The sequence below is a fragment of the Pan troglodytes genome, chromosome 5, assembly GCF_028858775.2.
Source record: "Pan troglodytes isolate AG18354 chromosome 5, NHGRI_mPanTro3-v2.0_pri, whole genome shotgun sequence".
Taxonomy (NCBI): Eukaryota; Metazoa; Chordata; class Mammalia; order Primates; family Hominidae; genus Pan; species Pan troglodytes.
The window spans coordinates 33,698,537-33,932,500 of record NC_072403.2 but is presented as its reverse complement, the minus strand read 5'-3'; the positions used below and the strand labels follow the sequence as shown (position 1 = coordinate 33,932,500).

Below are 233,964 nucleotides of genomic sequence, written 5' to 3'. Positions count from 1 at the left end.
AAACTTACACTTAAATATTCATAGTGACATTACTCATAAAGACCAAAAAGTGGAAACAACTGAAATTTTCATCAACTGATGAATGGATAAACGAAATTAAGTATATCCATGCAATGGAATATTATTTGGCAATAAAAAAGAAGGAAGTACTGAAACATGTTACAACATGAATGGGCCTTGAAAACATTATGTTAAGTGAAAGGAGCCAGTCACAAAAGGCTGTATATTATATGACTCCATGTATATGAAATGTCTAGAATAGGCTAATGTATACATATGAAAAGTAGATTAATGGTTGCCAATGGCTTGGGTTGGAAGTGAAGAGCAGGTGAAATGGAAAGTGACTGTGAAAGTACACAAGGTTTCTTTGGGGGATAATTATAATTTCTAAAATTCAACTGTGATGATGATTACAGAATTCTGTGAATGTACTTGAAAACCACTGAACTGTACTTCTTATTTTATTTATTTTCTGTTGAGAGAGGGTCTTGCTCTGTCACCCAGATTGGAGTGCAGTGGCGCAATCAGGGCTCACTGCAGCTTCCACCTTCCTGGACTCAAGTGATCCTCCCATCTCAGCCTCTCAAAGTGCTGTGATTACGGGCATGAGCCACCCCACCTGGCCTGAACTGTACTTTTGAATGAGTAAGTTTTATGATATGTAAATTATATCCCAATAAATGTGTTAAAAATGAAACAAGCTTGAACCTGGCAGGGCCTGAACAGCACTTCTAAATGAGAAAGTTTTATGGTATGCAAATTATATCTCAATGAAGGTGTTAAAAATGAAATAAGCTTGAACTCAGCCGCCAGAGGTTGCAGTGAGCCCAGATTGCACCACTGCATTCCAGCCTGGGCAACAGAGTGAGACTCTGTCAAAAATAAAAAAGAAACAAAAAAGCTACAGATTAGGAGAAAATAATTGCTAAATATGTATCTGATAAAAGACTGTGTCTACAATATACAGAAAACTCTTGATAATAATAAGACAATTCATTTGATAAATGGGCAAAATATTTTAATGTATATTTTATAAAAGGAGCTATATAAATGGCTAATAAGTGCATGAAAATATGCTCAACATCGTTGGTCACTTAGACAATGCTAATTAAATACATAATGAGATATCGCTACACATACTCTAGAATGGCTATAATCCAAAAGGCTGAAAACATGTGTCAGTTAGGATGGGGAGAAATTAAAACCCTCATGTGTTGCTGGAGAAAATATAAAATGGTATAATCACTTTAGAAAACAGCTTAGTATTTTGTTAAAAATGTATATACATGGATTTGCCATACAACCTAGCATTTCTACTCCTAGATGTTTGCTCATGAAAAATGAAAATATATCTATATAAAACATTGTCTATGCATTTTCATATAAACATTACTCAAAATAATCTGAACTGGAAACAATCATAAAGTACAACTGGTGAACAACTGTATAAATTTACTAAAAGTCATACAACAATAAAAAGCAAGTTAATGTTATGCTGCTTAATCAGAGGATAATAGGCTACATGGCTTCAGCCTATGAATGTCTACAGATAGCTATTCATCCTAATCTTTAACTAAACATTCCAAAACATCAGAACTTTTGGCTCTAGACAGTTATTTTGTTCCTAAGTTAAATTCCTTCTTTATTTATACTCACATACTCACAGAATCTCTGGGTTAGAAATCATCTTATCAGTTATGTAATCCAACCATCCTTCCAGTATTTGAATACCATATGAAATATTTCCACAAAGTGATATACTTGAATAACTGTTGCTAAGGACATTTTATTTTATTTTTAAAATTTTTATTTATTTATTTTTTTGAGACGGAGTCTTGCTCTTGTTGCCCACGCTGGAGTGCAATGGCGTGATCTTGGCTCACTGCAACCTCTGCCTCCTGGGTTTAAGAGATTCTCCTGCCACAGCCTCCCGAGTAGCTGGGACTACAGGTGTGCACCACCATGCTCGGCTAATTTTTGTATTTTTAGTAGAGATGGGATTTCACCATGTTGTCCAGACTGGTCTCAAACTCCTGATCTCAAGTAATCTGCCTGCCTTGGCCTCCCAAAGTGCTGGGATAACAGGCCTGAGCCACTGTGCCTGGCCGGGAAATTTTATTATTCATGAAGCCAAATCATTCAATTTTTGTCTTTTACTGACTGTGAGCAAGTCCGTCCATACAACCAATATTGTCTCCACGTACTTCTTACAAGTTCTTTCTATTTTAGAAACCAACAAGTAAAGTCTAACTCCTTTTCTATGTGACATTTTCCCAAATTTTTCAATTTATCTGTCATTTCTTTTTCACATTTTGTTTCTCTGGACCTCAATGGAAATGGTTATCATGGATGCAATTTACCATAAAAACTCCCTATTAGGATAGGTATATCTGTTATAAGGATTATTATGAGTTGAACTGAATTCAATAATCTACATGTGGTACCATGAATATATGTCCTTATTTCTATCTTTATAAGAGTCACTGCCAATCTTATAATTTCTACTATTACAAAGAATATAACATGTAGTAAAAGCTTTTGCATTGATGTTCAATTTTATTTTTTATTTTTTTAGAGATGGGTCTTGTTATATTACCCAGGCTGGCCTTGACTCTTGGGCTCCAGTGATTCTCCTGCCTCAGCCTCCAAAATATGATGTTGTTTTATTCCCTAGATTTAGTTTACCATTGGTGGTTGGACCCGATTGCTCTTATATTTGAATATTTATGTCCTAATACAATAAAACCTCTCTTCTTGAGTAATTTCCATTAATCAACTTTTGAGTGAGCATATAGAAATAGATATGAACAAATAGAATTCTACTATTTTCTGGTTATTCTCTATGTCATAAAATAGATATCACAAAACACTTTATAAAAATTAACTTTATTAAAATGAGCTATGTGGAGAAATTATAGCCCTTGTGGACAGTCGGTGAGAATGAAAAATGATGCCACCATTACAGAAAACAGTATAGCAGTTTGTCAAAAAATTAAAAGTAGAATTACTGTATGATCTAGCAATTCCACTTTTGGGTATATACCCTAAAGAACTGAAAGCAGGAATTCAGACAGATATTTATACACTGATATTCATGGCAGCATTATTCAACATAGCCAAAAGGTGAAAGCAACTCAAGTACCTATCAACTGATGAATAGATAAACCAAATGTGGTATATACATACAATAGAATATTATTCAGTCTTAAAAAGGGAAGAAATTCTGACACATGCTACAACATGGATGAACCTTAAAGACATTATGCTAAGTGAAATAACCCACAAAGCAAAAACACTCTATGATTTCATTCATATGAGGTATCTAGAGTATTCAAAATCATAGATGGAAAATAGAATAGTGGTTACCAGAGGCTGGTGGGGACAGAATATGGAATATGGGTAGTTATTGTTTAATAGGTACAGAGTTTTAGTTTCAGGAGATGAAAAAATTCTGGAGATTGACGCTCAATGTGAATGCACTTAATGCCACTGGCTGTACACTTAAAAATGGTTAAACTAGCAAATTTTATGTATATTTTACTACAAGTATAAAAAAAAATCCAAAATACATTCTCCTTAAAAGTGGTTTGTATTAGAAAAATAAATTTCTCAGAATTGCAAAAAAGGAGAGATAGTTTAATATGTCTTGTTCTATATGAATAATTAATATATTTTTGATATTCTCAAGGTAACTGATAATAGCTTAGTTACAGAAGTTACCAGTATAAAATTATACACCAGCACACCAATATAAATACTAGTTAAAAACCAAATCTACAATTATAAAATTAATTAAATCAATTAACCTCTCAATTTAAAAATTAACTATTTCAATTTCTGGAATTCTGTTTTCTCTTCTATGTCCTCATAATTCACCAAACTACACTGACATTGGCTTTGAGATACACATTTGTCTCCAGTAATCTGATCTGTCATTTATTTGGACCTTTAGCAATGAATTAATTTTCAGTGAGAAAATTATTGTCTTAAGCTTTAAATATACTTTATCAGTATTTTGCTTCCATGTATGTTTTTTATGATAATTATCCCTATTAGGAGAGAAAACTGAAGTCAGAACTTGGCAAACCAGATTTATTTCTCTGTTAACATTTTATTATGGCAAAAGTACATGGAGTTACTGTAGGTTTTCATAAGAAACATGATAAATATATTTTAAGCTATTGTATTTTCTACATGTATAATGCATTAGTAGAAGAAAACAATGGATAAAGAAGGGTAGCAAGGTTGTTAAATTATTATAATGTAAATGAATCACTCAACAATCAAAAGAATCAACTAATAATGTAAATGCATGCTACTTCCTCAGCACTATGATGACTTCTAAAGGTGTTGTGGTAAAATGTATGGTATAGTTTTTGTACCCTCAAGAATAAAATATAATTAGACTATTATTATGCAAGACAAAAGTACTAAACAAGAACTCTTTGGAAATCATTACATAATGTGCTATTTTGGAATCTAAGCTGTTAAGTGCTTTAGGGTTTAAGAGAACGGTAGATAATATTGATAGTTGGGAGAATTATGAAAAAAAATTCATGTAAAAGAAAATTAGCTGGACCTAATAAATATCTAGGGTTTGATTTGCAAAGGAAGTAAAATGAATGCCTTCATTTAGTAGGAAAAACATAAGTACAGAAATATGGTAAGAAAATGGAAAATCTGGTTATAATTTTAGAATAAAAATTACTATAGATTTCCTTATTATGCTGATGCGGGAGTGGAAAATTTAAAATTAGAATTGTTAACCTCAGATCCAAATTTGAAGTGGTGAGGTTTGAGAGTTTCAGTGAGCCTCGTTTAACTAGTGTGTGTGTGTGTGTGTGTGTGTGTGTGTGATATTGGAGAAAGAACTTCTGGCTTTTCTAAGGATCTAATTTACATTGAATTGTACAAGCATTGATGGGATGTTTGACAAACGTTGAAGATGTTGTGATTACAATTTTTGGTGAATTGGAAGGTCAATTCTGGGGGCTTGTTCAATGAAAACGTTTAGGCAACAGAAGTAAATATAGCTCTTCATCAAGGAAATTTTATTTGAGGGAGTTTACATTGTTCTCTACAGTAACAACAAAAATAGGGCAACTTACAGAGAAGTTAGTAAGCTAAGTAAACATTTTGTCTTTAGCAAAGCTTATCATTTGCATATTTCTTATTTCTTGATTAAGAAGACTCTTGCAACCAACCTTTTAAAGGCTTCCTTTACCTCCTTGTTCCTAAGTGTATATATAAGGGGATTCAGCATGGGTGCAATGATTCCATAGAAGAGAGAAACCATCTTTCCTCGGTCCTTGGAGCTGGGCGAAGGTGGTTGCAGGTACACAGAGACGGCTGTACCATAAAAAAGAGACACCACAATTAGATGGGAACCACATGTCCCAAATGCTTTTTGTCGACCTTCAGCAGACTGTATCCTCAATACTGCTCGGACAATAAAAGCATATGATATAAGGATGAGTGTCAGGGGTATTAGATGGAAGAGCACACTGACAAGGAATAGTTCAGCCTCATTTGCTGTTGTCTCAACACAAGATAACTTGAGCAGTGCAGGGACTTCACAGAGAAAGTGATCTATCACATAGGGGTCACAGAGTGGCAGCTGGAGAGTCAGGGTAGACAACCACACTGAGTTACTAAAACCAGTAACCCAGGATGCAGCTGCCAACTGGAGGCAGAGTCTCTGGTGCATGATAACTGAGTAATGGAGAGGCCGACAAATAGCTACAAACCTATCAAAGGACATGACGGCCAGGAGAAGATATTCAGTAGCCCCCAAGACCAGAAATATGAAAAGCTGGGCTACACAGCCACGATAACTGATTACTTTCCTGATGCTGCATAAATTTACTAGCATTTGTGGGACTATACATGTGGTGTAACAAAGATCCAGGAGTGATAGATTGGTAAGAAAAAAATACATGGGGGTATGAAGTTTGGAGTCCAGGCGTGACACTAGAATAATGGTCAGATTGCCAAAGATGGTCACAATGTAAGAAATCAAGAAGACCACAAAGAGTGGAAACTCCAGCCAAGGTCGATCTGAGAAACCTAGCAGAATAAACTCCTGTATGATGCTATCATTTACCCAATTCATGATTATGTTTCAACTCTTGGTTTCTTGAAACAGAAAAATTCAGGAAGTCAATTAACACATATTTGTTAACTATTTCAGTTACTTATAGTCATTTTACTACCTGTTTGAAGATATTTACAGAATTGATATTGCTTGTTTTATTACATGAAAAATATACAGTTGAAAATGCTCATACTTACCAAAGTATTTCTAAAATTTAATCTTTCTATATCTGTATCATCACTGCAAAAGTGAAAGCTAAAATGTAAAAAGTAGATTCCTGATTTTAAACAACTTTCACAAAATTTCTTTGATTTTTTGTCGTTTGGTTAATTTTTGTAATACTGTCCACATAGATAGCTATTATTAGATTCGGTCATAATCTCTAACACATTTTTTTCACTCTAATTTCTCAATGTTAAGGAAACTGCCTTGTCATCTGAAACAAACAATTTGTTAGTTTCTTAAATTTTTTTTTATTTCAATAGGTTTTTGGGGAACAGGAGGTGTTTGGTTACATGAATAAGTTCTCTAGTGGTGATTTCTGAGATTTTGGTGCACCCACCACCTGAGCAGTGAACACTGTACCCAATGTGTAGTCTTTTATCCTTCAGCTCCCTCCTTCCCTTTCCCCCCAGTCCCCAAAGTCCATTGTGTCATTCCTCATAGCTTAGTTCCCACTTATGAATGGGAACATACGATGTGAAACAATTAAAATTATTTAGACCGCCTCAAAAACTATGCATATAGGCTCTAGCAAGCTATTAGACACATCTCAGGGAAACATCTTTTGCCTTCTAAGACCTTATCAAATTAGAATAAAAAGATATTAGTAGCATGGAATTTGGAGGCAGACAAGTCTGGGTCCATGTCCCTACTACATAAGTCATTAGTTACATCCTCCTGGGAATGTTTCTTACTCTTTGTGAGCTTCAAGCTCCTCATCTATAAAATGAGTATAATAATACCTTCCTGGGATAGTGGTACAAAGTGTAGACAAAAGGAACTGTAGTCATCTTCTGATGCTCAGAGAAAAATTATGTATGATTTTCAGAACTTTAAATGTCCTAGGGTTGCCAATAAAAAATGACTCTGTGAGGTAATATTTATCTTGTTCTCTCCACAACTCCAATACCATCAACTTTAACAACAGAGATAATAATAACTATCTGATGTGAAGTATAAATGTGATCTTTAATGTAAATTACCTGGCATAATGGCACACAGCAATGTGAATGAAAGTATCATATGACACAGGAACTCTGAGACATTCGGGGCAGAGGCTGTTCAGAGCCCTAAATTTGCTAAGTACTAATATAAGTCAATGCTACCAGTTAAAAATTTCCAAATCATCTATCTTGCTACCACCACCCTCTATTGTTTTATTATAATTTTGTTAGTGTAAAAATGTCAATTTAAGGATAGGATCATAAATTTTAAATTATTATTCAATATGTATTTCAATTTTGCTCACTTATTCTACAGTTCTCAGTATAAAATGGCAGGGAAAGCTTTTATAGCCTCTCAAATGAGTCCCTGCATATTATTGACAGCTGCATATTATTGACATGCTATGCAGCTGTCAATAAAATTAGGAATGTGGTATAGATATAAATTCAGATATAGATATACATGTACAAAAACATTCAAATCCTTAAGGAAAAAAACAAGTTTCTGAACATGTATTTAGCATGCTTCCATGTGTTTACATAAGGGAATATAATCATATTGGTCAGTATTCATATATGTATAAAATTACCTGGAAGTACACAGAGGTGTTAAAAGTTGTTACTTCTGGGGAATGGAAATGGAAAGAGGGAGAAAAATCAGATTTTGATATTTAACTTTATCCTTGCTCTTTCTAATTTTTAACAAATATAATGCTTTTTATTATTAATAAAGATTATTATGTATTATATAATAACTTTAAGTGAGGACATATTCATACTGTACGTTTTACTATAAAGACAAGCATTGCTTTAGACTTTATAACTGAAACAATCTTATATGAATTTAGACTTTTATCTCAACAAATTTTTAAAACAGGATCTACATTAATCTACATGGACATTTTCTAAAGACTGGAATGCAAGGGCATTGGGCATTCGGCATCTTATTGACAAAAAAAATCAAAAAGAGTTGCCACTCATTATAGGAATTCTGAAAAGCAGAACAAATGGAATCCATAAAAAGAGATTTCACAAGTTCACAATTTCCTTGAATTAACAAGTGTTGGAAAATACCCTCAGTCTATATAATTAGGGTCACTGCATATCTCAGTTTGCACAGGACTGCGAGTTTACTCCTGCTGTTCTGACACAATTACTAATAGAACCCCTCACTCTTCAAAAGAGTTCATGTTTGGGTGATAAGTTATAAGGTCTCTCTAGCTGTAATATTGGAGACTAAAATAATTTTCAAATTATTGTTCAAGAGATACCTCATCACTGAGGACACTGCATATGCTTTCTCCTTACTTGGGCCAGTGGCTTTCCCTGACCAGCCCTGTATCTGGCATTTCTCTGCTAGAATTCAGCCAAAAACAAACTCTCCAAGAAGCCCTGACTAATGAAAATTCTAGAAGGGAGGAATTCAATTAACTTCTACTCTTTCTCACTGAGGTTCAGCAATTACAAAAGTATTAAATGCACTTCTGTTATAGGTAATGTCCATGATCCACAGCAGTGAGGGAAATTTTGCCCCAAATTTCTCCTGCATGAGAACAAAAGTACTGGGGAGACTGTAGTACAACTCATTCTTATATTCTGCTTTGCTAACTTTTGGGGCAAAATTTCCCCATCTTTCAAATATCCAGTAACCTCTTTACATATCCACTCTAAAAGAGAGAACTTTTGTTAAAAAGTTGAAAAATTGTCTGGGCGTGGTGGCTCACGCCTGTAATCCCAGCATTTTGGAAGGCTGAAGTGGGTGGATCACCTGAGGTCAGGAGTTCAAGACCAGCCTGGCCAACATGGTGAAACCCCTTCACTACTAAAAATACAAAAATTAGCTGGGCATGGTAGCACACACCTATAATCCCAGCTACTCAGGAGGCTGAGGCATGAGAATCACTTGAACCTGAGAGATGGAGGTTGCAGTGAGCTGAGATAGTGCCACTGCGCTCCAGCCTGGGCAACAGAGTGAGACTCCATCTCAAAAAAAAAAAAAAAAAAAGTTGAAATATTATCTTGCACACACAAGTTTCAAGTAATTTGAATTGTTATTCTTATCACTATCATTGGATTGGAAGGACTTGTTAACAATGGAAACAAGTAGGAATCTTGTATCTCTGAAATCCTCGCAAATAGCATAACCAATTATTTACCTGATTACACCTGTGCTGATGGTGGTGCCCAGTCATGGCTGAGATCGCAAAAGGCTACACAATCTATTTCTCTGGTCCTGAATAGAATTCTGTTTACAGCATCTTCAGAGGATATCATTCTCATTTTGAGTTAACGAGCTTTCCTTTGGTCAACATAGGAACATATTTTCATAATGTGAGACAAAAGGGATCAGATTGCATAGCAACTATCTTACAACTGCAGGTAAGAAAAAGTGAGTGTTGGGCCAGGCACAGTGGCTCCTGCCTGTAATCCCAGCGGGAAGCTGGGGCTGATTGCTTGAGTCTGGGAATTCCCAGCATTTTTGGGAAGCTGAGGCAGATCGCTTGAGTCCAGTCCAGCCTGGGCAACATGGTAAAACCCTGTCTCTACCAAAAATACAAAATTAGCTGAGTGTGGTGGCAGGCGCTTGTAGTTTCAGCTACTCAGGAGGCTGATGTGGGAGGATTGTTTGAGCCCAGGAGGTTGAGGCTGCAGTGAGACATGATCGCACCACTGCACTCCAGCCTGGGAAACAGAGACCCTGTCTCAAAACAAAACATAACAAAAACAAACAAAGCAAAAACAAAATTGAGTACTGTAAAAAGCAACAGTTGAAAAGGGTTATTTGGACCTTTAGAACTTTTATCTATACATAACTCAGGATATTTCAATTTTATTGTCTGAATAAATACAATTACCACCTGTTTGTTTGTATATTAGTTGGGATTGCATCCATCAGCTACATACTGAAGTTTTTCGGTATATGGCTGACAGAGGATTCTGAATGATGAGGTTCAACAAAGTCCTGAAAACTTTATTTTAAGCTGTTTACTATGGAGTGAGCATTGAGATAAGAAATATGACAACAGCTGTAGTTTAGATGCTGCTACTAAGTCACTTCACAACTGGGCAAGTTACTCAATGGCTTTGGGAAGCAGTTTAATCTATGGTAACACCAGAGTTTTCTGTTTTCCATTCGACATAAAAATTGTTTGCTTCTAAGTTTTCTATAATTATCATACCTCTGAGAATGTATAAAAAGCTTTAAATATACTACAGTGAACCCCCATGTTCCTGCTGGAGTATAAGGATAAATACTAGGAGTAATTTTTCACCCAACAGTGCAATTTGGCTTAGAATAGATGCAAAGTTTGCCAATATTTTTTGTCTGTTTCACAAAAGGTTAATTATTCAGGTAGAAATCTGAATTTAGAGGTTCAGAGAGATTATTTTCATAGGCTAAATTATTTTCATAGGCAGACAGAAGGTTCAAATCTAAGACTGCTCTGCTCTCAAGTTTTAATTTCCAGTAGAGATAACAAAACATTGCAAATAGCAGTATAAAACAAATAAATGGAATTAAGAAACTGGAGCCTTAGTCAAATTTTTCTAAGTGAGATAATCATAAACGTCCAAGTGCTCAAAACACCCAAATTTTAGCAGGTTTTATATAATAAATTTCTTAAATGTGTTCTACATACCTCTATTTTAAGCATTAGTGATAGGATGATTTGTGTGTCCAAGAAGCTTTAAATTCAAATAGGATGAACTGGAGGCATGTGGATTCAATAACCTCTTCGTAAGCTATTAATTGTAAAAACTGATATGGTGAAGTTTGTTCATTTTTCCCTTGTTTCACACTGTAAGTGGCAAATTATAAGATATCCATTCAGGATTAATTTAGAAAATATGAGAATAGGTACAAAGCATTACAGATGATCAGACATGTTTTTCTGATATTATATTACCAAGTAGGAAGGTATTTATTGGTCTTTCCAGAATTCTCCTCACCAGGTTTACAAAATAAATGAGAGGGATAGGAAACTATTTTTGAATGTCGGGTGTTCTCTGGCTTACAGGGGAAGATAACAACCCTCATGTGGTTTATGGTAATTGACCATGGTATCTGATGGGAAGAGAGAAGGAGGAGATCTCTGTGATGTGACACTTCATTTTAGTTTAGATTTGCTCCCTGATACCCTTTCTCTGGGGATTGTCTCCTCAATTGTTTCTGAGACAAAAGGGAACGACAGCAGGGACTAAAATACTTTATCAAATAAAGTCTGGATTTTGTGTCATTAAACTGAGTGTTCGTTTCCTTTTTACTAATCAAGTTCTGTCAAGCCACAAAAAATGTCCATTTACTCTGAAATCCTGAGGTCAGTATCTATGCAATAAAATAGGCTTCCAGTTAATTTGATGTAGAAATATTTTTACCTTGATTTACATAAAGTAGTTTTCTTCATTATATATCCAAATAGGCTTCTTTTCTTTCATAGATTTTGAATTTCTAGCCTTAGTTGAAAAGCTCTTCGGTTCAATGTAATTTCCTAGATTTTTTTTTCCAAGATTAAAAAAAGATTTATATTTTTCTATAGTTTTTCTATACAGGATTTGTTTTTATACATTCTAATATATAGTTTCCTCAGCTTTCAAGGATGAGTAGATATGAGAAAATATATTTGTGGTTATGAAAAAGGTTGGTATCTACAATATAAATAGAGTTTTTATAAAGCCCAAGAAAAACACAAATAACACAATTGAAAAAATGCTAAATAATATGACCATATACATACTGTGAACTCAGAATAGCAAATCTATATAAGATTTTAAATTCCCAAATATTCAGACAAATATATTAAAGTAGTAATGATGAGTCACTTATCAGATTGAAAAAACAATGTAACTAGCAGTAACTCCTGAATGTTGCTGAAGGAAAAAGGCTCTCATAAATTATGGTTAGAAATTCAAAGTGTCACTGACATTTTAGAAATAAATAGGGCAGTTAATCTTGAAAAAAATACTCTGTTCATCAACATAGCAATGCCATTCATGGAAATTTATCCTATGGAATAAAATATACTGGTACACAAATCGTAGAAACAATAATTTTTATTGTAGCAATGTTTGTGGTGGCCAAAGTAGAGAAAAAATTAGTTTCTCAATAGGAAATTGACTAGTAATTAACCTAATCCAGAAGTATTTGCCTGTGATGTTGCTGAGTGAGAAAATGAAGATGTAAAAAAGAATAAATAACATGATCTTAATTATATAAACAATGACTAAAACACTCTCAATATAACTGTATGTATTGTGCGCCTGCATGGAATTATATGAGAGTGAAGAAGAATAAAGAACACTTGTTAGCTCCTTCATGTGGGCAATCTGGAGCACAGAGGCTGATAGCTGTGAAGGGAGAAGGAAGGGGCATCAAGTAAACCAGGGAAAAAGACTAAGATGTAATCCACAAAAAATAATGGATAGCATTTAAAACCTTCCCAAACTAATAACAGTGCTTATCTCTGAAAGTAAGAGTGAGCGTGAGGGCGGGATTAGTCAGGGGAAAATGTTTATAATGTTGGATTTTCTTTTTTCTCATAAATGCTTACAATAGATAATTTAAATAAAGGCAATAGTATTTAAAGAAAAAAAAACAGAGGGCTAAACAAATAAGAAAATAAAGACAAATCTTTAGTTTGCAGAGTGAACCAAGGTAAATAAACTAAAAAAATTCAGTAGTCCTTAAAGTGGAAAATTAAGAAATAATGCTCAGTTATCAAAGGGACTGGAAACAGGGAAGAATCTGCAGTTTAATAATAATAGTATCAATGTTTACTATGCTTACAATGTCCTATAAAATTGCTACACTTTATCTTTATTTTTTAAATGTGGAAATGGAGGCTTAGAGAGGTTAAACAAACTTTCCAAAATTAACATAATTTGTTAGAAAGCCTAGATATACTATGAATCTACATTTTGGTTTAAGTTTAATTTCTCCTCTTTGACTAATGCTTAAGGATGATTCTTGCCAAACTCAACACTCCCCGCTTACTCTAATTTCCCAGAGGACCACTTACTTGATTAGTAGTGAAAGATCTCTTGAAACAATATAATTATAATTTTGTGTATTAATTTCTGACCATCTAATCAATTACCTCTCCTTATATCAGAATGAAATAGGCTTGGCTACAGTAATATTTTAGTGACTAGCCTTGGGGGTTGGATCACTCAGGCTTAGCTCTCAGGAAGAACTTTGTATATAAGAGGGAACTGAGCATTGAGAAAGACAGTTTTAATAGTACTTTAGGAAACACCAAGTATTAAATATTTGAGAGACTAAGTAAAAATTTAACATGTTCTCAAGCAAGGCTGATTTGCAGTATAAATTAAAGTAGGATACCCAAACCTCATTCTTAGTTTACATTTTCCCTTTTATGATGGGAAGGTCAGCAACATCATTATGTTTAGTATGTAGAAGCTCAGGTAAAACTTGGAGCATTCTTGGATTAGATGGGTTTCCATGAACTGATATTATGACTCAACAAATTTTAATTACTGCCCCCAAAATTAGAGTGGGCATGATTCTGGAAGAATTCAGGCCTTTTCATAAATGTAATCTTGGTATCTTATACCTGTATATTGGGTATATGTAGGGTTCAGGGCAGGGTCTAGCTAGGCCCCCAAAAAGCAAGGATTCAAGAATGGAAGCTAGACACAAATGCATAGGAAAATTTGGAAAAGTGTGACATTGAGAACCTTACAGAGCTTAGTGGCCTTAGAAATAGTATTCTAGTTTGTGAAAGCATAGGAATGTGTGAATGTTTTAGTGGGAGAGCTGAATAAATCCTTAGCAATATTTATCTCATTCTGATGCCCATATTTGGTTGAAATATACTTTATGTTATTCTTTGCACTGAATGTTTTGCAAAAATTATTGAGTGGAAATAAGTTCTTTCATGTATATATATGATGAATGCACTGTGGAAAGGAAAAGTAATGAGGTAGAACATCATGTTTTATATAAAATGCTCTGTCTTGCAAATTTGCTGAAAATTAGAATCAAATTCTATGTCAATAAGGCAGGTGAGCCAGTTGTATTTTCTGTAAAAGAAATTCTATAGCAGCAGAAAAGGCTGAAGATGTTGGCTCACATTAAGAGGAAATGAGGGTGGTGTGGGGAGATGCTGAAATTCTACTATAATTATAAAAACCTTCCATACTGAAATTCATAAGAATAATGATTTTAAAACAGTGAATAGTAAGATCACGTGATAAGAGAAATATCTGGAGTAACTGAAGACAACAATAAGGTTTCCTTCAAAAAAGGACAGTCAAAATAGTGATTCACTTAATTTGATGCTGCAATTATCAAAAAGAGGTTATTTGAGTACAAAGATAAAAGTGTTCTTTTGAGGCTTCCTTTTAAAAATACCTCCTGTAGTAAAATCTGTCATTTTTATTGTCACAAAATCTTGATCAAATTGTCTCCCCATTTCATTTTACTATTTGTCTGTTGCTGATATGTATAGATACAATTGATTTTTGTGCATTGATCTGTTTTCCAGTGACCTTCATGAATGCATTTAATTAGTCTAATAGTTTCTATGTAGACTCTTTTGCATTTGAACACACACAATCATGTCATTGGGAAAAAAAATGATAATTATACTTCTTTCCATTTCTAGTGTATTTTATTTATTTTTCTTGTCTTATTACACAAGCTAGGACCATCAGTATAATGCCAAAAAGAAGTGATGATTGTGGGCCTCTGTGTCTCATTCAATACTTTATAGTTGTGTATGATGTCTGCTGCAGGTTTCTTGTAAGTATTCTTCATCAGCTTAAGTGAGTTTTCACTGTATTCCTAGTTTGCTAAGATTTAAATAGGGGTTTGATTTTATCAAATGCTTTGTCCAAATCTGTAGAGATTTGCCAAATTTTTTAAAAAAATTGATAAATAGTACGAAATGATTTTCAGATGTTACACCACTCTATCCTGCGATAAACAACACGAGTGCAATATGCTATACTTCTTGTATAACACTAGATAAAATTGGTTAACAAAATTGTTTAGGATTTTTATATCTAGGCTCACAAGAGATTGGTCCCTAGTTTTCCTTTCTTGCAATGTCTTTATCAGATTTGGTATTTAAATTATGGTGGCCCTACAAAAGGAGTCATAAATTGTATCTGCTATCTATTTTCAATATAATACTATGGAAGAAATAACCACAAAATCCCTGGGACATCCAAAAATACTTATTTTTGCTTAGAAGTCCCTGGTTTAGCTGAGTGGTTCAGCTCCTCAAGTCTCATTCATGTGTCTGTGGACAATACAGTTTGGCACAATAATTTTACTAGCCTTGGCTGAAGCATCAGTTGAGAAAGAAAACTGGGCTAAAATAGCTCTACTCAGTGTATGTCATTTTTCACTTTGCTATCCTGAGCATGTTCTCAAGATAAAATTGGAGAAGCATGAAAGAGAGTTGGAAGCAGGCAAAGCCTCTGGCATATTCTGTGGACCAAAGAAGTCACAAAACAACTCAGATTCAAGGGCTCAGGGAATAGACTTTACTTCTTGATGGGAGATGCTACAAAGTTACATTGTAAGTGGCATAAACACAGAGAGGGCTATAGAATTAGAAATATTTTTATAATCAATCTATCATAGTTAACAATCTTTTCATATAAGAAATATACTTACTTCTTTCCAAGATCCCTAAAAGTCTGTCCAATCATGGCATCATGCTCAAAGTCCAGGATCCTATGACCAGCATTGCATTTGGATGCAGCTCCTCTTATCCGCAGACCCACTCTAATAGATACCACGGTGCTCCACCCAGATAACATCTTCAGGGCCAAGGTACTCATCCCCAAGGTCCTAAGATACTGATGACTGATGAATCATCCCTAGAAATTTCTTTGGCCATAGGGAAATGCCTTGGCCAAGGTTTTACCTCCTCCACAGTTTACAAAGACTCATCTTCTTTGCTTCTATTGGGAAAACTCTGAAAGGCCAGCCTAGCTCCTAAGCTCCCCATAAGATTTTCTGAGTTGCAGCCTCAGCTATAAATGCATTTTGGATACTCCTCCAACCTATTTACCAATAGGGAAGGTTTCCATCTCTGAGTGGGCCCCAGAACAGGAAAAGGCTCTTTAGAAATTCCAGACTGCAACATAATTATAGTATTCCACAACTCTAGGCATCAATGTGAAGCCACAGGTTAAACTCCAATAGTAGAATTGTAGTGCAGACCCTTAGGGTTCTTAAAGTTATCTGAAATAGAGAACTATAAATGTTTGTAAAACCAGTTTATGGCATGCTATTAGGCACCTGTAGAGTTACAGAGTCTGACCACATGACGTCAAGTAACTATGAGGCAAGAACTGCCCATCATGAGCTGGGTTGCATCCAGATTCATCAAATCATAAGATTGGGTGGACCGTTGGCAATGCAATATTAGATGGAAATGGTATATCCTGGACAGGGCACAAGCAAGGCTGGCAGTCTAAGTAAGCTTCATGAGCAGGTAGCCTGGTCTTATATGTCATCTTTTTTGCATTGGGACCTCTCCTTCAGTTCATTTCTATGTCTGTCTGTGGCAGAGATTGGGGGTGGCCAATAACTAGCCTGCAGTAGAGAAGAAAGCTCATACATAGCTCATAGATGAGCCAGCCCAATGTGTTAACAGGAGCTGAAAATGGATTGCTGTTACACTACAACACCACTCATGAGTGGTCCTAAAGACACTGGTGAGAAATCTTCCCAATGGGCAGAACTCTGGGAAGTGAACTTGCCCATCTATTTCTGTGTGTGAAAAAAGAAGTGACCCAAGAAAGAATATAATGGGAGGTACAAAATGGCCTGGCTGATTAATTAAGGAGCAAGAATGGAAGATCTGAGACCAATTTGTCTGAAACAGGGATATGTAGATGGTTACATGGAAGTTAGTATAAGTGCGAAGAACTTTGCATTACACCTTAATGTCCACGAGGGAATATCCATTATGGAAGATGGACTCAACATCTGGGTAGTTGCCTAAGCTAGCTGGCATCAGCCAGCCTCTATCATTAACCATCCCAGTCCTGGCACAACGGAGTTGTAAATGCAGTAGTTCTGGTAAAAGAGATGGAAGCAATGTGTGGACCGAACATCATTGGCTCCCTCTTATCGAAACTGATCTAGCAAGTTGGTGACCAAATTGGAGACAAGTTTACCACCTTAGACCCTTTCCAAATCAGAAGAGGCAGCAATTTATTTTGAAAAGTATAGACAAGAATATGCTAGGTATGAGCCTATCTTTCTTGCCTATAAGGTTTCAACCTTCTTTACTATCTGGTGGTTTATACTAGAGTGGCATGAGATTTCATGTAACATTTTGTAAAGAATAATGCAGTGAAGAACTTTTCAGTGAAGAAAGTATGGCAGTGGGTAAATGATTATGACTGCATTGGTTGTGTCATATATTACACCACACAGAAGCTGCTATGGGATGCAAGGCTGGTTCAATATATGCAAATCAATAAATGTAGTCCAGCATATAAACAGAACCAAAGACAAAAACCACATGATTATCTCAATAGATGCAGAAAAGGCCTTTGACAAAATTCATCAACACTTCATGCTAAAAACTCTCAATAAATTAGGTATTGATGAGACGTATCTCAAAATAATAAGAGCTATCTATGACAAACCCACAGCCAATATCATACTGAATGGGCAAAAACTGGAAGCATTCCCTTTGAAAACTGGCACAGGACAGGGATGCCCTCTCTCACCACTCCTATTCAACATAGTGTTGGAAGTTCTGGCCAGGGCAATTAGGCAGGAGAAGGAAATAAAGAGTATTCAATTAGGAAAAGAAGAAGTCAAATTGTCCCTGTTTGCAGACGACATGATTGTATACCTAGAAAACCCCATTGTCTCAGCCCAAAATCTCCTTAAGCTGATAAGCAACTTCAGCAAAGTCTCAGGATACAAAATCAATGTACCAAAATCACAAGCATTCTTATACACCAATAACAGACAAACAGAGAGCCAAATCATGAGTGAACTCCCATTCACAATTGCTTCAAAGAGAATAAAATACCTAGGAATCCAACTTACAAGGGACGTGAAGGACCTCTTCAAGGAGAACTACAAACCACTGCTCAAGGAAATAAAAGAGGATACAAACAAATGGAAGAACATTCCATGCTCATGGGTAAGAAGAATCAATATTGTGAAAATGGCCATACTGCCCAAGGTAATTTATAGATTCAATGCCATCCCCATCAAGCTACCAATGACTTTCTTCACAGAATTGGAAAAAACTACTTTAAAGTACATATGGAACCAAAAAAGAGCCTGCATCGCCAAGTCAATCCTAAGCCAAAATAACAAAGCTGGAGGCATCACGCTACCTGACTTCAAATTATACTACAAGGCTACAGTAACCAAAACAGCATGGTACTGGCACCAAGACGGAGATATAGATCAATGGAACAGAACAGAGCCCTCAGAAATAACACTGCATAGCTACAACTATCTGATCTTTGACAAACCTGAGAAAAACAAGCAATGGGGAAAGGATGATTCCCTATTTAATAAATGGTGCTGGGAAAACTGGCTAGCCATATGTAGAAAGCTGAAACTGGATCCCTTCCTTACACCTTATACAAAAATTAATTCAAGATGGATTAAAGACTTAAACGTTAGACCTAAAACCATAAAAACCCTAGAAGAAAACCTAGGCATTACCATTCAGGACATAGGCATGGGCAAGGACTTCATGTCTAAAACACCAAAAGCAATGGCAACAAAAGCCAAAATTGACAAATGGGATCTAATTAAACTCAAGAGCTTCTGCACAGCAAAAGAAACTACCATCAGAGTGAACAGGCAACCTACAAAACGGGAGAAAATTTTCGCAACCTACTCATCTGACAAAGGGCTAATATCCAGAATCTACAATGAACTCAAACAAATTTACAAGAAAAAAACAAACAACCCCATCAAAAAGTGGGCAAAGGATATGAACAGACGTAGATTTGGTCTTTTCACATAGTCCCATATTTCTTGGAGGCTTTGCTCATTTCTTTTTATTCTTTTTTCTCTAAACTTCCCTTCTCACTTCATTTCATTCATTTCATCTTCCATTGCTGATACCCTTTCTTCCAGTTGATCGCATCGGCTCCTGAGGCTTCTGCATTCTTCACGTAGTTCTCAAGCCTTGGTTTTCAGCTCCATCAGCTCCTTTAAGCACTTCTCTGTATTGGTTATTCTAGTTATACATTCTTCTAAATTTTTTTCAAAGTTTTCAACTTCTTTGCCTTTGGTTTGAATGTCCTCCCGTAGTTCAGAGTAATTTGATCGTCTGAAGCCTTCTTCTCTCAGCTAGTCAAAGTCATTCTCCGTCCAGCTTTGTTCCGTTCCTGGTGAGGAGCTGCATTCCTTTGGAGGAGGAGAGGTGCTCTGCTTTTTAGAGTTTCCAGTTTTTCTGTTCTGTTTTTTCCCCATCTTTGTGGTTTTATCTACTTTTGGTCTTTGATGATGGTGATGTACAGATGGGTTTTTGGTGTGGATGTCCTTTCTGTTTGTTAGTTTTCCTTCTAACAGACAGGACCCTCAGCTGCAGGTCTGTTGGAATACCCTGCCTTGTGAGGTGTCAGTGTGCCCCTGCTGGGGGCGTGCCTCCCAGTTAGGCTGCTCGGGGGTCAGGTGTCAGGGAACCACTTGAGGAGGCAGTCTGCCCATTCTCAGATCTCCAGCTGCGTGGTGGGAGAACCACTGCTCTCTTCAAAGCTCAGATGGAAATGCAGAAATCACCTGTCTTCTGTGTCGCTCACGCTGGGAGCTGTAGACCCGAGCTGTTCCTATTCGGCCATCTTGGCTCCTCCTCCTTGGCTGTTGTTTTAATTGACTTCTCCCACAACTAGCAGCTCAGTTCAGCTCTTGCTGGCCATGAGAACTCCTGTTTCCACAGAGCTTCACTAAAAGAACATGCCAATATTTTTAATGCCAGTCTAATAAGTGAGAAATTGTATCTCAATATTGTTTTAATTTGTGCCTGTCTAATTATACATGCATTTAAATTTTTTCATATGGTGAGAATAATTTTTTGTCTGGTTTGTTGATTGCTTCATTTCTCCATTTTTCTATTTGATATTTGGCTCTTCTTTCTTCAATGGTTCTTTACATATTAGAGATATTAGCCCTTTGTGCTATACATTGTGAATATTTTCTCCTATTTTTGTCAGTTGCATTTTGACTTCATTTACAATATTTTTGCCACTTTTTAAATGTGTAGACAAATTAGCCAATCATCAAGGGGAATTCATCCATTTCCTTTTGATACTTTTATGTTCTCAATTTTATCTAGATCCCCAATTCATTTGGGGTTTATTCTTGTATTGTGTGTAAGGAAAGGATCTTATGTTTTTTAATGATGATCTAGATGATCCTGCACCAATAAAAATAATTCTATTTTTACCTAGTTATTTCAGATACCATCTTTGTCATATACTGAATTGCCATATATATTTGGATCTAATTCTGGGCTTTTTATTCTATTCCACTGGTGTAGTCACGTACTAGTACCACGTTATTTTAACTATAGAGCTTTATGATAATGTTTGGAAGGGCTGGTGCTGCTTCATGGTTTTTACTTTTCAGTGTCTTCTTAGCTATTCTTTCATTTTTTGTTTTTCCATCTGAACTTATTATCAACTTATTTCAGGCTAATACTGTTCTAACGGTCTTTATCTCTACCATGTTTTATATATTGTGACAACACTATAAACATGTACATTGTGCTTACAACATGCCAGGAACCATTCTAAATGCTTTCATGTATTAACTCATTTAAACATCAAAATAGCCCTTGGAGAATGGCAATATTATTATTCACATTTTTAAATGAAGAAACTGAAGTATGGAGAAGTTAAATCTAAAGTAGAGATGGAATTTCAATTATACAAGGAAGCCCATGTTCTTAAACACTTGGCCCTTCTCTCTGCGGATCTATATAACCTCAAAGCTAACTTTATTTTTGACATATATATATCAGATTTGGGGGAAGGCAGAGTGGCTTGGAGCAGCGTGATTTTTCCTTAGACTCTGTATGCCTGGCTCCAGGTGAGAACTCTCTGAGTGTTGATAGGCTGGAGCTGCATGCAATACCACACCAAAGGGTCAGGTGGAGACCATAAGGTAACTAGTGAAAAACCCTGAGGACAAACTTAAGATATTGACTTCCGATACCAGGCCTGACTGCTTATTATTGGTTGGAGTGTATTATGATGATAGGAGTGGAATTAACTAGGAGGAGCTTATGAAATCACACATCATGTGAAGGGGGCTTTACAAATCTTTCTCCTAGGAATTGCATATACATGATTCCCATTTACAGCATGAAACTTCTAATCTCAATTGACCTACCAGTCACATATTAGACAGTTGATCACTCCTTCCTTCTGGAAACACTTTCTGCTCTTTCAGGATACACCTGGTCTTGATCTTCCTCCTGCTCACTCAACCCCTTTCTCTGGTTCTTCTTCATTTTCCTGAGATAAAAAATACTGTGCTCGCTACTTCCTCTGCTGGGATCACTCTCCCACAGATGTGCTTTCTTATCTCCATCAGGTCTTTGCTTGAACATACTTTCTAAGGTCTTCCCTGACTTCCTCCATTTGAAATTGCAGCCCTTCCGTAATTCCTTCCACCCTTCCCTGTTATACTTATCGTCATAACACTTACAAAGGTATTACTATCATGTTTCTCTTATTTGTCAGTTTTCTTTCTTCTCCACTAGAATGCAAACTCAATGCTATGATGATTTTTTGTGGGTGTGTATTTTTGTGTATTTTGTTCCAGTACCTAGAACAATGCCTGGGGCGTAGTAGGTGCTTAATATATATTTGCTGAATGGATAAATGAGGAAGAAAACCTTGAAAATGGACAAAATATGAAATAGGTGAAAGTTGTCTTCATGGCTGTTGTACTACCCATCAAGACAACAAGATGGAAAGTGATGTGCTAATCTGATTAATAGGCACTTATTGAGCTGTCCTCTTATAGATCATAATTTAAAATCACAGTGAGTAGAAAAACACGCACAGAGGCATGTATGTAATAGTTATTTCTCCTGGAGTTACTTTCAGCACCATGGCTAAGAGATACGCAATTGTGCACAGTGAGTAGGATCCTGATGCTCTTCTATCTGAACCTCCATCTGCTCTGTCTCTGTAAAAGACCAGACTGTAAGAATGAGTCATAGATTAGCAAAAGGAAGAACCTGTAGAGAATAAAAATGAAATGTTTCTGATACTTTTTAAAATTATGGGCAGTATTATGTGATTCCCATGAGAAGGCAGAACTATTAGAATATATTTGATTCATCCCACTTTATGCCTAAGTAAACTATATCAACTTTATAAACTATCCTACAAATTAAATAAAAGGTGATGCTGGGCCATGAGGATGTTATTAAGGACATAGTGACATTTTCCCCTGAGATCTGACACTCATTATTCCCTAAAACCTATAATAATGGTTCTAAGATTTTTAGAGGAGAGTGTAATTAACATAAAGCTTGTGGAGAAAAAATAAAGTTTTGAAGAAAATGAGTCAGAAATTCCACAGGGTGCTTCCAAAATCAATGTATTTTTGAGATTTATACTGTTTTTTTAATCTTCTGTCCTACCTATTAATTCTAAAGTAATGCATGTCTAAACAGTATGGAGATTATAAAAAATTAATGTAATCATTGTTTTTAGAGAATGATTCTAAAAGGATTTTTATTTATTTAGAAATGTATAGTATATACATGCTAGTAAGACACATAAGTTGTTTTCTAGTAGAAGAGATGGAAAATGCTAAGCTGTGGGTCTAAATTCTGTTGGCTGAATTGATCCCTTTAATAAACATTATCATGGACAAATATCATATTTCACTCCATGTAATAAAGTAGGAAAAATCAAACATATTCTAATTTTTCTGTCTTTTTATGGAAATAACAGAATATCTTCCACAATCCAAATCAAACCAAAACCCCGTTCTCATAAACCCTAACTAATCTAAATAAAATATAATGTAATCCACCAGATAAAATATAAGAGTTAGGGCTCAAAAAGTGGTAAATATGCACATTATATCTGACAGTTATATATTTTGAGGAAAATACATAAGCTATGTGGTACATTTTCTAAGGCTTCTAGATTAACCTGACCTTTCTTAAAATTTTTGAGGGAGCTTAAATGAGAAATTGCTAGACCCATTTTGTATCCAGTTCCTAATGATGCTGCTGGCAATACTCCCAAATTTTGGAATCCCTTATTCATTTGCAGAAATTTTAACATAATAGATGTTTTCCCAAGTTTTGAGATAAGATTGATTCAAATGGTATGTCAGATCTGAAAGGTGGACATCCATTCATTTGACACGAACCATTCAAATCAATTTCCCTGATGACTATTGAGGTACTGCTATCATTAATGTAAATGTGAAGAAATCAACACTTGGGGAATAACCCAATCGTAAAGATTCTAACAGTCCCCCAGAATTAATCTCATTTCTCTCTGCCTCTATTCAAGGTTATCCTGATAACATATGGGAAAAGTGGAGACGGAATTATCTTCAAACATTTTAATCAAAAAGACTCCTTAGCTTTCTTTTGCCATTAACAAGTAATAACAAGGATCGAGTAGTAACAAGAAATTCTTCCTTCCACATAAAGCAAACACCTCATGGTCTTGCTTTATCTCCTTTCTTCTTGATTCTCTATCATCTCAGAAAATCAAACATGAATGTCATTAAGCTCAATTATATAAATGATTCAAAATGTGCAGAATCCACGGTTGATTATGGTGTTGGATATACTAAAGCTGGATAATTAAACAATTTATTTTGGCTCTCATTCAAGCATTTGGCACTATAAAAGCATATTTGAACTTTCTAGAAAAAAATAAGTGCTTCTTCAGCAAGACTTCGAAGATCTTTCGTTTCATATATTGCTGAGGACCTACTAAGTCCTTCTAAGATCTTTCTTTTCATACATCGTTGAGGACCTATTAAATAACTGTGATAGAAACTGGTATGAGAACAAAAATGCCTAGTGTCTACATTCATGGACAATATTTTGGAGGCTTCTGATGATGAATGCTTGATTTAGAAGGACTTGAAAGGAATACAAGTGATTGTCAACTCAGGAGGAATATTACATTTTTTACACTCTTGCTTTCTTTCTTTCCCCTTTCTTTCTTTCTTTCTTTCTTTTTCTTTCTTTCTTTCTTCCCTCTTTCTTCTCTCTCTCTCTCTCTCTGACAGGGTCTTGCTCTGTCACCCAGACTGAGTGCAGTGGCACAAACACAGCTCACTGTAGCTTCAAATTCCCAGGCTCAAGCAATCCTCCCACCTCAGCCTTCTGAGTAGCTGGGACTGTAGGCATGCACCACCATGCCCGGCTAACTTTTTAAATTTTTCGTACAGATGGGGGTCTCACTATGTTGCTCAGGCTAGTCTCAAACTCCTGGACTCAAGCAGTACTCCCGCCTCCCAAAGTGCTGGGATTACAGGCAGGAGCCACTGCTCCCAGCCCCTATTTTCTTGACCTAGCTAAACCATTGAATTCCCCCATCTCATTAAATGCCTCTTCAGCCTGCAATGCCAAAACATTCCTATATTTGCTAGGTCTAACAACATATATAGAAGATGGGTCAAAATACAATCCCAAAGTTTAATCACCCCTTACTATATTTCTGCACTCCCCTTCCCTAGCACCTTCTTCATGGCCTCTTTAACATCTTTGTTTCTTAGTGTATAGATCAGGGGGTTAACACTGGGAGTGACAATTGTGTAGAAAAGGGTAAGAAACTTGCCCTGGTCCTGGGAATAAGTATTTGCTGGCTGGAGGTACATGTATATGATTGTACCATAGAAGAGAGAGACAACAATTAGATGCGAGCTGCAAGTGTTGAAGGCTTTCTTTCGCCCAGCAGCTGACTTGATCCTAAGCACTGTTCCTCCAATGTAACCATAAGAAATGAGAATGAGGATGAGTGGTGCCAGGATGATAAAGATTGCCAGGGCAAAAGCCAGTGCCTCAAGTATCATGGTGTCTACACAGGCCATACCAATTAGTGCTGGCATCTCACAAAGAAAGTGGTCAACCCGTCTGTGCCCACAGCAGGGTAGCATCAATGTCTGGGGTGCCATTATGAGAGAATTGCCAAAGCCACTCAGCCATGCCACTGAAGCCAGCTGTCCACAGAGACGTGGGTGCATGATGATGGTATAGTGCAGGGGTTTGCAGACTGCAGCATAGCGGTCATATGCCATGACAGCCAGGAGGACACACTCCACCCCTCCCAGGGCCAGGACAAAGTACAGCTGGATGGCATAACCCACATAGCTGATGGTCTTATCTGGACCCCAAAGGTTGTAGAGCATCTGAGGGATGGAACCTGTGGTGAAACACATGTCCAGGAATGAGAGGTTTGCCAAAAAGAAATACATTGGTGTGTGCAGCCGGGAATCCAGAGCTGAAAGCAAGACAATGGTCATGTTGCCAAGAAGAGTCAGCAGATAAAAGATGAGGACAACCACAAAGATGATCAGCTCTAGGTGGGGACGATCAGAGAAGCCCACCAGGATGAAGCCTTCGAAAGAACTTGTATTATCCTTTTCCATCACCTGCGGCTACATATTACCTGTTGAGAGAAAGATGAATGCCTGTGAATAGCAGAGATATAGTCCTTCAAAATTGAATGATTTGTAAAATAGTAGAATGGAAACTTCCTTGGATATGTGGGATGCTTGACCCAAAATTTTAATAGGTATGGATTAAATCATTATTTGGTCTGAGGAGCACCCAGTATTTGGGAGAGTTCCTTTTTTTCAATTGGGCAGGATGTAAAAAATTACTTTCAAAAGCTGAGGGAATTAACACTCAAAATTTTCCAACTTTTTTGAAAATGGAGAAGTAGTAAATTTTTCTAGCCATACATGACCCTTGGATAGACAAAGTGGATTGGTCCAGGCATGGTGGCAGTTTACGCCTGTAATCCTAGCACTTTGGGAGGGCAAGGCAGGTGGATTACTTGAGGTCAGGAGTTCAAAAGCAGCCTGGCCAACATGGTAAAACCCCATCTGTACTAAAAATACAAAAAAAAAAAAAAAAATTAGCCGGGTCTGGTGGCAGGCGCTTGTAATCCCAGCTACTTGGGAGGCTGAGGCAGGAGAATTGCTTGAACCTGGGAAGTGGAGGTTGCAGGGAGCTGAGATCGCACCACTGCACTCCAGCCTGGGTGACAGAGCCAGACACCATCTCAAAAAAAGAAAGAAAGAAATAGTGGTTTGTATCTTTGGATCAGAGAACCAGACTTGCTATTAGGTGAAATCTCATTCTAAATACTGTCTCATAAATACTGGAAAACCTAGAGTCATATCTAAATTCAACAAGGTGCAAGTGATCAAGCAAAATTTTAGGAAGAAGATTACTTCATTATTATTTATATCTACATCTCTGATCCTATTCATTTTATTTACTGGGCATGACTCTGACATAGATGTGTCAGACAAGACAGCAATGAAAAGCTTACATCATCACCTCAATATTCTCAGCCTATTCAAAGCCTCTGTGACCAATTATGTTTTATACCACTGAGGTGTATTTAAACCCTTGGATTGGGTGACTTTTCAGATGTTGGGAATGCTTTTCCATACAGATAGAAAGACAGAAATAAGGCAATTCCCCAAACTCAATTCCAATGGAACTAATATTCCGCATTTTATTCTCACAAAGAATCCACTTCTGAGAAGCCTAATTGAATATTGTATTTAGCTGATTCTTATGATCTCATAGATCAAAAAGATTTCATTCTTTACATTTTTAATTATTTGGTGGTGATTTTACTTCTTAAGGTGAATGTACTATATAATGTTAATTAACTAAAGGCAGAGTCCCACTTACTAATATTTTTGAATATTTTTCTAACTAAGCAGTTAGTAAAAAGTAATAGCATTGTGACTCTTAAAAGGGAACCTTTTATATCTCTCAGGTACATACAGGCACAAAATAGGGTTCAAATCCACTGTTATAAGAATGCTTTGCCATAATTAAATCATGTTGTGACATGCGTTCCCAGCAACAGCTTTAAGATTTTATACGTTAAAACTTTGACACTTAATTTAAGTAACCATCTTTGCAGAAACACACACACACACAAATGTTGACACTGGAAATTAAAGGATTGTCAAAATCATCGCTCCAGAGGCTGCAACAAGTTTCTACAGTAGTGAAGGATGGATGTGATAATATCTAGCTGGATAAACAAATCTTTGATTTGATAACTAAGAAATAATACTTATAATCAAGCCAGCATTGTTAGTAAGGGCATTCCCTCCACCTCTCATAAAATGGGAATTTTAAAAGATGATGTTATATAATGGTTAAAGAAGAACATATAGGTACCTATAAATGAACTGGAAAGGTATATACCAAACTGATGATAGTGGACACCTCTGGAGAGAAAATTGGATTAAGGACTCGGACTTTCTCTTTATCTAAAATGTTTTATTTCTTTAAAAATATCTGGAAGAAAATATGACCATAAAGGAATAGCTATTAATTCTGAATATCAGAGTATACATATTTTTTCTATTAGTCTTTGTAAATTTCTGTGTTTTAAATATCTCAAAATGTTTTAAAAATATAAATTACAAGTTATTTAAATATTAATGTAACCGATATGTACCTCTTATGAGCTAAGGCACTAATGTTAACTGTGTGATAGAGTTTACCTCACTTCATTCTCAAAGAAGTCCCAGGAGGTCAGCAGTTTTATTTGTCAACATTAAGCTATGGAGAGTGATGAAATAACCTGCCGCAGATCACAGGGGTGGGTCATGAAGCCGACTAAATCCCCTGTGATTTCATTCCAAAGATCACTTCATCAATCACAATTTTCACTGCAGAGTTGAGCAGCGCAGTAATTATACTAAATCTGCATATAAAGAGACTAAATAAGTTGTAAAATTGGACTAAAACTCATGTCCTTTGACTTGTTGCACAAAGTTCAATATAAAAAGACTTATTGGTTGTAAATTGAATAAGGTAGGTAGGTAGCTGTCTTGGTATTACTGGCAAAGATGTAGAGAAACAAATCACATTTTTATTCAGAAAATGAGAAATACAGTCAAAATTTCCCTGCTAGGATGGGTTAACACTAAGTCACTGGGCACAGAAACTCTGCCAAAATAAGCCTAGGCCTGGCATCATCTGTACCTACTGGAAGAAAGTGCAAGGCGACTGTGATTGGCAGTGACTGTCTCATTCCATAGTTATCATAATCATCATTTTCCCTATGACTTGTATGTATGTGTATGAATGTTTATTGACCATAAAGTGGAATATAATAAACCCAAGTTGTTTTATTTTTTTTCTTCTTTCTCAAATCAACCAGGAATTACTCAACTAGGATTATCCTCATAAATTTTTCATTCCGATTCAAAGTGGTTAAGCCATCTGTTCACTGCCTTTCTCCTTATATGGTCATATCAATTCAGTTATTACTCTTCCTTATCGAGTCTTCCCTTTGGGAGGATTGCATTCCTGTGTTTATGGACTTTAAATAACTAATGTATAATTTCTTTGTGTGCCAAGAATATTATTTTAAATGATATGTGTATGTCTATCCTTATTTGAATTCAACAGAATGGCTTCTAAACACAGTGACATGACAGTTTTCTCACAAGAGCCATACACATTAACTATTTAATTATAGTGAAGCAGCTGATTCATTCTGGCATTTAAATGTGTTACTATTGTTTTGGAAAACAAGACAAACTTGTTTTCTTGAGTGACTTCTGTAACAATGACCAGGTAATTTAAATGTCACGATATTTTTTAAAAATTGAAGCAAATAATACTCCAACACCAACTATTAGCTAATAAGCTTATAAAGAACCAGAATGGGGATTTACTGCTTAGATAGTTTGGAGGAATGGATTATCAAGTCCCAGGGTTAAGAAACATGTGGGCACACTTCATAGCTAGATAGGCTGCTCATTCTGTGCCAAATGGAAAATGAGGCAAATTCAAAGTCATAAGAAACCTAGAAGAACATTTTATGTTTCTTTCATTGACTCTCCATGTTGGAGTTCAAAGTCCCAGTGTCAATTCTTACCACTCACAGTTTCTGAGAGCTCATTATTCAACCTACTCTCATGCAATGCAGAACTACAGTTCATAATTTTATTCTTAAGATTTTCCAATACAATAGGTTCTACTTTCTAAATTAAGTTTTTGGTAAGAACTCCACTAATAAGCTCAAAGCTCTCGCTCTAGCCTCCTCCCAACATTAATGATATTACACCGCAATCTTTAAAATTTGACCAAATCTATGTAAATAAAGTGCATAGACAGTCAGACTGTGCGATATTGGCATAATACATTTAATTGTCCGTGATTTGGCCACAGCCTAAGGTTCTAGGGAAACTAGATCCTCGGGTAGTTTAGAGGCCTAGGTCACATTTCTTGCTATACCATTAACTTACCAAATTTGACTGCAACCTCAGAAACACCACGTCCGTGTTGCTTCTCTTTTTGGGACTTCACTTGGAAGTCCAAATGGGATGACCAAAGTGCAGACAAGGAGAGGAGAAAGATGACATTTAAGAAATCCAAAAGAATGGGAAAAAGACAAAGGGGTAACAGTACCTAGCAGAGCTAAATCTGAGTGAATGAAGAGAGAATGTTGATGAGCACACAATAGTTACACCACCTGAGGTACAGATATGAGGTACAGCCACATACTCCACCTCCCAGCCCCAGATAAGGAGCCAGATAAGGAGCAGCATGAGGGAAGCTGGGGGTTCTCCAATGTACACCCAGCACAAGAAACACTTACTAAAGATTCAAGTCTGAGAAGGAAGCTCTCCTTATAGGGTTCAGAGTTGATATGGGATTGGATACTTCCTTTTCTGATCACCCTATGGAGTAAAACTTCCTTTTCAAAAACTCCCGTCACTAATTATCCCTAACAAGGTTTGGGGGATTGTGTGGCCTCAGAGGAAATATCACTCTTCCCAGCACACACAGACACACACATAGATGTGCACACACACACTGCAGATTCACCCAAGAGAGACAAGAGACAGCACCAAATCTTCAAGAGTCTATTTTCATCATCAAGACCAGTACATAGTAATAAGCATTAAGGTACCAAAAGTGGCCACCTTATACTTAGTTCAGAGCAGAACCTAGAGTTATGGAAAAGATGTACCAGGATATATGTGTTCTTTGGTTTCTTTTTTTTTTTTTTTAATCTTTTGAATTTTTTTTTCTTTTTTTTTAATTAATTTATTTATTTTTATTGATCATTCTTGGGTGTTTCTCACAGAGGGGGATTTGGCAGGGTCATAGGACAATAGTGGAGGGAGGGTCAGCAGATAAACAAGTGAACAAAGGTCTCTGGTTTTCCTATGCAGAGGACCCTGCGGCCTTCCGTAGTGTTTGTGTCCCTGGGTATTTGAGATTAGGGAGTGGTGATGACTCTTAACGAGCATGCTGCCTTCAAGCATCTGTATAACAAAGCACATCTTGCACCACCCTTAATCCATTTAACCCTGAGTGGACACAGCACATGTTTCAGAGAGCACAGAGTTGGGGGTAAGGTCACCGATCAACAGGATCACAAGGCAGAAGAATTTTTCCTAGTACAGAACAAAATGAAAAGTCTCCCGTGTCTACCTCCCTCTACACAGACATGGCAACCATCCGATCTCTCAATCCCTTCCCCGCCTTTCCCCCGCTTCTATTCCACAAAACCGCCATTGTCATCATGGCCCATTCCCAATGAGCTGCCGGGTACACCTCCCAGACGGGGCGGTGGCCGGGCAGAGGGGCTCCTCACTTCCCAGTAGGGGCGGCCGGGCAGAGGCGCCCCTCATCTCCCGGACCGGGCGGCTGGCCGGGCGGGGGGCTGACCCCCCACCTCCCTCCCAGACGGGGCGGCTGGCCAGGCAGAGGGGCTCCTCACTTCCCAGTAGGGGCGGCCGGGCAGAGGTGCCCCTCACCTCCCGGACGGGGCGGCTGGCCGGGCGGGGGGCTGACCCCCCCACCTCCCTCCCGGATGGGGCGGCTGGCCTGGCGGGGGGCTGACCCCCCCACCTCCTTCCCGGACCGGGCGGCTGGCCGGGCAGAGGGGCTCCTCACTTCCCAATAGGGACGGCCGGGCAGAGGCGCCCCTCACCTCCCGGACGGGGCGGCTGGCCGGGCAGAGGGGCTCCTCACTTCCCAGTAGGGGCGGCCAGGCAGAGGCGCCCCTCACCTCCCGGACGGGGCAGCTGGCCGGGCAGGGGGCTGACCCCCCCACCTCCCTCCCGGTCGGGAAGTTGGCCTGGCGGGGGGCTGACGCCCCCACCTCCCTCCCAGACGGGGCGGCTGGCCGGGCAGAGGGGCTCCTCACTTCCCAGTAGGGGCGGCCGGGCAGAGGCGCCCCTCACCTCCCGGACGGGGCGGCCAGCCGGGCGGGAGGCTGACCCCCCCACCTCCCTCCTGGATGGGGCGGCTGGCCGGGCGGGGGGCTGACCCCCCCACCTCCTTCCCGGACGGGGCGGCTGGCCGGGCAGAGGGGCTCCTCACTTCCCAGTAGGGGCGGCCGGGCAGAGGCGCCCCTCACCTCCCAGATGGGGCGGCTGGCCGGGCGGGGGGCTGACCCCCCCACCTCCCTCCCGGTCGGGGCGGCTGGCCTGGCAGGGGGCTGACCCCCCCACCTCCCTCCCGGACGGGGTGGCTGGCCGGGCGGGGGGCTGAACCCCCCCACCTCCTTCCCGGATGGGGCGGCTGGCTGGGCAGAGGGGCTCCTCACTTCCCAGTAGGGGCGGCCAGGCAGAGGCGCCCCTCACCTCCCAGACGGGGCGGCTGGCCAGGCAGGGGGCTGACCCCCCCCACCTCCCTCCCAGACGGGGTGGCTGGCCAGGCGGGGGGCTGACCCCCCCACCTCCCTCCCGGACGGGGCGGCTGGCCTGGTGGGGGCTGACCCCCACCTCCCTCCTGGATGGGGTGGCTGCCGGGCAGAGACGCTCCTCACTTCTCATATGGGGTGGTTGCCAGGCGGAGGGTCTCCTCACTTCTCAGACGGGGCGGCTGGGCAGAGACGCTCCTCACCTCCCAGACGGGGTCGCGGCCGGGTAGAGGCGCTCCTCACTTCCCAGACGGGGCGGCGGGGCAGAGGCGCTCCCCACATCTCAGACGATGGGCGGCTGGGCAGAGACGCTCCTCACTTCCTAGATGGGATGGTGGCCGGGAAGAGGCGCTCCTCACTTCCTAGATGGGATGGCGGCCGGGCAGAGACGCTCCTCACTTTCCAGACTGGGTAGGCAGGCAGAGGGGCTCCTCACGTCCCAGATGATGGGCGGCCAGGCAGAGACGCTCCTCACTTCCCAGACGGGGTGGCGGCCCGGCAGAGGCTGCAATCTCGGCACTTTGGGAGGCCAAGGCAGGCGGCATGCTTCGCCGGGTGGTCAGAGCTATTCGCCCATAGTCCGTAGCCCAGAGCCGGGGCTGCTCGGCTCTCCGTCCCGGGGGGCCGGGGCCGGGCTGGAGGCGTGCGAGCCTCTCATCGCCGCCTCCCAGCGCAGCCACCCGAGCCGCCGCCGCCGCCGCCGCCTCCCTCCATGGCTGCGGCGCCGCCACCCTGCTTTGGTTTCTTTTTGTGTTACATATCCTGTACCACTTGCTTGGTGCATACAGTGCAAAGAAGTGCTATTATTAAAGTGCTTTTACCATTTTGTTTACTTAAGATGAATTTTCTATGCAATTTTAAGATCCTTAACAATAAAGTTTAACTTGAATGTCTTCTATTTAAAACAAATATAGGTGTATCAAGAGGAGGGTGAATTAAAAAAAGAAAAAGACTGATTTTTGACATTTAAAATTAATATCAAAAATAGGCCAAAAATATTAAAACAATTTTATTTCCAAATTGCCAAATTCACTATAAAATTATTTCAAGAGAATTACTATCAATCTGACTGACAAATGACATCAGCTAAGTCAGAATAAATTAACAAGTTTTGGGTTTTAAAAAAGGCAGTAAATAACAGTATGCAATTGTTTCAGATCAGTTGATTATCTGTTATAGTCATAAGGTAAACAATATAGAAACAACTGCATCTCAAAAGCATATGTTCTATATTTACCTATCAAAGACTTCTAAGGGAGATAAATTTTACATTTTACCTCCACAGTCAGAGGTTTTAATTGATGATACACATGCGATACAACATATAAATGCACTTTGTACATTTAAAATGTTATTTAAATTTTAATAATATGCTATGGTCTACTAACTTCGGTGACTATTTCCAGATACTTTTGTCAATAGAACAGAAAATGCCTGGTCATTACTATGTCAAATACTATGTTTTAAATATAAACATTATTAAAGTCATGTAATCTTAATACCACTAACTATACAAGTAGGGATAGAATATATTAGCTAGAAACAATGATAATATTATCATCTCCATTAATTTACAAACAAATGACATACAACTTTTTTTTCTTTAAACAGAAATACTGAAACACATGGATGTGCAGTCAAAATTGATAAATATTAATTCTGTATGCCAACAAACTTCTTGGCTTGGTCAGGGGACTATTCCTCCTGATAATTGCTTTCTATGCTTAGATTCAGTTATTAGCTCGTATTACTATCTCTGAGCTAATATTTTCTCTTGGAAACTAGTGGAAAATACCTAGAGAATTTGATGCTTTCAAGAATTTCCTATCTGAGATAATGAGTCCCTCTGAGAAGTGAAGGAGATGAGGTCCTTATGGGGCAGTTAACTCAAGAAGGGATATTAAGTTATTAAACAAAGAAGAAATTTAGAAGCAATATTTAAATTTATTTTTTGCCACTTCACTTCTACCCCTTTAATTCACTTTTGGCCCACCACCATTCCTAACTCATTACAAATACATTTAAACTTGTAACTGAAGGAACTATTACAGTCATGGAAAGCTACTTTCTGTGAAATAAAATAATACAATCAAAGGGTTATATGTGATGCAAGAAGGGCTTCCCAACGTGTTACCATATGACTTCACATGTTGTAATACGACATCATAGAATGTCTTCAGGAAAAGAAATGAAAGCTACATCAGTCATCTTTTCCATCAGATGCAATTACATTTAATTCAATCTTTTTTATTGCGATTTAATTATCATTGTAGACTTTATGGAAGAACAGATTACTTACAATAGTTATATCACAAGTATTTATAAAATTTGATGTCAAATGTCCATTATTTCTTCAAACTTAATTTTTCAAACCTGCTCTTTTTGATTTTCATCCCTTTGTGATTTGTCCAGTCTACAAGTCTTGAAACACCACCATTTTCTTAAGTCATTGCTTTCCCTGAATGCTTATATTCAATAAGTTTCTAGGCCTACCTATAACATCTGTCTTTCATACCTCCAACTAACTCTTTTGTTTTTACTTCTCTTGTCCTAGCTCAGTAGCTCATTAATTCTTGCATGATTTGTTACACTAGCCTGTTCCTTTGTTAATCTCTAGTATCTTGCTATTTCAAACCATCTTTTGCTTTGCTACAAAAGGAGGCTTCCTAAAATATAGGCTTTGTTATGCCCATGCTTAAAGTCCTGAAGTGACACTGTCTAGAGAAATACATGTATATTCTTTAATATTGATGTGGTTCTGTACCAACTTCACATTACAACTCTATCTAAAGAGTGCCTGTTTGTTTTATGCTCCAAATGCATTAAACTACTGACCATTTTTCATAAAGAATAAGAATTTAAATCATCTCTGGAATAAAAAGAAAGAAGAATAGCCTTTGGAGAATGGCTCAAACTCCAGCTCAGAAACAATCATTGCAGGCTTGAAAATTAGGAAGGCTCATTTACTATCATTAGAGAGAAAAACTGCTTTGAATAGTTGTTGTGAAAGTTAAATAAGGTAAGAAACACTAAATATTTAGCATTGTCCCTGACATACAGTAGCTCTTTGATAATTATAATTACTCCTTTAACTATATCTCCTTCCTTATCATGGTCTTTCAGATGAGGATGTTCATCTTATAAAAATAATACTGAAAGAATCAAGGCCCAGGTGAAAAATTCTTCCTGTTGCACTTGGCTATTGATATGGTTTGGCTGTGTCCCGACCCAAATCTCATCTTGAATTCCCATGTGTTGTGGGAGGGACCCAGTGAGAGGTAACTGAATCATGGGGGCAGGTCTTTCCCGTGGTGTTCTTGTGATAGTGAATAAGTCTCATGAGATCTGATGGTTTTAAAAATGGAAGTTTTTCTCCACAAGCTCTCTTTTTGCCTGCCACCATCCATGTAAGACATGACTTGCTCCTCCTTGCCTTCCACCATGATTGTAAGGCTTCCTCAGCCATGTGGAACTATGAGTCCATTAAACCTTTTTTTCTTCCCAGTCTCGGGTATGTCTGTATCAGCAGCATGAAAACAGACTAATACAGTAAATTGGTACCAGGAGAGTGGGATGCTGCTGAAAAGATACCTGAAAAAGCAGAAGCAACATTGGAACTGGGTAACAGGCAGAGGTTGGAACAGTTTGGAGTGCTCAGAAGAAGATAGGAAAATGTGGGAAAGTTTGTAGCTCCCTACAGACTTGTTGAATAGCTTTGACCAAAATGCTGATGATGATATGGACAATGAAATCCAGGTTGTGGTGGTCTCAGATGGAGATAAGGAACTTGCTGGGAACTTGAGCAAAGGTGATTCTTGTTATGTTTTAGCAAAGAGACTGGCATCATTTTGCCCCTGCCCTAGAGATTTGTGGAACTTTGAACTTGAGAGAGATGATTTAGGGTATCTAGTGGAAGAAATTTCTAAGCAGCAAAGCATTGAAGAGGTGACTTGGGTGCTGTTAAAGGCATTCAGTTTCAAAAGGGAAGCAGAACATAAAAATTTGGAAAATTTGCAGCCTGACAATGCAATAGAAAAGAATATCCCATTTTCTGAGGAAAAATTCAAGCCAGCTGCAGAAATTTGCATAAGTAACAAGGAGCCACATGTTAATCACCAAGACAATGGGGAAAATGTCCTTAGGGCATGTCAGACAACTTTGCAGTAGCCCCTCCCATCATAGGCCTGGAGACCTAGGAGGAAAAAATAGTTTCATGGGCCAGGCCCAGGGTACCCGTGCTGTGTGCAGTATAGGGACTTGGTGCCCTGTACACCAGCCACTCCAGCTGTGACTAAAAGGGGCCAATGTACAGCTTGGGCCATGGCTTCAGAGGGTGCAAGCCCCAATCCTTGGCAGCTTCCTTGTGGTGTTCAGCCTGTGGGTGGACAGAAGTCAAGAATTGAGGTTTGTGAACCTCTGCCTAGATTTCAGAGGATATACGGAAATGCCTGGATATCCAGGCAGAAGTTTGCTGCAGGGGAAAGGCTCTCATGGAGAACCTCTGCTAGGACAGTGTGGAAAGGAAATGTGGGGTTGGAGCCCCCACACAGAGTCCCTACTGGGGTACTGCCTAGCAGAGCTATGAGAAGAGAGTCACTGTCCTCCAGGCCCCAGAATGGTAGATCCACCAACAGCTTGCACTGTGTGACTGGAAAAGCCACAGACACTCAACACGAGCCCATGAAAGCAGCTAGGAGGGAGGCTGTACCCTGCAGAGCCACAAGGGTGGAGCTGCCCAAGACCAAGAGAACCCACCTCTTACATCAGCATGACCTGGATGAGAGACATGAATCAAAGAAGATCATTTTGGAGCTTTAAGATTTGACTGCCCCACTAAATTTTGGACTTGCCTGGGGCCTATAGCCCCTTTGTTTTGGCCAATTTCTCCCATTTGGAATGGCTGTATTTACACAATGCCTGTACCCACATTGTATCTAGGAAGTAACTAACTTGCTTTTGATTTTACAGGCTTATAAGTGGAAGGGACTTTCCTTATCTCAGATGAGACTTTGGACTGTGGACTTTTGAGTTAATGCTGAAATGAGTTAAGACTTCGGGGGACAGTTGGGAAGGCATGATTGGTTTTGAAATGTGAGGACATGAGATTTGGTAGGGGGCAGGGGCAGAATGATATAGTTTGACTATGTTTCTACCCAAATCTCATCTTGAATTCCCACGTGTTGTGGGAGGGACCCAGTGGGAGGTAATTGAATCATGGGGGCAGGTCTTTCCTGTGCTGTTCTCATGATGATGAATAAGTCTCCTGAGATTGGATGGTTTTAAAAATGGGAGTTTTCCTGCATAAGCTCCCTTTTTGCCTGCCACCATCCATGTAAGATGTGACTTGCTCCTCCTTGCCTTCCACCGTAATTGTGAGGCTTCCTCAGCCATGTGGAACTTTAAGTCCATTAAACCTTTTATTTTTTCCTTTTTTTTTTCCTTTTCTGTGGGATGGGACAGAGTCTCACACTGTCACCTGGGCTGGAGTGCAGTGGTGCAATCTCGGCTCACTGCAACCTCTGCCTCCCAGATTCAAGCGATTCTTCTGCCTCAGTCTCCAAAGTAGCTGGGATTATAGGTGCACGTCACCACGCTCAGCTAATTTTTATATTTTTAGTATAGACAGGGTTTTGCCATGTTGGCCAGGCAGGTCTCAAACTCCTGACCTCAAGTGATCCACCTGCCTGGGCCTCCCAAAATGCTGGGATTACAGGCGTGAGCCACTATACCCAGTCTATACTACCTTTCATATAATGTACTATCTTACAGTTCTTTCATATAAGAAAGAAGGACATGTAATGAACTATCCACATATCTGCCCCTTTATACAAAAAGAAATACAGGAATGATAAACCAGAAACTAATGAGATTAGTTACCCACAGTGTTGGAGGAGGTGGTGATTTGGAATAGAGTATAAAAAAATGGGAGAATTAGTGGAATGGAAAGGCTGAGGGGGAGTGACACTTTTCTAAGTACATATAACATTTTGTGTGTTCTAACTTTTATAGCCATAGTAATGCTTCACATATTCCAATTTAAATAAATAACTAAAGTCAACCGGAATGGGAGGTACCCAAAAGAAATACAGAGAATAATAAATTAACCCACCTGCATTACAAATGAGCAACAAAACCAAGTTAAAGAGGGTAAGGAAGGAAAAAAAACTAACCTAATTAACTTTGGGAAAAAGAGTATCTTGACTATTTTGCTAAGGATAGACTCATCTAAGGATAAAAGCAAAAAGAACTGTACAGAAATATTGTACTCTAGTTAGTAAAATGGTTATTCCCAAGAGTGTGGATTAGCAATTCTAAAGCTATTTGTGTATTAGAATTGAGAAAATAAGTAAATATATTATGGATAATGAGAGCCAAATTTCCCACTGTTCAACAAAGAAGGTACAAATAAGGAATGGAGGGAGTTTATGCAAATAAACTCTGTGGTATTTGGATTGGAATCAGACGCATTAGTATGAACTGTGGTCACACACACACACATACACACACACAGCTAGGTATATAAATAAAAATGTATGTGTATGTATATGTCAGTATATATATATATATATATATATGTATTTGTAAGCTCTGTTCACTGAGAGAGTCTGGAAGCAATAACAAATCAGTAGCAATGAACACACCTGGTGCCTAGAACTTGATTTCTAAATATATTTTCCAGTAAAAGGAACCAAGGATCCTTAGAAAAATTAGTAATTCCAGGGCTGGGGAAGTAAAACTCCAAGATGACCCTAGAACAGCTGGTGGTGACACAGAGTATAGAAGTTCTCAAATAGTGATGGGGCATGTTAAAAAGATACATGAGTCAACTTGAAGGAGCTTCCAAAGGCCAAATCTAGGACAATTTTAGCAATAAATTAAATAATGATAGTATTGGGACTACAAACAATAGAATAAAACAAATACCCATAAGTCTATATGAGTTTAAATAAATGACTGAACAAATAACAAATGGGGGAAAAATAACAGCTCTTCTTTACAGTAGAATTCCAATTAATAAATTTAGAATTAGCAATAGAAATAGAAAATAGATGCTACAGAAATAATTGTTGCAGGCAAGAATCACTGATGAACATCAATATAAGTAGCAAAAATATGATGAGAAACAGAATATTTTCATAATCTCAAAATATTCCCTCTCAAGATAATTATTAATTTAAAAAGGAAAAATGGTAACTTTACAGTGGAGAAACCTAGAAGACATTATCTTAACCAAGTGTTCAAAGTTATCATCATAGTAATACAATAAAACATTGTGAATATCTTGATATGATGTACTAAAAGGGGCACCTCAGCATTCCTGTGATATTCTTGCCAAACATGTATAACCTCGATATATACCATAAGAAAACATCAGACAAACCCAAACTGAAGGTACTTCTATAAAATAATTGGCTAATAATCTTCCAAAGTGTCAAGGTCATGAAAGACAGACTGAGGAACTGTCCCAGGTTGGAGCAGGAGGCTAAGGAGATACAGCAACTAAATGCAATGTGGGGTCCTGGATGAGATCCTGGAATAGTAAAAGGACATTTGTGAATGAGTTTGCATTTTTTTCTTTTTTTGAGACGGAGTCTCATTCTGTTACCCAGGCTGGAGTGCAATGGCTTGATCTTGGCTCCCTGAAACCTCCACCTCCCGGTTTCAAGCGATTCTCCTGCTTCAGCCTCCTGAGTAGCTAGGATTACAGGGAGTGCACCACTGCAACTGGCTAATTTTTGTGTTTTTGGTAGAGAACAGGGTTTCACCACGTTGGCCAGGCTGGTCTCAAACTCCTGATCTTGGGTGATCCTCCTGCCTCGGCCTCCCAAAGTGCTGGGATTACAGGTGTGAGCCTCTGTGGCTGGCCCAGTTTGCAAAATTTTAACAGTATTTTATCAATGGTAATTTCCTGTGCTTTGATAATTATGCTATGATTATGTAAGATGTCTAGTTGAAGGGTATACATGAATTCTCTAAACTATTTTTGTTACTTTATTGTAAGTCTAAAATTATTTCAAAATAAAAACCTAACAATCAATAAAATACACTCAGAGCAATTCATTTGAAGAGCTTTGCACTTAAATATGCACAGATATATGTGTATATAGCTATATACATGTATCTATAATCTATATTTCTTAAGACAATTAAGAATGTGAGGTATCCTTTTATTTTATTTTATTTTATTTTTTTTTAGCCATGAGCCTGAAGATCTGAATGTCCTGTTTTTAAAGCAGTAATTTGGGATTCTCTACCTTTCTATTTCCCTCAGTTGATCATTTTTTGCTAAAGAAGGCGTGGCTTTGCTGCAGAAATCTGGTAGCCTTTGCTAAGATACCTCTATCAAGGCATGTACGGCCTCCATATAGCATTCCAATCTGCTTCAGACAGATCAAGCACTTTTGAATTTTCTTGGGCATGACAGCTAAAAGCCTCAATTGCTCACCTATAGATGGACAGGTTCAAGATCTTTCTCTTGCTTTCAGCCACACACAAAGCTAACAGTCTCATGAGTTGATTCAGAAATAGATAGAAGCAGAACATTCAAATACAGTTAATTTCTTTCCAAAGTTGAAATTTAGCTCACTTAGTTTATTATATCCCTATGGCAGCTTTTACAAATTGCCACATACTTGGTGACTTAAAACAACATAAATGTACTAGCCTGCAGTTTCGGAGATCAAAACATAAAAATCTATTTCAGTGGGCTAAAATCAAGGTGTCAGTGAGAGGCTGCCAGGTGTCAAGGTGGTCAAATAGGACAGCAAGCCAAACTGAAAGTGACAATCAATTAAAATTGCCACCTTATGAAGCTTATAATAATCTATTTCATTCACCAGTCTCATTTTGTTTTATGCACAGGCTAAAGAGATAATGCAACTGGAGTTCAATACATCTTTTAAGTCTTTAACAGAAACATTATTCTCTGAAATCTCCCCAGAAGGGAGATTCTACTTGGTCAATTATTCAGTGTGGAGATTCATGGCAGTCAAATGATAAATACTGTTTTCACCTAAATTCATTTCATGTGGGCCCTGGGAGTCCATAAATCCAGTCTGTGGTCATTTCCTCTGATTCAGGGTGTTCACCTTTTCCTTTGCTAGGCAGAGAGGAATTTATCCAGGCAACGCCGGAGGTGAGGCAGTACTCGGTTGCTATATTGGAAAGGCGTGGCAGATCTCTTTTTAGTCCTCCAGGGCTTTCGACTGAGAGACTAGTATATTTGCCAGGGTTCATTCTCTGGGTTAGTCATAAATTCTAAACTTTAATTCCTCAGTACCTTAAGACAGTTGAAAATTCAGCTGCGTTTTTCAGAGGTTTTTTACGTAGCTTGTTAAATGTTCTTCCTTACACAAAAATGTTTCAAATGCCTAAGGGAAAACTGCCTCGTATCAGGCTCTCAATTGATGCTGTGTGACTTTAGCTTTGCAAAAATAACAAATTTCTGGGCTTTTCCCGTTTATTCCCTATTAGTGGTCCCTTTACCAGCTTCATGCTTGCATCCAGAATCAGCAAATTCCACAGGGTATGGTGGCTCACGCCTGTAATCCCAGCTCTCAGGGAGGCAGAGGTGAGAGGACAGCTTGAGCCCAGGAGTTCGAGACCTACCTGGGCAATACAGTGAGATGCTGTTCTCCATAGAAAGTGTATATTGGGGGAAAAAACAAAAAACAAGTGTAACTCCCCCTCAGAATCAGCAAATTTCCCCAGAGAAAAAGCAACTTCAGCTCAACTTCATAGTTCTTCACTGCATGGAATAAGAACTTTTTTGGTTTTTTGCTTCAATGGTTCTATGATCTGATATGCAAATTATTTTTATATTTATTTTCACTTTTCTAGCTCTTGAAGGATGATTAGGCTTCCAAAAACTATTCTTTTTTGCCTGAGAGAGGAATTCATAATCTGGGTTTGAGCTAAATTTGTAATAAACACTGCAGATTTTGCTGGTGTGGGTGGCTTCATAGGCAATGTCACAGATAGATTTACCATGAAACCAACGTAGCATAATTTCATAGCGTATCACATGCATAGGCCCCTTCCAAGACCCTGGGAGAGATCCTAGCAATGTGTTCATATAAACATATGTTTATGTAAAATTTGGAAAAATACATTTTATCCTTAATTCATTAGGGGCACTCACTTTTCCATTCCAACTTCTCTCTATCATAGTTCTCATGTCAATTGACAATGAAATGGCCTTGAGAATTTTCATCATCTGGCTAGGAGAAAGTGTATTAGAGATATAATTATGGGGTTAAAGTCATGTATACAGATAGGTAAGTTGTTGTTAGCCCTCCTGGTGTAGGAATGGTTTCTAGGAATGCTCAGACTTTTGACACTGCCTGCTGACATTGCCAACTCAGCAGCATCATGATGTAATGCACAGAGCCGGAATATGAAGAGGCCTGATGATGTCAGTTGCCATGCTTCTGCACTGTGAAGGCAGTGGACAGCCATAACAAATCTCATAAACATTAAACTTTTTTGCTCATCAAAAGATACTATTAGTAAAATAAGTAGGCAAACCACAGACTGGGAGAAAATTACTTGCACATCTGACAAAGGACTTGTAACCAGAATATATATATAAAATCACTCTTACAAATAAATGATCAAAAGACAAACAATCCTATTTTTTAAATGAGCAAAAGGCTTAAATTGACACAAGAGAAGTTATATGGTCAATAAGCACATAAAATAGGGCTCACCATTATTAGCCAATAGTGGAATGCATGTTAAACCATAATGAGAAATATCTACGCACCCACTAGATTGGATAAAATTAAAAAGACTGACAACATCAAATGTTGGCAAAGATATGAAGCAACCAGAACTCTCAAACCACAGTTGGTATAAGTGTAAAATGGTATCTCTAGTTGGGAAATTATTTGGAAGATTCTAATATAGCAATTATACACTTTGATACCTACCCAAGAAGAAGGAAAACACAAGTCCACAATCGATATTATACAGGAATGTTCACACTAGCCCCATTAATAATAACCCCAAACAGGAAACAATAAAAATATTGATCAGCAAAAGAATTGATAAACAAATTATGGTGTATTAATACAATGTAATTATTCTTGGCAATAAAAAGAAAAAAACTACTGATAGATGCAATAATGTGGATGAATTTCAAAAACATTATACTCAGTTGAAGAATCCAGAGAAAAAAGTTTACATAGTATACGACTTCATTCATAAGAAGTTCCAGTGGAGGGGAAGAGTGTGGTGCTTATACTGAGTACCCAACATGTGTGAAGATATCAGGACTCAAATGAGATGGCCTGCATGGTAGAGAGATTGATTACATACAGAGGACTGAGAAAATAAGCAAATATATTGAGAAGTTAGGTTTCTTCTAGAGAAAGAAGGTGTAAGTAGGGAAAGTAAGAATTGCATAAACCTAGTGAATTAGATTGAAATTCAAAGTATCACTGTGGACTCATGATATTTAATATATGTAGATGTGTGTGCATAGAAAGAGACACAGTGAGTCTGTGAGTATGTGTGGGTATAAAATAGTAATAAGCCCACCATGTTCCTAGATCAGGTTTCTAATTACCCTTCTCCACTGAAAGAAATTAGGGCTCTTTGGATAAACAGCTGATTTCAGGCACCTCTTGTGCTTAAAGTAAGAAAGTGCCTATAGAAACAAGGAAAAATGACAAAATGATATAGGAGCTGGCTTGCAGAGGTTCCCACTAGCCTAACGTGGGAAAACTTGAGCATAAAAATAAAGATAGCACTATATTACAACCAACTGAATTTAATTGAAATCCATTAGTCCATACTGCTTTAAAGTTGTAAGTAAGTCAGCATTTGGTAAAATATAAACTAATAAACACAGAGGAATGGTGGGATTAGAAAATCATCATCATTTCATAATCATTGTAATAATTGATTCAGATAAGAATCAATGAAATGCTAAATCTGGGGGTAAAATTTCAATAACAAGTGTGATGACTATACGGTTTCAAAGTAACTCTCTACAAGATACATCTCAGTTATAAATGCAAAATACTTATTAATTAATTTTATAGCAGACAAACTTAGCAGACACTTTATAAACCAGGTAATAAAAGTAAAAAAAACTCAAATAATGAGACACATGGACATCAGATGCCTCTTAATATGATGAATGAGAAGATAACAGTATTTCTGTTTGTTGTATTCCTGCCAAAAATAAATAATGAAGAAAAGTCAAATGCCCCAAATTGAGAGACAACTTACTAAGTGACAGGCCAACATTCTTGAAAAATATCATGTCATGAAAGATGAGGAAAAGCTGAAGAACTGCTCCTGATGTAGGGAAACTGAAGAGACATCACAACTAAACAAAACACATAACTCTGAGTTGGATCCTAGACCAAAAGGAAAAGGTTGGTTATAAAGGACACTCCTAAGGCAACTGACAAAATTTAAATGTGGTGTGTAGATTTGATGGCAGTATTGCAATAGTGTGAATTTCCTAATTGTGATGGTTATGCTGGAAATGGAGAATATTCTTGTTTGGAGGATATACACTCTGAAAACTTTAGAGGCTGTGGGCATCAGGTCCAAAACACACATAAATGCTTCAAAAAATTCACACACGCACAGGAACATATACATACATACAGGACTTGATTCTTTGTATTGAAGGCTTTGCTTTTTTGGATTTCTTATGGTGACATGGAATTAGTTGAGGAAATTATTGTTGGACTAGCCATGTTTGGAGAAAGCTTCAGCATTCCCTTTGATTTCTTAGAATACTACCCACTCTCTTTGGACTCCAGTACTAAGGGTTCATTTTAAACATTAGTAAAATTTGGTCCTTATCCCATCTCCATCACTCCTGGGAAAGTTATTATATCCAGTCTTTCATGCTTCTATAATATTTATCTGACAGAAAACACTTTGCCCACCTTGCTACTTACAGAATTTTGTTCTAATATTTGATATATTTTCTATTTTAAAATGCTAATAAGTAAATTTCTGAAAAATAAGTCCTAGTGGTAAGAAGGAAGGCATGAAAAAAAAAAGAACAACAAAAATACAAAATACAAAAAAAAAAGAATAAAAGTGGAACAGCCATATTATGTCACCAGTTTCCTGACACATTCTATTTTAATCACCCTAAGCCTCAGTTTCTACATCTATAGCATGGAAATCGTGCATTGCTTTCTCAGACGGCACTTATGAGGACTGAGTGAGATAATCCTTTGAAAGGATGGCACATATCTGGCTAATAATAATAAATTCAGCAGATCTTTTTCCCTACTTCCAGAACTTGCATAAATGGACATCACTTCATAATTTCTAAGTTTAAGAACTTTTGGAATAATTACCATTTATGCATAATTGATACGTTCTACAGAATATTTATATTTATTCATATTTTCTTGCTTCTTTGTTTACTTTCTTTTCAAACTATACTTTTGTTTATTTAAATTACAACCTCTTGGCCAGGCCCGGTGGCTCACACCAGTAATCCCAGCACTTTGAGAGGCCAAGGCAGGTGGATCACTTGAGGTCAGAAGTTCAAGACCAACCTGGCCAACATGGTGAAACCCCGTCTCTACTAAAAACACAAAAAAACTAGTCGGGCGTTGTGTTACATGCCTGTAGTCCCAGCTGTTCGGGAGGTTGAGGCAGGAGAATTGTATGAACTCCGGAGGTGGAGATTGCAGTAAGCCAAGATTGCACCACTGCGCTCTATCTAGCCTGGGCAACAAAGCAAGACAACAAAGCTAGTCTCAATCAATCATTCAAACAATAAATCAATAAAACCTTTTTGAAAATATTGTAAAAAAACAAAATTCACATAGCAGTACAATTTTCCCCCTCACCATCCTCACCCTTATTCCTGGTCTTCTATTCAGGGGTAACCATTGCTGTTACATTTTTAAAAAATCAAATGTATGTGAAATCTTAATTTCTTTCTCTTTCCAGTTTTACTTCATGTTCCATCTACCTCTTTCTCTTCCTCACCCTCCTTCTCCTCCTGATACTGCTGTCTGCCTCTCTCCGAGTTACTCTCGTTAATTATCTAAGAAGTAGCCTTTCTTATTATTCTGGGAAAAAAAACAAAGGTATTTTGTTATATAATCTCACACAGACACGCAATACAGAAAATCATATTTAGGGTGCCTTAAATAATTATTTTATAAAACTGGGACCATGTTTTGTACCTTTTTTGCTTCTTTATTTGCTCACCCAGCCATACCCCAGGAAAATATCTCCAAGCCATCTGTTAGACCTATAGTTCCTTATTTTAGATGGATGCATATTATTCTGTTCAGTGAATGTATTATTTAGAAAGTTATCTACCAAAAAACCACATTTTTCTCTATCTTTGGTCATTAAAATAACTGTACAATAAACGTCATTGCCCATGTGTCCTTAGGTACCGTTAGTTTCCTTTCCCTGGGAAAGATTCCCAGTAGTAACAGTGCTAGATTGACAATATATATAGTTTGTAAGCGACTATTGCCATATTTCTCACCAGAAAGCCTATAACACTTTAAATATCCACCAGTAATCTGTGAGTAACTGTCTTCCTTCATCTACTTTAGCAATAAAATTCATTTATCCTTTTGTTTCTGATCTGGTGAAAGTGGGGAGCTTTATCATCATTACTTTAATATATCCTTCTCTCAGAAGGAGATGTTGAACTAAAAATATTTATCTTTCTATATTTGATAACTTGATCATATTTCCTTATATCTATTGATCATTTGAATGTGCTATTCTCTGAACTGCCTATGTGATTTATTTTCCTATTGAGCTATTTGTAGGATTTTTTCAAAATTGTTAGAAGTTTTTTCTATTTAATAGATACAAAATATTTTTTCTAGAATTATAAATGTATGTCTTCTAATTTTATTAATCTAGAAAAGAAATTTAAATGAATCTGCACATTACAGCATATAAAAAATAAAAGTATTATGTTTGGATTAAATACTCTACTATAAATAAACTTTAAACCAGACAATTTAAGGGGCCAGATACAATTCTGAACTGAAGAAGAACTTAGAAACTAAGACTGAAAACTCAAAATCCATGAAAGAAAATATATACTAGATACACTGCTGTACATTAAGTTTTTTAAAAGCCATTTTATATAAAATATACCATAAATCAAATTAATACACTATTTTCTTGTGAAAAATGGTAGCTTATTTTCTGATATAGAAATCGAAGGTTTGGGAACATGACCTCAGATTGCATCTTAGAGATTTTACATATGAAATAAAAAATTTCTTCCCTTGGGCTGGGCGTGGTGGCTCACACCTGTAATCCCAGCACTTTGGGAGGCCAAGGTGGGCAGATCACGAGGTCAGGAGATCGAGACCAGCCTGGCCAACATGGTGAAACCCTGTCTCTACTAAAAATACAAAAAATCAGCCAGGCATGGTGGCACACACCTGTAGTCCCAGCTACTTGGAAGGCTGAAGCAGAAGAATTGCTTGAACCAGGGAGGCAGAGGTTGCGGTGAGCTGAGATCGTGCCATTGCACTCCAGCTTGGGCGACAGAGCGAGACTCTGTCTCAAAAAAAAAAAAAAAAAAAAAAAAAAAAAATATTCCCTTGGCATGTGCAGCAGCTGTGATTTAAAAAAATAATAATAATAAAAATAAAGACTTCTTTCCTGATAGAAGTAATTAATTGGCTTTAAAGAACTCATGAAATAGTTTACAGAAGAAAACTAACTCCAATTCAATAGCACAAAATTCCAGTTTTCTTTGATAAAGTATTTTAGTCCCCATTGTCATTCCTTTTGCATTAGAAAGTTGAGGATTCAGTCCGTAGAGAAAGGATTTTGCTTAGCAAATCAGTTTTAAAATAGGAACATCACTTCATAGAGATCTCCTCCCTCTCTCTTCCCACTGGGTATGCTATTAACTACTATAAACTGGGGGGGAAGAGTTTTGCAATTCAGTGATTGAGATTTCTGCCGGAGACCAAAACAAACACTAAAATCAATAGAGAAAATTCTTTTATCCATTTTGCAAAACTGACTCGACAGAGTCTCCCAAAATAGCAGTTGACACCCTAAATTCCAGGTGATGTGATGCTGCACACCACATTCTGGTTGTCTGCAATATTTCATCCTTATTCTCTAGTTAACTCTGAGTAGAGACTTCATGACTTGCTGCATATTGAGTGGAATTAAAATAAGTCAAAAAACTTCATGAAATCAATTATACAACTAAGTGTATGAAGACGTATCTGTGCACTTTAAATTAGTCCTATTTGAACTCAAGGCTTCTTAGACAAAAAAAAAAAAAAAATTGATCTACCTCTAATGCTTAAAATGGAGGTAAGTAGAATACATTTCTAAAAATTATGAAATAAAATTACATTAAAATTTGAGTGTTCTAAGTAAGCACTCGTGTTATAGTCTGTAATTCAAATCTCAGCAAAGACCAAATTATCTGCTGGAAAAATCTGACTTAGCTTCATCTTTTATGTGCTTCATTGTTATATATAATGTTATTTTGAGCATATTTGTAATCTCTATGGGAAATAAGAACTTTAGAGAAAGTCAGTCTTTTGTTCTAATCGTCAGTTTGCTGCTTACAAGACCTAGGACTTTGGGAAAGTAATTTGAGTATATAATTTCAGGTTTCTACCTACAAAATTAACCTTTTATAAACAGGAATTTTTTTATTTTACAAACTTCCTTGTACAATGTATCAGCTGTATGGAAAAAATGGTCCCATGATTCATTCTCATACTCCAGCAAAAAGATGGTATCTGGAAATCTATCTCACAGGGATATAAGAAACTTTGAGAAAACATAGAAGTAAACAGTTTTTATGCTGTGAGGAAAACAGCAACCTTATAATGTTACAGAAAATAAAACTGACGGCCAAAGCTATTAACTAACTCGCCCAATTATACAGTGACTTTGGATGGCAGATTTGGGACTAAAACTCTTGTTGCCTCTCTTGTCTCGATTTTTGTTCCACAGTGCAATTTAAAAAGATGCTTTGAAGACTCTGTTGAACCTCACCTTTTTTAATATTAAAAAATATGTGCACAACGCGCAGGTTTGTTACATATGTATACATGTGCCATGTTGGTGTGGGTGCAGCACACCAACATGGCACATGTATACATATGTAACAAACCTGCGCGTTGTGCACATGTACCCTAAAACTTAAAGTATAATAATAATAAAATTTAAAATAAATAAATAAAAAATAAAAAAATATATATATAATCAGAAAACTCAAGAGGAAGATGACAAACATAAGGTCAACCAATACACAGGTAAGAAAGGAGGTAAGGATGTGTATTCATCTAGGTAAGTATTCTAAACTAGGCGTTAAAACATTCTAAAGTGATCACAGATAAAAACTATAAAGATCCCCTCAGCAGCTTTCTAAAATTCTCTTCCATTAACTTCTGTTTTAATCCAATTGCTATGGTCTCTTTCTGATCTGCTAGATATCTCACATAATTCAAATGTTTTGTTTTGCTAGTCAATGGAATGTTCGCTATTCAAAATGAGAATAATTATATCTGGAGATGCTGGCAATGTGATTTTATTGGAAAGCAGAGAAATCTACCACCTTTAAGACATCAGCCACAATTGCAAGCAATTGGAACAGGTGTTAACAGGTAAGCACTCAGTAGCCTATTTGATATAATCTTAAAGATGCAGATAAGGACTTCCTAGTTTTGTTTTGTTTTGATTTTTAGTTGTTAACAAACACTTTAATCCTAAAATTAGGGATATGAATCAGAATTTAAATTACATAAAATGTCTGAAATACAAAAGGATACCACAGCTATTTAAAGATATCCTTTTAAGAGTGGATAAATATTTGAGGTAAGTGTGTGTTTAGAAGATGAGAAAGTATGCAAAGATAAGTAAGACAGAATATTAGAATCCAGTGCTCTGAAATCTCCGGCTTCCTCCCCTCACTGCTTTCTGGCTGCGTTATTGTTATTCAGCTCCAGGGCTTCCTACTAGAGTGATAAATATTTCCCCCCTCCTTGTGCCCTTACTACAGAATGTGAGGGGATATTACATAACAGGATACACTAATATATTATATTGATGAGAAAGCAGTTTATTTATTTTGTAAGGACTGAATCTCAGAGTGAGGCAGTCAATTAATTTAAAAAGAGTTAACGGATTCTCTCCTTCTTCTATAATCCTCAGTGAGAGGGCTTTTTGGTAAGGCAGTCTCTTAGCTGATTTCTAAGGAGAAAAGTCAGACAGAGGGCCTGGTCAGGAAGGAAGGGCCATTGACCCATGTTAAAGGAGAAAGCACACGCAGTGTCCTTAATAGTGAGATATCTCCTGAACAATAAATGAGGGGAGACATTATAATTTATCCAAACAGGAACGCGTCTGAGAATAGGAGTGACTCTGTTAGTGACTATGTCAGGATAGCAGGAGTGCATTCAGCAGTCCTGAATAAACTGGGGCATTTCAGCCATCCCAACATTATGGGTTTGAGGGGACCTCTTCAACACTTGTGCAACTCAAAGAAATTGTGAAGTACATGAAATCTCTCTTTACTGATGCCATTTGCCTTGTTTTATCTGATTCCTGCATTCCTTGGTTATATATATATATATATATATATATATATATATATATAAAATTACTAGTAAGATACAAAATGCTCCTACAATCCATCCTTTAAAAAACTCTTTGTACATTCAGACTGAATTTTAAGGAATTATCAAGAGCTAAAAAAATTACATATCTTATAATATTTTCACCCTCATGGAGATCAAAGTCTTAACTAAAGCAATGTTTGTCTGAAAGTAGAATACAGAGAATAAATTGGTCAGCAGAGTCATTTGAAAAAAATATATTACAAAAGTAATGCCTGCTTATTAAAAATTTGAACAAAAAATAGGTAAATTTATAAGTAAAGTCTGCTTTACTCACCCCCATTTTGATTTCCTAGGAGTAATACTTTCTTCTATATTATTCAAGGTAGCTTTTAGTTTATATATTAGTATATATATTATACTAATATTATATTCTTTTTATAAACTGATGGAATCATGCTATACAAATGTTCAGTAACTTCCTTTTTTCACTTAAAAATACCTTTGAGTATCATTTCATATCCACATCTATGACTACAAATCTCAAATTTCTTTTCAGGTGAGAGTCAAGGAGACATTTTTTAGGGAACTAGTGGTTCTAAAATAAGTAGAAAAATTAAAATTCACATTGCTAACATTTTGCCGAACATGAATGAAATTGAAAAACAAATATTCTGATATTGATAAAGTAATAAAATAATTAAGTGTCCCATTAAGATTTTGGGGGGGATGAATACATGTTTAGCTGGTAGAGTTGGCATATTAGTCCCTCCAGGAAATTTATGAGACTGAATAGCCTCTACTCAAAGCATCTCAGAGTTCCTGCAGAACTGTTGTACTTTCTCTGACACAGCTGTGCATCCATGTGCCAAGCACTCTGCTAGGCAATTTACACTAAAGATCACATTTATACTCACATCATACGCTTACTATGCCCCCCTCTTGTTGGAGTTGATGGTTTGCGGGTTAAGAAGGAAATCAGATGTTGAGTTTTAACGGGCATAGTCATTTCCATTGGTAACCCTAGGAAATTTAAAGTTCTAAAATCATAAGTAATTCCTTTCTGAGCACCTCAGACCTTGGATCACTATAGTTCCTTTCATCCACTCTTCTCCATTTCTAAAGGCGTGAGTCTAGGGTAGGTGTGTGCGTTAATACCTCACATCATTTATACTTCACATCAAGACAACTTAGAAAAACATTACAGTAGTCCTTCCTTATCTGTGGTTTTGCTTTGCACAATTTCAGTTACCCCCAGTCAACCATGGTCTGCAAATATTAAAAGGAAAATTACAGAAGTCAACAATTCATAAGTTTTAAATACATGCCATTCTGAATAGCCTGATGAAGTCTTGTGTTGTCCCACCCAGTCATGGGAATCATCCTTCTGTTTAGAGCAGGGGTGTCCAATCTTTTGGCTTCCCTGGGCCACATTGGAAGAAGAAGAATTGTCTTGGGTCTCACATAAAATACAGCAACACTAACAATAGCTGATGAGTTTTTTTTTTAATCATGAGTGAATGTCATGATGTTTTAAGAAAGTTTACAAATTTGTGTTAGGCCACGTTCAAAGCCATCCTGGGCTGCGTTCAAAGCCATCCTGGGCTGCATGCAGCCCGTGGGCCTCAGGTTGGACAAGCTTGATTTAAAGCATCCACCTGCCTGTTAGTCACTGAGTAGCCATCTCGGTTATCAGATCGTCAGAACACAGAGGGGTGAGTACACTAGAATAAGGTGTTTTGAAGAGAAAAAAAGAGAGGGACACCATATTCACATAACATGTATTACAATAAATGGGGGTCTGGAGCTGTTATACTTGCTCCATTTTATTAATTATTGTTCTTAATCTCTTACTGTGCCTAATTTATAAATTAAATGTTATAGTTGTGTATGTATTAAAAAACATAGTATATATAGGGTTTGGTACTACCCACAGTTTCAGGTTTCTGTCCACTGGTGGTCTTGGAATGTATCCCCCATGGATAAAGGGGGAACCACTGTATCATCTTCATTTTACAAATGAGAAGTGTGGAGATCAAAGGGTTAGAAGCATTCCAATATAATGAATGTAACTAATTAGAGAGGGTAGGGATATGAGACCAGCCTGTCACCTTCAAATATCATATTACTAAGGAATCTATACAAATTCTATTAGCTTCTAAAACGAAAAGGATATGTCTCCTTAAATTGTGTCTGATAACTTACTAGATACTGTCTACATGGCTTTTTTGACGGAAGGGGAATAATGGGAGGTGGCTTTAACTAATGTTAACTGATTTCTACAATCAGGGAATCTCGCTGGACTTGAAGAGAAATTAGAATGAATTCAAATGACAGGAAACTGTATCTACATCTACCTCACAGTAGATATCTAGGTAGGAAGAATGAGAAAAATACATTTACAAACAGTAAAATATCAAAGGATACATTATGTGAATTTGGAAACTGAAAATATGGCTTAAGATTTTTGAAATTAGGCTGGGCACAGTGGCTCACGCCTGTAATCCCAGCACTTTGGGAGGCTGAGGTGGGCAGATCACCTGAGGTTGGGGTTTGAGACCAACCTGACCAATGTGGAGAAACCCCATCGCTACTAAAAATACAAAATTAGTCGGGGTGGTGGCGCATGCCTGTGATCCCACCTACTGGGGAGGCTGAGGCAGGAGAATTGCTTGAACCTGGGAGGTGGAGGTTGCGGTGAGCCGAGATGGCGCCATTGCACTCCAGCCTGGGCAAAAGAGCGAAACTCTGCCTCAAAAAAAAAGATTCTTGAAATTCGATTGAATTTGCTAATATGCTGTTACAAATATATAAACACTTTTTAAATACTTGGACGGATAAATATTTATATTTTTATCAATACTTTTTTCACATTATTAATTGGATCAGTCTGTAATTTTATGTAAATTGATAGCAAAATGATTATAGCTGACAAAATCAGGAAGTGTGTTGTTAACTTCCTGACTTCTTATATTTCAGAGAACGAAGAGTTGAACCATTTAACATGAATTGGGTAAATAAGAGTGTCCCACAGGAGTTCATTCTGTTAGGTTTCTCAGATCAACCACGGCTAGAGATTCCACCCTTTGTGATGTTTCTGTTTTCCTATATCTTGACAATCTTTGGCAATCTGACAATAATTCTTGTGTCACGTGGATTTCAAACTCCACACCCCTGTGTACTTTTTTCTTAGCAATCTCTCACTCCTGGACCTTTGCTATACCACAAGTACAGTTCCACAAATGCTGGTAAACATATGCAACACCAGGAAAGTAATCAGTTATGGTGGCTGTGTGGCCCAGCTTTTCATTTTCCTGGCCTTGGGTTCCACAGAATGTCTTCTCCTGGCCGTCATGTGCTTTGATACGTTTGTAGCTATTTGTTGGCCTCTCCATTACTCAATTATCATGCACCAGAGGCTCTGCTTCCAGTTGGCAGCTGCATCCTGGATTAGTGGCTTTAGCAATTCAGTATTACAGTCCACCTGGACACTTAAGATGCCACTGTGTGGTCACAAAGAAGTGGATCACTTCTTCTGTGAAGTCCCTGCTCTGCTCAAGTTGTCCTGTGTTGACACAACAGCAAATGAGGCTGAACTATTCTTCATCAGTGTGCTATTCCTTCTAATACCCGTGACACTCATCCTTATATCGTATGCTTTTATTGTCCAAGCAGTGTTGAGAATCCAGTCTGCTGAAGGTCAACGAAAGGCATTTGGGACATGTGGCTCCCATCTAATTGTGGTGTCACTTTTTTATGGTACAGCTATCTCCATGTACCTGCAACCACCTTCACCCAGCTCCAAAGACCGGGGAAAGATGGTTTCTCTCTTCTGTGGAATCATTGCACCCATGCTGAATCCCCTTATATATACACTTAGGAACAAAGAGGTAAAGGAAGCCTTTAAGAGGTTGGTTGCAAGAGTCTTCTTAATCAAGAAATAAGAAATATGCAAATGATAAGCTTTGCTAAAGACACAGTGCTTACTTACCTTACTAACTTCTCCGCAAGTTGTCCTATTTTTGTCATTACTATAGAGAACTATTGTAATCTCCCTCAAAGAAAATTTCCTTGACAAAAAGCTATATTTGTTTCTGTTGCCTAAACATTTTCATTGAACAAGCCCCCAGAATTGGCCTTCCAATGCACCAAAAACTGTAATCACAACATTTTCAAGGTTTGTCACACTTTACATCAATGTTTGTACAATTCAGTGTAAACTAGACTTTTCTGATCCAGAAATCATCTCTTCAGTAACACACACACGCACACACACATACACACACACACACACACACACACACACACACACACATAGAAACAAAGATGTAAAGGGAGCTTTTGAGAGGTTGCTTGCAAGGGTGTTAATAAAAAAACAAGGAATTCTCAAATTATAGGCCTTTTAAAGACTTCAATTTTACATAGCTTATAATTTAATTCTCTCCAAATTGCTTTATTATTACTATTCTTAGAAAAACTATTATAGTGATCTTCAAATAAAATGTCGACAGAGAACTATATCTGTTTTCTACTGCCTAAATATATTCATTGCACAAGTCTTGAGAACTGATCTTTTATGAACTCTCAAAATAGCATAGCCTTGAAATCTTTAAGGTCTCAAACATCTTAGCACTAGTCTGTATACATCGGGAAGAGTCTTAGACTTCTCTGAAGCCAGAATAAAAGCCAGAAACAAAACATTTTGATACATATACACATGCCCTCATCCTTACACACACACACACACACACACACAAACTCCATGGCACAAATTATTTTTCAGACAATTGTAGATCTAACAGAAGTATCCAAAACCTTGTCTTAATTTTCGCTATAAGGTTAACAGCCCTAGCTTAAATTTTAACACTATTCGCACATCAACACAATACTAAAATCCACAACAATTCTGCACTCCCCAGTTTTACTTAGATCTTCTGTTGTTTCTGTACTTCCCACTTCTAAGTTGAAGTGTCCTATTCCATCTATCAAATAAAGTTGTAGCTACATTTTAGACTGAAATCAAATGCCTGCTTTTGACCTTTTAAAATGATTCCTCTACTGTATATATTATCTCTCTCCTTTTAACCTCGAAAGCACTTATAGGGGCCGGGCGCGGTGGCTCATGCCTGTAATCCTAGCACTTTGGGAGGCCGAGGCAGGCGGATTGCCTGAGGTTAGGAGTTCAAGACCAGCCTGGGCAACAATGGTGAAACCCCGTCTCTACTAAAATACAAAAATTAGCCAGGCATGACCGCGTGCGCCTGTAGTCCCAGCTACTTGGGAGGCTGAGGCAGGAGAATCGCTTGAACCCAGGAGGCGGAGGTTGCGGTGAGCTGAGATCACGCCATTGCACTCCAGCCTGGGCAACAGAGCGAGACTCCATCTCAAAAAAAAAAAAAAAAAAAAAGAAAGCACTTATAGGTTAAGTCATTAAAAAAGCACATTATATAATGATGTCCACAGCTTGTTTAATGCACATTTCTTGTACAAAAAGAAATGCTTATTAATTTCATGTTAGTTCCCTTGAGGTAGCATAGATCATAATTTCAACTTCTTCCATATGGCCTTCAGAGCCCATAAAAGTGCTAAAGAAAATAAACACTATAAGTTTGTTATTTCGTTGACTTTTTGAGTTACGCTATCATTATATTAACTGCTTCTTCATTATTATTCTTTTTCCAATTTTTTCTTTTATCAAATATGTCATAAAAGTATAAAATGCAATAACTAAGAAATACAATTAGAATGTTTTACTTGAAAACCTTACAGTAACAACATAAATTCAGCATAATTCTAACCCAACATGGTGGATCTTAAAACTTTAACTTGCATCAGAATCATCTGTAGAGCTTTTAAAATTCAGATTAGTGGGGGTCACCTACCCCCAGACCTTCCAATGCAGTAAGTCTGGGGTGGGGCCTGATAATTTGCATTTCTACAAATTTCCAGGTAATACTTATGTTGCCTGTCAGGAGACCACACTTTAGGAACAGCTGTGCTAACAGTTATAATAAATAAAGTTATGTTGCTTGTTGAGTTTCTATCCTTTATTTTTAGAAATGAGTTATAACTTAAAGGAAAAATAGGAGCAAAACACTAATAGAGTATATTGAAATATGAGGGGACATTCCTTAATAAAAATGCATTCATATCTTAAAGTCCAACTAAATGATATACCAGATTTCCAGAGACAAATTTTGATGTCAGCTCAAAGGCAATGTCAGGGTCCTTTAAAGAATTATGAGAAAATAGTAGAGAAACCAGAGTGATGGAGATTGAAGTATTTTACATTTTTTAAAATGAGCCATCAATTGATCTAATAAATTGCATATTGGTAAGTTCTAAAGCCATATGACAAAATTTTATGTATATTTTGCCATCAGTTACTTGTGACTATATACATATATATTCTGGCTTCATTTAGAACGACAATTACTAAACTATTTTATAGAGGTATGTATAATAATTTTTTTTTTTTTTTTTTAGATGGAGTCTCATTCTGTCACCCAGGCTGGAGTATGGTGGCGCGATTTTAGTTCACTGCAACCTTCGCCTCCTGGGTTCAAGCAATTCTCCTGCCTCAGCCCATGGAAAGTAGCTGGGATTACAGGCAAGTACCATCAAGCCTGGCTAATTTTTGTGTTTTTGGTAGAGACAGGGTTTCATCATGTTGGCCAGGCTCGTCTTGAACTCCTGACCTCAGGTGATCCACCTGCCTTGGCCTCCCAAAGTGCTGGGATTACAGGCGTGAGCCACTGCACCCAGCCTACAATTCTTGATTTCTGTTTTCTTTTTTTTAAATTCAACTTTTATTTTAGATTCGGGGGTACATTTGCAGGTTTGTTACCTGGGTATATTTTGTGATAGTGAGGTTTTGGGTATGATTGATCTTGTCACCCAGGTACTCAGCACAGTACCAACAGTTAGATTTTCAACTCTTGTCCCCCACCCTGCCTACCCACTCTAGTAGTCCCTAGTGTCTACTGTTGCCATCTTTATGTCCATGAGTACCCAATGGTTAGCTCCCACTTATAAGTGAGAACATATGGTATTTGGTTTTCTATTCCTGTGTTAATTCACTTAGGTTAATGGCCTGTAGCTGCATGTTGCTGCACATGACATGATTTTTTCTTTATTACTCCTAGTATTCTGTGGTATATATGTATACCACATATATCTTTATCTAATTCACTGTTGGTGGGCACCTAGGTTCATTCCATGTCTCTGCTACTGTGAATAGTGCTGTGATAAACACATGAGTTCATGTGCTTTTTTGGTAGGATTTGTTTTCCTTTGGATATATACCCAGTAATGGAATTGCTGAGTGGAACAGTTTTAAGTTGTTTGAGAAATCCCCAAACTGCTTTCCACAATGGCTGAACTAATTTACTTTCCCACCAACAGTGTATAAGTATTCGCTTTTCTCCACAGCCTTGCCAGCATCTGTTGTTTCTTGACTTTTTAATAATAGCCATTCCAACTGGTGTGAGATAATATCTCACTGTGGTTTTGATTTGCATTTCTCTGGTGATTAGTGATGATTAACATTTTTTCATGTTTGTTGGCTGCTTGTATGTCTTCTTTCAAGAGGTGTCTGTTCATTTCTTTTGCCCATTTTTAATGGGTGTTATTTGCTTTTTGCTTGTTCAATTGTTTAAGTTCCTTAGAGATTCTGGACATTATGCCTTTGTTGGATGTATAGTTTGCAAATATTTTCTCCAATCCTGTAGGTTGTCTGTTTACTCTGTTGGCAGTTTCTTTTGCTATGCAGAAGCTCTTTAGTTTAATTAGGTCCCAGTTGTCAATTTTTGTATTTGTTGCAATTGCTTTTGAGGACTTAGTCATAAATTATTTCCCAAGGCCCATGTTCAGAATGGTGTTTCCCAGGTTTTCTTCTTCGATTCTTGTAGTTTGAGGTCCTACATTTAAAACTTGCATCCATCTTTAGTTAATCTTTGTGGTGACACATAAGGGTCCAGTTTCATCAGTTTCATTCTTCTGTATATGGCTAGCCAGCTATTCCAGCATGATTTATTAAATAGGAAGTCCTTTCTCCATTGCTTATTTTTGTCAATGATCAGATGGCTATATGTTTGTGACTTTATTTCTGAGTTCTCTATTCTGTTCCATTGGTCTATGTGTCTCTTTTTATACCAGTACCACGTTGTTTTGGTTACTGTAGCCTTATAGGATAGTTTGAAGTCAGGTAATGTGATGACTCTAACTTTGTTCTTTTTTCTTAGGATTGCTTTGGGCAGTGGGGCTTTTTTTTGGTTCCATATGCATTTTAGAATAGTTTTTCTACTTCTGTGAAAAATGATGTTCGTAGTTTGGTAGGAATAGCACTGAATCTGTAGATTGCTTTGTGTGATATGACCGTTTTAACAACATTGACTCTTCCAATCCATGAGCATGGAATGTTTTTCCATTTGTTTGTGTCATCTATTATTTCTTCAGCAGTGTTTTGTAGTTCTTCTAATAGAGATTTTTTTTTTTTTTTTTGCACAGAGTCTCACTCTGTCGTCCAGGCTGGGGTGCAGTGGTGCGATCCCGGCTCACTGACTGCACCCGGCTCACTGCAAGCTCCGCCTCCTGGGTTCACGTCATTCTCCTGCCTCAGCCTCCAGAGTAACTGGGACTACAGGCGCCTGCCACCACGCCCGGCTAATTTTTTTGTATTTTTAGTGGAGGCAGGGTTTCACCGTGTTAGCCAGATTGATCTCAATCTCAATCTCCTAACCTCGTGATCCGCCCACCTCGGCCTCCCAAAGTGCTGGGATTACAGGCGTGAGCCACTGCGACCGGCCTAATAGAGGTCTTTCACCTCCTTCATTAGATGTCTTCCTGGGTAATTTTGTGTGTGTGTAGCTATTGTACATGGGATTGCCTTCTTGATTTGGCTTCAGTTTGAACATTATTTCTGTATAGAAATGCTACTAATTTTTGCATGTAAATGGATCCTGAAACTTTAAGTCGTTTATCAGTTCCAGGAGACTTTTGGCAAAGTCTTCAGGGTTTCTAGGGATAGAATTACATCCTCAGTGAACAGAGATAGTTGCACTTCTTTTTCTATTTGGATGTGTTTTACTTCTTTCTCTCGCCTGATTGCTCTGGCTAGGACTTCCATAAATCTTGATTTCCGAATAGAATTTGCAAACAATTCTTATTCTACTTCTGTACAATATGGAGCAATAATGACCAAAATGTTAAAGCAGTTCCATTTCTCCCTATCTTTTTGTAAAACCTCACTCAGAAGGTGATTAATAAAACACTATCACCATGAAAATATTATTATTATAAGACTTAAGTGTTTTATCCTACTAGAATATGCACTTATAAATAACTTGCATGAATTTAAAGAGAACAGACTTCATAAGTTAAAAATGACACTAAACTTTGGGAAAGTAATAATTCCAAAGAAGTCAGAAATAAAATTAAAAACTAAAAGCAATAAATAAAAGGATGAAATTTCACGTAAATCAAGACAAACACATTTACTTCAATTATATACTACATAATAGTATTAATAGAAATATGATTGGCAGTGAATCCCATACCAGCTAAGACATATGGATAATAAAACATGTAGATTATTGGCTTTAGTTTGAGGATTTATATTTTAAGAGATACATTATAAAACTAAAACGCCTACACAAAATAATGACTAGAGAATTGAAAAATCAGAACATCATGCCTCTTGAAGAATTATTGAAGGCATTGATTTTTTCAATGCTGGGTAGAAAATGCTTTGTCAAATCATGAAGCAGTAGCTTTCTTCAGGTATTTAAAGGGAAATCATGTGCATAGCTTAGTTTGTTTCATAAAGGTTAGAAATTCTACTAATGCATAAAAATTAAAAAGTAGATCTGAGCATGATATAAGGACACACACACACACACACACACACACAAATAGATGTTATACCATGATGAAATAGCTGACCATTTCTGGCAATGAGGGAAAATAGAATTCTATATAAAATAGAGATTGAATTAAACAATCTACCTAATGTCTTTCCTTTTTAAATTCTGTTTTAGGAATTTCCTTTTGTGAAATAACATTTGTGATAACAATTTCTGTTAATGACCAAAGAAACAAAAGCAGCAGAGAAAATGATAGATATAACTAAACCTTTGGAATAATGTCATGTAAAAGAAATTGAGTTGATTCCAAGGAAAGAACTGGATGGAAGCTATTCTGATTTAGCATACAGAAGTCAACGCTAGTAAACATGAAATGGCTTGAATGGGTAAATATCTGTGGAGATGATTTTCAAATATGAGAAGTAGTCCAAGGGAAGTTGGACTACGTGACTTATAAGATCCCTTTCAAGATCCCTTTCCATCCAAAAAGTGTATGGCTCTGTCAACTACAATATAGGAGAAATTTGGTTAGATTTTAAAAAAACTTCCTGAAGATAAAAAATGGGGTATAATGGAATATTTAAATAAAGGATACAATGAAGCAATCAACTGTATCAGTTTCCTAGGGCTTTCATAACCAATTGCCATATGCTTGACGGCTTAAAACAATAGAAAGTTATTATCTCACAGTTCTGGAAGCCAGAAGTCTGAAATCAAGGTACTAGCAAGGCCATGTTCTCTCTGGAGGGTGGTGGGTGGGTGGGCAGACGAGGTGTGGTGGTGGTGATGAACTTGTTTCTGCTTTTTTTGGTTTCTAGTGACTATGGGCATGCCCTGCTCGTCCCTGTCTTGTGGCCACATCACTCTCAGCTCTGGCTTCATTTTCATCTCTTTCTTTTCTGTGTGAGCCTCAGTCAAATCCCTCTTTACCTGTCTCTTACAGGGATTCATGATGGCATTTAGAATTCACTCCGATAATCTAGAATAAATCCCTCCTCCCAAGATTCTTAATCACATCTTTCTCCATATAAGGTAACATTTGCAGATTCCAGTGATTATCACGTAGACATATCTTTTGGGAAGGGCCATCATTCATGGTACTGCATCATCTGTATCACTTAGGGCTATATAGTCCATCATCTTCCAAAGAAAAGAGCATAAAATTTACTTTTGAAGGATCAGATTTTTTAAATTTTAGATTCTTAAGGAAATTAGCAGGAATCCAACTTTATTCCTACTTGTAGTATAATTACTATCATGAGAATTTGTAAACTGTATACATTTTCCTGTTTAAAACAACAAACACATAGATTATATCATTTTTCAGTACATAGACTGAGTTGACCACAGGGCAAAAATTGGTGAAAAAATAAAATCTTTTTTGCAGATACAAGAGATCGATATAGTTTTTAAAAGGTGCATAAGTATTAGCACCATATGGATAGTGGAATTATTAGGAAGATAATACCGTCTGTCTCTCTGTGTATAATTTAAATATAGACACAGAATACACTGTCATATTTATCGTATTTTACTTTTCTAAATTATTTACATTAAGAGTAACAATCATATTCCCATAAATATGTCACAGGTTTTTTCTTTAAACATCATTTCCAGTACCAAAATGTGTCCCACATTATGCTCCAACAAAAAGACACAGATCATCAGACTGATAAAAAAGCAAGGCCCACTATATGCTGTCTATAAGAAAGGTGCTTTAAATATAAGGACATTCGCCGGGCATGGTGGCTCACGCCTGTAATCCCAGCACTTTGGGAGGCTGAGGTGGGTGGATCACTTGAGGTCTGGAGTTTGAGACCAGCCTGGCCAACATGGGGAAACTCCGTCTCTACTAAAAATATGAAAATTAGCAGGACACGGTAGCAGCACACCTGTAATCCCAGCTACTTGGAAGGCTGAGGCACTAGAATCGCTTGAACCCGGGAGGCGGAGGTTGCAGTGAGCCATGAAACGTGCTACTGCACTCCAGCCTGGGTGACAGAGGGAGACTCTGTTTCAAAAACTATATAAAATAAAATAAAATAAAATAAAATAAAATACATATATGTGTGTGTATGTGTATATATATGTATATATAATGACACACATAAGTAAATAGTAAAAGGTTGGAAAAGGTAGCCACAATAATATTAATCAAAAGAATTGGCTATATTATTATATATAGTCAGCGCAGGCGCCCGCGACCCGCGGGGCGGAGGTGCTGGCCCAGCCAGAGCAGTCCAACCTCGCCGCGGAGACCGTGCGGGAGCCGGGCCGCCCACACGTGGGCCAGCCTCCAGTGTTGCAGGAGACGCTTTGAAGTTACAGTGAAAGGGATTTTTTTCTTCCTGAAAAGGGAAGAAGGCTCTATTAAGAGGCTCTATTCAATAAGAACGGAAAGCCACCTAAATATCTTTTTGAAAACACAGCCTATGGTATTAGTTGGATTCCTGAAAGACGACAAAGCCTTCCTAGAGACGACAAGGCTTTTTCGTATGCGAGGCATTGGTGGTTCAGTGGTAGAATTCTCGCCTGCCACGCGGGAGGCCCGGGTTCGATTCCCGGCCAATGCAGCGATGATGTTTTATTCTTGAAAACTACGTATTCTATTTCAGAAGGTGGGTATTTTGCCTATGCCTTTTTTGCCTTACTCTTACATTTTGACTACATGATAAAGCAGGCAGGCCAGCGACATGCTGTTTTCTTACAGAAACATCGAGGTTTTTTTTTGCTTTCAGAATGTTTGATACCAATACACGCTGAACTCATCCTCATGTTTGCAGCATAAATAGAACTAGTGGCCCTTGGTGGGGTGTGGAAATCAGATTTATTTAACCATACCAAAAAACCAAAATCCCCACCAAGTTTTGAGGAAAACATCATAAAGAATTCACTGCAAGTACCTACTACCGTATAGAGCAGAGTGGCGCAGCGGAAGCGTGCTGGGCCCATAACCCAGAGGTCGATGGATCGAAACCATCCTCTGCTATTTTTTTTTTTCTTTTTCTAAAAAGATACTTACGACTTACTCTCACCAACCTTCCTTCCCTTGCTAGCTCAATCAAAGGAAAAGTGACAGCAAATGGAAGCATTCACATGCCTTCGAGGAGAAAATCAGGAAGCAGCTTTCAGTTAAGAAATTAGAGGTACCCCATCTTACAGAGCAGGAATTGATACTAAGTCCATGAGCTGAAATATCTCCACCTCAGCATACTACCAGTTTGTAAACTATAATTTAGTTTAGAGTTCCAAGTTTACAGGTAGCTAATTTTTAGAGATTCAGTTAAAGAGAACTGGAAGTATTTATTTTATTTTTATTATTTTATTTTATATTTTATTTGAGACGGGGCCTCACTCTGTCACTCAGGCTGGAGGGCAAGTGGTGCGATCATAGCTCACTGCAACTTCGAACTTGTGGGCTTAAGCAGCCTTCTGAGTAGCTGGAGCTACCGGTGCTACCCACCTAGCCCAGCTGAATTTTTTTCTTTTTTTTTTTTTTTGGAGAGATGGGGGGTGGGAGGAAGGTGTCTCACTTTTTTTGCCCAGTCTGGTCTCAAACTCCTGCGCTCAGATGATTATCCTGCCCTGGCCTCCCAAAGTATTGGGATTATAGGCGTGAACCCTCTCGCCAGACCGTGAAGTTATTTTGAATAACAACTCTTCCAAAAAATGTCTTGCTCCTAGTCTGTTTTCTTCCTTAGCACTTATTACTATGCAGCATATTGTCTTTATTGATTTAGTATTTTCTCTCTCATGGGAAGTAAATTTACAAGGACAGATTTTTGTGTTTTGGCATTGTGGTTGCCATCATACCTAGAACAAGTCCTGGCACATCTTAGACACTGGTGAGTTGGTAAATATTAGTTAATAGCCACAATTTCCAATTCACCAAACCAAAACATCAGTATTCCTCATTACTCACCATCTTATTTCACCTTTTAAAAAAGTATAGAACAGTTCAAAAGTGACCACATGGATTTGATCTATTATTTAACATCATGACATGTAAACTACAAATCTCTTTTATATTTAGAGAAAAGAGGAAAACACTCATGAAATTTAAGTATTCTTCAACTCCATCCCCAGACCTGTTATCGACTTTCTCAGGTCAAGTCTATTATGACTTTGATGTTCATCTGTCCCATTTCATTTTCACTCTTGCTTATATATAGGCCCATGGCAATACAATTTTTTTTCTGAGACGGTCTTGCTCTGTCGCCCAGGCTGGAGTGCCATGGCACCATCTCAGCTCACTGCAACCTCCACTTCCTGGGTTCAAGCAATTCTCCTGCCTCAGCCTCCTAAGTAGATGGGATTACAGGTGAGCACCACCACTCCCAGCTAATTTTTTTTATTCTTAGTAAGGACGGGGTTTCACCATGTTGGCCAGGGTGGTCTCAAACTCCAACACTGTTCTCAATAAGAAACTTTCTAATCACACAGATAATCAGAGGCACATGTGATTTATCTAAAAGAAAAAAAAAGCCAAGAAAAATGGAACTCTACTTTCTATTTTCTCCTGGATCCTATTTAAGAAATGAATTTTCAGTTTGTTCTTGGATATTGTGACGGCAGACAGAGCCTCCTTGCAAAGTAGTGAATTCAATTTACCTCCTAATCTTGTACAAGGCTGCCATTCTTCTTTCTGTATATAGTTTCCTATTAGCAAGCACGAAACTGAAAAGAGAGCAGCTATATAGAGATAGTCATTTTGTAAAGACAGACACTTTGGGGCCTGAGAGCACACTGTCACTGTATTGTGAAAGTTGTCAGAATCAAAATGTAATCACTAATGTTAAGAAAACTCTGACAAATAGAGCCCAGGAAGGCCATGAGGAGTGGGTTTTTATATTTGTATGTCTGATCATAAAAACTATCACAAAACATTGTAAAAACCACAACCTTGTATAAAGGCCCTTGCAAATTTACACAAAAATATTTTTATAAGGACATCCATCCAGTAACTGTCTGTCTAACCTTGAACTGGTGTTACCTTTGTTATTGATCTTGTCGATGAAAAGAGTCAAACCCTGTAAAATATTTGAAGAGATTTATTCTGAGCCAAATATGACCATGACCTGTGACATACCCCTCAGGAGGTCCTAAGAACATGTGCCCAAGGTGGTCGGGGCACAGCTTGGTTTTATACATTTTAGGGAGGCAGGAGACATCAATCAAATACATTTAAGAAATACATTGGTTTGGTCCAGAAAGGCAGGACGCCCAGGCGGGGCAGGAGTATTGGGTGGGGGGTCAGGGTGGGGTGCTTCCACACTACAGGTGAATTTAAACGTTTTCTGGTTGACAATTGGTTGAATTTGTCTAAAGACCTGGGATTGATAGAAAGGGAGTGTTCAGGTTAAGAACCTGAGACCAAGTTCTTTTGAAGTCTTAACAGTGGCTGCCCTTAGAGACAATAGATGATAACAAATGTTTCCTACTCAGATCTTAGTTAATCTCTTTAGGATTGGGAGGGTCTGGAAGAAAAAGATCTAGCTATGTTAATAGAGATTCTTTACAGACACAAATTTTCCCACACACAAAAAAAACAACTTTGCAGGGCCATTTCAAAATATGGCAAAGAAACATGTTTTTTGGTGTAAAATATTTTGATTTTCTTCCTTGTCTCATAATGTTTTATGCCAGAGTCAGGTTGGAAAGTAAGTCATGATATATAGGGTTAAATAAAACCCATCTGATGAGAATTTATGATTTGTAGGGTATGACTCCCCAGACCCCTTAGATGGGAATTTGGGCAAGATAAAAATCAGAGTTTAGTCCTCAATCTTTATAGTCAAGGATAATTCTTTCTAAACAATTATGTAAATAATTGATTTTTTAACCTTGTCTTTTTTACCTTCTTATATACTCAACTTGTTTACTCTGGCATGCATATTCCCATTACAATGCTCTATTCCCCCAAAATATATTTTCTTTTAGAGAGCCTCCCTCTGTTATTTACGTTGGCAGTGTAGAACTACTTTTTCCATGATTGAAAGAAATCTTATCATATGTCACATTTGTTAGTGATAGCTTCATGTGATCCATATGGATGAGATCTATTTTCAGAAGCCAACTATTTCTTCTGGAAGAGACTTTGGAAATCACTTTTAGTTGAGGAAAAAGAGACCAGGAAGAACAGACAATCCAGTAAATTACATAAAATGAGGTGATGGCAGCCAGGGTGAGTAGTGGATAGAACTTAAACTTTCTAATTCCTCAAATTATTAATCCTCAGTTGCCCATTTTATTCTTTTGGATGCCAACTAAAGAGATTTTCAAACCTCAGAATTTCTTAGAGACACCTGGAGACTCCTTGTGTGGGAGACTATTTCTCTGGCCAAGAACTGGTCAGGTTTGGAGGAAAAGGGTACTGAGACTAGCTTTCCTCTCTCCACACCTCCTTTCCACATTCATCACTCGGAATCATTCAGCATTTTATCAACTCTTTATAACTTAAATTCTTTCTCTATTTAAATACAGGAGTAAGGAGAAAGGGGAGTTGGAGCGACCTAGGAAGGGTACTATAATGAAAACAGGAATGGACTTTCAGAATAGATAGTGGCCTATCTGGAGGAGGAGCCAATTTCTAGTCTTTTCTCAGTTCCAATTCTGTTGCTGTTAATCTTCCCAAGATAGATAAAAATTCCTAGGAAGAATTTTCATGATTAATTGACTTCCTTCTCCTGGAGAATCTGCATTTAGTCAAATAAAGGAGATTGAGAAAAAGCCCCTCTCTGTGCATTTGCTATTTCCCAAATAACTTTAGTGGGAAGTAATCAGCATAACAATGCGGCATACTTTGGGATGATATTTCCTGGACTCCTTCAGTATACGTTATAGAGGCAAGAGGCCAGGCACGGTGGCTCACACATGAAAATCCCAGCTTTCAGAGGCCAAGGTGGGTGGATCACTTGAGTCCAGGAGTTCCAGACCAGCCTGGCCAACATGGTGAAACCGCTTCTATGAGAAGCACAAAAATTATCTGGGCATGGTGGTGCATACCTGTGGTCCCAGCTACTTGGGAGGCTGAGACATGAGGCTTAAGCTTGGGAGGTGGAGATTGCAGTGAGCCGGGATCATGCCACTGCATTCCAGCCTCAGCAACAGAGTGAAGGCAAAAAAAGGAAAAGAAAGAAAAACTCCTTGAATTACATTACACAGTAAAGGAAAGCTTCCCCTTCACCCTCTGAAGGTTTGCTGAAAATCACTGACTAAAGGCAGATGAATAGAAGAAAAAAAAATTATTTGATCACAGTTGTACGTGACATGGGAGCCCTTCAAAATGAAGGCCTAAAGATACAGGGGAAATTGTCCATTGTTTTTAAGGTTCTATAAAGTATGGACAGCCTTGTAGAAATGATTGGACATGAAGGGCAGGATCTAATGATAGTAAACAGAGTAGGGAAACCCAGCAAGGCCTGTCTGTCCAGATTCTTCTTGGCCTCTCTGAGCAGCATTCCTTCCTTCTGGGTATGGGGCAGGTCCCTCTCTGGAATAGGGGTCTTATGCCCTACAGTCAAACAAGGTAGGGCAGACAATTTCTGACCATAAATGGCCAGTTTTCATACAAAAAGCCTTGGGGAATAGGGTGGGTGAGGGGAGCTAGAGTAATATTTGTAGGTTTTACGGCTGGCTTTGGGGAAAAAGGATTCTGGTTTTTATGACCTGCCTTGGGGAAGAGAGATTCTAGTTTCTGTGGCTAACCTTGAGGGAGAATGATAGATCAGAGACAGAAGGGCAGGAGGTCAGGGAAAAGCTTCTGCTTCTGAGGCTGCTGCTGAGGCCTTCATTTTGGGTTATAGTTTCTGAGCCCCAACAATATATCAAAACATCACACTCTCTGTCAAAAATGTATACAATTATGATTTGTCAATTAAGAATAATATTAATAATAAAAAATAGTGTTACAGCTCTTTTAGAATTTGTCTAGCAGGCCTTCTGGTTTTTGCTGGGAAGTCCCCACCCCCACAAAGAATAACATTAATAAAAAAATAAGAAAATGTAACATAAATAGAAAAGAACTGGCTTATTTACCCAGGTAACTACTCAATCCACAATGAACAACTCCAAACATCTTTCACCACTTTTACCTCATAGCTGTGAGAACTGAATTTTTTGTTTTTTCTTTTAGTTCACTGTATCTGTTTACTTAACTGGCAGAAAATAACTCTTGAATGCCTGATGTATGTGAGGCCTGATGCTTTATCCAGAGGGGCCAAGTGAGGAATGAATTATTTTCAGCTGAGAATTTAGAAAGTTGGGAAGGCCGGGGCATTTGATCTGGGCCCTGATGGCAGAAAGAGCAGCTTGGTGAAAAGCTTGTCATGGATACATGAGTCTTTGTTAATGTCCAGAGATCTCAACTTCAAGGATGAAGGGCTTCATGAGATCTCTACTTTAGAGGTGAAGGACTTGATGAAGTCAACAGACATTTTTTTTTAATAGTCTGTACCATGATATAAATCTTTTATTAGCTCTCAGTATTGAAAATTTATAATATTTCACATTAAGCTGCATATACTCTTGAAAAATTGGAAGTCACACTGTCCTTGTACTTGCATTGCTAGAAGGGAGAAATCAGTGAAATCAAATTGCACAGGTTTTGTCTTCAGTTCTCAAGTTACCACTGGTCCTGTTAGTTTCCATATTAGTTGGCATTTATCAATACGCTTGTGCTATGGTTGTTCTTACAGCAGAATTAAGAAAACAGTGAAATATATCTTGGTCAATTATCTCTATCAAAACTGGAAAAATGAAATATGCCAGAAGTCTGTGTGTTTCAAGAAAAATAGCAAATAGCACCTCTCTTTATAGAGATAAGGCATGATTTTTAATATCCAGCTGTTTTTGCTCTAATGTGCTGGGCCTTTGTTAGCAACTGACTTTTAACTTCTGGTTTAAGGAATATCATAACTGTCACCTTATCTGCAAATTAAGCTAAATGTAGATATTTTATAAAGGAGAACTTGGAATAGAAAGTCGGGATGAAAGCATGGAAAATGGTCTTAAGTGCTGTTATGGACTTCATTGTGTTCCCCCAAAACAGACCAGGTGCAGTGGCTCGCGCCTGTAATCCCAGAACTTTGGGAGTCCAAGACCAGCCTGGACAACATGGTGAAACCCTGTCTGTACTAAAAACACAAAAATTAGCTGGGTGCTGTGGCAGGTGCCTGTCTGTAGTTCAGCTACTCAGGAGGTTGAGGAAGAAGAATCACTTGAACCCAGGAGGTGGAAGTTGCAGTGAGCCGAGATTGCGCCACTGCACTCCAGCCTGGGCGACAGAGTGAGACTCTGTCTCAAAAAACAAAACAAAAGAAAACAACTTCATGTCGAAGTCCCAGCCCTCAGTGTGGTTGGTATTTGAAGACAGGGCCTTTAAACAGATAATTAAGGTTAAATTGAGTTGTAAGTGTGGGGACTTAATCTAATAGAACTAGAAAGCACGATCGTATTATTATTTATTTTAGGGTATAAAGCATTTTGGCTTTTTTTATTTGTTTATTTCTTTTGGACAGCTCTGACCAGATCACAAAGCTCAACAGGACTTTCTCCCTTACCCACTCCTCGCTCTTCCTATTAACTCCCCCGCCCCCCTCCCGCTCCCTTTTAACCTCCGCACTAACAACTCTTGAAGAAACTTGAATCCTGCAATTAAAAGGAGTGAAAAATGGAAACCCTGCCCTAGCCCACTGACTCAGTAGAAAGTTAAGAGGAAAGCATTTTAACTGGGGCTGGAAAACACAACGCCTTGAACTTGTGCTTTTGCTTTTTTGCCACAAGATGGCAGGAGAAGGCCACACGTACTCTCTCACCCACTCGGAGGCTAATCACCCCTCAGATGTTCTCTCAAGGACGCGGGATGGGCAGGGAGAAACGAATCTCGAAAAAGAGAGCGAAGAGGAATGAAAGGAGGGGACAAATGTGATGCCAAGTTAAAGAACATGATGAAATCAGGGGACTGCTCTCCAAGTAACTTAGCTTGTCGATAAGCTCTGTCGCCAAGCCCGAGGCACCAAACTTTAATGACGAGGTACGGGGACTGGGGAAGAGAACATTTTAGGGAAGTGAACGGCAAATCCTACAATGTATTTTGAACGACCCACTAACCAATTGGCATAATTCGGGGCTGTTTGTCACCTGTGACAGAGACGAGACTATTCGTCCGAGATAGCCTTCCACCCATAGCTGCAAAGGAAGTGACGTCAGGAAAATAAAGGAAAAGTTAAGGGGTGATTTTAAAGCCTGGAGTGGAATTGTGGAGGGGCTTGCTATTTTGCTGCTAAAGATTTACAATAGAAGTAATTTATTGAAGAGGGGATAACGCAGTGGAAGAGGATGCAATGCTATGAGAATTCAGGCACTGTTGAGAAGAGGGGATCATGCCTTGAAAAGTCTCCACTCCCTTGTACTCGCACGCTCTTGGTTTACCTCCTATTTCTGTGATCTCTTCTGGGGTCCGCTTCTCTTTAAACGCAGGGTTCTCCAACTTCTATCTCAGGATTCCTAATCATGGACTTTAAAATCCCAGCCTGAACGCTGCCCCCGCCCCAGCTAATCCTGGCACACCTCCCTCCCCAAGGCCAACTGATTAACATTGCAAAAAAGCGGCTTTCCCAAGTTGCCAGGTTCTTTGTTCAACATTTTATCCTAAAGGAGCTTCCTTAGCCTTTAATGTTTCCCGTCCCGCTTTGACACCAATAATTTCAACCCACCCTAACATATCTGCAGCGATGCCAGACGAGATGCCTATTCTCTAAAGTGTATGGAAAATGGACACCGGTAAGTCAATGTCACCCAGGATCCGTACAACTGCAGTAAGTGGGACGGTTAATTCACAGCTTCCGGCTCATGGCGCCAGAGTCCGATGCACTCCTGCAGATAACGGTCATTTCCATTCCGGGAGAACCTCTTCGAAAAACAACCCGGATGAGACTATCTGGCAAATTGCAGCCCTTGGCGGGCTTTTCAAATAGAGCGTTGACCAATCAAAGGGGGACGTTACAGGCACTGAAAGAATAACCCGGCCGCGCGCGATGGCTCACGCCTGTTATCCCAACATTTTGGGAGGCCGAGATGGGTGGATCACGAGGTCAGGAGTTCGAGACTAGCCTGGCCAAGACGGTAAAACTCCGTCTCTACTAAAAATGCAATAATTAGTCGGGCACGGTGGCGGGCGCCTGTAATCCCAGTTACTTAGGAGGCCGAAGCAGAATTGGTTGAACCCGGGAGACGGAGCTTGCAGTGAGCCGAGATCGCGGCACTGCACTCTATCCTGGGCGACAGAGCCAAGCAAGACTCCATTTCAAAAAAAAAAAAAAAAAAACCACAAAAGGAAAGTAACCGAAAACCGAAAGCAAACTTGTAATTATAGCTTAAAGCACAACTGCAAGCCTTTTTCCCCAAGGGTATCTAAGAACCCAAGCTAAATTTGTCTGATGGAGCGTCTATACTCACACGCAAAAAGCCTAGGGAGCTTAGCTTGCCTTTTCCCGCCGTCTTCCCTCCTAATGGAGGCCGGCCGGAGCCCACCCAAAAGACTACAAGCAAAATGCACAGGCTCTTTCTCTGGAAGCGTGAGTGGCTCTGAAAAGAGCCTTTGGATTGCCGGCAGCTGTGAGAGCTCACTTGGAGCTGGTGTACTTGGTGACGGCCTTTGTGCCCTCGGACACGGCGTGCTTGGCCAGCTCCCCGGGCAGCAGCAGGCGCACGGCCGTCTGGATCTCCCTGGAGGTGATGGTCGAGCGCTTGTTGTAATGCGCCAGGCGGGAAGCCTCGCCAGCGATGCGCTCAAAGATGTCATTGACGAAGGAGTTCATGATGCCCATGGCCTTCGATGAGATGCCGGTGTCGGGGTGGACTTGCTTCAGTACCTTGTACACGTAGATAGAGTAACTCTCTTTGCGGCTGCGCTTGCGCTTCTTGCCGTCCTTTTTCTGGGCCTTGGTTACGGCTTTCTTGGAGCCCTTTTTGGGGGCAGGAGCAGATTTAGCCGGGTCGGGCATGGCGGAGGAGAGTGAAAGAGCACTCAAATAACAAGAATGAGGACAAGCTGGGTTATGCCCTATTTATTTACAAGTCTATATGCAGATGAGATTGAGAAATTCTTCTGTCTGACTGGAAGTTACTCAGATGACGTTGATATCAATATAGTCCAATCAAAACACGTATATTCAGAAACCTCATTTGCATTAAGAGGAAGCTGCAAGCTTAGCCAATGGCCCAGCTTCTTTTTCGCGCCCAGCAGCTGCTATAAAATGCGCCTCCCTGTAGGTTCCTTCCACTCACTTTCTGACTTAGGCCACAGGTCGTTTTACCATGTCTGGACGTGGCAAGCAGGGCGGCAAGGCTCGCGCCAAGGCCAAAACCCGCTCCTCCAGAGCTGGGCTCCAATTTCCCGTAGGACGAGTGCACCGCCTGCTCCGCAAGGGCAACTATGCTGAGCGGGTCGGGGCCGGCGCGCCGGTTTACCTGGCGGCGGTGCTGGAGTACCTAACTGCCGAGATCCTGGAGCTGGCGGGCAACGCAGCCCGCGACAACAAAAAGACCCGCATCATCCCGCGCCACTTGCAGCTGGCCATCCGCAACGACGAGGAGCTCAACAAGCTGCTTGGTAAAGTTACCATCGCTCAGGGCGGTGTTCTGCCTAACATCCAGGCCGTACTGCTCCCCAAGAAGACTGAGAGCCACCACAAAGCTAAGGGCAAGTAAGGGCTGAACTTTAAAAATGTAAACTTACAAGACAAAAGGCTCTTTTCAGAGCCACCCACCATTTCTACGGAAGAACTGAGCACTCTGTTCTCCAAACCTATCAGAAATTTGTGGCCGAGTTCAAGCACTGAGGTCATTACTTTCCTATTGGGTAAAATATAGGTATTGAATCAGGCCTAGTAAATACTATCCAACTGCTACCTTATAACATGAAGGAACCTCCTTCATTGTCCCCTCCCCACAAACTGTCCTGCGTCTTTAAAAAACTTGGGGCCGGGCGCGGTGGTTTATGCGTCCTTAGCATTTTGGGAAATTGAGGCAGGTGGGTGGGGAAGGGGAGAAATCTCTAGGGACCTGGAGTTCGAGACCACCATGATAACGAGACCCCTGCCTCTTAAAAAAAAAAAAATGGCTGGGCGCGGTGGCTCACGCCTGTAATCCCAGCACTTTGGGAGGCCGAGGAGGGTGTATCACAAGGTCAAGAGATCGAGACCACCCAGGCCAACATGGTGAAACCCTGTCCCTACTAAAAACACAAAAATTAGCCGGGCGTGGTGGCGAGCGCTACTAAGGAGACAGGCAGGAGAATCGCTTGAACCCAGGAGGCAGAGGTTGCAGTGAGCCGAGATCACGCCACTGCACTCCAGCCTGGGCGACAGAGCGAGACTCCATCTAAAAAAAAAAAAAAAATACCAGGCGCAGAGGCCCTCGCCTGTATTTGGCGGACTGACAGCAGAAGGAACACTTGAATCCCAGGAATTTGAGATTTCAGTGAGCCATGACCTCGCCACTGCACTCCAGCCTGGGTGACAAAGCGAGACCCCGTCTCAAAAAAAGAAAAACAAAACCCAAACAAAAGTATTTCTGGTGATCATTTGCTCCTGTGAATATAATAAATGTTAAACTAACCTTTTTGTTGTCTTCATGGGTCTTTATCAATACCAGAACCTGGTAGTTCTTTGATCAACTAAAATCTCCATCCTAATAAAATGCTGTTGTCAGAACTACCCAGATTCACTGGCAAAAATCTAATCACTGACCCAAACCTGTAATTCCGCGCATGCTAATGAAATTAAGCAATGATTTACATAATTAATCCAATCAGCCATTGGATTGCATTAAACTCAGTTAATGAAGAGGTCAGATACCATTTATTGGTATCATTTAGTCAAGCACCTATCAAACTCCTTCCCCACACCACACTGGACAAAACTAAAGTTTTGGTGTTTTAGAGGAGAATGTGCCAGCCTAAGTTTAAATTGTTTTTGTTCTGGGTCTTGGTACAGTCATTAAAAGATTTAATTAAGCAGTTACAAAACGGAACTACTTTTTGGAAATACTAGCAAATACGTTGTTCTACTGTATGTATTTTTACACGATCCGAAATAGGAAAAATGACCCATTGGAAATGAGTTTAAGAGTACGACTGACCTACACAAATTCTAGGTCAGCTTATCTTTTCATTGGGGGAATCTTAACATGATTGGTTGAAAACAATAAATAAAAGTGGCGCGGAGGACGAGCGCAGTGGCTCACGCCTGTAATCTAAGCACTTTGGAAGTCCGAGGCAGGCGGATAACTTGAGATCAGGAGTTTGAGACCAGCCTGGCCAACATGGTGAAACCCCTTCTCTACTAAAAAAAATTAGCCGGGCGTCGTGGCAAGTGCCTGTAGTCCCAGCTACTCCGGAGGCTGAGGCGGAATCGCTTGAACCCGGGAGGCGGAGGTTGCAGTGAGCTGAGATCGCGCCACCACACTCCAGCCTAGGCGACAGAATTAGAAGCCGTCAGGTGAAAAAAAAAAAAAAAGTGGCAGGAACCAAATGAAGATAGTATTAACAACCAACCAGGTTTTTCCTACAACAGTTCTGACCAATCAGGATCAGATCATCGTTATAAATTCTGGTAGAAGCCACTGCTCATTCAGCTGCTTGCTTTCAGAGCATAGCTTTCTCAACTATGGCCCGGACGAAGCAGACAGCTCGCAAGTCTACCGGCGGCAAGGCACCGCGGAAGCAGCTGGCCACCAAGGCAGCGCGCAAAAGCGCTCCAGCGACTGGCGGTGTGAAGAAGCCCCACCGCTACAGGCCAGGCACCGTGGCCTTGCGCGAGATCCGCCGTTATCAGAAGTCGACTGAGCTGCTCATCCGCAAACTGCCATTTCAGCGCCTGGTGCGAGAAATCGCGCAGGATTTCAAAACCGACCTTCGTTTCCAGAGCTCGGCGGTGATGGCGCTGCAAGAGGCGTGCGAGGCCTATCTGGTGGGGCTCTTTGAAGACACCAACCTCTGTGCTATTCACGCCAAGCGCGTCACTATTATGCCTAAGGACATCCAGCTTGCGCGTCGTATCCGTGGCGAGCGAGCATAATCCCCTGCTCTATCTTGGGTTTCTTACTTGCTTCCAAGCTTCCAAAGGCTCTTTTCAGAGCCACTTACATTCTCACTGAGGATAGCTGTCACACCATTGGTCGACTGTCTTAAATCAACTTTAAAGCAGGGATAAACTGGCGGAAAGTCGTCAAGGGTTGTTCATTCTGATTCCTTGCAGTGTCCTTTGTCTTCTAAGACGGTCCTTTTCACTTGTCCTCTGTGACCCATCTCACAAGGGTCTCACTTTCTCCGAGGAAAGTCAGCAAATCTATATCCAAGGTCAATCCGCTTCAAGGGGAAAGCCAAAGTCCTTCCTGCACATGCTGTCCTTTGGGGATAGCATCTCCAGAACCCCATAACTAACAATTAGATTACAGGTTAAATGAGATGCCATTTTTAACTGAAACGGGCACTGCCCTTGGGTCCCCTGGAAGCTTGCTGAAAATCACGGACATGAGGCCGGTTGATTTAGCACATAGACACGGGAGACTTCAAAATGAGGACCCACCCACCAATGAGATACAGAAGTTTATATATCACCTTGAGATTATAGAAAGAGTGCAAGCTTGGAACCTGGGAAAACAGATTATAGGAGGGAGAAAGGAAGAGACTTGGCTAGCAAGGGGGGCGGGTCTTGTTATGTAGATGAAAACACACAGCTAGTAGTCCTCAGAAAAAATAGATGGTAAATGTCTCTTGTCAGGGTGGGCGTGGTGGCTCATGCCCTCCACTTTGGGAGGCAGTGGAAGGAGGATTCCCTGAGCCCAGGAGTTTGAGATCAGCCTGGGTAACAGCAAAATCCTGTCTCTACGAAAAACAAATAAAAAGAAAGGTGGGTGTTGCAGCGCACAACTGTAGTTCTAGCTGCTCAGAAGGCTGAGGCAGGAAGATTGCCTGAGCCCACGAGTTCAAGGATGCAGTGAACTATGATTGCACAATTGCACTCCAGCCTGGGTGACAGAGCAAGACGGTCTCTTAAAAAATAAAAATAAAAAAGGATCAGACTCTCAGTTAATCTCTCCTAGATCCAGGAAAGGACTAGAAAGGGAAAGCCTGGCAACAAATGGAAATTTCCCCCACAAAAGACTGATTTGCAGGGCCTCATCGGTCTCCGGGCCCTGAGGCAGCCATTTCAAAATAGGGCAAAGAAATATCTTTTGGGGTAAAATATTTTTATTTCCTTCACTTTACTTTCCTCAAGAGACTGCTTTAAGGGTTAAATGCAGTAATATATTCTAGGGCCTTGGACAGTGCCCCAGAAAACACATTAGGTACACAAAAAATATTTATTGAACCTGATTTTATCTCTGAATCTTAGTTTGGAGTGGCTCTTGTGGGAGACTAAAATATGCCACCCCGAAGTATACTTTGTCGTATTTCAAGATGGCTATTCAGAGAAACTGCAGAAATAGGAATAGCTCTGAAAAGCTCTTTTTTGTAAAAGAAATGTATACCTATCAAGGAAATCTACATTAGTAAACAGTGGATGCAAGTACTGGCTTTCTCTGAGGCTCCCTTTCCTGCCTAAAGAGGAATCTAAGACTGACTCAAAGGAGAGAAAACTACTTTGTCACAGGCTGTCAGCTATTCTGCGATTACCTGAGAGACTTTATCTACATAACAAGAAAACCTTTGCCTTTCCTTCCCTGGTGCCTTTGCCTTTCCTCCCTCACCCTCCTCCAACATGTGTCACCACCTCCTCCAAACCCCCAGAAGTCTCAAGACCTTTTTTTTTCTGTAGTCTCAGAATGGCATAAAAACGTCAATTATTTGGCCCTTCTGAGAGAGAAATAATATAGGGTGGTCACAAGAGAATAGAAGATTCCATGCAGTAGTTTCACATGACTAGCAAAAAGGAAACTGTTGAAATAGCTGCACAAGCTAGGAGCCAAAAAGACCCTGAAAACCGAAATGTTTGCCAAGCTGGCTAAGTCCTACTTGACCCAACATGGCACTGGATTTGACCTAGCTTTCACCTGGGACCTTATTATACACTTATTAACATACAAATCAGACATCCACCAACACCATGACAGTTCCAAGAACACCCATATTTCATGGAAAAATGGATGGCACCACAGTTCTGAGAAATTGTCACCCTTTTCCAGAAATCTTCATGGATATTCCACCCCTTGGTTAAAGAAACCCATAAAGATAGAAGCCCCAATCACTCCTGGGCAAGACTGACTCTCTTGAGTAAGCCTGCACTTCCCTTCCTTGAGCATGTATTTTTCACTTTGCAATAAACCTCTGTACTTTTTCTGACTTGTCCTTGGATTCTTTCTGGCAGCAGTGGCAAGGGCCTGGACACTGGCTGGGATCAACATCCTAATGGCATTTGGGTACCTCCCCTAGCCCACCGGTATCATTTCTTGGAGTATTGTATTTTGTGAGGCTCCTGTGCATATGCAGGTAATAAATAATTTGTATGCCTTTTTTTTTCCTGTTTATCTTTCTACTGTTGGTTAATTCCAGAGACTCAAATTATTGAAACTTCAGAAATCAAAGCAGAAGTTTAAAACGACCTTCACCCTCAGAAATGGGGAAATACACCTAAATTCTCTGAGAAGATTGGATTGAGAAGTCACTCTTGTCACTGGTCAAGATTTGGGAAATAATCCAGTTTGATCAGTAACACAGAAACAAATCACTTTAATGATGTCACTTCTGCTAATGGCCAGTCTTTCTTATTTTTTATTTTATATTTATTTATTTTTATGATTTCGGTTAGCTTCTGCTTCATAAAGCAACATTTTCCAATCTTGTGTTCCAAAACAGGAAACATTTTTGTTTAGGAGGCAGAAAAGATGAGAATAAATGCTTCAGAACCATTCCTTCTTCCCCAGAAGTGTTGAAGCCCTGAAAGGGTATAAAACAAGACAGCAAGCAAAGTCACCGAAAATATAAATAAAACTTTTTTTTTTTTTTTGAGACAGAGTCTTGCTCTATCACCCAGGCTGGAGTGCAGTGGCACAATCTCAGCTCATTGCAAGCTACGCCTCCTGGGTTCACGCCATTCTCCTGCCTCAGCCTCCCAAGTTGCAGGCGCCCGCCACCATGCCCGGCTAATTTTTTTGTATTTTTAGTAGAGGCAGGGTTTCACCATGTTAGCCAGGATGGTCTCGATCTCCTGACCTCGTGATCTCCCCGCCTCGGCCTCCCAAAGTGCTGGGATTACAGGCGTAAGCCACCGCGCCCAGCCTATAAATAAAACTTCTGTAGATTTCCACTCAAATGGAATCTGCTACAAAAACTGTTTCCCAAAAATATGGTTCTCAATATGAAAGAGATTCTAGGCCTGACCCGGTGGCTCAGGCATGTAATCCCAGCACTTTCGGACGCCAAGGTGAGTGGATCACCTGAGGTCAGGAGTTTGAGACCAGCCTAGCCAACATGACGACAAAACCCTGTCTCTACTAAAAATACAAAAATGAGCCAGATGGGGTGACACGCACCTGTAATCCCAGCTACTCAGGAGGCTGAGGCGAGAGAATCGCTTGAACCCACGAGGCAGAGGTTGCAGTGAGCCAAGATTGCACCATTGCACTCCAGCCTGGGCAGAGGTTGCAGTGAGCCAAGATTTTACCACTGCACTCCAGCCTGGGCAACAGAGTGAGACTCCGCTTCAAAAAAAAAAAAAAAAAAGATTCTAAAATGTAAAAAACATGTTTTTCTATTTATCTGCTGATAATAATAAGGTTTGTTATCTGCACAAGACTAGAAATACTGAATTTTCTCAGAAACTAGTACAAGCTACATTAAAATTTTAATCTACATAAGTAGTGTAGAGAAACAAGAGAAAAACTTCCCCTTTGCCCTCTGAAGTTTCACTGAAAAATCATCTCACAAAGTGCAGATTAATAAGAGAAATGGCAAATGAATTTATGATGTATACATGGGAGAGAATCACTGAGTGATCATCCAATATCCCAGTAAGGCCCAAATACTTATATAGCCTTATTTCAGAAGGGAGAGGAAAGATGGGAAATATAGGTAATTTTGTTTACGGGCAATAAATAATTAGTAGGGAGAATAAATGGCTTGGAGAACAGAGATTAATTGTAAATAATTCTCTTGGGAAATTGACCTAATCGCCCCCCAAAGGCCACATCTAATATCGCCACATTGGAGACTAGGCTTCAACACTGAATTTTGTGAGGACACAAACTTTCAGTTTATAGCACTGGGTATAACTTAGTGTTGGATGGGAGATGGAGAAACACTCTCATGTGGTGGTTTACTGATGGTGGCTTTGCAAAAGACATTTTGGAGAACCATTCCTTCTGTGCCCAGGCCTATGCTCCAAGAAAACTCTCCTATAGACCCATATGAGGACATATCAAGAATATTCATCAAAGTGATATTTGTAATAACATGAAAGTAGAGGTAATTTAAGTGAATGAATAAGTAAAATATAGTGGATGAATACTAACAAATGCTCTCTTTTCTGAGGTCAAGATATAAGCAAACGTCAAAAACAAGAGCTGAACTCAAGACCCCATCAACCTTACTGTTGCCACTCAATTCATACTGTAAAAGAAAAGGGCTGGGCGCGGTGGCTTATGCTTGTGAGCCCAGCACTTTGGGAGGCAGAGGCAGGCAGATCACGAGGTCAAGAGATGGAGGCCACTCTGGCCAACATGGTGAAACCCCGTCTCTACTAAAAATACAAAAAATTAGCTGCGCATGGTGGCGCGCGCCTGTATACTCGGGCTGAGGCAGGAGAATCGCTTGAACCAGAGGGGTGGAGGTTGCAGTGAGTTGAGACCGTGCCATTGCACTCTAGCCTAGTGACAGTGAGACTCCATCTCAAAAATAAAAATAAATAAATAAAATTTGAGGGACTTCTAAATTTATTATGCCAAAGGGGAACTTAAGCCCTGAAGACTGATTCATGTAGCATATTTTCAATTCTGCTTCTCAGATTATAGTTTAACTCTTTTCCTCATTGTTCTTGTTCTGTAAATGTCTAGCAGAGATCAGACCTCCCCACTTCCAATCACTGATCTTAGTTGTGCATTATCTGCCTCCTTCACTGTCCTTTACCTAACTCAGACCAGATGATGCTCAAGACCTCATGACAGTTACATCTTCTTGAGGCTCAGAAACTAATAACCAAAAATATTGTGGGTTGACATGCTGAACTGAAGAAGCTTCAAGTTCTCTCTGACCATGCCTTCCAAAATCTCTAAATCCTCTATCTCAAAGCACTGGATGAAGTTGTTCTCTGAAGTTCTTTTATCTGCCTAATGTCCCAGCCCACCAACGAGAACAATTGTTTTTTATTCTCTTCCCTGTAATCTCATTACCTATTATAGAAAAAAAATATCAAGAATGTAACCATTGACCGGGAGCGGTGGCTCACGCCTGTAATCCCAGCACTTTGGGAGGCCGAGGTGGGCGGATCACCTGAGGTCGGGAGTTCAAGACAAGCCTGACCAGCATGGAGAAACCCCGTCCCTACTAAAAATACAAAAAATTAGCTGGGCGTGGTGGCGCATGCCTGTAATCTCAGCTACTCAGGAGGCTGAGGAAGGAAAATCGCTTGAACCCGGGAGGCAGAGGTTGTGGTGAGCCGAGATTGCGCCATTGCACTCCAGCCTGGGTGACAAGAGTGAAACTCCGACTCAAAAAAAAAAAAAAAAAGAAAAAAGTAACCATACCTGAACAGACCCTTTTACAAGATAATGTTGTCTCCCAGGAGCACTCAAATTCCAAAGAGAACTATTTACAAGTTAATCTCTTTTCCCCAGTCCACTCATTCTACCTAGTAATCATTTATTGCTCCTCAACAGAATCCCTCTTCTCACAACCCGCCGGTGACTTGTTTAGCTATGACCCAAGCTCTCATTCTTTCTGTAACCTTTTTCTAGCTTAAGAATGTTTGTAGGCCGGGAGCAGTGTCTCACGCCTGTAATCCCAGCACTTTGGGAGGCCGAGGCGGGTGGATCACGAGGTCAGGAGATCGAGACCATCCTGGTTAACATGGTGAAACCCTGTCTCTACTAAAAATTACAAAAAATTAGCTGGGCGTGGTGGCGGGGTGCCTGTAGTCCCAGCTATTCTGGAGGCCGAGGCAGGAGAATGGCGTGAACCTGGGAGGTGGAGCTTGAAGTGAGCCAAGATCGCGCCACTGCACTCCAGCCTGGGCAACAAAGCGAGACTCCATCTAAAAAAAAAAAAACAAGAAGAATGTTTGTAAACCTTTGTACACTGTTGGGAAGTGGGTAAATACTCTGTAGTTGTTTCCCATGTGCATGTTAACACATTTGTAAGGCTTTTCTCTTATAAATCTGCCTTTTGTGGTAAAACGTTGTAAATGACTACAGGACACCAGGGAAGACCCCTTACCTCTTCACTATTGATTCTTATTATAGATGAACTTCCCTGTTTTCTCTCTTACACAAAGACTTCGTCACTATCATATTGTATAAGATGGAATTTTAAATATACTCTTTTAAATGTGAAAGAAAATAAAAACAAGCTGTAACTAATCAAATTGTACCTCGTAAGCCACCTTTGTACAGAAACTTAAAATTCTACTAAATTTCTTTGTTTTCTATCTATATAAGCAAGATCTTTAGTTTTATCTTTGGAGCTCTGATTGATTCCATTGATCCTGGAGTCTGTTTTCCAAATGGCTATTCCCAGCTTTCGTTTGAATAAACTTAAAAAAAAAATTCTTCTTAATAGAGACAGGGGTCTTGCTATGTTGCCCAGGCTGGTAGGCTGGTCTGAACTCCTGGGCTCAAGCGATCCTCCTGTTAAAGAAAGGCTTCCCAATACAGACCCCAAGAGAGGGTTCTTGGATCTCTTGCAAGAAAAAATTCAGGACAAGTCTGCAGTGCAAAGTGAAAGCAAGTTTATTAAGAAAGTAAAGGAATAAAAGAATGGCTACTCCATAGAGCAGCCCTGAGGGCTGCTGCTTGCCCATTTTTATGGTTATTTCTTGATGATATGCTAAACAAGAGGTGGATTATTCATGCCTCCCCTCTTTAGACCATATAGGGTAACTTTCTGACGTTACCATGGCATTTGTAAATTGTCATGACCCTAGTGGGAGTGCAGCAGTGAGGACGACCAGAGGTCACTCTCATCACCATTTTGGTTTTGGCTGGCTCCTTTACTGCAATCTGCTTTATTAGCAAGGTCTTTATGGCCTGTATTTTGTGCTGACTTCCTATCTCATGCTGTGACTTAAAATGCTTTAACAGTCTAGGAATGCAGCCCAGGAGGTTTCAGCCTTATTTTACCAGCTCCTATTTAAGATGGTGTTGATCTGGTTCACACGCCTCTGACATTCCCGCCTTTGCCTTCCAATGTGATGGGATTACAGGTGTGAGCCACCACGCCCAGCCAAATAAATTCTTTACAACTAAATTCTGACCCTTTCAATGATAGGTTGAAAGACTTTCAGGAGAAACTAAGAGGTTTCCTGATAAAGAGTTTTGCAAGTCAGTTTTAAAACCATAAGCACTCGGCTAGACGCGGTGGCTCGCGCCTGTAATTCTAGCACTTTGGGTGGGTTGACTGAGCTCAGGAGTTCGAGACCAGCCTGGGCAAAACGGTGAAACCCCGTCTCTACTAAAAATACAAAAAATTAGCAGAGTGTGGCGACCGTAGTCCCAGCTACTCGGGAGGCTGAGGCAGAATTGCTTGAACCTGGGAGGCGGAGGTTGCAGTGAGCAGACATTGCGCCACTGCACTCTAGCCTGGGTAACAGAGCGAGACTCTGTCTCCAAAAAACCAAAGCCATAAGCACTCAAAGAATATGGAACATATGGCATAGTAAACGTCAGGCAAGAGGGCGGAGGGCGGTCTCGCTGGCTCACGCCTGAGATCCCCGCACTTTGGGAGGCTGAGGCAGGTGGATCATCTGAGGTCGGGAGTTGGAGTCCAGCCTGACCAACATGGAGAAACCACATCTCTACTGAAAATACAAAATTAGCCAGGCATGGTGGTGCATACCTGTAATCCCAGCTACTCGGGAAGCTGAAGCAGGAGAATCCCTTGAGATCCACCATTGCACTGGAGCCTAGGCAACAAGAGCAAAATCTGTCTCAAATAATAATAATAATAATAATAATAAAAGGGCACGGTAAGACAAAGAGAAATCAAGAAGGGCAGTGGATTCTGTATCTTCAAAGTTCTTTAGTTGGTCTTTTTGTTTTGCTTTTTTAGAGACAGGGTCTCACTCTGTCATCCACGCTGAAGTGCAGTGGTGCCATTGTAGCTCACTGACACATCGAAGTCCTGGGCTCAAGTAATACTACCCCCTCAGCCTCTGGAGTTGCTGGGACTATAGGCCAAATCACCGTACCTGGCATCTTAATTGCTCTTAATACCACATGGGGGTATTATAAGCTTAAAGATGCAGGCAGGGCGCATTGGCTCATGCTTGTAAACCCAGCACTTTGGGAGGACGAGGTGGGCTGATCACTTGAGGTCAGGAGCTGGAGGCCAGCGTGGCCAACGTGGTGAAACCCCGTCTCTACCAAAAAATAAAAAAATTAGCCGAGCATGGTGGTGCGCGTCCCAGCTACTTGGGAGGCTGAGGCAGGAGAATCGCTTGAACCCAGGAGGCGGATGTTGCAGTGAGCCGTAGACCGCACCACTGCCCTCCAGCCTGGGCAACAGTGAGACCCTGTTTCAAAAAACAAAACAAAAACAAAACAAAAAACAAAAAAAACACTTAAAGATGCTTTGAGGATGAGAGCAGAGATGGTGATTTCTCTGAGGCAGGGCCAAGGAAGAAGGAAAACTTCATGTTTCCATGTCTCATGTTTAAGTTTCTGACCTGGCAAAGGCCAATGAAGTAGAATGCAAGATTTCAGAGAATAAATTAATGGAGAGGAAAAGACTGAATAGCAAATGGTGTTTTGTTTTGAGACAGCGTCTCACTGTGTTTTATATATATATATGTATGTGTGTGTGTGTGTGTCTTTGTGTGTGTGGTGTGTTTATGTGTGTGTAGGGGGACAGGAGAAGTGAGAACTAGAAGTACTAATAAACAATTTGTGGATGAAGACCAAAGAGGGGGAAAAAGCCATGTAAAACACAACCTATCAATCAACCAATTCTAAAGCCTTAAGCAAAACAAACAAAACTGGGTGTCAATGAGATAAATAGGTGGCATATCAGATGGAAATTTTTAACTATATTAAAAAGGATTGAGGCCAACACTGCAACCATCTTTGCAAAATTATGATAGTGAAAGAGATCTATCTTAATCAACTCCATCTTGCTTCTAACCTCCTGGCTGTCGTTGTTCATTCCTGGGCATAGGCTGAACTAACTTTGGGAGAAACATAGTTCATAGTAAGCCCAGCACTTTGGGAGGCCTAGGCAGGTGGATCACGAGGTCAGGAGTTCAAGACCAGCCTGGCCAAGATGGTGAAATCCCGTCTTTGGTAAAACTACAAAAATTAGCCAGATGCGGTGGCAGTCGCCTGTAATCCCAGCTACTCGGGAGGCTGAGGCAGGAGAATCACATGAACCTGGGTGGCAGAGTTTGCAGAGAGCCGAGATCGCGCCACTCCACTCCAGCCTGGGTGACAGAGTGAGACTCCGTCTCAAAAAACAAAAAACCAAAGACCATAACAGCCCTTTCCCAGAGAAGACCTCCTTCTTGCTTGGGGACTAGACACAAACATGAGCCACAAGATTAGAAATTATGGTTTAGGAGACATGCAGCTGGAGGCTACAATATTCAGACCCTCCCTAAACTGCTTTTAAGATCAGCACTTGAGATGTTTTGCAGACCCTGCACTTGATGAATCAGCTGGCACCACCCAGATCGATAAACTGGTTCATCTGATCTTGCAGTCCCCACCTAGGAACCGACTCAGTGCCAGAAGACAGCTTCGACTCCCTATGCTTTCATCCCTGACCAGTCAGGACTCCTGGCTCACTGGCTTCTCCCCATCCACCAAGTTACCCTTAAAAATTGTACTTCTGTTCCAAAGGCTGGGAAGAACTAAGCTGCCACAGCTCCTCCCATTTCTTGGGCAGGGCTCTTTCCTGTTGTGTGTTCCTCCAGGGCCTGTCCTGTACCGAACTCTGTCTGTTCCAGCCTTCATCCTTCCTGGCTGTTGCTTTTCCTCTAAAGGGCCTCAGAACTCTTGCTCTTCCTGGGCTGTGGGGGAATGAGTGTTCTTGCCATTTGCCAGCCTAATGCGCATGGTTTCTGCCCCTGGTAACAGGAGTGAGTGAGCCCCTCAGACCTGCACTCTGGGTGTCTCCTGCTTTCAAAGGTTCTTAATAGTGAATGCTTTAAAATTAAAGTCATCACAAAATGGAAGTTTTCCCAGGGTGGAAAACAAGAGGAAGTGCTGCTGTAATTGGGAGCACAAGGGGCCTCCCAAAAAGGAGCCCCACCTCAGCATCACTGCCTTATTTGTGGCCTCCGTGGGGTGAGTGGGGTTCTCTCCTCCCTCCCTCCCTCCTCCTGGGGTGGGAGGGCGCTCCTATTCCCATCTTTGTGTTCCCTGGAGGCAGGTATCACAAAACATTTGTGAATTGCTTTAGGTGCAGGGACACCACCCACTCAGGACTTTTCCCCATCATCCCTTCCATTGCCACACCCTAGATCCAGCCTCAGGAACTAATAAGTTTTGAGAAAAGCAGGCGGTAGAGCAGCAGCTTGGTGCTCTCAGCGGTGGCTGGCTGGCATTTTTCTCTAGCATTGTGGTGCCACCTTCCCTCCTTGTCCCAAGGTTATAAGGCCTTGTCTTTCTCTTTGGAATCATAAAGTGGAACAGAGTCCCCAGAACTCGTGTGGCCATTTCCGCCAGCATCACTCCCCGGTGCCTGTGGGGTCCCGGTGTACCTAAAGGGAGAACGATCCCATGTGCTAGCCAGAAATATACCGTCTCTTGAAGGAAAGCAGTAGCTCAGACTTTTAGAGCCAGCTGTGGCTTCGGACCCAAGGCCTGACCTAGGCTGCTATCCTAATATTGCAGGAGGGGCCTCTCTTCCAAGCCCCACCCTAAGGGTTAGCCCTTGGCCAAATCTTTTGCCATCTGGTCCCAGCTAGGCTTTTCTGACTAAATAAGCAATAAGAGGGTCTAAGCTGACTGAGTTGCAAGGACCCTTTCCACCCTCCCTTGGATCTCCATGTTTTTCCAGATGGAGGAAGAGCATGTGCCACCCCCTGTCCTAACAGGCTTGTCCAAGTGCTTGGTGTGGGACCCAAGACCAAAGCCCAGGATGGCTTGGTGGGAGTGTCCCTGCTGCATCTGCATGAAGCCCCTGCTTTCTAGGCCTCACTCCCATCAGAACCCTGCCTGCCCACCTGCAACTCCCCCACAGCAATGCCATTCCCACTTGCCCCAGAGAAGCTACTCAGCCAAACCTAGCCAGGGTCTGTTCATGTGGACCAGAGCCAGCCTAGTCATTATTTGCTGTCGGGTTTCCAGTTTCACCGTGTGTTAGGGTGAGGGATGATTGTAAAATTTGCTCCTCAAAGGAATCAGGCCAGACTCAATTTTGGAGGGCAAGACAGGGAGGAGGCCGCTTCATCCCAGACTCTCTTCTAGGGCTTCCCACCATCAGCCCCTCCCACTTGAGACTGGTCTTCAGGAGGCAATAGGCCACCATGCCTGGTCAGCATCAATTCAAGCCATGCCAGGAATCTGCCTACCTGCCAGGTTCAGTTCCTTTAAGGTGCCTCTTCAGGGACACATTGTGTCTCTCTGATTGGGCTTCTAAATCAAAAGCCTGATGTTCGTGTCCCTCTCATAGGGGGAGCTTTGGATACAGGACCAGTTTGGAAAAGGGTCAGGTAAGCGTTTCCACTCTGCACATTGTAGAGGGGACGCTCGGTAGCCCATGGGTCCCTTACTAGAGAGGTTGAGTGAATTTGCCTTCAGTTAACCTGGGACCTTCTGTTTAGCTTCCTCCTGCTTCCCAAAGATTTTAAGCATTTTGTAAATGTATAAACTCACCTCTGGCAACAGTGGCCCAGATGCTGCTTTGTGCTATGTAAAGGCAGTCTTTCCCTGGGAAATGGATGCTATTCTATTCTGCTGCCCCTACCTGTTCCTGAGGCTTCATTTAGAAAGAAAATACCCTCAGAAGGCTGTCTGGCACCCAGTGTCCTAGCCAGGCCAAATATATGAGAAAGGTAAGTCCATTTTCCCCTTCAGGTCCTCAGTGGATGACTTAACCACTGCTGTCCCTTGGTCCCTTTTTCCTAAACAGGGGTTTAGTTCTGTCTTTTTATCCTTTTTTCTAAATGCTGGTAAATATCTACATTGAGCCAGGGAAGAGGAGGCCAGAGGTCGGGCCAGCTGCCCCATTCTTTTAACGTTGTAGGGCCTGCCCCTGGAGTGGACCTTCCTCTTTGGGCCTCGTCAGCTTTTTTGCTTATCATATTCCATTTTGTGCCACTTTCCCCCTTCAAGATGCCATTTGGAGGGTAGGGGATCTGCTTCCCACTGTGAGTGGGCTATGAGATTCTGACTACCTTGCTTACAGATTCATGGTTTGATAGATTTGTTGTATTCAAAAACTTGTAATGCAGGACACCATTAAGTGTCTGTTTAAATTTTTGGAATATTTATATTACTTACAATTAATTAATAAAAGTGGGTTTAAAAAACCTAAAAAAAAAAAAATTGTACTCCCCGGGCAACCCCCTCGGATCCCCTTCCATGCTGTGGAAGCTTTGTCCTTTTCGCTCTTCACAATAAACCTTGCTACCGCTAAAAAACAAAACTGTACTCCCCGAATGCCTGGCTCTGCGTGAGTTACTCTTTCTCTATTCCAATTCCCCTGTCTTGATAAATCGGCTCTGTCTAGGCAGGGGCAAACTTGGCGGTTAAAATACTCTAAAGTAAGGACATTAAGAAACTGTCAGAGACAACTGCAGATCAGCAAGCATCCCTCAGAACATCGAAAAGATAAGCACACTTCATTCATTCATTTGCTTAAGCATAGAAAGAATTATATGGAAATGAAAACATTGGCAACATTTCTCTTGGAAAAGTAAAAGGTTTTTTTATTTTTATTTTGAGACGGAGTCTCGCTCTGTCGGCCAGGCTGGAGTGCAGTGGCGCGATCTCAGCTCACTGCAACCTCCGCCTCCAGGGTTCAAGCGATTCTCCTGCCTCAGCCACCAGAATAGACGGGACTACAGGTGCGTGCCACTACGCCCGGCTAATTTTTTGTATTTTTAGTAGAGACAGGGTTTCACTCTGTTAGCCAGGATGGTATCAATCTCCTGACCTGGTGATCTGCCCGCCTCAGCCTCCCAAAGTGCTGGGATTACAGGCGTGAGCCACCGCACCTGGCCAGGAAAAGTAAATCTTTTAAATCTCTTTTTAAAATATCTTTTTAATTTCTATTATTTATTTCTTTTGTTTTCTTTTTTTCTAGTCAATCTTGAAGCATGGTAGAAGTACAACTTTTTTTTTTTTTTTTTTTTTTTTTTTTTTTTTTTTTTTTTTTTTTTTTTTAGACAGCTTCTTGCTCTGTCACTCAGGCTGGAGTGCAATGGTGCAATATTGGCTCACTGTAACCTCTGCATCCTGGGTTCAACTGATTCTTGTGCCTCAACCTCGCGAGTAACTGAGGTTACAAGCACAGGCCACCATGCCCAGTTAATTTTTTGTGTTTTAGTAGAGACGAGGTTTCATCATGTTGGGCAGGCTAGTCTCACTCTCCTGGCCTCAAGAGATCCACCTGCCTAGGGCAGTACCACTCTTTTTTAACGTGAAGAGAATACACAATTTATCCCGATTAAACAACAAGGATATACTGAGCAACTGTCATTTCAATTAACATTATCATGTGAGGAAAACAAAAAGGAGTCATTTAAAAAGTACTTAATTTAAATGAAACAAACTTTCTTTTTAAATTAAAAAATCTTCTATTTGTTTGCATGCTGGTAGGAGAAGAGAACTAATAAAGTATCTGATTTAACGATTTAACATAGAAAATTTAGTAGGGACCGGATGTGGTGGCTCACACCTGTAATCCCAGCACGTCGGAAGGCCGAGGCAGGTGGATTGCTTGAGCCCAGGAGTTTGAGACCAGCCTGGACAACATGGTGGAACCCCATCTCTGCAAGAAATACAAAAATTAGCCGGGAATGGGTGGTGGCTCACACCTGTAGTCCCAGGATCTGGGGAGGCTGAGGTGGGAAGATCGCACTCCAGCCTTGGTGACAGACCAAGAGCCTGCCTCAAAAAAAAAAAAAAAAAAAAAAAAAGAATTTACACCTCTGAAAAACACAGATGTCAATGCTGTAGGGTACAGAAGTTGTGAGACCATAAGGGTCACAGCCTGAACTAATAACAAAAAAGAGGTTAACCGCCGGGCGCGATGGCTCACGCTTGTAATCCCAGCACTTTGGGTGGCCGAGGCAGGTGGATCACCAGGTCAGGAGATAGGGACCATCCAGGCTAACACGCTGAAACCCCATCTCTACTAAAAATACAAAAAATAAGGCCGGGAGCAGTGGCTCGCGCCTGTAATCCCAGCACTTTGGGAGGCCGAGGTGGGCGGATCACGTGAGGTCAGGAGTTCGAGACCAGCCTGGCCAAAATGGCAAAACCCCGTCTCTACTAAAAATACAAAAATTAGCCGAGCGTAGTGGTGGGTGCCTTTAATCCCAGCTACTTAGGAGGCTAAGGCTGAAGAATCGCTTGAATCCGGGAGGCGGAGAATCGCTTGAACCCGTGAGGGGGAGATTGCAGTGAGCAGAGAACTCGCCATTGCACTCCAGCCTGGGGTGACAAGACCAAAACTCTGTCAAAAAAAAAAAAAAAAAGGAAAAAGAGGCCAGCCTAGCTCAGTGAGAAACTGATTAACTATTACAACATGAGTATGTAATGTTTTGCACATACAGTAATCATAGAGTAGTTCATAATGTACTTGCAGAGACTGATTTTTAGAATAAAATTAGATATTTGCTAAAGGGGTAAATAATCATACACATTTGAAATATAAAAGGTAAACATTACTGAGAAACGAAATCTGATAGCTGGAAGGCAGGGCAAGGCAAAGCCAGCCTAGGTCAGGAAGGTCACACAACATTTATTTGAAACTTTTTTTTGAGACGGACTCTTACTTTGTTGCCCAGGCTGGAGTGCATGGAGTGCAGGGGCTCGATCTTGGCTCACTGCAACCTCCGCCTTCTGCGTTCAAGCGATTTTCTTGCCTCAACCTCCTGAGTAGCTGGGATTATGGGCGCCCTCCACCACGCCCGGCCAATTTTCTTTATTTTTAGTAGAGAAGGGGTTTCGCCATCTTAGCCAGGCTGGTCTCGAACTCCTGACCTTGTGATCCACATGCATCGGCCTCCCTTCTGGCTGGGATTACAGGCGTGAGCCACCACGTCCGGCCATTTGAAACTCTTTTTCTTGGAATAAAGTCATCCTCGGTCTTTCCCTCCTGCACTTTATTTGTAAATGTAAAAGACAGGGTTTCTGGGCACAGCTGATTTCCTACTTCAACAGAAAAGAGGAACATGAGGGAGCTCAAGCGGCACCTTCACCATTCTAAGGAAATACAGGGTAAAAGCCACCTTTCTTTCTCAAACAGCTTCCTGAAGTGTTTCTAGGTGGAATGAGGAAAAAAATAGAAAGTCAGTTCTTGCCCCAAAAATGTGGTTGGCGAGGGAGAGAAAGGAACAGAAAGGACAGCTACAGAAAGAGTAAAATGTAAGGAAAAGAATAAGAGAACCAAATTTGAGAAAGGTGAGGAATCCCACCTTGGAGCTATCATCAGGCGTCGTCTTTTGCAGTCAGCCACTCCATAGGCTGATCACTTCGAGTTTGTACGGAAGCAGTTTCTACACGCTATTTCACAAATGCCCGAAACGACTGTGATTACCCCTCTAGAGATGGCGCCATTTGATTCCAGCAGCCACAAAGCACTAGAACAATCGGTGCTAAGAGGTGACAGGAAAAACAGGCTGCAAAGACCCAGACAATGGAATGCAGCGGTGGTCAGCCTAAAACACTGTAGAAGGGCAAGATGAGCTGAGTAATTTTTAACTGGGCATCATTTTTAGAAACTGGAGTTTAACTACCCCCCTTTCCATTTTTTCCTGAAGTCGTGGGCAGGGCGCAAGGTCTGTGAATCGGCCGACCGGATGCAGCTGGTGTGGAGAGTTCCCAATCAGGTCCGATTTATTACTATATAAACTACTGCTGCGAGGCTTGCAGTGTTGCATTTTGTTTAGTACAAGACATGTCTGGGCGCGGCAAAGGCGGGAAGGGTCTGGGCAAAGGAGGCGCTAAGCGCCACCGCAAAGTTTTGCGCGACAACATTCAGGGCATCACCAAGCCCGCCATCCGACGCCTGGCACGGCGTGGAGGCGTTAAGCGCATCTCAGGCCTTATATACGAGGAGACACGCGGAGTTCTTAAAGTGTTTTTGGAGAATGTAATCCGCGATGCAGTTACCTACACGGAGCACGCCAAACGCAAGACAGTCACAGCCATGGACGTGGTTTACGCGCTCAAGCGCCAGGGCCGCACCCTCTATGGCTGTGAAAGAGCTGTAGACTAAAGACAGTTAATTTCTTAAGAACACTTAAACGTATGGCAGTTTTGGCAAATCAGCGATTCCACATAAGCAGTCGCTGAAGTTTGAGGTTCGGTGCCCCTTTCAGCATTACTTAGTGGTTAAAAGTGACGGCTTCTCTGATACACGGCCAAATCTATAACGCCTCTCTGGCTTTTGCAAAAGTCATAGTGAAACAGCCGGTCTCATTTATCTTGTATCGATTACTTTACCGCTACAAATGCGAGGGCTGTGTAACTGACACTGTGGTCCGCAACGCCCAAAATGCTTTAATATCGCCCTTTACAGAAAAAGTCGGCCAACTTCTAAAACATTAAGTACGTTTAAATTTGAGAAATACTGGCATACCACAACGCTCGAATTTCATGTCCCCTTCAATGCCTCCATTTACAAATTTACTCTAGTTTCACTTTTCCTTTACGTTCTTTAACTTTTTGTCAAATCAGTAATGACACCTCGTAATTAAAATAATGCAAGGCAAGTTTAGATTTATCAAGCTTATATTTAAACAGGATTTTGATGCATGAAAAATCCTAGACTTTTGGGGGATTTTTTTTTGTTTCCGTTTTTGTTTTTCTTTAGCTAGCAAAACCATTTTACGTTTCTTGACCCAAAACAGAGGCGGAATGTCTCCCTTTCACTAGCAGATTAAACTGGGAGCCAATTCCGTGTGTGAGACGTGGCATGGCACAGTCTACTGTCCAATCAGAACGCGAGGGCAGCTATAAATAACGGGATGATCAGTTTTTTTCTCTCGTTTGTGTTGAGTAGGTAGGTCTACTTAGCCATGGCACGAACAAAGCAAACTGCTCGCAAGTCCACCGGCGGCAAAGCGCCGCGCAAGCAGCTGGCCACCAAGGCGGCTCGCAAGAGCGCTCCGGCCACCGGTGGCGTCAAGAAGCCCCACCGCTACCGCCCCGGCACCGTGGCCCTGCGCGAGATCCGCCGCTACCAGAAGTCGACCGAGCTGCTAATCCGGAAGCTACCTTTTCAGCGCTTGGTACGGGAGATCGCACAGGACTTTAAGACCGATCTGCGCTTCCAGAGCTCGGCGGTGATGGCGCTGCAGGAGGCTTGCGAGGCCTACCTGGTGGGGCTATTTGAGGATACCAACCTGTGCGCCATTCACGCCAAGCGCGTCACTATTATGCCTAAAGACATCCAGCTTGCGCGCCGCATCCGAGGGGAGAGGGCATAAATATTTTCCTATCAGCCCAAGAAGTCTGTCCAACCCCAAAAGGCTCTTTTCAGAGCCCCTCAATTGTCACCAAAAGGAAGCTGTAGCTTTTGAGACGTGTCTTAGCTCCATGTTAAATACAAGCTGTGGACAAAACGTGGTAGTGGCTCAACACACTATAATGCAGGAGTCAGGTCACAGGCTGTTGGTATGCTAAATCAATTTCACATACAGAACCTGCTCCTACTGATAAGGATTATCACTCAAAAAAGACATGTCATAGGGTCAATTTTACAGATGAAGTTTAGTTTTGAAAAGTATTCCTGTTTTTATCCTTGAGGAATGTATCTCCTGCGTATCTACCTGCCCCTACTGAAGGGAACAAGTAGCACAATGAGTGTCCACAGGCTCTTGTGAGGCCGAGGCAGGCGGATCACAAGGTCAGGAGATCAAGACCATCCTGGCTAACACGGTGAAACCCCCGTGTCCACTAAAAAAAAGACTGCCGGCCGTGGTGGCACGCGCCTGTAGTCCCAGCTACTCGGGAGGCTGAGGCAGGAGGATCGCTTGAACCTGGCAGGCAGAGGTTGCAGTGAGCCGAGATCGCGCCACTGCCCTCCAGCCTGGGCTACAGAGCGAGACTCCGCCTCAAAAATACAAAAAACAAAAAACAGGCTCTGAAAACTGCACACATGAGAGTGGAACAATAGACAATAAGGACTCAGAAGGGAGGAAAGAATGAATGATAAGTTACTTAGTTGGTACAATGTAAGCTATTTAGCTCTTGTATAGCCCATGTAACTTGACCACCTTGGAGCATATGCACGTAACAAAGTTGCCATTGTACCCCATGCAAGTAACAGTTTTGACAAAAAGCTCGACACTTTTGTTCTGTTTCAATGTAATGTTTAGCAAGCCATGTGTTAGGTAGTGGGCCTCTGAGGAGGGATACTTTAACCTACTGCATGCTGTCATCTATGAAATGAACTTCTAGCTCTAAGTGGACCTTAAAAAATATTTTCCTGTCATTTCACCATATGCTTGTCATAGACTGTGGAGTTGGATTTTCATGAGATTTTTTCTTTCTTTTTTTTTTTCAGAGAGAATCAGTCTGGGTATTAAACTTCAAGTGGTATTTTAAAGCTCTTCCTGGTTTCTAACCAAACTTTTCCATTATTTCCAGCTGTTTAGAGTTTCCTCATGTGCTCTACATATGTGACTATCATGACCTCATTTTGCTCTTAAACTTTTTGAAGCACACATCTTGACCTAGGAGATATCTGGCAGAGATGTGAAGGCAATTTTTCTCCCTAGTGCTCTCAGCCAGCTCAGCCTCATATCTGTGCCTTCCCTTCTCATATTGGATTCAGTCTTGCAAAGAGGCATGTATCCCAGCAACTGGTGCAGCGGTGTCCAATCTTTTGTCTTCCCTGGGCCACGTTGGAAGAAGAAGAATTGTCTTGGGCCACACCTAAAATACAGGATCACTAAGGATAGCTGACGAAAGAAAACAAAGGAAGGAAGGAAGGAAGGGAGGAAGGAAGGAAAAAGGAAGGGCGCAGTGGCTCACATCTGTAATCCCAGCACTTTGCATTTTGGGAGGCCGATGCGGGCGAATCACGAGGTCAGGATTTCCAGACCAGCCTGGCCAACATGGTGAAGCCACGTCTCTACTAAAAATACAAAAAATTAGCTGGGCATAGTGGCAGGCGCCTGTAGTCCCAGCTCCTTGGGAGGCTGAGGTTGCAGTGAGCCGAGATCACGCTACTGCACTCCAGTCCTGGTAACAGAGTGAGACTCTGTCTCAAAAAAAAAAAAAAAAAAAAAAAAAGGAAGGAAGGGAAAGAAAGAAGAAAAGTCTGTGCATAATTTTTGTGATATCCACCATCACAGATGAGCAAAAAAGTCCTCACATTCAAAGGGTTGGATACGGGTATAAAGTTTTTGGAAACTTAAGATTTGATTCAGAAAAACAACAACAACAAAAAAACACTTTTGATCCATGGGGCCAGAAGCCTCTTCCCACAATTAACTTAGAGCTCTTTTAGTGGCTGTTTGCTAGGTGTATGAACAACTTGACACTGCCTCTTCCAAGCTTTGAAGATAGTTCTCTTCTCACCTCTTCAAGGATTTTCCCTCCATAATAGAGCTGAGGCCATATTTCTAGGTTTAAAATTTAGAGCTGCCACTTCATAGCTGTATAACCTTTGACAAGTTATTAATTCTCTATCTGGGCTTCATCTTGTATAGCTGTAAATGTAGCAAATTAATAGAAACCTGTAGAACATATTTAAGATTACTTCCTGTCAGGTAGTAAATGCTGAATGAGTGTCAGCTCTTATTGTTATACCCTGGCTCCATTACACATGGAGTATTGGGGTTTTTTTCTCCTGGACCTTCTAAGTTTTGTGTTTGGAACAGTGGAAAGTGCTTGGTTAGAACATTTGCTCGTGAAGATCTCCTTTTCTTTAGTTCTCAATTTGCATTGTTCGGTAAGAGGCCTATACAAATCTGTGTCTCTGTGGAGAAATTTATAACACAGCAAAAGGGCTAGGTAATAAATAGCTTAGGGTTTAAAGGCCATATATAGTCTCTGTCACACACTCTTTAGTTTTTAGTTAGTTTGCTTTTTCGAGACAGGATCTTGCTCCATTGCCCTGGCTGGTGTGCAGTGCTGCTATCATTGCTCACTGCAGCCTTGACACCCTGAATTCAAGTGATCCTCCCACCTCAGCCTCCCGAGTAGCTGAGACTACAGGCATGTGCCACCACATCCAGCAAAATGTTTTGTATTTTTATTAAAGATGGGGTTTTACCAAGTAGCCCAAGCTGGTCTCCAACTCCTGAGCTCAAGCAACTCACCTATCCCAGTGTCCCCAAGTGCTGAGATTACAGACATGAACCACCGTGCCCAGCCTTTGTTTCTGTTTTTTTTTTTTTTTTTTTTTTTTAACAATACTTTTAAAACATAAAGACACTTCTTAGCTTGAGGGCCATACAGAAAAAAGCCATTGTCCAGATTTGGCCATAGTCTGCCAACTTCTCCAGGAGTTCTTAGAAGATGAAGTGCGTTGGCTACTTTAAATTTTCTTGCACAGCATTTTAAGAATGAGAAATAAGTGACTGTTGATTTCATTAGGAATCCAAATCATCATTTGATCATTTTTATCATCCAGGCATCCTGTCCAATCCCCTCAACCTCCCATAAATCGTAAACTTCATTTATTTCAACCTCAGTGTATTTGCCTATGTTTTCCTGAGTTCCTCTGAACCTCTATAATGTGAAGTCGCTCAATATCCAATCCAACCTTTTCACAGTCAATAGCCAGATATTCTTCTAAAATATTAGCGCTAAAACACACAAAAATACCCATATTGATGTATCCTGGCTGCTCATAGAAGAGAGTATTCCTGATGGTGCAGCTTGTTAAATGTGGGTGGAGATTCAGGGGGAGCAGTGAGAACATTTCGAAAACCTGACAGTGTCCTGGGCCACCTAAACAGTTTGTGCATTTGAGGATCACTGGGAGCTCTTGAATAATTTTCCACAAGTTTGAGTTTTCTCTAAACTGAATTATCTATATTATTTTTCTTCCCCTTTTTAATGGATTTGCCCAGGAACTAAAAAGAGAAAACACTCTAATTAGAAAACATAACACATTTAAGTTTGAATGTGAATCTGAGTAGTTAGATCCTTAAGTCAAAGCGATTTGTATTACTGGTGCTGCAATGCAGAAGAAGTCACTCTGACTGTGGAACTCTTCCAAGCTGCAAAATCCCATTCTGTGAAGACATCAGCACATGGAAACTCCTAGGACACAGAACCAGTTTGTAAAGTCAAGTCTATGTGGTTAAGTTGGGGCTGTAGGCAACCAGCTGTCCTGTGCCTGTGTTACTTGCTACAGTTAGAATCAAACTTCATGCCCAAACCAAGGAACCCAGTGTCTTTTCTCTTGCAAAAATCAAAGCATGAACTCATGGGCAAATTTTTAAAAATAACTTTCACCGGATACTTAGTAGAAATTTATCGCGACACGCTACTAACTAACATGATGCCCTCAGCCCAATGGATTCTTATGAAAAGCTGAAGGGAATTTTTAAAATATCTTTCATCAATTGCACAAGATTCTTGAAAACACAAACAAGTATGTGAACCTGGAGGCTGTTTTCCTCCTTTGGAGCTTCAAAGTGCCAAATTCTGTACCATTGTTTTAAGCATTTAATCAAATTTCGAGGACTAACAAACACAATTTGGGAGTCCAACCGCGAGCGGCGGCGGCCAGAGGGCGGCGGATTGGACGCTCCACCAATCACAGGGCAGCGCCGGCTTATATAAGCCCGGGGCCCGAGCATAGCAGCAACGCAAAACCTGCTCTTTAGATTTTGAGCTTATTCTCTTCTAGCAGTTTCTTGCCACCATGTCGGAAACCGCTCCTGCCGAGACAGCCACCCCAGCGCCGGTGGAGAAATCCCCGGCTAAGAAGAAGGCAACTAAGAAGGCTGCCGGCGCCGGCGCTGCTAAGCGCAAAGCGACGGGGCCCCCAGTCTCAGAGCTGATCACCAAGGCTGTGGCTGCTTCTAAGGAGCGCAATGGCCTTTCTTTGGCAGCCCTTAAGAAGGCCTTAGCGGCCGGTGGCTACGACGTGGAGAAGAATAACAGCCGCATTAAGCTGGGCCTCAAGAGCTTGGTGAGCAAGGGCACCCTGGTGCAGACCAAGGGCACTGGTGCTTCTGGCTCCTTTAAACTCAACAAGAAGGCGGCCTCCGGGGAAGCCAAACCCAAAGCCAAGAAGGCAGGCGCCGCTAAAGCTAAGAAGCTCGCGGGGGCCACGCCTAAGAAGGCCAAGAAGGCTGCAGGGGCGAAAAAGGCAGTGAAGAAGACTCCGAAGAAGGCGAAGAAGCCCGCGGCGGCTGGCGTCAAAAAGGTGGCGAAGAGCCCTAAGAAGGCCAAGGCCGCTGCCAAACCGAAAAAGGCAACCAAGAGTCCTGCCAAGCCCAAGGCAGTTAAGCCGAAGGCGGCAAAGCCCAAAGCCGCTAAGCCCAAAGCAGCAAAACCTAAAGCTGCAAAGGCCAAGAAGGCGGCTGCCAAGAAGAAGTAGGAAGCTGGCGTGTGAAAACCGCAACAAAGCCCCAAAGGCTCTTTTCAGAGCCACCCAGAGATCTCTAAAAAATGGCTGTGCACAACATGTTAGATCAGGCAGCAAGATTCCTTGCATTCGAAAAATCTCGGGCAGTTTCCCTCAACCCTAATCGAGTAACGCAAGGCAAGCAAGAGTCCAGGGTGTTGGTTGGACTCCCTACGTAGTTTATCCATGCAGTCTGTTATTAGAGTATGAATTCCAGCCGTTGGTTTTTGTTAAGTTTGTGTCAAGCTTTTTGTCTGACGCCTAGCTACAAAGAAGCTTCTTACATTTTAAAAAGCCCGCTCTATAATCTGATTGGCCAGTTTTTGTTCCATCATCTGTATGTGGTTTTTCCGCGTTTAAGCCATTTAGGCGCCAGCTACTTCGGCGTCACTAATGTGTTCGGCATTAATATAATATGCTATCAACGCACAAGACAATATAGTAGCAAGTTTCAAGATGGGGTCTCTATTACATGCCAATTTGATATGACCATGTCATTCATTCTGTGCTGGATTTTTTTTCCCTCAAGTCAGGTTCTCGCTGTGTCACCCAGGCTGGCGTGCAGTGGCGTGGTCTCGGCTCACTGCAGCCTCAGCCTCCCCGGCTCAAGGGATCGTCCCACTTCAGCCTCTGTGAAGTGCTAGGACTAAAGGCGTGCACCACCCCGGTCGGCTAATTTTTGTATCCGCTATGATTCCCAGGCAGATCTCGAATTCATGAGCTCCAGCGATCTTCCCGCCTCAGCTTCCAAAAGTGCTGGGATTACAGGCGTGAGCCACTGAGCCTGGCTCTGGATTTTTTTTTATTGGTTCTAGTTCATATAACACGAGATGAATAAACACAGCGAACATTCTTGTAAGCCCTACATTAAATAACTAGTTCACATTCTGACTTAAACATGTCACCTGAATCCTGTAAGGTTTTTCCTAAAAGTCATTCCTAAGCTCTAGATGAAAAATGCTTTATCTTTTCATAACAAACATTCCAAATGTTTAACCAGTGGCCCAGCTCTCCCGCAGAAATAGTAGGTGGCTCTGAAAAGAGCCGTTGTATTGGAAAGTGATTCTATGGAGACATTATTTGCCTTTGGCCTTGTGGTGACTCTCGGTCTTCTTGGGCAGTAGCACAGCCTGGATGTTGGGCAGGACGCCACCCTGAGCGATGGTTACTTTGCCCAGCAGCTTGTTGAGCTCCTCGTCGTTGCGGATGGCCAGCTGCAAGTGGCGCGGGATAATGCGGGTCTTCTTGTTGTCGCGGGCGGCGTTGCCCGCCAGCTCCAGGATCTCGGCAGTCAGGTACTCCAGCACTGCCGCCAGGTAAACCGGCGCGCCGGCCCCGACCCGCTCAGCATAGTTGCCCTTGCGGAGCAGTCGGTGCACTCGGCCCACGGGGAACTGGAGACCGGCACGAGAAGAGCGGGTCTTGGCCTTGGCGCGAGCTTTGCCTCCCTGCTTGCCGCGTCCCGACATGACGAAGAAACAATAAATGGAGGAACTGAGAACAGCCGAGAGAAGTTCACCAGAGCTCCACTACTTATAGTCAATACTGGGCGCGAAAATAAAGCTGTGCCATTGGCTCAAATTACAGTTTTATTTCAACCAATGGAATCGCTGTTATGAAATATGCTTCTTTGGATTGGACAAACGTGTGTATGACGTCATCTAGAATCGCCACCAGTCCTACACACTATTTTATTAATCACCTCATTTGCATAAGAATTCGTGAACAGGACGTTACAACACACAGCTTTTTCTTCTTCTTCTTTTTTTGTTTTTTTAAGACAGGGTCTCCCTCTCGCCCGGGCTGGAGTGCGGTGGTACGATCTCCGGTCGCTGCAACGTCCGCTCCTGGGTTCAAGTGATTCTCCTGCCTCGGCCTCCTGAGTAGCTGAGATTACAAGCGTCGCCACCATAGCCCGGCTAATTTTTGTATTTTTTAGTAGAGACGGGGTTTCACCATATTGGTCATCCTGGTCTCGAACCCCTGAGCTCAGGTGAGCCACCTGCCTCAACCTCCCAAAATGCTGGGATTACAGGCGTGAGCCACCGCGCCTGGCGACTTTTTTTTTTTTTTTTTTTTTTCCCCTTGAGACAGGGTCTGGCTTTGCCGCCCAGGTTGGAGAGCAGTGGCGCGATCGTGGCTCACCGCAACCTCCGCCTTCCTGACCGAAGCGATCCTCCTCCCTGAGCCTCCCCAGTAGCTGGGGTTACAGGAGTGCATCACACGCCCAGCTAATTTTTTACATTTGTTTGAAGAGTCTTGGTTTCGCCATGTTGTTCAGGCTGCTCTCGAACTCCTGACCTCAAGTGATCCGCCCGCCTCCGCCTCCCAAAGTACTGGAATTACAGGCGTGCGCCGCCGCGCCCGGCCGCTTTTTCCTATTCCTTGTACCCTTTTTGCAGTTAAACTAAAACACGCCTGACCCCACCAAGTCGGCCACAGCCCCGAAAAAGGGTTCCAAGAAGACTATTACTAAGGCAAGAAGCGAAAGCGCAGCCGCAAGGAGAGCTGCTCCGTGTACTTGTACAAGGTGCTGAAGCAGGTCCACCAACACCGGCATCTCGTCCAAAGCAATGGGGATCTTGAACACCTTCGTTATGCCATCTTCGAGCGTATTGCGGGCGAGGCTTCCCGCCTGGCGCGTTACAACAAGCGTTCGACCATCACCTCCAGGGAGATCCAGACGGCTGTTCGCCTGTCACGCATGCTGTGTCCGAGAGCACCAAGGCCGTAACCAAGCACACCAGCTCCAAGTGAGCTCCTTGCTGGTTCGTCCACTTGGAACCCCACTAGGTTCTTCCTGACTCACACTCCACCAGGTTCTTCCTGACCCACACCCTAAGGACTCTTTTCAGAGATATTCACACTTCCTAAATAGAACTGACGCTCGTATATCCCTAGTTTTGAAATGTTCAGTTAGCTTTAACCTAAAGCCTTTCATAAATGCTTCTTAATTTATGCAAAAGATACATTGTGGCCTTATGATATTTCCGATATTATCTGCTACTAAGTATTTTATGTTACAAACGTCAAATACACAAAACGGGAGTTTTATTGTGCGAATTTCACTTATCCAGGCTCAATTTCAACACCGAGAATCCCCTGTTGAGTTATTGTCTAGAAAACCAAGTATTTAAAGTAAAAGTCCTATCAACCTCTACTGAAATATCACTGGACGTTTTGCAGGTTACACCACAATTTTCAGGCCACCTGGTAGGATACTCAGTGACTACCATGTAATCCAGGTGGCATTCTCTTTCAATTTTTCTTTTGTAACATGAAAGCAGGGAATGTGCTTTCTTGCCTAATTTGCACAAAATGACCTAAAGGTGTTGAGATTAAAATGGAGAAAGAGGAAGGAAAGAAATTAGAACCAATTTATATTACCTCTTCCCACCAGTTAGAAATGAGGTTTGGATCCTTCCTTGCTAATCCAGATGCCATGCTGGCAGATGGAATTTTTCTACTAATTACTTTTTTTTACATTTGTCCTAAGTAGACCAAAGTACTCCATGCTTCTCCCCACTTTCACACCTGTCCTATGAAGTTCCTCTAATTTAAGATGTAAATTGATTATGCTTCATGTTTTCCTCACCTTTAATGTCTCACCATTATAAGGAATGGCATTTGTTTACCATAATTTTAATATGATCAAATTTTTTCTTGGTTAAGAGTTTAGAATGTAGGTCAGTTTCTTTTCTGAGTCAGCTCCACATTTCATCTCACTCTATATTCTCCTTACTGTTTTTTTCTGTAATAAGGGGGAAATTCTAAACAAAAAGGCAATCTTTTTGAAATGTGAAGGTGGGAGAGTCATGAGAAGGCCTTTTCTCCAAGAGAGAAGTGCAGTCTCCCAGTTTTTAGGCTGGGAAAGCCATTTTGCCTTTTCCAGGAATCAGTGTGGAAATACAAGTCCCAATTGTTCTACAGACTGTCAGATACCAGGATCATGAAACCTAACACCTTTGTTGTTTTTCTAGGTATTAGTCAATCTTTTCTCATCAAAAAGCTGGAGGCCTTAGAAGGGCCTATGTGAATGAAAAGCACAAAATCTAGGCTGAATTTATGAGCTCAGAGAGCCAAGGACAGTTAAGGCACCAAGGACAGTTAAGGAGCCAAGTCTGCAGACAAAGCCAGTGACTGTCTTCTCTCCAACTTCCAAAATGTTGCTAGAAACATTTACAGAAGTCTATTGCTAGGCCAACGCTGTGGCTCATGCCTGTAATCCCAGCCTGTTGGGAAGCCAAGGTGGGCAGATCACTTAAGATCAGGAGTTCAAGACCCGCCTGGCCAACATGGTGAAACCTCGTCTCTACTAAAAATACAAAAACATTAGCCAGGCCTGGTGGGCATGCGCCTGTAATCCCAGCAACTCGGGAGGCTGAGGCACGATAATCACTTGAACCTGGGAGGTGGAGGTTGCAGTCGGCCAAGATGACACCACTCTACTCCAGCCTGGGCAACAGAACAAGACTCCAACTAAAAAAAAAAAAAAAGAGAGAAAGAAGAAGTCTATTGCTTTACTAGATCCACCCACATTATTCAATCTGAAATTAGTACTGTTACTGATACAGTCAAGGAATGAAATAATATTAGGCTCACAAAGTACAATTATTATTCCCTGAAATGTTTCTTATAGCTGTCCTCCATTTCTGTAGTCACTGTTGGTTCACCATTCAAATTCTGTCCACACTTTGAGGCCAATCCCAAGTCTTACTTCCCCTGAAACCTTTTATATGTCTTAAAATTTGCATTGTTTTTCTGTCTTGAAGCTTCTCTAGAGTTCCTTCCTGTTTGAACCATTCCCACGCATATACACCCTGCCTATGAGCAAGCGGAGACCTTCTTGTCTTTCCTGTATCTTTATAATTTCAGTTCCTTTAGAACCAATAATCTCAGAAATACAATTTGTTTCTACATAGTCTTCTATTTGTCTTTAATATTTTTGTTTTGTAATCCATTTTTTTCTTTTTTTTAATTTTTGGTAATCTATTTTTAACCCACATTACCTGTCTTCTCTTTTATGGTTGGCCTATGGGACTTACACTGGTACTCAGTGTTGAAATTAGGAGACCAACTCCTAAAACAAATGACCACTTCAGGAGGTCAAGATTTTGGTTTCTTTGACACCCAGCTTCTATATTTGTAAGTTAGAGATAACAGCAATTCATAGTCATGTGACCATTGTAAGGATCAGTGAGAATACTTTGTGAATTATGATTATACACATATTTCATATATATTAAAGAGGAATCTTATATATTTATTCAGCATTTGAAAGGCTTAGGGCACCCTCGCCTATCTATCAAACTGAATCACAAAGCTCCGCCCATGCAGTGCTGCTTTCCAGTTTTTTTACTTTCAGTAGATACTTTTTGAGCACATGCTGTGTGCCAGAAACTCTTCTAGACCAGAAATATTATAGTGAACTAAACAGACAAAAAGTTATGCACTCACAGTTTATTTTCTAATAAGGGAACAAAAAATATATATCTTTTATGATGTAAGATAATATTAAATGTTGGGGAGGAAAATAAAGCAGAAAAGAAAGATAGGCTTTGTATTTCTTATTTTAAATAACATAATTACAGAATGTTCATCAAGAAGGTGAAATTTTTAAAAAGATGAGGAGATGAGGGAGTGGGCCTTTGGGGATTGTAGGCAGAATAAAAAATGAATAAGTAAAGAGGCCCTGAGGTGTTTGTGGGAAGGAGAGATACTTGGTATTAGTCAAGGAACAGCAAAGTGGTCAATGTGGCTGGAACAGAGGGAACAAGGAGAAAAGTCGCTGGAAGTGGAGTAACAGAAATGGGGAAGCAGCTTCAAGAATGTGTAGGAACTTATATGACACTATAGTATCTTTGGATAGTATTGTCCTATATTTCAAATTTTTAATAGCTGTAGAAAGCTGTGGGTTTTGTGTGACCAGCTGTACTCATCTTAACCCCCTGATCCTGGACTTTAAAGGGACAACATGCAAGGCACTCCACATGTGTCATTACTTGTTTGTTCAACCTCTCAGGACATAAGGAAGGAAAACCTCCCAGGGTGAGTCAGGGTATGAAGAATCCCAAATAAGTGCCAGACCCTTCCCTAAAGATATGGGAACTCAAAGTCTTTCACTCTCAGCAGTTGGCTTTTTTTCCCCAGAATAGTACTCTTTCCCCACAGCTTCCTGAACTAAACAAATGCTGGTGGGAGAATCACAAATTTTGAATCTGTGTCCAGTTTGGGAGCATCAGAAACACCACAAACATGGGCCTGTGAGAAATAAGACTGTTTCAAACATTTAAAGCCATGCCCACCATGTGATACATGTCCCTACTTCTGAATTTCAGTGTTCTGCAACTTATTTCTACCTGTCTCAGAGCAAGACAGCGAAATCTCTCATATTTCCTTGTGTAGTACATTATCCACATAATTAGGTAATAATCAAATGGCCCTTTCAATTATACATCAGTTTTTTTTTTGTTTGTTTTTTTGTTGTTGTTTGTTTGTTTGAGATGGAGTTTAGCTCTTGTTGCCGAGGCTGAAGTGCAATGGCGCAATCTCGGCTCATTGCAACCTCTGCCTCCCGGGTTCAAGCGATTCTCCTGCCTCAGCCTCCAAAGTAGCTGGGATTATAGGCAAGCGCCACCATGCCTAGCTAATTTCGTATTTTTAATCAAAACAGGGCTTCTCCATGTTGGTCAGGCTGGTCTTGAGAACTTCCGACCTCAGCTGGTCCACCTGCCTCGACCTCCCAAAGTGCTGGGATTGCAGGTGTGAGCCACCACGCCCGGCCTATATATCAGTTTTATATTCCCAATTTCTCATTCTTCTTTCACCTAATGGCCCTCAACTTTAATCATACGTCCCAATCGTTGGTATAACTTTGTGGGGGAAAAATACCATTAACTAGACCCTACTGCAGAGATTCTGATTTAATTGATCATGAGAGGGGCCTGAGTATCTGGTATATGCACACATTTCTTTTTCGAGATGGAGTCTTGCTCTGTTGCCCAGGCTGGAGTGCAGTGGCCCAATCTTGGCTGACAACAACCTCCGCCTCCCAGGTTCAAGCAATTCTCCTGCCTCAGCCTCCCGAGTAGCTGGAATTACAAGTGTCCACCACCATGCCCAGCTAACTTTTTTTTTTTTTTGTATTTTTAGTAGAGATGGGGTTTCACTGTGTTGGCCAGGCTGGTCTCGAACTCCTGGCCTCAAGTGATCTGCCTGCCTCGGCCTCCCAAAGTGCTGGTATTACAGGCGTGAGCCACCGCACCTGGCCGCATCTGGTATATTTGAAACTCCCCGGGTGATATTATGCCTGTAAGGGCTGAGAGACACATTTTTCAGTGTGTACTGTGGAAACAGCCTAAAAGATGGCGTCTGATATTTGCATCTTTGGGTAGCCCTTTCCACATTGCACCAGGGTTGGTCAACAGAATATGGCAGAAGTGATGGTATGTCCCTTCCAAGATTAGATAAAAGATTTCCATCTTGATCATTGCCCATCTCTCTTGGATCACTCACTCTAGAGGAAGGAAGCCAGCCCTTATTAAGAGTAGCCCTCTAGAGATGTGTGGGAAGAAAATGAATCCTCTAGCCAACAGTGACATAAGGGAACCTCTTCTTGCAACTTGGAAGCTACAGTCCCAGTCAAGCTTTTAGGTAATCACAGTCGTTGACTGAAACCTCATGAGAGACAGACACTGAGTAAAAACCATCCAGCTAAGCTGCTCCCAGATACCTGACCCTCAGATAGCTCTGAGAGGTAATAACTCTTGAACAAAGGTAATAACTCTTGAATAAAGGTTGAACCTTGTCATAGCTCTTCCAAAAAATTTTCCCAAATTATAGTATTCCAGAATATTTACCCTTTCTGAATTCGTATAGCAGTTACAGTTAATATTACAGCATAATTTATATTTCATATAACATAAATAGACTTATAATTTATAAAGATAATGTAAAATACTGTAGTCTTTAGCGTCATGGGGAATTGGTTCCTCTAGCACGCCAAAAGCCCTGGATGTTCAAATCCCTTGTATAAAATGGTGTAGTATTTGCATATAACCTACATATATCTTCCCTATATTTTAAATCATCTCTAGATTACGTATAATACTTAAAACATGCAAATAATATATAAATAGTTGTCATATTGTGGTTTTTTCATATCACTTTTTTATTGTTGTTATTTTTGATGTTTTCCCCTAAATATTTGGATCCTTGGTTGGTTGAAACCATGGAAGCAGAATGCACATATACAGAAGGCTGGATGTATAACCATAGTATCTGTTGCCATTTCCGGTTTTATGACATTGGTTATATTATTTTATGTAGTATTGTTCAAACTTCAGTTACGTGAGTACCACTTTAAAATTTTTTTTCTTTTTCCTGTATTTGGATACAAGCTACACTATGTAGAAAATGAAATCAATTTATTTTAAAAGCTTTACATCACTATTCTAGTGGAAAATTTCTACCTCTGATAATAAAGAGAAGGTAACTATAAAACAGCATAAAATAAAACAATAATATTCAATTATAGTTATATGCTGTTTGCTATCTACTACTTGGAGCCTAAAAACTGTTCTTTGTTATAAAATTGAAAAATAAAAAAGAGAGAGAGGAAAGATTAACAAGTGTTAGAGAGGCCTTAAACATCGACTAGCACCAAATTGACACTTTTCCAGTCAGCTAATCAGAAAGATTTAAAGAGCATAGAAAAGAGAATGATATTCTTATTCTCTGTTCCAACATTTAAAAAAGCAAAGTTCATAAACTACTTATAAACATTTTCCACAACTCTAGTGGTACTTGATACAGATCTGAGAAAACACTGGTTTCACTAATGTATTATTTATTTGAGCCACTATTGTATGCCCAACTCAGGAAATATAAAAATATATGACCTGGAGAAGCTTACATTGTGGTGGAACATTTACAAAATTATACTTACTTTTATTTCTCAAGCTTATTTTGTTGAAAGGAAAAGTAAATTGTAATGACTGTTTCACAGTAACTTTCATATATACACCTCATCCAGGTTCCAAGAACATGCTTGGAAGCAGGGACATCATCTCATAAAGTCCTTGTAAGAAAAGTGGGATTTTATTATTATCTCCATTTTGCAGACAATCAAGAGAATTACACACTCATTGAGGTATTTAAGTTACCAGGCTAGCAAATATGGAGTAGGATATCAATCTCCAAGGGGCTCCCAGGGCTATGCTCCTTCCCTCTGTTTAGGCAGCTTGGTAGGTTCTTCACTAATGTGGAATATCAGAACAACCTGCTTCAGTGCGACATCCACTTTTTCTATTTTCAATATTTTGTTATTCACATATTTATCTTGCTTATTTCCCTGTACATCTGAAAATTCTTGATTTAGTTTGCTCTAATACTCTGTTAGGGACTCCTGAATGTCAGAATTTACATTATGGCTCTGCATTTAATGATCTGCCCACAAGGATTAAACCATATGATACTTAAATCTTGCTTTTGCCATATTGGGGAAAAAATAACATTAGTCATCAGCTGCCATTTACTGAGTGTGTACTATCTTCTAGATATTATGCATTACTTAATTTATTTTTCCAGGCCTGGGAGGTAAGTGCTAGTGGTATCTATGATCTACAGATAAGGAGACAAAGGATTGGACATGTAGCATTATATTGTATTAATGTATTGACTGCTGTATTAGTTTGCTAGGACTGCCATAACAAGGTACCACAGAGTGGGTGGCTTAAACAACAGAAATTAATTTTTTCACAGTTCTGGAGGCTGGAAGTCTGAGATCAAAGTGTTGGTTTCTTTGTTTTTTGAGACATAGCAGTGTTGGTTTCTTCTTCTTCTTCTCCTTCTCCTTCCTTCTTCTCCTCTTCTTCTTCTTCTCCTCCTTTTCCTACTCCTCCTCCTTTCTTCTCTCTCTCCTTAGCTTGTAGATGGCATCTTCTCCCTGTGTCTCCAGGTCATATTTCCTCTGTGCATGTCTGTGTTCAAATTTCCTCTTCTTATTTTGTAGTTTTTAAATTTTTTTTAAGAGACGGAGTCTTGAACTCCTGGTCTCAAGCTATCCTCCCACCTCACCATTCCAGAGTATTGGGATTATAGGCCTGACCCACCATGCCTGGCCCCAAATTTCCTCTTCTTAAAAGGAAACCAGTCATACTGGATTAGGGCCTACTCTAATTACCTCGTTTTCATTTAATTGCCTCTTTAAAGACTCTATCAACACGCGGTGGCTCACGCCTGTAATCCCAACACTTTGGGAGGCCGAGGCGGGTGGATCACGAAGTCGGGAGATTGAGACCATCCTGGCTAACACGATGAAACCCCGTCTCTACTAAAAATACAAAAAATTAGCCGGGCATGGTGGCGGGCGCCTGTAGTCCAAGCTACTCGGGAGGCTGAGGCAGGAGAATGGCGTGAACCCAGGAGGCGGAGCTTGCAGTGAGCCGAGATTGCGCCACTGCACTCCAGCCTGGGCGACAAAGTGAGACTCCGTCTCAAAAAAAAAAAAAAAAAAGACTCTATCAACAATTACGGCTACATTCTGAGGTACTGGGGATTCATTTATTGAGGTTGGGGAGGCACACAATTTAGCCCTTAATAACTGCCTTCCTACATGGACAACAGTCCACAAGAGTCAGAGATGGGTGACTCCCTTCTTTGGGCTAGGCCTAAGTTTGGTTATTTGATAGTAAGCAATAAGGCAGACAAAAACAAAACAAAACAAAAACTAAGAATGAGGATATGTTAATGTTTAAACTGCTACATTTTAAAAAAATTTATTGCAAATAATTAAACATTTATGTCTTTTCCACAATGAGATTTTTCAGCTCTTTACTTGGGTAGATCTAACCTGCCCACCCTCCAGGAGGGTGAGCAAAGGGGTTCTTTCTACTGGGGCTACTACTTTAGACAGAGAGTGCTCATAATTCCCTATCTAAAGTTACTTCATGTTACTTCATCACTGCTTTCAAGACAGCAATAATGGTCAGCTGCAAGACATTGCAGACATTTTAGACAAATGACATAGAGGGCGTCTGCAGGCATTATGTGACCTATAAGTTGCAATTTTTCAATAGTCTCTTTTGAAAAAGTTTCATACAGATTTTAATGTGTCTTAATTTCAGTACAATACTCAATAGGCAGACTGCTATACATGCTTGTTTCCCACAGGAAAGGCAAAAGTTATTGTGTGATGATGATATGGTGAAATTGCTTGATCCTCCCTCACAAAGAGAATTTGTCCAGTGTTCTCTAAGAACAGATTTTTATTTGCCTTTTATCCTAAAATTTGGAAACAAAAGGGAGAAAAACATTTTTTTAGGTCTAGAATGACATCTTATTTGCACTATTAAAACAAAACAAATACAAATGGCTAATTCTCATTTGTTTGTAAGTATTTTATTTGATGGTACAAAAGATCATGGAATCTATCCTTTCTACAGTGAAGTCCACCCACCACCACAAGATTCATAGACTGACCCTGTCACTGATTCTCTAGGTGATATACTGAAAATGCTCCCTTTCTCTGTCAATCAATTTTTTCACCCATAAAATAGGCATAGGATGATAGCAGCCTCAAAAGGTTAGTGCAGGCCATCACCTTCATACATAAAATGGACTGAGATTCCCAGTTTGAGGAGTTGAACTTTTTTCTCACAGTGAATGGTATATATTTTTCAATATTTCTTAATTCCATCAATTATTATTATTATTATTTTTTTTTTTGAGACAGAGTCTCATTCTGCCACCCAGGCTGGAGTGCTATGGCACGATCTCGGCTCATTGCAACCTCCACCCCCTGGTTCAAGCGATTCTCCTGCCTCAGCCTCCCGAATAGCTGGGATTACAGGCGCCCGCCACCATGCCTGGCTAATTTTTGTATTTTTAGTAGAGACAGGGTTTTGCCATGTTGGCCAGTCTAGTCTCCAACTCCTGACCTCAGGTGATCCGCCTGCCTTGGCTTCCCAAAGTGCTGGGATTACAGGCGTGAGCCACCACGCCTGGCCAATTCCATCAAATTACAACAGAAAAATCAAAGTCATGCCTTGTGCCTTGTAGAAGTCTGTGCTCCATGGGTGTGACCACTGCCAAAGTACAACACCAGGACAGAAAGAAGCAACAATTGCATTAAAAGACATGAAGGTAGCTGAAAGAGAGAAGCATCCCTTAGAAAGGCAGGATGGTCTTCAGGGATTGGATCCAGCAAAAATAGATTGCAGAATTACCCGAGGACAGAAGCGGTGAAGCCATTTCATTGCAGATGTCACTTAGTTCTCTGATGGCTTGAGAAGGATCATCTTAATGTGAAAAGTGGTGGCTATAGATAGTTCTGAAAAACAAGGCAGAAGTGAAAGTTCTTTCTGAAGTGAAAGATGTGATTGAACAGATGAGAGGTTTGATTAAAATGTCCCAGATGGTAAAGTGAATATATTTTGATGGTTCAATATTAAGCTCTTTGGTGACAAAAATATAGTCAAGATGAATTGCCTAGCCTTCAAGAGATTTGATTCAAATATGACATGTAGTTTCTAAGGTACCTACTATTTCTTTTACCACTAGCCTAGCCTTCAAGAGATTTGATTCCAATATGACATGCACTTTTTAAGGTACTTGCTATTTCTTCTACCAATAAGGTAGTGCAATTAATGTCTGTATTTTTATTTTGGACTTCACAGACACTTGAACTATAAAAGTCATTGATTTGTTTAAATTTTGAAACATGATTTCTTGATCCAACAATACATTGTTTAATCTCTTCCTCTAGTTCTATGGCTAAGTATTTATTTATATTTAATTTAGCAACTCACTTCTTTGGTGGTGATACATAACTGAACCAACATGGCAACTAATATCCTAACTTAAACATCGTTAGTGAGAATTTGAATTATTTATATGGGAAACCCATCCCTGGACCAGAGAGTATGACGGCACTGATCTATATCATTTTATACAACTGCATTTTGAAGATTTTAAGAATTGGAAGCCCTACGATAATTTAGTTATTGATATTTTTAAAACATGTTAACAAATACTATACTATTGATTCTATTTTTAGTAATTATTTTCAGTAATGGTAGACCAGACATCTTCGATCAACCCTCATGCTAACTAGAAAACAATCTGATTGGAACTGTAGGGGAGGGAAGACTCCCTCTGCCCTCTGAGGGTTTGATAATTAAGTGTATGAAATAAATTGACAGCAGGCAGATTAATAAGAGAAAGATATAAAAATTTATTTTGTGGCCGGGCGTGGTGGCTCACGCCTGTAATCCCAGCACTTTGGGAGGCCAAGGCGGGCGGATCACGAGGTCAGGAGATCGAGACCATCCTAGCTAACACAGTGAAACCCCATCGGTACTGAAAACACAAAAAAATTAGCCCGGCATGGTGGCGGGCGCCTGTAGTCCCAGCTACTCAGGAGGCTGGGGCAGGAGAATGGCCTGAACCCGGGAGGCGGAGCTTGCAGTGATCCGAGATCGCGCCACTGCACTCCAGCCTGGTAGACGCGGCAAGACTCCGTCTCGAAAAAAAAAAAAATTTTTATTTTGTGCATGGAGGTATCACATGAAAAATAAGTGAATGCCCCCCAAGCCCAGTGAGATCTAGAAGCTTATATACTGTCTTCATAGGGAAGACAGGAAGGGGGATGTAGGCAATGTAGGGGAGAGGAAATTATTTTTGGGAAAGATGAATGGGCCCTCCAAAGAACAGGTGACTGTCTGTGACAAAGTTTATCTTGTATAGTATCAACTTCCAGTCTCCTCTCCTGTGATACGAGTTAATCTTCCCTAGAATACATATATATATGCTTATAATAAACAACAGAAGGATATATCATAACATTTAAAATTATTACTCTAAGGTAAGAGAGGCTATTAGGATGAAGGAGAAAGATTTCTTTGGATATAATTTGATTTGACCTTGGGACTATGTAAAAATATTTTATGTAACGGTAGAAACAAATATTAAAAAGTCCAATCCCTAGACATCAACAGCAAAATGAAGTTAATATTCCCTAAGAATACATACATATATGCTTATAATAAACAACAGAAGGATATATCATAACCTTTAAAATTATTACTTTAAGGCAAGAGAGGCTATTAGCATGAAGGAGAAAGATTTCTTTGGATATAATTTGATTTGACCTTGGGACTATGTAAAAATATTTTATGTAATGGTAGAACCAAACATTAAAAAGTCCAATCCTAGACATCAACAGCAAAACGAAGTAAATGGATCTGTATATCTAGATCATAACATAAGTGTGCAGGAAGGGATACTCCAAATACTTTGAAAAATAGTCATTTGAACACAAATGAACATTACTAGTGTGGTATATACCCTAAGGCAGCAGTTCTTGAACCTTCTGGTCTCATGACCCACTTACACTCTTAAAAAGTAATGAAGTGATGCAGATGATAATTTGAGGATGCCTTGGGAATTAGAGTTCGGATGCCAGCAATGACAGTCATTAAAATAAAATATGTTCTCCTTAAATAATATTTCAGTGAACAAAACACCAAGGAGTTTTCCAGGGAGCTCTCTTTTGAACCTTGATCTATAGCATATTAGGTGGTGGAGCTTTGCAATCCAAAGAATTTGTGTTTCTGTAGGTTATAACTATTGACATTTACCCTATTATATAGTAAAACAAAAAAATTTGGTTAATTCATTTAAAAATAACAGTAATAAACCCATTTTATGTTAGCATACATATTTTATGAAAAATAGCTATTTTTAAAATAAAAAGAGTGACATTGTTTTACAATTTTGCAAATCTCTCTAATGTCTTGTTTAATAAAAGAAAGCTGAATTCTTCTTTTTGCATTCAATCTCTTGCAATATAAATGTCATCTGAAAATAATAATGAAAAAGAAAAATTAGTGTCAGAATTAGTATGAAATAATATTAGCCCACAGACCCACTACAAGGGCCTCAGGGGTCCCCAGACCACATTTTGAAAATAACTGCAATTGTTGCCATTATAGAAATCACTGTCCTTAGGACAAAAAAAAAGCAAACATTTTTTGAAAATTATTTTCTTTTTTTTTTTTTTTTTTTTTTTTTTTGAGACGGAGTCTCGCTCTGTCGCCCAGGCTGGAGTGCAGTGGCGCGATCTCGGCTCACTGCAAGCTCCGCCTCCCGGGTTCACGCCATTCTCCTGCCTCAGCCTCCCGAGTAGCTGGGACTACAGGCGCCCGCTACCACGCCCGGCTAATTTTTTGTATTTTTAGTAGAGACGGGGTTTCACCGTGTTAGCCAGGATGGTCTCGATCTCCTGACCTCGTGATCCGCCCGCCTCGGCCTCCCAAAGTGCTGGGATTACAGGCGTGAGCCACCGCGCCCGGCCTCGAAAATTATTTTCTTAGTAACAATATTGTTGGTGACACTGGTGGGGATGGCTATGGCAGAAGCTGATGCAGATGATAATTTGAGAATGCCTTGGGAATTAGAGTTTGGATTCCCAGCAATGACAGCCACTAAGATGAAATATGCTCTCCTAACATAACATTTCAGTGAACAAAGCACCAAGGAGTTTTCCAGGGAGCTCTCTTTTGAACCTTGTTCTACAGCTTGGTGGGAGGTGGAGTTTTCCCCAAGGTAAATACAATAGAACCTTACAAATGGAAGGATGGGACCCTCCTGGAGAGCATGATGCTCATCTCAGAGATGTAGGGCACAATGACCTAGGAGAAGACAAATCCTAGACCACAGTGTAAGCTTCTTATTCAGCTCATCATACTGTTTGTTCCAATTGATTATCATCATGGATTGCTGGCATTTTACATGCTGAATCTATTCCAATTGACAACTGTAAGTGTTCTGTTTAACTAAAATTCTCAAGTTAGCCATACTAATTATTAGTGGGGATTCTTTCAGGCTTTCTTGCCTCTCTCCTGCCCTAACTTACTTTTTATTGCTTCTCCAGACATCTGAGATTATCCTCACCTTCCGTCAGCATGATGTCCTACACTCATTAGGATGTCCTATTCCCCAAAACTTGTAATTGGATCCTCTTCAAGAACGTTGGGTTCTTGACTAGAAACTAAAAATATCTACACTACGGTTTACGTTACATTGTTTTCTGTGTGCACTGATGCACCTGGTTGACTTATGGGACTTTTAGATGATATTTAGTGACAGATTTAAAACACTGACATTTTTTTCTTTTATTTCCTCCTCTCTCACATATCAAAGAACACTGTTTTTAGAGGATGAGTGCATGTTACTCCTTTCACTGAATGTCCTTTATCCTTCCTAAAAAGTTTTCCTTTTTAAATCTAACTCACTTTTCTTCACGATCAAAAAGCTTCATTCTTCTCTGTCATAAAAAAAAATTCCCTTACCAAGATTAATTTACTATATTGTGGGTTGTTAATTTAAATAACGTGTTTAAAGAACAATATTATTTAAAATTTTAGAACGCACACAATGGACTTTTATCCACGTATTATTAAAGTCACAGTAGTGACTTTAACATTCTACATTGAGCTTTTAGGACAACTAATATACTCCACAGCTAATAAATGCATATAGTTACCATGGTTTTTTTTTGTACTTTATAATTCTAAATGATGCCTCCCAGTTTTTATTATGTGTATAGCAGTTGTTTGAAAAGAAAATGAAATGGAATTTTAATTTTCTAACACTCTTACTCCAAGAGAACAACAAAATTACAAAGGTATCATTGATGTTCAGTTTATTATTATTCCATTAACTCCGTTAAATATAATATGAATAATATATTGAGTGTATGTATGTGTAAAGTGTGTCATTTGGCTCACGGAATATGTAGCTAAACCATCAAAAGATTGGACCTATCTGTATTCTCCACCTCGCTGCTGAGATGAGCTTCATGAGCATACAATAATGTGGCCACATATAAATACCTTAATATACACAGAATTTCTTGATAATCTACAGCTTATTTTCAAGGTGTCGATTTAAAATGCTGGAAAAAGTAATTAAATTATGATCAAGCTACAAAGCATTAAAATTAATATCTAGAATTATTTTTTAAAGTCCAGTGTAATATTTACAATGCTATCTCCAAAATTTTAGTGCAATTATTTATATAGTTCAATATTCTTGAAACACCATTTCACAAGAACCAACTAGTAAACGATACTAGTATACTTGGGCTATAATGTATTTTAGGTGCAACTCCACATATATATTCACTTCACATGCACAAACTTCTAATATTAATTCAGGTAATTGAGATGTAAATTTACAGGTTTTTTTTCTTTGAAAAGTGCAGAGACTTTAGAAGTTATAATTACTGGACATCCTAGTCCTATGTAAAACTTGAATTTCTGCATGAATAGGCCATGTCTATACTCTCAGTTTTATATTCTGTATTAATTCTACTATTAAAGCAAACATGATATAAAACATAGCCTTAAGAAATAAAAACACACACAAAAAAATCCCTTAATATATTAATGGATACTTTTCTTCATTCTAAGCATCTGAAGAAATCCTCTGGGAAATAGTTTGTATCTATGTTTTAGTATAACATATTAAACTAAAATTATTATTTGTAAAGTAGTGTCTAATATAATATGGCTTCCAGAAAGATATAGTCCATACCTATTTAGCTTTGAATGCGAGGCTTTAAGCAAAAATTCAAAGTGTCTCTCCTTTCCATATCTCAAGACCACAGCCTGAAAGACTTTTAATGGGCAACCACTAGTTTTTATCTTGGGAATATTGCAAATTAAACAAATTAGGTCACCAATATGTACCTTCATATGCAATTTGAACAAAAGGGAAATACTGCAGTAAGTGGTTAATTGGTCAAATAGTGTATTTTTTTGTTCTTGAGTAACAGGATGTTTTTCAGAAGTTTAGTAGCTAAATAGATAAGAAATACATAAACAACTATATATTGCCCCCCCCCTTTTTTTTTTTAAGACAGAGTTTTGCTCTTGTGGCCCAGGCTGGAGTGCAATGGCGCGATCTCAGCTCACTGCAACCTCTGCCTCCCGGGTTCAAGTGATTCTCCTGCCTCAGCCTCCCGAGTAGCTGGGGTTACAGGTATGCGCCACCACACCTGGCTAATTTTGTATTTTTAGTAGAGATGGGGGTTTCTCCATGTTGGTCAAGCTGGTCTCGAACTCCCGACCTCAGGTGATCCGCCTGCCTTGGCCTCCCAAAGTGCTGTGATTACAGGTGTGAGCCACTGTGTCTAGCCTATATTGCCTTTTAATTCTTGTTTTTTACAATGATGGCAATCCATAATGTTATTCAATTGCTGTTTAATCCTTTCATAAGAATGTTATTCTAGTTTTTCTGGTAATTAAAAAGACAGCTCTGGAAACTTCCATAGACTTACCTATAAATCTGTTATTGTTTTGATTTCATATCACTTTTAAAGATTGTGTACATTTTGTTTTGTTTTGTTTTGTTTTTTTAAGTAATGTGGTCCAGGTAGTCACCCAGGCTGAAATGCAGTGGGGCCATCCTAGCTTACTGCAGCCTTGAACTTCTGGGCTCAAACTATCTTCCTACTCCAGCCTCCCAAGTAGCTGGGACTATAGACGTGAGGCACCTCTCCTAGCTTCACTTTTAAAGGTTTTAAAATCTAATCTTTCTCTGGTTTTAGCTTGCTTAATACAAAATTCAATTATGTTCTATAGGAAAAATTTCCTCTACTTTGGGATCTTGGCAGTGATCCTCCTAGCAATGGTGATGGGCAAAACAAAAGGCTTTTGATTTTGTTGAAATGTGTTTGATAGGCTACATTAAAGCCAAAGCACAAAGAAACCTTGTAGAGCAAAGGAATAAAGAAATTATTGATGAAACTCTGAATCCTGGAAGGAAACTCAAAGATCATCTTACTAAACCCTACCTTTATTTACATTTGAAGGAATGGAAACCAAGAAGTATTTGTGAAAAACATGCTGTCACACCAGAACCCAGATCTCTGGGATTCCTGTCCAATGTGTGTGTGTGTGTGTGTGTGTGTGAGAGAGAGAGAGAGAGAGAGACAGTGTGAGAGTAGGAGAAAAAGCAGGAGGAGGGGAAGGCGAAAAGGGAGAGAGAAAGCACAATTCTCTCATTCCATATATGTATTGAGTGCCTACTATATGTCAGGGATACACCAATAAATGATATGGATTGTAACACATATTTACTTTTGTAAATGAGCAATTCTATTATAAAAGATAAATATGCTTTTAGTTAGTAAAATGTAGGCAAAAATGCTTAAGATGTTTTAAGTAGACATAAGCAGTTAGTAAACAGAGCGTATGTTTTTAAATATAGATATAAGGGATGGAAGGGTCAAAAGATACCTAAATTTTCCTGATGCACAAAATATACAAAAGGAGCCACACATTCAGAATTCACAGATATATGAGACATCGAAGCACTGACTCATTATTCATGAGGCCTTGAGTCAGCCACACATTGGAGACACCATAAGTTCTCTACTTTAGGAACAAAAATAAAATCCATGGCTATTCAACCAACTAATTGGTTGGGTCCAGGCATATATATCTCTGTGTCTATCCTACAGGCTGATTGAGCGATGTAAAAGAGATCAGATATACGGAAACTGCTCACACTTGATTCAGATAGTGTGGTTCTTCCAATTCACTTACACACTAAACCATTAACTTGCTCTTCTTTTTCCCCTTGCTGCTTGCTATGTTTTTTAATGAAGCTGTGATTTGAGCATTTCACTGCATAGTCTGCAAACCTATTTGTGCTGTGTCCTCTGGGAGAGCTTGCATGGGACTATACTTGGAGCCTACCAGGGCATCAAGGTAATTTCTCACATGGTACCAATAAGGACCCTCTATCATAACAAAAATGTGGAACAGTCACCTTTAGACAGCAACTTGCAGGAAGTGAGGGAAAAATGATGGAGGTGTGTTCCAGTCAGAGGTAAAATAACATAGAGGGGCTCACAGGGACACAATGCTCAGCAGTTTGAGGAACACCAACGGGGCCAGGGTAGCTAGAGTAGAGGAAACAAATAAGACAGCCCTAGGAGATGAGGCCAAATACATCACTGGGGCCAGAGTATGCAAAACTTCATAGGGCAAGGTAAGGGCTTTGGAAGTTTCTGAGTCAAGGAGCAGGTGATCTGACCGAAACTTTTAGAAGGCTATCAGGATGCTGAGGGGAGCACAGACTGGAGAGGCACAGAGATAGGAGAAGGTACACCAGGTAGAAGCTATGTAATAACCAGGAGAGAGGAGGTGGGTGCAGAGTAGGTCAGCACTGGCAATGGAAAGTAAAGGGCTCCCAGTTTGGATTACTTATCCCTAGATTACTGCCAAAGGAGTCTTCTTTCCTAGTCTTATTACTCTGTTCATTTCTGCCCAATTAAAACCTCCAAATGTCACTTTTTTTTCTTGTTAAAAACACTTTTCTTTTCTTTTCTTTTTTGCTTTTTTTTTTTTTTTGAGACGAATCTCGCTCTGTTGCCCAGGCTGGAGTGCAGTGGCACAATCTCGGCTCACTGCAAGTTCCGCCTCCCGGGTTCACGCCATTCTCCTGCCTCAGCTTCCCGAGTAGCTGGGACTACAGGCACCCACCACCATACCTGGCTAATTTTTTGTATTTTTAGTAGAGACAGGGTTTCACTGTGTTAGTCAGGATGGTCTCGATCTCCTGACCTCGTGATCCGCCCGCCTCGGCCTCCCAAAGCATTGGGATTACAGGGGTGAGCCACCGCGCCCAGCAAAGACACTTTTCAAAACAATGCTTTCCTTTCCACACAAGTAAATCTAAACTAATCAGCCTGGGCATTGTGTTTCTTGAGCCCTGGAAGATGGTATCTGTTTTGTTGAAGAATTTGCCCATTCTGTCCCATCTCTCTGACTTAGGACACACCACACTAAATCCTGATATATAAATTGTATATATCATTAAGACTTCTTTAGTTGTCCTTTAGGATGTATGTCCTTTAGGACAGTGACCATGTTCTTTTGTATTGACTGTTTCTCCAAGGACACATTCAATGATAATCAATGTGGAGGACTTCCGAGATAATGACCCTTTGCCATCACAGGCTGTCTACCTCTTCTCAGCATTAAGACCCTCTGCTTATTCACATGCCCACAGCTCTCGAGGGAAGAAAAGAAGTCTAGAAATACCCAACCAGGCGCATGGACAAATTGGCCTACGTAGGCCTTCCTCCATGCCTCCCCTTCCCCCAAACCCACATTTATTTTCATTCCTTTCCTTCTAGTCTGGCACAACATGTCAGTAAAAAGGACACAAGACTAGAAAGCAAATTCTGAGATTTGGAGAATCTGTCTCAGAATAAGCAGTTGCAATATGCCTTATCTTTCCCAGAATATGTTCTTGCTCCACATCTAACAATAAAGTTCCAAGAAGGGGAATTCGTCAACATCTCTCTGACTGATTTAATAAGGTGAAGACATATCTGTTTAAGAGGTATTGCTGGTAGCCAGACGAGAGAAGCTATTGAGACATCTGCAGTGAGGTACCTGTTGCAAAGCCCCACCGAGAAGGGGGCTGCGGGGAACTCATTCCTTCTTTGGGATCAGCATGGTTCTGTATTACATTTTTAGAAGAGCTGAGTTTCCATGTGTTCTTAAGGTCTAGGATGTATACAGGAGCTCCAGTATCACAGTGGACCCCACAGAAGTGGCCAACTACTTACATTTCAATATCCTTCTCTGCTTTTTTGTTTATCAGACCAAAGCTGAATGTGAATCTGATGGCTGCTGCTTTAGTTCAAAGCCAATGGAGTGCTATACCTACAGAAGCAGAACTTTAATAAACTGGCCTGAGCAATAGCAAATGGGGAGGACTTCTGAGTTAATGACCCTTTGCCATCACAGGCTGTCCACCTCTTCTCGGTAATAAGACCCTCTGCTTATTCACATGTCCACAGGTAACCTCTAGAGGGAAGAAAAGAAGTTTAGAGATAGCCAACCAGGTGCATGGACAAATTGGCCTACCTAGGGCAGATGCCTCAAGTATTTTTCTTCTGCAACTGATTATCAGCACTGCAGACTATTTCTGAGGACATTCTGGCATTATTAGAAGCCCTCCAGCCACTCTCAGCTTTGACATGTCCTCTATGTAGTTTCTGCAATGAAAGTAATTAATGTCATGGTTCTCGTAGAGCAGTACTGGTTCTTACGGAGCATTCTGGAAATTAAATAAGTTGGGTTTTTATTGTTGTTGTTGCTGGCTTTGTTTTTTTTCTTTTTTGCTGTCCTGGTGATTGGGAAAGGGCACACTACTGACATTTAGGGAAGGACCAGGGATGCTAGATATCCTGTGAAGAAGCCTCAATTCATGCATGACTTCCAGGTATCTCAAAATCAATCTGAAGGTGAAAAACCTGATTATTTGAGGCTAAAACAGAATTCCTTTTACACATAAGCATGAAATGTCTGTGTGTGTGCATACTTTAATGTGCACTTTCCAAGAAGGCAATCACTTTACAAATTAAGAGAAGACTGTATTTTATTGTGTTCAAATGTCACTCAGCATTACTGGCCTTTTCAAAAAGAAAAAAATCACATTACTGAGAGTAATGTCCCTTGTGGTATTTGAGTTACCTGAGTCAGTTGGTTTGGTCCTTGTTGCATTCAGGATAGTCCCATACAGAGCTGGAACATCCAACTACTTCATTTTGTTTTCTAGTATAGGGCCCAAGCATTTATAGGTTGAAAGTATCATCTTTATTATTAAAATACCATCCCTTATTTAGCTTTTAAATCATATTAAGTTGCTTTAGCAATTTTTGAAAAATTAAGTTAAATAGTATTACCTAAGAATTTAATTACAGGCTGTAAAAAGGACCATAAAAATATTAGACATAAAAAGGGAGCCTAGGCCTGACAGGTGTGAGAACCACTGCTTTTTATATATTCTCATTTGTAAGCCCTGTTTAATGAGCTACACAAGCACCAACCTCACAGAGGGTCGATAAATACAGGTCACAACCCTCACTGCTACTCCAAATGGTTGCACCAGGACCTGACTATATGATTTCAAAGCCTGAGTTGCTGCCCTTGTGCCTTGGGATTTTAAGGCTCTTCCCAAATTAATATGCTTAGAATCCCAGTGTTTTCTTACAGCTTTTCTTAATTTCTCCATCAAAAATAATTCCTTTTCTCTAGTATAATTACAGAACTATGGCTGAGGCACTTCTTTTATTTTTCCTTATATCAGTGGGAATTCTTACTGTCAGGGGATGAGGTTATTTGTTCTCACAGTCTATCCCCATTGTTCTTTCCATTTTCTGACCCTCAATAAAACCTTGTTAAGTTTCATCACTCACATTTACCAACCCCCTAGAGATACTTATGTGCGTGTTCAACTTTGGAAATTGATAGAAATTTTTTTTTCCTTCCTAGATGGAATCTTGCTCTGTCACCCAGGCTGGAGTGCAATGGCGCAATCTTGGCTCACTGCAACCTCCACCTCCCGGGTTCAAGCAATTCTCCTGCCTCAGCCTCCCGAGTAGCTGGGATTACAGGTGCACACTACCATGCCTGGCTAATTTTTGTATTTTTTGTAGAGATGGGGTTTCACCATGTTGGCCAGGCTGGTCTTGAACCCCTGACCTCAGGTGATCCACCCACCTCAGCCTCCCACAGTGCTGGGATTACAGGCATGAGCCGGCGCACCTGGACAGACATTTTTATCATTATTCCAGTATGGAAAAATTTTCTCCTGTTTTTTAGTACCACGTATCTGCTTTACCTCATGCAGTCTCCCAACCTTTATGATTTGGTGACAGTATCAGAAAAGGAGAGGCTCTGAAACACAAGTTAAAAGGAATTGGGAAATGAATAAATTGGCCATCTGCAGAAGTAACAGATATTTGAGATGGTTTAGAAATGAATGGATGATTAAATTCACACCATGTTTTCCACATCACATAATAGGAAATGGACCTCAGATAAGTTGTGATCACATTAATTTAACATGCCCTTTATCAGGCAATGTTTGCTGTAATGAAATAAACAAAAAAAATAAAATAAAATAAAAATAAATAAAAAAGGAGCATGTCCAGTACTACGTCATAACTGAAGAATGGTAGACTGCATGAAATCTAGAAATGAGTGAAAAAGAATTAGGCTTTGTCAGTATGTTTCTTGCAATCTCCATGGAAGGGAGTGCTCTGTTTCCAATGAGGAAAATATAAATTTTTCTAGTCTGGCCAAAGACCATTTATTCAGGTAAATAGTTGTTTTTTCAAGAGATAGCTGTAAAAAAAAAAAAAAAAAAAAAGTCCTTTAGGACCAGATTCTCTCATATAATTCTATGTTCCAATCTGTTCCTTTTTGCCCTACAAATTGTTCTTCAGAAAAAAAAAAAATATATATATATATATATAGACATATATATAGACATATATACAGACATATATAGACATATATATATAGAGAGAGAGAGAGAGAGAGAGACATAGACAAAAAGTTATTTGGGGCAAAACATGAATCATGTGCTTTCTTGAAGCTACCATATAAAAGTTCCAGTGTAAAGCACTAACATGACAACCTGGTTTGGATTAGCTCTAATCAATTCCCCAAGGCTGATTAGCAATGTCATAAATTAATCAGGATTGTTTCAGCAACAGAGGGTACCATGCTTGGCTACCAGGTGCAAATAACTTAAAAGATCTATCTTTGAGTCCTTATTTCTCTTTATCTCTCTGTTTTAGAAATTTTACCTTCTTAATCACTGAGAGTAATGGGCCTGATATGTGAACTTTGTAAAGAAGTGTTCAATTTTTTTCTGAATGCTTCTCTCCATTCTCCACACAGATTTTAGCCACCGCACACACAATATTCTTCTAGACATCTTCTTCCCTGCTGACAATTCCAGGTTATTCAAGTAGTCCCTGATGGCCCAAACTTCATATAGACATATAGATGCAGAAATATAGACATCTATCTATATTCTCTGTATGTTTAATAAGGAGTCAATTCACTATTCTTTATTCTGGCCTGGAGAATGTGTTTAGGTATCTTAATCCTTCCAAATCCCCTTCTCACTTTCTCTTCTGGATTTTAACTACAGATTCCTCCATTCCATAAAACAAACCAATATCAGAATTTCCTGCTGATTATCTGTATTAATGGAGAGGCTCAAAGGCACCTGTGCTATGAAAAGTTGTGATGAAAAAACTCAAATGTATGATGAATTTACTGTTCTCAAGTATTTTGGTGTGAAATGGTGGGAGGAGAGGAGATACATAAATGCAAAAAGTATCATCTCTGTTCTAACAGAGAGAGGAGTATACATACATACACATACATAACATATATACAAAATACATATATACATACACACACACAGCCTCCAGAGAGATGTTACAAAGATTTTGTGGGAAGTTAAGTAGAGATTATAAGAGCTAGAGGAGCTAAAGGAAGACAGAGCTCAGCTAGGCTCTAATAGAGAGGGCTTCAGAGAGTGAGACTTGTGTGAACTTTGGAGGATAAGTTAGGATTTAGACAGATGGAGAAGCAGGGAGAAAGAACATTTAATTAAATGGATTTCATGAAGTCTGAATTGTATCAATTCTGTGCCAAATGCAGATTCAATACATCAAATAATGTAAAGAAACCAACTGTAATGAAGCACCATCAAGATCCTCCAAGCACTTCCTGGGAATCAGGATTTTTGGTCTAGGGTCTTTAGTCTACAGATTGAGAAGCAAGGGTACCTGGAGATTGGTTGCTGACTCTTAATTTTAGCCAAATCTTGAGCTTTCTGAATCCATGGGCCTTCTTAATGCTCTCTGTGAATCTTCTTTTTCTCTTCCTTAAGAGAGGAGAAGGAATGAATAATATTTAGAAAATGAATAATATTTACAGGAACACTATTAAGTTTGAGTTTCTCACCTGTAAGTTTTCCTTTATGACAAACTATGTGATGCTTGTAACTTGTTTTTACACAGGGGGTTTTTTCCTATTATATTTTCCAGTATAGTATTTGATACATAAATTTAATACACGTAACATATATTTAAAGTGTAAATCAGGCTGGGCATGGTGGCTCATGCCTGTAATACTAGCACTTTGGGAGGCCGAGGAGGGTGGATCATGAGGTCAGGAGTTCAAGACCAGCCTGGCCAACATGGTGAAACCCCATCTCTACTAAAGATACAAAAAATTAGCTGGGTGTGGTGGCGGGCTCCTGTAAACCCAGCTACTCGGGAGGCTGAGGCAGGAGAATCGCTTAAACCTGGGAGGCGAGGGTTGTAGTGAGCCGAGATTGCGCCATTGCACTCCAGCCTGGGCGACACGGTGAGACTCCATCTCAAAAAAATAAAAATAAAAATAAAGTTTAAATCAAATTATATCAAAACCCATGATAAAACATCTAACCCAAAACTGGAATATTGACGACAACTTGTATTTACCTCTGTGTTTTTCCCCATCCCATGTCTTGCCTTTATCACTAAGATAGCCAGTGCCAGGTATTTTAAAAACTCTCTTAAAAGTTTTCATTATCACGCACTTCTGTATACTTATTCTGTATAAGCGCTTCTATATACACTCCAACAATGTATAATTTGGTTTTATTTTCATTTTATTTATTTATTTATTTATTTTAAGAGGTAGGGTCTCACCATACTGCCCAGGCTGGTCTTGAACTCCTGAGCTTAAGCAAACCTCCCATCTAAGCCTCCCAAAGTGCTAGGATTACAGGCATGAGCCACCATGCCCAGCCATGGTTTTACTTCTGAGTTTTAAAAAAATGTTATTATATATGAACCTTCTGAGACTTACGTTTCTAAAATTCAACCAGGTACTGTGTGTACCTCAATAAATGCATTATTTTGACCATGAACATGTAGTTGCCTCTAGTATTTTTATCTATTAAAAATGGCATTTTTTCCATTCTCATATGTCTCCTGCTGCATGTGTGCAAAATATTCTCTCATGTAAACAGCTAGGAATCGAATGGTTGGGTCACTGGAGTACACTTACTGGATAAAAAATATTATCAAAAACCTTCAGCAAATACAATTTGATGTGGAAGAGTTCCCACACTGATTCTTGGCAAAGACCAAAATACTTTTAAATATGCCACTCCTAAGTGTTTAAAATGAAGACACTCATTTTGATTTCCTGAGTTGGGGGTGGGGGAAAACAATGGAGAACAGCCCTTCTCCTCCTCTATTTTTTTTTTTCTAACATTTCTTCCAATTACTAGAGATACAGTAAATGCAAGTGACACAGATAAGAAAACATGGAGCAGACCCTAACAGAAAAAGTAGGGAATAGAAACTACGTTCATAAATAGGAATTCCACACAAGAGAATTATGGGAATGAGTAAAACAGCAAGATTCCTCCAAAAAACCTGCACTGCCAAGAATTTTCCCAACTAGAACACTCACCAGAGAAAACGGTGGCCAAGTTTCAAACTGCCCTCGCAGTGTCGGGATTGGCCATTGACATCAACTCAGCCCGACTGACGTGTACGGTGCTGTAAACTGGGTTCAAACTTTTTTCAACTGCCTTTCTATCTTAATATTTAGCAAATCCAAACTGGGGACAAGGGAGGAGAAACAGCACCACTCTCAAAACAAACAAGTCGATTTGTACGTTTCTGTGTGTGCCAACTGCTTCATTACTAAAGTACACGTGAAGTTTAGGGACAGAGCGCCGGAAGCACTGTGGATATTTTACCAGTTGACACTTAAGTATTATGTTTTCTTTGGGGTCAACAGGAACTTAATTTTCCCTTTACTAGGTTTGTCTGATGATAAACCTCATCCTTCTTCAGATATAAAATTGTCTCAAGCGTTGCTGCAACATGCAGTACACTGCAGTGCTAATTAATTTCTTTTCTTTTTCTTTCTTTTTTGAGACAGAGTTTCGCTCTTACTGCCCAGGCTGGGGTGCAATGGCCCGATCTCGGCTCACTGCAACCTCCATCTCCCAGGTTCAAGCGATTCTCCTGCCTCAGCTTCCCGGGTAGCTGGGATTACAGGCGTCCGCCACCACGCCCAGCTATTTTTTTGTATTTTTAGTAGAGACGGGTTTCACCATGTTGGCCAGGCTCGTCTCGAACTTCTAACCTCAGGTGAGCCACCCGGTTCGGTTTCCCGAACCGGGATTAGAGGCTTGAGCCAAAATTAGTTTCTAAAAAGGCTAAAGGAATCTTGGAAATCGTCTTTGTAGCAAGTAAGAAATACCTGCTGTAAGAACAGTGAGTGCCAGTTCTCTTTGGGAAGACTGAGTGGCTCTGAAAAGAGCCTTTGGGGTGTGGGCCGAGACTGACCGAACGTTCCGCGGTGGGCGGGCTCACTTGGAACTGGTGTACTTGGTGACGGCCTTGGTGCCCTCCGACACCGCGTGCTTGGCCAGCTCCCCGGGGAGCAGCAGGCGCACGGCCGTCTGGATCTCCCTGGAGGTGATGGTCGAGCGCTTGTTGTAATGCGCCAGGCGGGAAGCCTCGCCGGCGATGCGCTCGAAGATGTCATTGACGAAGGAGTTCATGATGCCCATGGCCTTGGACGAGATACCGGTGTCGGGGTGGACCTGCTTCAGCACCTTGTACACGTACACGGAGTAGCTCTCCTTGCGGCTGCGCTTGCGCTTCTTGCCGTCCTTCTTCTGGGCCTTTGTCACTGCCTTCTTGGAGCCTTTCTTCGGGGCAGGAGCGGACTTTGAGGGCTCGGGCATGACTGGGAGTAACTGCCGGAAAATTGGAGGAAAAAAACAGGAAGAAAGACGGTAGCTCTGTCAACCTACCGCTTATTCACTGCTTTTTAACGCAAGTGGGGTAGAGAATGAAGTTGTGCGTTTAACCAGTGATGAGTCCTGGAAACGTATATTAACTTTGTCCAATCAAAATAAGTGTTTTTCAAAACCGCAATCCCATTGGTTAAAGAGAAACTGTAATGTTAGCCAATAGCACAGCTTAGTTTTCGTGCCTCTGTTGACTATAAGTAGCGGAGCTTTAGCGTTACGTCAGTCTCAGGAACGCTACTGATAGAATTTTTTACGTCATGTCGGGACGTGGCAAGCAGGGCGGCAAAGCTCGCACCAAGGCTAAGACCCGTTCTTCTAGGGCGGGTCTTCAGTTCCCAGTGGGCCGAGTGCACCGACTGCTCCGCAAGGGCAACTACGCTGAGCGGGTCGGTGCCGGAGCGCCGGTGTACCTGGCGGCGGTGCTGGAGTACCTAACCGCCGAGATCCTGGAACTGGCTGGCAACGCGGCCCGCGACAACAAGAAGACCCGCATCATCCCGCGCCACTTGCAGCTGGCCATCCGCAACGACGAGGAGCTCAACAAGCTGCTTGGTAAAGTGACCATCGCCCAGGGTGGTGTCCTGCCCAATATCCAGGCCGTGCTGCTGCCTAAGAAAACTGAGAGCCACCACAAGGCCAAGGGCAAGTAGCGGGTCTGGAGCAGTTCATTACTCATACCTCGGTCCAAACCAAAAAGGTTCTTTTCAGAGCCACCTACTTTTTCACCAAGTAGAGCTGTGTTCAGTTCTATCCGATAGTCGAGTCATTTTGCAATGGCACTGGAATGCTGTATGGAGATGAAGCAAAACCAAACGGCTTTTACACCACATTGTTTTGAGATAGAAAGTAGACATTGAAATGTTTACGGTATATCAAGAAATTTAGGCGCGGCAGCTCGCGCCTGCAATACAGCTGAAACAATAAGAAAAGTGAGGCAAGAGAATAACAAAGGGAGCTGAAAGTTAGAGGGCAGAATAAGTAAAAGCAAAGGGCAGAAGTAAGGTAGATGGGCGGGTGAACAAGAAGCGAGATAACAAGCAGTGAACCTTTTGCAGCCGAAACAAAAGAGATAATGTGAGCAAGGACCTCGTGGCCGGCAAGATCTGGAACAAACCAGTTTAAGAGGCAGCTCTTCAGAAATGGGCATGCGTATTAGAGAGGAAAAGTATCCTTAACAAAAGCCCGTATGATAATCAGCTACTTAAGTTTCATGCATATGGGCTACATATCATGCATATATTTAAGATTATAAGATAGAGGCACAAGCCACAGAGGACAAAGTAAGCAACAAACCTATCAATAAAAGGGCAGATGCTGGCTATAGATTGGGCAGATGCTGGCTATAGATTAGGCAGCACTGGGAACAGAAAACACACACACACGCACACACATAAAATGACTCAAACTACAGCAAGCTGACGCTGATCTCACCTCGCAGAGGTCAGTCCGCTCTCTCCCGTCCCCGAGAGTGTAATACTCTGCTTACTAAACTTTTGCTGCTTTGCTTTGCTATCTGTGTGTGTGTCGTCCAATTTCTACCGGGCACCAAGAGCCTGGAACTGTTTGGCACCATCCGCTAACAGAACCGCTTTGGGAAGCCGAGGCGGAAGGACCGCTAGAGCCTTGGAGTTCGAAGCCAGCCTGATCTTTACAAAAGTAAAATAACTAACCGTGCCTGGCGTCTCATAGCCTGTAGTCCTAGCTACTTGGGAGGCTGAGACCAGAAGTATCACTTGAGCCCAGGAGTTCGAGGCTGCAATGAGTTATGATTGCACCACTGCAGTCCAGCTTGTGTGACAGAGCAAGAGTGTTTCAAATGAACCTAGTGTCAGATATTTACTTTCTGTATTACAGAGGACTGAAAGCTAGCTAAATAATACTTTTCAGTGTACCTGGGTTCCAGAGATAAAATTGGTAAACTAACCTTTGCTCCTTGCTTGGGCTTTTAGTTTATACTTCATAAGACCATGGAAGCAAAATTTAGGTATCTGACCCTTCTGCACATTTTAGGACCCCGTGTGTGTTTGGCCTACCTATTCGAGTTCAATTGAATCTTTCTGAGCATCTGTGGTGTGCCAGGCACTCTCCTAAATGGGAATACAATATTAATCCAGATACATAAAGTCTCTATCCAAAAGGAGCTTCAAGTTGGCTTGGGCAAAGAATACATGTCATAATGGACTGTTTATATAAATGATGGGAAAGGGTTGGGGTTAGGGTGTGAGATTACTTTAGAACGTGTTATTTAAAAACAGTACGAATGAAGGACATTGTAAGTCAGGTTTTTTATTATATCATGGTCATATACTCCTGTTCCTGTCAGTTTTTCCTGCTTCCTTTCTTTCACCAAGATCACTCCTTTCCTTCTCAGATCACCAAGTCCTCCTAGCTAGAGAGGGCCTTCTATTCCTCTCCACCTAAACTTATATAAGCTACTGTTTTCCTCATACAGACATGTTAATGAAAATGAATTTCTACAGGATCTCCAGTCCATTGAAATACATTAATTTTTGAGTCTCTTCACACATTTTTATTTCCTAGATTTAAGTCTTAATTGCAATCACATACAACTAGTATTTCTTGGAATAAAACAGCAATCACAAAAATCATAAATATCACATTGTTTAAAAAAATTTATCATTATTTGATGTTGAGGACTCCATCCTGATTTCAATGAATTAATTCATTTGTTCCCTTTTAAAATGTCATCTGTGTTATTTATGTGTATAAATTTTCAATAATTGTTTCTGTTACAACCATCAATATAGAGTAAATGATACAGCTCCATAGAAGGCCTGTAAGATTTTTGAAATTAAAATAAGTTTTTAAATAAAATATGCTGTTATGATCATTGAAGTTGATAATAAAATTATTCCATTGTTTCTGTTTCTCCCAAGAACCACCATTTAATCATGAAAGCTAGCTAAGTAATATTTTTCAGAGTTCGTGAGTTCCAGAAGTAAAATTCTTTAAGCTAAACAGCTTGTAAAGTAACTTTTGCTTTATAATTATTATAATTTTGGGTGTTATTTATGCAAACTCAAATCAGTGTACTCATAATCAAAACACTGACATGCAAACTTATGTATTAAGCAAAATAAAATATACAAGTGTGATATATCATTGTTTATAATTCCACATACACATGTAAAGGAAAATGGAGGAGCTGTTAAATGAGTAGCTTCACAGTAAGTAAACTAGCGGAGGCAACCTAAAGATCAGAAGGATCCAAGGGGCAAGGAGCAATTAGGAACATTTATAGTGCCTTATCACTTCATGGTATTATATCATCTGTGAAATATTGAATTAAATGAATGTCCTTACTGATTTGATGCCCTCTGAAGGTTTGTTGAAAAATCAGACATGAGGTAGATTAATAGAAAAAAAGGCAGACAAATTTACAATGTGCATGGGGAGAATCAGTGATTGCCCGCCCCAGAACGTGGTTCAGAAGTTTATATACCATCCTTGAAAAACAGTTTGAGGGAGGGAGAAGAGGAATTCATTTGAGGGGATTACTAGGAAGAATGAATGGATCAGGGAAAAGAAATTAAACTTGTACCTTATCTTGTGAAATGAGCTGTTCGGGTGTGATTACATTCGTCTTACAGGGACTCATTTTTGGTGAGTCCAGATAACAGGCAGACAAAGGTTGGGGAGCGGGAGAAGGTCAAAGAGACTTTGAGGCTTCTGCAGTTCAGCTTGTCACCATGCCATAGTTTGGGGTATTGCTTTCTGAGCCCCGACATTGACAATATGTACTAAAAATAAATATTTGTTATTTAAATTAACTACTTAATGTGTTATACATAATTAGATAAATTTATGATGTATTAACATATTTAAAGTATAATATAAACAAAATATTTGTAAATTAGTTGTAAAGAAAAAAATTACGTATATTAAATAGAGGTTGGCTTTCTGCTTAATATTTTACATACATTATCTCCATTGTTTTATTTTTTAAATTTTTTTTATTTTTTAGATGAAGGTCTTGTGATGTTGCCCAGGCTGATCTCTGACTCCTGAGCTTGCACAATCCTCCCACTCCTGAACACATGCAATCCCCCTACCTCAGCCTCCAGAGTAGCTGGGACTACAGGCAGGCTACTGAGACTGGCCTCCATTAATTCTTACAGTACCTCAAAGAGGTAAATACTGTAGGGGCTAAGGGAAGTTTCATAGAAAATCAACTGACAAAAGACAGAATAATGGGAGAAATGGCATAGAAATTTAATAATGTGCACGAGGGAGAATTACAAAGTGATTACCCCAGTCCCTAAAGGAGTACAGAAGCTTATGTAACTTTTTTCATAGGGGAAGGAGGAGATGGGAAAGGTAGACAATTCCTTTGAGGGGCAATAAAGGCTTGTTATGGAGAATAAATGGACCACAGAAAGAAATTAGTTTGTAAATAATTGTCTTCATAATTTATTTATTTATTTTGAGATGGGGTCTTAATCCGTCTCCCAGGCTGTCACCCAGGCTGGAGTGCAGTGGCACAGTCTCCACTCACTGCAACCTCCACCTCTGGGATTCAAGTGATCCTCCTACCTCAGGCTCCCTAGTAGCTGCGACCACAGGCATGCACCACTACAACTGGCTAATTTTTTTTTTTTTTTTTTGGGACAGAGTTTCACTCTTGTTGCCCAGGTTGGAGTGCAATGGTGCAATCTCGGCTCACTGCAACCTCCGCCTCCCAGGTTCAAGTGATTCTCCTGCCTCAGCCTCCCAAGTAGCTGGGATTACAGGCATGCGACACCACCTGGCTAATTTTTTGTATATTTTGTAGAGACAGGGATTCGCCATGTTGGCCAGGCTGGTCTCGAACTCCTGAGCTCAAGGGATCCACCTGCCTCGACCTCCCACAGTGCTGGGATTAGTGGGAGAAGCCACAGCACCTAGTATGTCTTGGTAATTTAAATGAGACCGAGAGGCAGACATTATCTTGAAAAATCCATATTTAGTATTCTTTTCTGCAATAATGAAATAACAGGGAGGGGATAGAAGGCAATTGTTACTTCTGGTAAGAAATTTTCTTGGTCCGATTAGGAAATGTCAGAGTCCCTTCGCATGTATGGGAAAGAGAAGACGAAGTTAGAGGGGCTTTGATTCTGAAGCTTATTTCTGAGGCCTTTCAATGTTCAAAAGCGCTCAGCATGCCCAAGAACCACACTTTGGGGAATCATTCTGCACCCCAACATTACCGTCACTATCCTATTCTAACTTTGTAGATAAGCAAAGATTTAAAAAGAATAAACAAGTCACCTCGTGTCTGATCGGTAACAAGTCAGCTCGAGTCTGATAGGTAAACATTTAATCTAAAACCAAAGTTTTCTATTTCCAGAGTTTCAGCTCTTAACTACTTTCTAAACAAAGAATTGAATACTAAGAGATTATATTAGAATAGTTATAGGAGTTTTATAATTTTCATTGATGTTAAAATAATTTCAGAGTGGCCGAGCGCAGTGGCTCAAGCCTGTAATCCCAGCACATTGGGAGGCCGAGGCATGTGGATCACGAGGTCAGGAGTTGGAGACTAGCCTGGCCAACATGGTGAAACCCCGTCTCTACTAAAGATACAAACAAATTAGCCGGGCGTGGTGGTGAGTGCCTGTAATCCCAGCTACTCAGGGGAGGCTGAGGTGGGAGAATCGCTTGAACCCGGGAGGTGGAGGTTGCAGTGAACCAAGATTGGGCCATTGCACTCCAGCCTGAGCGAAAGGGCGAGACTCCGTCTCCACAAAAAAAAAAAAAAAAAAAAAAAAAAAAAAAAAAAAAAAAAAAAAATTCAGAGTATAACCCTGTATTTATTAATAAGAAAGAAAATCTAATATACGGAATCAAAGTTGCTCCATAATGGTTGATAACAAATCTTTAGTTGGGTCATATACAGTGTCTTTTTAAAAACCTACAAGCGTCCAAGCGAAGCGGCTCACGCCTGTAATCCCAGCACTTTGGGAGGCTGAGGCGGGCGGATCACGATGTCAAGAGATCAAGAGCATCCTGTCCAACATGGTGAAACCTGGTCTTCACTAAAAATACAAAAAATTAGCTGGGCGTGGTGGCGCATGCCTGTAGTCCGCGCTAATCCGGAGGTTGAGGCATGAGAATCACTTGAACCCGGGAGGTGGAGGTTGCAGTGAGCCGAGATTGCACCACTGCCCTCCGGCCTGACGACAGAGCGAGACTCCATCCAAAAAAAAAAAAAATCCCCACACACAAAACCTACAAACACCAATTTTCTAGTTATAAGAACTTGTTTTAAGGATTTTAATTCTATTCCAATTAAGTCCTAAAGCTAACGCAATTATCAAAATTTCGAAGAGATTTTATTCAGACTTCACAAAAGGTCTCTAAAGTTGTCCAGAAACCTTGGTGAAACAGATTAGGAAATTTGGAAAGGAAATAATGCGGAGACCCGTAGTACCAAATCATGAGACCTCTAATACAATTTTAAATAATGTAATAAAAATTTAAATTTTGGTGTAATAAAATCATAAATTTCAATATTGGTCCCAAGTATAGAGAAAAAGTAAATTTATGTTGAATGTGGAAAACATTATTTTTAAAATACAGCCGATTAAAAAATTGCTGGGGAACTGATTAAAACTATTGATAATTCCTAAGAAACATAGACACCAAAACATCACTTTTATCTCTTTAATAGAAATTGGTTAAATTATAATCAATATAAGGAGGTTACAAAACTCCATATACAACACCGTATACATTTTCTTGGAAAAATATGTGCAACTGCTCTGCAAAATACATTATTAACTAGCCTGTGTGATGGGATAACAGATTGTAGTTTCTTAATTTCTTGTCCTTTCTTGTATTTCCCACAGTATTGATGTATATCTTCTGCGTTCAAAAGCAATTTTTTAAAGCCTCATAACGTGGTAACAAAATACTTTGCACATTACAAAATTCAGAACACGGAAACAAGAAGCTAGCTTTTTTTCCCCCCCTATTTCGGTTTGGCCCTTTAGATTTCCCCTCCCCCACCGGGGCGGGACTTCCCGCCGACTTCTTTCAGGTTCTCAGTTCGGTCCGCCAACTGTCGTATAAAGGCGCTGCCTCAGGCCAGAGTCCTCACAAAGCGTTGGGTGAGACTCCTCTTGCTCATCATGTCTGGCCGCGGCAAAGGCGGGAAGGGTCTTGGCAAAGGCGGCGCTAAGCGCCATCGTAAAGTATTGCGCGACAATATCCAGGGCATCACCAAGCCGGCTATCCGGCGCCTTGCTCGCCGCGGCGGCGTGAAGCGCATCTCCGGCCTCATCTACGAGGAGACTCGCGGGGTGCTGAAGGTGTTCCTGGAGAACGTGATCCGGGACGCCGTGACCTATACAGAGCACGCCAAGCGCAAGACGGTCACCGCCATGGATGTGGTCTACGCGCTCAAGCGCCAGGGCCGCACCCTCTACGGTTTCGGTGGTTGAGCGTCCTTTTCTATCAACAAAAGGCCCTTTTCAGGGCCCCCACTTTCTCAGCTGAGGAGCCGTGATGCTTGTTTGCCCGGTTTCTCTTTACCATTTGTTAGCGCCTGCTGAGTTTGTGCTGCTATCGGAGCATGCGTCTCTAGTCGCTGTAAGTAGGCATCAGTCACTAATCGCTCTCCAGTAAATAAAATACCCAACACAACTTGTTTCAGGTGCTCCAGGGCTTACTGACATGGGCCGTCGCGCAGACTGTAGTGCAGTGTCATCATGGCTCACTGTAGCCTCCCGATTAGCCGGAACCTCGCGCCCACCACCACGCAAGGCTAATTATTTTTCCAAAGACCGGGTCTCCATGTGTTTCCCAGGTTAGTTTCGATATCCTGGCCTCAATCCCCTCGCCTATGCCTAATGTTGGTATTACAGTAGAGAGCCACCACGCCTGGCCACGATACTGTTCTTGAGGTTTTAGCGTTAGTTACATTTAAGGGGCAATTTTCGCAGTGTAGTTGGGGAGGAAAGTCAAGCAGTTATAGGTTTCTGGCGCTGTGAATCCAACTGCTGAACATAGCAAGAACTTATGCAACAACCTTTAATCAGTGGACCGTAAGTAAGTTTAGTTTATCGGTTTTGGCCCAATTCTTGAGAAAGGTGAGAATTTGAATCCTTGAGTAGAAATACGTAGCTTATCAGTACAACAAAGTGATCACAACAAAGACTAACTTATCCTTTGTTACTTAACGTGGGCAGAGCTAAAGCTGAGAATTCCTCAGCCTTTGAGTGTTCTCTTATTTACAACTGAAGTTGATAAGATGGTATTAAAAGTGAGATTCCTAGTAAGTAAACTTAAAGGCCTGAAGGACCAGTGATTAATGGGAAGTGCTAATAAGTCATATTTGAGGTTATCCAACCCGAGATTCTGATTTAATTGGTTTAAGGATACTATCACCTTGTGGGTTAGATTTGAAAAATAATTGCTTTAAGAAAAGAACCTGTTGGTATTTAAACAAAAAACCTTCCTTCCTGATTCTTACATGCTGTCACTTAGACAAATCTCTGGTCTACATGGCTGGATCTCTTTCTGCTAGTTAAATTCTGTGCTACCCTGTGAAAAAGAACTGAGATTAATAAAACGGTAGTGAGAACACAGGGAAAGATAAAAATCATAGCAAGCCCATCCAGTCATGCTGTAGTCATCCTCACAAGGATAGGGAAGGATCTTGTCCTTCATTTACCAAAGTGTGAGTACAAACTTTAAAAACATATGATACTATAAGAATAATGAAGATGTCTCCATTTGCAAAAATTGTGTGAAAAAATGCACTTGACACAGGTATTTCCTATGATTCCATAATAGACAAAGGTTTAATTACACAACTCCTGGCTGAATCTAGAGTACTAAAATGTGGCTGTTAGAAAAGGTTGCTCTCTGGGCCCGATGCAGTAGCTCATGCCTGTAATCCCAGCACTTTGGGAGGCCAAGGCTGGCAGACAGCTTTAGGCCAGGAGTTGGAGACCATTCTGGCCTATGTGTTGAAACCCCGTCTCTACTAGGAATACAAAAAATTAGCCGGGCGTGGTGGCACACACCTGTAATCCCAGTTACTCGAGAGGCTGAGGCTGAGAATCGCTTAAACCTGGGACACAGAGGTCCCAGTAAGCCGAGATCACACCTCTGCCCTCCAGCCTGGGTGACAGAGTGTCACCAAACAAAACAAAACAAAACAAAAAAACAAAAAAAAAAATTGCTCTTACCCAGGGATGATGGTCAGATGCAATTACAGGTTATGAATTTGGCATAAAAGTAATGCTAAGTGTTTCACACTGCATTACTGTTGTCAGTGTTCTAAGTGTTTTTTATTTACCAATTCATTTACACTTGTTTGTCTTTTTTTTCAGGTCTCCAACTCCTGGGCTCAAGCTGTCCTCCCACTTCTGCCTCCCCAAAAGCTGAGATTACAGGCGTGAGCCACCCGGACCTACTCATTTAATCCTTACAACAACCCTTAGAGCTGGGAACTATTTTTATCATCATCACATAATTGTTTACAAAAATAAATAGAGGCTTAGAGAGCATATGCACCTCAACCCAAGATCCCACAAGTAGAATATTATTGTTACAGATTTGGTTGCAAATAATCTGCTTATGATTGTGCTTTAAATTTTTCACCGTGTCACATCACTTTGGTGGTGTAAAATTATAAAACAACATTTACATCTTAACTTTAAAAATGTGTTTTTGGCCCGGTGCGATGGCTCACGCCCATAATCCTAGCACTTGGGGAGGATGAGGCAGTCAGATTGCTTAAGGCCAGGACTTTGAGACCAGCCTGGACAACATGGTGAGGCAATTTCTCTACTAAAAATACTCAAAAATTAGCTGGGCCTGGTGGCCTGCGTATATAATCTCAGCTACTTGGGAGGCTGAGGCACGAAAACCCAGGAGGCAGAGGTTGCAGTGAGCCGAGATCCTGCCACTGCTCTCCAGCCTGGGTGACAGAGTAAGGCTCTGTCTCAAAAAAAAAAAAAAAAAAAAAAAAAATATATATATATATATATATATATATATGTATAGACATACATAGTTAAAATATATATATTATTTTTTACATCTTAAAGAGAAACATTATTTATATGCAAAAAATTTTATTTAGGCCCACTTAGCAATTCCAGATCTGACAACTTTTGAGGATTTAAAATTGTTTTTCATGTAAAATACAATTTTTTTCCCCTAACAAAAATTCAAATTAAAAAAAAAGTATGATTACAATTCCTTTGTGGTAATTACTTGGACTACAGAGTTTTGTACTTTTGCTTCAACTGAATCAATGCGACTATTATCGTCCTTCCAGATCTTTTGATGTCACCAATGACACATCCATCATTTTCATCATCATAACAATAAGTGACTGAACCTCACCAAAAAGAAAACAAAAAACAAAAAATAGCTTTTACTCACTAGATTCCATTTATGAATTTAAACTCAAATCAAGTGTCCAATGCCAGATGAATGGATAAATGGGGCATATATACAATGAAATACTACTCAGCCTTAAAATAAATCTTGTCATTTCTTATAGATGAAACTGGAGATCATTATGCAAAGTAAAACAAACTAGGCACAGAAAAACAAAAACTGCATGATCTCACTTACATGAGGAATCTAAAAATGTTGAACTGAGTAAAATTGTTATTGCCAGAGAACAAGGACGGAGGTAACAATGGGACTCGGGAGGTATAAATACTGGAGATCTACTTTAAAGCATGGTGATAATAGTTAATGTACTTTATACTGGAAAATTGCTGATAGGCCTTAAATGTTCTCACCACAGAAAGTGAGGTGGATGTTAAGCTCGATGTAATCATTACATAATGAATATATGTCAGATCAGATTGTACATGTAATTTGTCATACCTTAATGAGGGTGGAGGAAAGTAAAAAATTATCTTAAAATTCTTTAAGAGGTCGCACTTTGAGAGGCCAAGGCGGGCGTATCGCGAGGTCAGGAGATCGAGGCCAACATAGTGAAACCCCACCTCTACTAATACAAAAATTAGCTGGGTGTAGTGGCGCAGAACTGTAATCCCAGCTACTCGGCAGGTTGAGGCAGGAGAATCGCTTGAACCCAGGAGGCGGAAGTTGCAGTGAGCCGAGATCGCGCCGCTGCACTCCAACTCGCAGACAAAGACGAAACAAACAAGAACACAAATACTTGTGGATTTGGGGGCTTTTCAAAAACGATTTCCGATTACCACTGTCAAGCTCACTACGGGGGTTACAAAAACGTTTCTGGTACTGCACATTCTATGTACGAGTATTTTCTCCATTACGTAAACAAGCTTACGAATTTTGAGCAAGTTTAGACATTACATCTCGTCATTAGTCCTGCCTACAGTGACCGCGGGTGAATGGCCACACGTGTGCCACTGTGTTCAGAAACCTGCTCCCCCCAGAACTGACTCAGAAGCAAGCAAAATTCCGGACCTACCAAAACCACTCAATGTTACCACTCTCCAGCTGAGAAAGTAGGGTGGCCCTGAAAAGGGCCTTTTGTTGGTAGAAAAGGACGCTCAACCACCGAAACCGTAGAGGGTGCGGCCCTGGCGCTTGAGCGCGTAGACCACATCCATGGCGGTGACCGTCTTGCGCTTGGCGTGCTCTGTATAGGTCACGGCGTCCCGGATCACGTTCTCCAGGAACACCTTCAGCACCCCGCGAGTCTCCTCGTAGATGAGGCCGGAGATGCGCTTCACGCCGCCGCGGCGAGCAAGGCGCCGGATAGCCGGCTTGGTGATGCCCTGGATATTGTCGCGCAGTACTTTACGATGGCGCTTAGCGCCGCCTTTGCCAAGACCCTTCCCGCCTTTGCCGCGGCCAGACATGATGAGCAAGAGGAGTCTCACCCAACGCTTTGTGAGGACTCTGGCCTGAGGCAGCGCCTTTATACGACAGTTGGCGGACCGAACTGAGAACCTGAAAGAAGTCGGCGGGAAGTCCCGCCCCGGTGGGGGAGGGGAAATCTAAAGGGCCATACCGAAATAGGGAAAAAAAAAAGCTAGCTTCTTGTTTCCGTGTTCTGAATTTTGTAATGTGCAAAGTATTTTGTTACCACGTTATGAGGCTTTAAAAAATTGCTTTTGAACGCAGAAGATATACATCAATACTGTGGGGAATACAAAAAAGTGACCGGGCTCGGTGGCTCACGTTTGTGATCCCACCATTTAAGGAGGCCGAGATGGGAGTGTACCTGGGCGTCAGGAGTTTGAGATCTGAGTGAGCAAAATAGCGAGACCCCATCTCTACCAAGACAACAATTAAATTAAATTAAAACATTAGTCCAGCATGATAGCGCTTACACTTTAGGAGACACTCTTTTTTTTTTTAATATATTAAAAAAAAAAACACCAGTACGGTAACAACAGCCTGTTATCCCATCTTCCCATCACACAAAGAGCTCTACTGCTAGCTAATAAGATAATTTGGTGAGCAGATAAATGCACATTTTTTCCCACAAAATGTATGCAGTATATGGCATTTTACAACTTCGCGTTGTTTTAATCAATTTCCCTTATTTAAAAAGTTTACAAAAGTGATTTTAATGTCTTTTTATTATTTCTTCTCCTGAATTCTGCCTGCTACAGTGTTAACCAATTCCCTAGGAATTTATTAATCAACCAGATTTTTAAAATAATTCATCTTTTCCCTGCGGATTAAGTACCACCTTTAACATTATACATACTCGGAACTATTACCAAAATTCTATTCTGTCTATAATTTAATCAAGGTGGTTTGCCAAAGGGAATCTATGTTCACGGTTAAAAGTTTAGAAAATTCACATTAGGAAAAATTTTAAAAGCAGTAATTTATATCTGCTTAATATTCCATCATAAGAATTTTCTAGGTCCACTTTCACAGTATTTCTAGTATTTAGCAATAATGTGCTAATTTTCTTTTCCTAATTTAAAGGAGAACTGTACAAAATTTACTTCCTGAGGAAAATGTAGAATTGAAGCGCTTTGTCACAAAGGATGCAGATTTTAAGGTATTTTGATAACTGGTACTACATTTTCCTCAAAAGTTTTATTCCATTCACTTTTGCCAGCAGTAACTGCTGTGTATGTTTACCAGCATTGAGTATTATGGTTTTTAAATTCTATGTTACATTCAGAATTTACTTTTAGTTTTGTTGATTGAGTCTTGAGTTAATGAACTAGTTACCCAGCAAGATTTATTGATTTGTTTATAAGTAATAAATTGTCATCTTTAATATAAGCTTGTTTAGGCCGGGCGCGCTGGCTCATGCCTGTAATCCCAGCACTTAGGGAGGCTGAGGCAGGCAGGTCACTTAAAGTCAGGACTTCGAGACCAACCTGGCCAACATGGTGAAACCCCGTCTTTACTAAAAATACAAAAATTAACTGGGCGTGGTGTCACACACCTGAAATATTAGCTACTCAGGAGGGTGAGGCAGGAGAATCTCTTGAACCTGGGAAGCGGCGGTTACATTGAGCCGAAATCACACCACAGCACTGCAGGCTAGACAACTGAGTGAGACTCCATCTCAAAAAAAAAGAAAAGAAAAGAAAAGAAAAAAACAATAAGAAACCTAAAAATTTTATTTTTTCGTGTAAAAACTGGCCACAAAGAAATTATTTGACTTACCTTGTTTGACTGTAAGTCGTAAGACCTCCGTTCCAGAGAGGGCCCTGCCCCATATACAAAAGAAATACTACACAGAGCGCCCAAGAAGAATCTAGACAGGCCTGGCTGGGTTTCCCCACTCAGTCTCTTAGCATTAGATCATACACATTATGTCCAGTCATGTTTCTACATAGCTGTCCATACTTTGTTGAACCTAAGCATAAAAATGGACAATTTCCCCCGTATCTTTAGGTCTTCATTCTGAAGGCGTCTGCGTACATGTTAAATAAATGTGTATGCCTTTTCTTCTATTAATCTGCCTCTTGACAGTGATTTTCAGTGAAGCTTCAGAGTACATAGGGGAAGCTTTCCCTTTGCCCCAACAAGTTCAATCATATGGTCAATGATTCAATCAATCCTGCCTATATAATAAAACCCTCATAAAAGCTCTGGATACCAAGGTCAGGGAGTTTATTGGTTTGTGAACACATAGATATCCTAGGGAGGTGACTCCTGGTTCCACATAGAGATGGCACAGAAGCTTTGCTTTCAGGACCCTTCCAAGCCTTGCCCTATGCGTCTCTTCATCTGACTGGTCCTGATTTGTATTCTTTATGATAAAACTATAATCATAAGGATAGCACTTTCTATATTCTATGAGTCATTCTAGCAAATTATTGAACATGAAGGGGTAGTGGGAATCCCTGGATTTGAAGCCAGTTGCTCAGAAGAGCAAGTGGCCTGGGAACCCCACTTGCAGCTGGCGTCTGAAGTTGGGACAGTCTTGTTGGGAAATGTGCTCTTTAACTGGTGAGGTCCGGCTAACTCCAAATAATCAGTGCCTGAATTGAATTGAAGTACATCAGTTGGTGTCCAAATAACTAGAAAGAAATTCATGTACGTAGTTAAAAATTTAGGAAATTCAGATTAGGCAAAACTGAAAAAATATCTATAAATCACAGTCCGAAGATTATCCTATTAACTTTATGATATCTATCTATTGCAATAGTCGTCTTTTCATATATTTAATATTTTTTACATGCATGGATACACTGTGGAATTCTTTTAACTCTAAAGAAAGTGTAATCTTGACACAATTTAAAATGTAATTTCTTTGTTTTTTAGTGTTTCCGTGTAAATATTTACTTTGGAGAATAGTGAGCTCAGCCTCTGCAATCAAACAAACCTAGACAGAAATTGTGGCTTCGTTGCAGATACTTTTGCTGTTTTTGTATTAATTTCCTTATCTTTTTAATGAGAATAAAGGCAATAAGAGTTACTCCACAGGATACTTTAGGAAATAATGGAGATAATTGAGAAAAATGGCTAGACTAGCTTAGTAGATCTCACTAGTCACATATATAAAATTTATATTTACTATTTATTAATATTTTATTGATATTCAATTACTTAACTTTTTGTATATATTTAAATTCACATTTATGCTATTTGCAATAGTCCAAATAAAGTACTTAACAATTTTTATGTCATTTAAATTTCTAATATATTTGAATAAATGCTTAGAGTTTTATGTTTTGATATAACTTCTAAACAGCTATTAGAATATATTAATAGCTAAAATAAAAATCAAATATAATCAAATGAAGGCTTTTTTTTTTTTTTTTTTTTTTTTTGAGGCAGAGTCTCGCTCTGTCGCCCAGACTGGTGTGCAGTGGCTTGATCTCAGCTCACTGCAACCTCCACCTCCCTGGTGTAAGCGATTTTCCTGCCTCAGCCTCCTAAGTAGCCATGCCACCAGGCCCGGCTAATTTTTTGGATTTTTAGTAGAGATGGTGTTTCACCATGTTGGTCAGGCTGCTCTCAAACTCCTGACCTCGTGATCCACCCACCTCGGCTTCCCAAAGTGCTGGGATTACAGGCATGAGCCACCGAGGCCGACTGAAGACTCTTTTTGAGGCCTGTTATTCATTTCCCAATTCAAACATCATCACAATATCAATAAAGAGAATATGTTTATACATACAGTTAAAATCAAGACATACATAGTAAACAGATTTAAGATATGAAAGAAAAACATTGGAAAACCAAGAAGATACCTAAGAGAGTAGAAAGTTTGTCAAAGTTTGTCATTAATTTTGTCAGGAAAACCTGGTTTTCCTGGAAGCCTCATGTAGGGGAGGAAAAAAATATTTTCCCTCTACACTTCTGAGTTCTCAGCTAGAGCCCTTGTGACTAAAGACAGATTAAGAAGAGAAAAACAAACAAGTTTATTAACATGTGTACAGCACATGTCTCATGTGAGAGTACCCAGAAATGAGTAACTAAAAAATGTGACTTAAAACTCCAGTTTATATACAGCATCTTTAATAAGATCAATAAGTTTTTAGAGAAATTAGAAGACAAAGGAAAAGGATTTTGAGTTTTTAGGAGTGACAAATTGTGGGAAGGCAAATATATAGGAAATTAATGGTAGATAAAGGCTGGTTAGTAAAGTTGTTATGCAGATTGCTCTGATGCCCTCTCCAGGCTGATGAGAGTCTGATGTTGTCTCTGGTGATTAATTTTTGCCCTTTCTGGTAGAGAGGGGAGGAGAGACACCTCCGTACATTTATGTCCTGCTTTTAGGCAAATAGGGAGAGGGCAGAGAGTTTTCTTGTATCTGCTTCTTCTTAGTTGCCCTCAACTCAAATATTCTTTATGTCAATGTGGCATATTTTGGGGTGGTGTGTCATGCCACCCTTCACTCAAAAACAGCTAATCTCTACCCAAAAAGAGAATCCTGGCTGGGCGCGGTGGCTCACGCCTGTAATCCCAGTACTTTGGGAGGCCGAGGCGGGTGGATCACGAGGTCAGGAGATTGAGACCATCCTGACTAACACGGTGAAACCCCGTCTCTACTAAAAATACAAAAAATTAGCCGGGCATGGTGGCGGGTCCCTGTAGTCCCAGCTACTCGGGAGGCTGAGGAAGGAGAATGGCGTGAACTCGGGAGGTGGAGCTTGCAATGAGCCGAAATCATGCCACTGCACTCCAGTCTGGTTGACAGAGCAAGATTCCATCTCAAAAAAAAAAAAAAAAAAGAGAGAGAGAGAATCCTTCCCCTAAAAGGAGACCCTAAGTATCGGCCCTTACCCCTTGCCTAGTGTGCCTGCCTTTATTCAAAATGTGAGACTCAAAACTTATTCGAGTGTTACTCTTTTATTGTCTCACAATAAATCCAAGCCCATAACCATTTCTTGTAGGAATTAGTCTTTTTGAGACACTTCACAGTACTCACAAGCCTAAAGACAGAAAACTAGATTTTCTTTTCTTTTCGAAGAATTTAACCCTTGCTTAATAATAATCAGCTGTGACATTTGGATTTAAGTGTGAAGTTACTAACAAACATAGCACTCCTAGGTAGAATCCACCCAACCATGACCATGAACCTCCAAGTCATAGCTTGAATGTACCCATTGCATTGAACGGCCTCTACTTTTTTTCCAAAAAAAAACGGCCTCTACTTTTTTTCCAAAAGCCCAAATGCCTCTGTGCTATTTCTGTCTCATTTAAATTTAAGCTTCTTGGCCAGGTGCAGTGGCTCACGCCTGTAATCCTAGCAGTTTGGGAAGTCGAGGCAGGCAGATCACTTGAGGTCAGGAGTTTGAAACCAGCCTGGTCAACATGGTGAAACCCTGTCTCTACTAAAAATACAAAAAAATTAGCTGGGTATGGTGGCAGGCACCTGTAATCTCAGCTACTTGGGAAGCTGAGGCAAGAGAATTGCTTGAACCCAGGAGGCGGAGGTTGCAGTGAGCCAAGATCATACCACTGCACTCCAGCCTGGGCAACACAGAAAGACTTTGTCTCAAAAATTAATTAATTAATTAATTAAAGCTTATTTTTTTGTTTTTATGTCCATTTTTTTATTTCCTTCATAAAGATGTACATTATATTACATTGACACATTATATTCACCTTATTTTGTAGGGTCACCATTGACCTAGGCACTACAGGGGGAAAAAAAAATGAAACCCAGTCTGCACTCCACATGACTTGTAAAAACAAGATATAGTCATCAACACCTCCAATATTGGCTTACACAGTTTCATGCTATAACAGTGGGTTAGAGTTCTCCAAGTGTATGGGGAAAGTAAAATCAGTGTATGGGTAAAACAACTCAATAAAGAACTTTTAAATATTGTTTTGCTAAGTATTCTGTGACCAAAATGTGAATTTTATCTCTTCTAAAATGACTGTACATACATATAAAGATTGTGTCGACCCCAAAATTCTGTTTTGTTCTATTAAAAATTAAAAATAGGGGCAGGGCACAGTGGCTCACACCTGTAATCCCAACATTTTGGAAGGCCAAGGCAGGAGGATCACTTGAGCACAGAAGTTTGAGAACAGCCTGGGCAACATGGTGAAACACTGTCTCCACCAAAAAAGATACAAAAATTAGCCCAGGGTGGTGGCCTGTGCCTGTAGTCCCAGCAACCCAGGAGGCTGAGGTGGGAGGATTGTTTGAGCTTGGGGAAGCCAAGGTGCAGTGAGCCATGATTGTGCCACTGCACTCCAGCCTGGGCAACAGAGTGAGACCTTGTCTCAAAAATAATAATCATAAACAATTTTGCCAAGATTTCTGGATAGTATTTTCCTAATTTTTTTTTTCTTTTAGATGTAGTCTTGCTCTGTCACCAGGCTGGAGTGCAGTGGTGTGATCTCAGCGCACTGCAACCTCTGCCTCCTGGATTCAAGCAATTCTCCTGCCTCAGCTTCCCAAGAAGCTGGGATTACGGGCGCATACCACCACACCCTGGTAATTTTTGTATTTTTGTAGAGATGAGATTTCACCATGTTAGCCAGGATAGTCTCAAACTTCTCACCTCAAGTAATCCGCCTGCCTTGGCCTCCCAAATTTCTGGGATTACAGGTATGAGCCACCGCACTCAGCCTAATTTTTAAAAAAAATCTTTAGAGCTTTAATTTGTTTCTAACATGATACTCATGTATCAAGAATAGATGCTTCATCTAATGAGATTGTATTGTTCAGGCTCAGAAACCGATTCCCCAAAATATGGAGCTTTGACATACTGAACTGAAGAAGAGTACTCAAGGTCTTTCGGACCTTCCCCCTATTCCTCTCTCTCATTTCTCTATCTGAAAGCAGAGAATGAAGTTGTTCTCTGAAATTCCCTTATCTCTCTAAAGTATAGACCTGCCAAAGAAGAAAACAATTACCTCTGGTCTCTTCTCTGAGTTTTCATTAGCTGAAAACTCATATCGCAAGAAGACTGAAGTCTGTCAACACACAGAGACAAACCTTTGTCACAAATCATTGTCTGGTCTGTGGGCCAAACAGACTTTGTCCTAGGCTGTTATATGTTATTCAAGCCTATTGAATTCCCCTAAAAATCACTTAATACCCCTCTAAAATCATCCACACTTCCCCAACTCCCTTTTTCCTAAGAAGAAGGGTGCATAATCATCTGTATTCTATTGCATGGGGCGTGGGGGGGAGGGGGAGGGAGTAATCACTGATTCTCCCCCATGCACATTAATAAATTTGTATGCCTTGTCTTCTGTTAATCTGCCTTTTGTGAGTTGATTTTTCACCAAACCTTCAGAGGACAAAGGGGAAGTTTTCCTTTGGATTCTACAGTTTGAATAGACAACCAAAAGTTAAAGTTAAAGTTGGGAATTATTTAAATATGCTTCACTCTTTGAATGTATTATTCTTACTTAATCTATTAACATGTATATGTCTTTGCTAACATTTTGATAATTTATTGAATGGAATCCTAAATTGGAAATTCCTAGCATAAATCACACACATGTTAGAAAATATTTTTCAGGTTGGGTTTCTTTAAAGTGTGAGGATTCAAAGGCTCTGGAAAAGCAATCTCAATGCAGATGCCTTTTGAATCCTTCCAGGTATCTTGAGTTTTCTCACAATTTTAAAAATTGATTTAAACATAACTAGAATATTTCTGGCAATTTAACTGTAACACATCTACAGAACACTCACTAGGTATTCACAGTGATATTAAGAGCAATTATTTTTTCCAGTTCATTTTCTTTGATTTACCGATTTTTTTTTTTGAGACAGAGTCTTGCTCTGTTGCCCAGGTTAGTGCAGTGGCGCGATCACGACTCGGTTCACTGCAACCTCTGCCTCCCGGGTTCAAGCGATTCTCCTGCCTCAGCCTCCCGAGAAGCTGGTGTTACAGGCACGTGCCACTGCACCCCTTTAATTTTTTGTATTTTTAGTACAGACGGGGTTTCACCACGTTGGCCAGGCTAGTCTCAAACTCCTGATCTCAAGTGATCCGCCCGCCTCTGACTCCCAGAGTGCTGGGATTACAGGCGTGAGTCACCACGCCTGGACTAACCCTCCACATATTTATTTATGACTTTACCTATAACTTCTGCTTCCCTAAAATGTACAAAACAGTTGCATTCTGACTGCCTCAGAACCACTTTCTCATGGTCTTGGGGGAATTGTGTCTTCCCTAAGCCACGGTCACTCATACTTGCTAATAATCCTCTTTAAAATATTTTGGGCCGGGCGCAGTGGCTCACACCTGTGATCCCAACACTGGGAGGCCGAGGCAAGTGGACCACCTAAGGTCAGGAGTTCGATACCAGTCTGGCCAACGTGGTGAAACCCCGTATCTACTAAAAATACAAAAATTAGCAGGGCCTGGTGCCACATGCCTGTGGTCCCACCTACTCGAGAGGCTGAGGCAGAATAATCGCTTGAACCCAGAAGGGGGAGATTGCAGTGAACCGAGATCGTGCCATTGCACTCCAGGGTGGGCAACAAAGTGAGACTACACCTCAAAACAACAACAACAACAACAAAAAAAAAAAAAACAAAAAAAACCCCCACATATACAAGTACATTTATATGTATTTAGCGAGTCCCAAAGGGTACCTAATGGGAGACAAACTTATCAGTGAACTGGCTCTTTCTTGAGAAACGTGGACGGCTCTGAAAAGAGCCTTTGGGGTGTGGGTCACGGCGGACCTGTTACTGCAGCGAGAGGCTCACTTGGAGCTGGTATACTTGGTGACGGCCTTGGTGCCCTCGGACACGGCGTGCTTGGCCAGCTCCCCGGGTAGCAGTAGGCGCACGGCCGTCTGGATCTCCCTCGAAGTGATGGTCGAGCGCTTGTTGTAATGCGCCAGGCGTGACGCTTCTCCGGCGATACGCTCAAAGATGTCGTTGACGAAGGAGTTCATGATTCCCATAGCCTTGGAGGAGATGCCGGTGTCGGGGTGGACCTGCTTCAGCACCTTGTACACATACACGGAGTAGCTCTCCTTGCGGCTGCGTTTGCGCTTCTTTCCATCCTTCTTCTGAGCCTTGTTAATGGCCTTCTTGGAGCCTTTTTTAGGGACTGGAGCAGATTTGACTGGTTCAGGCATGGTGGAAAACAAAATAAAAGACAACCTTATGGCTGTTTCGTCCTCTTTATTTAAATGTTATTGTGCAAATTAGGAGTGGAAGAGGTCAGTGCTGATTGGTGATTATCCGTGGATGACGTCAGATGCCAGTTTTGCCCAATCAAAATAGGTATCCTGCATATTCGAGTCCTATTGGTCTAAATAAAAATAAAACGTTAGCCAATCGCACAGCTTCCTTTTCGCGCCCAGTAGAGGCTATAAAATGTACGTTTTTCTAATTTCACTTTAGTCTTTCTTGACCGTATAGATAATAGGCCTTTTGCCATGTCTGGGCGTGGTAAGCAGGGAGGCAAAGCTCGCGCCAAGGCCAAGACCCGCTCTTCTCGGGCCGGGCTTCAGTTTCCCGTAGGCCGAGTGCATCGCCTCCTCCGCAAAGGCAACTATGCGGAGCGGGTCGGGGCTGGAGCGCCGGTGTACCTGGCGGCGGTGCTGGAGTACCTGACCGCCGAGATCCTGGAGCTGGCTGGCAACGCGGCCCGCGACAACAAGAAGACTCGCATCATCCCGCGTCACCTCCAGCTGGCCATCCGCAACGATGAGGAGCTCAACAAGCTTCTGGGCAAAGTCACCATCGCACAGGGTGGCGTCCTGCCCAACATCCAGGCCGTGCTGCTGCCAAAGAAAACTGAGAGCCACCACAAGACTAAGTAAAGACCGAGTTGAAAAGCGCATAAAAACAAAGGCTCTTTTCAGAGCCACTTCAACAATCATAAAAAGATGACACGAGTCCGTTTTCAGCTGCTTCACCACTCCACAATACACTCATGATGTTTCGGTTTTAATCTTTAACCTGTTTACGTTGCCTGAATTTCAAGGTTTTTTTTTTTTTTTTTTTTTTTTTTAGTTCTTAATGTAGATATTAACAAGGTACGTTTGCTAACACGTGTTTTCAGGGGTTTTACCTTGGTGGCCAGGCTGGTCTCTGACTCGACCTCAGGTAATCCACCCGCCTAGGCCTCCCAAAGTGCTGGGATTACAGGCGTGAGCCACTGCGCCAGGCCAGTTTGTGGTATCTTGAAGGAATTTTACTGGGACACAACTTTGACAAAAGTCAAAGCATATTACTGGGAGTTACATAGTAGGTACTGGTGGGTTTTATTTATGATTCCGGGAAACTCACTGGGCTGTAAGGAATATAGTATAGTATTCGGTTTTTAATATGCTTACTAGAAAAAGTATATGGATTGCTACTAGACAGTATGTTTCTCTACAGTTTCACAGTCTCTAGGTTGAAAACAGGGTAGAGTCCTCAGCCCTATTTCCTGGCCTCTAGGAAAGGAGCTGCTCAATGGGTATATTTAAACAAAACCAGACAGTTTTATGTTTACCAATGTATACATTGGTCATGTTTTGTTTTCTATTTTTAATTTTTGTACTTACAAGAGTTTGGAATAAAAAAGAAAATTGGCCTTAGAAGTTTTCCAATTAAGGGTCTTTCAAACATACATGTTCGGCAGTGACCCAATAATTACATGTATTTATGTTAGTGTACTGCTGAAATCACATGTTAATAATAGTTAACTTCATTGTATGTGTTCTGATATTTTTCTGTTTAATTCTGTGTGTAATTAACCTTTTTGTACCTGGGTGTTATGTTACAAATGTATCCTGTAAACACTTACAATTAGTAAGTGAGTTAAATACTTAGTAACTGCTGGATAAGTAGATGGCCAAGCATAGTAGTCCAAGCTGGTGATGTTCGATGGTAAGGATGGTTCTGAATACTTATTGATTCCAAGAGCACTAGTGGGTGAATACCTACACTCAGAAAAAAATATCTCTTCTGAGAAAAGCCAAAGGCTATTTTGAGAATAGTGAGCTCAGTTCCTCATGTTATCCTTTTTTTTTTTTTTTTTTTTTTTGAGACAGGGTCTCGCTTTGTCACCCAGGCTGGAGGACAGTGGTACGATCTCGGCTCATTGCAACCTCCAACTTCTGGACACAAGCGATTCTCCCAACGCAGCCTCCTGAGTATCTGGGACCACAGGCGCACGCCACCACGTTTGGCTAATTTTATTTTTTGGAGAGATGGGGTTTCGCCACATTGCCCAGGCTGGTTTCCAACTCCTGGACTCAAGCGATCCACCCGCCTCGGCCTCCCAAAGTGCTTGGATTACAGGCATGAGCCACCGCGCCCGGCCTGTTGTCCATATTTCTGTATGGGCATGTCAAGGTCCTTTTATTTTGGGCCTTGAAAAGGATTGTTATGCCACTTATGAGTTTTGCCATCTCAGGAAATTCAGACACAAGAATTATGTCCTTTTTTTAAAATTTATTTTTTCTTTGTTTGTTTTGTGTTTTTGAGATGGAATCTCCCTCTGTCGCCCAGGCTGAACTGCAGTGGCGTGATCTCGGCTCACAGCAACCTCCACCTCCCGAGTTCAAGCGATTCTCCTGCCTCAGCCACCAGAGTAGCTGGGACTACAGGCACATGCCACCACACCTGGCTAAATTTTTTGTATTTTTAGTAAAGACGGGGTTTTACCATGTTGGTCAGGCTGGTCATGAACTCCTGACAAATGAGCTGAGTTGGATGGTTACCAGACTATTGTAATTCAGTACATGGAGTGTTTTGAAAAGACATAGAGTATTCATTTCCACATAACTAGAACTATTCACTGTCCCTTAAATAAATAATTCCTCATGTAATTATAACTGGAAATTTAACTGGGAGTATGTTGGCTGCATATCTCCAGGAGAGGATGCCCTACCCAGCCAGCAAGAGTATTGATTAGTACATACCAGGCAGTCTCTGTGTGAGCCCTTCCTGATTTATTACTAGCTCTTAGTTTCCCAGCACAGAAAGAAGGAATGCACTATTTACACACTCAACAATATCCATCGGTTTAGCAGTTGGGCCCCTAAGTGTCCTAGAGGCACTGCTTCCCTCCAAAATAGTGTATCTTCCTTTCCAGAAGAAAGCTAATTTCTGAGAGAGGAAAAACTATTTTGTTTTGCTTACGGTGTTGATTCCAATTAAAAGTATTAAAGCATTATTTTAATTTGTAAAATATTAATCATAAATTATTTATCTTTCTAAATTCCATACATGTGGAAATAATGAAATCATGAACCCACACACAAGAAGATGAGGATGAGCAGATTGTGAATGTTGCAGTAGTGATCTTGATATCAAATTTCCAAAAAAGTGTATTAAGAATGTAACCAATTCTAATAACTGAAGATATATAAATAGCCAACTGAAACAAGATAGAGAATTAAAACTGCTTTTTAAAACTCAGTGTAAAAATACTATGATCTTTCCACTTACATCCTTCACAAGTTAAGCTAAGGAGAGACAGAGATGATAACACACATACACAAGCCAATTTGCCAGGGAAAATCTTGAATACTTATAAGAATGCTAGAGAGCTCACAGAAGAAAAGTTTAGAAATCTAGCATTCTGAATACAAGAATGGATGAGGTAAGGGCTTTCCTGGCCCACAAGAAGCTGATTTGAGCATATCTACCAAGCTGATGTATTTCTTTCATTTGAGATTTTCCATGTGGGTATGTCTCCTTACTATTATATACCCATGCATTCATTCATTTATCCAGCAAATACTGATCAAAAGCTCCTACGTTACTGGAGATATGCGAGTAAACAAAAGTTCCTCCTCTCATGAGCCTGTATTTTAGAACACACAAGCAATACATCAGCAAACTCTGGTACAGCATATAGTGACAAATTCTAGGGTGAAAAAAATAGGTGGGGATTATACAGATTTTATTTAGTCATACAAAGCCTCAATGAGAAGGTAACATTTAAGCAAAGACTCAAGTATTTTATCCTGTGCTCAAAAAAACTACCACAGGCTTACCTACAAGGCAGTCTTATTTTGAATACTCCTGACAGTTCAGAGTTTTAGCCACTGTCAGCAGAATTCAGAGAAAACACTTTCTCTCCCACACGTATTTTTACATGGGGCTTCAAAGGGAATGTTCTCTGGCGGGCTTTCTCCAGACGACTTTTAATCCTCAAACCATCTGTCATTAACTACATTTAAGTGGTTTAAGCAGGCCCAAAATCCGGCTTGAAAAAATTCAAAGAAAACTTAACACTGCTTAGGAACGGGGGGCGGGGGGAGAATGTTTCACTTTAGCCAGCATGAGCTACATTAACCTGAATTTTTCCAACTTCAGTACAACCTTAGTTTTATTTCTGGCGTGTTGGCAAGAAATATACACACACCACAGTACAGGTTAGCAGAAAATTAGAAGCACCATCCGGTCAAAACCTGGCTGCGGAGATGGGAGGGCAATACACGAAGGAACTTTTGGCTACACTGAATGCTTACGGGAAAATGCCGGACATTATTAGATGTTAAGACTCCCAAAATTAGCATTCAAAAAGGGACAGGCTGTCTTACGAAACAGATTGTATAACGTCTGGAAATGGGCCCTATCTACTACAGGCAAAACAAGTACCAGGAAGAATTCCTGAGAGAAACAGATCTTTTCAGCGCGCATGTGGGTGGCTCTGAAAAGAGCCTTTGGGTATGTAATCGGTGAGTCCTTGAGACTCAAGCCCTCTCGCCGCGGATACGACGTGCGAGCTGGATGTCCTTGGGCATGATAGTCACCCGCTTGGCATGGATGGCGCACAGGTTGGTGTCCTCAAAGAGCCCCACCAGGTAGGCCTCGCATGCCTCTTGCAGCGCCATCACCGCGGAGCTCTGGAAGCGCAGGTCGGTCTTGAAGTCCTGCGCGATCTCACGCACCAGACGCTGAAAAGGCAGCTTTCTGATCAGCAGCTCGGTGGACTTCTGGTAGCGGCGAATCTCGCGGAGAGCCACTGTACCAGGCCGATAGCGATGGGGCTTCTTGACACCGCCGGTGGCCGGAGCGCTCTTCCGAGCCGCCTTGGTGGCCAGCTGCTTGCGCGGAGCCTTGCCGCCGGTGGACTTGCGAGCAGTCTGCTTCGTACGCGCCATGCCTTCAGAGCTAGATTCACTTCAGGAGAAAGAGAAAGCTAGCCGCTTATTTATAGTGAGAGTCTGAAGCTGATTGGACAAAAGTATGCTGAAGGCCTACCCAACAGTAACCGGATTGGCGAAGGACTCAAATTTTTGTTGTTCACCTATTCCTCTGACAGACTTAGCAGTTCATGGTCTCCATATTTTATTTTCTATTTTCGCTATACAGTTGTTCACTATACTAGCGATTTCCAGTGGAAATAAATGAGAGCAATATAAGTAATTTACATTTATCTAGGAGAACATTGTAACAAAACAAGGAAAAATTAATTTTTAATATTTTGCTTAATCCAATATAGCCAACATATTTCAATGTTATCGAAATTAAAATTGTTAGGTATTTTACACTTTTTGGCACTGACTTTTCCAAATGCAATGTGTATTTTATATAAAATTCATGCTATGGAATTTCCAATCATCACTATCCACAATTGGCTAGTGGCTGCAATACTGGACAGGATAGCCTTATACACCTGTCCCCTCAATTTTCTATCTTTTGACCACTTAAATTTTAAAAACTTCTATTTTTATAACCAAGAAAAGCTGGTTCGCATGTGAGAAATTCAAGGCCAAAAAATGTCAAAGAAACAACTTTATGTGAACTTTTCACTTTTAGATTAAAGTAATTCCATTGCAGCTTATTTTTCCAATACTCTAGAAATGTAATTCATTTTAAGAATCTATTACATTCGTATATCCAGATCTGATTCAGATTAAAAACATCAAGTCAGATATTTTAAAAGTGGAATTTACCATGCTGAAACAAATTAAGTCATCTCTATACTAAGAAATCAATTTGTGTGGCTGGGGGTGAGAAAGCTCGGGAAATTTTAATTTCAATGAATTTTCAGAAAATGCTTCAAAGAGAACTACCTGGCACCATAAGTAACTGTTCTAATTAATCTAATAATTATTCTCAACTCAATCATTAATGTTCAAATGCAATTAATTATACAGATTCGAGAGATATTTCTCAGAAATGAAGAATCCAAGTCGTTGATCTAGATTTGGATTGAACGTCGAATGCTCGGTTTGTCATTTACCAAGACCCAGAAAACATCTGGCCCCAAAGCAGACATGTTTGCTTCTCAACAGACTAAAAGTAAAACCCGACGGTGAACCATATAGAATTCAACATACTTGGATAATGCCAGCTTAGGAAAAACTAAATTTTCTTCCACTAAGCTTAAGATGAAGGAGGGTTTAATACTTTTAATGTTATCCAGGCTTTTTAAAAAGCTAACGAGATTGTCACTACCTAACCAAGACACCGAAGACTGATCTACGTAACCTTTGGAGTGGTTTAGAAGTAGGTAAAGACGAGAAATTACATTAAACATAGTGCTCAGTTCTTCCACAAAATTGTAGGTGGCTCTGAAAAGAGCCTTTGGTTCCTTTGGGACTGAGTTGCTGCAAACTAATCCAGGTTTCTACTTGCCCTTCGCCTTGTGGTGGCTCTCGGTCTTCTTGGGCAGTAGCACGGCCTGGATGTTGGGCAGGACGCCACCCTGTGCGATGGTGACTTTGCCCAGAAGCTTGTTGAGCTCCTCATCGTTGCGGATGGCCAGCTGGAGGTGACGCGGGATGATGCGAGTCTTCTTGTTGTCGCGGGCCGCGTTGCCAGCCAGCTCCAGGATCTCGGCGGTCAGGTACTCCAGCACCGCCGCCAGGTACACCGGCGCTCCAGCCCCGACCCGCTCCGCATAGTTGCCTTTGCGGAGGAGGCGATGCACTCGGCCTACGGGAAACTGAAGCCCGGCCCGAGAAGAGCGGGTCTTGGCCTTGGCGCGAGCTTTGCCTCCCTGCTTACCACGCCCAGACATGGCAAAAGGCCTATTATCTATACGGTCAAGAAAGACTGAAGTGAAATTAGAAAAACGTACATTTTATAGCCTCTACTAGGCGCGAAAAGGAAGCTGTGCGATTGGCTAACGTTTTATTTTTATTTAGACCAATAGGACTCGAGTATGCAGGATACCTATTTTGATTGGGCAAAACTGGCATCTGACGTCATCCACGGATAATCACCAATCAGCAGAGACCTTCCCACTACCTCGGCCGCATAAACTATTATATAAAGAGAGGAGACCAAGTTCTTGTTTTGGTTTTGCCAGTATTGTTTCATTATGCCCGAGCCGGCCAAGTCTGCTCCCGCCCCGAAGAAGGGCTCCAAGAAGGCGGTGACCAAGGCCCAGAAGAAGGATGGCAAGAAGCGCAAGCGCAGCCGCAAGGAGAGCTACTCCGTGTACGTGTACAAGGTGCTGAAGCAGGTCCACCCCGACACCGGCATCTCTTCTAAGGCCATGGGAATCATGAACTCCTTCGTCAACGACATCTTCGAGCGCCTCGCAAGCGAGGCTTCCCGCCTGGCGCACTACAACAAGCGCTCGACCATCACCTCCAGGGAGATCCAGACCGCCGTGCGCCTGCTGCTTCCGGGGGAGCTGGCCAAGCACGCGGTGTCGGAGGGCACCAAGGCCGTCACCAAGTACACCAGCTCCAAGTAAATTCTCAAGGTCTTGTCCAACCCAAAGGCTCTTTTCAGAGCCACTCACTATTATCTAAAGAAGAGCTGGTTCGCTCTTCCTATCACTGGGGGGCGAGGGGTCATAAATCATTTTGATCTATCCACTAAATTAATCTAGCTCTTTGAAAGCCATTTAAGGTGAAATGTACATGAGGTACGTGCATATAACTGCCAACACCATAGAGGGTCCGACCTTTGCGCTTGAGGGCATAAACTAAGTCCTTAGCATGGACTGCCTTGCGCTTTGCTCGTTCCGTGTAAGTAAGTCAAGCGCATCCGGGATCACGTTATCCGGAAATTCCTTGAGCATCCACGGGTTTCTAAAAAGATGAGACCAGAATGCGTTTGACACCGCCGGGCCAGGCTCCAGGTGGTGGGTCTGGTGATGTCTGGATGTTGCACAGCAACTTGCGGTGGCGCCCCCTTTACCCAATCCTTTCCCTCACTTGCGCAACCAGACATGATTTTAAGGCACGACAAAAGACCCGAGGTAAAAACCAAAAACAGCACTAGGGAAACAAGGCTGGCGTTTTTAATCTTTCCGACTAAATTGGAAACTAGAGGGGTGGGCGCGGTGGCTCATGCCTGTAATCCCAGCACTTTGGGAGGTGGAGGCGGGCGGATCCCTTGAGCCCAGGAGTTCGCAACCAGCCTGGGCAACATAGCAAAACCCCGTCTCTGCAAAAAGTACAAAAATTAGCCAGGAGTGGTGGCGCGCCCCTGTTGTCCCAGCTACTTAGGGGGCTGATGTGGGAGGATGGCTTGAGCCTGGTAGGCGGAGTTTACAGTGAGCTGAGATCGCACCACTGCACTCCAGCCTGGGTGATAAAGCCAGGCCTTGTCTCAGAAAAAAAAAAGTGGGGGATCAGTAAAAGTTAACACCTTGCCTTCTCCTAATTGTCAATGCCTGCTAGCAAAAGATGCCAGAGTAGATTTTTAAAAGTTTTTCTTGTTTTCACCCAAACCCAACTGTTTTTCGTATACTATTTACCATCCAATTTACTAACATTTATTAAGCATCTACTATTCACCATAGGCCAGTCATAGTATTCTGCTATAGGAATGGAAAATCCTGAATAAGCCTCCCAGACCTTAATTCTCAATCATTGCTGGTGGCCCCACAAATTGGTAGTGCTTTCATAAAGGAAAATTTGGTAATACCTGTCAAAATTTTAAAATGCACCTATCTTTACATCAGAAATTTCACCCCTAGGAATTTACTATTTTTGAAAATATGCAAAATAATATATGCAGGGGTTTCCAGCAGCACTGTTTGTAGTATAAGACTGAAGCAATTTGACTGATTAGCAATAAATTACAGTACATCATTCTATCTAGCAAAAAATAAGAAGGCTCTTTTTCATAATTATTTACTGCTTATTGTGTGCCAGATAATGTCCTAAAAAGCTCTCTACACACGTTAAATCATTTAGCTTTCATAACAACTTTGTGATAAATTACTATTTTTACACCTGTTTTACAGATCATAAAATGGGGGTTCAGAGAGCTCGAGTAAATTGCCTAAAGTGTGAAATTGTACAGTGGGAAAGTTGTCAATCAAAATGAAATCACTAATGTTAAGAAAATCCTGACACAGAGCCAAGAAAGGCCATAAAGAGAAGGTTCTCACGCTTGTATGCCTAATAACAAAAACTATCACAAAAGATGGTAAGAGCCACAACCATAAACACAGGCCATCAAAACCTTACACACAAAAAAAATACTTCTACAAGACCATTTGTCCAACAACTGCCTTCCCAACCTTGGACTGGCATCGCACTTGTTATTGTAACCCTCCTTATTTTTTTTTTAAAAAACCTTTGTCTTCCTTTACCTCCTTGTATACACATGTACTTTATAGCATATGGATTCCCATTACAATGCTTTATTCCCAAATAAATGTATTTTTCTTTAGAGAGCCTCTATGTTTGTTACTTAGGTTTGTAACAGGTAATGAGTAGTGAAAACATGATTCAAAACCAGAATCTGGTTTCAGAATCCCTATTTATAACCAGTGTATACTATACGGCTTCTCCAGGTGCTAATAATGGGATGATCTCCAAAATTTGCTGTCAAATGCAAAAAAAGCAAGATACAGGATAATGTGCAGTAGAATTTTGTGTGTGTGTTTGTGTGTGTGTATAAATGTAAAATATTTTTGGAAGGATACTGGATAAATTGCTATCAGTGGTGGCCTCTGAGGAAAGAGAAAGTTGGATGTCCTACAGACAGGGATGGGTGGAGGATCTTTTCATTGTAACTTCTTATGGTCTTTGAATTTTGAATCCTATGTGTGTATTGTCCATCCATAAAAAAAAATAGCGTAAAGAATCACTTCACTTGATTATCAGTAAAACACACATTATAAGATGATAAATGCTGCAGTAGAGATATGAATAAAAAGCCTAAGGCGCACAGAATAAATAATATTATGGGTGGGAGTGGGAAGAGTGCCAAATAGCATTCTGGGCAATAAGAAAATGGGTGTCACCTTCAAAAAAGCAGAAATATTGTGGTGTGGCTAAAGTCAGGGGTAGGCAGAAGGGAGCACCCACGGGGCTGAGCAAGTAGTCTGTGACTATGCTACACCAGTGGCCTCCTTCTGTATCACGGCAGGCTTCTCAAAATGAGGACTTCAGGATAAAACAACTAGATATAATCTGAGAAGGACTTACTAAGTGAGATTCTGAAATATTTTACACATAATTCCAGATGCCAATTTAACACTATTTATTTAAATGTTACTTAAATAACATTTATTTAAATGAGCAGACTCTGAAGTTATTTGTTAATCTAGCAGTCATAGAGTTTTCTTTGTTGGTCAGACCATGTGGGAGAAAAAGCAAAAGAAAGTACTCTTAGTCTCTTTTAGACTCTTACAAGTATTTGTCACCAGTTAAAAAGAGACATGTCAAATAGAGCATTGTTTTTTGTTTTGTTTTTTTGAGACGGAGTCTCACTCTTGTTGCCCAGGCTGGAGTGCAATAGCGTGATCTGGGTTCATTGCAAGCTCCGCGGGGTTCAAGCAATTCTCCTGCCTCAGCCTCCTGAGTAGCTGTGATTACAGGCACGCCCCACCACGCCCGGCTAATTTTTGTACTTTTAGTAGAGACAGGGTTTCGTCATGTTGGCCAGGCTGGTCTTGAACTCCTGGCCTCAGATGATCTGCCCGCCTCAGCCTCCCAAAGTGCTGGGATTACAGGCGTGAGCCACGGCGCCCGGCCCAAATAGAGCATTGTTACCGTCACAATATATAACTAAATAAGCCAATGAATCAAAATTGCACACTGAATAGATATATATCTATGGGATATTCAACTGTGTCTAATATTTGGACATTTTAGAAAATGCTTTTCAAGTTAAGTGATGCTCTGCAATTATCTTAACTTACAACAAACTATTTGGTGGCAGTTTTGGATACTGGTACTACTATGATCTGAATGGTTACCCTCCAAATATTTATGTTGAAAACAAAAACAAAAAACAAATACTTGTGTTGAAGCATAATCCCCAATGTGGTGGTATTAAGAGGTGGGGCCTTTGGGAGGTGAATAGGTCATAAGGATGGCGTCCTCATGAATGGGATTAGTACCCCTATAAAAGAGGGAGCTTGTTCAACCCCTATACCATATGAAGTTGCAGCAAGAAGATGCTATCTATGAAGCAGAGAGTGAGCCTCATTAGACATAGAATATGGTGTCTCCTTGATCTTAGACTTCCTAGCCTTTAGAACTGTAAGAAGTAAAATCCTGTTATTTGTTAGTCACCTAGTTTAGTGTATTTTCTTATAGCAGCCCAAAGAAACTAAGATGCAAAACTCCATATTGAACAGGAGAGAGAAAATCTAACACATCAGATCACATCCTTTGACTGTCTTTGTGAAGGAGAATTGTAATTCCGTAGCTTCAAGGAAGAGAGACCATGCCCTTACATCTGTGTGTGTGTGTGTGTGTGTGTGTGTGTGTGTGTGTGTGAATGATTTTGTTAATTAGGATTTTATAGGGCCAAGCGCGGTGGCTCCTGCCTGTAATCCCAGCACTTTGGGAGGCCGAGGTGGGCAGATCACCTGAGGTTGGGAGTCTGAGACCAGCCTGACCAACATGGGGAAACCCCGTCTCTACTTAAAATACAAAATTAGCTGGGCGTGGGGGCACATGCCTGTAATCCCAGCTACTCGGGAGGCTAAGTCAGGAAAATCGCTTGAACCAGGGAGGTGGAGGTTGCGGTGAGCCGAGATGGCGCCATCGCACTCCAGCCTGGGCAACAAGAGCGAAAGTCCGTTTCAAAAAAAAAAAAAAAAAATGTATAGCCAGGCGCGGTGGCTCATGCCTGTATTCCCAGCACTTTGGGCGGCCGAGGCAGGAGGATCACTTGAGGCTAGGAGTTCGAGACCACCCTGCTCAACACAACATGGTAAAACCCCGTCTCTACTAAAAGTTTTTTTTAAATTAGGCAGTCATGGTGGCTCGCGCCTATAATCCCAGCTACTCGGGAGGCTGAGGCAGGAGAATCGCTTGAATCCGGGAGGTGGAGGTTGCAGTGAGCCGAGATCGAGCCACTGTACTCTAGCCTGGGCGACAGAGTGAGATCCTGTCTCAAAAAAAAAAAAAAAAATTATTTGCAAGGCCATGTTCTAAAATTTTATTAGTAGGTATTAAATTATAAGAAGGAGTAGGCCTGAATGGATATTTGACATGAAGAAATATAAAAAGACTGGAAGAGGATTTTATTTCATAACAGGAGAATAAGAGAGCATACGTATCCTTCAACAGGGCTTTATTGTCTACCCTCTAGGTGATCCTTCTCTCAAATGAACATTTTGGCTTATTGTCAGGAATAAGGGTTTTTTTTGTTTTTGTTATTTTCATGCTTAACGTAGGTACAGTCCTCAACTTCTTTCATAAAAGCTTTTTTCTAAATTGATTTTTTTCATTACAACCTCATGTTCCCTTATAGGAACTTACTCTTCAGCCTGTCTCAGAACATATTTACAAGATATGAGCTATAATTGAATAATCATAGCATTTAAGGCTAGAAAACCTTAAGCAACGTCAGTTCATTTGTGCTGCTATAACGGAATATCTGAGTGAGTAATTTATAAAGGAATTAATTTTTCTCACAGTTCTGGAGGCTGGGAGTACAAGATTCAGGTCCCAGAAGATTCCATGGCTGCTGAAGGCCAGGTCTCTGCTTCCAAATTGGCACCTTGAGTCCTGTGTCTTTGGGGGAAGGTTGTGGGGAGTAACACTATGTCTTCCCATGGCAGAAGGACAAAAAGGGATGAACTCCCTTCCTCTGTCAAGCCCTTTTATAACAGCATTAATTCATTCCTGAAAGCAGAGCCCTCATGACTTAAACATTTTCCAAAAGACTCTACCTCCCAACCTTGTTGCACTGGGGCTTAAGTTTCCAACACATTAATTTTGGGGGACACATTTGTACCATACCAAAGAAGGTCCTGCAAACCTGACATTCTCCCCTAGCTTGCCTTCCTCTGCAATGTTTCCATGAGTGTCGGTTGTTATAACCTGGATGTACTGATGGAATGCTTCAGGTGGGAATTTTATTTATTTATTTATTTATTTATTTATTTATTTATTTATTCATTCATTCATTCATTCATTTATTTGAGACGAAGTCTCGCTGTCACCCAGGCTGGAGTGCAGTGGTGCAATCTCTGCTCACTGCAACCTCTGCCTCCCACGTTCAAGCGATTCTCATGCCTCAGCCTCCCAAGTAGCTGGGACTACAGGTGCACACCATCGCACCCAGCTAATTTTTGTATTTTTAGTAGAGACGGGGTTTCACCATGTTGGCCAGGCTGATCTCAAACTCCTGAGCTCAGGTGATCCGCCTGCCTCGGCTTCTCAAAGTGATGGGATTACAGGCATGAGCCATTGCACCTGGCCTTTTCAAGCAGAGATTTTATTGGGATACTTGCATCTGAGGGATATATTCACAATAACAAAACTTATAAGAAAATAGTAAAGCTAGAATCATTGTGTTAATTATAGTGGAAGATGTGCCTGGACTTAGAACTGACCACAAATTGTTAATCAGAAATTGCTTTAGTAAGTAACAAATCAAAGTAAATGAAACAGCCTGGTTACTAAGGAATAGTTTCATAATTTTGAATGGGATTAAAACTTGTCTCTCTTACTGTTGGTGGAATCCTGTCTTAAACAGCCACACAGGCAATCTAGCATGAACTAATAGTCCTTCCTTGGTTGGTTTTGGGCTGCAACTCATTGATAATCATCATGCTTAGTTTGCCTTTGTTCCAATTCCAAGCAGGCCAACCACTTTCCCATGTACATATTGTAACCACCCAAGGGGTTAACCTTGCCCGCTGCCTAGACAGAGCTGATTCATCAAGACAGGGGAATTGCAATAGAGAAAGAGTAATTCACACAGAGCTGGCTGTGCAGGAGACTGGAGTTTTATTACTCAAATCAGTTTCCCTGGGCATTTGGGGAGCAGAGTTTTTAAGGATAACTTGGTGGATGGGGGGAAGCCAGTGAGCCAGGAGTGCTGAATGGTCAGAGATTAAATCATAGGGAGTTGAAGCTCTCTTCTTGTGCTGAGTCAGTTCCTGGGTGGGGGCTACAGGATCAGATGAGCCAGTTAATAGATCTGGGTGGTGCTATCTGACCCATCTTGAGTGCAGCATCTGCAAAATATCTCAAGCACTGATCTTAGGAGCAGTTAGGGAGGGTTAGAATCTTGTAGCCCCTCCAGCTGCCATAATTTTTAATCTTGTGGCTAATGTTAGTCCTACAAAGGCAATCCAGTCCCAAGGCAAGAAGGAGGTCTGCTTTGGGAAAGGGCTGTTACCATCTTTGTTTAAACTATAAACTACAAACTAAGTTTCTCCCTAAATTAGTTCAGCCTACACCCAGGAATGAACAAGGATGGCTTGGAGGTTAGAAGCAAGACGGAGTTGGTTAAATTCCATCTCTTTCACTGTCTCAGTCATAATTTTGCAAATGTGGCTTCAATATCTGTCATTAAATTGCTGGAATGTTACTTTATTTTGCATTTGACTATTTTTTTTTTAATTTTTATTTGAGATGAAGTCTCGTTCTGTCGCCCAGGCTGGAGTGCAGTGGCACGATCTCTGCTCACCGCAACCTCCACCTCCCAGGTTCAAGCGATTCTCCTGCCTCAGCCTCCCGAGTAGCTGGGATTACAGGCGCGTGCCACTGCACCCGGCTAATTTTTTGTGTTTTTAGTAGAGATGGAGTTTCACCATGTTGGCCAGGCTGGTCTTGAACTCCTGACCTCAGTTAATCCGCCCGCCTCGGCCTCCCAAAGTGCTAGGATTACAGGCGTGAGCCACTGCGCCTGGCCCGATTATTTAATATCTGAGAAACATAAGAGGCTAAGAAAAGCTTTGAAAGAATGTCATCTATTTTATTTATGCTTATATTATGGCCAGGTTATATTTCTTTTTCTTTTTTTTTTTTTTTTTGAGATGGAGTCTCACTCTGTTGCTCTGGAGTGCAATGGTGTGATCTCAGCTCACTGCAACCTCCACCTCCCGGGTTCAAGGGATTCTCCTACTTCAGCCTCCCAAGTAGCTGGGATTACAGGCACGTACCACCACGCCCGCCTAATTTTTAAAAAGTTTTTAGTAGAGACAGGGTTTCTCCATGTTGGCCAGGCTGGTCTCGAACTCCTGACCTCAGGTGATCCACCTGCCTCGGCCTCCCACATTGATGGGGTTACAGGCATGGGTCACCGTGCCTGGCCAACCAGGTTATATTTCTATAGTCTCTCCAAATTCTGGGAATGAACCCCACTTGAGGCCTACAACGCTAAATTCCCACATCCCCAAAAGATGTACTCAAATATTGGAGCAGTTAGCACAGTCCAGACTATCAAATGTGTTGACCTGAAATCTATTTTCTGTATGGACAAGAAGACTACAGACTGAGAATTTTAAAAGAAGATATTGCCATTCATAAGAATTGTGCTGCAGGAAGGAAAAGAGACGAGAAAACCTACAAGCTTAACCAAGAAAATGGATCTAACCTTCCATTCAGTGGCCCCCAGATCTTCCTGTTCCTTTCCATGCAATGAACAAACATAGGAGCTAGAACCTGGTTCCTTGGTTTAAAAAAAAAAAAAAAAAAAAAAAAAAAAACAGCCAAAACTGAGGATCTAAGGTCATCTTGACCTTTGTGAGATCACCACAAAGAAACAAATGCCATTTTGTCCACTGTGTGATCACAAACAAGTCAGTGACACTCATTATACCAGTTTCCTTAACAGCAAAATAGGGGTGAAAATCAGCCTCGTTTTATCAGGAAGTTGTATGATTGAATAAGACAATGAATAAGATATATGTAGGCCAGGCATGGTGGCTCATGCCCGTAATCCCAGTACTTTGGGAGGCCGAGGTGGGCAGATCACTTGAGGTCAGGAGTTCAGGACCAGCCTGGCCAACATGGTGAAACCTCGTCTCTACTAAAATTACAAAAATTAGCCGGGCATGGTGGCACATGCCTGTAATCCCAGCTACTCGGAAGGCTAAGGCAGGAGAATCACTTGAACCCGGGAGGCAGAGGTTGCAGTGAGCCAAGACTGCGCCACTGAACTCCAGCCTGGGAAACAGAGAGAGGCTCTGTCACAAACAAACAAACAAACAAAAAAGACATATGTAACAGGGAAATAATTATCACCATGCATTAAGAGGAAAAGAATAATATAGAAATCACTGCAAATTATATTTATAAGTGAGGAAAATCACTCAGAGCCAGTAATTTTACCTCTATATGACCCCATCAGCCAGCTTAAAGGAAATTAACTTACTTAACCAAAAAAACATTTATTGAGCACTTAATATATGAGAGACAATATATTAGCATTGAGAATACACGCTGAAAATAGCCTGCTAAAATTCCTGTTCTTATGGTACTTTGAGGTGGGATTAAATTCCATAACATGTCATCACCTTGATAAGTGGTTTAGATAAAAATACAGTAGGAAAGGGGATAGGGAACTGGAGATTGCATTTTTAAGGAGGGCATACAAATGAGGTCTCATTGAACTGTCATTGGCATAAACTGGTGAGAGAGTATATTGCTACCTGGGGGAAGCTGTTTGGGGCAGAAGGAACTACGAGTGCAAAGTACCAGAGGCAGGCCTCTGCTTAGCATGTTCTGGGAACAGCAGGTTAGGCCATAGTGGTTGGAGCAAAGACAGCCATGGGGTGGGTAAGAAGTTTTGAGCTTCATCGTTCACCTTCTTGGCTCTTAGCCCAAAATGATTCCTGCATAGAGCCTCAAAAACCTGCACATTTTCTAAATAGCTGCTGAAAAAATGCACCACAAAATAAAAAAGAGAAAATGGCTCTGCCCCTGCTAAGATCTAGATCTAGGAAAGCAAATGATATTCTTGTACAATGATGCATAAAGGGATAAATTCTAATAAAGGAGTATTGGTCTCAGCTGTACCCCATCACCAAGACCAGTGCATGAAATGCAATACTGAGTGAATGATACCCAACAAATGTCTTATTATTGCTTCCTATAATAACAGTACATAGCACATAGAGGGTATCTTTGGGGGAATTTTCTTTAATCATCTACTTAAAGTTTTTTACTTTTCCGCATTTTATCCCACTCTTTCAGACTCCCAGGCCAACAATTTTGTAAACACCATTTTTGAAGATACATAACAAAGGAAACATGAACACTGATATTCACTAAGGCATTATTTATGGTGGCAAAAATTTTGAGACAGGCTTTTTGGGCAACACTGAGAGAGTAGTGTGAACCTAAAGTATCTGAAACAGGTCTCAATCAATTTAGAAAGTTTATTTTGCCAAGGTTAAGGACGTGTCCACGACACAGCTCAGGGGCTCCTGATGACATGTGCCCGAGGTGGTAGGGGCACAGCTTGGTTTTATATAGGGAGACATGAGACTCCAATCAATATGTTAAGATGTACATTGGTTCAGTCTGGAAAGGGACAACTCAAAATGTGGGGTAGGGGGAAGGTTCCAGGTCATAGGTAGATAAGAGACAAAAGGTTGCATTCTTTCGAGTCTCTGATTAGCCTTTCCCTTAATACACAATTTACATGTGAGGACGGATAGAGAAATAATTACTTATTCCTTAGTCCACTTAGTGAATCTGCATTTTTACATAAACAATAGGGCAGAAGAAGCAATCAGATATGCATTTGTCTCAGGTGAACAGAGGGATGACTTTCTGTCCTGCCTCTGTGAAGATAAGCTATCAACTTACATTGCCAGGGTGAAATTCAACAGAACTGTTTTAGGGTAAAGATCTTGAGGTCCACAAAGAATTTCCTTGTGGGCAAATTGTGAGGGAGGTATGTAGCTTTACGCTTTTTTTTTTTTTTTTGTCTTTTTTTTTTTTTTTTTTCCTTTTTCTGGAGAACGGGGTCTGGTTATATTGCCCAGCAGGTCTCGAACTCCTGGGCTCAAGCTATCCTCCCGCCTCTTGCCTCCCTGAGAGCTGGGATTACAGGCGTGAGCCACCACGCCCGGCCTGAGGTATGTAGCTTTAAATAAAATAAAATAAAATAAAATAAAATAAAATAAAATAAAACTTTGTAACTATCTTATTTAGGAGTAAAATGGGAGGCAGCTTTGCTTGTCACAGTTCCCAGCTTGACTTTTCCCTTTATCTTAGTGATTTGGGGTCCTGATATTTGTTTTCTTTTCACTGTAGATAGATACAATTCCTGTTTCTGGAGTTTTTCTGGTTATTATTACTGCATAACAAACTAGCTCCAAACTTGATGGCATAAAACAAGCATATTATTATATTCATGGATTCTGTGGTCAGGAAATAGGACAGAGCACAGCAGGGATTGCTACCTCTGCTCCAAGATGTCTGGAGCATCAGGTGTAAACTCACCAGCTTAGGGTGATTCTTGGGATAACCGCTGAAGGCTGGGATCATTTGGAAGCCTCTTCACTCGCATAGCTGGTAAATGATGCTGGCTGTGGCATGGGACTACCAGCCAGAGCATCTACATGTGTGGCCTGAGCTACTTAACAGTATGGTGGCTTCAGAGTGGTCAGACTTGTCATAGAGTAGCTCAAGATTCTGAAGGTGAGTCTCTCAGGACATCCAACCAGAAACTGTGACTTCCCATTTCAGAATAAAAGTCAAAATCCTAACAAGGTCCTACACAGCATTGTAATTGTATGTGAGAGGATGATTCAGTGGGAGAGTACAAACAAGGATGGGAGCACGGATTTTACTATTAGAAAAGGCCCCAGAAAACCTAGATGAAAGATCCAAGGTCGTTTTGCAAAAATTGTGCACTCCTATGGTTAATTCTTTATGCAGTATTGTCCTGAGCATTGCAAGATTCTCGGTATCTCTGGTTCTGACCTGTGAAAGCCAGTTGTGCCCCAGTCATTGAAACAAGCAAAACACCCAGGCATTTCCAAAATACTCCTGTAGAGGGCAGTACAGTTTTGTTTAAAAACCCATTGTTTCATATTTAGCAGTTAAGAGCTAGTGTCTCAGGGATAAATATTTGTCAGAAGAAAAACTTAGTAAGCAGGCTTATAGGTGGCCCCATGGTGTAATGGTTAGCACTCTGGACTTTGAATCCAGCGATCCGAGTTCAAATCTCGGTGGGACCTTCTTGGCTCTTTTTTTTTTTTCCCCACTTCTGCCAGTTATCTTGTCTCTTAAAACTAGAGTGATTCCTCGTAATCCAGTCCACCATACATCATAGTATCTTCTTAGCAGTAGTATCTATGTCAGTCCTCAGAAGTGTGAGACCACCTGTGGAAGCAAGCCCATGTGCACAATCAACACTACCAGGAACAACTCCCTAATTCTGTAACCTGTTCCCAGACACAGATGGGACAGAGGCGCCTGTCTGAAATGTCTCCCCATGTCTTGATTCCTAGAAAGGCATGTATGTGTGCATAATAGAGAAATGCCTGTTTTTAAAAGAATGACCACATTACTCTATCACTGGGAAAAAAAAGTATCTAACATGAGAAGTGATAAATATCTGATTTGAGGTTAACAAACTTGTAGTGGTACTGTTATCTCTCCAGGCTTCACTCTCCATGGAACACTTTCAGTGAGGATGGGATTCAAGCCCACACATGAAAAGTGTACTGGATTAGCAAATGGTCAGGCCACCTCATCCTATCCTGGTTGCAAATTTCTCAAGTTCTTTCTTAGACTTATTTTTGGTAAAGCCTCTGCACTTTGATTAAGTTGATAGGCATGGTACTGTCAAACTGCTGGCAGCAGCTCATCAGCACGCAGGCCTTGCTGTCGTCTTAGAGACTCTCACACAAGTCCTTTCCCTTTTGCTTGAGATAGATTTTTTGCATTTTAGTGATTGCTACCCTAACTTGCACACAACTCCAGCCTCATCCATCACCATTCCTGCCACACACAGAGCCCAAAATTAGCTTTTAGTCACCGGCCATGGTAAAATTATTTCTATTCTTTATTTTTTCCCTCTCTTCTCATTTTCTACTTGCAAAACATTTTTGTTCTCCCCTCTACCCTCACGTTATGAGAGCTAGTTCTTTTACTCATTCTTCAAATATTAACTTAGACCTTCCAGACCTTCTTACTGAGGCCTTCACTGGGGTCCCTTTATAGGAGCTTAGATGCCCCATCTATGTCTCCTCAACACCCTCAATCTCCTTCTCACACCACCTCATAATTTAATTCTCATTTAATAAGCTCTCCCTCTTACTCTAGACAGCAAGTTCTCCTAGGGGAGAGACCAGTACTGTGGTCTTTCTCACCTTTCATTTTTCAGTTTCATTTTGCCTGGCTCATGTTCGTTCAAAAATACTTGCTGAGTGCATAAACTTTTATCTAATGTGATTTGATTATCCTGGAATCCAGGGTAGCCTGTCTCAATTTGGTTGCACATCTTTCTGCTCTGCTTCTTCACAAGTTTCTTTTCACTCTTTTTCCTTCACTGATCCCAAGTCTACATTCACTCTATGAACAAGTCTTCACCCAAGACTGGAGCAGAAGTCTCCCTGGGGATGAATTTCAATTATGACAGTATCTTAATGAGGGCTTTCAGTTAATAGCTAAAATAGGGATGGGAGGTATGTGATTAGATCACTATATTTTCACATTTTTGGAAGAGAATTCACCTTGGAAGAAAGGTTCCTTTCACTACCTTCTTGGCTAGTGGTCCAGAAGTCCATATATGCCTAGTTTGGGTACTTATCGGTTGTAGGGAGCCCAGGGCCTGACACCAGCCTAGCCTCTGGAAGGTAGTAACTAAACATTCTGGATTAAATTGAAGATTTTTAATTGCTACCTATAAGCAAAGATTTAAGCTAATAAATCCTGTGTCCTTTCTGAGAATACAGGGAGGAGACGGTAACCTCTGAACCCAGCACTTACTCTCACCATGGTCAATAGAGTTTCAACTTGCTGCTCTCATCACAGTTGGCCTGAGAGTGAGAGTCTGAGAAGGCTATAGGAGATAGCCCAGGAAAAGCACAGATGTATTCTTTATGCTAACCCAGAAGTCGCTGCTCAAGACACAGGCACCGTTCTACACGTGGTGCACTTCTTTTTTTTTTAACCTATCAGGTACCCCACATGGTCAAGAACATTAGGGCGGGGTGCAGTGGCTCACACCTGTAATCCCAACATTTTGGGAGGCCAAGGCCAGTGGATCACTTGAGGTCAGGAGTTCGAGACCAGCCTGGCCAACATGATGAAACCCTGTCTCTACTAAAAATACAAAAATTAGCTGGGTGTGGTAGCTGTAATTCCAGCTACTTGGGAGGCTGGGGCACAAGAATCGCTTGAATCCAGGAGACGGAGGTTGCAGTGCAGTGAGCCGAGATCGTGCCACTGCACTCCAGCCTGGGTGACAGAGGGAGATTGTCTCAAAAAAAAAAAAAAAAAAAAAGGAACTATTTTCCTCTTTGGCATTGGAAAATGTGATTGAACTAGTATATTCATGTCTGGCTGGTTATGTCCAGGGACAAGAAATCTATGGGGCTTTCTCTACTCAGGTTTGAAATCATCCTCTTTGTAAGGACTTTTTTTTTTTTTTTTTTTTTTTTTTTTTTTAAGGAACTTTTCTTGTCTCCACCACGGCTTGAAAATTTGGAATCTCCCTTGGAGGATTTTTATCCTCTCTCCTGAGAGTTTCCTGCCACCTCTGTGCAAACAGGACTGTCCTTGACCATCCTCGACCTAAAGGAAATCATGTATACAGTGGTCCATTTCCAAGACAAAGTGCCTTAAATCGTCTTAGGTAAGCAAATTACAGAAGAAACAGGATACACTAGGCCCCTGCTTGGATAGCGATGCCTGCTTATCGGCTCGCCTCTCTTTCCCCGCCTCTTAGTCGCCCTCACCCGAACCAAAGTTCAGTCTAAGATTTTGAAAGTTTACTAGCCTGCAACATTGCTCGTTTTGTCTGTTCTTATCAGCCTGCCCAGCTACTTAGGTCATAAGTCAAATACTTGAAGAGCCCCCGAGCTAACTAGGATTGCAATGCATTGTGGGCTGCAACAAAATGCAGCAAGACAACCCTAAAGAAACACCTAATGCCTCTAACCAACAATCAATAGGCGACATCCGGGAAGGTTGTGACCCCATAGTACTCAGCCTGTGAGGAACCCGGGGAGGGACCTGCGCACCACGGGATAAATCGGTTGTTCAAAGTGTGCTGGGTGTGCCTGTTCATCAGACAACCGATCGTGCAAGATCGTCGTTAAACTCTCACTTTTGCTGTTCTCCGGGTCTCTGAGTCCATTCTTTGGGTTTGGACGGTGAATTTGTTTCTCATAGACCTAGTCTAAGATTGAGGAACACTCCCAACCCAGCTTTCCAGAAAACACTGAATTTAAAGATTTTGCCTAATGACAGCCAGTTGCAAAAATTCCGTTGCAAAGAAATCAAGCAGGAATCCTGATAAAAAGAAGCCTGTATTTGCAGGGAGAGTTACTGGGTTGTGGTTTTCTTGTTTGTTTGGCGTTGGGAACTGTTGTCATCCACAAGAGGGCGCGTGCGGTCCTCGAAGACCACTTCCAGAGTGTCCGTGTGTCCGTTTAAAAATCTGAAATCCCGGAAACCGACCCCAACCTGCAAACTGTTACTTTCAATTTGCACTAAGCACGCTGTCCATGAACAGGCGTCGAATCTAGGTTAAGCTACTTGGAGCAGAGCTGCATTCCTCTCTACCACTAAGGAAATTGCTGAAGCGCTCGCTTCTAAATGTGTACTGAATATCGTGGCGCTCCTACTCAGCTAAAAGCCACCAGGAGGCGTTTATAAAGATGCTAGGGTAGGGCCGACTGAGAACATCCCCAGAGACCCATCACAGCAATCAGCTGTGGTGTAGGGGGTGGATTTTCACAGTATGGGCTCCTGTGTATGTGCGAAAAAGGGGGTATGAGAAGCAGGGATGAGGAATCTTTTTTGTGTCCGTTTGGGAGTCTCCCCTGCGCATATTTCCCGTTGGTGAGCCGGCAGTAGGAAGCCCGCGGGGCCGCGCGCTATCCCGGGAAACTCCCGAGGGGCTTTCCTTTCCCCCTTCCCTTCGCCCCCTCAGTTGAGCTCCCAGGAATGCTGGGATTTTCCTCCAGTCTTATCTTGCAAGTTCACTTATTTCAGTTTTCCGTAAACACCAACGTCTCCTCTGCAACTTGGGAAAATCTTTCCACGCACGTCCTCAAACGCGCCATACACCACCCCTAATAAACGACGTTTTTTTTGTGAAAGCAATAGGATCTGATCACAAAGCAGAATGAAAGATCTCAGGTCTCTCACAGGCTCCTCACCTGTAAAATAAAGACAATAGTTCGCATCTCACCAGGTTACTGTGAGCGTTCGATGAGGTAACAATACAGAACACTAGTCACAAAACCTGGCACACGATAAGGGCTCGGTTTTGTTCGACGACTTCACTTTTTTTCCAGTGAAGAAACAGAGGCCCGAGGGGGCACCAAGTTTCTGAACACCCTGGAAGGAAAGGTCTGGGGTGCGAAGGGTGGGGTGTGCTGACATTGGAAAACCACATCAGACTTTAGAAAGGAAGAACTAGGTCATGAAAGAATTCAGGGAAAAGCGCTAGCAAATTGGCCCCATGGCGTAATGGTGAGCGCGCTGGACTCTGAATCCAGCGATTCGAGTTCAAATCTCGGTGGGACCTAGCTTGCCGTTTTAAGTTTCAGTCGTATGACTTATAAGTTTCAGTAGTATGACTTCTCTGTGATATAAAAGCAATCATGCAATTTCTATACACCTTTCTCATTCTATCTATCCTGGAGCTTTTATTCACAAACACACGAGTTAAATGGGGCGTGGGAAGATTTATCTCTCTTGTTAAATGATATATTTTCTTTTTTTTTTGTAAGGCATCATAAATGATATATTTTCAACACAATTTTATTTTTTATATATTTATAAGTACTTATCAAATATTATATACTTAATTTTTATTGATTGCATAATACCACCATTAAATTTAAAAACAACTAAAGCCAGAGGAAAAACACTTAAAATACAGATAATTACTGGTAGTGACTAAAAATTATATATCAATTTTAAATCTGTTTCAGAATGCTATGATGGAGTGATCAGTCAGTCATAGCCTTTAAGCATAAACGTGTAATATAGTGGGCTTAAAATTCTATGGAAGATATGGAATAGAAATATCTTTTAAAGATAGAAAAAGAATTTATGCACGTTTTCAACTGTTAAATATAATTATGCTAAGTATATTTTTAAAGAATCCTAGTACATGCCAGGTTGTTAGCTTTTAGGTTCCAATACACAAATTTCACTGAGTCATTAGACACTTCTAATTTGTATTTCATCAGATGCTGGCAATTACATTCTTTAGAATGATTTAAATTTGTAAAGAAACATTTTAGAACACCACTGGAAAACAATGTGTGAAAGCACAAAAATATTTTTGCAATTCTTAAAGATTCCAAGGGATTAAAATAGCTTAAAGACAGTGTTTTCATGAAAATAATACCGTAATAGGACAAAGCAACTCCCTTGTCATCTCATGCTCAGACTCTTTCGTTTCTATTTTTCAAGTGCATTTTTTTCTGTAAATTTCCTATTTGTGTACATTTGATTTAAGATGGTTTGTATTTTTATTATGATTTTGAAGGCATTCATAGAAGCATATTTTTATTAATCCATTCTTGCTCAAATATGTCTTGTGTAACAGTTTCCAAGTCAATATTTTTTTCTTCTGAGTTCTCTTATTAATTTCCTCTGCATGTGTTGTTGTTTTATGTTTTGTATTTAAATCAGTAATCTATCTGAAACTTAATTTCTTACACACTTGAGAGGTCTACCTTTGTTTTCCTTCATAGGTAAAGTTAGCTGTGCCGTCACAATTTATTTTAAAATCACCTTTGGGCTGGGCGCGGTGACTCAAGCCTATAATCTCAGCTCTTTGGAAGGCTGAGGCGGGCGGATCACGAGGTCAGTACATCGAGACCATCCTGGCTAACACGGTGAAACACCGTCTTTTCTAAAAATAAAAAAAAATTAGCCGGGTGCGGTGGCACGCACCTGTAATCCCAGCTACTCGGGAGGCTGAGGCAGGAGAATCGCTTGAACCTGGGAGGCGAAGGCTGCAGTGAGCCAAGATCTTGCCAATGCACTGCAGCCTGGGATCTTTTGATTAGTTTTTTAAATTCATTTTATATCCCGAAAGCATTCTTCCTCTATGGTATTCAACATTTTCAGGCATGTGGGAATAAAGAGATAGAGGTTGAAGACTCAAATATTCCATTTTGTAGTTTCCAGCTTCTGGTAAAGAACTAAGAACTCATTAGGCTGTTGATGAGCTTACATATGAACCAGTAGTCTGGAGTGCAGAAACCCCAGGAGTCGGATTCCAATGCTTTGGCCCAGTGGTTAGTTACCTTACTCATAATGAAGATGTTGGTGCCATTAAGCACAGCAGAGTTTCCTTGGGAACCCTGCAGGCTTTGAAGAGATCCAGAAAACAACAATAGGTCACAAACAGACCTTGGTGACTTTGGCATTCATTTGAGATATTTGGAATATGTTCCAAAGTTGGGCCAAGCTAAAAGATAAAAATTTTCTTAAAAGAAAAACAGATATTTGGAAATATGATAAAGCTCAAGTTTGTATAACAAAGGTTAATTTTGAAAAGAATGGTTAATTTGAAAACAAGGGTTAATCTCTCAATGGCATCTTTTGATTTTCATGATCCACACCTCAAGGGCAGTCTGGCCTTCCTATTTTTCTCTTTCCTTATCCCACTATTCCCTTTTCCTTCTCTATTTCTTCCATTAGCTCTGTTTTGTTTTCTTTATTTCCTTTCCTGCCCATGCACAAAGTAAATCAATGATAAAATATTGTCACTGTGCTCTTCTTAAGATATATTGAGGACTACATTTAAGGTTTGAAACTGTCAGAAGCACTAGAATCACAGCAAGCTTGTTTATAACTTGTAGCTAAATACCTAAAGATTAAATGGCAGTTTCAAATCCTAAAGTTACACGGATGTGTTTATACTATGCATGAATCTAAGAATTTGTGTGGGTAAATTTCATTCTAAGCAGTGATACATCTGAAAGGATGACAATAAGTACAATTAATCAATTAATGACACCCATTGCTTTCACTACCGTGTTTTTTAAAAAAATTTTCAGCCAGAGCCAAAGCTGAACGCTACTAATTTTATAATTATGCACAGTTATCAGACAAGTTTGTTTGTTTGAGACAGAGTCTCACTCTGTCACCAGGCTGGAGTGCAGTAGCTCGATCTCGGCTCACTGCAACCTCCGCCTCCCGGGTTCAAGCGATTCTCCTGCCACAGACTCCCGAGTAGCTGGGACTACAGATGCCTGCCACCACGCCCAGCTAATTTTTGTATTTTTAGTAGAAATGGGGTTTCACCATATTGGCCAGGATAGTCTCGATATCTTGACCTCGTGATCGGCCCGCCTCGGCCTCCCAAAGCGCTGGGACTACAGGCGTGAGCCACCGCGCCCGGCCCAAGTTTTATAAATCTTGATGCCATTTGAAAACCTATATGATTGTGAGGCCAGGAGCAGTGGCTCATGCCCTAACACTTTGGGAGGTTGAGGCAGGTGGATCACCTCAGCTCAGGAATTCGAGACCAGCCTGGGCTACATGGCAAAACCCTGTCTCTGCCAAAATACAAAAATTAGCCAGACGTGGTGGCAGGCACCTGTAATCCCATCTACTCAGGAGGATGAGACAGGAGGATAGCTTGAGCCCGAGAGGCCGAGGTTGCAGTGAGCGAAGATCGCACCACTGCGCTCCAGCCTGGGCAACAGAGTGAGAATCTGTCAAAAAAAAAAAAAAAAAAAAAAAAAAAAAAAAGGAAACCTATATGATTCTGATTGATAAAACAATCTCACAGAAACAATTTGACAAGATAATTCCTCTAACTTTACAGTGAATGGCAAGAAAATGCAGCAGAAAAAATTATCACCGACGGCCGGACGCGGTGGCTCACGCCTGTAATCCCAGCACTTTAGGAGGCTAAGTGGGGGCGGATCACGAGATCAGGAGATCGAGACCATCCTGGCTAACACGGTGAAACCCCCGTCTCTACTAAAAATACAAAAAATTAGCCTGGCGTGGTGGCGGAAGCCTGTAGTCCCAGCTACTCCGGAGGCTAAGGCAGGAGAATGGGGTGAACCCGGGAGGTGGAACTTGCAGTGAGCCGAGCTCGCGCCACTGCACCCCAGCCTGGGTGACAGAGCGAGACTCCGTCTCAAAAAAAAAAAAAAAATTATCACCGAGCTCAATCAAAGTAACTTGGGACTGCTGTTTCAACAGGATTAGTAATTTGCTAATCAGTTTTCTAGTTCCTAAATTCCTTTTGCTTATAAGCATTCAAATGAAATTGACACCACCATAACTGGTTTTCAAAACCATTTAGGTCTTTTGAGGTTGCATCATGGTTTACATTTAATTATAAGCTGATTTATTTCCTAAAGAGAGAGTTTTTTCTGATTTTATATTACCTCTGCTTTCTCATTAAAAACTAAATGTAAAACCTGGATGCTGGGGAATGTAGTTCATTTGTAAGAAGGCTCACTGCCTCGTGAACTCAGATGGTTAGCAGCAAAAACAAAACAAAACAAAACAAAAACGGTCCCTGCAGAATTCAAACTTTCTGCGTGAAGTTTGCCCCAAATAGAAACACACACTTGAGAAAGTCTTTGATTTTAGCCTCATCAGAACAGCACAGGTGAGAATGTGCTTCCGTCATTGAGTATCTCCGCCAAACAAACCCAGAACGAGGGTGGCTAAGAATTGTTCATGACTTGCAAGCACGGAGGCAGGAGAGAGAGTGAATTTCTCCTCCTGGAATTCCAAACTGTAAAACCCTGGAGGTGGCAAGGGAATGATCCTAACAAATGGGAAGATTTCAGACTTTTATGGGGAGACCTCATTATATTTCTCGTCTAAAACTAACAAGACACGAAAAATCTTTTCCAACACCAAAGGTGAAAATCATCCCAGCTGGTGTGACCTGGGGAAGTAAAGGTCAGTTTCCCAAATGCAGCGCATGTGAGAACGCATGACCTGCAATGTGACAATGACAGCTTTTCAGAGAGATGTCTACTTGCGCTACCAGGGCCTTGCACCCCCCAGCCCCTGGCCAGACTTTCCCTTGAGCAAAGCAGCGATGAGGACAGCAGAACGTAGTCTTTCTGAGAAGTGGAAAGGAGTCAGGATTACTGAGAGGACAAGCTCTCCTTTGTGAAGCCTTGGGAATGAAATGGCTGGTGAATGGAAAACAGGTTCCTTGTAAGTCTTTGCTTACTATGGGTGAGGCCTGAAAATGTTCCATTCATTTCCACAAACTTTTGATAACTCCTCCAGGTGCTGGTCACTGAAGCAGAAGATGAGGCCTCTGCAAATAACGACTAAATGTATACAACTAAATATAGAATCGCACGTGTGGATCTCTTTCTCCAGAGGCCACTGGCCAAAAATGATGTGAACGAGAACCTTTTTCCACCATGAATTCAATCCTTACCATGCAAACAGGTTCCCATCTTTCAGTGACTCCACAAGCTCTTCTATTTTAATCATGGTTAAACATGCGCCCTTTAAAAGCAAGCAGGGTTGAGATTAGTGAAGAAGGAAGAACGGAGAGAAGAAATTTGGGAACAACCAGTGCAGACAGCCTTGGGACAAAATGTAAAACTGAGCCATCCTGGGTTCTGGTGAAGATCATAACTGGGTGAAAGTCTTACCCCCAGCAAAGTGTTGATGAACTCTTATCCTGATCTAGGCACTGTGTTAAGCAGTGGGGACTCTAAAGGGAACAAGATCTCAAGACTGGTCCCTGCACTGGGATAGCTTGCTGGAGGGTAAGAGGGAGATATTAAAAAGAAACTAAAACGTGTGGTGTTATGATGAGGGCAGTTTGGGTGCTGAGAAATTATAGATGGAGGCAGCTAAGCTGAGATAATGGAAACCAGAGAAGCCTCATTAAAGTCAAGTTGAGATCGGAGGAATGAGTACTGAACTAAAGCAAATAAAGTGAGGGCAGAGGAGAGGGCTAAAGAGTGTTGTGGGAGGTGGAGTTTGGGCAGAAAAAAAAATTCACCATAGCTCATGCTTGGAAGTCAAGTGTGAGAACTGACGGTGGAGATGCAGCAGGTTAAGGGAGCATCATCAAAGTATAAAGTGTTCCCTGGAGTCTTCCCCACTTATTTACTAGTCTGCACACAACATTCTATTTTAAGCAAGAGTCCTCCCTTTTCTCCATTTTACTTAAATGTCTATCATTGATATGGACTCATGGAATCTTTTCTCCCCAGTGATTTATAACTCATTATTGTCCTTAATTATATTGATGTTCAACTTTACCCATATTTAATTAGGGAGAGCCCCTTTTTGGGAACATAGCCTCTGGCCTTGCAGGAGTAAAGCCATCTTGAAGTAAAACAATCATAATGACTAATATTTGACTCCTGCATACCAAGGCATTCAGCAGCAAGGTCAAAAACAATGTATGTAGCATGAATAACCCCTCATAAAATTGCTTATCTAACTTCCCCAGTGGCCATGGGTTTTGCGAGACAGTCTGAGGTGTAATCAGCTGTTCATATTTTACCCTAAAAGCTTGCTATAGAAAGGATACTTTCTGCAGGGTGAGTGCAGGGATCCACCCTCTCGGGCTGCAGCCCAAGATGTGGTTTCTGTTTGTAAGTCTTTATTAAATGTTTCTTTCTCAGAAACTGGATTTTTCAAACTTTGTTTGGCCTCTCATCTCCCTGGGACTTTGGAGGTCGCTTTGCCTGTACCTGCTCATAGTGGAAAACCATTCGAGTGGCCTCTGGATCCTTGTAGCTTGCTACTATCTTTTTTTTTTTTTTTTTTTTTTTAATGAGACGGAGTCTCACTCTGTCGCCAGGCTGGAGTGCAGTGGTGCCATCTTGGCTCACTACAATCTCCGCCTCCCTGGTTCAAGGGATTCTCCTGCCTCAGCCTCCCGACTAGCTGGGATTACAGGCCCATGCCACCACACCCAGCTAATTTTTTTTTGTATTTTTAGTTGAGATGGGTTTTCACCACGTTGACCAGGATGGTCACGATCTCCTGACCTTGTGATCCGCCTGCCTCGGCCCCCCAAAGTGCCACAATCATTCTTTTGAACATGTTCTTATTTTCTACATAACAAGTTGTTCCAGACTTAATTTGCATCTACCCTGCCCCAGCCCAAAATTCAGCCATTTCTCAGTAATTTCCTGATTTCTTTCAGTGGGGAAGAGTATTAGAGAGGAATATCCGGGGGCATAGTGTACTAACTGCTTCTATGATATCTGCTTCTTGGTCCTTTTAATGGAAACACCTAGGAAATACATGTGCATGTATACACATATAATCATATATACTTACACATGTGCATGTGCATATATACACATATGCGCATGTATTCATGCCCATACAAATACATATACATATTTTAGAAATCATGAGCTCGGCTTGGTGAGGTGGCTTACGCCTTTAATCTCAGCACTTTGGGAAGCCAAGGCAGATGGATCACCCGAGCTCAGGAGCTCGAAACCAGCCTGGGCAACACGGTGAAACCTCGCCTCTACTAAAATACAAAAAATTAGGTGAGCATGGTGGCATGTGCCTGTAATTCCAGCTACTCGGGAGGCTGAGGCAGGAGAATCGCTTGAACCTGGGAGGCGGGGGTTGCAGTGAGCCGAGATCACGCCACTGCACTCCAGCCTGGGGGACAGAGACCCTGTCTCCAGAAAAAAAATAAAATGATAATAAAATAATAAAAAATAATAAAAAATAAAAAAATCATGAGCTCACACCCATACCTCCCATTTCAATCCATTCATCTCTTCAGGATTCTTTCTTATATTCTCCCATTCTATATTTGTATGTGTCCCTTTTTCCACATTGAGACCCCTAATTTCAACAAGATTAGCATATTTACTCACCTGCTGTATCATATAATACACATACAATAGTTTTGGAATTGCTTTGCCCATCTACTAACAAAAACTATCCATTAAAAGAGGTTCAGTAGGTGATTGTAACAACTAACCAAATAAATAAATAGAGTTAAAGATTTGTTTGCATTTCTCCATACACATACCCCTGTCTCCTTACCATCCTCACTCTCTTGGCCAAAGAGTGAAGGTGTACTGTCAAATGCCCTGTCCACAAATTATGTTCTTTTCCTTTCCATGTAGTCGTACTATGGAATAAAATTGAGTTCATTTGCTTTAACTTGCTTTCAACCTTAGTTTTCTCCACTACCCATCCTTACTTAACAGTTTTTGAAAATGTAGGTTGGCCGGGCGCGGTGGCTCATGCCTGTAATTGCAGCACTTTGGGAGGCTGAGGTGGGTGGATCACCTGAGGTCAGGAGTTCAAGACCAGCCTGGCCAATATGGTGACACCTCATCTGTATTAAAAATACAAAAACTAGCCTGGTAAGGTGGCACGTGCCTGTAATCCCAGCTGCTCGGGAGGCTGAGGCAAGAGAATCATTTGAACCTGAGAGGCGGAGGTTGCAGTGAGCCCATATCGCTCCACTGCACTCCAGTGTGGGTGACACAGTCAGACTCTGTCTCAAAAAAAAGAAAAAAAAAAAGGTAAAACATTCACAAGCTTTCAAAAGTTAAAGGTCTAACAAAAGGTAAACTCAGAGAAGTGGCCTCCCATATCCCTTGCACTCCATTTCCCCCAAGTCTCTTACCACCAACACCATTTTAGGTAACTGTTAACAGTGGAGGGTGTGCAGGTTCTGGCGTCTTAAACAAAGAATTGGACAAAACTCACAAACAAAGCAATGAAGGAATTAAGGGTTTTATTGAAAATGAAAGTACACTCCACAGTGTGGGAGTGGACCTGAACCTAGGGGCTCAAAGGCCCCGTTACAGAATTTTCAGGAGTTTAACCCCTAGAGAATTCTTATTTGTTACTTCGGAAGCCCTATGTAAACAGACAGGATGAGGTAAAGTTACAAAGTCACTTACAGCATATGCCCTATGGAGAGGATATTTCCTTTTATAGCTGAAGTATGAATTGGCCTCATGTTCCCTGCCTCCAGACCTTATTTTCCTGTCTCATTTCCTCCCTGAGAGATGTGATCCCCATAAATCTTTATGGGAGGCAGAGGTACTGATGGTCTTTTTTCTGTAACTGCTTCATGCTACCTTGGGGCGTAGTCCCTACCTATTGTGGATCATGGAACTCTCTCCCTGTTCTGTCTAGTGAAGGCAAGGTAGCTTCTTGATGGCCAGGGGTGGTGTCTTCACATGGAGGTGGCTGGAACCTTTGTTTCATGATCATCTGAAGCTTGATGGTTTCTAAGCAAGAGGAAATGAATTTGGTTAAAAGATTTAATGGAAACTTCGGGGGTGGATACCTATGCTCTCAGAAATGTTTGTTATAGAGATTTGCAGAAGAAAAAACAAAACCTGGTTTGTTCTAGAATCTATATGTTTCCTTAAAGTCTTAGCAGAAGTGACTCCCTTTTGGTTTGGTTTGGTTTGTTGGGGCCTAGTGCATGAGCCTAGTCCGAAACAATGGCCTTCCAGAATTTTGTTAAAAAAATTTCCCCTTTTTGGTCAGGTTCTCAGTTAGGTGAGAGTGTAACCAAAACTTAGGGCCTTAGTGCCACTCTCAGTTACCGTCATTTTGGGCTTCTGGTCTCAGCACATCATTCATAGGTTAAAGGGTCCTCATGGTGGCACATTTCCTTCAGCTCTTGTTATTCCAGTTGAAGAGAGACCATTTGACATTCTGGAGATGGCTACATGCAAGCATTTAAAACCTTCGAGGGAATGCAGTGCACCAGGGAGACTATTATTATGACTATTGGGAGGATGATACCAAGAGTTTGGAGTGTGCTCCTTACCCAAGGTCCCCATAAACCAAACCTCTTAAAATCAAATAGATCAAAGGATCAGCTAGATAAAGAATTTACTCACTTGACTTAGCAATTTCTTTGTCAATCCTCTACCACTGAATTTCTGTAATCTTCATTTGACGTATTTTTCCATAGGCCACAAGTGCCAGCAGCTGCACAGATACTTCTCTGTTTAGCCAATTCTATCATAACTTTCACAAGGTAATTTAGAGTCTATTGTGTAACTATAGCATTTACAGTAGAATTTTTTATAGAACCTATTGTGAGGGATATATTTCTAATCATTGCTTCTTTTTCTTTAAACCATGGAAAAAGGACCTAACAAATGATGCCTTTTTAGAAGAGTGAAGGCCTTCTGGCAATGTTCTCTTTAACCCATGATGTGGGTTAAGAGGAGTGAACCAATGTTTTGTTTTTGATTATGAGGCAAAGCATGTACCTTTAAAGTTTCTTACCTACATTGGGGCTTCATCTTTTATCTATCAAAGTATAAGTTTACCCATTTAAAAAGCTGTTTACAAACTCCTTCGCAAGTAAGAGTATACACCATAAGTGCACATAACAGACACCTTTTCCACTTCTATTTTTTTGTAGAGGCATAAGCAAGAAAAAATATTCGAAGATAAGTTTCACGACAGTAGAAGTCTTAATCTGTGAACATGAGAAAAGCTGTTCATAGTAAGGATGCCATTCTCTTCTTGGGAGAAATTTCTTTGGTTAATTTTACCTTAAGGGTTCCAGTGGGCACACAGCTCCAAGAGCTTGGAGGGACCCTTCTCAGTTGTGAGATTATGAACTCAAAGTTCAAGTTCCCAAAGTTTTGTTGTAGTGTGAATGGCAAGAACAGTCTTTCTCTGATGCTTCTAGAAGATTCAAATCATAAAAAGCTTTCTTTGCCTGTTGAAAATACACTGTAGTAATCTACTGTTATAACATCAGCCCTCTTGCATGGGAAACCTTTTATACAACCAGAAAACATGCACTGAAAATAACAAATGAGCTCTCAAGCTTGGTGTTTGCTTGGTGGGGACCCACGTGGGTTCAACATGCGTATCGAGAAGTGTTATTTCTGTTCAGGGCCCATCTACCCTGGTCACGGCATGATGTTCGTCCACAACAATTGCAAGTTGTTCAGATTTTGTAAATCTAAATGTCATAAAAACTTTTAAAAGAAGGGCAGTCCTCGCAAAGCTAGGTGGATCAAAGCATTCCAGAATGCAGCTGGTAAAGAGCTTACAGTGGATAATTCATTTGAATTTGAAAAACGTAGAAATGAACCTATCAAATACCAGCGAGAGCTATGGAATAAAACTATTGATGCAATGAAGCAAATTGAAGAAATCAAACAGAAATGCCAAGCTAAATTTGTAATGAACAGACTGAATAAAAATAAAGAGCTACAGAAAGTTCAGGATATCAAAGAAGTCAAGCTTATTCAAGCCCCTCTTGCAGGCAAAGAGAAGCAGCTGGAAGAGAAAATGGTACAGCAGTTACAAGAGCATGTAGGCATGCAAAATACGTCTTAAAAATCTCTGTAACCATTTCTTTTATGTACATTTGAAAATGTCCTTTACAGACTTGGAACTGCTAAATTATTAGTTTATTTTTTACATAAGGTCACTTAAATGAAAAGTGATTAAAACATATCTTTCCTACATTGACATCTGCAAAACATCAGATATTACGAATGTTAGATTGCATCTCAGTGTTAAATCTTCACTGATAGATGTACGTATGTAAATCATGAAAATTCTACTTCTAACTATAGAAGTGAATTGTGGATGTAAAATGGTTATGCTATTTGGATAATGGCACTAGGCAGCATTTGTATAATAACTAATGGCAAAAATTCATGGCTAGTGATGTATAAAATAAAATATTCTTTGCAATAAAATATTCCCTTTATTAATGTTATAGAAGGGGGGATACAACAAGGAACTAACAATTTGTATAACAGTGTCAAATATTATTTTGATTTTAGTATTTCCTGTTTTCGTTTATTTGTATCTTAGAAGAGCATAATGACATTGTTTGATGAAGCCTAATTATTCTGGACTGTTTTGACCTGGTTTAACCCTTCTGATAGGTAGTTGTGGATATTGGGGATGAGAACTGAATAATCTTTGCCTGGAGTGACACTACACTCTAGAATTTCCATTTTGGAGAATACTCAGTTCTAACTTGTGACTGCTGGTAGAACAAACTTTATTTTTCTAGCCTAGCAATGTTCTAGAAGCAGAGGAATCCCAGTGCCTTTTAAAAGTTATTATATGGTTTTCTTTTAAAAAGCTCCTGTTTTTGGAAAGTAGAATTTAAGAGTATAACATCTGTTCATTATTTGCACATAAAATGAAACCATTTAAAAAGAAAAAATAAACAGAAAAAGAAAATAACAAATGAATAAAATTCCTTTATAAAATGTTTAAATGGGCGACCACGTGACCAAACATATCTGAAGCTTTGTTTTCCCAGGAATATGGCATCAAGCATTGGTTATAAACTATTTTAAACAATTTCAGTATTAGCTGGTTTAACATGAAATTATTTTCTTGATATTTAATTAAGTTTTTGTTTTACTTGGGTTAGTAGCTTTATACAAGAAAATTTGGTTGTTTCTGCAGTTTACAATAACTTAACATAACTATAATTAATAGCTTATACTATTTTAGAAATCCCATACAATTTTGAAATATATATTAGTATTATTCACAAAAATATAGCCTAAAGAAGATTGAGCATCATTTTGGCAATCCCATGTACCTAAACGTGTCAAATAATCCTGTTTACCTGTCTTTTCTGGACACTTCAGGGGCCCGCTGAAGTATTCAAAAAGCCAGGTGCCACGGAAGAGATTTTTGAAACCGATGTTTGATTTTGGGAATTCCAGATTGCTATAAGTTATTTATTTTGCCAAAACGATGACTCAGAAATTTTAAAGAAGCAAAAACCTTTTATAACCCTTTTGTATTTAGTCAACATGTTCACACAGAGAAACTCTTCCGTTAAAAAAAAAAAAAGTAAAACATTCACATGCTTTCAAAAGTTAAAGGTATAACAAAAGGTAAACTCAGAGAAGTGGCGTCCCATATCCCTTACACTCCATTTCCCGCAAGTCTCTTACCACCATTTTAGGTAACCAGATCACTGTCTTCTGGTTTATCTTCACTATGTTTTCTTTTCAGAAAGAAAAACAGATATGTGTATGTTTTCTTAATTCCCCTTCCTTCTTGAAAAAAGGTAGCCTACTATAATATTCATCTGCACTTTCTTTACTTAACACTATCTCCTAGAAATTATATCTTTTTTGTAGCCCCATAGCGCTTCCTCTTTGAGTCCATGTTACAGTTTATTCAACCAATCTCTTATGCCTGGACATTTAAAGTTAGTTAAAATGCTTCTAGAAGGTAAGCAGACAAAATAAAGATTATTGGTCTTCTGAGTTTGCCCATGGAATTCTGATTCACAAAATGCTTTAAATGTACCCCTATGTTTTCTACCATTTACATTTTTAAAAAAAATCTATCCGAGTAGAATCAACCATTTTACACTTAACTTCATTGTTGCTTCTCTTTCTCATAACATTCCATGTGTCTAGTTTCTGTAAGTATGGAAGGAGGAGGGTATAAATGATGTCTTTTGGCCATCGTAACAGATAGCTTTAGAGAAGAATTCACAGTACACGAAATGAATTTAATAAATCATGCATAGAGATGAACAAAAGAGCAAAAGAAGCAGGAGGCTCCCATAGAAGCAAAAAGACAATAACGATTTACAATAACCAATGGTCTCAGGCAAAAGTCAGTAACAGTGTTTTGCCTTCGAGTGCAAGAAAATATAAAATTATACTCAACCTCAGTGTATTTTCTATTCACTGGAAGATAGGTAATTTGTTGGAAGTAAACATGAGAATTGTCACCTCCTCTTCCCAAGTAAGATATGCCTTTCCAAATAAGATATGAGTAAGAAAGGAGTTACGCAAACATTTGGAGAAAGGAGAAGGAAAATGCTGAAGACATATCTAAAAGAGATACAGCCTCTGAAAGGGCTTTTAAGAGAGAGAGAGAGAGAGAGAGATAATATATATAATATATATTTAGAGGCCATCTTCTCCCCACAACTGTGGGAGGCAATTCCTCAAGAAGGAAAAAAAAAAAGAACGCTGTTCTTTAGCAGAGGATGGTTTCGATCCATCGACCTCTGGGTTATGGGCCCAGCACGCTTCCGCTGCGCCACTCTGCTGACGAAAAAGTGTTTCTACTCTTCTTATTTATCATGCAGGTGATCAGCCATTTTTTTGTTGTTGTTACGTTGCTTTGCCTCTTTCTGTTTTTCTTTCACTGTTTCTTTCCCGGTTTTTCTTTTTTCCTCTTGGCCTCTTAAGATCAGCTCACTCTAGAACCAGTTGATTCCAACAATCCCCTTCAAGTTGCGAGTCGCCCTTTCCAAATCTACCAAACATGCTTCAAAACCTGACATTTCTTTCTTTAAGAGCTGCTTTGGGCTCAGGAGCAGAAACAGGAGAAAAGTCAAGCAAAGCCCTCAGAAGCCCTTAGAGAGAATCGAGGAAGGCATTAAGTCAGACTACTCTCCTTAGAGAGAAAGTATATTAGCCAGTTCGCTTGTTTCCTGTCCCCAATAAAATTTCTTTCCCAACACTTAGAAGTATTTTTGCGTATTGACCTAGAAGTATTTTTGCATATTGACCTAACGCCCTTTGCAGCTTTCCGGGCGCCTGGTGTACCCACGCAGCCCCACCTTATCCCCACCCCTATCCCTGCCGTTGAATTCATAAAAAGGGGCTTCCTACCCTAACCCTTTGGTGTTATGTCTGCGGACAGCTTTCACTTTCAGCGAATGTGGGCTTTCCCAGCCAAGGGCCCAAACAGAGACCTTTGATACTCCTTCATCCTGTGCTATGTCAAGAAAGTCCCTTCTGAAACTTTTATTTTGCTCTTTTCACCAACTTGCTTTTCCCGTTTTTTCAGAGTTTCTCTGTCTTCAGGAAAGCCTTGTGTTTCCAGTTCCAGGTCAGGCATAGGATTGGTGGCCATTACTCTCCAGCAATTTCATTTACGTTTTCTTTCTTTTTTTTTTTTTTCCCTTTTCTAAAAAGACAGGCTGAGACACTGAGGCAGATATACTGGGGTTAGGAAGATATCCCAGAATAAGAGCATGAGAAAGCAGGCTGGAATGGTTCATGTGGACAAGATGAGTCCTAAGCAAAACTGAACCAGGTCCCACCAGGACCTGACCTGGGGCCACTAGATTTGGAGCCATGGGTATTAACTATCACAGCAGGGAGCCCCAACCCCTGGGCCACTGACCTGGTACTGGTCAGTGGTAGTGGCAGCCTGTTAGAAACCGGACCACACAGCAGAAGGTGAGCAGCAGGAGAGCCAGTGAAGCTTCATCTGTATTTATAGCTGCTCCCCATCACTCTCATTACCGCCTGAACTCCACCTCCTGTCAGATCATCTGAGGCATTAGATTCTTATAGGAGTTCTAACCCAATTGTAAACTGCCCATTTGAGGGATCTATGTTGCCCACTCTTTATGAGAATCTAATGCCTGATGATCTGTCACTATTTCCCATAACCCCCTGATGGGACCATCTAGTTGCAGGAAAACAAGCTCAGGGCTCCCTCTGATTCTACATTATGGTGAGTTGTATAATTATTATATTATCACCATGTAATAATAGAAATAAAGTGCACAATAAATGTAATGCATTTGAATCATCCTGAAACCATTCCCCTCTCCCCCAACCCCTGTCCATGGAAAAACTGTCTTCCATGAAACCAGTCCCTGGTGCCAAAAAGGTCTGGGACCGAGGCATCACAGCACTGAATTGCTGCTTACACTACAGGTGTTGCCAGAGGGCTCAGAAGGGTTTCCAGAAGCCAGTGAGACCCCAGCCCCAGCCCCAGCCAGTTTCCAGGTTCTTGACACCTTCGTAAGAAAGAATTCAGGGAGGAGTCAGAATGAAGCCAAAGGCAAGAAGCTTTTATTGCTAAGCAAAAGTACACACTTAGGGAAGTGTGGGTGAGCTCATGAGAATGAGTCGTGCCCAACAGAGTTTGAGTTTTCTATTTTTATGGGCTCTTGTAATTAGAGGGTGGACTAATCATGAGGTTTTCTGGGGGAAAGGCGAAGGTTTCATAAAATTGAGATGCCACCAATTTCTATATTAAATATGGGCGTACTCGATCTGTCAGGGCGCTGGTGGGTGTGTAATTTCGTATGGTAATTAGCATATAATTAGGTCTTGGGTAGGGCATGGGTCAAATCCAGCGCCATGTTGGACCCAGACGGTTTCAGACAGCTTAGCCACCATCCTGTTTGTTAGGGTCTTATCAGCCCAAGTTCTTTCTTGTCCTTGTAGCTAATTTTAACAGCTCCTTTTTTGCTGTTACGTGAAATTACTGCTTGATGTTTCTCCTATGACTACCCAGCATTCCTATCAAATAGAGATGAGATTTATCACCTTCCTTGTTCCCCTGGCCCTCTCACTCCACTAGCATGAACCCTTCAGTGACTCAGGTGCCTGATCTCAGCCTCTTTCAGAAAATAATCTGAGTGGAAAAACATTTTTATAGCCACAAGCCAGGACTCCTCCCCTCCCCTCCACCAAATGCCCTCTTTTCCTCTCAAAGGGGTTTAGGTCTGTGTTGCATGGGCCTTCTCTGTGGGGAAAAGCAAGAGAGATCAGATTGTTACTGTGTCTGTGTAGAAAGAAGTAGACATAGGACACTCCATTTTGTTCTGTACTAAGACAAATTCTTCTGCCTTGAGATTCTGTTAATCTATGAACTTACTCCCAACCCCGAGCTCTCGGAAACATGTGCTGTGTCAAACTCAGGGTTAAATGGATTAAGGGCGGTGCAAGATGTGCTTTGTTGAACAGATGCTTGAAGGCAGCATGCTCCTTAAGAGTCATCACCACTCCCTAATCTCCAGTACCCAGGGACACAAACACTGCAGAAGGCTGCAGGGACCTCTGCCTAGGAAAGCCAGGTATTGTCCAAGGTTTCTCCCCATGTGATAGTCTGAAATATGGCCTCTTGGGAAGGGAAAGACCTGACCGTCCCCCAGCCCGACACCCGTAAAGGGTCTGTGCTGAGGAGGATTAGTATAAGAGGAAGGCATGCCTCTTGCAGTTGAGACAAGAGCAAGGCATCTGTCTCCTGTCCGTCCCTGGGCAATGGAATGTCTCAGTATAAAACCCGATTGTACGTTCCATCTACTGAGATAGGGAAAAACTGCCTTAGGGCTGGAGGTGGGACACGCGGGCAGCAATACTGCTTTGTAAAGCATTGAGATGTTTATGTGTATGCATATCTAAAAGCACAGCACTTAATCCTTTACCTTGTCTATGATGCAAAGACCTTTGTTCACGTGTTTGTCTGCTGACCCTCTCCCCACAATTGTCTTGTGACCCTGACACATCCCCCTCTCGGAGAAACACCCACGAATGATCAATAAATACTAAGGGAACTCAGAGGCTGGCAGGATCCTCCATATGCTGAACGCTGGTCCCCCGGGTCCCCTTATTTCTTTCTCTATACTTTGTCTCTGTGTCTTTTTCTTTTCCAAGTCTCTCGTTCCACCTTACGAGAAACACCCACAGGTGTGGAGGGGCAACCCACCCCTTCATTCTCTCTTCACTAGAAAACCAGTGAGGAAGTGGAAGGAGGAGACTGAGCACCTGCCATGTAATATGCAGTGGTGTACCTCACTTAATGTGCAGCAGGAAGAGCCGCAGACAAAACGCCTCAGACACCGAGTTAAAGAAGGAAGGGGTTTATTTGGCCTGGAGCATCGGCAACACTTCTGTCTCAAGAACCGAGCTCCCTGAGCGAGCAATTCCTGTCCCTTTTAAGGGCTCACAACTCTAAGGGGGTCCACATGAGAGGGTCGTGATCAACTGAGCAAGCAGGGGGTGCATGTTTGGGGGCTGCATGCACCGGTAATCAGAACGGAACAGAACAGGACAGGGATTTTTACAATGCTTTTCCATACAATGTCTGGAAACTATAGATAACATAACCAGTGTTAGGTCAGGGGTTGATCTTTAACTACCAGGCCCAGGGCGTGGCACCGGGCTGTCTGCCTGTGGATTTCATTTCTGCTTTTTAGTTTTTACTTCTTCTTTCTTTGGAGGCAGAAATCGGGGATAAGACAATATGAGGGGTGGTCTCCTCCCTCATTCGCTCACCTCATTAAAAGTGATGAGGCTGTCTTTGTCTTACAGATGAGAAGACTGAGGCATAAATCTGTGACCCTTCACCTGTATGTTTCAATTTCATGTCTATGTTTATCAGGATGCTTTTTTGTTTGTTTGTTTTTGCAGAGGGTGGGGAACAGGGTCTTGCTCTGTCACCTAGGCTGCAGTGCAGTGGCACGATCATAACTCACTATAACCTTGACCTCCTGGGCTTAAGTGATCCTCCCACCTCAGCCTCCCCAGTAACTAGGACTACAGGCCCACACCACCACACCTGGCTAATTTTTTTATTATTATTTTTTGTGGAGATGAGGTCTCGCTAGGCATGAGCCACGAGACCTATTCCTCGTTTTTGAAAGGTAAAGGATCCGACACTTTAGAAGAAAGGTAAAGGAGGAATTTTTAGAGAAACCAGTTCAAGAGAAGCTGTTAATGGTACTTACAGGAAACATAAGTGTTTGAACGACAAGGCTGGAAAAGAATTAATGCACCATGGGACAATTATCATAACGAGAGTGGTAAGGAGATGGTATGGAGAGTTGGGGGGAAGGAGAAATCAGCAGTTTCCCAGATCTGGAATTACAACAGGGCCCCAAGTTCCCATCCCACCATCAGGAAAGATACCTGGTGAGAACCTCAAATAGACCTGCTGATGTTTCTTCAACACTGCCTTGCACGTCCCTTTCCTCGTGTTCATGTGGGGACCTGCAGGTCATTAAACTACAAATCAGTCTTACCTGCTTCATGAGGAGCTTTTTCCCAAGAGACATTTAGCAAAGAGCTTGGGCGATATCCTTAGCGCTGTAGTGGTGGACAGACCTTTCCTCCGAGCAGTCTCATGGGCAGAGCTTTCCTCCAAGCAGTCGGAGAGCTTTCCTAAGCTCCTAACAGCTCCTAAAGGAGCTGTTAAAATTAGCTACAAGGACAAGGAAGAGCTTGGGCTGATAAGACCCTAATAAACAGGACGAGGGCTAAGCTGTCCGAAACCGTCTGAGTCCAACATGGCGCTGGATTTGACCCATGCCCTACCCAAGACCTAATTATATGCTAATTACCAAACGAAATTACACACCTTCAGAGAGCTTTCCTCTGACTGCTTGGAGGAAGCTCTGCCCACCACAAATGCAACGAGTGACCCTGGCACCCAGCTGCGTTTCCGCGGCATGCTAAAGGCCTGCTTTCCAAGGCTGCCAGGCCTTGCTGAGTTTGCACAAAGAAACGCGGCCCGCGGTAGCAGGCGTCCGGCTTCCTGGGGCGCGCCGCCTGGTGGAGACTGCGGGGAAGGAGCCACAGGAGCTGGTAATTCGACAGCTGATTCTTGTTTGCTGAAAAGGTGCTTTGAAAAGTGACTCTCACGTTAGCCTTTGGTTGCTGTTCTTCTTACATATCACGAGTAAGGCCCTCCTCCCCTCAGCGAAGACTCTACAAATCAAGAGGCCAGGATGAGGTTGGTTAAGGATTGGTTAGTGTCTGCATGACGGGTATAGGCCAGGAGGGAGGCTGAAAATGCACTGCGGGTCTATGGTCATACCACTCTGAACGCGCCCGATCTCGTCTGAAAATGCACCGCGGGAGATTCACAACTGTCAATACGTGGGACAGGATTGTAGCCGGCAGGTTCGAACCTATGCAGACAGGCTTAATTATATTTTCATCACCTTAAGCATCCAGAGGCTGCACCACATTGTCAGCTAATCACTTCATGTTGTGTTGTCTTGCCGGTTGTATCTGTTTTAAAGCTAAGTAAATTTAGGGATGGGGGTTGTTGTGGACTGAACTGTGTCCATCAAAATTCCTGTGCCAAACCCCTAATCTCAACGTGACTGTATTTGGAGATAGGGCATTTAAGGAGGTAATTAAGGTTGAATGAGGTCAAAACGGTGAGACCCCAATCCAAAAGGATGGGAGGGGGGAGACGGAGGAAGGAGCCTACTCTAATGACCTCATTTTAATTTAATCACCCCTATAAAGACTCTGTCACCAAACATGTTCACATTCTGATATATTGGGGGTTAGAACTTCAACATACGAATTTATGGGGGGCAGGGCAGGGGGACACACAGTTTAGCTCATCACAAACGTATACACTTTAAGGATTGTTATATCTTCCTGAAGAATTGACCCTTTTATTATTATATAAAGCCACTCTTTATTCCTGGTAATTTTCCTTGCTCTGAAGTCTACATTGTCTGAAATTAAAATTACTCCAAGCTTTCTTTTGACTAATGTTAGCATAATATGCCTTTTTCCATGCCCCATTACACTGTGGCTTGTGTTTCCCTAATCATGTAGCTGAAAGTCCCACAACCCAAGATCCCTCTCCAGGAATCAATGTGCAGTTCTGAAAGATATGCACGCCTCCCACTGTTCCTTCATAGTGAATGACCATAATAAACACCAGTGCAGCAGCCTAGGTTGTGTACCGTCAGGTCATCCACCTCCAGAGAAAAGAACCAAAGCCCTTAGTACATGGCACTGGCTGAGCTCCCATGCAAAAGCCACTTCCACTTTGCCAACCATACAAGTGAGCCAGCTTAAAAGTGGATTCCCCAGCTGACACCCTGTGGAGAAAAGACCAGCTGACTCTGCCCAAACTGCAAATCGGGGAGCAAAATGAAGTTATTATTGTTTTAAGCCACTATGGCCTTGGTGGTTTGTAATGCAGCAATATATAAATGGAGAAATAAAAAACAATAGTGAGAGGGCAACATTTTTTCCATCCTTTTTGGGGGTAGGGGAATTAAGTACTTAGTTTCAAATATGCTCAAGTAGAGATGTTTGAGTAGGATAATAGGATATTGCAATGCCTAACCTTGTATTTACTAAACCTATTTTTAGATTTTCCCTTTTTGTCTCTTTAATTACCTAGCCTTGTTTCCCATATGAATAGACTCTCCCTTAGCTGGGAAAGCCAGAGGAACTCCATCTGGCCCCTTGATTTACAAGAGATTAAGGGCTCCTTACCCAACCCCCTTCCTCAAGCAGTTAACCTGTGTAAGCAGATCCTCAGCGTTTCAAAGGAGCCCAATTAACTGACAAGGTACTGGAACAATGTATGAAGTTCCCAGGATTTTGCTCAAAACAGATAACAACATAAAGCGTTGAGTCTGTGTCCGGCATAGCATCCATATCTAACTCTTATGAAGGATTTAGAGCCCCGCACCTGGTTCTGTTGCTTTTTTTGTAACCATTTGTCTTTTAAATTGTTTATTTCTCTGTAACTATTTGGTTTTTTTTTTTTTTTGATTCTTGCATGTTTCTACTTCTGTAGAATTATTGCATTTGAGCTCCCCTCCCCTTCCTAAACCAAGGTATAAAAATAAATCGAGCCCCTTCCTCGGGCCAAGAGAATTTTGGAGCGTCAAGCCCTCTCTTGGCCGCCGGCTTAAATAAAGGACTCTTAATTCGTCTCAAAGTGTGGTGTTTTCTCTAACTCGCCTGGGTATAACAATATAAGGAATAGCTTCAGGCAAGTTCTGCAGCTATGAGAGGAGATAGTATAAAACTGAAAGGCCAATAAGGAATTATATTGAGGTATTATATAGGAAACTGAGAGGGGCTAAAGGGCCAAGACAAACACTTGAAAAATGGCTTTTTTTTTTTTTTTTGAGACAGAGTCTCACTCTGTCGCCCAGGCTGGAGTGCAATGGGGCTAATTTTTGTATTTTTAATACAGATGGGGTTTCACTACATTGGCTAGGCTGGTCTCAAACTCCTGACCTCGTGATCTGCCCGCCTCAGCCTCCCAAACCTGGGATTACAGGCATGAGCCACCGTGCCCAGCCCTGAAAAATGGCATCCTTTACTTTTTATTTTATTTATGTTTATTTATTTATTTATTTATTTATTTATTTATTTGAGATGGAGTATGCTGTGTCGCCCAGGCTGGAGTGCAGTGGCGCGATCTCTGCTCACTGCAAGCTCCACCTCCTGGGTTCACGCCGTTCTCCTGCCTCAGCCTCCCGAGTAGCTGGGACTACAGGCACCTGCTACCAGCCCGGCTAATTTTTTTTTTTTTCTATTTTTAGTAGAGACGGGGTTTCACCATGTTAGCCAGGATGGTCTCGATCTCCTGACCTCGTGATCCGCCCACCTCGGCCTCCCAAAGTGCTGGGATTACAGGAATCAGCCACCGCGCCTGGCCAAAAATGGCATCTTTTAAAGCTTGGGGTTGGCCTCACAGGTGGGAATTTATAAGGAGAAAAGGGTTTGGTGTTATTGATGCCACGGGAAGTGTTTTAGGAAGTGTAAATATCAAGAAGGGAAGTAAAATGAAGACCAAAGGATATCAAATGGATTCAAAAATGAGGTCATTAGCAAAAATCATCACTATGTGGACCATCAGGAATGGAGCCAGAATGCTTCCACCCGCTGCATCCTGGGCTAGAGTCTTATCAATTGCTTGAGTCAGGTGAGACAGCACATACTCACACACCACAAGTTATATACATCAGTTTATTACTTACAGTTAGGCAGAAAGAGACAACAGAAGACTAAGATTCATAACAAGCTAGTCCCCCAAGGCTTAAGAAAGTTTCTGGGGAGGATGGAGTCTCAACTGTACATTCCCCACTTATACTGCAGCTAGAATCCCTGAAAGGTAGCCCACTGTGGGTTATATACCTGAGTAGCAATGGAATGCACTGGGCAAAGGTTTGAAGGACATCCTTGTAAAGGAGACAGGAACAAAGTCAGCACTGTCCAGGACAGTTCTTCCCTATCTCAGTATATTGCATTTCCAGCACATCCTACAGTATTCTGAGAACTACAGACAAGGAGAGGGGAGAAACTGGATCACTGGCAGGGCACTTCTCATCCAAGTAATGAAAGGAGTGCGGTGCATCCAAATACCAGCTCTCTATGGCTTTGTTATTTGTGGTTGTGATATTTTGCCACCTTAAACCAATTAAACTAAAACAGGGCACCTTCAGCTCCCTCCAATGTGATGGGTATCAGATCCTCACATGGTAAGCCAGGGTTGGAGTTCTGTTAGTGTACACTGTGCCATTAGAAATGCTGGCATACTTGGCCACTGGCAGGACATGGAGTCACTCTGGTTGTTCACAGATTGAGGTCCAGGATGGCAATCCAACTTTTCACCAGGTTTCCCACAGCGGGCACAGCTTGAGAAAGCCTAACAAAGGCATTATGCTTCCAGGCCTCTGCTGCCATGCTCCACAGAAAGAACAAAGTGACAGATTGGTGCCTCACTCCCCATCCCCAGAACACTGCCAGCCAAACTGTGAGTAACTCAGCCCATTGGGCACTGTGACCTCCTCCACTGTCAGTGATAATGTCCCCTGTTTTCATGTTGACAGCGGCTGCAGCCCATTTTACCCCTCAAGGCTTCAGCTTTGCTGAGCCATCTGTGAACTAGCAGAAGATGTCAGAGTCTGCATCCTGTAATCATGGTCCCCATTTGGCTATGGGGATTCCTAGGTGGTGTAGGCACCATTCCACCTGCCAGAGAGCTGGCCATTTTTACTTGTAGCTTGCTTACTACCTCTTCTCCTAATCAGGCTCAGTCTTGAATATACTACTTCCATCTGATGATGCCTCTTTGCTAGGCTAACCCCGTTCTAATATCTAGGCTGCCTGTTAATCCAGGACAAGATGGGGACTTGTGGTTGGAGTACAACCTTAGTGTACTGGGTCAGCCTTTCGGTTTCCACTAAGGTCCAATAAGCTAAAAACTGCTTTTCAAAAGGGGTGTAGGGAGTGGTTAATCCAGAATCCTAAAGGCCTTTAAACCCCAGTGGCCTCTTCTTTTTGCCAAAGGCTGCAGTCTGCATCATTTCCTAACACAGAGACTTGTCATTCAAATGGAGAGGTGTGCTCCAACTGCCCCAGAGCCATGGCCTGCCTAATGGCTTGTTGTAAAACCTAGAGTGCCTCATCCTCCCTGGGCCCTCAATGCAAAGTAGCAGCTTTCCTAGGTATCTGGTGGAGTGAAGCCAACAGAATGAACAGGTAAGGTATGTGTTGTTTCCAATACCCAAAAAGTCCACCAGTCAGGTGTTGGGCCTCCTTTTTCATAGTCGGCCAGTTAATGCTAACAGATTTTGATGGGCAGATCTGGAATCTAGTGCTGAGCTCTAGCCCAGGTAGATCCTAAAAAGGTCACCAGTTTGGCTGATCCCAGGACTGTTAGGGTTAACTTCCCAGTCTGCTTGTCACGTCCCTGTGACCATCAAGTCCAAGGCCTCTTGTGTGATCTGATCATCAAGGGCCACAATAAGGATGTCACCTATGTAATGAATGCACATGACCACTTTAGGCAAAAGCACAGTGGCGAAATCCCATCCTACCCACTGGTGGCATGTGGCAGGTGAGTTCAAATACTCCTGTGGCAGCACTGTAAATGTATATTGTATACTTTGCCATGTGAATACAAATTTATCTCTGCCCTTATCCCTCAAAGGGATTGAGAAGAATCCATTAGCCAGATCAATAACTGCATCATACCACTTGTTGGAAGCCTCCATGATGTGTTCAATTACTGTGGTGATATCTGGGCCACGAGTGTCAATAGGTCTACTACAGCATTTAGCTCTCAATAGTTAATTGTCAGACTCCAGGCTCCACTGGCTTTCTTAACAGGCTAAACCAGACTGTTAAAAGTGGAACCGGTTGCCCACACACTTCTGCTTGAACTGAATATTGGATGAGGAGTGTGATGTCCTTCTTTCCCTCAGGGATATTATATTGTCTTTATTGTATCCTCTTCTAAGGTTTGGGGAGACATGGTGGTGCTTGCCTCTGGACTTACCTTACTGTGATGGCTAAAATGTTTCTTTTAGTTGGGGCATAACCCAGTAAGCACCATGAAGTTGTGCACTGCATTAGGTCAATCCCTATAATACGCTCAGCCAATGGAAACCCAACCACCAGCCTGTCATAGTTGCTAAATGGCCACACTCATAAGTGAGAAAGCACCTCCCTACCTAGCATTTCCTTAATTCTCCACCCTACAGAATTCCAGAATCCACCTGGAATTCATGCCATTCTTCAGGGCCAGGAACTACAGTGGCTTGGGCCTCAGTGTCTAGCAGTTCCATGTAAATTAAAATCTGCCTCCATGTCCACTCTAACAGGTACATAATGCCTCCAGTCTCAGGGCAGGGTCAGAGGGCCAGGCTGAGGCCAGTGGAGACCTTGGTTCCACACCTGTTTTAGTTTAAAAAGGTGTGGGTACAGAGAACTTGTGTTAGGGCCCGGGAAGATGACTCTCCCAGAGAGGCTAAAGGGGGTGCCAATGTTTCCACTTGTCTGTAGACTTCCCTTTCCCAGTGCTCCTCCTGCATGGTTGGCACCTGTTGATTCTGTGAACTGCAAGGGCCTCCCTCTGATTGGTTCTGATAGCATGTATCAGATGGGGGGAGGCCATCAATCTCTTATTTAGGAACCCCCTGCTGCGTCAGTCAGATCCACAGTCTGTGGAGTGGGGGCACTTGGAGGCTGCCCCACTACCAGCCCTTGGATTGCCCCCTCCCAAGTTAGCCTTTTGTATTTAATTGTCAGATTAAATTTGTCAAATTTGACCCCCATTCTGCTGCCAGGCTAGCAGAGTACGATACAGCTTTTCGATGGCCTTGCCAAAGGCTATTCCAAGGGGAAGAAATAAAATCAATTGATTATGCCAGGGCCAAGGGCCCTGCTCTATGAAGTCATCAATATTGCATCTAAACAGTATTGTATCATCCAATTCCCCCTTCTGGAGGTTGGATAGCCATGAGCCCGGGGCCACCCTGCACAAGGCTGTGCCAGTCTCATGTCCTGACTGCCAAGGGCACAATGGAAGCTTAGGCAAACCACCCTGGATGGGAAAAGAGCCTAGAATGCTAGACACCAACCAAATAAGTAAAGATTCCAGCTTGTGGGCGTGGTGATCTACACCTGTAGCTTGTTGGATCACCCTGAACATCTGCTGCAACACTGGGTTGTGAGCCAATCTACCCAGGCTGTGCCATTCTTTTCATGACAGCAGAATGTTCTGCCACTCCTCATCAACTACCTGAGATAGCCAAGAAAACATGTCTTCTCTTGGTTTTTGCCCATAGCTGTCCTTGAGATCACTAATTTGTCTTTCTGTGAAGGAGAGCATTTTGATGGTTTCTTGCTGAGCTACCCCAACATTCTTGCACTGCTGGGTAAAGACGGGCTGCACCATGCACATTCATTCCTTCTTAAGTGCCTCAGAGACTTTTCTTATAACCTCTTGGGTGTCTTAGCGTCTGAGTGTCCATTTCCCAAGATCTCCATCCTGGGGAATGAGCAATCACATATGTGTCCCAAAGCTAGGGGACAGAGTTTCACACTCCTCTGTTTCCACATTCCTTTCTCTCTGCCTCAATCCATGCAGCCAGCTCATTCACATCTGTGGGGAGGTGACATATGTCCCACTTATCATTCCTCCTTCCCCATAAAACATCCTGCAGCATGTCTGGCTCCTGCACCCCCAGACTGACCTCTCTTCCCTGGACTGGGTACTGAAGGGCATTGCCCCTCCCTCTTAGCCCATAAGTCATGGTTCTGTCAGACCAGACCGTGCTGCTATACCAATTTTATGAAGCAGGATCACTAATTACCAATCCCAAAGGAGAACTCTCACTGAGGGAAGAATAGCAAAAATCATTACTATGCTAACCACCAGGAATCAGAACATTTCCACCCACAGCATCCTGGGCTGCAGTTTTACTATTTGCCTCAGTCAGATGAGACAGAATACATTCACATGCCACAAGTTATATGAATCAGGTTTATTGTTCACAGATAGGCAGTAAGAGACAACAGAAGCCTAAGATGCACAGCAAGCCAGTCCCCCAAGGTTCAAGAAAACTGCCAGGGTGGATGGAGTCTCCACTGCATGGTCCTCATTTGTACCACAGCTAAGGGACCCTGAAAGGTAACCCACCCTGGGTTATATACCTCAGGGGCAACAGGATATGCTGGGCAAAGCTTTGAAGGACATCTTTTTAGGGAAGGCAATCCAGGGCCCTATCTCAGCTTCTGTCCCCTTGGTCTCCAATGCCAGGAGTGAGGACGCAGAAGGGACCCCATGGGGAAGGAGAGATTGGGGAGGCAATTTCTCCTCTCCCCACCCTCTTTCTCACCCCTTGTACATTAAACTGCTCTTTGCCCCCGTGCTGGGGGGCACTTGGAGGCTTTCTCCGGGAAAGAGTTTTTAGCTTGAACTTTAAAGACCTGAGTGGATCAGAAAGAAGGACCCTGTACTTCTGTCCTTAATCAGATGAGGGCCAGGCAAGTGAGAACCTTATATTCAGGCATGGCCTGGAGGACCGAACCCACAGAATGATAATGGCGCAAAGTACCACGAAATAGTGTAGGAAAAGTCTCTCTGACTGCACCCTGGGGTTTCATTTCTGCAAACAGATGACTGGGCCCCTGTTCATCCCCAACCTCACTGGGAGATTAGGCCTAAGAGGAGGGTATAACACCACTTGCACATGTCCTTGTTGACAGCTCTCACATACCGGAGCAGCTGCGAGTCAATGGGTGTCTGATTTCTGAATATGATTTATCCAAATTCACTCACATTTCAGATGTGGATTTATTTTCCAAGGGAATGTTGAGATTGCCACCATTAAAGGAAACTCAGTTACTTGCCTAAAGTGACAAAGACCTTCTTGACCCAACTCTAGTCAAGTACTTATAACTCCTTTATAAGTACTGAAAGCCCAGACCTTGGGTTTTTTCTTTGGTTCACTTATTCTAGTTTTAGCAAGAATCCTGCTAAGTTTAATGAAAATTCTCCACCCTTGGTCTGATCACCCTAGATATTTTACCAAATTCCTTATGTCTCACCTTGATATCTTATTACCCTGGCCTCCTGGCCTGTCTTGTGTGTGTGTGTGTGTGCGCGCGCGCGCGTGCGTGTTGTTGATTGTTTGTTTGTTTTTGAGACGGAGTTTTGCTCTTGTTGCCCAGGCTGGAGTGCAATGGAGCAATCTCAGCTCACCGCAACCTCTGCCTCCCAGGTTCAAGCGACTCTCCTGCCTCAGCCTCTCGAGGAGCTGGGATTACAGGCATGCGCCACCACGCCTGGCTAATTTTGTATTTTTAGTAGAGACGCGGTTTCTCCATGTTGGTCAGGCTGGTTTCGAACTCACGACCTCAAGTGATCCACCCACCTCGGCCTCCCAAAGTGCTGGGATTACAGGCGTGAGCCACTGGGCTCGGCCTTCCTGGCCTGTCTTTAGCAAAAAAGAAAAAAAAAAAAAAAATATATATATATATATATATATATATATATATATATATATACACTGTTACATCAGTTTAGCAAAGAACTACCCTACTTCTTAGTAATTTTTCAGCCACTAACCCCCGCGCTGATCCTTTGCTGTAAAGCTCCACTTGTTCTTTTGTATTTGGAGTTGAGCCCAATCTCCCCTACTGCAAAACTCCATTATAGTAGTCCCCTTGAATAAAATCTGCCTTACCATGTTTAGCTAGTGTCATGAATAATTTTTTCTTTAACTAAAAAACACAACAGAACAGCACAAATCAATACTAATAAATCAAAAAACACTAAAGAAAAAAGGTATAATCTAATTGGCTTACAGTAATAGATAGTTGAAATAATATGAATTGATGGGATATAACCAATTAGTAATAAAAAGTAAATTAATTTTATTTCAGATATGCTCTAAATTCCAAAAAAGCATAGGAGAAGGAAGAGACTTCTTATCTGGATACAAATATTTTAATGTAACCAAATAACTAAATTTTATTAAACAAGTATGAAATTTAACCTAATTTATGAGTAAAAACATATGTCAAAAAGAGTAAACTGGGATGCATCAATCTCCTGAGAATTTGCGACACAAATAGTTTTAAACACATATGAAAATGGGTACTTCTAATAACAAATAAGTAATAAAGGAATGTGACTTTTAGAAATAAGTCCATTTAAATACCATCTGTGAACAATAAATTCTTCAAACTCTTTCAGAGCTGCCGGTGGCTGGAGCCCTGTCCTCCCAATGGATGAGAGGCACCTACCCGCCAAGGCTTCAGGTGACATCACAAGAAATGGCGCGGATCCTTATTGCCCTATGCCTTGGCTTCCGCATCAGCGAACTCCGCCTTCGGTCTTCCAGGCGGCCTGTACTGCTTAGTCGGTAGCAGCGGCCCCACCAGCCCAGCCCCACAGTCCCTGGGTCTCCAGTCTTTCGCTCCTAACAACCCTACCTGCGCTGTGGCGCTCGGGCCCAACTCCTCACCCGGATGCAGTGGGTTAGGGGTTGGGGGAACAGACTGACTTGAGCTCGGAGTCCTGAGCCCAGACCTTCCAGGCCAGGGGCAGTCCAAGGCAGTCCAAGTTTGGAGATCCAGTCCCTTCTCCGTTTCCAGATCTGCGAAATTCAGTAAAGCTATACCCAGGTGACCAGTACGGGCCACGCTGCACTGAGAATGCAAAGAATCATGAGAGCCACTCTCCTTCCTCGCGCCCAGATCCCAACAGCCACCAGAACACTGCGGATCCCACTCTCTGCTCCCCAACGAAAGTTACCTTGGCAAGTCAAGACCCCAGCCATTGTCGTCACCAGGGGAGAGAGGCAGAGGGAGATTTGGCTACAAAAAAAAAAAGAAGACAATGTGATCTTGAATCAGGATGCTACGCTGGTGACTTTGAAAACGGGAGGAGGAGGCCGGGCGCGGTGCCTCACACCTGTAATCCCAGCACTTTGGGAGGCCGAGGCGGGCTGATCACGAGGTCAGGAGATCGAGACCATCCTGGCTAATACGGTGAAACCCCGTCTCTACTAAAAATACAAAAAATTAGCCGAGCGTGGTGGCGGGTGCCTGTAATCCCAGCTACGGGAGGCTGAGGCAGGAGAATGGCGTGAACCCGGGAGGCGGAGCTTGCAGTGAGCCGACATGGCGCCACTGCACTCCAGCCTGGGTGACAGAGCCAGACTCTGTCTCAAAAAAAAAAAAAAAAGAAAAAAGAAAAGAAAAGAAAGAAAAAAGAAAAGAAAGAAAGAAAATGGGAGGGGGAGCTATGAGCCAAGGAATGTCCCTGTAGAACCTGGGAAGGCCAAGGAAAGCCGCTTCTCCTCTGGTGCTTCTGGAGGGTGTCAGACACCCTGTTTGACATTTTCATTTTGGTCCACCGAAACTGATTGCAGATTTCTGACCCCTAGACCTGTAAGGGAATAAAGACATATTGTTTTAAGCACCAGACCTGGGTTTAAGAGAGCTTGAGTTGAGTTTAGTGAAACAAATTACCCAAGCTGAAGTAGAGAGTGAGAGAGGGAGAGAGACCCATAAGGAGATATTTCTGCCCAGTTTCCATTTCGCGTGGGTGGCACACGTGACAACCACTGCATTACAAAAACCACCGTTCACCCAGGAGCTATCTTTAAAATTTAAAATGGACATTTCCTGAATGACTCACGTTCAGTATTGTGAAATTATTGTTTCTTTTAGAGCATTTTCATATTTGTGGCCCTTTTTTCCTTTCCTTATATATTCCATTCACCAAAACCAACAATACCCAAAATCCATGATTCAAGACCAAGGAAGGCTTTCGCCCAGTGACCCACATCCTCATAAATACCATGTCATCATGTCAGGAAACTTCAGGCAGAATAAGGAGGAATTTTATTTCAAGACCATTGTCCATACTGTGCTATGCCTTTTTCTGTATCCTTCCAACACACCCAAACATTAATCTCTTGATTACAGAAAAAAAGACTTTTTAGAAACCAGGACCCCAAGGGAGGGGCTTTGGCGACATTTAGCATTTTCTGTCAAGGAAACGCTTTGCCATAAGAAACTGTGGAGTGAGGTGGGGTCAGGGGGCCACCTGTGACCAGTTATCTTCCTGGCCAGCAAGAGGGCAAGGGACTGAGTGTAATCAGGTGTCTTCCAAGAGGTGACAAGTGTGCCAATCAGATAATTTAACTTAGTTTCTTCCCCTCTTCACACAATTTGCCACCATTCCCTCTGGCATTAGTCATTCAGCTACTGCCTCACCCACTGTATTTTGTGTAACTCCGTAATTTTAATTTTGGTATTGTACTATACATCCTGATATACATTTTGTTTCTTAGATTTTACTTTGCACTGAAAAATCCACCTGTTTTTGGTATATATGTACCTCTGCTTCATTAGTTGTGACTCCTGCAGAGCATGAAACTTCACACAAACTTGTATTCACTGCAGTACTTACTCATTCTGGTGATGGACATGCAGGTTGCCCCAACTCTCTGCTGCCTGAAATTGCTGCAGTGACTGGATTCTAGGAAGCCACTACAGAGCTAAGCTGGAATTTCACTGATAGACATTCGTAGAAGTGGGATTGCTGGGTACTCATCAAAAAGGCTATACAGAAATAAACACTTGTTTAATGCCCATACCGTGAAATCTAAGACCTAGATTGTTAAGATTAAGATCTTACCTTTATTTCATGTAGAAATTCATACTTGTAAGATTTTTAGTATGACAAATCAAAACACAGGAAGTACACCTAACTCACACTGGTCTCAGAAAAATTCCCAGGGGAAAGTGCCTTGAGGTAAATCTAAAATAATGAGTAAACTTATGGTAAAGAACGAAGGATTTGGGAGAATCATCCAATTGAATGAAAATTAGACAGCATGAAATGTCCTCCCATAGTAATTGAATGCATCAGCAGTGACCTAAACCTGTGAATCCAGAGAGCTTACATGGCTCTGTCACTCCCACAACCCTCAGGGCCTGATTTCAGCCCTTTGGGGAGAGTTTTGATTGGCTCTAGGGCTTTCTAAGGGATGCAGGATAAATTACCTGACTTTTAACACCTTCTCTGTGGATTTTTCTGGGCCAAATCCACAGAAGTGAAACACTAGAAACTTCCTTCTTCACTTCTTTGAATTCAGTTTTAAGATCAGTGATATTTTTCTGTGAGGAAGCTGCCTCTCTTTTTAGTTAGACAGAGGTACAAGGCAGGAAAAGACTTTTTCTTTTCCCTTTTTTTCTGTTTCCTTAAAACACACAAGATTGAGCTCAGGCATTCTCTTTATCAAACTCTTCCTGTAGCTGAAAGAGGGTCTGGCTGATTGTCACTTGTAGAAAAAAGCCAAAAGAACAAGAATGAGGCCGGGCGTGGTGGCTCATGCCTGTAATCCCAGGACTTTGGGATGCCGAGGCGGACGGATCACGAGGTCAGGAGTTTGAGACCAGCCTCACCTATATGGTGAAACCCCGTCTCTACTAAAAATACAAAAATTAGCTGGGTGTGCTGGCGTGCGCCTGTACTCCCAGCTACTCAGGAGGCTCAGGCAGAAGAATCGCTTGAACCCAGGAGGCGGGGCTGCAGTGAGCTGAGATCGTGCCACTGCACTCCAGCCTGGGCAACAGAGTGAGACTCCATCTCAAAGAAAAAAAAAGAAAAAAAAAAGGAATGAGGTGTAATTAAAAATAGAGTAAGTTTTATTATCCATGCTAGCAATGGGGAGAGTGGCCGGCCAAAATTTGCCACTCTCCAATTTCTGGAGAGAGGCCAAGCATTTCAAGGAGAGGAGCTTGTAATGCAGAAGGGCAAGAGGCAGGAGGTGCCCAGTGGGTGTCTCATTCTGATGGCTTATCTTGAATTATTGTTTCACCTGGTGAAGGGGCCAGTGACATTGTAGGCCCAATCAAGTTACAAATTAATGACAGTCAATCTTGCAGATAATCTCTAGCCAAGAGTGAATATTGTCCTTGAATTAATCTCCTACTGGAGAGAGAATTCTGGAGATGTCTGGTCTGCATCAGGATTCAGCCCCTGAAGCTTCTAAGGAAATATATGACCAGATAAGTGGGCATGGTATGAGCTTAACAAGCATCCAGGTAAATAAATGAGCATAAGGCATGGGGGCATAAGATGCGAAAGGGAAGGCAGTTTTAATGCCCATTCCAAGGCAGTAATTGACGACAAAAGAAAACACATGTGCAGTTTGTCTCAAAGCTATGTCTAGAAACCGGGGAGAAAGAAGGAAAGAAACAAAGTTTTTAAAACGTGGTTTGAAGCTAAGCTGCTTGGTTACATTCCAACCTTCTGCAAGATTTTGCTGTTTTTTGTTATTATTAAAACAAGTAATAGGCCAGGCGCAGTGGCTCACACCTGTAATCCCAGCACTGTGGGAGGCTGAGTCAGGCAGATCACTGGAACTCAGGAGTTCCGAGGGGGAAAAAAACCAAGCCTGCACGCTCTGAGCCCCACCTCCCATTCCCCATGGTGTCTGAGTAGGCTCCCAGGGCGAGCAGGATCCCTCCTCACAGGCGAGACTGGCTTCCTTGGAAAACCAATAGTCGGACTTGCGAGTTTTCCTCCAAGATAATTTTCTCAGGGACTTCTAAATGTGGTGTTGTACGCCTATGATCCTAGCTACTTGGCAGGCTGAAGTCGAAGGATTGCTTGAGCCCTGGAGGTCTAAGCTGTAGTGAGCCGAGATCGCGGCCACTGCACTCCAGCTTGGGTGACAGAGCAAGACTCTGTCAAAACAAACAAACAAACAAAAGACACACACACACACACACACACACACACACACACACACACACAATTTAAACCAGGAATAGAAGGAAACTTCCTCAACTTGATAATGCCCAATTATGAAAAACATACAACTAATATCATTCTCAACAGCGAAAGACTGAAAATTTTTCTCCTACAATCAGGAATAATGGGTGCCCACTTTCACCATGTTATTCAGCACAGTATTGGCAAGGAAAAAGTAAAATTATCTATGTTCACAGATAACATGACTTTTTTTTGAGAGAGAGATGGGATCTCTCTTTGTCACCCAGGCTGGGATGCAGCAGAGCAATTATGCCTCACTGAAGCCTCGACTTCCCTGGTTCAAGCGATTACCCTGCCTCATCCTCCGGAGTAACTGGGACCACAGGCGCCTGCCACCATGCCCGGCTAATAAAAAAAATTTTAGAGACTAGGGTCTCGCTATGTTGCCCATGTTGCCCAGGCTGGTCTCGAACTCCTGGGCTCAGGCGATCCTCCTACCTTGGCCTCCCAAAGTGCTGGGATTACAGGTGTGAGCCACCAAGCCTGGCCGTGACATGATTTTTATATATAGAAAACCCTGAAAATTACACACACACACTCAAACACACACACACAAACTGTTACAGCAAATAAAGAAATTTAGCAAAATAAGGATAAACAACCACATGAGTTCCAGCAGAGAGCGCGGTGGGAAGCGGAGCGCGGCCAGCTGCTCTGGGGCCCTGCAGACCCTCTGGTCTTGGACCTGAGGAGGAGGCGGGGGCCCGGCCCCGCGGCGGCCTCTGCTCTGCAGGCTCCCAGAGTCCTTGCTGTGTCTCCCACCGGCCAGGCCCAGGCCTGAGGCAGCGTCGAACCTCTCTTCACTTCCCACCTCGGTGACCTGGTGGCCCTCTGGTCTTCCAGAAAACCCTGCCGGGCCTAGACTAAGCCCCCGCTGGCCGCCAGGACGCAGCGCCTTTGTGTGGCGGCGGGTGTCGGGGGCGGGAAGAATCGCGCGGAGGCTGCCGGGGTGTGCAGGGACCGGGAAGGCGGAGCTAGGGATGCAGGTTCGGTCGCCTCTTTAGGCCACTGCGCCACGCGGATTGGGTCCAGAAGGTGCCGTTAAGTTTCTTCCCAGAAACTGTCAAGGTGGTGGTATGTTTCTTGCCCTTGCACTTTTAGTGTACTAAAATCAACGGCCAAACTCTACGCTTTATAGCAATCAAAGTATTCACCCATGCGCCCAATTTCTTTGCAAATGCCAAGCAAGAAAACCTCAGGTAGATGGAGGGAGCAGATAATTTGACTTTTTTTTCTTTAATTTCACTATAGTGTCCTCCTCCACACATACAAGGGTGAAGTTTTGTTTTTTAAGATGAAACAAATTTGTCATTAATGAAAGGATTGTCAAAATCTTCCCAAAGGTCCTCAGCTTCTGAATCACCTGGAAGCTTCTAAAAATTAAGACTTGTGGGCCATACCAGAGACCCTCTGCACTAGAAGAGGGTATGGCAGGGAATCTTAGGAATAGTCCACCTGGAGAATCACTAGCGTAAGTTCTGGGCCTCACATTCCCTCAGAAGAGTCCCATGAACCTGTGGTCAGCAGCTTAGGGCTGGTCTTCTTTACTGATCTGAGGGACAATGGGAAGCTTAGGACTCCCTGCATGGCATCTCTCCCGCCCAGGGGAGAACAGCTCAACAAATTTCCTCATTAACTACAAAGTTAAATGGAAGCATATGCTATGAAAATGCCACAAAAAGCTGTTGCTAGATGAAAATGTCTAAATTTGCTTTAAATTATCATGGGGGCTTGGCAGAGGGAGGAGAGACTAATTGTTGAAGTAGGATCATGGAAATAAGGAGGTCCATAATATTCTCTATAATCTTTTTTCGTCATAAACAGGGGTTTATAAAACTACCTAGTATAGCATGGTGGTCAAGAACACCAGTTCTGGAGACAAACACACCTGGTGGTGTCCTTTCCTAGCTAGCATAACCTCAGCACATTGTTCAAGCCTTAACTTGCTCAAATGTAAACCCGAAATGACAGGGATAGATCTTGACTCAGGAGGCTTGACAAGGCTGAAAGTAATACTAAAAATAAAAGCAGTAACTACTTCTGTAAGTTGAGCACTGTCTGAAACACTTCAGGGAGTTTTTCTTAATTGAGTTTATGATAATTCTATGAGGTAGACACTGTATCCATATCCATTTTACCAGCACAGACAGAGTCATGAAGAAGCCAAATAGCTTGCCTGAAACCCTACATATGATGAGAAAGTGGCAGAGGAAGGAATTGTACTCAGATATTTTGGCTCCAAAGATCCCTGCCAGATCTGCCCTGCCAGTTCATAAGGACTAAGAAGATGCCTCCTCTCTATACTACCATCCAAATGCTTCGCAATCTGTACGTCTGTTGCTCCACTTTTTGCTTATGGCATATTGGCTGCTCATGTTCCTCTTTCTTCTCCTTGAGAGTTAGGATTGTGTAATCTTGTCCTGCATGCCTCTGGTACTCCTAGTGACAACATAGGGTCACAATTGTCTGGCACATTGTTTGTAGCTCAATAATTTATTTTTCTTTTTAAAAAAATTTGAAATGGGGATCTCGCGATGTTGCCCAGGCTGTCTCGAACTCATGGCTCAAGTGATCATTCCGCCTAAGCCTCCCAAAGTGCTAGAATTACAGGCATGAGCCACTGTGCCCAGCCAATAATTTATTTTAATTAATATGAAACAAATGTGTTTACAACAATTTTTTTTAAATTAGAGATGGAGTCTCCCTATATTGCCCAGGCTGGAGGGCAGTGGCTTTTCACAGACACAATCATTGCACATGCAACCTCAAACTCCTGGGCTCAAGTGATCTTCCTGATTTACTTAGTCTCCAGAGTAACTAGAACTACAGGTGCACCACTATGTCCAGTTTAACAATATTTTTTATCTTTTTTCTTTCTTTTTTTCTTTAACAATATTTTTAATGATCATTGTTGCTGCTAATCTGGTCTTGATTTGTTAATTGGGAAATACAGTCTAATTTGTTAATTGGGAATTACAGTCTTTCTTTCAGTTGTTACCCACAGCATTTCAATTATTCATGATCCAGCTACTACCAGCTCACATGATCTCAAGGTGAGAAGGGGCTCTCTGTTCCTGGCACCCATGGAAGAAAGAATACTAAGTAGAGGAAAAAGTAAGCACAGACTTTCTCCAGACTGGTCTGGCAGCCCAACCACCACCTCTAAGCACAGAGAGTGTGTGGTGTTTATATGCAAAGTGAAGTTATAAGGAGGAATCTGGAAGAAGGCAGCTTGCTTCTAGGTGTGCAGTGAAAGTAGATAGAGGAAGACAGTGAAAAGGGAGAGAAGAACAAAGAAAAGAAAAAAATACACGAGCGTTTTATCCTCCTTTTCTAAATCAAATAGCATTGAACTGTCACATTCCAGAGAAATAATTATTTGTGACATAGAATCCAATCTTGTAACCTTGTACCTGTTCCCCAGTATATCTCATCCTGAAGCTTACCTGCTCTGTAACAAATGCTAATAGTCCCAAGAGCTCAGTCTTACAGGTCCGGGTTCCTAAAAGGGTCATTTTCTGGCACTAGAAAGAGGAAGATCAGAACAAGTTGCATGGATAAGATAAGGACACTATGGTAGAATTTTTTTAAAAAATCAAATCATCTGCTCTCTACTTCTCTATCTACTTGAGGTTTTCTTGCCTGGCATTTGCAAAGAAATTGGGGCTCATGGGTGAATACTTGGATTGCTAAAATGATAAAGTTTGGCTGTTGGTTTTAGTACGCTAAAAGTACAAGGGCAAGAAACGTACCACCACTGTGAGAGTTTCTGGGAAGAAAGGGCAGCTTTGAGATTATAGAACCTGGGGCATCTGGAAAAACTGTATTTTTTTTTTTTTCCTGTAGAAGAGACATGGGACCAAAGGCAAGTTTTACTGGTATTGTGGTTATCACATTTGCCCAATACAGTAAAGACCCTTGGTTTGAAACTCAGTAAGATTTATTATTATTATTATTTGAACAGAACTCTTTTGTTTTCTCTCCTGTCCTGGACTTGAAATCGGCTTATCCAAACCCTAGAGACGCTGACACCCCGCATGCTTTCCCTTCCCACCGTTCAGGGCGTTGCCAGCTCCTCCCTCCTGCATGGTCGGCTGGGTTCCACCAGCCCGGCTAGTGTTAACAGGAGGAAGTGTCCCCCTGGTCTGCATCTCCCTGGTGATCTGGTTCTTATCCGAATGCAGACAGCGGAAAGGGAGGGTTTTCCACAAGGAGGTCGGCAAGTATTTCTAGAAAGAAAAGAGCTTCTCTTCTAATTAGAGCACCAAAGACTACACTATAGTCAGGTTAAGTCATTAGCCAGTTATTTACTATTTTTGTTATGGGAAGCATAATGTTCTACTTTTTATAGAATTCCTTCGAATTGAGTTATCATTGAAGCTACTAGTTGGTTACAACTAAACATTAAAATGTTTATATCTTATAAACATTATATAACATTATATATAATTTTATATAAACATTATATATAATGTTATATAACATTATATATAATGTTATATAAACATTATATATAATGTTATATAAACATTATATAACATTAAACCATTTATATCTATAAATTTGAAAACTAATCAGTATTTTTTAAAGTATAAAACAATGGGAAGAACATCTAAATACTGGAAATAGGTTTAAAAATTAGTTCATAGATTCATAGATGCATAAATCTTAACAAATTACTTTTCCCAAATTAATTCTATGCCTCTTCTTTGTATAAGTAACTACTGGGAAATATAGTTTATTATACAAAAAAGTACAAACCAATTATTTATCATATGTTCCTCAACTTAAATTAGGACATCGAGTTTTTATATTATAAATAGCAAATGTGAAAGTGTGTAATTCACCATAATCAAAAAAAATCTGAGGTGGGGGTGGAGGGAAAGGGGGAAAATTCAGGACTAGTCTTTTAGGTCAAAAAGAAGAAGTTTCGTAACTGTTGGTTTCCGTAGTGTAGTGGTTATCACGTTCGCCTAACACGCGAAAGGTCCCCGGTTCGAAACCGGGCGGAAACAAAAAGAGTAGCTCTTCTTCCACCGCTAATGCTGTTTTTGAGTATTTTTATTTGAACCAATAGAATCTTTGCTTTTTGCCAAGCACGTGAACCCTCAACTTCTGTACTCCCTCCGTCACCCAGCGACGTGGCGCTGAATCCCGCGTCACACCTTTCTCTACCCCACGCCGAACCCTCACCCTCATCCTCCTTTTCTGATCTCCGTCTGAGTGACCCCGGTGGTGTCAATCCCAATAGGCACCGGAGTCCCAGAACTCCACCCGCCTGCACCTCGCAGGTGAGACTGGCTTTCTTGGAATCCAGAGAGCAGCACTTGCGGGTTTTTCGTGGAGGGAGTTTCCTCGGGGATTTCTAAGAAAGAGCGCTTCGCTTTGAGCCCTTCGGGGAATTGGACTTGCTCTTTTTTTGCTGAAGCACAGAGAGGAAACACTTTTTTTTTTTTTTTTTTTTTTGAGACAGAGTTTCGCTCTTGTTGCCCAGGCTGGAGTGCAGTGGCACGATCTCGGCTCACTGCAACCCCTGCCTCCCGGGTTCAAGCGATTCTCCTCCCTCAGCCTCCCGAGTAGGTGGGATTACCACCACGCTCCGCTAATTTTTGTATTTTTAGTAGAGATGGGGTTTCGCCATGTTGGCCAGGCTTGTCTCGAACTCCTGACCTCAGGTAACCCACCCGCTTCGGCCTCCCAAAGTGCTGGGATTACAGGCGTGAGCCTCCGCGCCCGGCCAAAACAAAATTTTTGACAGCTCTTAAACTTTCACCATGGATTGTGCACTTGGACAAGGATATAAAAGTGTGTTTGAATTCGAATCAGTCCAAAGAAAGTCAGCATTTTCTCTTCTGTCCAGTTATCTATTTATTACCTCTCAGCAGCAAAATCACTTTTCCTTGCTCCATAACAATGGAACGAAGCTGGGCCCTTTAAATATTTTCTTTCGCAGTTTAGCTCAATGTTAAATTTTGTCAATAGAGGGCGATGGAGAGACATTGCTGGAGGAAATAATCTCTTGGAGTTACTGTGCACAGTGGCCTGGCTCCCACAGCCTGAGCAGTTTACCTAGTAGGAACCTCCTGCAGTCCATGGTGGCCAGCAGTACTTTGGGGGAACCTCCTTTAGAGCATCTCTGGTAACAGACTTCCCCATGAACAGTTTTCTTTGGTACTCTAGATGGCACATGACCTGCACCTTCCGCTGGAGCACTTTTTTTCTACCCTCCCAACCTAGATGCAGGTCTGGATCTCAGCCCTAGTGGGGAAGAGAATACTTGCGTGCTCGATCTCAGCCCTCAGCCCTAGGGGTGGTAGCTGCTTCTTATATGGGCCAGCCTGGTCTGGAATCCCTGACCTGAGTTGATCCGCCCACCTCGGCCTCCCAAAGTGCTGGGATTACAGGCATGAGCCACCGCGCGAAGGTGACACATTTCTTTCACTAATATTTATTGAGTGCCTATTATAAACTAGTCTATGTGTTAGACAGTAGGGCTTCATTGGTGAACAAGAACAGACATTGTACCTGCCTTAATAGAACTTACATTCCATTGAGGGAGAAACACATTAATCAAGTTGCCTTACAAACTAATGTAGAACTTGCTACGAGGAGAGATACATTTTGCTATGAGTAATGCAGGTGTCACACACTTAAATGTTTAGGAAAGTCCCTAGAAAATTATTTATTGATTTGGAGTCCAGAGAATGCATTGGAGAAAGGAGAGTTTTCCAAGAATAGGAAATGGCATGTAAAAAGGCCCTGTGGTGGGAGACAACCTTATAAATAAGAGGAATTAATACACTAGGGCCAGTGTAGCTAGAGTACATAAAGCAAAAAAAGGTATGATTTTAAGTAAGACTAGAGAAGTAGTTAAAGGTCTAGCATGCATGACATTTAAGGCCATTTTAATAATGGCCTCCTCTACCCTTTATCATCTCAGAATATACAGAATCTGAATTACGGTCTAATTTTATCTAAGGGACAGCCTATTACATTTACTTCTAAGAATCTGACAGAATTCATAAAATCAGAAGAATCATGTAAGTCCTTTTGGTCCACTAGGAACAAAAACTACGGTCCTACTGGAATTTCAAGTCTCTGTTGCCCCCTTGGTGTTTTGAGTTTTGTCCTTTTTAACTAAAGTTACAGATGTTAACTGAAGTAAACACTAGAGGTCACAATAATTAAAAGTAGAAAAAATTCCCTGAATTACCTGTCTAGGGAGGTCATAGTCCCCATATACTAGGTCATATACTAGGTCATAGTCCCCATATACTAGGGCTGAGATCCAGACCTGCATCCAGGTTGGGAGGGTAGAAAAAAAGTGCTCCAGCGGAAGGTGCAGGTCGTATGCCATCTACAGTACCAAAGACAGGTAGTCCCCATATACTACCTGTCTAGGGAGGGAGGTCATAGTCCCCATATGTTAAAAATCAGAAGAAAATCAAATGGCCCTAATAGACCTGTTAGGAACATTCCACCCAACAGCAGCAGAACATACATTCTTCTCAAGGGTACACGGAACATTTTCCAGGATAGATCACATTAGGTTACAAAGCATGTCTTTAAAAAATTAAGATCAAAATTACACCAGGTTTCTTTTTCTTCCTTTCTTTTCTTTTCTTTTTTTTTTTTTTTTTTTTTTTGGATACAAGGTCTCACTCTGTCACCCAGGCTGGAGTGCAGTGGTACAATCTCAGCTCACTGCAACCTCCCAGGTTAAAACAATTCTCATGCTTCAGCCTCTCCAGTAGTTGGGATTACAGATGTGAACCACCACACCCGGCTAATTTTGTTTTTTTTTTTTGTTTTGTTTTGTTTTTTGTTTTTTGGAGACGGAGTTTGACTCTTGTTGCCCAGGCTGGAGTGCAATGGCACAATCTCGGCTCACCGCAACCTCTGCCTCCCAGGTTCAAGCAATTCTCCTGCCTCAGCCTCCCAAGTTGCTGGGATTACAAGTGCCCGCCACCACGCCCCGCTAATACTGTATTTTTAGTAGAGACAGGGTTTCTCTATGTTGGTCAGGCTAGTCTTGAACTCCCGACCTCAGGTGATCCGCCCGCCTCGGCCTCCCAAAGTGCTGGGATTACAGGCATGAGCCACCGCGCCCGGTTAAACAATCTAATTTTTATACCTCAAAGAAGTAGAAGAACAAATTAAGTCCAAAGTTAGCAGAAGGGACGAAATAATAAAGATTTTTTTTTTTTTTTTTTTGAGACAGAGTCATGCTCTGTCACCAGGCTGGAGTGCAGTGGCACGATCTCGGCTCACTGTAACCTCTGCCTCCAGGATTCAAGTAATTCTCCTGTCTCGGCCTCCCGAGTAGCTGGGACTACAGGCGCCCACCAGCACGCCTGGCTAATTTTTGTATTTTTAGTAGAGACCGGGTTTCACTATATTGATCAGGCTGGTCTCCGACTCCTGACCTCAGGTGATCCACCCGCCTAGGCCTTCCAAATTGCTGGGATTACAGGCGTGAGCCACCGCGCCCAGCCTCAAACTCATTTTATGAGGCTAGAAATACCCTGATATCAAAGACAGATACATTACCAAGAAAACTAAAAGCCAGTATCCCTGGTGAACATAGATGCAAAAGTCTTCAACAGAATATTAACAAACTGTATTACTGTATTCAACAGCACATTAAAATAATCATACACCATGAACAAGTGGAATTTATCCTTTGGATGCAAAGATGCTTCACATACAAAAATCAGTTAATTGATGGCATGGCCTTATATAGAGAACACCCTAAAGACTCCATTTTAAAAACTGTCAGTTAAGTTGCAGGATATGAAATCAGCATTAAAAAGCAATTGTGTTTCTATGCACCAACAACAAATTAGCTGAAGAGAAAATTAGGAAGATAATCTCCTAATACAGTGGCACCAAAAATAATAAAATACTTAGTTAAACTTAATTAAGAAAGTGAAACACTTGTGCACTGAAAACCATAAAACATCCATCAAAAAGACACAAACAAATGGAAAGACATCCCACATGCATAGATTGGAAGACTTAAAGTTTTCATACTACCCAAAGTGATTTACAGATTTAATGCAACCTCTATCAAAATCCCACTGGCATTTGTACAGATATAGAGAAAACAATCCTAAAATTATATGAAACTACAAAGGACCCTGAATCACTAAATAATCTTGAGAAAAAAAACAATAAACCAGGAGGCATTACACTTCTCCAGCCCTCTCTTCTGTTCCATTGGTCTCTATGTTTGTCTTTGTATCAGTATCATACTGGTTTTTTGTTGTTGTTGTTTGGTTTGGTTTGTTGTTTTTGTTGTTGTTGTTGTTGCTGCTACTGCTGCTGCTGTTTAAGACAAGGTCTCAGGCAGGGCTCAGTGGCTCACACCTGTAATTCCAGCACTTTGGGATGCTGACGGGGGTGGATTGCTTGAGCCCAGGCGTTCGAGACCAGACTGGGCAACATGGTAAAATCCCATCTCTACAAAAATTACAGAAAATTAGCCAGGCCTGGTGGCCTGCCCCTGTAGTCTCAGCTACTCGGGAGGCTAAGGTGGGAGGATCGCTTGAGCCCAGGAGGTGGAGGTTGCAGTGAGCAGAGATTGCGCAACTGCATTCCAGGTTGGGCAACAGGGCAAACATAGGAGAAAAGCTTCAGAACATTGGTCTTGGCAATTACTTCATGGATAAGACACCAAAAGCACAGGCAAAAATAGAAAAATTGGACTATTCCAAATGAAGGAGCCGCCACAGCAAAGGAAACAATCGAGTGAATTCTATAGGTTATAGAATGGGAGAAAGTATTTGCAAACCATATACCTGTTAAGGAGTTAATTTCCAAAATGCAGAACTGCTACAACTCAGTAGCAAAACAAACAAACCTCTAACAATCTGATTTAAGAAGGGCTAATAGACATTTATCCAAAGGAGACATGCAAATGAGCAACAATGTTCAATGTCACTAATCATCAAAAAAATGCAAATCAACCTGACAATGAGATTCACATCACACCTGTTAGGATAGCTATTATGAAAAACAAACAAACAAACAAATAACAAAAACAAAAGGCAACATGTGGAAAATTGGAACCCTTGTTTCTACACTGTAGGTGGGAATACAAAATGATACAGTCACTGTAGAAAACAGTATGGTGTTTCCTCCAAAAAATTTAAAATGTAACTACCTTATGATTATGCTGGCTATTTATCCAAAAGAACTGAAATAGGAATCTGAAAGACACATACCACTTCTGTATTCATTGCAACCAATGAATTCACAACTGTCAAGATGTGGAGGCTGGGTGCGCAGTTGTGCACGCCTGTAATCCCAGCACTTTGGGAGGCTGATTAGGGTGGATCTCTTGAGGCCAGCAGTTTGAGACCAGCCTGGCCAACATGACGAAACCCCATCTCTACTAAAAATATAAAAATTAGCCGGGCATAGTGGCGCATGCCTGTAATCCCAGATACTCGGGAGGCTGGGGCACAAATCGCTTGAACCCAGGAGGTGGAGATTGCAATGAGCCAAGATAGTGCCACTGCACTCTAGCCTGGGTGACAGAGCAAGATTGTCTCAAAAAAAAAAAAAAAAAAAAAAAAAGAAAGAAAGAAAAGAAAGAAAGAAAGAAAAAAAAAAGGAAAGAAAGAAAAAAGGAAAAAAAAGTGGAAACAGGCCTGGCACAGTGGCTCACACCTATAATCCCAGCATTTTCAAAGGCTGAGGCAGGAGATCAGGAGTTTGAGGAAAAAGAGAAAGAAAAAATTTTAAGTTTTAGTTATTTGATGTGGGTTTTATTATACATTTTGCTAGGAAGAGTAAAGGTCAATTTTTCTTGTGATTTAAAATATGTATTTTATTATAGTAAGAACACTTGACATGAGATTTATGTTCTTAACAAATTTAAATGTATAATATACAGTTGTCCCTTGCTTTGTGGCAGAGATTGATTCCAGGACCTCAGGCAGATACCAAAATCCCCGCATAATCAAGTCCTGCAGTTGGTCCTCTGAAATCTGCCCCGCCTGCATGAAAAGTCAGCTCTCTCTTTGTGCAGGTTTCACATCTTGCCAATAGTGCATTTTTGATCTGCTAGTTTGGTTGAAAAAAAATCCACATATAAGTGGACCAATGCAGTTCAAACCTGTATTGTTCAAGAGTCAACTGTAGTATCGTTAACTATAGGCACAATGTTGTACAGAGATTTCTAGAACTTTTCCATCATGTATGATATGGTTTGATTGTGTCCCCCTTAAATCTCACCTTGAATTGTAATAATCCCCACGTGTAAAGCATGGGGCCAGGTGGATATATTGAATCAAGGGGGTGGTTTCCCCCATACTGTTCCTGTGGTAGTGAATAAGTCTTACGAGATCTGATGGTTTTATAAACGGGAGTTCCCCTGCACAAGCTCTCTTGCCTGTGGCTATGTAAGACATGTCTTTGCTTCTTCTTTGCCTTCTGCGGTGATTGTGAGGCCTCCCCAGACACATGATACTGTGAGTCCATAAAACCTCTTTCCTTTATAAATTACCCACTCTCAGGTATGTCTTTATTAGCAGTGTGAGAACAGACTAATACAATGTATAACTGCAACTTTGTTGATTAGCAACTTCCTGTTTCCCCTTCTCCCAAGCCCCTGGCAACCACCGTTCTCTCTGATTCTGAGTTTGATCGTTTTAAATATCTCAAGTAGAATTAAGTAGTTTACAAATTAAATTTGTTAATATAACAAATTAAGATTAATAGAGGTTAATCTAAAATAGAATTAATTTGTTCTTTTAATGGCTTATTTCACTTCACATATTATCCTCCAGGTTCATTTTCTTTTTTATTATTATTTGATTTGATTTGATTTTGAGATGGAGTTTCACTCTTGTCACCCAGGCTGGAGTGCAATGGTGCAGTCTCAGCTCACTGCAACCTCTGCCTCCCTGGTTCAAGGGATTCTCCTGCCTCAGCCTCCCGAGTACTTGGGACTACAGACGTGCACCACCACACCCAGCTAATTTTGTATTTTTAGTAAAGATGGGGTTTCACCATGTTGGCCAGGGTAGTCTCAAACTCCTGATCTCAGGTGATCTGCCTGCCTTGGCGTCCCAAAGTGCTGGAATTACAGTCATGAGCCACCAATCCCAGTCAAGGTTCATTTTCTTCATCCACTCATCTGATGGTGGACATTCAGATTGTTTTACATTTTTAAAAAATTTTTATTTTTGTAGAGACAGGATCTCGCTATATTACCCAGGCTTCGCACTTGGTCCACTTATACATGGATTTTTTTCATCCAAACTCGCAGATCAAAAATGCACTATTGGCAAGATGCAAAACCTGCACAAAGGGAGAGCTGACTCTTCATGTAGGCGGGGCAGATTTCAGAGGGCCAGTCGCAGGACTTGACTATGCAGGGATTTTGGAATATGCCTGAGGTCCTGGAATCAATCTCTGCCACAAAGCAAGGGACAAATGTATAGCACACATTTAAATTTGTTAAGAACATAAATCTCATGTCAAGTGCTCGTACTACAATAAAATACATTTCTTAAATCAAAAGAAAAATTGACCTTTACTCTTTCTAGCAAAATGTATAATAAAACCCACATCAAATAACTAAAACTTAAAATCTTTTATTTCTCTCATTCCTCAATTCTGATAAATCCTGCCACTGTCCCAGCAAATCTAGGGCCCCACAAATCTAGTACATACCCGCACCACTGCAACTCCAGGAAAGGCTGAGTTCTCTCCCCCAGCTCCTGACTGTCTTGAATTTCTGAACTTCACCTCATGTTGGCCTGAATTTACAGAACTGTGTGACTGCCCATTTAACCCACTGAAGAATAGTCTCCCCATAATCATTGGACACTGATGGCAACTGCTGAGTGCCCAACCTAGGAGACCTTATGGCTGGAGAGACCGATCCCACTCTACTACCCCACCCAACATCCCAGATAGATGCAGGCTGGCATTGACACAGAGCAGAAATGTCTGGAGCAAAGAGATGTAGATCAAGCCCAGCTATGAACTAAGTCTCTGGAGGTCTTTTTAGGTGATGGGGATTAGAGGGATGGAGGGAACTGAAAAAGAAAGGGGGATCAGCCAAATCAAGTTAAGCAGTCTGATTAAAGGACACATATTCCTGAAGATCCTGAAGGCAGAAACCTTGTCTTATCTCCTTCATCTGCAACTCATCCCAAACCACAACTTCCCTCCCCCAGACAAACACAACCTTCACAGAATAGTTTTGAAAAGATTTCTGGAAAGAAAATAAAGTTTCCAGAGACAGTTGAGGTCTTTTGTCTGGTCACCACTGGTTAAAATAAATAAGCAAACTTTTTATTGATATCACAACATCTGCTTATGTGCTTACTGGCCATTGACATATTCTATTTTGGAAGTGCCTGTTCAGGTCTTTTGATCATATTCCTAAAAATAAAAGGTAAATGATGTGGCCAGGCACAGTGGCTCACGCCTGTAATCCCAGGACTTTGGGAGGCCGAGGCAGGGGGATCACCTGAGGTCGGAAGTTCGAGACCAGCCTGGCCAACATGGAGTAACCCGGTCTCTACTAAAAATACAAAATTAGCGGGGTGTTGTGGCGGGAGCCTGTAATCCCAGCTACTCGGGAGGCTGAGGTAGGAGAATTGTTTGAACCTGGGAGATGGAGGTTGTGGTGAGCCAAGATGGCTCAAAAAAATAAATAAAATAAAAATAAATAAATAAAAGGTAAATGATTATGTAAGTTGGTGGGGGGGCGTGGAGCATAGGCTATTTCCATGACCTTGGGGAAACAAAGATTTCATAGGGAGATACAAAAATAAGTAAACAAAATTGAAATAAATTTGACTTCGTGAAAATTTAACAATTTTATCACAAGACACCATTAAGCTGTTTCTCAAACACAGGTGGGAAGAAGATATTCACACTACAAGTATCCAGCAAAAAACTCTTACGTGATATATACAAAATCAATAATACAAATCCCAATAAAATATGCTGTTGTGATTCAAAAGGGAACTCTGTTCCGTTTTATAAACCGTGAGAGGCTGGGCACAGTGGCTCACACCTGTAATCTTGGCACTTTGAGAAGCCGAGACGGGAGGATCCTTTGAGCTCAGGGGTTCGAGAGCAGCCTGGGCAACATGGCGAAACCCCTGTCTCTACTGAAAATACAAAAATTGGCGGACGCATGTAGTCCCAGCTACTGGGAAAGCGGAGATGGGAGAATCGCTTGAGCCCGGGAGGCAGAGGCGGCAATGATCCAAGATCGTGGCATTGCACTCCAGTCTGGGGACAGAGAGAGACCCTAACTGCCGCACCGCCCCCCCACCAAAAACAAACAAAAACAAACAAACAAACAACAACAAAAACCTTGAAAGCCTCACTCTTTCCTAATTGAGAAGGGTGACCAGGCTCACCAGCAGGTGGGACCTGTAATGTGGCAGTGCCTTAGGCTACTAACCTGGGTCACATCCCCATAGAGACTGAGGTTAGTTAGAGCCCCATAGCGATCCTTCTCTTGGGACAGCATTGGCTCCTTCAGCTGGGGTGGAGTTCAATGAAACAAGTTACCCAAGCTGAAACAGAGAGGGGAGTGGGAAGAATCCGGGAGGTATTTCCGCCCAGTTTCAGACGGAGGGTCCTTCCAGGGTGAAGTGAACGTGAGAACTACTACTCTAGAGAAACTACTATAACAACCATTGTCATATTTGCGGCGCTTTTTCCCTTTCCTTATACATTCCACGTAACAAAACCAAAAATACCAAAACTCTAGACTCAAGATCCAGGAAGGCTTTACGCAGGGACACAAAATCTCACAAACCCCAGGCCAATAAACCTCGGGCAGAACACACAGAAATTTGATTTAAATTTCAAAACTGTTATACAGTCCTATGACTTGTTTCTCTGTCCTTTCAATGCACACAGACATTCACTTCTTGATTACAGAGAACGACTTTTAAAACCCACTTTGTAAGGAAGGAGCCCAGGAGACCTCCAGCACTTTTCTGCAGAGAAATACTCACAGGGAGAGACTGTCGAGTGAGATGGGGCCAGGGGGCTGCCTGTGACTGGTTATCTTCCAGGCCAGCAAGAGGGCAGGGGCCAGTGCTACACAGCTGTCTTACAAAAGGTAAAATTAGGACCACTTGACTTAGCTTCTTCCGATTCTCACACAATTCCCTGCCATTCCCATTCAGCTATCGTCTCACTTAATCTGCTTTTTGCGTATTGCTATGATTTTAACCTTGGTATTGTGCTTTTTGTTTTTATTTGTTTGTTTTGATCTTTTGTTTTTTGTTTCTTAGATTTTACTTCACTTTGAAAAATCAACCCGTCTTGGTACATACGCAGCTGCTTCATTAGTTGTGACTCTGCACAGCATGAAGTTTATACCCACCTACTCCGATGACAGACAGGCAGGTTGCTTCAACTTTGTTACCGCATATCACTACAATGATTAGTCTCATTTAATCCACTAGAATGATAAACTGAAATGTCACTGAGGGACATTCCTAGAAGTGGGATTGCTGGGTATTAGACAAAAAGCTATGCAAAAATAAAAACTCAATGCCTGTAGAGCAAAATCTAAGATCTATATTTTTTAAGAATAAAATCCTACTTTTATTCCATGTAGATATTCATACATATAATATTTTTGTTGTGACAAATCGAAACAGAGGAAGGACATGTAACTCACGTTGGTCTGAGGAAACCTTCCAAGGGAAGATGATTCTTGAGGTATATCTAAAATTTGAGTAAACTTGTGGTGAAGAAGAAGGGAAGTTATTTTGAGCAGAGGGGAAATTTAAGTTTAACAAGTTATTTACTGTTAATTAACATTTCTTTTACTTTAATGATCTAGGAAAATTTTCTGCAATATGATAATATTTTGTGGGGCTATCTTCTTCAAAGTTTCAAAGTAAAGTAGAAAAACTTGTTTTATAGAATCTGATGGCAGATTATTCTGCATGTGGGGAAGATCAGTGAATTTCCCAGTAATTCTGTCCCCAGAAAAACCCCAGAACCCCAACTATGCCTGTCCTGCCAATTGACACTCTTAGCTTGTCATCATGTCTTTCTTCCTAGCATTAGTACAGTTTCAAGTATCTTTTGTTTTGTATGAAGCAGGGTTCAGTCTCTGCAGTAGAAGTGTAATTTTTGCCTTGGCCTCCAAACTCATCTAGGTCAATCCAAGATGAGAGTTTTTTATTTGTATAGCATGATCTTTCAATCTTCATGGGTAGAATACCTTACTTTTTCTTTTTTTATTTTTTAATTTTATTTATTTATTTTTTGAGATGGAGTTTTGCTCTTGATAGTCAGGCTGGAAGTTCATTGGTGTGGTCTTGGCTCACTACAACCTCCGCCTCAAGGGTTCAAGCGTTTCTCCTGCCTCAGCCTCCCAAATACCTGGGATTACAGGTGCCTGCCACCACACCCAGCTAATTTTTGTGTTTTTAGTAGAGGCACGGTTTCACCATGTTGGCCAGACTGGTCTCGAACTCCTGACTCAGGTGATCCACCGGCCTCGGCCTCCCAAAGTGCTGGGATTACAAGCGTGAGCCACCGCACCCAGCCACTTTTTATTCTTCTACAGTCTTCATGGATTGCCTGATTTTGCGTCATAGTTGTAACAGATAATCTAATATTGTGCAAATGTGATATTGAGTATGGCCAGGATCCTGTTTTATTGTGCTCACCACAAAGAAATAAATCACGCTCAGCCTCCTGCAGAGGGCAATTTGGCAGAATCCATCAACATTTCAAATGCATATATCATATGTCCCTTGATGTGCATTTCACAAGTGTACAAAGGATGCTTGCAGGCATAACGATTATGTTCTAATTATTCACTTGATATTATTTGTAATATAAAGATTAAGAAAAAGCTATTTATCTTAAGTATATAATCAGTTAAATAAATTATGCCATATATACGAAATATAACAGTTTTCATTTATTTATTTAAAAGTGGCACAATCTCTGCCCACAGTAACCTCTGCCTCCCTGTTTCAAGAGATTCTCCTGCCTCAGCCTCCTGAGTAGCTGGGACTACAGGCCACTAAGCCTGACTAATTTTTGTGTTATTAGTAGAGACGGGGTTTTACCATGTTGGCCAGGCTGGTCTTAACCTCCTGACCTCAAGTGATCCGCCCGCCTCGACGTCTCAAAGTGCTGGAATTACAGGCGTGAGCCACTGGGCCTGGCCCCTCCTTATGCTTTTTTTATTTATTTATTTTTTGAGACGAAGTCTCACTCTGTCGCCCAGGCTGGAGTGCAGTGGCGCGATCTCGGCTCACTGCAAGCTCTGCCTCCTGGGTTCACGCCATTCTCCTGTCTCAGCCTCCTGAGTAGCTGGGACTACAGGCGCCCGCCACCACGCCCGGCTAATTTTTTGTATTTTTTAGTAGAGACGGGGTTTCACAGTGTTAGCCAGGATGGTCTCAATCTCCTGACCTCGTGATCCGCCCGCCTCGGCCTCCCAAAGTGCTGGGATTACAGGCGTGAGCCACCGCGCCCGGCCTCCTTATGCTCTTTTAAATATACAGACTGGGCCAGGGTGGAAGAGAATATGTATTTGTATTAGACTGTATTTGCACTTTTAAAAATCTCTGGAAAGATAGCAGGAAATTCATGACAATGGTAGCCTGTTTAAAATGCTAGGAACTGTACTTTGACATGATAGCACGTAAGAAAAATACATTAATTAAATTAAAAGGCTGGGAACTGGGTGGATGAGAAAGAGGAAGGTGATATTAGCTGCATTTTTTTTTTCTGTACTCAAGATGTTTGAACCAAGTGAATGTGTTACTTATCATAAAAATTAAGCCAGGCAGGGTGGCATGTACCTATAATTCTAGCTACTTGGGAGTCTGAGATAGGAGTGTAGCTTGAGCCTAGGAGTTCGAGACCAGCCTGGGTAACCTAGCGAGACCTTGTCTCAAAAAACTTTTTTCAATTAATAAAATTAAATAATTTAACAAATACTGTAAGCATATAGTAAAGTGGCAATAATAGTATCTGGAATGGTGAATGAAGCCAAGTTATTTATTCAAAAAATAATCCAAGAAAAAATAGTAGACATCTAATAAGCAAGGCAGGAAACCACAGGTGTCCTCCCTAAGGGTGTCTGCAGTAGTGCAAGGAGCTACTATTCTCCAACTAGGAAGGAGACTCCACTTGAAAAGCTAGAGAACAATGATTCACAGAATTACTTTGACGTGAAAGAAAGGTAAGGCAAAAAGGGTAGGAGTCTCCCTAATGGCGTCCAAGACTGGCTTTGGACAGCCTATTAAGTGAGACCTGGGAATATTATTTTATTTTATTTTTTTATTTTCTTATTTTATTTTATATTTTATTTTATTATTTTATATTTTATTTTATTTTATTTTATTTTATTTTATTTTATTTTATTTTGAGACGGAGTCTGGCTCTTGTCCCCTAGGCTGGAGTGCAATGGCACAATCTCGGCTCGCTGCAACCTCCACCTCCCGGGTTCAAGCGATTCTCCTGCCTCAGCCTCCCAAGTGCTGGGATTACAGCATGAGCCACCACACCCAGCCTGTGTCTAATTTTTGTTCAACCCAGTGATTCTCCTAAAATTCCCAGGTCTCAGGCCGGGTGCGGTGGCTCACGCCTGTAATCCCAGCACTTTGGGAGGCCGAGGCGGGTGGATCACGCAGTCAGGAGTTCAAGACCAGCCTGGCCAAGATGGTGAAACCCCATCTCTGCTACAAATACAAACATTAGCCGGGCGTGGTGGCAGGCGCCTGTAATCCCAGCTACTCCGGAGGCTGAGACAGGAGAATCGCTTGAGCCCGGGAGGCGGAGGCTGCAGTGAGCCGTGATCGCGCCACTGCACTCCAACCTGGGCAACAAAGAGGGAAACTCTGTCTCAAAAAAAAAAAAAAAAAAAAAAAAAAAGGAGCTATGTGTATACAGTCCAGCTTCAGTGATCCGGTGCGCAGTGTCTCACGCCTGCAATCCCAGCACTTTAGTTGGTTGAAGCGGATGGATCACTTGAGCCAGGAGTTAGAAGCTAGCCCTGGCAACATAATTAAGACACCGTCTCTACAAAAAAAATTTTAAAAATTAGCCAGCCTTTAGTCGCTTATGCTGAGGAGGGAGGATCACTTTAGCCCAGGAGTTCAAGTGAGCTGATTACGCCCTGCCCTCCAGCCTGGACTACAAAGCAAGACCCTGCCTTCTCGCCAGTGGGTGTGGGGCGAGTCGCAATAGTGGTTCCCTCTGCATAGTGATTGGAAAGGAACTTAGGGTGCTCTTGAGCTGCATGCTAGTAGGCGGGGTTTATTCGGTTTGTGGAGAATCATCCAGATGAATATTTATATGAGAGAGGTTGATTTTTTTTTAGGGAATTGGCTTATGCAACTGTGGACCTGGCTAGTAATTGCTAAATCCATAGGGCAGGCTGTCAGAAAAGGCAAGCCATCGGAAAGGACAGGCTGGAAACAATATAGAAAATCAATGAAACCAAAAGTTGGTTCTTTGAAAAGTTCACCAAAATTGACAAACATTTAGCTAAATGAACCAAGAAAAAAGAAGAGCGGGCCGGGCGCGGTGGCTCATGCCTGTAACTGTAGCACTTTCGGAGGCCGAAGTGGGCAGATCACCTGAGGTCAGGAGTTCGAGACCAGCCTGGCCAACATGGCGAGAGCCCCGTCTCTACTAAAAACACAAAAGTTAGCCTAGCGTTGTGGCGGCGCCTGTAATCCCAGCTACTCAGGAGACTGAGGCAGGAGAATCGTCTGAACCCAGGAGGCGGAGGTTGCAGTGAGCCGAAATGGCACCACCGAAGTCTGGGCAATAGAGTGAGACTCTGTGTCAAAAAACAAACAAACAAATAAACAAGAGAGGAGACGCAGAAGACTAAAATCAGAAATGAAAGTGGAGGCGTCCTCTCCACCTACGCTGAGCCCGAGGCGGGAAGCTCTGGACACAGCCATTGACTGGCTGGCTGGGGCGCAGCTTGATGGCGTCAGGCTGACGAGCCGCAGTCCCTACGGCTGCACCTGGGCGAAGGCCGCCTGTGTGAGAGGCCGGTGGCCCCAGCGTGCCGTGGCCTTGGAAGTGGGAAATGGAGGCAGGAGCCCTCCCTACACTTCACCATAGGCTTCCTGATTGATTCCAGCATCGTGATTACCTCCCAGATACTTTTTTTTTTTTTAATTTCGGTGGCTTTTCTTCATGTGCCAATTGTTTAAGAACTATGAGGTGCGTCAGTATGTTGTACAGGTGATCTTCTCTGTGACGTTTGCATTTTCTTGCACTATGTTTGAGCTCATCATCTTTGAAATCTTAGGAGTATTGAGTAGCAGCTCTCGTTATTTTTACTGGAAATTGAACCTAGGTGTAATTCTGCTGATTCTGGTTTTCATGGTGCGTTTTTAAACTGGCTATTTTATTGTGAGCAACATCCGACTACTTTTGTCTCCTCTGTCTTAGTGCATAAACAACGACTGCTTTTTTCCTGTCTCTTGTGGTTGACCTTTATCTGTTTTTTCTGGAAACTAGGAGATTCCTTTCCCATTCTCAGCCCAAAACATGGGATCTTATCCATAGAACAGCTCATCAGCTGGGTTGGTGTGATTGGAGTTACTCTCATGGCCCTCCTTTCTGGATTTGGTGCTGTCTACTGCACATACACTTTGATGTCTTATTTCCTCAGGAATGTGACTGACACAGATATTCTAGCCCTGGAACAGCGACTGCTCCAAACCATGGATATGATCATAACCACAAAGAAAAGGATGGCAATGGCACAGAGAACGATGTTCCAGAAAGGGGAGGTGCATAACAAACCATTAGGATTCTGGGGAATGATAGAAAGTATTACCACTTACTCAACAGGAAGTGAATGCTTTGGAAGAACTAAGCAGGCAGCTTTTTCTGAAAACAGCTGATCTGTATGCTACCAAGGAGAGAACAGAATACTCCAAAACCTTCAAAAGGAAATATTTCAATTTTCTGGGTTACTTTTTCTCTATTTACTGTGTTTGAAAAATTTTCATGGCACCATCAACATTGCTTTTGATCGAGTTGGGAAAATGGATCCTGTCACAAGAGGCGTTGAGATCACTGTGAATTATCTGGGAATCCAGTGTGATGTGAAATTTTGGTCCCAACACATTTCTTCCATTCTTGTTGGAATAATCATCGCCACATCCATCAGAGGATTGCTGATCACTCATACCACGTTCTTTTATGCCATCTCTAGCAGTAAGTCCTCCAGTGTCAATGTCCTGCTATTAGCACAGATAATGGGCATGTACTTTGTCTCCTCTGCGCTTCTAATCTGAATGAGTATGCCTCTAGAATACTGCACCATAATTACCGAAGTCCTTGGAGAACTGCAGTTCAATTTCTGTTACCATTGGTTTGATGTGATCTTCCTGGTCAGCACTCTCTCTAGCATAGTGTTTCTCTATTTGGCTCACTAACAGGCACCAGAGAAGCATATGACACCTTGAACTTAGGGCTACTACAGACTGTTAGAGGCCAGTGGTCTCAAAATTTAGATATGAAAGGGGAAAAAAATGGAGGGGACCAGGGTCTAACATTTTATAAACAAACAAAATGCTGTGGTAGCATTTTTTACCTCTAGCATCCTCTTTCCTACTCAGGTGATACTGTGATCACGAGTAGCATCAGCTAGAACATGAGAGAGAGCAGTAACTCAAGGCAATACTCAGCAGAGAGCATCCTATGTGGACCTGAGGCTGGTGCAATGGCGGAGAGGAACCGAAAAACTAAGAGGGAAAAATACACCAGAACTCTGGGGCAAGAGATGTCTATGGTAGCTGGGCCAAACACATAGGATATCCATTTTCAGGTTCACATGGAGGTGGTCATAGCTTTCCCTTGAGATTGACTGTCATGAAAATCAGAGATTGTAATGAAAAGAATAAACAGGAAGAAAAGGAAAGAAGGAAAGAAAGGAAGGAAGGAAGGAAAAGAAGAAACATTACGAATTTACAGAAATCAAAAGGATTATAAAAGAATACTGTGAAGAATTGTGTGCCAGCAAATTGGATAACCTAGATGAAGTGGATAAGCTCCTAGAAACAATCTATTAAAATTTAATTAAAAAGAAATAAAAAATGTGAATAGACCTATAACTAGTAAGGATACTGAAGCAGTACGATACAAAAATTTATCCACAAATTACTAGCAAACTAAAGTTAGCAATATGTTTTGGGTTTGTTTTTGTTTTTGTTTTTTGAGATGGAGTCTTGCTCTACCAACCAGGCTGGAGTGTAGTGGCACGAGCTCAGCTTACTACAACCTCCACCTCCCAGATTCAAGCAATTCTCCTGCCTCGGCCTCCCGAGTAGCTGGGACTAAAGGCACACGCCGCCACACCCAGCTAATTTTTTGTATTTTAGTAGAGACGGGGTTTCACTGTGTTGCCCAGGCTGGTCGTGAACTCCTGAGCTCAGGCAATCCTCTGCTTTGGCCTCCCAAAGTGCTGGGATTACAGGCATGAGCCACCATGCCTGGTTAGCAATATGTTAAGAAGATTATACGCTACGAAAAAGTAAGATTTATTCCTGGAATGTGAGGATAATTCAACAAACAAATATCAGTCAATGTAATATATACCACATTAACAGAATGGAAAAAAATTACATAATCACCTCCATTGATACAGAAAAACATTTGACAAAATCCCACACCCTTTCGTGAAAAACAAACAAACAAAAAAACCTACCCAATGAACTAGAAATAGAAGAAAACTTCCTTAACATCATAAAGGCTACTTATGATTAACCTTCAACTAACATCATATTCAATAGTGAAAGGCTGGCCAGGCGCGGTGGCTCACGCCTGTAATCCCAGCACTTTGGGAGGCGGAAGCAGGCGGATCACCTGAGGTCAGGAATTGAAACCAGCCTGGACAACATGGCAAAACCCCATCTCTACTGAAAATACAAAAAAATTAGCCGGGCATGGCGTGCGCCTGTAGTCCCAGCTACTCAGGAGGCTGAGGCACGGGAATCACTTTAACCTGGGAGGCAGAGGTTGCAGTGAGCTGAGATCTCACCACTGTACTCTAGCCTGGGCGACAGAGTGAGACACCGTCTCAATTAAAAAAAATATATAGTGAAAGACTGAAAACTTTTTTTCCAAGATCAGTAAAAGACAAAAATGCCCACATTCACCACTCTATTCAGCATAGTGTTGGCAGTTCTAGCCACAGAAAGTAGGCAAGAAAGTGAAATAAAAAGCATCCCAGCTGGCTCTGTGGCTCATGCCTATAATCCCAACACTTTGGGAGGCAGAGGCAGGAGGATCGCTTGAGCCAAGTAGTTCGAGACCAGCGCAGGCAATATGGCCAAACCCTGTCTCTACCAAGAATACAAAAATTAGTTGGGTGTGGGTGGGAGGATCGCTGGAGCCCGGGAAGTCGAGGCTGCGAGGAGCCATGATTGCACCACTGCACTCCAGCATGGGTAATCTCCTGTCTCAAAAAATAAACAAATAAAATAAATTTGAAATGTTTAAATTTAAAAAAGAAACTCGTATGCCAATGTTTCACGGCAACATTATTGATTTGGGTTGATTCCACCTGTTGACTATTCAGAAAGCCTAAAAGGAGTAAAAATTTTGATACATGCTGTAATATGAATAAAGAGTGAGAACATTATTCAAAGTGAAATAAGCCAAACATAAAGGACAAATATATGATTTCCACAATAGTAAAATTCATAGAGACAGAAAGAGTAGTTACCAAGAGCTGGGGAAGTGAAGAGAAATGGGGAGTTATTATTTAAAGGATACAGAGTTTCAATTTTGGATGAGAAAAAGTTCTGGAGATGGATAACGGGGATGGTTGCAAGATGATGTGAATGTACTTAATTCTACTGAAATGTACACTTAAAACTAATTCAAATAACAAATTCTATATTATGTATATCTTACCACAGTTTTTAAAAGGCCCTAAAAATATGTAAGGATGTAAATTAAGTGGTTTAGAAAAGTAAAGGGATAGGCTGGGCGCGATGGCTCATGCCTGCATTCCCAGCACTTTGGGAGGCCAAGGCAGGCGGATCACGAGGTCAGCAGTTAGAGACCAGCCTGGCCAATATGGTGAAACCACATCTCTACTAAAAATACAAAAATTAGCCAGGCATGGTGGCACACGCCTGTAGTCCCAGCTGCTTGGGAGGCTGAGGCAGAAGAATCACTTGAACCCAGGAGGCAAAGATTGCGGTGAGCTGAGATCACGCCACTGCACTCCAGCTTGGGTGACAGAGTGAGACTCTGTCTCAAAAAAAAAGAAAAGTAAAGGGATAAAGACACATAACACAAAGGTTAGGCTGGGTGTGGTAGCTCATACCTGTAATTCCAGAACATTGCAAGGCTGAGGCAGGTAGATCACTTGAGGCCTGGAGTTCAAGACTGGCTTGGCCAAAATGGTGAAACCCTGTCTCTTACTAAAAATACAAAAATTAGCCAGGTGTGGTGGCCCAACCCTATAGTCCCAGCTACTCAGGAGGCTGAGGCATGACAATCGTTTGAACCCAAGAGGCAGAGGTTGTAGTGAGACAAAATCACGCCATTGCACTCCAGCCTGGGTGACAGAGTGAGTCTCAAAAAATAAATAAAATAAATTAAATTAAATAAAGTTAAAAACAACAACAACAACCAAAAAAAAAAAAAAAACCCACAAAGGCGAACCATAAAAAAATTAACATAAAACGTATGTATTAACATAAAGTGTAGATTTTAAGACAAGGAGTATTACCATAGAGATGTGACATAATAAAAAAGAAAAGGAGGCATTTCATAGTGATGAAACAGAGACATTTTGTAAAACAGAAACGTGAATGCTACATGTGTAGCATTCAATATATATTGTATATATTCAATAATATATAACGATAATAAAAATGACATGAAAACTTATGTCAACACAAAAGTCTATCACAATTATTTGTAATCCTTTATTTATAATAGCAAAACACTAGAAAACTACTAAAATGTACCTCAATAGGTAGATGGTTAAAGAAACTGTGGTACATCCATACCATAAACAACTACTCAACAATTAAAAGGCAGGAACTGTTGATACAACAAATTGGATGGATCTCAAGGGCATTAGGCTGTGGAAAAGGCCATCCTTTTTTTTTTTTAACACAGAATCTTGCTCTGTCACCCAGGCTGGAGGGCAGTGGCGCCATCTCCACTCACTGCAACCTCTGCCTCCTGGGTTCAAGCAGTTCTCATGCTTTACCCTCCCGAGAAGCTGGGACTACAGGCATGAGCCACCATGTCCAGCTAATTTTTGTATTTTTAGTAGAGATGTGGTTTCACCATGTTGGCCAGGCTGGTCTTGAACTCCTGGCCTCACGTGATCCACCTGCCTCGGCCTTCCAGAGTGCAGGGATTACAGGCGTGAGCCACCGCACCTGGCCTATTTCTATAACATTCTAAAAACAAAATAAAAAACAGAGATTAAGAACACATTAGGCCTGGCCCGGTGGTTCATGCCTATAATCCCAGCACTTTGGGAGGCCGAGGTGGGCGGATCACCTGAAGTCAGGAGTTCAAGAACAGCCTGGCCAACATGGTGAAACCCTGTGCCTACTAAAAATACAAAAAATAGTCAGGTGTAGTGGCACGTGCCTGTAGTCCCAGCTACCTGGGAGGCTGAGGCACGAGAATGGCTTGAACCTGGGAGGCAGAGGTTGCAGTGAGCTGAGGTTGTGCCACTGCACTCCAGCCTGGGCAACAGAGTGACACTGTCTCAAAAAAAAAAAAAGAACATATTAGTAGTTGTGGTGGGGTGGGTGCCATGGGAAGTGAGTGTAACTAATTAAGTGGTGGCACCCGCAGGGAAATCTTTGTTGTGATGAAACTTTTTTTTCTGGTTTCCAGCGATAGTTACACAAATCTACACATGATAAAATGACCTAGAACTATATACAAACAATGTACCAATGTCAGATTCTTAGGTTTGATATTGTACTATAGTTATATAACATGCAGCCATTGGGGGGAACTAAATTAAGGGTACAGGGGACTTCTCTGTACTATCTTTGTAATGGCCTGTAAATCTATAATTATTTCAAAATTAAAAATTTTAAAACCTGATGGTAGTGGGGCATGGTGGCCCACATTGGTAATCCCAGCTACTCAGGAGGCTGAGGCAGGAGAATCACTTGAACCCAGGAGGCAGAGGCTGCAGTGAGTTGAGATTGCACCACAGTACTTTAGCCTGGGCAATAGAGCGAGACTCCATCTCAAAAAAAAAGAAAAGTAATAAGAATGTTCTCTAATCAATACAGAATTAAACTAGAAATCAGTAACAGAAACAAAGGAAAATATCCCCAAATGCTTGGGGAAATTACATCACACTCCCAAACAACCTATGGGTTAAAGATAAGTTACAAGAGAAATTAGAAAATAGTTTGAACTAAAAATAATAAAGTACAACATATCCAAACTTATTGACAGCTGCTAACACTGTTCTTGGATGGAAAGCTATAGATTTATATACATATATTCTCCAGTCGGGCATGTAAGAAGCTACAAGTCATCACTAAGTCCTAAAAACAAGTAAAACCTGAACAAACTGAAAACCCAAGTCTTCTTAGGTCTGTCAGAAAAAATGAGGTCACAGGGCAAGCCACTGCTCCCAAAATTGAAAAAGACAAATACAGAGAATCACAACTTACCAGAGAAGAAACCCACAGAACAGACACCATGTGAACTAGCGCTGGAGCAGGGAAACCTGAAATCTAATTAGCAAATTGTTGGTGGCTCAACATTGGCAAGTCTAGGAGATAAAAACTCCAGAACTCAGTCATCTGTACCCCACGATTTTGTTAATTTTACCTCAGGAGCTTGACCAGATTGTCATAGTGAATATGGGAGAAAAATCCCCTCTATCTCTGGTAGCAGGTGGGTCAAGAACCAGTTTGCAATTGGCCAGAGCATTTTGTTCTCTTAATAAGGTCTGCCCTCAGGAGAAACCATTTAACCTCAGCCTAACCTGCTGGGGTTTTTTCAGAGCCCAACTGATCTGCGGGAAGGGAAATAACCAATTCCAGCCCACTCTAGCCATCCAGTCCCACCTAAAGTGGGGGAAAACCTAGGAAGCATGTTTAAAGTTGACAGTCCAGAGACACAGGTTCACTAATAGACTGATACCTACTTGTGGGACTACAGAATGCTTTATTCCGCCCACACCTTTCCACAACATTACTAAAGACCTGCTTATAGCACCTCACTTTACCCAGTGGAGCATGTCCTGCTGTCAAGAAAAAATAACAAGGCACAATAAAAAGCAAAATACACAGAAGAGACAGAGCAAGCATCAGAATCAGACTCAGATATGACAGGGATGTTGGAATTCTCAGACGAGGAATTTGAAACAACTGATTAAGATGCTAGGGGCTTTGGCCAGGCGAGGTGGCTCACACCTGTAATCCCAGCACTTTGGGAGGCTCAGGTGGGCGGATCACATAAGGCTAGGACTTCCAGACCAGCCTGACCAACATGATGAAACCCCGTCTCCACTAAAAATACAAAAAAAATTAGCCAAGCCTGGTGGTACATGTCTGTAATCCCAGCTACTCAGGAGGCTAAGGCATGAGAATTGATTGAACCCATGAAGCAGAGATTGCAGTGAGCCACTGCACTGCATCCTGGGTGACAAAGCGAGGCTCTGTCTCAAAAAAAAAGAAAAAAAAAGACGCAAAAGGCTCTAATGTATAAAAAAGATGGCATGCAAGAACAGATGGGCAATGTAAGCAGAGAGATGGAAATTCTGAGAAAGAGCCAAAAAGACGTGCTAGTGATCAAAAACACTATAACATCAAGATAATGAAAAGACAAGCCACACAGTGGGAGAAAATATTTGCTAAAGATATACCAGATAAAGTACTCTTATTCAAAATCTACAAAGAGCTCTTAAAATTCAACAGTAAGAACACAACCTCATGAAAAAAAAAATGGCCAAAGACCTTAACAATCATGTGACCAAAGAAGATATACAGATGAAAAATAAGCATATGAAAAGGTGTTCCGCATCATATGTCATCAGGCAAATGAACATTAAAACAAAAATAAGATATCACTACACACCTATCAGAACAGCTAAAGTCCAGAACACTGACAACAGCAAATTTTGGTGAGGCTTTGGACTAACAGGAACTCTGATTCATTCCTGGTGGAATCACAAATGACACAGCTACTTTAAGAGACAGTTTGATGGTTTCTTGCAAAAGTAAACTTATTCTTCTCACACAATCCAGTTGTACTCCTTGGTATCTAACCCAAAAGAGTTGAAAAATTATGTCCACATAAAAATCTGTACACAGATGTTTATAGCACCTTTATTCATAATTGCCAAAATTTGGAAGCAACCAAAATATTATTCAGTAAGTGAATGGATTAACTGTGATATATGTAGACAATGGAATATTATTCAGCATTAAAAAGAAATGAGATATCAACCCATGAAAAGACATGGAGGAAACTTAAATGCACATTACTAATAAGCCAATCTGAAAAAGCAAATATTGTGTAATTGTAATTATATGACATTCTGGAAAGGCAAAACTATGAACACAGTAAAAAGATCAGTCGTTGTCAGGGTTTGTGAGGATGGAGGGATGAACAGCCCAAGCACAGAGAATTTTTAAGGCAGTGAAACTACTCTGCATGATACTATATTGGTGGGTATATATCATACTTTTGTGCAAATGGATAGAATGTACAACACCAAGAGTGAAGCCTAATGTAAACTCCGGTCTGTGGGTGATGATGGTATGTCCAGATAGGTCAACAATTGTAATGAATGTACTATTCTAGTGAGGCATGTTGATAGTGAGGGAGTTATGCATGTGCGGGGGCAGGGGGTATATGGGAAATCTCTGTACCTTCTGCTCAAAGTTTTGCTGTGAATCTAGAACCTCTCTTTAAAAAAAAAAAGTCTATAAAATGCATATGTAAGAAAGAAGAAAGGTTTATGTTTGTGGAACTTTATGAAGGGAAATGAAGCTTGGGACTTTAAGCTCGGTGGAGAATTGATTCAGAGAGTCAACCCTAGAATCGGTACGGACAG

At 41.2% G+C, this 233,964-nt stretch overlaps 18 protein-coding genes, 1 long non-coding RNA gene, 7 other non-coding genes and 4 pseudogenes across 30 annotated transcripts in view; 18 read left to right on the top strand and 12 right to left on the bottom strand.

Moving 5' to 3' along the window:
• OR2B6 (olfactory receptor family 2 subfamily B member 6) overlaps nucleotides 1-6,112 on the bottom strand; it is a 7,398-nt gene extending 1,286 nt beyond the window's left edge. The window contains exon 1 of one of the 2 annotated variants that reach the window (XM_063812261.1): nucleotides 5,205-6,112. In XM_063812261.1, coding sequence (XP_063668331.1) covers nucleotides 5,205-6,112 — 908 coding nt within the window. Of the gene's footprint in view, nucleotides 1-5,170 lie in introns of those variants that run through there. The other variant, XM_527288.2, reaches the window with a different exon arrangement.
• Nucleotides 6,113-23,806: 17,694 nt separating this feature from the next.
• Nucleotides 23,807-72,608, bottom strand: H2BC17 (H2B clustered histone 17). The gene is made up of 2 exons (XM_054686651.1): nucleotides 72,029-72,608; nucleotides 23,807-25,884 (listed from the first exon to the last, which is right to left on the bottom strand). The coding sequence occupies exon 1, from the start codon at nucleotides 72,574-72,576 to the stop codon at nucleotides 72,196-72,198; it is 381 nt and encodes a 126-aa protein (XP_054542626.1). The 5' UTR covers nucleotides 72,577-72,608; the 3' UTR covers nucleotides 23,807-25,884; nucleotides 72,029-72,195.
• LOC737786 (putative olfactory receptor 2W6) lies at nucleotides 24,926-25,879 on the bottom strand. Its single transcript, XM_009450706.4, is given in 1 exon segment — nucleotides 24,926-25,879. A coding segment is annotated over 1 exon segment (954 nt).
• Nucleotides 53,713-54,652, top strand: LOC100609188 (olfactory receptor 2B2). The gene is given in 2 exon segments (XM_016956226.3): nucleotides 53,713-53,852; nucleotides 53,854-54,652. Coding segments are annotated over 2 exon segments (939 nt in total).
• On the top strand, nucleotides 63,074-63,144 carry TRNAG-GCC (transfer RNA glycine (anticodon GCC)). The gene has a single exon. It is a non-coding gene; the product is annotated as a tRNA-Gly (tRNA).
• TRNAM-CAU (transfer RNA methionine (anticodon CAU)) lies at nucleotides 63,489-63,560 on the top strand. Its single transcript has one exon. It is a non-coding gene; the product is annotated as a tRNA-Met (tRNA).
• LOC112209637 (U7 small nuclear RNA) lies at nucleotides 68,474-68,536 on the top strand. Its single transcript, XR_002944461.1, has one exon. It is a non-coding gene; the product is annotated as a U7 small nuclear RNA (small nuclear RNA).
• Nucleotides 72,609-72,650: 42 nt separating the features above from the next.
• Nucleotides 72,651-74,191, top strand: H2AC17 (H2A clustered histone 17). The gene has a single exon (XM_016955073.4). The coding sequence runs from the start codon at nucleotides 72,890-72,892 to the stop codon at nucleotides 73,280-73,282; it is 393 nt and encodes a 130-aa protein (XP_016810562.1). The 5' UTR covers nucleotides 72,651-72,889; the 3' UTR covers nucleotides 73,283-74,191.
• Nucleotides 74,192-74,832: 641 nt separating this feature from the next.
• Nucleotides 74,833-78,101, top strand: LOC112209457 (histone H3.1). The gene has a single exon (XM_024357077.3). The coding sequence runs from the start codon at nucleotides 75,241-75,243 to the stop codon at nucleotides 75,649-75,651; it is 411 nt and encodes a 136-aa protein (XP_024212845.1). The 5' UTR covers nucleotides 74,833-75,240; the 3' UTR covers nucleotides 75,652-78,101.
• A 14,831-nt stretch (nucleotides 78,102-92,932) lies between these two features.
• On the top strand, nucleotides 92,933-93,418 carry H4C12 (H4 clustered histone 12). Its single transcript, NM_001374553.1, has one exon. The coding sequence runs from the start codon at nucleotides 92,974-92,976 to the stop codon at nucleotides 93,382-93,384; it is 411 nt and encodes a 136-aa protein (NP_001361482.1). The 5' UTR covers nucleotides 92,933-92,973; the 3' UTR covers nucleotides 93,385-93,418.
• Nucleotides 93,419-97,781: 4,363 nt separating this feature from the next.
• Nucleotides 97,782-98,462, top strand: H1-5 (H1.5 linker histone, cluster member). Its single transcript, XM_009450699.5, has one exon. It carries the CDS (start codon nucleotides 97,782-97,784, stop codon nucleotides 98,460-98,462), a length of 681 nt encoding a protein of 226 aa, XP_009448974.1.
• A 1,103-nt stretch (nucleotides 98,463-99,565) lies between these two features.
• On the bottom strand, nucleotides 99,566-99,958 carry H2AC16 (H2A clustered histone 16). The gene has a single exon (XM_527283.9). It carries the CDS (start codon nucleotides 99,956-99,958, stop codon nucleotides 99,566-99,568), a length of 393 nt encoding a protein of 130 aa, XP_527283.2.
• Nucleotides 99,959-100,906: 948 nt separating this feature from the next.
• Nucleotides 100,907-101,320, top strand: H2BC16P (H2B clustered histone 16, pseudogene; annotated as a pseudogene).
• Nucleotides 101,321-109,867: 8,547 nt separating this feature from the next.
• On the bottom strand, nucleotides 109,868-127,995 carry H2BC15 (H2B clustered histone 15). 2 transcript variants are annotated; one of them, XM_063812259.1, is made up of 3 exons: nucleotides 126,736-127,995; nucleotides 124,168-124,265; nucleotides 109,868-110,820 (listed from the first exon to the last, which is right to left on the bottom strand). In XM_063812259.1, the coding sequence occupies exon 1, from the start codon at nucleotides 127,137-127,139 to the stop codon at nucleotides 126,759-126,761; it is 381 nt and encodes a 126-aa protein (XP_063668329.1). In that variant the 5' UTR covers nucleotides 127,140-127,995; the 3' UTR covers nucleotides 109,868-110,820; nucleotides 124,168-124,265; nucleotides 126,736-126,758. The 2 variants fall into 2 exon arrangements, with proteins under 2 accessions (XP_063668329.1, XP_016810557.1); XM_016955068.3 differs by having other exon boundaries at nucleotides 125,849-127,139.
• H2AC15 (H2A clustered histone 15) lies at nucleotides 127,466-130,057 on the top strand. The gene has a single exon (XM_054686649.2). It carries the CDS (start codon nucleotides 127,466-127,468, stop codon nucleotides 127,856-127,858), a length of 393 nt encoding a protein of 130 aa, XP_054542624.1. The 3' UTR covers nucleotides 127,859-130,057.
• Nucleotides 130,058-134,322: 4,265 nt separating this feature from the next.
• Nucleotides 134,323-134,691, top strand: LOC115945179 (histone H4). The gene has a single exon (NM_001374554.1). The coding sequence runs from the start codon at nucleotides 134,339-134,341 to the stop codon at nucleotides 134,648-134,650; it is 312 nt and encodes a 103-aa protein (NP_001361483.1). The 5' UTR covers nucleotides 134,323-134,338; the 3' UTR covers nucleotides 134,651-134,691.
• Nucleotides 134,692-138,674: 3,983 nt separating this feature from the next.
• H4C11 (H4 clustered histone 11) lies at nucleotides 138,675-140,705 on the bottom strand. Its single transcript, XM_009450698.5, has one exon. It carries the CDS (start codon nucleotides 139,028-139,030, stop codon nucleotides 138,719-138,721), a length of 312 nt encoding a protein of 103 aa, XP_009448973.3. The 5' UTR covers nucleotides 139,031-140,705; the 3' UTR covers nucleotides 138,675-138,718.
• A 7,077-nt stretch (nucleotides 140,706-147,782) lies between these two features.
• H2BC14 (H2B clustered histone 14) lies at nucleotides 147,783-148,163 on the bottom strand. The gene has a single exon (XM_016955064.3). The coding sequence runs from the start codon at nucleotides 148,161-148,163 to the stop codon at nucleotides 147,783-147,785; it is 381 nt and encodes a 126-aa protein (XP_016810553.1).
• Nucleotides 148,164-148,466: 303 nt separating this feature from the next.
• Nucleotides 148,467-150,306, top strand: H2AC14 (H2A clustered histone 14). The gene has a single exon (XM_001138786.5). The coding sequence runs from the start codon at nucleotides 148,467-148,469 to the stop codon at nucleotides 148,851-148,853; it is 387 nt and encodes a 128-aa protein (XP_001138786.1). The 3' UTR covers nucleotides 148,854-150,306.
• Nucleotides 150,307-150,454: 148 nt separating this feature from the next.
• H3C10 (H3 clustered histone 10) lies at nucleotides 150,455-153,137 on the bottom strand. Its single transcript, XM_016955062.4, has one exon. The coding sequence runs from the start codon at nucleotides 153,135-153,137 to the stop codon at nucleotides 152,727-152,729; it is 411 nt and encodes a 136-aa protein (XP_016810551.1). The 3' UTR covers nucleotides 150,455-152,726.
• H2AC13 (H2A clustered histone 13) lies at nucleotides 150,455-155,002 on the bottom strand. Its single transcript, XM_054686648.2, has one exon. It carries the CDS (start codon nucleotides 155,000-155,002, stop codon nucleotides 154,610-154,612), a length of 393 nt encoding a protein of 130 aa, XP_054542623.1. The 3' UTR covers nucleotides 150,455-154,609.
• Nucleotides 155,003-155,282: 280 nt separating this feature from the next.
• On the top strand, nucleotides 155,283-155,733 carry H2BC13 (H2B clustered histone 13). Its single transcript, NM_001377497.1, has one exon. It carries the CDS (start codon nucleotides 155,306-155,308, stop codon nucleotides 155,684-155,686), a length of 381 nt encoding a protein of 126 aa, NP_001364426.1. The 5' UTR covers nucleotides 155,283-155,305; the 3' UTR covers nucleotides 155,687-155,733.
• On the bottom strand, nucleotides 155,775-156,145 carry H4C10P (H4 clustered histone 10, pseudogene; annotated as a pseudogene).
• TRNAQ-UUG (transfer RNA glutamine (anticodon UUG)) lies at nucleotides 167,267-167,338 on the top strand. The gene has a single exon. It is a non-coding gene; the product is annotated as a tRNA-Gln (tRNA).
• Nucleotides 167,339-171,792: 4,454 nt separating this feature from the next.
• Nucleotides 171,793-171,864, top strand: TRNAQ-CUG (transfer RNA glutamine (anticodon CUG)). Its single transcript has one exon. It is a non-coding gene; the product is annotated as a tRNA-Gln (tRNA).
• A 10,178-nt stretch (nucleotides 171,865-182,042) lies between these two features.
• Nucleotides 182,043-182,666, top strand: LOC107975091 (probable ribosome biogenesis protein RLP24; annotated as a pseudogene).
• A 2,599-nt stretch (nucleotides 182,667-185,265) lies between these two features.
• On the bottom strand, nucleotides 185,266-185,337 carry TRNAM-CAU (transfer RNA methionine (anticodon CAU)). Its single transcript has one exon. It is a non-coding gene; the product is annotated as a tRNA-Met (tRNA).
• A 14,617-nt stretch (nucleotides 185,338-199,954) lies between these two features.
• LOC129144357 (uncharacterized) lies at nucleotides 199,955-205,837 on the bottom strand. Of its 3 annotated transcripts, none has more exons than XR_010157933.1 (4): nucleotides 205,499-205,837; nucleotides 201,378-201,494; nucleotides 200,859-200,920; nucleotides 199,955-200,752 (listed from the first exon to the last, which is right to left on the bottom strand). It is a non-coding gene; the product is annotated as an uncharacterized LOC129144357 (long non-coding RNA). The 3 variants fall into 3 exon arrangements; XR_010157935.1 differs by having other exon boundaries at nucleotides 199,955-200,700; XR_010157934.1 differs by lacking the exon at nucleotides 205,499-205,837 and having other exon boundaries at nucleotides 199,955-200,700; nucleotides 201,378-201,575.
• Nucleotides 205,838-209,838: 4,001 nt separating this feature from the next.
• TRNAV-AAC (transfer RNA valine (anticodon AAC)) lies at nucleotides 209,839-209,911 on the top strand. The gene has a single exon. It is a non-coding gene; the product is annotated as a tRNA-Val (tRNA).
• Nucleotides 209,912-224,859: 14,948 nt separating this feature from the next.
• Nucleotides 224,860-227,021, top strand: LOC737058 (Golgi pH regulator-like; annotated as a pseudogene).
• Nucleotides 227,022-233,964: the final 6,943 nt, after the last annotated feature.

Coding starts and splice junctions, on each gene's coding strand:
- LOC112209457 (XM_024357077.3), top strand. CDS start 75,241: ATGGCCCGGACGAAGCAGACAGCTCGCAAGTCTACCGGCGGCAAGGCA.
- H2AC14 (XM_001138786.5), top strand. CDS start 148,467: ATGTCTGGGCGTGGTAAGCAGGGAGGCAAAGCTCGCGCCAAGGCCAAG.
- H2AC16 (XM_527283.9), bottom strand. CDS start 99,958: ATGTCGGGACGCGGCAAGCAGGGAGGCAAAGCTCGCGCCAAGGCCAAG.
- H2AC17 (XM_016955073.4), top strand. CDS start 72,890: ATGTCTGGACGTGGCAAGCAGGGCGGCAAGGCTCGCGCCAAGGCCAAA.
- H2AC15 (XM_054686649.2), top strand. CDS start 127,466: ATGTCGGGACGTGGCAAGCAGGGCGGCAAAGCTCGCACCAAGGCTAAG.
- H2AC13 (XM_054686648.2), bottom strand. CDS start 155,002: ATGTCTGGGCGTGGTAAGCAGGGAGGCAAAGCTCGCGCCAAGGCCAAG.
- H4C11 (XM_009450698.5), bottom strand. CDS start 139,030: ATGTCTGGCCGCGGCAAAGGCGGGAAGGGTCTTGGCAAAGGCGGCGCT.
- H2BC13 (NM_001377497.1), top strand. CDS start 155,306: ATGCCCGAGCCGGCCAAGTCTGCTCCCGCCCCGAAGAAGGGCTCCAAG.
- LOC115945179 (NM_001374554.1), top strand. CDS start 134,339: ATGTCTGGCCGCGGCAAAGGCGGGAAGGGTCTTGGCAAAGGCGGCGCT.
- H1-5 (XM_009450699.5), top strand. CDS start 97,782: ATGTCGGAAACCGCTCCTGCCGAGACAGCCACCCCAGCGCCGGTGGAG.
- H2BC14 (XM_016955064.3), bottom strand. CDS start 148,163: ATGCCTGAACCAGTCAAATCTGCTCCAGTCCCTAAAAAAGGCTCCAAG.
- H3C10 (XM_016955062.4), bottom strand. CDS start 153,137: ATGGCGCGTACGAAGCAGACTGCTCGCAAGTCCACCGGCGGCAAGGCT.
- H2BC15 (XM_063812259.1), bottom strand. CDS start 127,139: ATGCCCGAGCCCTCAAAGTCCGCTCCTGCCCCGAAGAAAGGCTCCAAG.
- H2BC17 (XM_054686651.1), bottom strand. CDS start 72,576: ATGCCCGACCCGGCTAAATCTGCTCCTGCCCCCAAAAAGGGCTCCAAG.
- H4C12 (NM_001374553.1), top strand. CDS start 92,974: ATGGCACGAACAAAGCAAACTGCTCGCAAGTCCACCGGCGGCAAAGCG.